Here is a 236176-nt window from a genome sequence, read left to right as displayed (position 1 = left end):
ACCAAATGAAAATAATCATCAAAATTATATGTTAATTTATATTGTGAAAAAGTATCAAATCTTTAAAAACTTGTGAATTTAAATGCAAAGGTAACATTTAAATTTGTAGTAAACAGTTATTAAATATTTAGTATATAATACTAACAAGTAAGATAACATTAATCATGTGTTTAATTTACACCAGCCTTCGTTTAAACCTGCTCAGCTTATTTTGTTCAGCAGAAAATGAATGATGAGTTATTCAAATTATTTTTAAGCGTATTAAATTTAATACAAGCGATAAATATTAAGTTATTTGAACAATGCAATAGAAATATTTTAAAATCTATTACAAATTTTTATTTGATTAATGGCTGGTAGTCAGATTTTTCTTTTATGTAACTTACTACATTCGACCGTAGACGTTTATTTTGATATTTAATCATAATAGATAATGTCTCTTAGCAATAGAAAGTGCTTATATGGCCGACGACGGAGATACAATCTAACTACCGATCCGGATAGATATGAAGTTTTGCATGGCTAAGCAGAAAAGTTTCGAGAGTGCAATTTATATTTGCCTATTTAATTGTATTAATACACTTATACAGAGTTATTTTACTCATTTAATTGGAAAGTATATTTGAACTTTAATACTACGTTTCTCATTTTTAAAATAGTAGTAGACTACGAATGGATTTTCCTATTATCCACGTTTATTATTTAAAAATATCATGTCATTACACTAATAACAACCGTGTGTATTTAATTGTATACGAACCGAAGGCTCTAAATAACTGACCGAATTTCGTGTCCAAGATAACACTCTATTACAAGTATACAGGCAAAGTATCAATTAAAGCTACCCCACTCGAAAACAGATTACTTCGCCTGTGCTAATCACCATCTGGAGATTAATTTCGCAACGAAGCAGTTCGAACGAAATTAGTTGGTTTGATGAAGTGGTTGCGCACAAATCTGATACTAGATAAAATTCGCATTAATCAAAATAATCAAAATATTTAAAAACATATAAAATTTGATAGTTTAATACTAAAATTATCAATTTTCCCACATATATATCTTTTTCCTTAATTTTACTTAAACACATTTTGTAAAATTAAATAAAAGATCGTGTTTAAGCTTCTATTGTCGTCTCTGTAGTTATAAAGGTTACTTTGTATCTTATCTAGTTATTTCATATCTTCGTAATTGACTATTTAAGAGAGCTTAATAAAGGGATTTCTCCAATTTATAATCTTTAAATGAAAGATTTTGGATATTTTCGACTGGGAATACTTTAGTACCTAAGGGAATCCAAAAAGCTTTTCTTGTGTCTTCGCTAATACTATCAAATTTGTTTTGTGATCTCAAGAGAAATGAGGTATACCTGATGTCTGATCTACCGTTGCCGAAATGACCGAGAGAGATTTGTTCCTTCTAACTTAACACAATGAAGATATATGCTTTTCCGAATTATTTAAAAACGTTTTGAATCAGGAGTTATAGCCGTTAACTGCAATTTATTGGACGGTTAACGTTTTTACAAAATATTAATTTCATTCGATAGCATAATAAATTACTAGCGATAAAAAGCGCCTAGCAAACAAAATAAATTATAACTTACAATAAGTTATTAATGGCGGCTGAAAACGTTTCTTTATAGATCAATGCCATCTATTGGCAAGTAAAAAAATTTTTTTTCGAAACTCTCTTATTATGTTGCATTATTTAAAACCGGTGAAGAAATGTGAAGTTGGGAAAGAGTATATAAATTCGCCATCTATAACTTATATTGCAGCATTCATAGCTTTTTACAACCAGAAAGTTTTATATGATTTTTTTCGCTCTTTATTTTTCTTATGTTTATTTGTGATGCTGAGAAACATTCGAGATGATGGATGACGGTAATATCAAACCACTACAGCACGGTAAATAGCAAAGTGAACGTATCGAACGCACTCGAATCGATTATTTATCGCAACAGCCATATTTCTGGCTTTCGAAGTTGGTTTTCCTCTTTTAAACTGATGAAGTAGATAAATATCTATTTCATTGGTTCTATCGAAAACAAACGCATATACTTGAATACTAAAAGCAAGCACATGTGTTATAAACTGAACAAGTGCACTTCATTTATATAGGTGTATTTCTATAAATCATATGGATTACTATCAGGAAAATTGAAATTACTATTTATATAGACCCTATATATATTAAAATTTGACTGATTACTTATCTAGATTATAAGGTGTTATTTATGGTCAATACCTACTTTATAAAGAAATATGGAAAATTCAATATAAAGGCTTGCTTTCTGGATATGTACTACAGTAGTCTATATTTGTTTCTACATTTGAAAGCGATAAGTGTTAATACGCAGTATACTCTCGCGCATTCAAGTGTTTTAGGAAATAATACTTTATTATAAAAAAAATGAACCGCAGCACATAATAAATTGAATTCGTTCTGTTCAGGAGAACTGTACTGTAAATCAAAAACAGTATTGTTTGTTGATTGTTTTATTACAGTAGTTCCTTTTATACAAGTATAAGGTATTTGTAAGGTTGTATATCAGTAATGCAATTTTCAATATCTACATTACTGCTGTTTAATAAACTCAAATTTAAATTAAAATATTTAAGACTAAACTCGATATACAGGTGAACCGATTAATACTACAAGCAATCGATAAGGAATATACTAAAGCGCCATCTTATTAACAACTTTTAAACTAAATTCAATTTTCTAGTTTAATTGTTTTAATTTTTAAACAAAATCGATAAAGTTTACGTTAAAATTAAATCAGTATAATATCAATATTAAAACACTTTTTTTCATTTTTTCTTCTTTTATTTAAATATATTAATATATATACACGGATAGATGGCGACACTTATCCAACTAAATTACAGAAATAGGAGCTGAAATAAAGAATTGAATTGATCAGTTTGTTTTAATTGACGAATTCATTAAACTGTTTATTATTACAAACTTACGAAGTATGTTTGTATGTTTATAAATTACAAAAATAAATTACATTTATTTTTTAAACACGTAGATTTTTCAAATAAAATATTTATATAGCAAACAATAATACTCAAAACTATATAAAAAATTATTTATTCCCCGCATTACCTAGAATACAGAAATACATATTTTTGAGTAAATATTTTATCTACTGCATTACGTATTTACGCTTAGATATATAATATATATCTCTTAATTCCGCATTCCAGTGATCCGATAGTTCTTATCTACAGAAAAATTAAGATAAGTCTATGATTTTCACATTCTTTTTCACTTATTCCCTATTATAACTTTATATTTTCTTGTAATTTATGATATAATAAATTTTATAATGTTAATTAATAGTCCAGTTTAATGTTGTATATGCTGTAATGTTTTCATATATTGATATTAAAAGTATAGCATTCTATAATGTATATTTACGTTTTATATGTGATTTGAATTGAGTAATTTTCAATAAATGCCACAATAATTGATTCCATTAATTTCAATGCTCCATTTTTCTAGTGTAATAAAGAAAAGGCAATCAGAGTTCACGTCTTACTTTATTGGATAAGACATTCAATTGTGTAGCATTTGATTTAGAAATGAAATTTCTAAATAGCTACGTCGTTTAAAATTTACAATTAGACAAGTATTAAATGTTCTATCCAATCACATTTACATTTGTAACGAAATAGTCTGCTGTAGGATCCAGTAAAATAGGTTTTATTTAATAGTTTAAAGAATTTTAGAAGACAATAGACACATGCCTGTTCCTTATGTTGGGATAATGCCATTTGAATTATGTTAAACTACTACTAGTACATTTAGAAATGTAACAATCCTTTAAGCTCTGACATCTAATTAACATCACTCAGTGTGTGTAACTTGTTTTTAAAATAAGTAAACTCTATTCAAAGAGATTTAAATCTCTTTGAAGGAGATTAAATCCATGCAGCGATGATGCACGGATTTGAATCATTTTCAAGAAATAATAAAAAATAAAGAAACAATTATTATTTATGAATCGATGGAGTAAGCCTACGAATATAACTGAATATTTGAGATGTTTAAACTAATGGGAAGATGATTATATAATAGGAATGTCAAGATTTATAGTAGCAATTAATTTCGGAACTTATAATAATATGAACAATGCTTCTATATTCATATTTTAAATTCAATTATTTGGGAGAGGGGTGTTTATATGAGCGAGAAAGAAGGGAAAATGAATTGTTTCTTTCGTTTTTCTTACACACAGTTATAATAATAGTTTCTATATTATAAAATAATCATCAAAATAATAAATTTATTGTGGACAAAAATTGATATAACATAAAATCTATTCTGAATTATTCACGCCCAGTATTTGACAAAGTACTAAGATGTCCTTTCGATTAGAACTGTCATTGTTAAGTGTACTGACATGGATGTAGCCATACAACATTATGCAAGACAGTGATCTTCCTGACATTAACTCGCGACAAAAGCTGATTCATTCACATTTCATGGAGAATGATTAACTGAGTTTCCTGTAACACGTTAACCACAATCACCAGATTTAAATTCATATGTTTGGGAGTTTAAAATAATGTATATAGTGGAAAGAATGGACTAAAAGAGGGTCATAACACTAGTATTAGCATTATTTTATGTGAAAGCGTGTAGCAAATAACATCTGACACAACTTCGAGACTGTTTTTACCCGATACTTTCGTAGCTAATCAATTTTGTTAAAAACAATAACCTTTCATATTTTGCGGCAACGAATTTGACAGTTCTGATGAATAAAGCACCGCGCATCCACTTATAGTTAGTTTAAAATTATTTTTTATTTGCATTAATTTCCACGCGAAGTACTTCATAAACATACATAATTTAATGTGTTTTTGATGAATAATAATCATTATAAAAACATGAAAAAAAATATGAGAATTTTAACAGAAAGAATAAGCTAATAATTTACAAGGAAGAGAATCATTTATAAATGATGAAAAATTATTAAAATTAATAATAAATTTAGATTACAAATTTTCTAATATAAACACTTCAAACAATTTAGAGGTAGAAAAAATTAAAAAATAAATTGAATTATTCTTTTTAAAAAATAATCAAAATTTTAATAATTGATTACTTTTAAAAAGAAGAATAGAGAAATAATATTTTTCGATACAACTATTTTTATATTCATTGTTTGCCTTACAGATAAATATGTACCTTATTTTTAATGGGAATGTCTGGAAAGCATATGTATATGCTATATTTTAATTTAATAAAAATTTTCTGAAAAAGATAATAAAATGTTTGTTTTAAAAAAATTGTTATTTTGTGAAGAAAAAAGATCAAAATGCTTGAAATATTTATCTGAAAGCTTACACATTTGTTTCCTCGTCTTAAATTTAGTTTGATTTAGTAGAAAATAAATAAAAATTAACCAATTAAAACTCTATAATAGATTTACTTATTTTTTCTAAGTTCAATTCCTCTTGTGGAATCGATACTTATTGATTATGGATATAAACTTTCAAAAAAAAAATGTGAAAAATGTTGCACTTGACGATAGCTAAAATCGTAATAGAAATCTTTGTAAAATTTTAAAAATTTATATTACTATTTACTACACAGAAATAGGGAAAAATTGGAAAGATCTGTCTTGGCAACGAACAAAAAATACTTTACAAACATATTGTTTATTAAAGTAAACATTAAAACTTTGTAATGCTGAAATTATTACCGAAAATAAAAGAGGCTTAGCCTAAATTGAAAAGATTCTTTTAGAAATATTATCGACTTTAAACGATTACTTTAAATATTGCAGTAAGGTGAAACGTACTAAAGCGTAAAGACTATTGTTGAAAGAAAGTATTAAAAATACAGGCAAAAATACCTCGTAAACATCGCACTTTAAGTTGAACTGAAAAAGTTATTTCATATGATATTTAATTAAGATAAAAGGAGCAGATCGAAAGTTATGAGACGTGGAAATAAATCTATTCGAATGAGTCTTGCAGAAGAATGGAATATTATGTCTATTAAATGAAAAACGAATTGCTAGTTTATAAATATATTAACGTATTACATACGCAATTAATATTTAATATAGAAATTATAATATTTTATCGCAATAGCAATTTTAAGCAAGCCTTGAGCCATGCCATTCTATAAAACAATCGCACAGTATTCGACTAACTTTGTTCGGATTGTTGTCGGCATTAACATTGAAATTTGTAGTATAATAGATATAATTGAATCGAAATATTGGAAGATAAGTTACTTTCTTCGATGCCGAAAAACATTTTTTAATCATTATCAAAGTTGAAATCTTATAAAAATCCTTCCGAAAATGCATAATTTCGAGTTACTATATTCGAATCCTAACAAACATTGTAAGAACAAGGCATATTTTAAGACCGAGAAAAATAGTTTTTCTTTAATACATTAGAAGTTTTATTTCAAGAAACTAACATTTTAGTGACGTATTAGAATTTACGCATTAATAGTATACTGGATGCTGTTGATTTTAGACGAGAATACATTAGAGGACTGCGGTGTAGACCAAAAATGGCAAACCTTTTTATATTTGCGTGTTAAAGTATGCATATTTAAAGTGTAAAAATTTGGATTTTTGCTCTGTCGAAGATTTTAGTTCGAAAACTATTTTTAAAGAAATGAAATGAATATACTGTACTGTACATTACTTTATTTAAAATAAATTTAAAAAGATAAACCGAATATAAAATTTTAATTAAAATTTATGTAAGCGGAAAGTAAAATTAAATCATTTAAATTTAATTTAATTCAAGTAAATGACATTAAGTTTAAATGATTTAATTTTAAAGACTTCGTCGAACTGATTTTGAAGTATTTCGTATTGAAGAGTACTGCAATAATTGTAGTATTCTATTATTTATGATTAATAATAGACTTAGGTTTAAGTCGGAAATTTTACTCGGATGTTTGCTAATTAAAAATAAAAGTTTTATTTAATTAATTTAATATTAGGCCTATATGGTTTGTTATGAATCCAATGTATACAAAAGAAGCACAGCATAACTAGTGATAATCTAAATAATCATTGGAAATACTAAATATCAACAAAGATCTAAATGGCTTCTTCGTTGAAAACCAAAGATAAAAGCTTAGGTCTTTCAAAACAAAACAAAAAATAGAAATTATACTTTCAGAATTTTGAATTTGATAATTAAATGTAACGTCGACATCTGTACTTTAATAGATAAAAGATGTATTATTCTATTTCTCTAGAATGTAATGATTAAAGCACTTATTATCTCATTCATCATCATCAGCAAAAGACATGTTGAAATTTTCTTCTCCATCTTCATTATCAGCTGAAAATGACCCAAATGATTCAGATGATTTTAAACTCGCTACTTTCGCTTATATGTATATATCATGTCATTTGAGCTGGAAATGAAATTAGGGAACTGTTGTTAATATGTTAAATTTTTTATCAATTTTAAAAAGTATTGTGAATATTTTATATATTTTTATGTTATGAATTTAAAATAACGTATTTTACATTTCATCAATTATGAATGTCGATAACGAGATCAAACCTTTTTTTTAATTTAAAGTTTTTACATCGGAAAAACAACATTAAAATGTAAAAAATTAAAATATTAATTATTATTACTTTTTCTATGCCATTTTTTCTCTTCTGATAACACAGGAAAGGAAATTAGGAAATTTTGCAAGAAAAACAATTCAAGTTTTAAAGATGAACAAAAAATGATAATAAATAATTCAATACGTCTTGCAATACTATGCACTTGAACTAATTCTATCATATGTATTCTGTATTTTTAGGCAAAATTTATGTATTTCGTACAGAAAATTTCCTTAAAAAACAGAAATTGACAGGAAGGATGAGAATTAATGCTTACATAGAGGAAATAAAATAAATTCTTCGTTTTCTGCACAAATTGCTGATATAGAAAATAGGCATACAAAAATGCTTTGAATAGTTATTAAAGCATTTTTGTATGCCTATTTTCTATACCAATCTGAAAAACACAACTAATATAGTTTAATCTACTCTTGTAATTTTATACTTTCTCAAAATATTCGAGAAAAATTAAGTTCATATTTATTGTTATATAACATTGTGACAAAAAGTAGCTTTCATTAATTAATTTTGACTATCAAAATTAATACATATTGTTTTTAATCGATTTATATTTATCAGTTTAACGAAACGATAACTACAACTAATGATAATGCATTTGTCTTTCTCTAGTAACAAACGAAGATTGAAATCACAACAATGTTAGAAAGGAACCAAAACTATTGCAAATCCAAAATAGTAATCTAATAATATTTCATTATATTTGAATTTATCATTACTAAATTGAGAAATGTTATTTTACTTAAACTGTAAACATCTGAAATTTATTTCTAAGTGAATACATAAATTCTCATAATTTATATTTCGCATATTAATTGCTATTGTTAATAAAATTTTATTATTATTTTCTTATATTTTGTAATGTAAATAATTACTTGATTACTTTTGTAATATAATATAACAGCATTTCAGAGCTATTTATAAGACCTCAATACGGAAAAACCTGATTCGTAATGCATTAGATCGACCAGTGAGAAAAGGGATATAGGATGACATCCCGATCCAATATTAATATAAAAATCATAACTGTACGGGATTTGCATTAGAATGCAAATCCCATACGGTGATTCGAGCATAACCTGTATTGCAAGTAGTGCTACACCACTGCAGTGCAAGGCTGGATACTTGTATTGCTTGCACTACAATTATCCAGCAGCTACCGATACCAAAACAAATTTTAAAATTTTAATTAATGTTTAATAACGCTATAACTTATTAATATAGTGACGTTTAAACTAACGAGCAAGCATCAAACTTTATTGATATCGTTGGGTTTCCTCTAATGTTAACAAAAGAATCTGCTCAGACTTCGTTAAACAACATTAAGAAGTATTTGCAGAAGCAACAATGTTAATAAATAAAACAAATATTTGAGTACCTATGAAGGTTTATATTTACAGTAACTAAAGAAATCATCATTAATGTATACAAATAATAGCCTTATTCATAATCGTATTGTAAATCCACGTTGTAAAGTGCTTCACGACATTTATTGATGGAATAGTAAAACTATAAAAACACGTCAATTTTGACCTTACTTTACAGAAAAACTAGAGATTAGGCCTGGAGATGTGTAATATTTAATCTGGTAAATGTTAAAATAGCGGAATTATATCGTTTAGAATTAAAATAAGTAAAAATCAGACTAGCTAAAATTTAATGCAATATAAAGAATAAGATCAGACATAAATTTATTTTTTAAAATATTAAATACAATATCTTTCGAAAGATATTGAGTATTTTATATTTATTTCACTATGCAAATTTCTTTCAATATATTTATTTGTGATTTTATTAAGGAAGCTTTTATTTGCATTTTTTTTTTAATATAGAAGGAGGAGAACTCGGTACTTTTATTGAACTTTACCTGCCACATTTGAACAATAAGTTATAAAATATGAAAGGCGATTTTATCATTAAAGCTTTCATATTATGTAAAAGCTTTAATAACAACATAAAAAAGCCATATTTATTCAGAAAATATCAACTTACACGAACCAGATGGAACCGAATAGCAAATTTTTGCTTTTAATATTCCGAACAGGTCAATATACTGTATTCAGCCATTCAGTTTGCAATTTTCTTTTATAAAATAAATAAATTAAATAATGCATATCGTATCATAACTCGTAGAATATATTGTTATTTCCATAAATTTATTGTGTATCGTCTTATGCTTTTATCTTATCTGCTAAATTTTTATACTTTTAAAAATTTTAAATATTCTTTGTAATTAATCTAGTATTTTAGGATTATTTGCCATTCATTATATTAAAAAATTCTGTAGACAAAGAAGTAACTACTTTTTAGTATAACTAACAAGAATTACGAAAGTGTAAACTGTCCGGGAATATGTCGTCTATAATCTCACTCATGCATCGTACAGTTATCAAATTTCACTACCGCATATTGTATATTCTCTCTATCATTTTGAAATACTTCTTTTTCAAATTGCACTGTGCGAACTGTCCAAGGGCATCGGTATTCACTCCGTTGTCTACAAATGAACCATTTTCTGGCAATCAACAACGAATCGAGGTAAAGATGGAATGATGAGAAATTCGTTGGGGTTCTTTATTTTTGTCGTTTGCGCTACCACAACAGAAATGCACATCAATAAGCTCGGGCCAGCTGAAACGCACCGTAATTAACGAAATGCTAGCAGCTTTCCCGTTTTATTAAAAACAAATTGCCATATTTGCATATTGCAATGATAATTTCTCAGGAATTACCATTTAATCTTCACAGGAAAAAGATAAGAACTTAAGGTCGTTAAAAGTTTGGCTTTCCTGCGGAACACTGGAGCTGAGAAAGCAGCCTACTTTCGGTTAGATTTGATCTCTCTCTATCTGGTAAACTAATACAAATTTATTTTCCTGTTTAAAAAGGTCAATTGAATGTGTTTTCTCTACCGATGTACAAAATTCGTTATTCTGTTACCTCTGGTCTTCACCTGATAATGCATATGCGGGATCAGGCTATGTATGTTTAATACATTAATAAAAAATAAAAGTGTTTAGAAAGGTCAAACTTGCATTAAATTACTTTTTCTATCTCTTCTCGAATTTTTCGACAGAATTTTTGAGCATCTTGTATAATAAATAATTCTATAGCACAGCTAAAATTATTTCTTCTTTATATCAATATTTTCATACATAATTAATCAGGGTCATAGAGTTATGTAGTATTTGTAAAAAACGCGAGGCAAAGGATAATATTTCAGTTTATTAAAGTATAAGATCTGACGGCAATAACAGTTTTATTACCGCGTATGTTTTCTATAAAATGTTAGATAAAATCCACTGCAAATAACATTTTTCTAAGAGGTTTTTTCGTTTATTGTCAATAACAGAAAACGCCTCGTCTTTTCTTGCTTCATTTTATAAAAGAAACTCGATTATCCCTGCTTCATTTTATGAAAGATACTCTAACCTAAGATGAAGGAAGAAATTTATATAGAGAATTTCTTAATTATATAAATCAGAATTATCCTAAAGTATCAACACATTTACTGCAAATTTAATTGCGATATATAAAACTATAGAATCGAATTACAAAGATTTAAACAAATATCTACTATATTTTAGCATATAAAATATAATCCTACTAATTACTTTTCCTATAAGATTACGTATATACTAAAGTAACAGTTGTATTAATAAAAGTTTTTAAAATGTTCCTATTTATTATAATTTATTGGTCTGTCATTAAGTGTTATGATTCATTTAAAAAAAATCGAATTCACTCTACTTATTCAAGTATAGCATTGATTTATATAGATTAAGCGATTTACTAATTTTGGACCTACCAGTTATCAAACGTTGCGTAAAATGCGTTTCCAATTACAAATAATGATTTCGTTGTTATAAAAGAAGCACTTTTAAAAATTTGTAAAATATTTAGATTCCGGATCCTCACGAAAGCGAATAAGTTAGTAGAAAAAAACCATTATATATAAACAGAGTAATTTGACAGCTGAAAATGCTAATTACCAGGTATCTTCGAAATGACTCTGATAGTATTTGATATAATCTTTTATCATTTCACGAAATTGAAATTATCAAGCAATCAATTACTCGATAATTGTTTCTTTACCTTTAAATTCGTCCATGTTTGCCTTCCTCAAAAAATCTATACATTTGAATAACATTCTACTTCCATTAAGACCCATCTAAGAAATTCTAGTTTTTTTTATAACTTTATATTATATATATCAATAAATATTTATTTAATTATTATGGAAATGTTTATGAAGTTTTATATACTTTAATTGCTTCATAATTATATGTATCCACTTCTTTCTTTTAATTCAATACTCTACCATTATCACAATAGTATGAAAAGTACAAAAATAAATTTTTAGCACTTCAAAGTTAATATAAATTTGATAAAATTTTAAGGTAATTTTAATTATCTTAATAAACTTAGCAACGGTTTTTATATTTGTATAATTGATGATGATAATTCTGTGTGTGTATATTCAAAATATAGGCTACATGTAATTAATTATGTAGGCCTATATTACGGTTAAGTTGTCAACCTATTGTTATGAGGAAACCGAGATTCGGGTGAGCCAGGAATCGTGTGTCCTGGATATGTCGTGCTCCATTCCTCACCACATGGCAGCCTCAACTGTGGGCCTGGCCGAACCCACGATGGGTACAAAATAAAGGCCCTCTTATTACCCCAAACAGCCAAAAATAAAAACTTATATATTGAATATTTAGTTTTTAAAATATTTACATAGGCATTTTTGGAAAAATTCCATAAATAACTCGACTTTTATATAAAATTTCTCGCTATCAAATAATTTTTTTTCCGAACTATCTTCATTATCTGTAGATTAAATTCATCATTACTCTTCCTTTCCTTACAGAATTTCTATATATAGGCTAGTCAATAATTTATTTGAAATTCCAATTAAAAATTTATATATTCTATTATATTAATTGCATTCGTCTTCAAATCGCTTCTAAATGTCATAAAGTCGTACACTAAAACTTTCAATTTAAAAAATTTGCATAACGTAATACATCGAAACAGAATGAAATTTTCCCTACATCGAACGATTTTTTTATTTATTTTACTAATTAAATTTGTGCTAAAGCTGTTTAAAAAAATAATAAATAAATAAATAAATATCGTGTCAATGTAGGAAACTAAAATGAGTCGAGAATTCTGCTTGTAAAGGGAATTTTAAAATTTATTTTTTAACGTAATACCCAAATGCATTATGCATGTATTGTGTTTTACATTATGTAAATACCTGCGACGTATGCAGGCATGTATACATACAGTATGTTGGCATACATAAAAAAGTTAATAAAATATAATTCGTAATGATTTATTAAATATATATATATAAATAAATGTAATATAATTTTCTATATTGTTATGAAATATACACGAATACATAAAGCAGCTGCAACTAGACGAGCAACTTTATTACCTTCAAACAGGAAACGGCTTCTTCATAACAAAATTAATTGTTGTTTTCCATCTTAATCCGCTGCGTGACTCTTATTTTCGGATGAGAAATTGAATTTCAAAATTAAAAAGTGTATAACTTTTGCATGTAAATCAACTTCTTTCCTTTTAAATAAAGAGCTTACTACTACATTCGAAATATATAAAAAAAAAAATAATAATAATAATAATTATAATACGGTTGAAGTAATATTCTTTTGCGGTTCGATAGCGTATTTCTTTAAATGTGATCTATTTTTAATTAATAAAAGTTTGTAATTTGAAAATAGTTTAGATATAGAACACATCTATAAATTTTCTAGGAAATCGTGACTGGTTATAAAAATTTCTAATTGCTTGAATGCAGATGTCAGTTAAATCTGGGACATTAATAACGAATCACGCTCCTCCATAAAATTTTCATGTTATTTCAAAACTCTGACAACAGATGGCACTATAACCATTTTATAACATCCAGCTTTAAGAATTAGATGAAGTATATAGTTATTATTAAACAAAAATTATTAATTAAGCTTAAATAACCGTCTTGATTAAAATTATGTCGTTAAGTTTAAAAAATTTAAATAATAATAATAAGCATTTAAATTTTCTTTTAAAAAAATATAAAAATTGCTATTATAAGAATGTCAACCGCGCCATCTATTGTCGAATTTATCGATTTTTTTCCTTTTCCCGTCAAATTGAAATTGCTTCAAATATAACCTTACCCCCAGCTAAGCGAAGTTATTTTTGAGTTGTAAATTATTTAAACAAACGTTATAACTGCTATAAAAATTCTTCAGCATGTAACAAATATGAAAGACGATATAACTGCTTTATAAATAAAGATGAAACAAACACGTTTCCACCACAACCATAAAAAATTTGTTTTGCAATTACGCCACGTTACTCTAATTTTAGCACTGAAATATTAATCTGAATTACGTAATGCATTATCAGCATAATTACAAAATATTTTAATAAATAAATAATGTATTTTTTTTAATTTGACGTAATTATCGGGGTAAAAAAGGTTACTAGATGCAATTCGAAACAATATACCTTGGGAGACGACATCGACACTATCAGGAAGTGACGTCAGTTCCGTTACCATAGAACAATTCTGTTGCTAAGCGACCGATAGGTCGAAAACATTTGACCTATTAAGTTCAGAAATTTTTTCGTTATAATCTGGACAATCGTATCGAAATTCGTGACGTCACAATAACGTAACATTTTCAAATTTAGTGACAATATAGAAATTTTTTCCCTCTTTAAAAGTGATTAAGTGCCAATTTTCCAACGATAGGTATTTTTCTACACGACAAAAATAATAAAACTATATTATGGACAGTTGATTTTTCAAGTATTTGACAGAAATTCTCTTTATCAATTACTTGAATTTCTATGCTGACGTAATCGAATTTCGAAACCATAATCGGTCGAATTACAAAACAAAATTTCCCAAAGAAATAAAGACAAATTCTCGTTTAAACAATAAAATTTTATCAAATCAGAGTAAAACTTTTAAAGACGTGATTAATACTTTCTTATTAACCATTAAAACTGCCATTTTCGCATTCAAATCTCGCACGAACTCGATAAGAAAACGGGAAAAAAACGCAATTAAAGTAAGTGTATGCTAAATTAATTGCGTTCACTAAGTATAAAACTATAAATAATTTATAACCCCATCTGTTCATTAACCCTAAAAGCTTCTATATATTTTACCAGAATAACACACGGTGATAAATAAATTATTTTTATATTAAACCCATTTAGTTCTATATTAAAAATTTAGTTGGGCCATATAGAAAATGGGCGGAACCGGTCTATAATCTATCGATGTATAGGGACTTAACGACTCGTATCGATCGTTTGTATATTAATATCTTCCAATTATTACAAACTTATATAACAAATAATAATAAATTGTCCCTTATTTTCAATGATTGTGTTGGGAGTCTCTTTGGCAACATCTCCATCGATCGTTTCGGGCCTCATATCGTTAGCCTCTTCACATGACTGCTATCAATCGAAGCACTATAACAATAAAATCGTTTTCTGAATATATTATCTGTTTTTTTTATAAATAACAGCAGGAGACGTCTCGGGTACGTGTATTGATGCGTTTACAGCATATTTTATGAAATTAATAGTTGTTTTTTCCCGTTATCTGCGTGTTTTAAATGGCAACAAATTTCAAATTTTTTTAATAACTTGGCTGATAAAATAATCGACGTGTTTTCGTTAATTTAAATCGTGGCGAATAGCAAAATATTTAGAAATTAGACGCTTAATTTCTCGAAACGGATCCGCGGTGTATACTTACAACCGAAAACAAACATTCGCCATGCTTTAAAATGGCGACACATTCTTTCCATTTATGTTTACATCTCAAAAAACGCTGGCATATATTCGTTTTAAAGTTAAAATGGAGAGAAATTTAATATTTAAATTCTAAATTTTCTTTATAACAATTATTACGAGGATGCAGGTGGAAACTTGTTAAACCCCCCTGGCATTTACAGCCTGACGTAATGCCAACAGATGGGTACCAGTTTCCGAACGCTAAGTGACGAAATATTAATTATTTAATCGTTCCCGACAAGTAAACACCCACACAAGGACAATCGTATTAGAGTAATATTTCGTAATTTCGGAAATAACCACCAGAGGGAAGTTGTATCAATGGCTAAAAGTAAACATAGATATTTACACCTAGCTCCTAAATATCACGCTCCACCACCAACCACCGGAACACTTGTGGAGTTAAAGGCAGATTTATCATTCGACCTAACCAACACTTACCGGAATTGCATTCTTCCTGCTTCTCCTGCGTGGGATTATCCATATTATATAATTTAATATCGTTTACAGTTCACAAAATTTTCGTCGAAAGCTTCTCTTCGATGTTGTAGCCAGTCTCTACGTTACTTCGGAGCTTCTACTCCGAGTCGAGGCCGGACCACTCCACTCGCGATACCGGGGGTGGATGCAGTAATGATGCTACAACAAAATCGTCTTAATATGACCATCGCGAGACACATCGAACGAAAATATTTGTAAATAATGTCTTATACAGTTTCAGTTACGCCTCTATTGGTGAATTTTCACTAAACTTTAAAAATTTCCCTTTTTAAATGGTCGCACTAAACATCCCATGTTGTATTCCTCCCCTCTCCATTGTCAATCTTGCATTCGAAATTATAATTCTGTTCTAGTTCGATGATAAATATCGTTACTATTATTATATTTATCATACGTTAAGTTATATATCGGGCAAAAGCTAATTCACACTTCCTCAATACCATCATCCTGTCTAAATTTACGGAAAAAAAAAAAATTCCCCATTAAATTAGCTCTTCCATCATCCAGTTCGATTAACAAAGTTACTAAATTAAAATAATTTAATTATATTTCTTGAAATTTTTCTAAATTAAAATTCTCGATTTGTCTTTCCATCCCTTTCGCATCGTAATGGACTTCAACCGAATCGATTTTTCTACGCTCATTTCGTACTAGCAAGAGTTCAAGAGCATCGCAAGATCGGCGAATTACTACGTGGGCGTGACGTCACGAAATTAACATAAATTACGTATTAGCATAATATAGCTGGGATGAGAAATTTATAAATGCCGATAAAATAAATACGAACGATTAAATAAGCGATGAGTAAGTCCGGTTTATCCGCATCACTTTCTATTTTAAGGGATTTTGGCAAAGCTGCGCTAGCCTTGAGGTTAACGTAACTCTCTAGAAATTAATTCTTAAGTCGAATACGTTATTCGTTTTACACCTTTAACGTATTCAAAATTTACGTATTATATATATATATATATTTTTCTTCTTTTTTTTTTGTTGTTGTTTTTGAAAGGAAGAATATATAACTATTACTTATATAACCTTATTTATATAATTACGCCCTCTTAAATTGAAATTCGCATCCCGTTTATAAATCCGTACCTCGTACGTTGTTAATTATTTTAAATAAACAGATGTTTTTGATCTTCTTTCAGTAATAAATTACTTCGTAATGGACATTTTTTTTCAAAATAATTAAGAAAATGAATTAAATAAAAGAAAGTATACGTAAAGAATATCGTAAACTGCTTGGTAAAAGTCATTATAATTTAAATAAATTTATGCATTTATTTAAATATAACTGCCAAAAAACTTAATACATAACATTCTGCACAATCGAAGAAATTCTTCAGCTATTTAAGTAATAAGTCTGAAAGGCTCGACATTGAAAAATCCTTGTTTTTTAAAACTCTAGGTTTTGTGTAAAAATCGTTAGCTTCGTTAATTACAATATAAATTTGACAAAAACATAATTAAATTTTTATAATTACTTCATAACATGAAGTCATTTTAAGAATTTATTCATTATATCTTACCGTCTTCTGCAAATGGCACCAGTCTGTAAGCAGAATTTCTTTGCAAATATGGAATGGCAGTTTGTCTCGACATAATGTCGAGACAAACTGTAGTGGCGACAAAACCGTCAGAACAATCAATCTACAATCAATTCGCTGCAATTACCTTTCGACTCTGTACGTTATCTAAATGTAAATACATATAATATAACGATGTTTTCTATTGCAGTTTCATAAAAATAAAAATATGAAAGTTAGCTTGATTATTCTTTCCTCTCTCTATGAGATTATTCTGATCGAATTTTGATATAATTGAATATTCTGTCTGCAGAAAAGAAACTACCCAATTATTGTGTAATTTTCTGTATTTTGTAAGTTATAAACACAAAAAATTGTAATCTAACTTCCGTCTTGTATTCATAGTGATGTATATTTGAAAAACTTTTAGTTTTTTAAGTAAAAAATCGAACAAAATAAGCAAAATAAATTCACTCAAATTCAGCGAAATCTATTTGACCTTTAAATTTACGGTCATTGTCATATCATGTAATGTTAATATAGAATTTATTTTTCAGAATATAATATATGAAATAAATGAGATAATAAAATAGCTTAGCGTTGAAGATTACATCAAAAAGCGAAACAAAAACTAATGAGAAATTGTAATGCCAATGAATAAAGATAGATATTTGTTAGTCACGCATTTTAGTAAGTGGATACCGGGTTATTTAACGTTTGTCGATATGCAGATATGCTCCACGTGGAAAACACAAACTAGAATAAAATCTTCGAATGTGTAAATGTCAAAGTGTAAGATACGAAACTGCTGTAGAAAATATATTTGGAATGCTCATTTTGTCATTTGTCAACAGACTATTTGATTCAAAATGCATCATAAAATCCAAGCGATAAGATAATTAAAGTTTCCAGAGATGAAACCAAAATTTACGATTTCAGTGCATTTTATTTTGATAAATTCTTAATATTTTCTGTTTTTTCCCCCATTCCAGTTCGTTCTAAAGCTACATAATTTGCATTGTCCATTAGAGTTAAGAGCAATTTATACTTCCGTCTGTTTACTCCTAGGTAATTTTTCATATAAAAAGTGTTTTCTTTATTAAAAAACAAAAGGAATTATTTAGGAAATAAATATAAAGAACCTTTTAAACAAACATATATTAGATATATTTCTTTTCGATGTGTATTCTGAAATCAGTTTACCAAAATTATTTTGCAGAGAAGCTGTGAAAGTTGTTCAATTCTTAAAACTAAGTAATTTTTAAATTAAATAACTTTTATAAAAATATAAATTTAGAAATCCGCGTAAATACAGCTTCATCAATCTCTAGTTGTCAAACGCAACAGTTACTATTTAATGACTTCGATCGCATTTTCGGGGAACCATTAATTAATGATTCCCCGAATTAATTCCCAATTGTGTTTGGTAATGTGTAATATTCTCCACATTTTCAATGGTTATAAAATCAGTGCTTGAAGAATCCTGTAATTTATTCGAATCGTCTCTAAAAATTTTAATTTGGTTTTTAAATCATTTTCTATCTACAAAAGGAAATCTTTTCCTAACCGAAAATCCGGTCAGTGGTTTTCAACCGGGATGCTGCGGCACACTGGGATTGGATACAGCGAAATAATGCCGAGCAGCGCTATAACTCTTCTTATAAATTTATGTGTTATTAAAAGTAAACTTATATAAACCACAAAAAAAGGAAATGGGGATATTGCAAGAAAAATTTGCCAATTTGAAGGTGCCTCTATTAGAAAAAGGCTGAAAAACACTGGAGTAAGTCGAAGATTTATAAGAACCATTAGGCCAAAATTTTATTTTAAAAAAAGTATTCCAGTATCACACTATCGATACATATTTTTAACTTAAAACGGTTCGATTTTTCTACTTAATCGTTACTTATCTATAGACTTGGCTAAGCAATTTCTCGAGTTATTCAGAATTATTATGAAATTTGCATTCATTTGGCTGGCATCTGAGGAAATTCAACTTTTCTATTCATCCAATATCGTTAAAGCTTTCTAAGGGGTGAACTTTTTCTTTTAGTAAAGTCGTATCAATATAGAGTGAGTTATCTGAAAATGTTTTGGAATTATGCTATCAATTCTCGTATTCTAATACCTAGAGATTTCATTTTATTACTTAACTTTAATGAGGCAAACATTCATCAATTCGAAAGTAATTGTCGTCGTTTCTACTCGTAGCTGCACAGAAAAGTTTTAACGAATTTATAGAAAATAACTATCTCGACCGATATGAATAGAAATATTTATTTATATATAATACACTATTATTATTATTAGCTAGATTAAATTACTGGCTATCAAGTATTCTTACAAAGAAAAAAAAAAGTCTATGATCTACAACCGTAAATCTAATTTTAAATCAGAGCAGTTTCTAAATATTTCATCAGAATTGATGTTGCTTTGAGTCATTTAAACTCTATTTTAAAAGTAATAAAGTAAGAAAATTGATTCAATTTGGCATCATTCTTTTATATGAATCATTTTCTTTGTTTGAAATTCTATTTGATAGATAATCAACAGTGCCAGAGGCAGAAAATGGAAGCAGAACGAGGATTTACATTCGTAGGTTTTGTATACTTTTGCTGCCGTTCGTTTTCACATATGAGGCCTTAAAACTAATGGAGGTACAGTAGAATATAACTGCTAAAATTGTGAACATTTCCTCACAAGATGAGAATGGCTCTTAACTTTAAAGTAAAAATATATAGCTTTAAGGAACCCAGAATCGAATCCGGACGGATGGAGAAACAGGGGAAATTTTTTGCGCTGTCATTCCCGGATATAACCCATCAGAGGCCGAAAGGATAAAACCACTGAACACTGGTAATTGATCATGGGTTTGAACCTCATTAACGGGTTGGCCGCGTGGTGTTTTCTGGGTTTTCTTCGCGTGTCTAATGCCTAAATAAAGACAGTTTCTCCAAGAAAATCTTCCAGAAGGCACCTCGTTAGTGGATTTCCTTTGTATTGTGTTGCCTTATCTCATCAATCCAATAGTGTCCATCATGTAGTTGTCCTGCTCCACAATGAAGGCGCAGTTAGTGAGGGACCTGGAACAGAGTGTCCATAAAAAATACCGAGGAGTTCCTTTCCTAGATTAAATCCCGAATCTACTAGCGCGATATGCTGACGTCTTTACAACTAACTCAGTCATCCAGCAGTAGGACGCATTTAGCCAAGCCACTCTGTCGCACTTTCCAGCGCATCGTTCAGTGGTCCACGTGGAAAGCTCCATGTGATTCAGTGGTGGCCAATTACGGCGAAGATCCGCGTTTTCCTGCCACAGAGCGTGCTGCTAACGCCCGTGTGAACTCATACTTTCAAAGTACAAGGATTTTAATGGGAAGATGATGCACTCGACTAAGTTGTGTAGTCGAGTTTCCCGTCTGAAAGTGTTCTTAGATGAATGTGATAACGCCACGACGTTCGCAAATAAATGTGTTCAAAATCAAAAATTGCGTTTAAGTGCGTTAATTTCACGCCCGTGCAGAAATTCTTAAAAGAGAAATTTTATGTAAATTATAATTATTGCAAAAATTTTCACGAAAGTAACAATTAAATATTATAAAATACCTCAAGATATTTGTTCGTTGTTGTGCCAATCATAATGTTTACGTGTTTTAAACTGATATTTTTATATTTTACGATTTTTTTCCGCTACTAAAACAGTAAAAGTAACCTAAATTTCAATTGTTTGCTATAGTTGCTAATTATTAACGTAAGTTTCGGTATTAAATTTTGAATTGGTGGTCATAAAATAAGATGCAGAAAAAAATTAATGGTGAGGATTATATTTCTCAATGGGAATTAATTTTTCTTTTTTCAAATTGTTTTGCAATTTTTTTAAAATATATTAAAAAATAATTCGTAGTATATCTTAGAAGTGTTATTATTTTAAAATAATTTACAATTAATTCACAATAAACATTTATTCCACCTATTATATTAATTATAATGTTTTAAGATAGTTAAAGAAACAAAAATGTTTTTCTTTCACTATATAAATATACATTGCTTACATGTATACTTAACGTTAAAAAATTTGTAAAATTCAATAGAACGTTATTTAAAAATGCAAATGATTTTTAAATAAATAGAATTAAATTAAATAGTTCGAGATGTTACATAATTAAGTCGGTCATCTTAAATATTATTTCTCAATTCAGCAGAAAAAAAATACTTTTTTATTAAATTTATAATAATTCTATGTTTATATAAATATAGATATAGATAATTAAAACGTATTCAAACTTTAGAGATCAAAATAACCTAAAATATTTCGATTTATCGTGTGATTCCTTCCTTAGTTTCGAAAATATTTATACACAATTGCTAAAGATTTAAAATAAAAAATAAGCGCTGTATAAGTATTCTATTTATTTTATAAATATTAATATTATATAAAATTTGAAAAGTTTCCAAAAATATATTGGCGGAAGTTTCTATAGCCGAACTGTCTGTAGGGTACGTCTTCTATTCCAAATCTTGGTATACTCAGAAGTCCCTCGCCGAAACATACCAATCTCGAGATCAAACAAGTTCCTTTCTGTTCAACAATTCGCTTTCAGTGTATTATAACACCAAATAATATTTATTATTTGTTAAATATAACGATTTTGCAACTTTTACTTCCTCAAAAAATGTTTTCCTTTTCCACACTCGAATTATACCAATTAATTAAGGATTTCGAATCAATTACTATCAGAAAACCGATGATTTTCGAACAATTTTCTCTTAAAATTATTTTAATTAGCAACAGATTTTATCGAAATTTTCCGATATTAACAATGATTTTTTACACACATTTAACTAACAATATATACTGCACAATAGATAATGTTACCACGTATAAGATTTATACTGAAAGTTTATCAGGCGTACAGATTTATAAATTTATAGCCATGTTATCCAACAATTTAGATACTTATAAACGTTTATCAGAATAATAAAAATCTAAATATTAGAAAAAAATAAAAATAAATTTGTTAATATTTATATTCTCAATTTCATTTTCATCTTTTATTTCTACGAGGTAAAAACAAGACGAAACTTAAAGCGTAATGTGACATTTGACTTATATCACGTTTATACTTCAATCTTTTTCTACTATAAAAAATACTAAAATATGCAAAGAATTATTTTAATGTCAATGGCCGATTTGGAGTAAAATAATGCTTGTCTTTCCTTTTAAAATGACCAATACAACTAAACAGTAACCGTTAAATTCCAAAAATTCTTCTATATCTTATCTAAAATATCACAAAATTTCTTTGATAATAAGCAAACAAAATGCTATAAAACGGTCTTTGCATTAATTTTCAATTACTGTATTTTAAAATAGTTTTGAAGTTGCTAAATTAGTGAAAAATATCAAATTATTCTCTTCGTTTATTAAATTTATTTAAAATGTAATCATGAATCGATCTTTTCGTGTTATTTTTTTGCTATTAAACTTGTAAGGTTTCACAACGTGTAATTGTAATCGATCAAGATTAGAATAATTTCTAAGTTATCTACCTATTACTCAGTTCGTGAATATTAAATCCAACAAAATTAGAAGATAAAAGATTAATTAATCTTTTAAAATTATTTGTGAGTCGAAATGTAAAGGTCCATAATATTTTATTGCTTTATTTTCAAAACAACTGATACTAATTATGTTTACATCCTTTCATAAATTACTTATGAAAAAATATAAATATTCTAACAAAATCTTGATAAAATAAAATAAATTTGCGTTAAATTTATGTAATAATAATAGAATTAGTGACAGAAACAGTAAAAAAATAATCATTGGGCCTTTTTTTTTATTGTTTCTGTCACGTGAAACAATAAAAACCGTAAATATTGCGATTGAACGTAATATTGGGATACAGAAATTTTTTTCTGTAATTTGTTGGCGTTACTTTAATAATATTTTTAATTTATTTTCTCATATTTATATATTTCATGTTACTTTTACTCGAGTATAAGAAAGTCTATACTATATTGGAATCTTTATTGTTAATTATTTCTAGTTTTTAAACTTCATAGTTAAATTAGTTTCTACAGTATCCATATGTATTCTTGCTCAGAAAAAAGAGAATGTTAATGATGATTGTTGAACATAATAATATTAATATCGTCAAATAAAATGAACGTAATTAGTATTAATATCATTATTATTACAGTAGAGCATCGATTATCCGACCCTCGATTAACCGACTTATCGGTTAACCGACCGCGTTCTAGTCGGCAAATTCAAATATCGGCTAGTGATGTGGCGCTACAATATTTGGTTATGTCTTGGCTACTTTAATATTATTTTTGTTAAATTTTCGCATGTTTCAGCTGGCAGCATTGGCTTGATCATGAAAGGGAGGCTAGTATTTAAACCAGGCCTAATACACTATACTAATAATGTATTTTTTCATACTTTTCGGTTATCCGACTTTCAGTTATCCGACCAACCCCTGTCCCCAATTGAGTCGGATAATCGATGCTCTACTGTATTATATTATTATTATATATATGTAATGGTCGCATTTATCTTATTTTATCGTTTTTGTATAATCGATAACAGAGGCGATATTTATTCATTATCGAGCCGTTGTTTAAAGGTTTCAAGTAAACTTCTGAACTGCTTAGTTTTTGGGTTGCAATTTCTAAAAAAATTGTAGGCCTATAAATTCCCATTCTCATCCGTCTGTTCGTCTGTTCGTCTGCTGGTGTCTGCCTGTCTTTCTTAAATCTCGAGAACAATGTTAGATAAATGAAATTTAAGACGAGATATGAAAAGTAAACAGTATAGAATTAATATATTAGAAGCATATGACATATTTCCTTTACAAAAAAAATAAAATTGATGATATAAGATTTTTCTATTCGTAGATTCTTAATTTTGAGATATATTAGTCAAAAACGAGTATGTTTAAACATTGAGAAATAATTAAAAGAGTTTGAAAATAGTTATTTAATTTCTTGTGACTCTAATATAAAGTATTTTTAAAATTACAGATATGAAATTTTTCCTGTCTCTGTGAACAGATAAAAGAATTGAAATTTGAATAATGCTGAAAGACTTTTTAATTAAGTAGACTTTCGGAAAAATTAAATCTGTTATTTGACGTTCAGCCAAATACTTTTTCAGAGTAATATTAGCCTACATGCGATTTCTTTCCACATTTTTTATATTTATTTCAGTAAATGTTAGAGCAATACGATATCGATTTATTGAGCCATTTCTATTCTAAGCATGCCAATTAAATTATTGAGATTACTTTCAACCAATATCTATAAATGGGTTTTGACAAAACCATTATTCAAATATTCACAATATTTATTTAAAATTTTTTATTCGTATCAAATGATACATTAATAAATCTATATTTATATAAGATGAAAATGGCGGTCATCTTCACTTACATTGTATTTCAGAGGTGCTTATTATTTAATAACTTGTCTTTTATTTCGTTAATTTATAAATGGAAACATCTAAAATTTCCTGATCTTCCAATTTTTATGTTTCCACCATCACTAGGAGAATGTACAGTACCACGAGGAAAAATATAAATTTTGTCATCAGATCGTATTTCCTTAATTTAGTGGTAAACTTAATTTACAATTAATGTTTTGAATATAATTAATAAACCAATTTTATAGACTTATTTAGACAATGAAGTATACAAAATTAAAGTAATATTAAGGAAATTTACAGCAGTTTTCTCACTAATTACAAACCTAGACAAAATGTCAATCAAACACCGAACAGAAATTTTATAATCTTTCACAAATTGCATGAATTAGATATAGGCTATAAGCCTACTTTATATGAATCACATAATCAATTTTCTCTTCCTGAAATACATCCATTAGTAATAGACATATTGCAATATTGTTCACGTAGAAATAATTAACATTTATTATTCAAACATTTTTCTAGAAATTTGCTGAACTTTATTGATAATTTCATTTTCTTTTTTGTTTAATATCTGCGAAATTACTCAAGCATAATATAAGTCTCTGTATTATTGCCAGCTTCAATAACTATAGCATAATCAATATCTTCGTAATAACAAATTGCGTGTAATGTAAGCAAATTTTCGTCATTTAACTTAATAGTGAATGCTGTTGTGTTCTATGCTCGTGTTATTGGCCCTATTTACAGGTATAACGGAACGAGTCATATAATACATACTTTTAATACACCAATTTTACAGTTTGTTTATAGAACAAATAACACTTCTGAAGCAGTATAAATAATACAAATGATAGATAACAACTATACTGAAATATCCCACGCAATGGACGGATCGAGATTGAGAGTATCGTGCGTTGTACAGAGTTTCAAACACGACATTCATACTACTGTATAGAATATAACTATAAAAAACGTTGATTTATTTAATATTTTCTACATTCTTTCTAATTTTATACCGTTTTCTATAAATCGAATCAAATGTAGTCTTAATTTTATTTATTGTAATTAAGATATTTACATGAGACACTAGCACATTATATGCCCACACTATAGCCAGCCATACCCAGCTTATGAGATATTAGAAACTAATTCCCGAACGGAACTTCTCATGACAAATTATGAGAGTCGAGATGTCAGTTTGAATCTGGCGACCTCATTAGTGATAAAGTGATGCATTATTGCAATATAATCGGTTATCGTCCTTTATTATAGGCCTATTATATGTTTAAATTAAAAAATTGCGTTAGTAACACTATACAAATTTAGTATTTTAGATTTGTTCTTTTGATTTAAGTTTACATCTCAGAGTTCAAAATTATAGTCAAAATATAGTTAACTATAAGCATGATATTATTTTAAAATAACTAAACGTAAATACAGTGTAACCACGACTATTCGACCACCAATTAACCAAGGCTTTACATTATCTAAAGCAATCGCGTAAATGAATACACTACTTTTCATAACTCTAAAGGACTTTTCAAAGTTAAAAAGGGGCTTTAAAGTGATGCCATGTAAATCCTTTATATTCGAAATATTAAATTCAAACTGGCCGTAGCTATCTGCTTTATCAAGTAGCACCGGTCCATATTACCTCGGATAATCGGGGTCTACTGTACTGAGATTAAACAATAGTATTTTCTTTCTTGATCATATTTATAAACATCCAAGTAAAACTTAAATAATTAAAATTTAATGATTTGAATAATTTTAATTTAGTACCAAATATCGTATTTTGTGCCATAAATGGACTTACACATTTAGGACACAGAGAAATATTTGGTTCAATTAATGCCCTTAAAAATCGTTTGTATAATGAATATACACATATTTCGTTCATAGAAACATGAGCAAACTTAATACACTTTGTCAGTACTTTTGAATCAATTGAAATGCAAACCCTTCTATCTCGGCGCAAGAAAAATAGGCTATTACCAGATTTATAATGAACGGTCCATAAGATCTGTTTATTTTTTGATTAATACAATGTACTAATATTCCTTCCTAATGATTAAACCATTAAATTCATCTTACTTTTAATAATCCGACACTCTTCAGGTTCCATATTTCTCGGATAAGCGAGATTTATTACAGTTAAACATAATTTCTCATAGTAATAAATCATAACCAGGAAAACATAAGATTCCACGCTTTTTTTTTTTTATTTTGCCTCTTTCTATCTGATGGAAAATCTTTTTTCATATCAATTGTGGGTTCTGCTAGGATTATACCGGGGGCAGATTGATAGTGAGGGATAAGATTCGACCATCCCGGAAAAATTCCTTCGATTACTCTTCTGATTCGATTCTGGATTCTCCTGAACTAACGCAAAGCATTAGCTCAGGAGAATCCGGCCGTCGATTTCATGCTTTTGCAATTATAATATAATTTATCAATGTGAGAATTGAGATTCCAGATAACAACAATGCATCTCTCTCAGTCAAATAACTTTCATAACGACAAGTCATGCTGCTTATAGGTTTTTAGGTAAACATGTCCATCTCTCAATGAAGGAATCAAAAGTCCTGAATTATTTTGAGGAAGAGTCCATTAGTTGCGTTACATTTTCTTGAAGAATTCTAGACGTTATTAGCATGTGTGAATTATGTGGGTAATATCCCCAATCAGATCTTCCGGCTGGATTTGATAGATATTAGATTTCTGTTGTTGAAGATATAATTAAGAATCTCTTGTTTTCTCCAAGTGATTTATAGATAATCAATCCGTAAACAGAATTTTGAATAATCTACAGAAATTAAAAAAACTGGGAAATTAGTTCGAACTCCAATAACGGTGTTGGCACCAGTCTCTTGTTTGTTCCTAAAAATAAAAGTTACTTATCAAATTTTCATTTTATGTACATATAATCTATGAGATAAGTGTGATTTATTTTTTGAGCTGATCTCTAATGGTCTTATATTAATTTTATATTTATCATTTCAGGTGAATTGAATTATTTAACGAATAAATGTGAACGTAATCCGAGACACCCGTTTCTTTTTCGAAAATTGTCTTTATTAAAATTTTAATATTAATTAAATGGCTTGATCAATTTAACTAATTGATAATTTTTTAAATAAGTAATGTAATTATTCAATTAGTACTAAAATATTCATTATAATATATACAGTACATATTGAAACTACTATAATTCTATTAATTAGTGCTCGTTAACAATTATTTTTTAATATTAAATTATTATTTATCAGTAATAAAAACTTCGATTTAGCTCAAGAACGTGTTAAGCATCCTTCAGCTGGCTGTTGATAAAAGAAATCTATACTAAAATTGTTTTTATCATATCGTTGATGTTTTAAAAATTCTCGTTAAATCTATTGAGAATTTCATTTGAGAAATTTATAATTCTTTGTATCTGAATAAACTTAATTTCATATTTTATATATTTTAAACGGAAAACAGAAAATGGTCTATGAATACGTAATACAGTTAAATAAAAAATTAAAGCAAAATTTGAGGTTTTTTTTAAATTCAATTATATTCAAGTGTTTATTTTATTATTAAAATTCAATATACAATCAACGAATGTAGAAATATAAATAAAAACTGTTATAATAATTTTCCAAAGAATTTATTTTGTATAAGTTAGTCGGATTGTTTGAAATATAACCTATACGATTTGTAAATTTATAGATGGAATTTAAAGAAACAATTAATGTAAAATTATAATTAAAACTTTTTTACTGCAAATACTTTTTCACATTTAATATTTATTATGAAAGTTACATTTTTATTTTACATCAAATTTTACATATCTCAATATCCTATACGAGAATTAATTAAGAGTAGAAAATTTGATTATATTCGTAAATACTCTATTTAAAAATTTTATAATTGTTTATAATAAATTCTAAAATGAGGGAAAATAACAAATATTTCGATATTATGATTAGTCAAGCATCGTTTCGAAATAAACACTGAATGACATGCAAATAACGTTCTAAAAATATGAATTTTTCACATTTTCTTTTCTATCCATTCAAATTTGTTTTGTTTCATAATTGAGCTCTTTATACGAGAATAAGCAACGTTACAAAACCATAAGCCACAAAAATCAAGTCATAATTCCAAATAAATATTGGCCTGACTGAATATTCTCTTGGTACTTTCCAACAGAGAAAATAATTGTTTATGTTTAATTATTCAGATAACAACGAAAATTTGATTTTATTCGAAGCATTTTATAAATTTTTATGTAATGTATAATAACTTTTATTATTAATAAAATAATGTAAAAGATAAAAATTACTTCGAAATAAACTTCTATCTTAAAAACCGATGGAGTCAGATATTCTGTGAAATTTCTAGCCTTCGTAAGTCAGAGAAGAGTGGAGATTAATTTTCCATGTACTAATATATATAGTACAAATTAGTAAAAGAACTTTTATTATGTTTTTAATTGCTATTTAACTTCCAACGATTTAGCATTTAATAAAAATTTTATGTGTAATTTTTTAAATACAATTTATTTTAAGTGATTGACACAGTAATTTAAAGTATATGTATTAGAGAATATTCGAACACTGAAAACTACATTTTCAACAATATATGTTTACACTTGTAATTTCCTCCGCTGACTCTTATAGTAAATAAAACAAATCGAAAAATAAGAACAAGATGAAATTTTATATATGTAAAAAAATTTAAAAATTCAATAATTTACTATATGTTTATATACAATGTAATATAGTAATTAATGAATAGTATCTAAACAATACGGTAACAGAAGATATTCCCCGAAATGTCTGTTCGCTCTGTTAAACAACCCGGTCGCTCATCTCTCTAGAATTTTTAACTTTTCCAAATTTATTGGAGAATATACTAGGTGATTCCTTCATTTATTCTAGAATTTCGTCGAAAAGGAAGCTCTTGTCTATTTCCACTGCGTTGTCGAAATGCCTCCCGTCCTTTTCCATTTCTCTAGAGAATACGATCGACTATATTTCATGAAATAAAAAAGTTCTGTTTTCTCTCACTACTGGGCATCACACTTGTATGTTTACGGAATTCGTAAACCCGAGATAAGTAATGTCTCTTTTTCACGCACTTATACCAGACGTGACACAATAAACGAAATACTAAATAATCTCTCAAAATTCGATATAGTCCTTGTTCTGTAATAACCTTTGACCGTTCAGTTCAAACACACCTAGACTTTCTTCAAAGGACAGTAAGCGAATGATATAATTAACGTATGAATAATCGTTATAGCCCTGCAATTAGATGTGTTTGTTTAATTTTAAAAGTATTTTTAATATAGAAAAAAAATTCAATTCAATTAATTACGGTGATGTATTTATAAATGCAGCGGATAGTAGGTACTGTATTTTTAAACCCGAAAGGAGATTAACACTTCAAAATTGTCATAAAAGAATTGTTGAAAAATTGAAAGTTTTAATTAGAAACCCATTGTTCATTGCATAAGTATACTAGTATACAGGTAGATTTCATTTTAATTTTTATTTTATCGATCGATTTACGGAAAATTATATTTAAAACTGCTACTAAATATTGGCTGTACGTTCCATCTCTGTATGTCGCGGATGAGGAGGTTATGGACTTAAATATTGACAAAAGATAAAATATTCTAAGTGTCTTATTTTTCAAATCGTTTATCTGAAAATCGCAGTTTATATATCAATACTTATAAATTTATCTTTAATATTTTTCTTAATAGTATAAATGATGCAATTACTTATTTGAGAATCGAAAAATTATCGACATTTAAGAAGACTGATTAATCCTAATAGAGTATAAATAAATGTTATTGAGATAATAGAATAATTAAAATTACCATGTTTTATTGAAATTATTTTCTATAAATATTGTGATTTAATAAAAATTCACATAAAAACATATACTGTACCAAACAAAACTAATATCAAACAAATCAAATAACAAAACAGTTGGTAAGTCTTGTTTTAATTAATCAATAAATAGATTATCGATAAATACACATATGCTTTATGGATTGATAATCTTTACTAACTACTGTTTATGTCCTTCTAACTGAATTTCATGTTTATTAAACATAACAATTTGCTTTGCTAATGATTTGTATCCCGTACAAGTTATCTCAAATATTGATATAGCCATCGATAGAAACTATTCAGACGTACGCATGCCAAAAACAACACGATACCAAACATGCAAACATTTCAAGATCAGATGAAGGCATTAAGAATTATAAAAGATATTTTTAAAATAATTTTGTCTTTCACTTTAGAAAAAGTATAATAATTTAGATGCTGCTTTAATTTGGTTTTGATAGGACACGACAACGAAACAAGTGGACGATCTGCCAATGGGAGGTGTCTCTCGGAAGGAATTTCTACGGGAACTCGCCCTATTTAGGTGTAAGACCACCTAAATAGGGCGAGTTCCCCACGGCCAGCCTGTTGTTCGATGCAAACCCGAGACTAGTGTTCAGAGATTTTATCCACCCCTGCCACTAGTGAACGGATACTGATATAAATGTCAATACTATGTACTTTATAGATTTTTTTCTAATTTACAGATTTTTTCAAGCTGTATACATTTCTTTTAATAATAGCTAAAGTAAACGTTTAAAAACGTCACGATTTCAATGCGCTTCTCCCATGCAAATAAACAGATTTATTTGACAATCCTACAATTTTTTCGATTGATACTACCACTGCGAGATCAATATCATCTCAAAGGAAATAAATTGATTATTTTCCTCTATGTCCTTACTGTATTACTGTTTTTATAATATCACCATCTACGTTGGACTTAGTATATAATAAGTCCTATTAATATACTAAGTCCAATGTAGACAATGATGTAATAAAAAGAAATAAATGGATACTCTTTACAGGAATCTGACAAAACTCTCGGAATTTCAAAATTATTTTTAAATAATAATTCTATAACAAAAGCTGACTAATATTAATTACTAACGTATCATCTGTAATCGATTTATAAACAGTTTATTTGCATTTTTAAATCTAATATTTAATAAATATAATATAATATATTATTTTTTTTAATTTGAGTATTTTAAAAAAAATTATTACAGAAATTTTGTTTACGCTGTTATTTAGGTAGTCTGTATTAAAATTACGTTATACTTTTGTTCCGGCTAACTTCGTGCCTCACGATTTATTTAGCATAATTTGCTGGATTACGCCGTCTCCATTTTTAACACCTGCTTTCTTCTTTACGTATCTGATATTTAGTTATTTTATTATGTATATATTAAATTACTTTTAAATATGTGCATTTCTTAATGGTTTTCAAAGGCAGAAGAAACCGGTGTAGTGCGTGGTTAGAATTTCTAAACATATTTTCTTAATTTCTGATTTCCTTCATAGATGGAGCCACGATGCAATTCTAATTTTAAAAATCTTAAGTTCCTATCGAATTACGAAATATCCCGTGAAAATAATTTCCGAATCTTACAAAGATTTTCTGCTTCTTATTTATACGAAGCTTAAGCATCGTAGGATCGTGGAGAGCCTTAATGGAGTCTGGGAATAGAACGGGACCTTTCTGACATTTATTCAGTGTTTTAGAACAATAAAATACGTAGAATGTTTTTTATCAGTAAAAACGGTCTTAAAAATTTTATTTGTTTTATCGTTGTATTATTTATTTGTACAATGTTCTGTTTGCAAAAATAAAGTTAATTTTATAGGGGTAGAAACACTACGGGTCTCTAAGTTTTCTATAGATCTCAGAAAAAAATCCTCAGCTTCCCCTCTCGACGGTCTGATTAGAAGCGGAAAATTTGTATAGTTAGAAACTGAAGACTGTTTGCATTCAGATTGCATAACATGACTTAAGTAAAGTGAGTTTGTTTTGTGTAACAGCAGCTAAAGTTAATGTCATAATTAATGCTCTAACTTCCAGATTCGAATCTTCATCGACTTCTTTGTGACTAGAGTTACAGGCTCACAGTATAGTTGGATTTTGAAGTGCTAGTCCTCCAAAATATCCTATTTTGAGCCATCTTCTCGTTTAATTGTAACTCCTTTAAATCTTTTCTAACAGTTAATTCTCAACTTTTGTTTGCCCTACCTTTGCTTCTCTTAGTTCCTCCTCATTTAATCACATATCCAAACCATTTAAGTCTATTTTCCATAAGCTTCAATACAACTTTCCTTATTCCTAAACTGCTATGCTAAATATGGAATAAGATGCTCATTCCTAATCTAATCAGCTGAAGTAACCCACTCATAAACATGAACGTCCTCATTTCTGCTGCATTATCGTTTTTACGTAAAATGTCTTCATTCCCAGCATTCAGATTCATGCAACGTTGTCGTCATAAAAAACGGTCTTATAAAACTTTCCTTTTAGGCTAATGTGTACTCTTTTATCACAAAGCACTCCACTTTTGCCACTCGATGTTTATTCTGTTTTGCTAAATCTGTGTCTAACTCTCTTCCAATTAGATGCTCAAGTACTTAAATTTTCCATTCTTTTTATTTCCCTATTTCCAATACCAATCTGCATTCTTTCTCCTTACCACTAAAGTAAAAGTGTATGAACTTTGTTTTCTCTCTATTAATCTTTAATTCTTCACTTTCTAACCTTCTATCTCTAACTTTTTCTATATCTTCCATAAATTCTCCCTTATCTTCACTAACTAGAACTGTATCATCTGCAAACAACATACACCGTGGTTCTTCTTTGATCTCTTAGTAGACAATCAAACACTAAGATAAAAAGATATGGACTTAATACTGAACCCTGATAGACACAGATCCACTTCTATCCTAAAGCTTCCTTTATCTTCATGTCTTGTCTTAACTTGAGTTTCTTATCTCTTGTACTATACATATCATGTACTACTGTTACATATTCCTTTCTTATTTCCTTCTTCCTAGAACCTGCCACAAGTCTCCTGGGAATCCTATCATAAACTTTTTTAAATCTATAAATTTCGCATTGAAGTTCCTCTTAGCATCTCTATATTTTTCTAGCCTCCGCCTAACTGCAAAAGTTAGTTTCATTGTTGATCTTTCAGGTATAAATCCAAACTGATTCCTTTTTATACAAGTCCTACTCCTAATATTATTTTCTATGATACTTTTCCACGACTTCATTGCACGATTCATTAATTTTATTCCTCGATAAATATTACATTCACTACACATCATTTTTCCTTATATAATAGTATTAATACTATCCAGCTTTTCCTCTGTTTCACTGGCATTGAGTCCGTTATTCTTAGCCTATTAAATAATCTAACTAATCACCTTATTTCTAATTTACCTAAATTTTATCACATGTAAACAGAGACTCGATCTGATCCTAAATCTTTTCTACTTCTCATCAAGATTCATAAACCTCAATATATGTTATATTTTTAATAATAGTCTTTCTAGCTTCTATATTTAAGCTACTGACTAAAACTAAGATTTTATTTAAAAGCTTACTATAGTATTTTATTTATTACTGTTTACATCAACTCTTCTTTCACTAATATTTTACCCACTTTACCTTTCAGTAAACGTATTTTTTTCTATCCTTTACTCCTTCCTTACCATCTAACCTCTCACATATATCATATACCTTGTAATAAGTACTTTCTTCCTTGTAACCTTTTTTTGCTATTTGATATTTAAATTTATTGCTTTTGTTTCTATTCAGCTCAAATTTTCAAAAATCCTGTTTATTTTTTTTATTCCACCATCATGTTTCCTTATCTACTCGATTTTCTCCTGTTTTTGTGATACCCAAAATAGTTTTTGCATATTTCTTCACCTCTAAAGCAACCATATTATCTCTATTTTTTAACTAAGTTTCAGTTTATCCTGTCTCTAAACACTTCACATTTCTCTTTCAATTTACACCTCCTATTTATATTTTATCCCTTTTTGTATACGTTTTTACTGAATCCATGAACACTTTTAAATAGTCTATGTCGACCTCCAACTATTATCACTTCGAATATGTTTACAGTTCCTACATATGCCAAAGTATTTTTTACATATACTAATTTTATACATATAAAACTTCTTATATCGATCTTCCTCTCTTTTTGAAAATAAGTATTTCCAATTACTAAGTTGTTTGCTAAAGCTGTCTAATGCCATTTCTTCCTCCTCCAATCTCCAAGCCTACTCCTCCACTGGAATGCTGGCATATCCTATTCTATCTACGCTATTGATGATCTTGTTAAATTGAGTTTTTATTGCTGCTCACATCTAAATTGACCTCCATTGTACCTTTACATGAATTATTCTGTCATTAACCCTGTTTACTGATACATTATCTACAAATCCCTGTCCAATATTATACTCGCTTCATTCGTTCCTCTAACATCTCCCGCACGTTCATTATTATATATTTACAATAAAAATTAAAATTTACATTCATTACAGTTTTAATTAAATAAGATAAAATATAAGCTTGCGATAAATAATTCTAGTAAATAGACAAAAAAAGCATGTGCATTCGTTCGTCATCTACAAGTTTTCATTCGTATTGTATTTGAATTTTATAGTAAACAAAACGGCAATAAAATTGTATTTATAACGAACTTTCGACTAAGATCAAAAACAAGTTACAACATTTATTATTACGTTTTATAAGAGAAAAATTTCCTGTCTCGGAAACAATAAAGTTTAGAAATAAAATTAAGGTATGATGTTTACTGTCAGTAAAGCTACTCTTAGTTTATTATAAATAATAACAAACAGGCACAAATAAAATCTTTTATCAGAATTACTATAAATTTTATTTCTTTTAGGAAATGTTCCTTTTTAAAATACTTTTAATTTCGAGATATTTCCTCCTTTTAATCGTGATAATATACTTGTAATTTTTATGAACTATTAAATTAACATTAAAAATTATATTTCCTGATAGTTAATTCGTTGTATAGGAATTAATGACAAGATGCTTCAGATTGTCTCGTTAATTCGCATCTTTGCGTCCCGTACTAATACTATAAAATGTGTTTTACGTTTTTTAAATATCTAATAACTTAATAGGTTTAAATATTAAACGCAAATTAACATTTTAATTTAATAATTCTAAATTTGAATCAGTAATATGCAATTATAGCAAATTTTTATATAATTTATTATCAGTGGGATATGGATGAGGTTGGAATACACAAGACAGTATCAACAGATTCCTAAGACGAACAATTTAATCAAGAACAAAAATAGAACCTTTCTACAATTATATACATTCGGGTTTATACGTCTTGCAGGTACGAAATCTCTCTGGAAACAAACAGTTCTGCCTATCTGCTGGATGCTGGGGTTCTTCAGAATTGTCCCTTAATTTTTCGTAGAATAGACAGCGTCATAACTTGCTTATTAACAAGTGTTTCATTGTATTATTAACTGGAACTCTTCCCACGCAGTTATTATTTACTTTAATGATTTATACAAAATACGTAAAAGCACTGGCATCTGTGTTTTTATAAAGTGAATAATCATTAGAGAGAAAACCGCAATAAAATTCTAACACTATTAATCAAAACTGAATTTCATTCATGTCATAGAAAAGCGCATTTAAATTTCTTTCATAATATATTTAATTTTCTTTTTAGTTAATATTAAACGTTTTGAAATGATTCCAGTAGACAAAAATTTATATAATTAAATTCGTGTAGCAAAATTAAATAAATTCAGTAAAAATAAAATATCATAAATAATCGTTTTGAAACTAAGCAATTTATATATATATGTATGTATGTATATATATATATATATATATATATATATATATCTATATTATATAAAAATTTTTCCGCTCTGTGGGCATCAAGATAGCATTTTCTTCAGGTCCATCGTGGGTTCTTTCTTCCACAATGGGGTGAAGAATGAGGCTGGACATATCCGGGATTCGGCCGGATGGCTGAAAAATCCATAAATTTTTCGGGAAGTTGACCGTAGGATACGTCGGGTCCGTTCTTCGTCGCCCAGTTCCCCAATGTGGACCAGGACGAACCGACGATGGTCTCGATTAAAAGGTTCTCTTAGTGCCCACAGGGAGGAAAGAGTATTAAAAATAAAAAAAGACTACTGTCGAAAAATTCCTGAGGTTTTTTGGCCCCCAGACTCGATTCCGGTTTTCCCAGAGCGGTAGGCCTATGTCGTAAGGGCCTCTGTCATCCAGTAGGCAGCAATTTCTATTTAAACTTGGCAACTTTGAATATATTCGTTAAATGCGCTTAAAATGTAATAAATTGATATGGATTAATCTATCCAAATTCTTTTAATGCATTTAGCGGTAATGCGTGTAACTCGACAATTTCTTAAACTCGTTTCTATTATCTTGTAATTATAGACTATTGTTGCGTAGTTTGCCATTGTTAAAGTCTTCTAAAGTTATTTATGATAATGGCTCCAACAGATTGTGAGTGCATACCTTTTGTACAAAGAATTCATTCATATTAGTTTCTCTATTCTTGGTTTATCGATTTTTCTTGACGTTTAATTTAATGTTTTTAAACAATATACTTATTGTATTTGAATTGGACGCTAATGTAAAGACATTACAATCATGACAGTGATAACTATATTTGTACAATTGTTTAATTATAATATATATCTTTACGTAAGTGGAATTATATAATGTCATAATTAATTTATTAAAAAATATATATATTATAAATATACATACTTAAAGATATAATATACGTAAATATTATACATCTAATATAATTATAATTTATTAGAAGTGTACAGTTACAAGTAAAATATTTGAATGTCCAAGGCCAGGGCATTCAAATATTTTCTTTCAAAACGTATAAATCATAGAAATTTCCTTTCAAATATGAATTTGCAATCAAAAACACAAGATGGCTATCACCCTCTAGTGTGCATCGTCCTTCGTTAATCGTTCTTACATATTTTTTGCATTATTATTTTTTTCTTTTTGTCAAAATATCTCTTGTCCTACAAAATTTGCTTTCAAAACATCATTTGTCCCCATCTTTACTTTCAAATCGACCTTTAAGCAAATTAATTTCTTTAATTATTCTGTGATATTGCAAAAAACAATAAAACTTATTACAAAAATAAACACTTAACTGTCTCAGGAAATAAAATATAAAATATTTCTGCATTCAATAGAATTAAGACAAAATAATACGGCTTTTTTTTCTAAAGACGTTGAAAAATGGAGAAAAGACATTTTGAAAATAAACACTTCAATTCGAAAATACATCTGTTTGTATTTTGTAGACCATTTGTCCATACAAAGGATTCAATTTTTTACATAGTTTAACACGACACAAACGATGCACCACGATAAACTGAACTAAAAGTTTATATAAATTTTTAAAATTGCCTTTTAAAATGTTAAAATAATTTCCTTAACTTAATATATTAATAAATATTAAATGAAATAGTATATTCGGAAATGAGAAAAATGATTCGAAAATAAGTTGTCGATCCTTGATTATATCCTTAATTATGTGTGTCCCAGTGGAAGCTCGAATAATTCGTACGTCAGTTATCGCTTTATCGACTTCCGTATAATAAATATAGATTATATTCAAAAGTAGTCTAGTTTCATCAAAAGGATCTTTTGTCAAAATATAGATCAAGTTCATTCAAACTCGCAACATATTTCAGTATTAGCGGTTCCAACGAACTATAGAAGCGCTATATAAGTTTAAAATGGCAGATGCAAATAGGACAAGTTTGGGACATTGACAATAAATGATGGGACGTGATTAAATATCAGTAAGAGAAAGGGCTAAGTACCAAATTCTGATAAAAATCTGTCACATCTGCAGAAATAGATCATAATTTCCTTCTTATCATAGACCATCCAAATTTCTTATTTTTTATTCTAGAGAAATAAAGTTTGTTTTCAGCGGTGTTTTTTTTTACTTTGATTTTAAACATAATTTACAATTGGAATTTACTTCATAGCAAAGAAATTATTTCGATTGAATTCTAAAAAACAAAGTTGTACTCAGAAAAAGAAATAATCGAGCAAGTAAAAACAAAAATAATCTTAATAGAATCTTAAAAGCCACAATCTGCATGTTTCGTTGCGAATATTTAATGGTTTCTAAGAAGCACAAGTCCTAGAGTACACAACTTAACTGGATCTCCCAACAAAATAAAGAGTGCAAATTTCCTATTTTTTAATTGCTAGTGAGTCACCAATGGAAGAATTCCTAAAACGGAAAATGTCAATAAATTATATCTTACACGAAAACAAGGTTTTTCCCACACAAAAGCTTAAAAATAGTGTTATGCAAGACTTGCTTCAATTCTTGCGTGTTGTAGATGTTCCGTGTTATCGGAGTTGCTGTACACGTTACATCTTGAATTTGAAATATCTTAATATCCAACACTTTACAAGTCTACGTTAATAATTGATATGACACACACGCAAACACACACAGATCTAAATATATTGATATATAAATACAGATGTCCGGCAACTTTCAAACTGAATATTTAACGAATTCAATTTCTTTAAAAATTACAGTTACAACGAGATCTGATTTGCAATAGGTCGTGTTTCTCGGTCTAAGTATTTGCACAAGTTTAATGCCAATTATTCTAACTAAAAATGCGCTAAAAATATTCGGAATGAGTTATGTTCACGGGAAAATATTCAACATCAAGCCGTGCATACGGGAGAGGTTTTGGGATGTAACCCCTTCTATTTTGAATAGATTTTAAAAAATTAAATAAAAGTAAACAATATGCTATAACGTACGTTTATTTTGTAACTGTTCAGTGCCTCCTTAGTTTACTGTATTTCGTTACTGTATACACAGTAAAATTACTTGTTATCTATACATTACCTATATACAATTGCTATAGTACCAGTAGAAATTAATACACTACCTGTACTTTATGAAAAAATATGTTTATTTAAATATAAAATCAATTATTAAAACCAATGGGATCGGTGGTAATATTAACACACTAAAAATAAAAAATTTTTAGTTAAATAACAAGTAAAAATTATACTCTTTCCATTTCCGACTTCGAGGATTCTATGAGCCAAAACTATTTGTTTGTCTTGTTTTGGCTCATAGAATCCTCGAAGTCGGAAATGGAAAGAGTATAATTTTTACTTGTTATTTAACTAAAAAATTTTTTATTTTTAGTGTGTTAATATGTTTATTTGTTATGATGGTTGTTATAAAAACATATTGTTATACTGATCAAGCCTGTAAAAGAGATTTTTTTTTAAACTAGGGTTTAAAACCAAGTTTAAATAGACCCCTGCGCACGATCCCAATTATTTAGCTTGTTTATACTGACAAATTAAAGAGAGTTATTTCACAGGAGGTAAATTTACACATACGTATATATACATTGTATTTACGAACTTTATTTACGATTTATTTATTTTTGCTCCAGGAACATCGTATTCATGTAACCCGCATTTTATCGTGTGTGTGTGTTTTCTACAATTTTTATTTTATTATTTTAGGCAAAAATATATAAATTAATTTAAAATATTAATTTACTTTTATTATTATTATTATTTGTAGTTTTTACGAATTAGCCTGGAATAATCGAGAAAAACTAAAATATTATGGGCTAGTTGAATACATTTAATAGAGTATGCTACGTTACAATTCTATCGATTTCTGAATCGATACAATTCTAATAAACCATATAACAAATACATAAATTTTTTTTGTTTTTTATTGTTACTTTATTTATGATAGTTATTATCTGTATACCTAAATATATGGGTAGCAAAAAATAATTGTATATTTCATGATTTTTTCGGTAGCGGATCGATGAAAAAAAATCTCAGTAAGGCGATTTTAAATTCGTGTACTAAAATAAACAATGCATAAAAGTTTTATTGCTTTAATAATTACTTAAAATAAACTACACAAACTTGCAACATAAAATGTAAACAAAATCAAAAATAAATGATAAAAAATATATTTAAAAAAATAGTGAATAGCGTGAATAGCAATAAAAAATCTCAGAAGGGTGATCGCTCTTGTGCATTCGTCCCTGGATTCTATCGATCTACGCACACGAAAATATCATTTGCATGCACATAAATCGATGATTGAACTGGAACGAAACTGAAATTGAAAAATTATTAATTCGACGAAGATTAGAAAAGGGAAGAAAATTAAAAATTATTTATTCTTACCTCCTTTTTTCCTCCTTTCACTTTTCCTTTTTCATCGAAAGATAGGATTTCTGTATATTATATCAAATATTTATTTAATTGTAATTATAATGTTTTATTACTTATACATTCTAAAACTTCAAATAACCCTGAACTATTCAATACCATACCTATTCGATTTTATATATTAAGTAACTGTTAAGAATTATTTTTCATTGTAAAAAATTAAATTTAAATATAATCAATATAAAGAATAATAAAATATGGAAATTTATCAAGATTATAAAAGAATTTACACTATTAATAACAATTACCCATACATTTCTAATAATTAAATACATTTTTTAAAAGAAACTGTAGCCTGTGTGTAATGTTTGACCATAACAAATGTCGTAATAGCGTGACAAATTGATAATATTCTTGAATTTCCTACGCAAAATTTGTCAGGAAACATAAATCGACCGATAATATTATTTGTTTTATTATTTGAACTAAAAATTTTAGACTCGAATAACCTAGTCGATTTGAAATGCTTCACCTGCAAGATAAATTGATAGTAACTACCATCCATTAAACTGCGCATAAATAAACTTCCGCAAAAAAGTTATTTAAACGCGTAAAGAACCACCAGTTTGTAAAATATATATAATTTGCACATTTGCGAACAATAAACACAATTTGAATTGAATAGGTCTCGATGTAAATGATTTTTATCGCTTCAGAAAAATTTTATAAAATCTTTTGACTTCTTATATTGTTATTTGGTTCATTAAATATTTCTAAATTTGAATAATATGTTGTAAAAATACTCGAGATTGTATATAGGAGTAATAATTCTCTGGTATTAAATTCATTCAATAAAGTTTGAGTAAGATTAAAATGAAGTATTTTGTCAAACACGTCTGTCTATTTTTTTAAAAAAAGCATTTAAAAATAGGCTTCTATTGTTCATGTTTTAAGAGACTGGTGCAGGAGAAATGGTGAGAATGGCCCACTCCATCATATACTGTACATCACTACAATGCATTTACAGATATACATTATACATCTGGTTATGTATATCGGGTTTCGGGGTGAAGTGAGGACACTACCATCATTAAAATCCATTTTCATCAGACTTAGTTATGTCCTCAAAATTTAGTCTTCTATCTTAATTAGAACTGGACGAAATTAAGATTTGAGAACAAAAGGTGATAAAAATTGCGAATCTAATTTTAAAAAAAAATTCAATTAAAAATATTCCTCAAACAGAAATTCATAAATATAAAAGCCTAGAAAGTCATATTTTATACACTCTCTTACACAGAAGTTTTCAATTTTTTCCCCTCTCAGCGCGCTGTAAAACGTGAAACATTTTTCTAGCGCAATTCGTGTACAAAATTATAAATATATTTTAAATTATAAACACTGTATCTGTGCACTATAATAACTGCTACCTTAAGGGCCTCCTAACCTTAGGGATTTTCAATAGAAAAGTACAGTATATAATTATACATTAAATTTTGATATCATTATATTTTTGTTAAGATTATAACTATATTCTTTTAGAAAATTCAATGAAAAAGACAGAAAAACATTTTTAAAGTTTAATAAAGTATATATATTTATGTATTCTAGAAAAGATGTCTTGCAGAAATCTCGTGCCTCTGGGAGTGCGTGCAGCCAGATTTACAACCAGCGGCGTAAGGAAGTTTTCCGGATTACAAAATATTATAACCTTTTTCCATAGAAACTGGCGGTATTTATAATCTGAAAACACCAAAATTTGATTTATGCGGGAAAGAAACATACGAGTTTTTTGATCCAATAGAGATACGATTCGAGTTATTATTCCTGATAAGATCTGAATTTGATTTAGATATTCCGAGAAAATAAGATAATGGAGTGAAATAATTTTCACTGCAACAAGTATTATTTCATTTATGATAAATAATGGACCATAACAATAGACCCATAGCGATTTCTCTTTATATAAATATAACGGAACTTGAAAAACTTGATTAAAGAAAAAAAATATATAACTTTTACTTGAAAAAATAAACTTGAATTAATATTTTCAGCATATATTTATTTCAATCGAAAAACTGGAATTATTTTTATGTATAACCCTTCATTATTTTAGTATTATCTATTCTGTGTGAGTGTTACAGAAATTTTATAAATGATATGGCATTAAAGAATATTTTTATTAGAGTAAAATATACCGAGAGATGATCGAATATATCTGAATAATTTTTTTAAATATATATTTTATATTTTATAAAAATTGCCAGGACAAATATCTGTTAATTTTTCGATAAAATATATTTACGACTTCCCAATAAATAACTTTTTTTACTTTGTAATCCGAAAATATAAATAATAAATAAATGCTTTAATAATAACGCTATAAATTGTTTAAATATACATTTAAATAAATTATATTTCAGTGTAACTCGTTACGCTCTATAAAAATAAAAAATGGCGCTTAACACAAAGTACTTGACATTAGAAGTAAATAATATAAAGAATGACACAGTTTCTAGTGAATATCTGTATAAATGTAAGTATTAAGAACTAGTATTTTTAATACCATTCTTATGAATTAAATATATGATAGAACTCTATATGCTGTTTTGGTTTGTAATACTTAATAGTTTTAACAATAATAAATATACCTTCAGCTTGTATTCCATGTTTTATAAGTATTTATAAAACATAGAATATAAAATAAGTATTAAACCTGTGTAAAATATAAACAAAACTTGTCAATAGTATAACTGCTGTATTAATTTAACAGCTTGATAATACAGATATTTTAAAAATTGCTGTTAATTATGGCTCTTTATGCAAAGAATAAAGAAGAAAATAAATCTTTTCAGATAATAAATACAAAAATATTTATATACATTTTTATATATTCGAGTGACAATACAACTCTAAAATTTTTTCCAGATTTTATGTTAATTAATAATTACAATGTAATAACTTTCAAGATTAAAAGAACATAATACGAGATTCCTAATTGATAAGGAAGAATAAGAGTATTTGCATTAAGTTTATTATGCTAAATTGAGAATTATTTAATGTATGAATCAGAAATTTCTCAAAAGACCAGCGTGAAATACTGTCGACTGGAGTAGCTATCACAGTAATTGCAAAATTCATTTGTAATTTCTCAGAGATAACGGTTTATCTTTTTATTTCGATCAGCTCTTAACGGAATGCATAAACAAATAGTTTCAAACTTTAATGGTTAAAAAGTAAAGTTCCAAATAATAATATTTCTTAACCACTATTTTTAACTTCTTGCTTCATTAAATTTTCAATTTACAACGCGTAAATAAAAAATAATGTTTAAAAGAAAATTTCGTAAATTACGTGGGAAAATATCTAGTTAAATAATTGCTTAACAACATATTTTCGTTATAAAGTTATTAAATTAAGAGAGTTCGTTCAAGCAAACAATTGAATTGCAATCGTCTTGAAGGAAGTACTGTACAGTACATGTTTTCTCTCCATTATAACATTAATGTATAACTTATAATAAGCTAAATATTTTCCTTTGCAAAATGATTTAACCATTTAAGTCGTCGCGTATAACTTGCAAGAAATTTAAGTTTCTTAACTCAGTAACTAACTTCAGCTAAACTTATCGAAAGTTTATTTCAGATAATTTTTATAGATATATAATTATAAACACCAGCGGTTCATTCTTTTGAAATTCGAAGAACGAGTCATTTTTATTAGATATTTTCGTACGTGTTGAAGGGGTTTGAATAAAAATACGTGCCGACGGACGTGTTGAACTGGTTCAACGTGATTTAGGTCAAAGGGTCTCGCGACTATGCAGTAGCACATATTTCCACGTGTTATCTTCTTTACGTTGGAATTTCGTCAAGTTACTATACACGATTTCATTCCGCTTATCTCCTTAAGTAGTCAACTCTCAAATTAGAACTTAAATGATTAATGATCATCTTCGGCCAATCTGGGTATCTTTCATAAAAGTAGGCATTCGTCAATGATTAAATAAGTTTTATTACATTCTGTCATTATCTGTCGATGGCTGTTTAAGGATGAGTGATTATATGATTTAAATTCAGCATTTTCCGAGTGAAAAAGGATTGTTTTCAAAACACTAAATTATCTGTCTTGAAATTGTAGATTTTCGCCATTAATTACACGCATAAGCACAAATAACGAATTAATTCGTGTTAAAATCAATGCATAAACTTAATTTTGTATTTTCGGGTGTTATTTGAAATTATTTTTAGTGTTTACTAATTAAGCGGAAGGAGAGAAGCCTCGCATTACGTACCGATATTGGGAATAATTCGATTGCTGTTTACGAAAGTAAATACCAAATTCGATTGAAGATAAAATATTTTCTCCAAATTTCATTAAGAAAATTATTTTCGCTCCTTGGTTATTATTCACGTCGTTAATTTAGAAACTGTTTTAAAAAATTTCACCCTAGAAAAATATCAGGGAAAACATATTTCATGTAATATTGTTTATTCAATATTAATGCACGATTTTGGAGCAAGTCGAAGGAGATTAGCGCATTAACAATCAAAGCAACTGTGAATAATATAGCAAAAAAAAAAGTTTGCATAGTCATAATTTTTAAATATTTTTTAAAGACATTTCCAAAGTATGTATATTAAATTCGTTAACGAATATAAAGTACGTATAATTATGTTTTACTTTAGAAAAAATAAAAGTAGTCACAATTTTATTTCGGAAGTATTTACGTAGTGTAAGAAAATAAGCACAGTATTAAGTATACGTTTAAACATAATTATAGCAATTGCGGGTTTTCACGTGCTTACAATTCAATTTGCCATAGGATATTAAAACTGGGTTTAAAATTATTTTTCTTGCATTTCCGCATTTTAGAAGCGCATAAAGCAATTTTCCTCCTTTCACGTTTTAATAAATGTAGCACACGTTTCGTATTTTCGGGGATACTTTCCATTCGAGGAATTAAAATAGAAGCCGATTCTATTTTCAATCCTTTCTAATGATCCTGCGAAAGATTTTTAACTTAAATAATTGTATATATTTTAGAATTTATTAATAAATGTTATTGATTTACCTTTAATTTATTATGAATTTCCCTTCTATCTTAATATATTAAATAAGTTTATAAAAGTAAAAAAGTTAATTATTTATTATTTTTTTGAAGTAACTTTTAAATGAATTGTTTTTATTTACAGAAATGGATGAAGTTGTGCAGCGTACTGTAAACGTCTAATTATTTATTTTGTAAAAAGTTCCTCTCCATCGAACATATTAATAATGTCTCTTCAATATATATTTTATTCAGGAATATTCTGCTTTTCGGGGAATTTTTAAAATAGGTTATAGACCACAACGTCACGTTTCTGTTATTGATAACCCCGAAAAATAAATTTAAATTGATTTTTTTTATTTCTGCTAAGATTTATTTATTTATTTTTTTCCTAAATCGATCTGTTCACAGTAAAATAAATTCCTATTTAATGCTATAAAAAAGTTCGTTCATAATTAACCGCTTATCAACTGGGAAATTAATTACCCAATTTCCAAGTTGGATTTGATGATGATAAATTTATTTGCCAGCTTGAAAAGTTCATTAAGGTGAAAATGTAATTATTGAAGTATTATAGAATATACCAAAAGACGGAATTAATTTTTTATGATTTCTATATAACGATAATAAAAAAAAATCATTGAAGAATGAAATAGTATGTCAGAGAGACAGGAAAATCTCTCTTTCCCTCCTGGGTATATTCTAAATAAAGCCTTCTATAAAAATGAGGTCACATCAGATGCTGGACGTAACCTGTAGAGTGAGGATATGACTTTGGAAGTCTCAGACATTGCGTAAGTTATATATATAATGCCTTTAACGAATTATAATTAAGTTAATATTATAATAATTAATTCGTTACATGACAGAAAATATTCTAATTTCTTATTTTAAATTTGCCAGATTTTATAATAAAAAATATTTCGTAACTTCTAAAAGTTTGTATTATATTACACGTTAATAATTATTCATTTTAATTGTAAAATCCCGCACTCGAGTGAAATTTGTATTATTATACAAGGCTATCGAAACCTTAATAATACAAATTTAGTAAAATTTTATTTTTGTCCTTGTCTATTTGAAGGTGACAAGGAAATATTCAAGCCTAAATGAAGTTTGTTCACTCTTTACTTATCTGATGAGGTCTACAATAATTTTCATATAATTTTTTAATCAATCCCGTTATTCGATTCATTAAATGAACGATAAGAATTTCGTTTTAAGTTCATTATAAAGAAAAATAATTAATGTAATTAAGTTTTGAATTCATTTAACAGCGGTTCTAAATTGATTAATTGCAATATTGTTTTTAAGAACACGTGTAAAATCTGTGTTTGATGTTCCACTTTGTTTCTGGTTTTCTAACGGTTAAGATAATACTTGGCTATTCTTCTGAATGAGGTTTCGAGGGACTCGAAAGATAAAGGAAATAATGCGTTTTTCATTTCCTTAAATGACTAGAGATTTATATTATGTAACGAACAAAATTAAATTTATTTGCCCTAATTTAAAACCTATAAAAGAATTAAGTTCTCTTCTGTCTGTTAGAGACTTGGCGTAATCAAGAATTATTTGTCTTTTTAACAGACTCTGGGCGATTTCCTAGGACGTACGCACGAAATATTTCGATATATAATCTAAAATATCCTTTTAAAAAATATATCTTCTTATTTATTCTGAGAATTTGATGAATTTTCCCGGAAGAAGAAGTAAATTTGTATGGACAAGTATTTAAAATACGTTGACCTAATAAAGTTTATAGATAAAAACAGAAAAATCTAAAATATCTTCCCTAAAAGAAGAAAATATGGACATAATGACGTCTTGAGAGGAAGATTTAAATTTCAGTAAGTTCTGGTAAGTTCAATTATACATTATTTATAGGCAAGAAGAAACGTTATACGTTCGAAGTAGGACATAGACATTAAATTAACTTTGAAAATTCTTCTTTGTGAAATAAGATAATATTTTTCTTCCAAATTAATTACATTTGATAATCAATACGAAGAACGAGATCTTAATTTTTATTATCAATAAGGCCACCTGCGAATAACATTTTACGTCCAAACATTGGAAAATCTTAAATTTGATTGTTTTGTTTATTTTTTCAGGTGGGCAGATTTTTGGTTAGAAGTAAATAATGAAGTATAATTACATCCAAAGACTATTATCTCATCTGTACAGCCGTCTTGCATACCTGATAGCGTGTCATCCTATTTATTTTCTCTTAGTACCGATGCTTTTGTCATTCGCGCTATCCTCAGGACTTACCAAGATAATAGTCTCTCGAGATACAAATTATTTGTTTGTTTCGCAAAGTGGAAGATCTCAACAAGACAAGAAATTTATGAAAACTTGGTATCCCCTTAATACTTCATACAATTTCGATTTTAAAAGACTCAACGAAAAACCCAAGGCCGGTTATTTAATGATAAAACCTAGCGATGACGGCAGCATCTTTCGCGACCACGTGTTCGAAAAAATAATTATTTTAGACAAAATGGTGAAGAATATATCCATCGAATACGAAGGAAAAAGATATACGTACGAAGAGTTATGCGCAAGAAATGGAAAAGAATGTGTGGAAAATACCGTGATGAAATTGGTGCCATACGTTCACGGTATTGCCAGTGGTGAACATAGTGTCAAATATCCAGTTGATATGAATACAGTGACTTATTATCGCACTTACTACGCTGTTAATCTCGGTCGGGTGAAAACGGATAAGCGAAGGAATATTTTGGATGCAAAAGCCGCTAGACTGATGTATCCTTTAGACATTAGTAACAAATTTAAATACAAAATAGCCGTCGAGTGGGAAAGAATGTTCTTAAAGTCGATGATAAACGTCACTTTTCCCGATATCACTATCGAAGTATTTGTTACTAGTTCTTTGGACGACGAATTGAAGAGGATTACCGAGTCAGTTTTAAAGTTATGTCCTGTAGTTTTTGTAGTTATACTCATATATTCTATTCTCATAAACATGAGCTTCGATTGTGTCAGAAGTAAACCTTGGTTGGGGGTTTCCGCCTGCATTTCCGCTTCTTTGGCTTTGGTAACGTCTTTCGGATTTGTTAGTTATTGCGGAGTGGAGTACGCCGATATAAATATAGCTTTACCTTTTTTAATTTTGGGTAAGTAAATTTTAGGTAGAAAACTTTTATTAATTGTATATTTTCAAATATGTATCGGTGTTTGTAATATTTCAGTGGTTTAATTACATAGGAATCGAAGTAGATGATGCATACGTGCTGATAGCAGCGTGGAGGCGTACAAATCCAGAAGACGGCGTACAAAAGAGGCTAGAGAACGTATACTCCGATGCTGCGGTCTCCATTACTATCACTTCTATCACCACCTTCTTGTCATTTTGCATTGGAATCACGACTCCGTACGCAGTTATCAAGTTATTCTCATTCTATGCGGCTACTGCCGTGTTTTTTGCTTTTGTTTATCAAATTACTTTCTTCGGTGGATGCTTGGCTCTGAGCGGATTTAGAGAACAAAAAAATCTCCATCCTTTAACCTTTCACACGTTAACGGGTAGGTCTATAGATCATACAAATATTTTTTATTTGTTTTAATAATTTTATAGAATAAGTATTTTATGACATGGAATATAACATTCATACAATGTATATAAACCTTTTAAATCAGACATTTTTCAGTCTTTCAATACTGATTTACTATTTACTTTCCGTTCTTCATTCGGATTGCCTGCCCTCGTTGCTCAATACGTGCAAAATAGAAAGGAACAAAGAATAATAAGAACAATATGCCTATTTTTGACCCACCCTGTGCTTAATTTTTAAACTTCTATTGAAATTTGTGTTAATTATATTCTGCATAAATAAATGTTTATATATTTATGAAATATTCATTTACAGGAAAAATTATTATAGAAAGTAAATATTAAATAACAGTTTTATCAACGTGTGAATGGACATAGGTTCTAACGTTATATCTAATTCAAAACTTATTAGCAGTTTTGTGTGATGTAATATGGGCAATTGAAACATTTAAAATACACTAAATTTACCTTTAAAATCTTGCCCTTTGTGAAGTGTTAACTCCTTTTTTATCTTTTACCAATTTAACACGAGAGGGATGGAATGTGACGAAAACAGATAGCTGAGAGAGATGACTCATATATCGAAGTTATAATTTTTTATTTTATTTAAAGGAAAAAACAAGAAATAAGTAACTATTTTAGGAAAAGACTTTATGTTTTAATTATTCGTAGCTTAGGATCTAATTAGATTCATAATAATACATAAAACTGTATTCTAAGAAAACCAGTTTGTGTCAACAGCCTGTTAGGATATGTTACAGTTTATGAATGCAAAACAGATTATTTATTTCTCCGATTTCCGAAAGAGCGATGACTTTCCTTTGCGATTTTCATTGAAATATGTAAAAAACATTTTACCAGGTCAACTTATTTAAATAAGTGAAAATATATTTAATAATATTTGTAAAAGTGATACTCTGCCAAGAAAAATATTACGTTAAACATCAAAATTCCTTTTGAAAAACGGTTTTATTTTGCTTCTTTGTTTATTGGTTTTTTAAAGATAATATTATAAAATAATTTCCCTTTAAATATCTTACATATTTGTTAAGCATAATTGGTAAAATACAGAATAAAAGTCCATAACTGTAAGCGTCATTGTAAAATTTTTAGATTAGCATTTACCTTACGAAATTTATTTAAATAATTGTTATAAATTAACCGAATTAGCAATGAGTAAAGTGATAGAGATATTTCATAGATCCAAATCTGAGACAGGTAAATATTAATGTTTGAAGAAATATTTATTGTATTTCTGGAGTTATTAATGTATTATTAATTATTTCAGAAAAGTCGAAACAAAACGAAGTGGCCATTATGAAGATTTTCAGAGACTATCTGGGCGATATTTTAGTGTTACAGAAAACTAAATTGATCGTTCTGGTAATATTCGTAAGCAACTTGGTCGTTTCGGGATTGGGTTTAAGAACGTTAAAAGAAGGTATGGAATTCTCCGACGTATTTTACTCAGACTCGGAAATCATAAAAGGATTTGGCTCCTATTACAAATACTTCACACAATATCCTTTCGCAGTCAGTATAGTTATCAACGACGTTTTGGATTACTCGGATCCAAAAGTTCAAAATCTAATCGACGAAATGATTTTCAATTTCACTTCCCATCCCAACGTAGCCAGTCAAGATCTAGTTATATCTTGGTTAAAGTATTACAAAATTATAGCCCAGTCTCCGATAGGAATGGTGACTCTTCGAGGTTATAACCTGTCAGAAAAAACAGATTTTTTGGACGGTTTAAACCGGATCTTCCTCAATTTCCAACCGGCTAAAGTGTTCAGAGGAGATATTGTTTTTAACGAAGACAAAACGGAAATTGTTTCCAGTCGCTTTCTATTAGTCGCTAAGGATGTTAATAGTAGGACCGTAGAAAACAAACTTTTGGAAGATCTGAGAAAAATTGCCGACAGTTCACCCCTTCCCTTATTGGTTTATTCTTATCTTTTTCCGTTTTTCGAAGAAACCCTGCTGATACGATCCTTAACATTTCAGGTAGGATGGGTGACCGCTTTACTTCTAGTTGGAATATTCTTCCTCTTCTTACCCAGTCTCAAATATTCGCTGTGTGTGGCAGTGGCTATCGTATCTTCTCTCTTTTGCACCGTTGGCTATATGTCGCTATGGGCCGTCAAGATCGACATGTTATCTACCATAGTGCTTATTGTGAGTGTAGGATTCTCCATTAATTACCCGGCGCATATCTCCTTCGCTTATATTGTAAATAAGAGCAAGTGTGGAGACGAACGTCTTAAAGAATCGCTATACGGAGTAGGTTGGCCCATATTACAAGGGACCGTTTCGACAATCGTCGCGGTCGCTATATTATCTTACCAATATTCTTACATTATCTTAACTTTCTTTAAAATAATTACCATTATTTCAGTGCAGGTATGCTTCCATTCTATGTTCGTTCTACCCGTTACTTTATCGGTGAGCGACACGTTATCTACCGATTACTTCGCCGACAAGTTTACGAAGAAGAAAGAAATAAAAAATAATTATAAGGAAGAAGATATTGTAAAATTAACGCCATTAATTTAAATTAAATATAATACTTTTTGTATTGTATTCTCATTAATAATGTAGAATTTTAAATAATAAGTTCCTGTATTCGTGATATTGTTTATCGTAAATTAATTAAATCTTTTAATCAATTTTTTTAAAAAATCCTTATTTTTTATCCTTCGTAAACCGGATCAAATTAATTTTTTTTTTTTTTGTTATTGGAACGAGTTATCGAACACAAGCGCACAATGACAACAGTTAGAAGTATGTGTGTCAAGTTCAAAAACCTTCCTCGCAATATTATCCTAGATAAACCGTGAGGTGACCTCTAGCACGAAGAAATATTCAAAATAAATCAAATTTATTCTTTTTTCCCCTATTTCTTTAATTTTTAGTAGCACAAACTACAATTTAAATTTTTTTTAAAAATAAATTCTCAATAATACTGTATCTATTTAATACATTTGACAAAAAAAAAAATGTAAATTAAATAGGAACAGACGCATTATTTAGTTTCGTATTACGTCATAAGTACGCATCACGTAAAAAATAAGAAATAATATAGTGACGTAGACGTATTTCTTTCAATGTCCTTTCCGTGTCATATTTTTAATTTATTCTGTCAAACAAACATTAAGTAACAATGAAGGGGAAAAAAAACATTATTTAATACATTAAATTCTCAGAATATTTTATCTGAAAGATAATTCATCACTTTGTAAATTGTTCGTTCTTCTAACATTTATTTTATTTTATTTTTTTATTAAATTCTCTATATCCAGACAATTTAGGCCATTTTTTAAATTTTTTTTTAAGTTTTACTCTAGATTTTTTAAAATAACATAATCGTATTTAAAAACTAATCATCGATGTATATTTCGTTTAAGAATTTAAAAAATCACCTTTTTATTATTTAAATTATTATAAAAATTATTTTATCAATAATATAACTAATCAATTTAAAATAAAAACAGCTTTACACACCGTCTTCACAATAAAATTACGATAATAATAATAATAATAATAATGAATATTCAATTTATAAAGATTTTGAAAATTTTTTCAAGAAAAATCGATACGTAGATAATAAATAAACAGCCATTTTAATTTTAAAAAATTAATGTTTATTAACTAAATTAATTAAAATAACAAATACAATTACAAAGTGTGGTAAAACAGTTTTTAAGTATTATTCCATTACGTAAGCCATTAAAAATTCGTGGCGATATTACCGATATAAAGTCAAATTTATTCCCTCTCGACGTATTTTTTCAAGTTGGAATGTCATAATCTGGATTTTCTCGTAATACGCTCCCGTAATCGACGTTTCGATCCAGTAATTAACTCAAATTCACATTACGGAATCATTTTTTACGACGTTAAATCGATTGCAAATAATCATAATAAGGTATTATTGACAAAAACCATGTCGTCGTTTTTATATCCTTTTATAAAAATAGATTTTAAACTAAACGATTTACCTTCGCTATCCACACACATTTGGACTTCTTCTTCCGGAGTATTTTTACTCTTAAAACTTACGCGACTTAGGCGTTTGACGTCGGACACATCGGGCAAATGAGACAAACTATATTTGTCTATGACGCTCATTATAACGGGTATCACTAACAGCGAATGAAACGCCGTACTTACGATTACTAAAAATACTATTTTAAAACAAATGATTAGCATATAAGAGCGGCTGTAAAGTAAAACGGAAACCCCGATAATGGTCGATAACGATCCCTGAACAATGGGCATACCCACAGCGTACAGGGCGCTTTTCATCTTGTCGTCGGAATTTCTATGCTTCGACATCCTAAAAGCGAATGTAGTGTGGGCCGGATAATTAATAGACAAACCGATGCCTAACAGTAATATAATCATAGACATTAAATCTAATTTCACTCCCCACAATGCCATGTAACCGACAGTTTCTATTAGAGTAGATATCACCGCGATAGATACGCATACGGCGCACTTGATGTTGGGAATAAATAAAAAGAAAATGGCGGCTATGAGTATAACGGTGGCCCAACCCGTCTGAATAACGATAGAACGAATAAGCACACACTGCTCGAAACCCGGAAAGAATATAGAGTGAACTATGAGCGGTAACGGTGAAGAATCCGCGATGCTCCAAACGTCTTGCAAGAGCTTCTTCTCTTCGGCGATGTCGTTGACATTTTCACACAACAACAAAAAGCGCGTGGAAGTAATTTCCGTAAAGTTTTCGTTGAAGTTGATGTCTTGTTTGAATTGTTTGGCTAAGGGAATATTCAAAAATACTTCGGTCAAACTGTCGACGAACTCTCGTTTGTCCGATAAATCGTAACCGTTCAATACGATTTTACTAAAAGGCGACAGTTGGAAAAGATTAAAGAATTTTAACCAAGAAATTCTATTTTCCATTCCGCTTATAAAAGGGTGATCTTCAAATTTTTCAAGAAGTTCGTTCACTTGTTGCTGTACTCCGGGATCGGCGAAATTCATTGTTTTATTAATGGCAACGTGCAGTATGTAAGGGTAGCGAGTGAAATATTTGTAATAAATTTTTATCGCCAATGCTAAATCCGAATCGGAAGAAAACGCATCGGCTAGCTCCATGCCTTCTCTCAAAAATTTAAATCCCCAAATTCCGAAACCGAGAACGGTAATGAAAACCGCAATAATAATAATTTTAACGCTATTGTACCTTAAAAATCCTCCGAGCTTATCTCTGAAAATAGTCATAATATAATCTTCTTCCAGCCTCTCTTCTTCCTCGTCTTCCATAGAAATCCTTTTATCTACGACAATAGAAGAATAACAGAAGTCATACGTTTATTGAAAAATTAGAAAAAGTTAATTATTATTACGTAAATTACGCTACTCACCGACTTTAATACACAGGAGAGGGTGAAGGTTGAGATGTTCTCGATAGCCACTCATTGCTATAACGGATCCGAAGAAAAAAATTAAATAGACGAAAGTAAAAAATATGCAGATTGCGGCGTAGGAACAGAATATCTGCATGGCTTTATAAGGACTGAGGACGCCGATACAAAATGATAATAAATTAGTGATGGAAGTTATAGTCACAGAAACTGCCGCTTCGGAATAGCACTCGGCCATTCTCTTCGATACCGACCATTCTGGTTTCGTTAACCTCCACGCTGCTACGAGTACGTAGGCATCGTCTACCTCCATACCTGAATCGAATACATTCATTTTAAATATTTTTATATAAGGAATATTATCTAATTTGACGTTTTTTATTAAAATTTTATCATTAATTTTAATGTCTTCTAAAAGTAAACAGCAAAATTTTAATTACCTAATATTAAAAATGGCAAAGCTATGTTAATATCGACGTAGGTCAAACCGCACAGCATGGCAAATCCAAATGCGGCCACAATTGCCAGTACTGCAGACACGCAAGCAAATATTCCCAAGAGTGGTTTGCTCCTAATCCAATCCGAACTCATACAACTTATAGAAGAAAATATCATGATGATCACGGCTACAATTCCCGTAAAAGGAAGCATATTTGACGAAAAGTCTTCTAATTCTTTCTCGACGGAAGAAGGAACAAACATGTAAACGATTAATTCGTCGGATACGTTCTTTTTTACCTGTTCTAGAATAGTGTTTTGCCAGGTTTCTGCCATTAATTGTTTATCGACATCGCTGTTGAGAACGTAAACCAGTCTCATGGCTCTTACATCCGTAATGATTCCGTTATCGTCGACATTCACTCCGCCTAAATTTATTACAAAGGGCTGAAAGACAAAAGTTATGGGGTCAAAGTTGATGGGATATTTAAGTTTTGAATTTTTTCCGGTTATTAACGGTTCTAATTCTTTTAACGTATTGCGAAAACATTGCCCTTCGTTATTAGCGCAGATGTCTTTATATTTAAAGGTGGTGCGGTTCAGAGTTACTTCCATGTTACGAATTTGTTCGTCTAAAGTCAATATTCTGTAGTAAATATCTTTTCTGATCATATTTCCGCCGTCCGAGGCCGTAAACATGACGTGTATCGAGTTTTCGGTAGAGATAGCTCTTATTAGATCGAAATTGGAGGAATAGTTCATAGGGAATAGTTTTTGAAGGTTTCTCATTTCGGTCATCGCTCTTCCGTGTTGGGACGAATACAGAAGATTGGGATCACGTTCTAACTTTATTCTCAAAATACCAAAAGAAAGTATCGCCGTTATAATAATAGGAAATGCGAAAAAATAAGCAGGTTTCTGCGATATTTGACGGCCGAGACGATAATAAAAACTGGACAATATTCTTTGAATGTAGTTAAACTTCATGACGATTTAATATATCCTAAAATTGAAAACACTGAGTAATAAGTAACATAACTCGTCGGTAAAAATATAATTACATTTGAAATTTAGTGATCAGTTTAATGCAATAAGTATTTTTTTAATTTAACCAAAAATTTATATTGTAATAATAAATAAATAATTAAAAATCTCCCGTGTCTTTATAAAATATTTTAAAATGAATATTCGATTAAGATATTATGTAATAAAAGCACTATGATTTACCGTTTCGCATTAAAAACTTCAAAATATTCTTATAATCTCTAATCTTAAAAACGCGTTTTCTTTCTTATTTATAACTAAAAATCAAAATACTTATTTAGATAATTGAGTTCTTTTTACGACTTACTTTTTCGAGCTTCTTGTAAACTTTAATACTCTCATTCGGGCAATATATATAAGAAATAAACAAAAGAAAATTTGTGACGTAGATCACTCGGATATAAATGGTTGGCTTAATTCCAAAGGAAAACATACCTATGACTTTTCTACGTTTCCTCCGAGGTTATTTATTATTTATATGCACGAAAGTTATCGGTAAATATAAAAAAATATATATATATATTATTAACAATAAATTCATTAAATACTTTTAATTAACGCACTTCAATATTAATAAGAATCGTATTTTACTTTGAGCGAACAAAACGAAAAAGAAACGTTGAGGTAATTCTTAAGGAAACAATTAAATTTCTATTATCGACACCGTGACGTCACGTTTGAAATGAAGAAATACGCAGTAATAAATGTCAGCTCATTGAAATTAACGCAAATTGACAGTTTGACAACATCAAATTGAAAATAACATTAGCAGGTTCGTGCGCAGACTTTTTAAATCACAATTGAGATTTAAAAAATACATTGTAATGCACTTGATTAATTTTTACAGGTTCTAATAGGTAAATTAAGTAGCGCGATACAGTAAACTAAGGAACGAACGGGTACAGAATAAATGTAAGTTATATTTATTGTACTGTCTTATTATTAATAATATAGTAAAATTTTTCTGAAATTGGAAAATGAGAGGAATGCCCCAAACTCCTATTTCGGTCTTGGTATTATTTTAAAAAGTAATTAAAAGATTTTAAGACAATACGTTACAGATATTGGTCTAAATGGCGGCGAGTTGCACCGAGCAATCCGAAAATTTTTCATGGGCAGTCTACGTCCTTGGTTACCAGGCAGCGTGTAAAACAAGCCTTCCTAGTGCCCACGGACAGAAAGAGAATTCGTCGATGGTTTCCACTTAATTCGTCTCGGTCCGTCCGAACTTATCACTAACACTTCAGCATCCATAATTTAATTTACAACAATTATTATCATTTATTATTTCACATTATGAAAATTATTGAAATGATAATTTTTGTGAAATTTACACATTTTTCTTTATTGTTATCCAAGTAAGTTTTAGAGATTAATTACAAAGTAAATGTATTTAAAACTTAGCTTTACAGTATTAATTAAAATATTTCAATTTAAAATGATTAATACATAAACTATTATGAAAAACAATGTAAGGATAGCAATAACACTCGCAAATAATTGAGTGTTCTATTATTGTCTCACTTTTTAGAATCGTTAAGGTTCAGTGTTGTAAGAGGCCCATTATTTGGACTATTATTTTGGTCTATTCAAATTTTTTTCTCTCAAAAAATGACTAAGCTATCACATAGAGTTTAGGTAAGATAAGGTAAAGTAGAGGCATAGTGAACCCCTACATTACATTTGTATTTCTTGAATGTGCAAATCTACTGATTTACACGATAATGCAAATGCGCGATTATGAAAAGTGGATTTGCAAACTTTCTGGTTGGCAGGCCAAAAGCCGTAGGTAGTCAGATCACAATTACTTTACATATTCCATATATAGAAAAAGTAGGCATATTTTTATCATTTATAAGTGATTTTTGCGGCCGGATTTGGCCCGGGAGTCGTAGTTTGGGCGCCACCCATGTAAATGACAGATCTGGTTTTGATAATTACTGAACAATGAGTAATGTCTTCTTCCAAAGACCCGTAACGAGATTTGTCGATTTGATTCCGAAACTTATTTTATGTAATTTGAGGAATAATTAAATTAATTTCGTTAATTCGCATATAAGTATTACCCAGAGAAAATTTTCAATAAATACAAATCAATTCAAAAATAATCTGAAAATTTTTCTTTTACATTGTTTATGTACAATATTAAATAAATAGACATTTATTAGTTGCGTGGCTACAACTTCCGACCGACCCACCAAATTTTCCATCAGTTTTCTCAAACGATTTTCCAAGCCTACGTAAATAAAATAAAAAACATTTAAATTTGAATCGAGGTAATAATGACGCCATCATTTTTCTGATTTAAATTACTTCATAATCTGGACAGTCTCTCCGTTAAATTGGATTAAGGAAATTTTTCTCTATGTTGTTATAATAGATTTGTCAAATTTACTATCCCATCATACGTTTGATCACGACATGTGACGTCACAATGACGAAAAATATTTTGTCGTCGTGACGCCATTGAGCACGTCGTATGACGCGTATAACGTAAAATTACAAATCGCCAGTAGACGAATGAAAAGCTACAGAATTGTAATGCCATACCTTTTCAATGTTGTTTGGATTTGGACAAAAAGTCTTATTTATTTGAGAATTTGACTTTATCCAGTGAAGATAAACAAGCTTTGTTTCGAGGCTATTGAAAAAGGCCTACTGATTTCCTCTTGTCATTTTTCTGACATGTGATACTTGTATCACGCATGTTAATCAGAATATAATAATAGATGTAATAAATTCACCTCATTAATCTTTTCAAGAAAGAAAACGAGGAAACTTTTTTCCACAGGAAAAAAAATCAGAATTTACCTTGACTTTCAATATCACAAATAATTAGAATTTAAAAAATATAATTAATAAAACTAATTTTGGCAATAAAAAATGAAAATTTTAGTTAGAGTAAGTTGTTTTCAGGTCTTTATTTAGAATTTTTAAATGAAAAGTAATTTCATACGGAAATAAACTTTTTCCCGAATAAAAGTTGTCTCTCACTATTTTATTGAAACTTCAAAAGATTCTCGTTAAATATCTATTTGAAATTCGTGCCCGAATTTATTTACCATCCGATTAAACAGTAATTAGCAAATATGGAGGGCGCTTTTGACAGTGCAGGTTGTTGGCGTCTTTTTTCTACGACTTACTGTTACGAACTACAATTCAACCGTTTGCCATTAATTGAATTTATTGAGGATGTCTTTTTCTACTGTGATGCTTTCTTTTTTAATTTTGCTCTTTTTGCTTGTTATTGGAGGAGTCGAACTTAACCCAGGTCCAATGTCTCGTACACCACCTTCTTCACCTCACAATAAAGCTTCGACTTCCGCCGGTAAACGTCGTCGATCTCCAAGCGAACCAACGTCGAAATGGTTAATGTTACCTTAGGTAGCCAAGATGGAGGTTCGTCTCTGATTCCAGCAAGGAAACAGTGGAACGCACGTTCTGACCTAACCTAACCTATTCTAATAAATTACCATAATTATTAGCAACCAAATTATTAGAATAAGTTAGGTTAGGTCAGAACGTGCGTTCCCACTGTTTCCTTGCTGGAATCAGAGACGAACCGCCATCTTGGCTACCTAAGGTAACATTAACCGAAAAGGGTTGCCTTTTTTTGCGGAAGCTAAATCTTCGAATAAAATAGCATTTCTGAAAGCCGATTGTCGATGACGGTTGATGGTGACAAATTCACTTTCAATTTAGAAACGAATGAATTAGAGAAGATTGATACTTTTTTAGACAAATCCAGCCAAAAGGGTTAAGTGGAACAATTGCTAAAGAGAGAAATAAAACTTTAGTAATAAAGAATATTGTCTTGAGAATTGTCAAGGAACGCTGGATTTGGCAGTGAATGACCAAGAGTTTATATATCTATTCCAAAATTACGATTTAGTTGCTTTTACTGAGACTTGGTCAACTAATTCTTATAAACCGGTACTTTCTTCGTTGAACCCAGATTTGCTTTTATATGAACAACTTGCTAGAAAACCAACTGGTCCCGGTCGTCCATATGGCGGTCAGTAGTAGTGGTTTGGGCCATACTGATCACAAAATTAATTTTCTAATTACAAATTTGAATTAAATTAATTTTATTTTAACATTAAAGCAAAGTTTCTGTATTAATTATTAAATGTTTTATATAAATTTGAACTAAATTAATTTTATTTTAACAATATTAGGAAGATTTGATCACAAAATTAATTTTTAAGATTTGTTTTAATGTTGTTATAAAATTAAGTTGCAGTGATAATTTAATTAAAACTTGTCGAGTAAATTAAATTAAGATTACAAATAATTTTTAAAACAACAATTTGTCGAATAGAATTATTTCAGTCACAAAATTAATTTTTCGAGTAAGATTACGAATTATTATTTAATTTAATTAATAAATTTTTATAATTTAAGTACATTTCGAGTAAATTAAGACTACAAATAATTTGTCGAGTAATAGTTTTATTATCAATACTGAAATTAATTTTCTTGATTGATATTCGGCCACACAAAATAATATAACATTGAGATTATTTTGAAAAGGTTTTTAGGTTACAGTTTATTCAAGTGTTTCCACTGTTTTCTTCAGTTTATCTAAAGTAAGACATATTTCTGCATTCTAAGTGCGGGAATAAATTTTCACGATGGCTGATGATAATTCTCGATTTAATTTTTGATATTTTATAATGTGATACCAAAAAAGTTGATTTTGGAACTCGTCAATGAATTGTTGGTCAGATTTTTGGTAACAAGAAACAAAATTCCAGTTTAAGTAATCTTGTAATTTGCATAAAGTTGCGGTTTTTAATTTTTGGTATTTTAAAACTTCTTTTATATCTAACTTATGCATGAAGAGGATAATAAAATTATCCGAAAGAGGTTGGAATTTGGCGACTTTAATCCAGTCAAATTTTAAATAAATTAATTTTTCAAGAGAAATCTTAATCACAAAATTAATTTTAGATGTCGATTAAATTAAGATTACAAATAATTTGTTGTGTTTAATTAAATTAAATTAAATTTTATATACCTTACTATGACATTCCCAACTTCCAAAATTATGTTTTTTATATGATAAATTTGGAAATTTTTTACATGAGCTGTATTTAACAGATTTTTTTTATCTCGTGGGTGATAAATTATCAAAAGTAATGAATTGACTATCAAACTTTACTTAGCAGTAGGAAAATTTCCTTGTTGCTTGGGGAAGTACATTTTTAGATTAGTAGAATACAAATTATTAAAAAATTTAACAGAACAATGGTTGTAATGGTTGTTTTATAATCAATTACATTTTAGTTTTACTTTGATGTATTTAACAATAAGTTAAATTACAATTCACTTTTTATATTAAAATAATAGTAATACAACGGTATATATAATAAGCATTATTTTTTCCAATTTAATTTGATAAAGAAATGTAATGAATTTATTATAAAAATCTATCTACCCAAAATTGTTTGTATGTCTTGCTACAAACCCAATTTGTCTACATAAGGTGTTGAATGGAAGATTTTCGTCATGAATCGTGTTCGCTGATAATTGATACTTTTTAACAGAATCTAAATAAATGTTTATTACAGCTTCTATAGGACTGTTTAATGTTTTTATGGCCAACAATCGATAAGTTGAATTGCTTCAAAATCTATCGGCATGCATTCTGTAATTTTATATAAATAAAAATTAGGATTAATATTATTTTATATTTAATAAGAAAATAACGAAAAGATTTCATACATAAATATTTTTTACTAACCATATAGAATGTTCATTGATATACCAAATTGTTAATGTGAAATCTATAAAAATATAATTTTTAAAATTTATATTGTAACTGAATTGAAATGAAACTTGTTTTTAAAATTTACAAAATTTAGTTTCTATAATGAAATGAAAGTAAAAGATATATTACAAGAATTTTACTCAAATTGTACAGTAGCAATAATGATAATAATAATATTACAAAATGGTCTTTCTTCAAATCAAATTTATACTGTGTGATCCAACTTATTAAACTTTGAATTACTATACGGTTTATACTAAACCATAATTTCTTTGAAATAATATTTATTTAACTGATAAACTCTAATTAAAAATATTAAATTTATAAAATGAAACTCTAATTATATACATTTTTTTTATTATAAACTCATTTCAGCTCAACGAACTTTAAGAATAAATTTTACAACAATAAGGTGGTTTATTTTAAAAACAACTTATTTAATTAAGCTAACTAAAAACATAATAAAATTGTAACACTATCTGTATTAGTTATATATTATAGTACGTACAATTAGATTAGTTTTAAATATATTTAAAAAATTTATATATAATATGATTACATTTATTTATTTAATATTAACTTATTATCAATAATATTATAATTTTAATTAATTTCTATACATTAAATTATATTACATTTAATTTATATTACTAAGTATTTATTTAAATATAATTAAGAAAGAGTTTAAAGAATATCAAACTCCAAGAAAACGAACCTCTGATTGTAATTCCTAAAAATTTGTTTCTCATATGATAGATATAAACCATGCAAATAATTGTCAAATATTACCAATTTTTTATGTCTAACTGTTAAATTTAAAAAAATAATAACAATAGACTCATTATAAAAATCAGTTTTCCCGAACTCTAGAATATCTTGTTACAAACCTAAACTCCCAGAACTATGTGTTAACAAAGATTTTCATTGTGAAGCGCAAATGCCTCAAAATCAATAATCAAACATATTAAATAATAATAATAGTAATAAATACTTACCTTCAAAATTTATTAAAACAGAATTCAATATCACATGAAACTAATTCAGTAATATTTCAAAATAAAAAGTTATAGGAAAAAAGTTATGCATATATTAAAATAATAAGTCAATGAACTTTACTAAACCTCTAAAAGACGTATTTTAAACATTTACACAATTGTCTAAATGGTCGTACATTGCATTAAATTTTACCACCTTAAATTGATTCTCTTATATTTCTTGATGTTAAACTTGTGAATTTTTCGAAGATTTACTTTTATCTAGAGTTAGGTCTAAGTCAAAGGCAAACTTTTAAATAAAAATACTTACTTTCTGAAGAGGATGATCTTGTATAAGATGTTCTTGCAAAAGAAGTTCTCGACGAGGTATTGAACCGGTCTCTTATAACCTGTATTTATACCATTTCTTAATGCAAAAACAGAGGAAAAAGGATATATCAAAATTAGAAACTTTGAAAAACAAAAGATATATATATTAATACAAAAATGAAATTGTTTTATTTTTAAATTATTATTGGAAATTAACTGTTTTTGATCCATTTTTATATTTCCTGTTTTTCAAGGTATGGTGTAAAGATAGTGTATTATTGGTAATTAACTGTTTTCGATTCATTTTAAAATATCCTGTTTTTCAAAGTTGCTAATTTATACTTTATCAGTTAAATAAATATTATTTCAAAGAAATTATGGTTTAGTATAAACCGTATAGTAATTCAAAGTAAAGTTGGATCACACAGTATAAATTTGATTTGAAGAAAGACCATTTTGTAATATTATTATTATCATTATTGCTACTGTACAATTTGAGTAAAATTCTTGTAATATATCTTTTACTTTCATTTCATTATAGAAACTAAATTTTGTAAATTTTAAAAACAAGTTTCATTTCAATTCAGTTACAATATAAATTTTAAAAATTATATTTTTATAGATTTCACATTAACAATTTGGTATATCAATGAACATTCTATATGGTTAGTAAAAAATATTTATGTATGAAATCTTTTCGTTATTTTCTTATTAAATATAAAATAATATTAATCCTAATTTTTATTTATATAAAATTACAGAATGGCATGCCGATAGATTTTGAAGCAATTCAACTTATCGATTGTTGGCCATAAAAACATTAAACAGTCCTATAGAAGCTGTAATAAACATTTATTTAGATTCTGTTAAAAAGTATCAATTATCAGCGAACACGATTCGATGACGAAAATCTTCCATTCAACACCTTATGTAGACAAATTGGGTTTGTAGTAAGACATACAAACAATTTTGGGAAGATAGATTTTTATAATAAATTCATTACATTTCTTTATCAAATTAAATTGGAAAAAATAATGCTTATTATATATACCGTTGTATTACTATTATTTTAATGTAAAAAGTGAATTGTAATTTAACTTATTGTTAAATACATCAAAGTAAAACTAAAATGTAATTGATTATAAAACAACCATTACAACCATTGTTCTGTTAAATTTTTTGATAATTTGTATTCTACTAATGCATAAATGTACTTCCCCTCGCCATCAGGAAATTTTACTACTGTTAAATTATCAAAAGTAATGAATTGACTATCACCACGAGATAAAAAAAATCTGTTAAATTTGGAAATTTCTTACATGAGATGTATTTATCATATAAAAATCATAATTTTGGAAGTTGGGAATGTCATAGTAAGGTATATGAAATTTTATTTAATTATATAAAAAGTATGATATAATTTATTACAAAGAGGAAATATTGAATTTAATTTTTTAAACTTAACCGAAGCAATAATGTACATAAAAATTCCATCATTTGACATTGAAAAGTTGGGGGTACCTAAATCCTCAAACATTGACAAAAAATGGACAGATAGAAATTTTTAATTTTTTAATGGAACTACAATTATTTAGACATCAAACTTCTTGAATGTCTAAGATTGGATAATATTTAAAAAATTATTACCACCACAAATATTTTTAAAAGAAATGTTCTTTTTGTGATATTCTATCTTACGAACAATTCTTAATTAAACAAAAACAGATATTTTCAAAATGAATACATTGTATAGGTATTTAATAAATAAGTAAGAAATATAATTTAGATAATTACTATATTGAACTACAGTAGAGCATCGATTATCCGACTTAATTGGGGACTGGGTGGTCGGATAACTGAAAAGTCGGATAACCGATAAGTATGAAAAAATACATTATTAGTATAGTGTATTAGGCCTGGTTTAAATACTAGCCTCTCTTTCATGGTCGAGCCAGTGCTGCCAGCTAAAACATGCAAAAATTTAACAAAAATAATATTAAAGTAGCTAAGACATAACTAAATATTGTAGCGCCACATCACTAGCGGACAATTGAATTTGCCGACTAGAACACGGTCGGTTAACCGATAAGCCGGTTAATCGGGGTCGGATAATCGATGCTCTACTGTATTTCTGTATTTTACTTTGTCTTATTGTTAAAATGTTATTTAAAGTTGTCATGTTTTAATTTACTCTTTATATTAGAACAAATTGTAAAAATTATTAATGCAAATTAATTTTATAATAATAAATTTAATAATTAGAAAGAATATATTAATTAAACTTTGCTTTACTGTTACAAGATGTTTTATAAAAACTAAAGAAATGAACTGAAAAGTTTTTTAAATATGAAAACTGAACTGAATTAAAAAGTTTTCTAAATATGTTAAAATAAAATTAATTTAATTCAAATTTTTAATTAGAAAATTAATTTTGTGATCAGTATGGCCCAAACCACTACTACTGCGGTCTCATTCTTGCAGTTTCCCAAAAATTAGGTTCTTCGGAAATGTTGTTTAACTCCAACAATTTAATAGTGATTAGATTTAACTATAAGAAAAATTTTTGTTTACCTAGTAACAGTTTGATAGTTGTTTATTTGAGAATAGATCTTTATGATGTACTGTTAAAAAAATGGAAGATTTGTTGATTAATCTTTCTGAGAATGATATATTTATTTTGGGAGACATAAATGCTAGAATAGGCGAGGAACTAGATAATTTTTATGTTATACTAATGTTTTAAATTCTCGAAGATCTATTGATTTAATATTAAGTCAAAGGGGAAGTGTTTTTTTACAATTGATTAAGTCGTACGGATTGTATATTTTAAATGGTCAAAGTGCCTCAGACTACCTGGCTAAATTTACTTTTCTTTCGACAGTCGGTTTATCTGTTATAGATCTGATAACAGTAAATGTACATTTATTAGACAGATTACTGGATTTTAGAGTCCTTGATATCTTCAATTCTGATCATTTTCCAATTTCAATATCATTTGAATTTACGACGGATAGTGTATTGACTCTAAAACTTCCAAAAATTCGCTACATATGGAAACAAGAAAGATCGGATGACTATTCGTCTTTGACCAGCTCGCTATATACCTCAATTAAAAAGACCTTTTTGTTGAATGCGCGGAGTTACTATGATGAACTATTAACTCCTTTTGGTCTAGTTGTTCTTTACCTTTATCTTGGAAACAAATTGCATTAAAATGATATATTAGAGGGGATGTAAGCAGACGCCAACTAATTATAGACCAATTGCTTTGATTAATGTATTTAGAAAGGTTTTTTTCAACTATAATGGCAAATCGTCACCAGAATTGGATGAATGAATTTAATATTGTTACACCTGTCCAAGGAGCATTTGTTAAAAATAGAGGCGTCGAATACAGTTTGTTTATTTTGACTGGTCTTATTCCAACTTCACTTTCGAAGAAACGAGGGAAACTATACACTGCTTTTATTGATCTCAAGAAAGCTTTCGATACAGTCGATCATGATTTGTTTTGATATAAGCTTAGGAGCATTGGTCTTTCTGCGTTTTTTGTCAACTTACTTAAGACTCTCTTTTCTAATACTAGATATTTTATAGAAACTTTTTCATTTTGTACTGATTGTGTTGAGTCCAATAGAGGCTACCTCAAGGAAACCAATGAGTACTATCTTATTTTTATTTTGTTTTTTAACGATCTTTCTAACCTTCTGAGAGGTCAAAGTTCTATGATAGCATTTTCTTCTCATGTCCAAATTAATTGTATTCTTTATGCTGATGATATCCTTCTTTCGGCTAATTCAGCTTCTTCGCTTAGGGAAAGACTTAATCTTCAGGGGCGTGGTGTGACATTTGATGATAAGGAAGCTGTGTTTCTGTAAGAAGCCGGCTTCCAGGGGAAATCAGTTAATTGCACGTCAGTGATGGTCTAGGGCAGGGATGGGAACCTGCGGCCCTCGGGCCGCATGCTGCCCGCGACACATAAAATGTGAATAAATATATCAATTTCCCAGGTTAAGGAAGTATGCAGCAAAAATTCAAACGTTATTTTTACAACTTAAGTATGTGAATAGTTTTTCCCCGCAATGAATTTAGTAAAAATTAAAACAAGAAACCGGCTAACAGACACATCGAAACTAATTTAAAACTAGCAGTGACGAATATTTAACCAAATAATTCCAATATATTACGTTTACATCAGTTCCAGAAGCTAAATTATATACCTTTATGCTAATTTATAATTACTGTATATATGAATAAATAATTCTGATTTATCAACATTTTCTTTTTCTCTTTCTCTTGTATGCGGTCCGCATCAGTTCAAAAGTCTTAAAATGCGGCTCTTGCATAGAAAAAGGTTGCTCATCCCTGGTCTAAGGGGTCCATTCGTATTCATTTGTTCGATAAACCAGTAAAAACTGTAGACTTCTCTAAATGTATTTTTAGTATCACAATTACATTCTGAATAGCTAGCCACGATATAAGGGCTAAAATTAAGAATAAATTATAAAAAAACTTACTCGGTGAAATAAAATGTGCGGTGGATATACATACCTGGTACAATATATTGTTCAGTTGTATTAATATACTTTTAAAGAAAATTATAATTAAATGTAGCTTTGTAAAGAAACGTACATAAAATTAACATAAAATATTCTTTACTTTTTAAATTTTAAAACAATCCACTTAGTCAAATAGCTCGATACGAGTGGCTAATGGATGGAATCGGAGACGGTCCAAGTAGGTGTGCAGTATGTCCATGCCAAATCCCGAGGGTGCCGATACCGGTCAATGTCAAATGCCCCTTGTCGCATCACTAGTGTACCTCAAAGAACGCGACAGGGTTGTTGTAAATTTTAAATGTTTCTCACCATAGCTGTAAAAATCTAAATATGTTAAACTTAATACTAAGTAGATTGTCTGTCATTTGTTTTCTAACTAATTCGTTTTAGGACCAGTGTCCACGAAAATTTCCAAAATTTACAACTTTTAGTCACTCTCATTGAACTGGAAAAATTTCTGTCTTTATTATCTAATATTACGAAGAAATCAGTCCCCTGTACTCGGCTAGAGATTGGTTCGGTTAAGCTTTTGTTTAAGTAAAATTCTGGCTCTTTCGGCAGGGTTTTATTTATGTCCCCAATTCCCTAATCTCTTAATTATTTAATTACTTCTTAAGTGGAAATAAGTCGAAACCAGTTACTTTGTACCTGAATATTTGTAGTCGTGGGAAAAGTGGAAAGACAAATTTTTATGACAACGGATACATAAATCGTAAATTTAAGGGAAATAAATTCTGAAGCTTTTTGTACCTTGTGCGTCTCATTCATTAAATTTGGTTGTAAATGATGCTACCAAAGTAATAGTTAATTTTTTAACATTGTACATTGTACATTTTTTTCTACATACTCTTATAGATTGATATTACGATTTCGTATGTCCCATGGTTTAACAATGAAATCCGTAAGTAATATAAGATGGAAGAGCAGAATAAAAATATCAAATATTTTAATGGATTTTTTTAACTTTTGTCAACTATACAGAACTATCATAAAAACGTACTAGTAAATTCCTATCGGTTGGGTTAAGTTATAAATGTACTGTGGTCTGAAGACCACGTGTTCTGTTGTGTAACCGGCTCGTAACCAGCCCCTTGGGTGGTTCACGTAGTAAAGGAGGGATGGGCCCTCATAGTATGAAAGTTCCCCGTTTGTTGTTGTAAAAGTTAATGGGAGAAGGAGAGATATATATGGTCTGAAGATCACGTGTTCTATTGCGTAACCAACTCCTTGAGTGAGCTACAGGGTAAAGAAGGGATATGCATTCTCGATGACAACCGAAAAACCCGGATCAAGGAGGAAAGGAGGTGGATCGCGCATGCTCAAGGGAAGAAGAGGAACTTTTTCGGAAGAAAGGAAGTGAGGACGTGTAGACGAGAGAGTCGCGAGATTGTTTTTTGTGTGTGTGTGTTGTTTCCTTTGTTTTTGTGTCTGTTATAGTGGAAGGACAGAGTAGTGATTAGAAGGACTAAAATAAACCTTAAGTTTCTTGCATTGGAGTCATGGTGTATATGACTTATTTCTGTTTCTTTTTGTTTTGTTCCTGCACGGGGAATACTCTCAAGATCGAGTACTTCCCCACAGTACATAATCGGGCGAGGGCGGCTAACAGCCCAGAACCGGTCCGGGATAGAATCATTGGAAGAGTTATACGTGTGTAGCTTCCACCAGCTAAACCGTGTGAAGTTGGTGCTCTGTAAAGCGCATGCGCAAATGAGTATGATCTGGCTGTTTGGAAGCTGACCCGGTTTTCGACAATACAGCGCTTCCATTCCGCCACTGATATTCGAATATACAATAACAATCTTATCGTTTATTTCACATGTAGTATAGAAATTTGTAATAAGATACATAATGCAATTATAGTAAAATATTAATTTTAATTAATTCAAACTACGTTAAAATATGAAAATTTATATTTTAGAAAATACAAGGGAAACGGCGCTTCCACCGCTTCCAATGACGGCACGCCACTGTTAATCTTACTTGGAGATTTTGTAAAGATAATCGATTGACAATTAGTTCGGAAAAGACAAAGCTTATGATTTTTCGTAGAGGTGGAAAACTTAAAAAGATATATAATTTCATTAGAAATAGCCGGGACGATATTAGAGAAGAAATATATTTTTAAGTATTAAGTAAAAAATATATTTCTAGTAAGAAATATATTTTTCTTTTTCTAAATATATAATTTCAGTTTAGAAAATCATAAACTAGAAATTGTGTCAAATTTTAAATATCTAGGTATTTATTTTTCTTCACATGGCTCATTCTCCTATCATTTAAATAAAGGATTACTTGCTGCAAGATCTAAAATCTCTAATCTCATCAAGTTACTCATTAAAATTAAAGCGTCTTCATTAAAGTAATTGGTTAATGTTACCCTTGGTGGCAAGATGGCGGCCAGAGGTGTAAAGTACTATTTTAGTTTACAACGATTATCGACTCTACCGTGTCGGAAACAACCGTTAACCTACCGGGTACTTTACTCGGATTCGCGTTAGCGTGCCAGGCCTGGACTTTAAGCGTGCACCGAATTAAATAAAGACAATATTTGTCAATAGAAAAAAACCAAAGATTTAATTAGTCGTTTAGCAATAACTATGTACAATATTTAGTAAAAATCAAACAATAATTTATTCTAAGAAATTCAACAAAGTCAACCCGACAATTCTCGATTCAAATCTATGTCTAACTTAACTCTATTCCCCTTGGGAATCCGACAAAACCAAAAAGCTTAACTTATAACAATAATTCTTATAAACTAGAGATCCTAATCGTCACCTCAATATACTCGGAACCTATTTCCTCAAACTCTCAAGACTTTCTCAGACTGTCGATCCAAATTCGAATCACTTCAAATCACCTTGGAACTATTCGAGATCCTATCGGACACCTCTCTATTACTGCTGCGAAGCTCACCAAGCTCGTTGCTATCAGAATTCACCTCTCCGTCTTCACTTGAGACTCGGGATTTATAGTGTGAGGTGACGTCACAATTCTGAATGCGGTCACTCCCCTCATTTACATACTTAAATGCTAACAATAACGTTTTTCATCGTCTGGCAGCCCTTTTTCCGACAGTTTACTCACTAACCTTTTACATTATTTGTTTTTACAATTCTTTCCGGGACGTTTTTATTACTTAAGGTTTAGCGAGTTTTATTTCGTGCTTGTGGGTTCTCCCCCCCCTCTTCTCGGTGCGGACCTATTCTTTGCCGCTCGGGGAGCGAAAATGTGCGTGAGTCCTATGGCGCTTTTCTTTCGTCGGTGAGTTGGGTTTTATTTCTTCTCTTTTTAATTACTTAAGGTGAATGGTGAGGAAACCTTCGTCCTAACAAAACATAAGCCCCAAACAAAAATAGAATAATAAGCAAAATAAAAGTAAAATAAAAATAACGCTCGGACTTGGTTCCTTACAGAGGGATTTTTCCCTACATTCTACACGCAACGGGGAAAATTTTCCCTACATTCGAGACTACTACGGGGAAAATTTTTCCCTGTGGTCACGTGACTAACGCGTTTCCGGTCGCCGTCTTGGTCTTCTATGGAGACTGCGCGTTGCGCGCTGTATCGTAATAACGCGACCTAGTAACTCCTATACTATAATAAGCTAATGTAAATCATATTTTAATAGAAATAAAAACATTTTTTTACTCACGTTGATTGGCTGTCATTTTCCTTTTTTACATTTCTTCCCGAGTTTCGAACCTTGATCTTCGTTTGGTATAGATCTTCGATCCACGCCTTCGATGTCGTCAATGTGGTTGTACCCCTTCCACTCGTCGGTTATTATCAAACTTCCCGAATTGACGTATTTGTAAACTATCTAATTTAGAGTTTGTTCGGATCTGTCGTTTACCTGACAAATAAAACAGTTCCTGTCCTGTCTACATATGCCACCCACAACCCATTTCGTCGATTTCAACAACCTGCCTTTTTCGTACTTCCTTTTGCAAATGACAGTTTCGTCGATCTCGACGATCTTATTCGGGCCGCCTATTTTGAAGCTCGTCATCATGTTACTTAGTGATATCATCATTACCAGACGTATGTGATTCGACCAATCCACACTAGCTTTTCGAGATATCCCGGATGCTAAAGCCGAAATCGTAGCACCACATTCTAGACATAGGTAGTGCCATATGAATGACAAGATACATCCCCAGGACAGACGACCACATTTGCTTTTAAAAGTTCCTTCGTACACTGAATATTTAACTGCACACGAACTGCATGTAAGACGACATTCATTTCTTTCGCTTCTGTAATGTATTTTGCATGTCTTATCGCACGTAGAACACGTCGACTCTATCTGCTGTATACCTAATTTGACCGCAAATTTGAATGCATTATCAATTGCCGGGTTCAATCCCAATTCCGAATAATCTGTTTCCATCATTTTATAAAACTTCCTGGTAGTACATTTGGCCCAGAATTCCTTTGAACTCAAATCAACGTCGCCCATGACGTGCACGCAATTTCTTTTTGTTTTTACTCGTAAAAAATATAAATTACCTTTTTAGCAATTCGGAAAGAACAGATATTGTAAAAAAAAAAAATTCGATGCCAACAACGAACATGCACCACACCACTGTCTTCTACACTCCCACCAAACAAAATTTGCATAATTCGACGATCTCGGCACCAACACATTACGTCACAACATTTCCAAAGAGCTCCCTCTCTCTCACACGTCACAAACGCGAAATCGCGCGTCTCCGTTTCCAGGTTACAGGAAACACGGTCGCCACGTCGAACGCAGGGAAAAAAATTTTCCCCGTCGCCGTCTAGAATGTAGGGAAAAATCCCTCTGGCCGTCATCTTGCCACCAAGGGTAACATTAACCAAGTAATTATTTTAGATTATTTGATTAGACCAAGTATGTTTTAGGCTTTTCCGGTTTGGAGCGGTCTTTTAGTAGGCAAATTTGAACCGATACAGTTATTCTACTTTAAGCGAGTGTTCCATATTAACAGATCTGTCTCGGGACCTGCATTGAGAATGGAATTGAGAAGACGTCTCCTTGCTTTTGGACTGTCGATAAAATCGTTTAGATTTTGGAGGAAACTTATTGACCTACCGGAAGATGACTATCGAAAATTGACATATACAAGACTTTCAAAGATGAATGGTAATTCCTTTTTGAAGCCATGGCCTGCTATTGCTAAAGGATTACTAAATATTGGATTGTCCTCTAGTTATATGTATTTAAGTGAAAATTTGTTCTTTTTGGATTGTGATCAACGACTAAGAGACATATTGGCTAAAAGATGTTCATTATTTGAGTGAAAGAGGTTGGAACAGTAAAATATTTCTTAATGGAATGTGGAGTCCAGCGCCTTATTTATTGTCTAATTTGAGTTATAAAGTCATTTGCTGCACAATGTAGATTAAATAGGTTTTCGATAAACCTAAATGGTAAAATAATTAACGTCTTATGTGACTCCGAATGTTCTTTTTGTGGAACGACAGCGGTGGATATGAGAAAACACCTTGAACCTTGCAATATTCTTTTGAATGTTCGAGTTGCTACACTGCCATCTGATTTTTGTTACCAGATTTTATTCGGTGATAGTTTTGCCATGCTAACTTTGTATAAAATACTGTATATAATTTCTTTGTTCAGTATCAAACTTAAAATAACAATTTTTTAAACCCCCTTTGTAGTAATTTTTATCCGGTCTGAAGAAATTGCTTGCGCAATAAATAGAAAATTTATAATGCAGTAAATTTCAACTGCAATACTTATTGTTTCTACGGCCGAGTGTAAGATCCTATGTCCGTAGACCGTATTCAGAATACCGCACTCCTTTAGGCCACCGATCCGCCGTATCTGGTCCAACTGTTACTGTTCTACTCATTGAATAATACCAGTAGAACGTATTTTACATTATTCAGATACAAGTTCGAATCACATTTGAATTTTATAATTTATTGTAAGCGTGTCGCGGCGTGATTCCTTACTCCTTACTGGTATAAACGACGTCCTACGGGTGAATAACATAGAGCCATTGTACGCTGATGCCACGCACTATAAACTAAATATAGGCTATATTTAAAATCACCGCAAATCATTATCACCGAGATTTTTCACCTGTAAAATTTGTTTATTTTAAATATTTATCAATCTATCTTTTCTTATGACAATTTACACGACGGTCAGAAATTTTGACCGTCATCTAAATTGTCATAAGTTTTTACTTGGCGCAATTTTTTACAACTCAAACGTTTTCGTTTAGATATCAATTGTTTTTGTTTAACGATTGTATTATTACGTCAAGGCATAAGACGATGGTGTAGAATTCGGCGGCGCGTTCGGCAGTCGCCCAGCGCCGACCGACGCTTTCGACATGCCATTATAACTCTTTACATGAAGTTTTAATTGGCATAAATTTGTGCTTTTGTAATTCTGAGTAACATTTTAAATAAAATTCATTTGTTTCAATGCAATTTTATCTTTATAGGCATAAAATTGAGCCATACAACGAGAATGGTAAACACCTGTGAGCTTTGACCCATCGAACTGGAAGTTTCGCCAACACCTCACTGATAACGAGGAAAGCTTAAGTTTAAAATTTGAGATTTCTAGACTCGGTAATTTTTTTCTAGGAGAGTCTGCAATGCCGGATGAAGAAAAAGAAAAAAAAAATACAGAATTTTGGCGAATTTTGCACTTTCTAATTGCTTATATTTCGGCAGCCCTTTACAGAAAAATCTTAGAATTTTGTACTCTACCTAAGAACAGAATTTTCTTTCGAACTACATATTCGGAATTACTTCGGGTGTTTGGGGACGGAGAAATCGACTCCCGAAAATCGGCAACTCTGATTCCTGTGTATGTAGTCCGTCAGTGACTTTTTTTACTTGCCGGGGAGTCACTACTGTGACTCCCGATTTCTATTTTCTAATTTAGATTTAATTAAATTAAATTTATTTATTTAATAGAAAGAAATGTTCAAATGTTTATATACAGTATAAAGGAAAAACCATTCCTTTTTCTTTCTATTCATGTAGTTTATTAAAGAAAATTTCATTTGTAAAGATATACGCAAAACTACTGTTAATATATTAATACAGGAAATTCTAAGTACATTTTCAACTTCACATTATCAAAACGGTATTGTTTTATTCTCTAGATATTTATTGGTTGAATAATTATAAATTCGATTTCACAAGCTATGAAAAATTTTTCAAGTTTTCAACGCTTCTGAAACTAAAATTTAAACGTAATTATTTAATTTTCTATCATCGACGGAAATTATCTGATAAGACACAGGCCTATCATATTTTCGCGCGGATAACCCGAAGTTTAAAAACTTTTTAGAACCGAAATAAAACTTGCCGGTATGCATTTTAAAAGTGCCTTATGTAAAAACGAAATGTTTTTACATATTTAATGTTCTGCGCCACCGATGTTAACAAGCAAGTCCTCTTAAAAGGCATAAGTGAAATAAATATGGGACTAAATCTCCTACACTGCATAAGTAACAAACACTTGTAAATGGTAATTGCTAACCGGAAATATATTATTGGTACCAATGGATATCAAAATTCATACTTAATATTTTGCTACGAAAATTAAGTAAGTCGAATGAAATGGAATGAAAGTAAAGCATTATTCGAGAAATTATTTTTAAAGTAATATTTATGCATTTCCTTTGAAGAGAATACATGAATTTAAATATGGTGAAATATTCTACTGCACAAAATATTTACGTTTTATAAAAATGCTCGTGATAACTTTGGACGAAAAAATCGAAGTACTTCGTCATAAATCGTAAACTACAGCTGACGGACTTTTTTACAGATATCCGCACGAGAATACTTAAAATATATTTCTTCGTTTTTGACTCTCTTCGTCCTAGGGCCTTTTTAAATGTCCATCATGGCTTTGATCGGGCCCACAATGGGAGCGGCCGGGCCGCTCCCATTGTGGGCCCGATTAAAGCGTGACCCCTAAGCGTGAGCGACCCAGCCGCTCACGCTTCGGGGTCAAGCGGAAGTCTTATATACCGTAAAATACGGTATTTATTTTGTCGTTTCGTCTACTAAAGTTCACACAAATATGGAGCAACACATGACAGACTAATAAATAACTTTTTGCAAAATTAGTAACGTTCCTTTGTAAAATTAAATATTGTACAGTACGTATTTTCTCTTCATAAAGCGTGGCGAATACTATACGATTTTGCTGGCCGCCCGTGATTCGCGGTTTGTTTCCAGACAATGGATGCAAGCAGCTACGCGAGCCAATGAACTCGTTCGTTTCATATAAAACGGACTCTGTCGTTGGCTTGGTAACTTAGTTGTTTGTCATGTAGGCACGCACAATATTTGTAGCAAGCGAACACTAGGTAATATTTTCCTCCAGCGACCAATCACGCGATACAGAATTTTCAAAAAATGGCTGCCTCCACCCAGAAACGTGATGTTGCTGTTTCAGTGGCGTAGCGTAGTGGGGGCGGCACTTTTTAGGGGGCGGCAGAATTTCACAATAAATACACAATACACCTGTACAATACACAATAATGATGATTGTTCTTTGCCGAAAAGTTCTTTAGAATTACTGTATACACCTATCCCTCGATTTACACGGAAGATAGGTTCCCGAGAAAAACGTGTAAATCGAATTTGTATCTTTTTGAATGTAAAACCGTGTAAATCGAAAAGTATGCAAAAAACGCATAATTTCGTTGTTTATTAATTATGAATTTTTTTCAATTTTTTAAAGGTACATAAATCAAACAAAAATATTGAAAGGCAAAAAAAATATATTCTTTTATTAATTAAATACAAAGTACAAAGGAACAAAAAATAAAATCTGAAAGATTCATAAAAATGTAATGTAATTGTGTAATGTAATGTAAAAAATGTAATTAAAAATAATGTAATCGTTTGTTACTTATGAATATGAAAAATTAAAATTTTCTGGTTTAAAACCATGTGCAATGAATGCAACTTCATGCGTATGGGGGAGTACCCTACATCGGTTTATCGGTTACTATTTGACCGATTGAAATAAAACTGTCACTTAGTATCCTAAATATCAACTATAACATATAATTAAGGTGGATTGGAATATAGATGTAGATTAGTTAAAAATTGTTCCTTTTGATCATAGCCAGTTTATTTTCTGCATTTATTTTTACCGTGTAAAAGCGAAAACGTGTAAAAGAAGTACCGTGTAAAACGAGGGATAGGTGTATTTTAGTCTTTTGAATTGAGATACCTAAATAAGGGAGCGGCGAAATTTTCCTCCGCCCCGGACGGCTGACACCCACGCTACGCCACTGTGCTGTTTTTATTTTTAAATTGGAAATCGAAGAAAGAAATGAAGGAATAAGATTATGCGTGTCACTTACTACTCGTTATTCAAACTGGCTATATCATCCGAGACATTCGCTGATTGGTTATTGAGTAACAACAAGTTGTTTTCTCCATACATTGGGAAAATCAATGTTGGTCTACTTCCTTGTTGGGCAACATATTTTGGGACGTCAAAACCGAGTAACAGACCACGTTGGGCAGCAAAATCTTGTAGTGTTCACATCACAGATTAGGATACGAATTCGACACTTTCATAATCACTACATTAAATTTCGAACGCCCTCGAGTAGCTACAGGAAAACGAAATGTATTGCATATTGCCTGTGTTTTATTTTTCGAAGATACGGTATTGAATATTGAAAGTAACAACACATTTTATAACACGCAAAACACGAATGAGTTAATAATGTTACTCAAAATAACCTCCTTGTGCCTTGGCCTTGATAGAGACAGAGGCTTCGTAAAGTTGTTACAGATGGTTCGCACCTTCTCGACAGATATTTTCTCATATTCACGGATCGGGGTGATCCAGGTTTTGGTGTGAGGTAGCACAGACTACTCTCCAATGTTAATTACATGCTGTAATTCATTGAGTTAAGGTCCAAGTACAGTATATATATATATATTTTTTTTAACTCTTTCCGCCCTGTGGGCACTAAGAGGGCCTCATTTAGAAGGCCCATTATGGGTTCGGCCAGGCCCACAATGGGACGAACGGGTGGTGAGGGACGGGGCCGACATATCCGAACGGACCACCCCCCGAAAAATTCCTGGGGATTATTCGACCCGATCGGATTCGATCCCGGGTCCCCCAGAGCGGTAGGCTGCCACCTTGACCGCTCGGCCATCCGGCCTCCAGTACAGTATATTGTGGCCATTCCGTCCATGGGATGAAGTCAATTCCACCAGGCTTGGAACTGTCTTATTACGGGCCGATGCTTGCCGAAGTGGGACTTGGACCAAAAAATAGAACAGCTTCAAGAACATCTCGAGTATAAACTTCAGGATTGATTTTCACACCAATACCAATGAAAACTAGCGGGATTTTGCCTCTTGCACAGATTCCGCCCCATGTCATGATTTATTGAGGGTGTGTGAATTTGTGACTACTTTCGACTATCTTAAGGAATTTTACTCCAAATTCTGTCATTTTGATGAGTGCGCGATTGTTCAATCGTAAACAATTTTTTTTTTCTCAGTGAAAACAAATTCATTCTGAGTCTTTCTTCAGTGCACGACACTTTTAGAGCCTCATAGCTTTGTTTGCTTCAGTAAGTTGACTTCTTTGCAACTTATATGGTCAAAGACCAAGCTTACACTTGGCTATTTTCCGAATGGATCCACGATTTTATATCAAGTTAAGCAATTTTTTCCATCTTTACTGTTGGTCTTACGCAATTTCTGATGATATTGCATATCCAGGCATGTTGACAATCTTTGGTCTTCACTTGTAGGGTGGTTATTAAATGTGCCTATCTCCTTGTATCGAACTATGATCTTGTAAACGGTCGTTAGTGAAACTGAAATTTAACAATCCTCAACAATAGATTCCTGCATTGTGTAAGCCGATTATTATAGTATGATACTTTGACATACTTCAGCTGATTAACAACAAATGCATTCGAGAACAACTTATGATTAACAACTTAGTTGTTTTCTAGAACATTCTTTCGATCACTATTTAAATTTAAAAAGCTATGTTATAAAAGTTGTCTCAGAACTTTGTAGTCACCCTGTATCAATAAACAAACAACATATTAAACGTTAATCCATTGCTTGTTTTTAATAAGTCAAAACTTTCTTTTTCTTAAGATTCCAGAAATACTTCCTAACAGTTATTTGTATTAGCATGAATCTATAAAAGTATCTGTAGTGGTATCTATAAAAACGATATACTCGTTACATTAATTAATGTCATAATGCTCCAGATGTCAACTTCTCAATCATAGTAACTTCAGTTTTATGATGCAACTATATAAAAAATGCTAAAATAGAGTAACCAAAGTATAAAAAAATTACAATACAAAATAATTCATAAATATAACTGAACATAAAATGAATTAGCGGCAGCATTTTGCAACAACTGACGAGAATAAATGTGGACATGAAATACAGGCTTAGTTGAATCATCAAACAGCAAGCATCTTTCGCAGCTCCACTAAATATTGTTGTACAGTGAATAAGACTGATGATTGTCGTCAAGAACAAAGTAATACTTGTTAAATAAATAAAAATAGCAAATATGCATTTAGAACACAACAGGTATTCGAGATAAGAAAAAAATGTATACACCAAGTTCGCTCAGTAATAAGTTCAGGAATGAAATAGTTCCATGATCATTCGAGTATTCGCATGCTTTTTTAAAAATGTCGAATGTCGTGGCCTCTGCTTATTGGTTGGAATCCATGGTGACGAAGTCCACTTCATTCCCCCTCAAGATGTTTTCACCAGTCGTAAGCACAACATATAACTTCAACCTGATGTCATGGACGTCTCCGTATAAGTCAAGCGTCCAATGTGGGAGTGGCAGCTTTTACCTCATAAGTTACCAGAAGATATCACTGACATATCACTGCAAGATATAAAATAAACACACGAGAGCTGCTCAAAATGTTACAGTCAACAGATAGAAAATAAGCCACAAGAATGCTAGGGCGGTAGAAAACGTAGCGTTGGCAGTGTCAGTAATGCTTGTCGTAGTCTCTCGCCATTAGCGTGCATGTCCAGGTGTACTCTAGGCAGTTGCAGATAATCATCAATGACCGTGGAGTAGCTGGTAGAACTGTATCTAAGAGGTTACAACAAATCAGCTACGCAGAAAGAATAGTGAATATCTGGTCCTCTTGCTTCTAGTTATATATAAATACAGCTGACCCTTGATAATCCGACATGCTAAGTAGTTCGACGCACCTCCCGTCATGGTCACCGTAGTCCCCGTCCCGTTACGTGTCTTCTGTACGTACTGTATGTACAGTACAGTACATTTATTGGCTTCCATATTTCTTTTAATAAACATGTTTTAGTTAACCGAAATGTGTGTTTCATTTCCATATTAACATAGGCAGCATTTTACTCATAAAATGTGGGAATATTATAGGCTACTGCTAGCAAAACAATGCCGAAAGTGATTACATATTTATGTAATCACTTTCGGTAATTCGACATCCCTTTGGTCCCATACCTGTCGGATTATCAAGGGCCAGCAGTATGATGAAAGTTAATAATTGATCACACTGGCAGTAATTAATGTTGATACAAAGGGCAAGCATGTCAGCCAGCATTGGTTCAAGCATTTGGTGCGGCTGTTGGTCCACAAATGAAAATCCAATGGACACCTCTGACGTATTGTATTGAAAATAGAAAGGATTTCCTGAGCTACCTGAGTGAAGAAGGAACGCCCTTGGTTGCCAATTAATTTCATTCATGTACAGAGTTTCAAGTTAACTTTGTTGACCAGTAAGATGCTAATGTCAATGGCTATATAACTGGGTATAGCTTGGATGACTATGTAATGACTCAGCTCGGATAAATAACAATGATGATAATCTACTTACAGTAAAACCTCACTAAGTCAAACTGCATTAACTTGAAGTTGTCTACATGTTCCAGGCACAGTACGTAGGTTTCCCATATACGATTTCATTAAGTCGAAACTGTCAGTACTTTTAACTCAAACCTCTTTTCCAATGTGCCCTCCACCCTTTTACAAGTTCATGATCTTCAAATCAGATGATTAAGATAAACACTACAACTCCGTGCCAAACACACACACCAAACCATTACAACTACACATTATTGGTACAATATGTTACCACCATTCTTACTGGGACACAATGGAATGCCTTGACAATGAACTCAAGCTCCATAAACTGTAAACAAACAATTTTGTAATCATTCTATGAACAGATTCTTGAGAATCGGCTTGATAACGGGAAATTTACGGTCGCAGAAAAATCTGAGAAAGTCAAGTATTAAATTTAATACTGTAAACTCTAAGTCAGAAATTTTTACTTCTTAAACTTCAACTTAATGAGGTTTTACTGTATTGGCAGAACACACAGGGAAATGTCTCAGAAAAATGACGTCAAAAGGTTCCCTCAGTGGAGAAATCAGCACAAATGGCCTAGCTGGTAATTATGATAGTTGTTTTTGGCGTTGGCAGTCTCAGTAGCCTTGCATGTTCCCTCAGGCCCTCACAGAGAAATGAGCCACCATATCTGGCAGCTCATTCCCTTCTAGTAGTATTTGTGAGCAATGAATTCATAAGTGAAAGCGTAGCCTAGGTGTTCAGCCATTGAGTTAACATAATAGCTTCTAGAATATGTAGTAGTGGAGACTGGAACAATGGACCATCAAGATCACCTCATTGGATAACTCTGTCGATACAGAATCCCACTGAACATTCAGAACCATTAAAGGAGCCAGAGCATTTTCAATTTACTTCTTGACATACTGATGTCATTTCTATATAACAGGAGTCATAATGATATTTACATCCTTGGTCTTTGGAGAATTGATAGGGCAGCAAGATATGCATTTGAACACAAATGTTTTTTGGCCCGATTTAGCTATAATGCTCATATTGTAGTTTTAGAGACAAACAGCCCATCAAAAAAGAATACTGTATGGGTCCCGTAATCTGGTTAATCAATGACTACTTTAAATAGATGTCTGTATGTCTGTACAAATATGGCTGGACTTTTTTTTTGATTGCCCAAGTGATGGCAAGGTGCTCCATTTCAATCATTGAATAATTGGTCTCCGCTTTTGTTAAAATGTAGTTTATGTCGTATGTCACAGAGTAGAATGGTCAACCTGGATCTAGATAAGGATAGTGCCAAATCTTTAACTGCTGATATTTATGTGTAATTTAGTTACTGCATCAGAAACAAAGTGGTGCAGAACATGTTCAGAAATGTGTATGCTCTGCAGCTGATGAAAAGCCTGTTACTAATCAGAATTTCAATGAGAACTGCTGGTTTCAGTTAGGAGTGAGGTGAGTGACTTGGCAATCACAGAAAAAATGAATAACTTTCAATGATGCCAATCATTCAATAATGTTACCAAAAATTTATTAAACGATTTGCCAGTTTTAAAGTAAATTCAGGGAAATTTAAAAGTTTCATAAAATTTAAAAAGTTTCATAATTTTTAAAAGTTTTTTAAAAATTTGAAGGCTGCTCATAGTTCATCAGGGTTAATTCTTAGATTTTGGATCCTGAAACACACTGTTTTAGGTTCAGCTGCAGTTTGCCTGTTAGAAACATTCAGAAACTGTGGATAAATGCTGAATAAGCAAAAATAATAAAGCAAACACAACTATGTCATCAAGGTAACAGAAATAATGTGTCTTGTCTTCTTAATAGCCAATCCACTACAGTATATGTTCAAAGGTTGCAGGTCTGAATGGGACAGTCAAAACTCATATAACCATCAAGAATAACAAAAGCTACCTTCTCTCAGTCTAGCTTGCTGACTTTAATTTGCCAAGAGCAAAATTTTAGGTCCCTCAATATATAGTACTGACCTTCCATAAATAATCTGGGATATTATCAGCTCTAGAAAGCAAGTAGTCATTTTTTTCTTAGTGACAGCTTCTAACTTCTGATAGCCAAAGCAAAATTGCCAATCTCCACAGAATTTTTTTCATTAAAATAAATGCTGAGGTCTACAGGAATTCAGAAGGTTGATTTATGCCTTAGACTAGCAAATAGTTAGCCTCCTCATTGATGATGATCTGCTAAGTCAGAGAGACTTATAAGGAATTCTGTTCGATCAGTGGATGTCCTCCAGTATGGATTCAACATTTAATGCTGGCAACAGCTTGTTCACATTGGGTATCTAACATGAACAAACTTTTGTATTCATAAGAAGACTAACCTTCTGATTGTGCAGTTTGATATACACCATATTACTACTCTCCCAATAATCCATAGAATTTGGATGCAACTCTCAAATACTTGCAAGAAAAATGACTAGTTTTCCGTATTCCTTATATACCATGTTATATTACAAAATGTCAACATCTGTACAGTTGAGTGGATAAGATTCTTAATTACTATGCTGAATGTTACATGTTTAAATCTTGCTTTTTTCAAATTCTTTTTATAATACATTTCTTTACTAAAACAAACAGTAATTATTAATTTTTAAATATTTTTTTTACATTCAAATGTAACTAGACTCTAAAACTGAATCATTTACTGTATGTGTAAGAACAGATTTATCTGTTAAAAATATGATTATTATACACTATGCACAGTGACATAAGTTAATTGTTTGGACTTTTAAGCAGCCAAAAATGATTTCTTGTTTATTTTCATTAAAATAAATATTAGTTATAATATTCAAAATAAATGATATATATTTGTTATTAAAATGAGATATTTTATTTATGATTCCTTTATAATTTTACAGACATCAAAAACATGAAATATAATATTACAATATGATACTAATTATTAAATACAATTTGAGAAAACTATAAATGTATTATTTTAACTAATAAATTTTCAAAAAAGTTAAAATGCTATTTTTTGCCCTTTTACATTTGCAAAATTATTAACAACTTTTAAATTCATTTTACTGGCATATTTATACTCAACAGTCAACATTGCAAGATTATACAGTATAATTTGATCAATATCATTTCTTTTATAATCTACTAATTTATTATTTGTAATTTACTAAATTATCTTTCAGCAGAGTTAACTGACGGGATAAAAAATAAAAATTTTAGAAGTTGTTTTCTAGGGCAGTATATTTTTTTAAAATTAACAAATAAAATATTGTCTGTTGTTTGTCTCTTTGCAGCCATTCTAGTCTTAAATACTCTCTCTCTCATAACATTTGCAAAAAGCATGGCTTATTTGGTAAGAATTCCATTTTATAACATCAATAAAAATCTCTCTTTCCTGCTGGTTCCCACAAACCTAAGGTGATTTTGTGCCAGATTAGTGGACATGCCAAAGAAGCAAATTGTCAAATTAATGTAATTCAGAGTATCAGATAATAGTGTTACCACCAGTCCGGGAATTGACTCACTGTCTGGATAAACTATTAATTTTGTTCGGGAATTTCGTAGAAATTGTGAAATTATGATGAAACAAAGTTCTTGCAAATATTGTTATAAATTTACACCATTTGAACAATGAAAGACCTCACACTCACTGAAACTCATCTGCCATTCCACCATGTTACTATGTTTATGCTGATGTGTGACGTGCAACTTGCCTCTCAATCTTTTTTTTTTTTTTTTTGCTTGCCTGTATGTTACTCCTACGCATGTCCCTAGTCCCTAACTGTAACTGATTTAGAACCAGCACGCACATTATTCTTCGCATTGTAAAATGACATTGCGCATGCATCAGGAACTTCTGTTCGAACAAACCTGACCTGAAGTCCAGGTCAGCAATTTTGTAAAGGTGGCAACACAATCAGATAATATAATGATAATTTGAATTTTTCATTTTTGTTGTGAGTTACATAAACATATGCAATAACACTTAACTGATCTTCTTTGTGAAATTTTTAGTAGTATCTAAATTAATAAATGAAATGGTACTGAATTAATTTTAAATGTTAACTTTTTTGTTAATTTGGTACCTAAATATTCAAACAATTCCTTTTGTATATTCTAGCTCAAATAAGTTACTGAACCAGATGGCTTATTAATAAATTTGTGCCATATTTCATCATTATGGTAGAAAAAGAAATAAACTTTCAATTAAAATTGCCAATGTAATATTCTGAAAATCCTTTCCAATGATTACAAAGTGCTAAAGACTTTTTAGCCAACATAAATGTTACTCAAAATAATCATTCCAATACCATTTTCCAAAATGAGAATCTGTATCTTGTTCCTCAAGATCTTTATAAACTGTTGAAAAACACAGTTTTATCCAAAACAGTAGATTCCAATTTTCAGTTCAGAAACTACTAACTTTTAATATTTGGAAACAACTGTCATGGTTGACAATACAGCATCTAAAACTTGTGAACAGCACAATCACAAATGAGAAACTGGGCCATATGTTGAAGCAGAATAGTAGAATATGTCACTAAAACTTCTAATTTGTTGTTTGGGATCCCCTGTAAATGGTCCTTTAGGTCTCTGAAATGACAAACTCAATGTTTTTTTTTTTTTTTTTGGTCTCATCAGAAATGCTTGTCTGTATATTCCAAGATTGCCTGAGGAATAACTGGTGCACTACTTTCTGTTGGACACATATCTGTGATTGTTGAATTACTTTTGTTTAATGATGCTGTTAGATTTAAATGATGTACAGATGTATTTACACTAATAGCAGTCTTCAAATTCAATACAAATCTTTTCTTTACCTTCTGGACATGCTTCATTATTGAATTTTGTAAAGAAATGATCTAATTGTTCTTTTGCTTTCTTCCTGTTTTTTTGGGTCTTCACTATTTTCCTTTTTCTTTTCATCCATTTTTAGCTAAAAATTTTAATAATTTAATTTTATACTTTATATTTTAAATATATATAGAATACAACAATAAACAAATACTTACATTTTTGTATTTCAGTTGCTGTTTGGATAATAGCTTAAACTTAAACAAACTTGAATTGAAATAAACTAACTAGTAACTTTTGATCACTGTATACGGCTAAATGTTCATATATGTGGGTCCTGACCAATGTATGTGAATCTTGTTTTCTTGTTCAGGCATTGTAAACATCATATGGTATGATGCATACACACAATAATTGAATAATTGCCTTGATCACTACAAAATTGCATTTCTAAAAGTGAAGAAGAATATGTATCAGAGCACAAAGCAAAAGAACTTCAGAATTTCCTTCCCTTAGTGACTGTTGCATCCCATATATACATATATAGTGATCACTTTTTTGGCTTTGATGTACATCATACATTCATTGTGAAAAATCTTCTAGAAACTTTCATTTTAACATCTCTGATGTGTTTACTGTTGTTATATGTTTATTTCACTATTTCTCCAATAGAGGGCATTATGTTACAGAAAGTACATTTTCAATTACTCTCCAATACTGAAATATATTACTTACAGACAAATTTTAAGTATTATATACCTAAACTGGTATATAATACTTAAAATTTAGCACTTTTACAAACATTTTTTGTCTGTTATAAACACAGGTCTTCTGGTATATAGAATGCAAAACTAAATGGACAATTTAAAATTGAATATGCTTTTATGAACAAAATAACAATTCAGTTTAAAATTATTTCCCAAACAAATTAATTTTTAATTTAAAATTTCATTTATGTAAATTTGTATCTGTGGCAAAGTGAAATATATATGAGAAAAACTATGCCAATTCAAAGAAAGCATGCCATGCTGTAAATAGTATGTGTTTTGCTTTGAAATTATTTCCTATTCCATTCTTAAGTGTCCTGTAGATTTCAATGGACTCCAACTATTTAATGTGTGTCCTATTGGAAACCCTGTGTACATCCTCACTTCCAGTATAAACAGCTAAGGCCGTGAATGAAAGTTTCTTTCTGATTGTATATTTGTGCTTTTCATTCTCATGGCAAGACTCCTTGCAGTCAGACCAATATATAACAATGTGTGGTTAATTCTGCCATCACACACCAAATCTGCATAAATCTCAGATAAGTAAGTGTCAGATATTGGATTCCTATTGTTTCTGATGAGTGAAAAAATCATCAGCAAACATCAATTTGTTGTATGAACATTACTTTTGGCAATCTCTCTATAAATTTTAGATGATAATAATGTATAATAAGACACTATCAGTTGTCTATCTTGTGGCAGAGATTTCTTCTCAGGCTGTTGATATTGTTTGGGAGTGTTTTAACTGGACAGGATGGGTATAATAAGTTGCTTCTAAACAAATCTTAAATAATGTCACTTAAAATTTTTATTAATAATAGAGAATACAAACACTAATACAATAATAATTGTACAACAAAAGTTTCTGGTACAACGAAAAATGTATATAATTTTAGCCATTAATCAGCCTTTAACATATTTAAAATTTTCGTTTTTGGATTTTCATTTCAGAAAATTGATCAATCTATTAATTTGAGAGTGTCTCCTTTAATAAATATTGTTAAAGACAGCCTTTCCTGTCCTATCGAATTTCTTAAATAATTTTTAACTCATTTTAAAACAGAACAATTCTGCACTGAAGCCGGACCCCTGAATTACAGGCCGTAGACACTTGTCTAATTTGTCTATTGGTTAATCCGGCCCTAACTAGAGACCATGTAAACTGTATGGTATAAATAGAGGTGAATATGAATCCTTACGATAAACTACAGTGGAAAGTTGATCATGTTCCAATTTGATACCAATATCCAAAAAATATAGTGTTGTGACTTTTTTGTTCATCATGTAACAATAGGCCAAAAGGATTCATCGAAATACTTAAGCACTGTGTTAAGGTTAGGCTTGTCTTTCAACACAATGAGAATGCCATCAATGTATCTGGCATACATTAGTAATTTTCATAAAATTATTCTATACTTTTTGAGTTTTCTGACCACTAATTCACAGAGTTCCTGATAGCAGGCTACCCATGGATACACCTCTGCTATGCAGGTAAGTGACACCTTCATTACACACCTTAAATATTTGGAGTCCATTGAAATCTATAGGGTGCTTAAGGATGGAGTAAAAATTAATTTCAAGAAACAGACACTATCCACAGCATGGCATGTTTTCTTTGAATTGACATTATTTTTCTCACATATATCTCATTTTGCCACATATATATGAACTTACATAAATAAAAATTTAAACTGAACTCGTAATTTATGTAAAAAATAATTTTAAACTGAATTTGTAATTTGTTCGTAAAAGTATATTCAATTTTAATTTGTCCATTTAATTTTGCATTATATATACATGAAGATGTCTGTTATAAACAGATGAAAAACATTGTAAAAGTGTTAATTTTAAGTAATATATGTTGGTTTAGGTGTTTTGTGTATTTAAGAAATTATTTTTCCATTTTTGGCAGGAATATTTAGTTACATTTCAGAATCTAAAAGTGTGTGTAAATTTTTCAGTTTTTCTTACAAACAAATAATCTATATACATTATCGAGACGAGTTGATAATAATAATAATCAGCACAGAGCCCAAACAGTTAGGAGTTGAAAGTTAATACACAGTTAGGGTATGTCACGAGAACACGCACTAAGAAGGGATTTTTCGAAATTCCTCCCCACGGGGGAGAGGGACAGGATTAAGGCTTAACACTTCCATCAACAATGGAAGTGTTATGTAACGATGGAATTGTTAAGAGAAAGTGACATGCAAGATACAGATGCAGTTTTTTTTTCGTTTTTATGGGAAATCAAACATATTTTTAGACTCATCTAAAAATTCTCTAATTAGTCTGGAAACAGGGGGATCCAATTCTTGCATTCTGTGAAAACGGGTAAGGTTGACTATAATGTAATAATCTTAATCTTCGCTATTTTTATGTTTGCCCGAGCAATGCCTGGCCTACCTGCTAGTTGACATATAGTTTTTACATTTTCTAAAAATAGCACATTTAGTCATTAGTTGCATAAATTTCTTTTGCTTCAAATGGAAGACTCGTGCAATTAAGTCCTTACAATCTTGAGCTTCTTGACCAAAGATCAAATTACCTTTAATTTCACTCCACTTTGGATTACATGTAAATGTAATAAAAAAATCTGGTTTTCCATAATGGCATACATATGCTAAACCATCCTGAGTTCACTCATGCATATACCTATCACCTGCATGAAATGTTGCTGGTAAAATAGACATTTTACCCAACTCAGAAACCTCAGCATCAACTTTATTAATAGCATCTTTCAGATGCACATAAGTTTCTACTCGCAACCTGGTTTGGTTTCTTCTTATATAACCAAGATGTTCAGTTTCAATTTTTGCATACATGTCAACCAAAAACTGATAGAGCAAATTTTTATAATATAGTATGCAATTCTGTGAATTTTCTCTAACCATAATTCAATGCGCATAAAAATCGAAAGCTGATACTGTTTTTATAACAGGAAGTTTACTGATGGGATCAACTTGAGGAATATTAACACAATACCCATCTTCTCTATAACAAAAAGCAATGCATACTGTAATGCATCATAAGAGCGATGCGTTCCAAGAATGCACACCAACTTATTATCCCTGCTTTGAATAATAATGTTGTGCTTTTCAAAAGATTGTCCAACAATCACTAAGGCCACTTCATCCGCAGTTGGTGCATTGAATCGTCCTTTATGTTCACCAGCAGGTCGTTCATCAGGATTAATTACAACTTGAAAATTTTCTCCTGTTGAATATCATTCAATAGCTCCTTTAAACTCTTTGACATATGAATTATGCTCATGAAGAGCCTTTTGTATTTCAGAAACTAATCTTTTATCCACTCTTGTGGAATTATTGTACCATATTCACTTCTTCTTCATCATTGCCTACAAAATATATTTGAAGAAATACAGGTTGTTTTTCTTCTGATGGCAAAAGACTGCCAATCCTATGATATATTTTCCTCGGATCTTACAAGTTGACATATAATTCCCTTCTCTCACTTCCTTACTGCTGAACGAAATCATTTGGAAACATTCATTATACTTTCTTGTATTTTTTAGAAAATTCTTTGATTCCTTTTGCAGTTTTTTGCCACTTGATTCATTTATTTTGTAAGAAAGATTACCTAAAAGCTCAGGCTTCTTTGAATCCGGGCAACATAACCTTTCCATTAGCACAGCACATACCAGGGGTCTCATCGTTAAATTTTTTGGCACTGCAAAATTTGCATATTTTATTCATCTCTCCTACAAACACATTCTTAACACCAGCATAATCAATATCAGTTTGGTATTGAAAAGCAGAGTGGACATTTAGAGAATTTTTAGATGGGTCTAAAAATATGCTCAATTTCCCACAAAAACGAAAAAAACTGCATCTGCATCTTGCATGTTGCTTTCTCTTAACACTTCCATTGTTGATGGAAGTGTTAAGCCTTAATTCTGTTCCTCTCCCCCGTGGGGAGAAATTTCAAAAAATCCCTTCTTAGTGTGCGTTCTCATGACATACCCTAACTGTGTACCAAATTTCAACTTTCAACTCCTAACTGTTTGGGCTCTGTGCTGATTATTATTATCATCAACTCATCTCAATAATGTATATAGTAGCCTTAATCCTGTCCCTCTCCCCCAGGATTAAGGCTTAACTGTATTATTATAGGATGTAATAACTATAAATAAAATAATTTCAATTATTATTAAAAATTATTAAATAAATAAGTTATTAAAAATAATTAAAATTATTAATAAAATAATATAAATTATAAATAAAAAATATTATTTTATTTTTAGGAAAAAAAACACATACAAGCTAATTTTTCCATATTTTTCATAAAAATTAATTATATAGCAAATAAAAATAATAAATAATTGACACTTTTTGGATGGTCAACCTTAAAAAATTAGTCTGAGAAGGGATAGCTATAATCGCTTCTAAAGCTTTCTATCCTAATTTAATACATGTTACTTGTTTGGATCATGCTTTACACAGGCTATGAAAGATAGTAATGAGGAAATTTCCAGTAGTAAATAATTTAATACCAACAAAGAAGAAGGTACTTTTCAAAAGCCATCATCCCAAACTGCAAAATTCTATTAAAATTTCCTAATACTCCATTTCTACCACAAACAGGGCATCTAATCTTGATTTGTGTGTCACTAACTCATTCAGTGAATGGTTTCACCAAATGAGTTCATAGCATGTGACATTCTCAAAACATTTGTATTGCTACCTGTGTAACTAAAGAGGACATCCAGTTGCTGGGACACCTGGATTAAAGCAGTACTGTATTATCGTGACTACAGGATATTTAGATAAAGTTATCGTTGATCTAGAAAAACTCCCTAATGCTGAAAATGTGGTATGTTTAACAAGAGCTGCTTAGCAGATGCTAAGCAGCTCTTGCTAAACAATACCTTTATATATACAGAGTGGGCAAGCAAAAACGAAACGGCAGAGTGTTCATGTTCGTCCAAGCAAAGCGCTCGGACAGGTCGATCTTTTGCTCGAGGGGACATCTTTTGCAATAAAGTTTTTGCGATTCTGAATACAACAGACAACAAAAAATTTTAAAAACTCATTTATTTTGTATTAACTAAACAAACATTTATTTCGAAAAAAATGTTTGTTTAGTTAATATTCAGAATCGCAAAAACTTTATTGCAAAAGATGTCCCCTCGAGAGTAAAATCGACCTGTCCGAGCGCTTTGCTTGGACGAACACGAACACTCTGCCGTTTCGTTTTCGCTGGCCCACCCTGTATATATATATATACTGTGTATATATATACAGTATATATTTCTTCAATGTCCTAGTAACTTATTCCTTTACAGTGAAGGCTAATTTGTAGGGTCTATTTTGAGGTTATTGCTGCCTACCTTAGATATCTAAAGTTAAATTTTTTACTGCCTTAAAATCTTAAGTTATATCATATATGCATTTCAATAACATCAATTTGATAACATTCACTTTCACTATGTCTATTACATACTGAAATATCTTATACTTTCATATATTGTAATACTTAACCAAGATAAGATTTTTAAAATTTTATAACAATAAAAACAATTTTATTATCTTAGAACCTCAAAATAAATGTTCAACTACTCAATACTGTTTATATCTCAATAACAGGAAGAAAAGCCAAATTAAAGAAACTGAAAGAGCAGTATCATATAAACAATGTTGGTAAGTTGATTGCTGAAAGAGTAAGCAATTGCTGCTGTATATATATATACTGTGTCATCAAGTTCTCTGCCCAGTAGCATCAATGTTTCATAACTAAATTTAACAGTCTTTTGTCATATTCAGATCAAAACACTTACTTATTTTATTGCATAAAACCCAAAAATCCCACATGAGAAAGACTAAGAAAAGAATATCCCTTAACTCAAGAAATTAATTTCTTGTGAGTAATGAGTAAAGATTTCTAACAAAAAAAAAAATAAAAAAGAATAAAAGTCCTAATTTAATACATGTTACTTGTTTGGATCATGCTTTACACAGGCTATGAAAGACAGTAATGAGGAAATTTCCATTTGTCTGCCCTTTATTTTAATCCATAGAATTGAACACACACAGCTAGATAGCTTTCTGGAGAAATGAAGGAAAGGCTTGGAAATAAACAGGGAAAACTTAATTAAGACAAAAAATTTCTACCCTTATTTCCACATGATAAATTATAAAATCCAACTTTATAGATATAAAGTGAGTTTAAACACCTGTAGACCTGCAACATACTGTACAGCCATTTGGCGAACTTTACAAAACTGTGCTTCATGAAGGAAAGAATAAAACATTAGAGAGATCCAACCAAATGCCAAAACTCTATCGGGCTAGTTTAAGGCTAATTACTAAATGAATTACGTACCAATTTGGCTCTAGAGGTAAGCGTTAGGCGCCCTCTCATATTAACATTAATAATTATAATTTAGTTAATTTAAATAATTCAGAACTGCTGAAAAAAAAAAAAAAAAAAAAAAAAATCTGCCCTGAGCGGGACTCCAACCCACAACTCCTGCTTACTGTGCAGATGCATTGCCAGTTTTTCTCCCAGCAGTTCTAAATTATTTAAATTAATTAAATTATAATTATTAATGTTAATATGAGAGGGCACCTAACACTTACCTGTAGAGCCAAATTGGTAAGTAATTCACTTAGTAATTAGCCTTAAACTAGCCCGATAGAGTTTCGGCATTTGGTTGATGTCTAGTCCTATAATATATCGGGTTCAGCGATGTTGTTTATATTAGAGAGATCCTTTTAACATATTCATTGCAGGTTTTATCAGACTCACAATGGAGCAACCAAGTGTGAGAGAAAGAATCTGACAGCCAAAACACTGTCTTGCAAAATTCCAAAATATTGGCCAAATTTGAACTTAAATTCCTCAAAGTAGCATGTGCATATTTTAGCCACCTAAATCATCTGACCATCTATATAAAGTATTCAGAAAAATTCAATTTATATGTTACATAACTTTTTTAACTGAAACATTTTATTCATTACATATTCTGTCAGAGCATGAAATTAGTCAGAAAACTCATTAGATTGTAACCATGTTCAAAATTTATAGCATCATATCACTGAAACATTGATAAATATTAGGCCCAATAAGCAAAATATCTATAAATATAAATAAAGTACAGGTAATCCCAACTAATGACAAAAACCCACATCACAAATCAACCATGATTCTCAAGGCAGCATATAATCCTATATAATACTGCATATGTATGTAGTGCTAATGCTGTAGTGTGTGTAGTACAGTCCTTCCAACAATAATAGAACACACAGTTTTTTCCTAGAAACTCATTATTTTCATGTAACTTTGATGAAATTTTCTAGTATATTTTATAGTAAGATATCAATAATTATTTCACAAGTTTGGAGAAAAATGATTAATAAACAAGAGCTAGATACTATTAGCAAAAATGGAATGTCCAACATTAACCAATCAGATGATGGTGGGAAGTTTAAATTTGATTTATGTCAATAGATGGCCCTCTAAAATTTCATATTTATTTTAATTCTCTCTCTTTTATTGTAATTTCTTGAGAATTGAAGAATATTCCAAAACATAGTTGGAGAATCCAACTACTCATTAAAATTCTACAAATTCACAAAATGATCCAGGTATTTTATGGTAATTTTTTTCTGGATATCAATGTCACTCCCAAATTCCACGAGATTGCGCATGATGGGAATTTCTGTTGCCCTCCTCCAACCCATTAATAGAACATCTTGACTTATGATATCTTTAAATTAAAATTAGTAGCTGATTTTACTACAATTTTTGGAAACAAGCTGAAAAATACAATTAGACATTGAATTAATCAAAGATGCAATTGTTCCTGTAGAATGTTTTCCCATGACTCAACAAGAGTGGCCATTAGTTCAATAACAGTCTTGATTTCCACTGCCACATATTTGGAAAACCAAGTCACCCCAGACTTTCAATTGAATTTAAATCTAAACTAAAGGGTGGCCAGTCTCAAAAGTCAGATGTTCTTGCTCTGAAAAAAGGATAATGTTGATTTTGATACATGGAAGCTTGCATTATCCTGAATAAATTCAAAGTCCTGTCCAGCAATTTTCTATCCATAAGTTTGAAGCTGCCTCCAGACAAGCTCCTGATAAGTTTGAGAGTTGTTTCGACCTTCAATAAATACTAGATCTGTCTTTCCATTCCATCCAATTCCCGCCTAAGTCACGGGTGTACCACCACCAGCTACTCTCTTTCAATACTGCTTTTGATTTAGTCTTTTGTCTGCCCAATAACACTTAAAACCATCAAGTTTCCACTTTTTCTCATCCAAGAAAATTACTTTTCACCATCCTTCCCCTCTGTCAAAGTTGTTTCTGGCAAACTGTAATTGAAGTTATTTGTGTTTCTTCTTAAGCTGGTTGCCTCTCTTCATTTTGATGAAAGAAATATTGACTGTTGATCTCAAAATATTGTTTATTGTTTACTGCAGCTCAGCTTCAATTCATTTTTGATTTTTTGAATGGATGTGTTTCCTTGCAGTGCACATTGAACAATTGCATGTCATTCTCTAGATGATGTTGAACTCTTGCACCCACTGTTTCATTTTCCTGTTCATTGCTCTTTATTATTGAGATACTTTGAGTTTTTTAAATAAAATCTTCCCAAACTTTTAGCAATCCAAGTTACTTTTCTCCATTCCTGGTAAAATACATCAATTTTAATCTTATCCTCTACAGTTAGGTCCTTCCCAAGTTCCATTTTTAATAGTAAGGTACTATGCAATTTACTAAATCTTTCTTTCCACTTGTTGATTATATTTTTATGCAAATTTCATGGATCCCAATCAATCATTACTTTCTTTGTAATTAATTTTAATCATTACATGTTCTATTATTGTTAATACACATTACACACAGCGCTGAGCATAGGCGTCAAATGGTAAACATTGGCATTCGTCTATCGACAAAACAAAATTAATGTAAAACAATATTAATGTCAGACATCCCATTTTTGATGATAATATCTAGCTCGTTTATTAATCATTTTTCTCCAAACTTGTGCTGTAATTGTTGATATCTTACTATAAAATGTATTAGAAAATTTCATTAAAGTTACATGAAAATAATAGAGTTTCTATGCAAAAACTGTATGTTCTATTATTGTTGGAAGGACTATTAATGCTGACAAATTCTCAAAATTGACTGACTAGTTTTTAAATTCAAATGCCAAACCAATTTTCAGATCAGTTTCAAAACCATTAGAGTTCAGTTGAATTAAGGTTTTATTACTCTATTTTATTAATAGTAATAAAATTTAACTATAAATGTGCTCATATTTCTGTACAATAATTTAAAAAAGAATATATTACATTAATATATTTCTTTTTATAATATGATAATATATATTTTTTGTACTACTTTTGAAGCATTTTTTCATTTTTTATAACTAAAATGCATAATAAAATGTGTTTTATTTTCTGTAAAAAAATTATGAATTAAAAAGTTTCATTTTTTAAGATTTAAATAATTATAAAGTAATGTATTATTATAAAAGCAAGCACCAATTTAACAATTTCTTATGTATTAATTAGTAACCTCAAAATATGAAAAGTTTGCTGCAAAAAAGGTAGCTCCAATTTATGTGTTTTGAGTTATACATCCTATCTTTTGCATAAAAGAAACTCTTGATTGATGAAAGAAGGAGAAAGCTTCAAGTGTTAGTTCCCAAATTATTCAACAGATGGAGCTGACTGTCTTGTTTGTCTGGGTAAGAAAGATGCAGCTTGTTGAGCTAGTGTCTCCTTGTGCCAAGTGACTGACGTATTGTACAGTCTGGCATTGGACTACTTTAATAATCATTCAGAGGGGCAAGGTATAACATGAATTAGCTGGCATCTGCTTGATGTACTCTAAGGGTAGAGGGGTTAAACTATGCTGACCAGTCAACAGGTCAATGGCCAGTGAACTAGTCTATCACATAAGGAGAGTACCTTCCTGGGTTGGTCAGACTGTAGTTTGTTGACATGAAAGTCTATAAGTTATGTAGTTCACATTATACATGAAGTGTTTTACTTGCTTCAAGTACATTATTTTGGTACAGTTTTCATATTTTTAATATTCAGACTTGTTTTTTTAACACTTTGTGGTTTTTTTGTAATACTTTGTTGTGCATGGAGTACTTTCAAGTGTTGTGTAGGGGTTAACCATAAGTGACTCTGAAAAGGAAAGACTTTTTAGTTCAGGTTCCTCTGATCTGTATAAGCTTAACAACAGAAAGGAAAGTGTGGAGCTCCAGAACTAAAATTGAGAAACCATTAAATTCATTAATATTGTAAAATATAATTTTATTTCCATAAAAGGAAAAATTACTAATAATGATGAAAAAAACCCTTTTCTCAAAAATAAGACAAAGGAAAAATAGACAATGTAAGTCCTATCAACTATCTCCAGTTGGGATTGAATTAAATGTTGATTTGGACTCATCTCACGATCTGGGTTCAGGTCTCATTGCACATAATAACAAGTGACAACCACTTAGAAAGTAAAGATGAGGAAAGGTAAATCAGGAATGGTTCATCAGGACCAAAGATGATAAAAACTCTGATGTTCAAGGACAGGAGAGCTTCTCTCTGAGTTTTAACAGTGCCAGACCTTACTTGGTTGCCTTCTCAACTCTCTAGCTGAACTATGGACTTAACCTCATTGCCCTGGGTCAGTCAACACAGAAGATCCTCTCAGAACTCTCTCTTACAACAGGAGGAACTGAAGAGTCACAGTATTGCTCTAAACCCAGAACATTATTTCTGTAAGCATTATTTTGTGTCTAAATAAAATTGAGATAATTTTCTTTGTAACTGTAGAGTCTCAGTGTCTATTACACCCATATACAAATCAGTATCTCTCTTCTGTTCTGAACACAACTCTCTGATCTCACAAAAGTAATTCCAATGATGATGTAAGCAGCAATCATGTTCCTGTTTGGAAAAAGAGGAAAGTTTATCTCAGTGTGAATGGAAGCAAAATGTAAAGAAAGACTGTAGGTAAGACACAAAAGTACAGTACAAGTGAAAAAGTTAAGCCATGTCCCTGATTGTATATGCAAGTACTACAAATGTTTTGGTAAACTCTGTGATGATAATAAGAAACATCTACTTGATGCTTTTAATAAACTGGGAGATAAACAAGCTCAAGACGTGCATTTGGGGAGGCTTATAATTATTAATCCAATTCAATGAAGAGAAAAGAACAGGCAAGAAAAGGTCAGGGAATTGTCAACTTTCTATAATGTTTGAGTTGATGAGAAAAAGTACAAATAGTTTTTTGCAAAAGTAAGTTTGCAAAAAAATATTTGTTACTCTGCACTGCATTTCTTGAAATGGATTGAAAACATAGAAAATCATATTTCTCAAAATAAATCTATCACATTGAAACAAGAGAGTTGCATCGTGTAACGGTTGTTTCATCTGCTCCATTTCAACTTGAATTTCTAATTCTTTGGGACAGTTTCAAGTAAGTTCTTTAACAGCATCTTTTAGCTGAAATACTTTGGTGTCTAGAACGGTTTGAATTTTGCCGATCTGTCCATTTTTTCGGGAGTTACTGCACTTTTTGTACAGTTGATCGGCGACCGTTATAACTGTCCGTTATAACGGTCACTTTGACTTAAATTAGACTTAAATTAGATTTTTCGGTTATGGGACAATAAAGCCATGGAACCGGAAGTAACCCACACTCCATTAGGGGAGGAAGACACGACAGAACAACAAACTCAACAGACAACAAATTTCCAACAAACAAAGGAATCAGAAGAGACAACAGAGAACACTCTAATTAAGGAGGCAGCTTTCTTACTGGGAAAAATAATGGACTTGTGCCCAGAGCACACATACTCGAATATTAAGGTCAATCAAAGACATGAAATAAGGGAACATGCTACTAAATTGTACGGATACTTACATGAAATGCATGGAATAGTTCGGGAAATGCGGAAAACAAAATTACCTATGCGGAATGATAGCCACAAACCAACTTATAGTGACATAGTCAAACGAAATACTAGGCCAAGCAACACAACAAGGAATATACAACGATCGATAGATGAAAAGATTAATAGTGAAGGAACGGGAGGATCACACGCAGTGATATTATACCCCAAGGACCAAGAAGACGGCTCAACGGTGGACATGAGGAAACTCACAGACAAGATACAACAAACAGTTGAACCACACAAGCTTAGAATAAAAATAAAAGCAGTCAGGAAAGTCGCTAACAATGGAATATGTATACGTGTTGGCAATAGGGAAGAGTGTGAAAAATTGGAAACGGAAATCCAGAACATACCAGGGATAAAACAAAAGATCCAATGTAAACGATCAGAGGGGAGAAGACCTCGAATTATACTTCTCAACGTCCCTCAATCAGTAGCTGATGAAAACATAATAACATGCATATACGACCAAAATGAGATCTGGAAGGAAATAACCAAAGAAGTATTTCAAAAAGAATGTAGAATCACGGCTACAATCACAAGAGGGAAAGTCAATGAAAACTGCAGACATGTGGTTATCACAACCTCCCCGAAAATCAGGAACTTCCTCATAACAGAAAAGAATATTTCAATTAGTTGGGTCACAGTAAGAGTGGACGATTTTATCCCTCTGTTGAGATGCTACAGATGCTGCAGAATAGGACATATGGCGAAAACCTGCACAGGACAGCAACATTGCAGCCACTGTGGTAAAGAACACAAATTTGCCAACTGCGACAGACGCAAGGAACCACCTTGCTGTATAAACTGCCACAAAATAAACAAAGAATTGTCAAACAACAAGAAGCAGCCAACCAACCACGGAGCTTTCCATCCAGACTGCCCCGTAACTAGAAAAACAAAGGCAGCACAAATCAAAAAGATAGACTATGGCCTGTAATTCCTCACAAAGCATCACTCAGTCAACTCAAACTACACAGGCAATGCAAGCGAACAACAGTAATACCATCAAACTTCTCCAGATAAACCTACAGAGAAGTAGAGCAGCGAGCTCTCTTTTGATAAAAACCGCAAACGACCTGAACGTGGATATCATAACAATCCAAGAGCCATATACCATCAATAATAAAATAATCAGATTTCAAAACTGGAGAATTTTGACTAGTAACAAAAACACCAGGCCTAAAAGTGGCATCATAGTCCGAACAGACTCAACAGATATAGCTTTTGTCCCACATTTAAGTAATGAGAAAATCACTACAGCTATAATTAACCAAAAACAACCAATCTTTCTGATTGGTGTCTATTTTTCACCGTACGACGATGACGACGAATGTATGCAGGAATTAGCTGAAATTCTTTACCGGTTAAAAGGAAAAAACGTTATAGTTGCAGGTGATGTTAATGCGAAATCAGCAACATGGTACAACAAAAAGGAGGATAAGAGAGGGACCCTGCTTAACAACCTTATGGATGAGATGGACATGGTCTCGTCAAACATGTCAACAGAACCAACCTTCTATACAGGCTTCGCGGAGGGGTGGACCGATGTATTCATTAACACAACAAATTTAAGCCACATAATCTTAAACTGTGAAACGCAGCTGAGAACCTCCGCGAGCTGACCACAGATACAGGGTTTGCTTATTTCCCGGTCTATTGCTGTCCCGGGATTCCGGGATAAAGTGAACTGTTTCCCGGGATCCCGGGAAATCCGGGATATAATAAATTATTTTTAAAATATAAAAAATATCTTGAAATCGAATGATATCATTATTTTTCATTTTTTAAAGTAATTAAGTGTTCTACAACCTCCAAAATCGTATTAATAATGATGTGTAAAATATGTATTAAAAATACCTTTGAATTACGTAGAAAATTCACAAATAAAAAAAAATTTGTTAAAGTTTGTTCGAAACTGCTTATAACAAAAATTGCCTACGAATTGAGTTAAAAATTTAAAGAAAAAAAACTGAACTTTGATCAAACTTCTAACTTAGAAAATGATATTTTTTATTTAAATAAAACATAATACAAATATTACTGTAAATTTTTATAATGAGATTTTAAGAAACAAAGATGGTCGGATACTCCGATCACTCAATCTGGTTCTTAATTTGGTAATAAAAAGTCCTGCTGCCGAGAATGCCCTTTCTGATTCAATCGATGTGGGTGGAATCGTTTTTAACGCATTTAACAGAAGACAGATGATGTGTGTTTTTTCACCTGTAGCCTCAAAGATTTCTATTTCGTTCTCGAGACGCGTTTCAGTACTGCTTTTGTTGTCCACTTTTCTTGATCTGTCTATCTCAGCTTCTTTGATAGCAGCATCAAGCTTTTCAGCTAAAGTCATTGCAGATGAGCTTGCGACATCTGGTAGTTGATCTGTATCACCGGAAGTAGAATCAGTAGATACTTCAAAAAGACGATCTAACATCTGTTTTGCTGATAAAATTAACATAGTCTTGGTTGGTAAGGCTGGCAAACTTTTTTCACTTGGGAAAGTTGAAACTTTTCCATAATTCTTTCCACTATTGAGATATTGTATGAGGCCAGTCAGTTTTACATTTCTTCTCTCTGCTATGCGTCGAATAAACGACTCTTTTAGTCTTCTTGAAAAAGGTGTGTTTAGTTGATTTAACTCATTTATAATAAAAGAAAAAATACCTTCCGATGAAAGTAAAGTCGATCCTCTGTTGCCAAGCTTTTCTGCTCCAGCTTTTAATGGCTGCAGTGATGCCACGATGTCACGAATTACAGTAACTTCTTGTTTGTCAAGATCAAAATTGTCCGTATCTTTATTACAGTCAATGATTGCTTTCGATATGGATGATCTTATTTTAATAAATCGCTCTAACATGGCTAAAAGGCTATTCCATCGGGTTTTGGAATCCAGAAATAAGTGCAAATTTTTCCCATGTTCCTGTTCAACGTATTTTTGTAAGATGTTATTCTTTAAAGGTGATTTGCGAAAAAATTTTGCTATTTTTCTAACCTTATTAATGATTTGAGAACAGACTATTTCATTACCTAGTGTGTCATGTAATTCAAATGAAATATCTATATCGAAAGGATCTTCAGCCAAACGCTCACACAAAACACTTTCAAAATCAATACTATAACTAAAGTCTTCTTCATCTTTCTCAATATCATCATTGCGCTCTTCATCTTCAGTTTGAATTTCTTCAGAAAGAGGGACTGCTACTGAAGTGGTTGACTTTTGGTACAAAACATCACATACCGCTAAATGAATTCCGTGTGCATAACATAACTGATGCTCACATTCAATTAACCTTCCAAATTTCACCATTACAGCTGCACCATCAGTAACACAGGCTTAAATTAAATATAAATGCATTCCGGCATTCTGACAGTTTATGAGTTAATTATACTTTCTATTTGTAAAATTTCTTCAATCTTAACACAAAATAAGAAAAAAGTGAACTTTTAAAAAAATTGCGGGATTTCCCGGGATGAGAAAAATTTCCCGGGGTAAAAAAAACAGCCGGGATCCCGGGATCCCGGGTTCCCGGGATCCCGTTTCAGAAACTCCTGAGACCACAGATACATCTTGACTTACCTCCAGTTAGACACCGTCACAAACTGCAACCAAACTACACTTCAAACCAGAATAAATTGGGACTTATTCAAACAAACCTTCGCAGAAATCTGGCGCACTTACCAATTCCCTCAGATAAAGACCAAACAAGACCTGGAAACATACGTGGAATTCATCACCAACACAATAAACAAAGCAAAAAGGATAGCAACAATCACAAGAAAAGAGAAATTCATCAATACGGTCTGGTGGACTAAAGAACTAACTAATAATAAAATGGAAATCAGAAAATTAAGAAAGCAAATACTCAAAAACAAAAATGAAAAGATCCAGGAGAGACTTAAAACAGAATACAATAAAAAACTCAAAAAATATAAAAAGAACATCAATAAACAACGCACGAGGGCATGGAGAAACTTCTGCAGCCAGGAGAATAAAAAAGACCCATGGGGAATACCCTTTCAAACTGTCTTTAAACGTAAGAAAAAAACGCATATCCCCGACATAACTGACAATAACCAAAATAAAATAGACATGGAAGATAACATACGGCAAATCCTAAACTATCACTTCCCAGACGACGACCAGCAAACAGACACGGCACTCCATAAGCAAATACGGGAATTATCAAATCTTCCCTCAACTGGGAGCAACGACAAACCTTTCACCTTCAGGGAAGTTCAGAGAGCCATCAGGACCATGGCAAATAGGAAATCACCAGGCTTGGATACTATTACGGCTGAAGCAATCAAGGCCATTCAAGAAGAAATCCCCTTAGCACTAGTCCATGTCTTCAACGAATGCCTAAGGATGAAAGTGTTTCCTACAGCTTGGAAACGAGCCAGCGTCAAATTTATCCCTAAAATGGAAAACCCTCAAAAACCTATGGATTACCGCCCAATAAGCCTGCTCCCTACAATGGGAAAGGTTTTAGATGGATTGCTCATAAACCGAATAAATTGGCACCTGCACAAGCACAACCTCAACAGTGATAAGCAGTTCGGCTTTAAGAAAGGAAAATCAACTACACAAGCAACATTAAAAGTTAAGGAATTCATCCTGAAGGCATGGGACAAAGGACAACACGCCTTATTGGTGAAAATTGACTTCCAGAAGGCCTTTGATTTTCTCTGGTGGCCAATCGTATTAAAAACGCTTAACGACATCAATTGCCCCCTGAATCTCAAGAAATTAACACAGGACTATCTTACAGACCGCCAGGCAGGCTTTTTCACTAAAAACATAAACATCATAAAGCGGATAACTAGAGGATGCCCACAGGGCTCCAGGGCCGGGCCAGGTCTCTGGAACCTAACGTTCAACAGTATACTACAGGAAATCCCAGAAACATCTGACGTCAAAATTCAGGCATATGCAGATGATGTCCTCCTAATGGTCGCACACAGAAACTGTAACCGCCTAAGAGATGAGACCAACAGGTTATTAAAAATAATTGAAAACTGGAGCTTTAACAATAAACAGCCAATAAATCACCAGAAATGTCAGGCCATGGTTTGCACACGAAGAAATAAAGGCAGTCATCTCAAAAAGTCAGTAGGGGTTAAAATCGGTAACAAAAGCATCAAGAACGTAGAAAATCTTAAATACCTCGGAATCCACTTCGACAGATCACTCAACTGGAAAACTCACATTCAAGAAATTTGCAAAAAAACAACAGAAAGAGCAAACCTCATACAGCATATCAGCAGGAACACCTGGGGTTTAAGCAGCAGACACACGAGAATGATCTACAAGGGAGCCATCGAGCCTGCGGTGCTGTACGGGGTCCAGACGTGGGGAGAGGCGATCCATAAGGTGCATAACAAGAGAAGACTGCTAGCAATACAAAGGAAAGCAGCAATTCGGATATGTCGAGCATATCGGACAGCACCGACCGATGCCTTGCTGGTTTTGGCGAAATTGAAGCCCATATACTTGAAAGCTACTGAAATAATCTGGCAGGGGAACCTAAAGAAAGAACATATTGGAGAAATGACAGATACAGAGATAAATAAAGCAATAAACAGAGGGCAACTTCCAAACGATAAACAGCTCATAGACCTAATTAAGAAGAACGATACAGAGGAAGTGGACAAGACAACAACAATAGAAAATCCAGCACAAATGGAGACATACAGAGTAAACACAGATTATGAAGAAAATCCTAGAAGTAATAAGAGCCTAAAGGTTTTCACTGATGGCTCGAAAACACTATCAGGAACGGGTAGCGGTATAATAATTAAAGATCCAAACAACCGAACATGTTACCAGGCAGCCATCCGGCTGGCAGACTTCTGTACAATAACACAAGCAGAAATGTATGCCATTGTAAAAGCTCTCGATCATATTCAACAAAACAACTATCAAGAGAAACAAATCGAAATCTTTTCAGACAGTAGGGCAACACTTCACATCCTACAAAATAAGAAAATTGCCACAAAAATTGCACAGGACCTTATTGCAATCTCCGAAAGCACCAGCAAGAATCACAATCTAAGCTATAATTGGATACCAGCCCACAAGGGCCACGTGGGAAACGAACAGGCAGACAAACTGGCCAAATGGGCAACCAAAACCAACACGACAAAGGCATATGCCAGAATTCCACTCACTGAAATAAGAAGCCAAATAAACAAAATCACGCAAAATCTCTGGCAACAGGAGTGGGATAGCTCCGAAACAGGACGCTATTGCTACAAATTCTTTCCAACAATCCAAGATAGACTTCAAAACAAACACTTCACCGTGAACTTTGGTGTGACACAGTGCTTAACAAGGCACGGAAACTTCGGGGAATATCTACACCGCTTCTGCATCAGGAAAAGCAACCTCTGTGACGTCGATGACAGCAAGAAGGACGATGTGCAGCATTACCTATTTGAGTGCACGAAATTCACGACAGAACGGGAGAACTTTCAAATGAAAACACTCTACGCAGGATTCAACTGGCCCCCGGACGAAAAAGACATTGTGGGTAATAAAACCCTCTTTAGTGCTCTCAACCAATACATCAAAGACACAAAAATTCTCATCAACCCGTACCGGCAAGCAGCAAACCAAACTTCTCTCAACGACACACAAAAAAGCAGCAATCATAAGTACAGTGACGAAACAAGCGAGGAAGAAGACGCCGATCAAACATCCGAAGACGAAAACAAGTGATCTAGGCGCAAGATTCACATAATCTGTAGCTGACTGAGAAGACCATTGTAAATAATGTATATAAATGTAAATAGAGTATTACTGTTATTGTTTAAAAAAAAAAAAAAAAATTGTTTTCTTGTTTCACACACTTTTACAATTCTTACTGTGCGAACCTTGATTTATTGTAAGGGACAAGTACTCCCATCAAAAGCAATTTTGTTTTGTATACTGATTACTTTTTCAAATGTATCTAAATGTGTTCTGCTTTTTAATTCAATAAAGGCCAGGCAGATGACCGTGGGGTCCCATGGGACCCTTTGGCAGCTTCTCTTCACACTCTCCTGTCTTGCTTTATTTCTTCTTCCCTCTTATTCCCTAACCTTCTTCCCTCTTCCTTCCTCTTCACACTCTAGGGCTAAGTCCTTCGATTCACAAGAAGGACAGCCCTCTCAACTCTTTTATCAAACGTCAAACATTGAAACAAGATGGTTAAGGAAAACACAATACTCTCCAATTTCATGATTTATTCTTCCAGTGTTTCAAGACAAATTTCAATCTTGTATTTGGACACCCCAACCTGGAGTGTCCAAATACACGGTTGGGGTATCTAAAGTGTGACAATCTAGAAAAAGAACTTCTCTTCATGGCTATTACTGAGTCACAAAGAATTGGATGTCATGAAAAAACTTCAAGTTAATTCACAGTCATTCTTCGATGACATCAACGACAAGAAATTATTAGCAGAAAGCAATTATAATGCTGATTATGTGTTTTGATTACCAACAAAATATGCCCAGAGTGACATCAAGTGACACAGTTTACAAGAAACAGTGTTGATTCTACAACTTCAGTATCTCATCAGCAAAGTCTTGGAAACATGATTTATGTTTACAATGAATTGATTTGGAAAAAAGTCACCTAACAAACCAGTCAGTTTCTTACACAATTTACATTAACTTCATTCTTAGTGAAAATATCAAGGTATTGTACTTATTCTCAGATAACTGCATGTCTTAGAATAAAAATCACACATGAATGCAATACTATTTTACCTTATAAAAAGTGGGTGTCTAAAATCATTCATAGATTTTCCAAACTAACCATAGCTTTATGCCATGCAATCATATCTTTCGGAACATAGAAAAAAGAATTAGGAAAATTGAAAAGTTATTCTACCAAGTGCATGCATTATTGAAAAAAACCAGTAAAAACAAGTTTTTGATTACACGGGTGGGACAACAAATAATTTTCAATTTTGTTCATCATTTGAAAGAGTTTTAAAAACACCTTACATAATAGTAGGGTTGTAGCCGAAGTTTTCACCTCTAAAACGTGAATGTCGAATGCTGCTATCTTGTAAGTGATGCTCGATGTTTGACATTAACGTTTTAGAGATGAAAACTTCGGCCGAAACCTTGTTAATAATTAGAGGAAATAAAGAAAAATTTTTTACTAACAAATACAACATTTTCACTTACAAAAATCCCCTGATTAACAAAGAAAACATTTCACACAGTAAATGTGTTACACTGGCCACACCCAAATCAGTGAGGATGTTTAACCCCCAAAATGGGACCCTTTAGACACTGGAAAACCTTCAACTAGTTTACAACCACTCCCCACCACAAAAGGCTGCCAAATACAAAGATGTTATGTAACTTACCTGCAAGAATGTTTTGTCACAAAAAAAAAAAAAAAAAAAAAAAAAAAAAAAAAAAAAAAATGCAGTTCTACAATGGACTGAGACCAGATAATGCACAAAATAAGCTGGATGTTACGGGGCATATTTGACATATGAAAAATGTAGTTTTGCTTTTGATTATATTAAATAAATGTTTAATTTCAACTTTCAATTATGTAAATAAAATAATAAAATGGTAGCATGAAATTTTGTGCTAAATGTTTCCTCCATAGAAAGTGGTTTATCATATATTATGTAGCAAGGTGGTGGTAGCTCCAACATTCAAAACTTAGCCCTGTAATCAGAAAAGATATTTTTGCTTACTAACAGAGTTCGATCATGTGAAAACCCATAGACAATAAGCAAAAAAAAATGTTCATGCAATTAAATTTTTTTTTTAGTTTGCCAGAAGTTCATAAAATTAGAGCTACCTCTTTTTTGCAGCAAACCTTCACATGTAGCCATCACAGTAAGAAATTTTTGTACTGTTTGAAAAGAAATAGTGGAAACTCCTTTAAAAGGTCACTTAATACACAAAAAATGGTCTATAAATAATGGTGGCCATTTAATTATGAAAACAGTTTTTTTTCCACTTAATCTTTCTAAAATAACATTATTTCAATTATTCTCGTCTTAACTTTTTTAAAATTTAAGACAATTAGATCTATTTAAGTGTTTTGAAGTAATAGAATTCAAAACAGTTCACCATATACATCATATATCTCGGCAGATAATAGTTGAATCAGAAAAAAAAGGCCCCGAAAATCTGGGGTTGTCTTATAGGAGATACAAAAAAATTAGATTGAAATTTATATAAATTAAAACCATTATAGTAAAACGAACAAACTGTAATTATTTATTAGTAGAGAGTAGAGTATGTCCACAAAATAGAATAGGTCATAAAATGTTTTTGTGAATTGTATGCTCGGGCTCTGATAGTACAACCCAGTTGGAGAGCAACCTTTTTTGTTCTCAAATTGAACCCTCTTACCTTGACATTCAGTTTTGGTGCAGCCTGTTCTGCACTTAGAGTCCTCTACCTAATAAGAGAGGCCAGCTCATTTATATGGTCAGTGGGGCCCCTGCCCTAGAAAAGAGGGCCCTGCCCAGTACATCTGCTGAGCTTATAACCCTGTTACTAGAAACCTATTACTATTCCTATCAATTCTTTTAGTTTCAGTAAGTTTTCTTTACTTGCTGCTAGCATTCGAATTACTTGTTCAGGAGACCTAGACCAGTTGACGTGGTTGGCCTTCTGGCGGAAGCCCTCTATAAGAGGGCAGTCAAGTATGTAGTGCCTCACGTCACTGAGAGGACACCCATAGGAGCAGCAACCATCTCCTTGTCCTAACCTGGACTTGAAGTGGGGAACCTCCCATGTCCGGTCAGTATTTGGGTTGCTAACCAATCACAACTCACAGGAGTTTGGCCAACTTCAGGCATGAAGGTGTAGATTGACATACCTACTATACTTTGGATCTAGCTCTCTTGCCAGTGTGTCATTAATCATTTCAGTAGAGTGCCTTTTATGTGCAAAGTCAAAGGTTCGACTGTCTTCATTACAAATGGGCCCCTCACCACCTCCTTGGCCAGGTGATCGGCTCACTCATTGCCTGGGATCCCAATGTGGCCTTGGACCCAACTCAGTCTGACTTTGTTGTCCAGTCACCTTAATACCATTGCAGGTGACCAACTGCTATTTATTAAAATGCAGCCTCTTAGAATTCTGTAGTGCCATTTGGTGGAGCAGAGTCATTTTATCTTTGAGTTGTAGATATGACAGGGATAAAAACAACCTAACTTAATTTAAACAGATCTATATGAGACTTAACCTTAATTTTCTAAACAAATTTAAAATTTTTGTATTATTTACAAAATCAAAACTAAAACAAATACAAACAGTTGGTAAAACTTATCACAGTAATTTTAATCATAAATTATAACTGCTACATTGGGAATATTTCTTTATTTTAATTCAATTAATTAAATTTATTTATTAATTTTAAAATAATTTGAAAATTTTTCAAATTCATACATGATGCAGGAATAAATTTATAGTGTATGGAAGGGATGTGCAACAACAATTGAAAAATTTTATTCATATTGATATTTGAAAAATAAATTATATTTCATTTTATTAATTAATTTAAAAAACTTGTTGTCAAACTAAAATTTAAATTTTAGTATATATGAAATAAATACTTCTGGCTGTTTATTTTTGTTTCCATGACATATGCTAAATTATCCACAGTCTTAATATTTAAAATTTTTCTTTATATCAATTGACTGTTAAATTACTATATAACATAAGAAATGTGCAGCAAATTGCTGACTACTGGCTGCATCAAGCACTAGACTGTTTAATTGTCAAGTGACTTTATTGCAGTCAATGGATAAAAAAAATCTGCCATTAGAGGTGACCACAAAACCATTTTCCACTATAAATAACTTAAAACTGATTTCAAAATTAATAATGATACTGTTTTCATTGCCTGTTCAAAACTGATCTTTGGTTTTTGCCAAAAACTGTAGTTTACCTAAACTAGTTTTATTGTCAGCTTTAGTATGTACTATATAATTGTAATCTATAAATTATATTGATAAAGGTTCTGAAATTACACATGAATCAACATTAAAGTATAACAGGTATAAGTCAGATATAAATTAAGATTCACGTTTTACAATATACCTCAAGTGAGTAATGCTCCATCCTGTAGCAATCTGGTGTTGAGTATGCAATTCAAGTTATATCATCTGTCACAATACAGTCTAGCAGTTCATCACCATTTTTGGCATACTGGTCCAAGAATATGAGTGCTTTCACCATCTGTTATTTCTCAATGTTCATGTATGTTCCCAATGTTCATAAACTTCAGGGTGGATGCCCTGGGCATCCACCTTAAAGTTTATGGATTGCAGATTTTCATAGACTATTCCACATAGGCATGAATGAAAATTTTGGAAGAATTCTGCTCTCAGCTTTAATGTGATGAATATTTTGTTTGATCAAATTTTTTTCATTCAGCAAGTGTGCAAGAGCATTAATGATGAACAAGTGGTAACTTCTTCCACTTTCTTCATGCACATTACAATCTACTTTCCTTGAAAAGTCTATCATTACCTGATCACTCATTCATAGCATCAGCTCCATACACATCACAGATCTGCCCTATGAATTTCAGCCACTGGAAACATTTTGACATTCAGAAATTTGATTACTGAGTATATGTCAACCAGTGACACATTCAACTTTAGTGGACATTTCAACAGATGATTACTGAAACCAAAGAACAAAAAATATGTCAGCTGTCGTCTGATTATCTTCATGACAGCAATCAACAGACAATAGCCAGCCATAAATGCATGAGTGGTTGCAATTGGAACTTAATTTCTGGATATTCAATATATACCTGTATATGCATCTATTAAACACCACTGATGAGAAAAAACAAAAACTTAAGAAACTTCAATAAAACATCAAATTTTAAATTTGTCTCAATGATATATTTTGTCTCAATCTATAGAAAAAAATTTATGAATTTTCAAGTTTGGCAGACAGCTTATCAAAATCAGAATTATCCAGTTTTGTTTATCTTAATGTACCAGACATATTAATGAAGCATCTCATCTATTGTGGCCATTAGAAACATTGTAAATACTAACAATACACAAAGTAATGTTTTATTACTATATAACGTGGTTCATATATATATATCTCTTACATGCAAAAATATGAGATGAAGAACTGCTGATAGCAGTGGCGTGCCGTGACATTTGATGATAGGGAAGCTGTGTTTCTGTAAGAAGCCGACTTACAGGGGCAATCAATTAATTGCGCGTCAGGGCCCGTTCGTATTCGTTTGTTCGATAAGCCAGTAAAAACCGTATACTTCTTTAAATGTATTTTTAATAGATTATCTGACGTACTTAATAAATAACAGAGGTAATTATATCGAAATTTCTTATTAGATTCAATAAATTCTCTACGCCCTCTAAATGCCAATTCTCTTTTCGAGAAAAAACATATAACATCTATTAATTTAGATATACCTATTAATCGTAATTATCTCGTTATAATTTTCAATATTTATTTTGTATTGTCTACCATTGTTAAATTCTATTCTATTTTGATTTCCAAATTGCTTCAATTTTACGAAAGAATCGTCATTCGTCATAAATTTTATCGTCAAAATGTCGAAATTTTTTGTCGACGTATTTATATTTAATTTAGGCATTGGTCTTTCTCTTTTAATAATGTTTTCTTTTTCATTATACGGTCTCGAGCCAAAACTTTTTTAAAATAAATTTTTGAATCACTAGCCACGATATAAGGGCTAAAATTAAAATTATAAAAAAACTTACTTGGTAAAACAAAATGTGTGACGAATATACATACCTAGTACAAAAAATTCTTCAATTGTACGAATATACTTTTAAAGAAACTTATAATTAAATATAACTTTGTGAAGAAACGTACATAAAAATAACAAAATATTCTTTACTTTTTAAATCTTAAAACAGTCCACTTAGTGAAATAGCTCCCTACGAGTGGCTAATGAATGAAATCGGAGACGGTCCAGGTAGGTGTGTGCGTGCCAAATCCCGAGGGTGCCGATACCGGTCAATGTCAAATGCCTCTTTTGTCGCATCACTAGTATATCTCAAAGGACGCCACAGGGCTGTTGTAAATTTTAAACGTTTCTCACCATAGCTGTAAAAATCTAAATATGTTAAACTTAACAGATTGTCCGTCGTTCGTTTTCTAACTAATTCGTTTTAGGGCCAAGTGTCCACGAAAATTTCCAAAATTTACAACTTTTCGGTCACTCTCATTGAACTGGAAAAATTTCTGTCTTTATTACATCTAATATTATGAAGAGATCAGTCCCCACTGTACTCGGCAAGAGATTGGTTCGGTTAAGCTTCTGTTTAAGTAAAATTTCGGCTCTTTCATCGGGGTTTTACTTATGTTTCTAATTCCCTAATCGCTTAATTATTTAACTACTTCTTAAATAGAAATAAGTCGAAACCGGTTACTTTGTACTTGAATATCTCTAGTCTTGGGAAAGAAGTGGAAAGAAATTTTTATGACAACCGATACATAAATCGTAAATTTAAAGAAAATAAATTCTAGAGCTTTTTTGTACCATTGTACAGTACGTCTCATTCATTAAATTTGGTTGTAAATGATGCTGCCAAAGTAACAGTTAATTTTTTAACACTGTACTAGAATTGTACACGTTTTTTCTGCATCCCCTTACAGATGGGACATACTAAATCGTAATATCACCGGTTTAGCATTGAAATCCGTAAGTAATATAAGATGGGAAAGCGGAATAAACGCAGAATAAATATATCAAATATTTTAATGGATTTTTTTAAAACTCCTGTCAACTATACGGAACTATCATAAAAACAAGCCAGTAAACTTCTATCGGTTGGGTTAAGTTATAAATCTAGTCTAGGGTGGGCAACCTTTTTTATAACGTGGGCCAGAATAAATTTTACGTTATTTCCGCGGGCCGTAGTAGTTAATTGACGCCTTCTTGTGACTCGTAATTTTTTTAGTCTGCAAATATGAAATAAATAAATAAAAAGTTAATTACTACATTTATTTCTCTTATCGTTTTCGAAAATTACAAAGAATTGGAAAAATAACTATTAATTAGTTATTTTTCCAATTTAATAATCTATTAAAGATCTCGCGGGCCGGATAGAAACTTTTCGCAAGCCGTAGCTGGCCCGCGGGCCGGGGGTTGCCCGCCGTTGATCTAGTCTACTCGTGATTCACATAATCGGGCGAGGGCGGCCGAATATCTAGCAGGCAGGCGGCTAACAGCCCACAACCGGTCCGGGATATAAAATTAGAAGCTTTATGTGTGAAGCATCCACCAGCTAAACCGGGTGACGTTGGTGCTCTGTAAAGCGCATGCGCCAATGCCTATAATCTGGCTGCTTGGAAGTTGACGGTAGGAGGCTAACAGCTCAGAACCGGTCCGGGATATAAAGTTAGATGCTTTATGTGTGAAGCATCCACCAGCTAAACCGGGTGAGGTTGGTGCTCTGTAAACCGCATGTGCCAATGCCTATATAATCTGGCTGATTGGAAACACCTGGTTTCGACATTCCTTCCGCCACTAAATTATTCGAATATACAATAGCAATCTTATCGTTTTTTCACATGTAGTATAGAAATTTGTAAAAGATACATAATGCAGTTATAATAAAATATTAATTTTAATTAATGCAAAGCACGTTAAAATATGAAAATTTATATTTTATAAAATACAAGGGAAGGTCATTGGAAGGTGGAATTGGCGCTTCCATCGCTTCCAATGACGGCACGCCACTGGCTGATAGATTACTTTTAGATATTCTGACTACAATAAAGACTTGAGTACTATGATATCATATTTTAACTAAATATTAAAAAATTATTATGGTAATAGTTTTGCAAAAGAAAAATATTTGATTTTTTTTTGTTTTTTTCTATAATTTTAGTATTCTTATGTCACCAATATTTTGTATAGAGCAAAACCTTATGTCAATGAAATTAACAATTTGAATTATTTAAAAACAAACTAAATCCAATAAATAAATAAAATACTTCAAAAAATATACTAACAGCCAATGTTTCACTATACAGGGTGTTTTTTTTATCTTGAGACAATGAAATAACTGGATCTCATTATTTTGGGAAAAAGGTACAGACAAAAGTTGTAGGGTTTCAAAGGGCCCATCAATTGGTGACCTTGAACTTCAAGGTCATTTGAGAGTCAAGTCTATTTTTTCAATAGGAACACAGACCCTGGCAATAGAAAGAGCGGGAAATTTCGCAACCGGATATACCTTTGGCCTTATGGCCTAGGTCAAAGGTCAAGATTATTTTAAAGTTTAAATTATAAGCTTTTTCTAATGGAAAACCATACTTTTTATTACTGGAATAGACAAGGAGATAAAAAGTTACATTTACATGGAAAGAGCAGGAAATTTCACAATCAGCCATGACCTTGAGTACCCCAAATTTGACCTCTAAAGGTCATCTCAAGCGTGATAATTTTAAGTACTGTTCAACAAATGCATCGAAGTGGAAGAACATCATTTTGAACGTTATAAAATTTTCCACCGAAACCAACATCAAGCAATGGTGAGAAGTAAAGTGACTCACCAAAAACAAGCACTGCGATAGTGAGAGGCAAGGGGACTCAATGAAAATAAGCACCTCAAAGTATGGTTTCCCATTAGAAAAAGCTTATAATTTAAACCTTAAAATAATCTTGACCTTTGACCTAGACCACAAAGTCAAAGGTATATCCGGTTGTGAAATTTCCCACTCTTTCCATTGCTAGGGGGTCAAAACTGTGTTCCCATAGAAAAAAACAGTTGACAATCAAATGATCTTGAAGGTCAAGGTCACCAATTAATTAGCCCTTCAAACCCCTACAACTTTGGTATATACCTTTTTCCCCAGAATAATGAGATCAAATTAAGTTATTTCGTTGTCTCAATACAAAAAATTCACCCTGTATAATTTAAATTTAAGTCATTCAATAAAGCAAAACTTACATACACAATTCAACTCCACCCTGCAAATCATCATCAGAAGCAATAATTATATGAATAACTCTTAATTGAATTCATTGTGTATAGTAGTGCCTCATACTTTGAATTCAATTCATTCCAAGAGGCCGTTCAAACTCTAGACGATTCAAAATCTGAATTAATTTTTCCCACTGAAAATAACAGAAAGTGACTTATTTGGTTCCCAGACCCTAAACAGTACCTAGTTCTTTTTACTTGTATGACCTCACTTTTATAAGTTTCTGTTTGTAAACCTGTCTACTTGTATCTTGTTTATTAATAGGACTTATTACACTGGTATAGTTTCAAATTAGCAAATAGAGAAGATCTTAATCAAAAAGTCAAACTTGTCTAAGATCTCCTCTATTTGCTAATCAGAAACTATACCAGTGTAATAAGTCGTATTAATAAACAAGGTCCAAGTAGACAAGGATACAAACAAATTCCTACACAACACCTATTTCAATATACTTAAAACAGCAAATGCATAATTTAAGGGAAAAATATCACAATTGAATGACTTAATAAATTAAAACATGAAAGCAATAAATAAAATACATAAATACTGTATAATAAAATGAAATTTGCATTTAATGGTCACACATTGTAAACTTTGGTATGTTAAAAATGACCACAGAATCCACCACACCTATCACTTTCATACTTCACAATAAGTTATTTTTCATTTCAATTGTTGATAGTATAACCTTCCTCTTAGACTTCATTGCTTCCATACATTTCTTGGATACCATGGTTAATAAATAAATTTTATGTTGGATTTTTGCTATTTTTAACAACTGTACTTACTTAACATGGATGTGTGATTTAATTATAACAGTTGAGAAATTTAACACATTATTGCTAATATGAGATTGTATTCTTTGTTTAGGAGTTTAAAGTAAACTTTTTACTTCATATTTTGTTTGAATAAAATCAAGTTGAAATATCTTCAGATGAAAAGCATACCATGAGTTTTGGAAAGGATATTATGCTGTACAAATAGTAAAAAAAAAAAAATTGTAATGTGTATGGTTGTAATGCTCCTAAACATCAAATGTGATTTAAAAAGTTATATTCAGGAAATTTTGAACTAAAAGTTACAAAATGTATGGGCACCAAAAGCTGTTGATGAAGAAATTCTTAAAAATCCATCAAGGAGTTGCTTAACTTTCCTGGAAACATTTAAAATTTTAGTGGTACCATCTGTTATCATATTTTATTTTAAAAACTTTTATATTTTTAATTATTATAAAATGGAGAAAAGCTAAATTTTGAGGGTAGGAATGGGTTTTATAAAAAATTGTAAATGCTAATAACAAATAAAATCATTATTAAGTCCTACTCTACTCAAGATATGACACACACCCTTGACCTTTAACCATCAAAATTTAATAGCATCAATCCCCAATACAGAAATCTCCCTACAAAATTTCAGTAAATTTTGACAAAAAGCACAGAAGTTATTAACTTTCAAAGAGAGTGAACAAAACCATGTTCCCTACCCACATCCATACACACAGAAAAATCCCGAATTTTTTTTGCATTTCTCAACATTTTAAGGTCCCAAGTCCAAAATGCAGAAATGGGGACATTTTTGGACTGATTGCCGTATTTTTCTGTTATATAACAGAGCTGAGAAAGTAAAAATTGACAAATAACCCACAGTATGTATATATAAAACCAAACACACCAAAAATAAAGCAAACAAAGCACTGAAAACATAAGAGCATAATGCAAGAACGAGAGCAAGAGACAGCTTGAGCACAACAACAGATTGTGCCCAAGTGGTCTCTTGCTCAAATGCAGTTTTTCACTGTGTATGCAGTTTAAACTTTGAAGCCAATTTGAACTCCAATTCAAATTTTTTTCAAATTTAGCATTCAAAGTATGAAGTACCACTGTCCTTTCTCAAATTTTGCAAACATACTAAATTATTACTAATATAGAAAAAATATTAAATATTTAATTAACAAACTTTTATCTAACTTCCATAAATTTTCACTATTTGAAAAGTCTTGATTTATTGCAGAAATATATGCCAGGCCATTCAAAAATCTACAATATGTATTTCCATGGTAATAGATATTTTGACCTAACCACTGATTTGTACGTAATGCATCATCACTTTGCTTTTGATGGGTTTAATTTTAGATTACATAGTAAAATATAATTTTATGCTAGAAAGTGAAAAACAGGACAACAAACTTAGTCAGTACAATCTTTATTTTTTAAGTCACAGCAAAATCTATGACAGCACGAACTTTTAGGATCTCCACCCTTATTAAGCATTCCTTGTTTCAAATTTTAATCTTTTTAAATCTTAATCAAGGAATAGGGAGGAGCATTTAAATATAACCATTAATGAGTACACAAAATCTAAATATGAATTTTTGCCATCCCAGGTATTTCTGATACAAAGCCTATGTACAAGTGAGATACTGTCACTCTTTGGCTGAGGGCCAATGTAATACAGCAATAGTATATATATATATATATATTTTTCTTTTTTTTTCACTTTTTATGTATAAATCCCAGTAACAGTATAAAAGGAAGCTGCTAAAAGAAATATACAAGCTCCCCAGTTTGAAAGCCCAACTATACAATGTGATAATTGTTGAGATAAACAGTTTAGGAAAATCTGAAAATTCTCCTTCACACGTAACAAATGGATGAATATTTTTTTCTTTTTGCTTCATTCAGACCACCTTTTTCTGAATTATCATAAGACATGATATACAATATCTAAGTATATGTAACTTTGTTTGTGTTATGTGTTTGTGTGTTCATATTTACAGAAATGGTGGTGGTTCTTGGGGAGCAAAATTTGGCAACCAAATACAATGCAGAGACCTCCCAGGCAAGCACCCACTATGCATTAGAAATTTCTACATTCATTAATCTTTCTTTTTATTTTTTTTAACATAGTTAATTTGACAGATGAAATAATTCTATGCCTATGTAATGATTTTTCACACAAGCTAACAGAAACTGTACAAAATGTATAAATATGATAACAAAAGTACACATATTAGTGTACTGTTTATCACAGGCACAGTGTAAATTTTTTGTTCACCTGCTATTATTAATAAGTACATTTGTATAAAACATTCATGCTTAGAGCATCCATTTGGAATGAACATTTTTTTATATATATATATATCTATATTATAATGACAATTCTTTCATTCCATCATACATCACAAATATTAATGATCGGAAAAAATATAATAATAATAATAATATTAATAATATTCTTAATATTAATGATGATAATAATTTAAAAGGAAATAAACACTCCAATAAGGCACTACTCAGTTTTAGAAACAATAACATGCAACATTGACAAACAAAATAAAAAAAGGGACTTCTTTATCAAGGACTTCAGAGGGAAACAGGGCAGGATGGCATGTTTGCATTGTTTAAATATCATATTTGCACTTATTCACAGCTGTCAAAATAAAATAGCAACTTAAGTGAATTTTAAATATATATAACATTCACTTTTTCTGAATTAGCAATAAATTATTTTCATGCATAATTATTTGAAAGGAAGAAAAATAACACATGGAAGGTCTCTGCAGCTGTGGCAGGAAAAACATTTATTCTTCACTCAAGATAAACTATCGCTTTTTTAAATTTTTTTACAAGAGGGAATGTTAAAATCATCAATAACTAATAAAAGACTAATAAATCCAAAATGAAACTTTTTGATCTACAGCTGTGTGGCAGTCAATCCAAATAATAGTGCACCTTTGCAAGAGAGGAAAGATCTCTACATAGGCTTCGTTTTGTTTTAACTCCACAAAGATCTGTCTGCTTCTGCTGCTCTATTATTCAATCACTGTGACAGAAATACAAAATTTTCCATCTTTTAAGTAATGAAATCTTCGTAGTCATATAGTCGTAAGATGGAAACTAATTTTTATTATATTTGTTGCTATAAGTTTTGTAAGATAAAGAATATTTTATTGTATATTTTATTGTAAATAAATTTTGAATTTTTATATAATAGAAATAAATAAACATTAAATATCTGTTAGGACTTAAATGGAGTGATTAAGTATTTCTCTCACAAATCAAATAATAAATGCCAAAGTGATGTCAAAATTCTAATTCTAATTTCTAATAACATTAGTTAACATCAGTTACTTTCATTAAAAATTGAAACTTACAAGCATTTATTTCTTGCAATAATAATGATGATATAATGCCCATAATATAAATATATTACTTAACATCACTCTGGCATAGTATAAATCAACAAATTCACTACCTTTAGATTCCATTGTCTTGCCCTTTGGGACGGCAAAAAACTACAATAACATTTTTTTAAACCCACAAAACTACCAAGCAAACTACATGAAGCCTACATGATTACATTTGCATATAGATGATAATATAATATTTGGGTCCCCTTGCTGCATGCTCATGTATAAACAAAGGCTGTTGGTTCAGTTACAATTATTTTCTAGTTTTGCTTTCAAAAGCAAAACAAATCATACACACATACATACACACATACACACGGTGAAAAGAAATTATGGCAGTGCAAAATTTCTCTCAGGTGAGAGTAAATTGGGTGAACTATATAGGACTAGTGAATTTACATTAATGAAATTAACAATTCAAATATCATCATATCGCTCTGTAATACTTTGATGAGCATAACTATGAGAAAAACTAGCTTACGTAGAAAATGTGCCCAATGACAGATCATTTGACATATAAATAAAATTGATATGCTCTTTGTTATAAACAAACATAATAGAACCAAAATTAAGACAATATACAATTGACATCTGATGTATCAAGAACATATCATTAGTAATAGTTATGAAACAACATTTAAGGAAGAAAAATCAACACTTTAGTAAATAAAAAAACCTGTTAATATATATATATATATAAATATATATATGTATATGTATATACCCGCATTAAACAAGGCTCAATGCCCAAAATACTGTTACAATTTTGAATCTGTCAACTATCACATATACACACTAAGGAAAAGAAACCCTTTGGGTTAAGTAAAACAAAGCATATGAATAAAATTATTTTCAATTATTTAATAATTTACTGGCTTATTAAATAAATTTATTTATGAGATTCAGTGCTGGGATAATGCTGAGATAAAATGCTACTGCCAGTAGTATTCAATTATTTGGTCTCTTTACTAAGGGTTTCTCTGTATGTAACGTCAAACCCATCCAGAAACAATTTACAGACAAAACTCATTTTTATGTGTATGTTTTCTACATCTAAAACTTTTAGAAATTACTACCCTTATTTTTTCCTTCCTCTTAGTTCTTAAAATGGCAAACTGTTAAAATTCAACTGAGTGTTGTTACATTATTAAATTGATCTTTGAAGATATTAAATGCCATTTGTATATCATTACAATAAGCACCAAGTGCAGCAATGGGGACAAAAAAACATAAATATGATATATTTCATTAAACAGTTACCAAACTTATAAATAACTGGCCACTGGCAACAGTTTCCATAAAAAATAGTGTTCCATTTTTAAGAAAGAAAAACTTTCTTTCACAATTATATATTGAATTTGTATTCTATTGAGAAATATTAGATACAAATGAATAATGCATCTCTTACATCCATATTTCAAATGCAATTATATTTAATGAACAATTGGAGATGCAAAATATTGGTAAGAATGCTTGAATAGATTCAGTGTTTTGTGCAGTATATAGAAAAAATTTAGTGCTTTTTGTTGTTTTGTTTATGCCACTATAGAATTTGTAAAAGATGATGCAGCAAACACTACTACCAGTGGCTTTAATTTAAATTTAGTTACCTCCCCACCAGTCTGTCACTGGACTATAGTTACCTCCATAGTTACCTCTGTAGGTACCCAAAAAGTGGTTGTTTCCATAATTAAATCCAGAAGTATAATTGTTTGGTCCCAAATTTCTATTCAAATTTGTACGTTCTCGTCCAAATTGTCGATAGTCACGAGATCCAAAGCCTCCTGCTCCATATCTGAATTTTTAAATAAATAAAATGATTTTAATATAATTAAATAGCTGTAACAACAATTAATTAAATATTTACCTTCTTCCACATCGCCTCTGATTATTAGCACGGTGTTCAGTCTGCAATTCTTTTGCCACAGATGCTAACCATTCTGGAAGTTCTTGTTTAGTTTCAGTTATAAGTTCAACCAAATCCAATGCCATATTACGATTTTTTTCATTAAAGAAAGAAGTTGCCAAACCTAAAAGACATTTCAATGGAGAAATTGAGTATAAAAGTTAAGTTCTTTCAGAGAATGTATATGTAAATATAATTGTTAAAATGTATCAAAACTGAGTGTTTTATAACAAAATTATGTAAACCAAATGCAAATTTAACATAATATGCAATAAACTTTTTATGATTTTATGACTATTTGAAAGGTATTTGGGATCCAGCAATCAACATTGACAAAATTTACATTAGCTGCATGCTCATCAGGAAAGGTTGGTGCTAGAATACTAAATTTTAACAGTTGTGAGAAAGTTTCTATTTTATTTAACCAAATGAAAACGAAAATTTTTGAATTGATCAGCTTCAATTGAAACATATGGTGCACAAAATAATATAATAAAAAAGTTTCAACAAATTTTCAAAATGATAGTTTTTTCATTTACACTGAAACAACAAACAATTGTGTTGCAGCCGCATAATTTGGAATTAATAAAAAAGGAAAAAAAAAATGTCTATGATTGACAAAATATGAAATTTAAAAGCTAAAGTATGCCATTTCAAGCTTTAAGGGTTCTGAAAACTGGACAAGTAACTCTATGAACAGATTGTGTAGTACATGTGGGAAAAGTGCTCACAAAGATTTTCAATGTGTAGATTAGTGATCTGCCTGAAAACATTGAATACCACAACAATGAATATACCTGATCTGTTTGTGTGAAGACAACAGAAAATAAAGAGTTAAGATTAAGTGTCAGGTTAGCAGTCACAAGACATGGAAAAATTTCCACGTATGTGATAGTGAAGTAGAAAACATTGTGCAAATTCTTCCAATAGGAATGATTGTTCATTGTATCCAACATCATGGATGACTGATGACAGGTGCTGGAGTGGTTGAATTCAGTCCATCATCATCATCCAGGTACAGTACACTGGATAGTTTTCAAAGACACTTCATTCATAGAGTGAAGAATAGGATACAAGAAATGAACACTGGCATAGTTATTATACCTAAAGGCATGACCTCCCAGTTATAGGTATTCAATGTTTCAGTCACTAAATCCTTTAAAGACAAAGTATGCACACAATACATAGAATTGTTTCTGGAACGAGAGTATAAGTTGACACTATCTAGTAAAATAAAGAAGCCTTTGATTATCAACTGTTATTGTGAATCAAAGAAGACTCAAGAAGTATAGGTAAAGACAAAATGAAGTAATGCTAATAATTTCATAATTTTAGATTAATTAGACACCCATTGAAATTTAAAAATTTTTTAAAAAGGTTTGTTCCATTTTCTGTATTTCTAAAGAAGTTTGCATTGACTCAAAGGGAAGTACTTGGAGTAATTAGAACTGTTTTTGATATCTTTCTGTGCATTTTAACACCCGATTTTTATTTTTGCATTTCATTTTTAATGATTGTGGTGTATGCCTCCACTATCTACATATATTTTTATGTTGTTATTTTAATATGTAAAATTTTTCATAGGACATATTAATTCTAAAGTATTTATTCTATAAAACTGTGATTTGAAATCTGAATTTTCATTATAAAAAGTTCATTCATTTTTTTGTAACATGATGCTAATCGAACTTTAATTACAATTTATCTGTAAATAAACAAAACTAACCACCTCACATTGCCCAAGAACTGTAACCATACTGCTATAATTGGGTAATCCAAGGGTGTATTTCAAAGGAGTGACATATTAGAAGAGTGACTATGTTATAAGCTTCATTCACTTGATAATGAAAACAGGCTTCACATATTTTATGGTCATCAAAAGAATAATTTTTATTGTGAACTCTAGTTGTTCTTTTCAGGACAATATAAATGAGTTCTCATCTTAAATGACAAAAGTAATTAGCAGAAAAGTATTGTTTTGAAATAAACTATCATTGTTTTTGATGTATCATGTTAACAGCAAATGGTGACAAATTAAAACTACCGATTACGAGTTATTCAACTGAAAGTATTTGAATAATTCTTGTAATTATACAAAATATATTTGTGTGCTTCTACCATAAAAAATATATACAATAAAAAACAACAAAATGAATTACATATACTTAATATAACTTAACAAAATCATTAAAATTATATAATTAGATCAATTCTAAACATTTCTGTAAGTTTATGAATGTTACTTACCCAAATTGCCTACTCTTCCAGTACGTCCAATTCGATGCACATATTCTTCGATATCACTGGGCAAATCAAAATTGATTACATGCTTTACATTTGGAATATCTAATCCTCTTGCTGCAACCTTAAAAATTAAAGAAATAAAATTAAGCTAACTAAATTAACAAATAACTTTTAAAAAATACTAGAATAATAAAAATAAATATTCAAGTATAACAAAACATCTTATATTTCGATGTAAAACAAAGAATGAAAAATATATAAATGACTTAAAATGATTAATAATAAAAGCAAAAAATAAAAATTTTAAAGAAACTTTTTATTCATATAAATGCACTAAAATGTGAACAATAAATTTTTTTCATGTTTTAAAAAAATTATTAGTACAGTCAAACCTGTTTTTGTGCGGTCTTTTTCTGTGCGATTTGTATTGTGCGATTTTTTTTGTGCGGTATATGAAAATTTCAATCAAATTGGAGCATAATTCACTCCTGTAAAATTTTTAAAAACTCTATTGGTTGTTTTCTATGACATCAGCAGGTTTTTTCATTTTTTATTCAGTAAAATTTTTTTCTCATACGTTTATTTCGGTCCCCTCTTATTTTAATAGCATAAAAACCATAAATATTATGTTATATTTGAACAGATGGGGTAAGTTAGCTCCCCTCCAGCTTTAGATTGCAGGTGTGAAATTTCACGCCTTGTTAAATGAAATAACACTTCCTGCAGCTATATTTATCAAATAAAATCATTATTTAACGATTATTTTTAACTTTTTAATGTTAGATTCATATTTAAATAGAAATAATTAATTAATATAAAAATTAAAATTCTTAGAGGATTTTTTCCCCATTAGGTGTTGCAGAAAAAGGCCCAAGGAGTTAAAAAAGCAATTCCTAGTTATTTCGTACAGTTTCGAGTTATTTTCTACGTGAGACTTTTTTTATGTGGTCCCTATTCACCACATAATAAAAATATTTTTTTAATTGTGTTGCGAAAACTATTTTTTATAGCTACTCGTGAAGTTTTGTGCGATTTTTTTATGCATTTTCTTTTATGCGGTCCCTATCCCCCTCGCATGAAAACAGGTTTGACTGTATTATGCAACCAAAAATAAAAACAACATGCTCATGAGAAGCTCATATAAGTTGACAAAGTGTAACTAAGAATATTTCTAAACATGAGTGCTCACACTTATTTTTGGTCACATAATACAAAGAATATAATGAAAGTTGAAGAAAATTTATTTTTTACTTTTTAATTTTATATATGGAACACTAAATCATCAAAATTCTTCTTGGTTTGACATTTAATCTAACATATATTATTCTCTTTGAAGTTTTTGCTAAAACTGTTTGCAAACTAAAAAAAAAAAAAAAAAATGTATTTTCACCAGGAATACATGTATATGCAAAGTTTCAACTAAATTGAAAATTGGGTAATAGATGAAAGTTATAAGAGTATCTAGCTAGTCAAAAAAATAATTAAAAAACAAAGTAAGTTACTAAAACACATGTTACAAATACAAATCTTAAAGTTGTTAGTAACTTTTGGAAATATTTTATTATGATACACAAATTCATATATGACCATGACAACAGATCTCTTCCTAATCATCACCTTATCAAAATGGTTAGTAGTGAGATGAACAAATTAGTACTACTAATGAACCATATAACAAGTAGTTGGAAATTCCTTCACTTATGATGTAGCAAGTCCAGTAAATAATTCCTATCAGTATGGAAAATAAAGAAACTTAGTAGTATCACATCTACAACAGGTTACAAATACAAATCTAAACAGGTGCCATTTTGACTACATGGCAACATGCTAAACAGGTGCCATTTTGACTACATGGCAACATGCTAAACAGGTGCCAAAATGGCACCTGTTTAGCATGTTGCCATGTAGTCATCTGTTTAGCATCTGATCTCGTATAAAAGGTATAAGGACCATAAACACCTTACTGTAGCTACACAAGATAACAAGTGACTGTAATTAAGTATCCTTATTCAATGCTGTCTAGAGAGATATTCAGCAGTCCAAATATCACCAAATTTGATATGGTAACATTTCAGGCTAAGAAAGACATTTCCAAACAAAATTCAGTACCAAAACTTACATCTATGAATGTTGGCACTGCAAGGAAAAAACATTTATTAGTAATACACAGGATACTGCTCAATGTGGTTCCCATTCTGAAAGTAAAATCTGAAGGCAATGACCAGTGTTTTTAACAGCTAACTGTAATTAATCCTCTGTGATGTGGTGAGAGTAAATGCATTGCCACATGTGGCAATGTCTTTCAAGACTCAAATTTTGCAACATATCCTTGATAAACCCTATTTTTTAAGTGCAGCACCAATAACAGAGATTAATATGAGAGAAATGAGATTGTCAGGAAGTAGGAAACACACAAATAATCATCTTGTTATTGATGAAACGTTGTTCCAGAAACTGCTGGATGTAAGTATTCAATATGCAGAAGCAAAAATCTCTCTATGTTGAAAAGAGAATTTTCAAGTGTCAATATAGCACTACATAAGTCATCAACATTAAAATAAAAAATGAAAATTATTGAATGTCACAAACAAGAGAAATACTATTAATGAAAAAATTAACAGATATAATTTCACAGCCTCAAATATATGGCTTGAAATGTTTCAAAAGTGACAAATCATCAAATTCAAAGCTGTTTGTGAGGAATCATGTACAGAATCACATAATATAGTAGCACAGTTGAAGCTTAAGCTTCCTTCCACTGTGCTGCTATATTGCTACTGTTATTACTAGTTATTCTTCAGAAAATACTTGTGTTTTGAATGAAAACAAAACAGCACTTTTTTTCCTGCTCTCCCAAAAACAAAGATGAAAGATGAATCATCTTCTGATGACAAAGTAGCAAAAACTGCCTAAACAGTTCTGCTATGTGCAAATTTAAGTGAAAAACACAAAAAGCCTAGTAATTAGAAAAAACCAAGAATTGTATGTTACAAATTTGAAACCGAATAGAAATCAAACAGAAAAGCCTGGGTAATGTAAGAAATTATAACAGTGCAGAAAAAGATAAAAAGAAAATGAGCCAAAATAGAAAGTGGATTTTGTTTCTTGACAATGCTGCATCACATCCAGAAATCCAGTTTGAAAATGTCAAAATTATGTTTCTATTTGCCAAATGACACTTAACTCAAAATGATTACAAAATATGATAAGCCAATTTCATTAAAACTGTTATTATTAATAGGAAATTCCATCATAAATGTCCGTATGTACCAAAATTTTATACTATATCTCTTCGAATAATTAAATACTTTGTTACACAGCAATGCAGAGAAGCCAATCTGAGAAGTGGGCTATCAATAATGCAAAATGATGACATGTTTGGGAAGGAAAGAGTGGACGGGAGTGATCCCATTCATCCCACTTCTGATCATTCTAATTTTAAGATATTCATAAACTAGTTTAATTTCATTCTAAAATAACATTGTAATTTGAAAACAAACTTATTAATTTTATAAATTTAATTATATTAAGTAATTAAATATATAAATAAAAAAAAAAAATCCATATAACTAACAAGGGGACTTTACGGTCTCGGAAATTCAGTTCGGGATGAGACTTCACAGGTTAGTATAGTAGTATACCTCAAGGATGTCCACCCAGAAAAATTTTAAAGCGCACTAGCCAGAAGATTCCGAAAAAAAGGCTCTAAAGTTTTAAGCACAGCTCATACCAATCGATTTTACAGCATGGCAATGTAGCGAAATGGCTGAGTCTGTAGCAAACTTTCTTGCCACGTGGGTGAGCTGGGTTCCATCCTACCGCCACCTTTTTTTTTAATTGTTTTAAAAATTATAACTTTTAAAATAAAGTTAATAACCTAAAAATATTATTAATTAAATCATAAATAATTCTACTTTATTTATGAATTGACTGTTACAGCTAATTAAAATGTGAATTAAAGATAATATTTTATTTTTAAAAAGTTACATACAAAGTTTCAAATGCATTTTTAATGGAGGTAAATTAAAACTTTAATTACCACTATAACAAATTTTTGGGTAGGGTTTTATTTATATAAAAATTTTTACAATATTGTCTTTATTTGTCAATTTTTTATTTTATATACAATCACCAGAATGATAATTATCATGAAAACATTGAAAACAAAAACTATTTTGACATCTTGCACAATTTATGAAGGACGATTGTTTACACAAACAACCTTTTTTTAAAAGATCTATTGGAAAACCTATTTGTTTGTTTACAAGAAGCAACTGGTAACTTTGGTCCCCGAGTTCAAAAAAACAGTAAATGAATATGCACAAAAATATAAAAATGTCGTAATAACGTTTTCAAAATCTGGGAAACTAACGACAGGACTTTATATTGACTTTCTCAACCATTGTTTAAAGTCTTATGTGGGAAAAGAACAGTTTCTATTATTGACTCTTGGGATGAACAAACAAAGCCTGAATTATATGACGAAATCTTTCAGGATGACAAAAAAAATCACAGACTTGTACAGTTAAAGTGATTCCACCAAAATGTACTCCTCTTGTTTAACCTTGTGACGTATATTTTTATAGATAGGTAAAAAAATCTAATAAAATGTATACAAAATTGCGCATATCTGATTGAAAATAATAGAGAAATAAACTCCTGTGAAGACTATATAAAAATACAATCAATAGTGCATCATCAACTGTCATCGCCAATTTTTAATGAAATGATCCGGTATGCCTGGTAGGCTTCCAGGCTTTCTGATGAAAGAGAAATTTTTATGAATGTAAACGAAGTATGTTTTCCAATAGATCTTTTAAAAAAAGGTTGTTCGTGTAAACAATCGTCCTTCATAAATTGTGCAAGATGTCAAAATAGTTTTTGTTTTCAATGTTTTTATGATAATTATCATTCTGGTGATTGTATGTAAAATAAAAAATTGACAAATAAAGATAATATTGTAAAAATTTTTATATAAATAAAACCCTACCCAAAAATTTGTTATAGTGGTAATTAAAGTTTTAATTTACCTCCATTAAAAATGCATTTGAAACTTTGTATGTAACTTTTTAAAAATAAAATATTATCTTTAATTCACATTTTAATTAGCTGTAACAGTCATTTCATAAATAAAGTAGAATTATTTATAATTTAATTAATAATATTTTTGGATCATTGGCTTTATTTAAAAATTATAATTTTTAAAACAATTAAAAAAAAAGGCAGCAGTAGGATCGAACCCGGTTCACCCGCATGGCAAGAAAGTTAGCTACAGACTCAGCCAATTTCGCTACGTTGCCATGCTGTAGAATCAATCAGTATATGAGTTGCGCTTAAAACTTTACAGCCTTTTTATTCGGAATCTTCTGGCTAGTGTGCTTTAAAATTTTTCTGGGTGGACACCCTTGAGGTATACTACTAACCTGCGAAGTCTCATCCGGAACTGAATTTCCGAAACCGTAAGGTCCCCTTGTAAGATTCTTCTTAAAGCTTAGAATATTTATTCATCAGTTATTAAATAACAGATTTTATTAAAACAAATTTAAATGGATGTATCTCTTTTGATAGAATAAAATTCATATAATTATTGAAATCTTCCATTTTGTCTATGCCATGCATACACTACTTGGTCTTTTCAATTTTCGCTTTTCCAGAGTATTCTATTGTAACATCAGAAAAGCATATGTCATTTTTATAAACAAGTGCCAGTCATTTTGGACTGATTTGAGCCTAACTATGCATCTCAGTCATGCATAGAACAATTTTCAGACAGACCCTTAGTTAGCTGCTTGTAAATTGAAAGTTTCCAATGTCTGAGCATCCATGTCATTACTATGAATACACTGATTGATTTGATAGTTGATACTAGCAATTTACATATATAAAGTTAACATTGACAAACTAGTAGTCTATCAAATCAAATTCTGTCATTCCTTAACCCAATGTTATGTCAGTAGTAAGCACCTGCATGCATTTCTAAAATCAACATTTTGTTCACATCAGTCACCAAATATATGAGCTTATAGAAATGTTCTGTCCAATTCATATAGTCTTTGATGGCTTGTTAGGATCTTGTATCCTAACATATAACAACAGACATAACTTGGCGCACACACATTTCTAAAGAAAATATATCTTCTTACACTAATTCAAACTTTCTCATTGTAAGTATCACACTGATGGCATAGAGAATTATCAAAATGTTACATTTAAGAACTCAGCAAGAGTTAACATGTTTAGACATCTTGTTACCATTTATTGTTATTAGAGCAGTGATTCCTAAACTTTTTTGAGCCATTGTCCCTTGGTTCCAAAAACTTATACTGAATGTCCCTAACCCATTTTCTCTTGTGTGAGAAAAGCTTGGAAATATTCTTAGGAAAACTTTTCAATGAACCTCATACTTTGTGTCTTTACCATATATTGTTCTCATCATCTGAAACCATTAAACATGTTTCTTCTTACCTGTTTTAACAGACAAAAAATTGTCAGTGAACCAAACCTTTACCTAACTGTTAACTGTACCCTGCCTCCAGCACCTCCCTGCTGCCCACTTGCTTTTTTGCCCTCCCCAGATTTACTCACTATCCACAGAGGGGCAGTAGCATCCACTTTGGGAACCATTGCATTAGAGTGTTCATTTAGAGTGTTAAAAAATAGTTCTGTAATTTTTAGATAGTTATCCATGGCTTCCTGTAGAAACTACAGAAAATCTATACTATCTAAAGCTGGTATCTCTAGTAATATATTATATACATACATAAGTGTCAATTCTAGAGGATTAACTTTACGCTATAATTTTTGCTTCTCAGATATGAATAAAATAATCAATCAGGCCTTTCACATCAAACATGCCCCAAGCATTATGTTTCTTTTTCATCTGTTAAAATAAAATTTTTTTTCTGCCTTGGGAAGGAGCTGATTTCTATGTTGATGAGGTGTTTTTGTACTGTGGGTCCTACAAGAATCATCAGGTTTCATCAGTCATAATCACTCTGTTTAGACTATGTTGGGCTTTATTAACTGTGTTAATTAGTTCTCCACTGATGCATACATGTTCTTCACATTACTCATTTGTTAACTTCCTCAGAACAGCAATATAACAAATGTAATAAATTTTCAAATTATTATGAAGAATGGCACTTATAGAACTTTACGAACTTTCCAAAATGTTGACCAAATCATTTATTGATTGTCTACAGCCACTTTTGATCTCTTCATAAAGTTGGGTAATTATTTCTTCATTTCTTGCTAAAGCCAGCCTAACTGAGCAGAAATAATCCTCTTTTTGTGGTTTCCTTTAAAACACTTATACCATTTGTGAGTGAAATAATATCATTACTATATTCTTCTTTAAGAAAATAAAATGTTTTTACCAAGTCTTATGAAGAATTTAATGTTTATTTGCTGCTTGTGATGCAACATCATTTCAGAATTCCAACTTACTGTATATACTCCAATACTTCAACATTTTGTAGTGTTCTACAAAATGTTGAAGTATTGAAGTATTAAGTAAGAAACCAAATGCATGTATTTACTTATCGTGTGTCAAAGGAGTACTGACATGTATAAAAAAAATATTTGAATGCATGCTTGAAATTACAGCTTTTGTTAGGCAACATCAAAAATTTGGTTTTTCATTTCACTACATATTCAATTTAAAGCTTTGGTAAGAAAAACATTTCATTGGAATAAATTCATAACTGAATATAATTTAACTAAAGAAATTGTTCAAATTTATTTGAAAATATATCAATGAACTAAAATAAATAATTTTTTTAATCTGATGTAAAAATATTAAATAAAAATATGCTTTAAATGAACATTTTATTTTAATTTACATCACTAAATAAAATATATGAATTAATTTATTATTATTTTATGAACTTACAGCTGTTGCAACTAAAATGGGTGTACGACCCGAACGAAATGACCACAGGGCTTCTTCTCTCTCTCTCTGTGATCTATCACCATGAATACTGGTGACAGGATAACCTTCCTTTTGTAAGAAGTGTTCAAGAGCATCAGCACCTTTCTTTGTTTCCACAAAGGTAAGAGTAAGTGAATCTCTTGCTAGAAAGTTCAAAGTATAAACTGGTAAACAAATAATGCACAAAATAAATTTCAAATAATACTTAGGGGATAAATTTAATAATTTCATTGTATAATTAAATCCTTCTTACTTGGTGTGCCACTTTTTAATCCTGCAGCATTGAGCAAATCTAATAAAAAGGAACGTTTATCATGTTCTTCTACCCAAACAATTTTTTGTGTTATATTTTCAGATGTGCTGCCAACACGGCCAACCGCAAGAAATATGTAATTATCAAGAAAATTTCTTGCAAGTTCCTGTAATAACAAAGTATCAATTTTAACTGATTTCTTTTAAATTTTTCAATTAAACAAAATCTAATTTTACAATGATTAAAATATATGAATATATTTCATTATTAATCAAAAGCATCAAAAAATGTTGATAATGTTTCTTCAATTCTCTCAATTCCTAATTAATTGAATCAAATTTTATTGCTATTATCTGCTAATGCTCCTATTAAAGCTATTTCTAAGTATCATTGACAGAATGTTTATGCAAATCTAATTGTTCCTTTAAATTTTCTTTTGGTTATTTCTTTGTATTTAGTGAATAAAAATCAACCATAGTTTATTTAATATTTTATATATTTCTGCTTACCAAAATCACCATTAAATTGATTTGTAAACTTTTATTTTTTTATATTTGAATTTAAACTGTTAGTGAATGAAGTCAATATTTTCTAAACCAATAGGCTTTTAGGCTTTCATTTATTACCAACAGTAGTATTACCAACCTGTGGAGTATGGATATAAGCAAGAACTGAATCAGTATCAAACTGATGGATAACATCTCTAATAATTTCAACATCTACTTATATAAGCCATTGATCCCACTGTTTGTATATCTGTAATCTGTCACAGAAGGCCTAGAACTCATTGCTAGGGGTGTCCCTAGCAATAATTTTCAGCTATTATTTAAATCAACAGTATAATTTAGTATATTATTATTTTTATTTGTAATAGGAATTTATTATTTATACCATGGAATGACACCACTGCTGCTGTAATGCCCACTAGGGGCATCCCAGACTATCTAATATTAATATATTCGAGAAGTTTAGGCAAGCTTGCTTTAAATTAGTTTTCAAAAATAGCCATATATAATTTTTTTGTTAAAATTATATATGGCTATTGAATTAATTCGGTTTTGTTTTATATTCCACACTTACATAAAACAGCAATGTTATAATTGCACAATATACAGACCAACTGAAAAATGCAAAATAATTTTAAAACATTTTTAGCTTTTAAAAATTCCTTTATTCAAAAACTATCAATTTAATGTATGTAAATTTTTGAAAAAATTCATCAATGAATTTCCTGGACTTTACACAAAATATGAGTTTCCCTGAAACTACCACAAAATTTCCTGACATTTTCCAGTGAAAGCAAACTTTGTTTTGGTAAATTAAAATTTTACATGACAAGTAAGCCAGAAAAAAATTGTCAGTTTTCTTTTACTTATTTTGATAACTGACATAATTTTTTTCTGGCTCACTCGTCATGTAAAATTTTAATTTACTGAAACAAAGTATTAAAAAATAGTTCAGTTATCAAAATAAATAAAAGAAAACTTTTACTTATTTTGATAACTGACATAATTTTTTTCTGGCTCACTCGTCATGTAAAATTTTAATTTACTGAAACAAAGTATTAAAAAATAGTTCAGTTATCAAAATAAATAAAAGAAAACTTTTACTTATTTTGATAACTGAACTATTTTTTAATACTTGGAAACATTAACTAATAATAATTTATTTGTTTTTGGCTATCATACTCACTTGTACTTTTTTTGGAAATGTTGCAGAAAACATAAGTGTTTGTCTATTTCCAACAAGTGGCATATTATCCTCTAGAACAATCCGACGAATTTGAGGTTCAAAACCCATATCAAGCATTCGGTCAGCTTCATCTAAGACAAGGTACCTAATATTCACAAATTAATTTTATATATTAATTTATTAAAATAAAATAGTTAATATATTTATTAAAAAAATTTTACTTACTTCACTAACTCTAAACTGACTTTTCCTCTTTCCATCATATCAACAAGCCTTCCAGGAGTGGCTACCAAGAGATGACATCCACGATCTAAATCTTTCATCTGCTGAACTGGATCAGCACCACCATAAACAACACAAGGTCGAACACGAGAACGATATGAAAATTTGCAAGCTTCTTCATAAATCTGGGATGCTAATTCTCTTGTTGGTGAAAGAATCAAGGCAAGAGGATATTGTTTCACTCGAGAATTGTATCGTGGTGGCTAAAAAAATTAAAATACAGGAAAAAAAATATTAAAATTGCTATATCAAATTACTATAGCAGATTATATCATCATCATTTTTACTTTATAATCAGAAAAATTTTGTATGAAAATACTATATTGTTTTAATTTGTAAAAAATACTTTTTATAAGCATCAAAAAATATTCCAAAACATGTATGTAATAGATATACTCTCTAAGTAGAGATATTATCAAAATTCCAAAACATTTTCTTCTTCCATTACATTTATTACACTCCTCAAAATAATTAAATTACTTCTCTTACATTTCCCAAAGTAATAACAATTATATTTTCTTCTAAAAAAGCTTATAAGATGATAACCAAAATTATTGCAAAATGTAAAGGTTTGTCTATTTTGAAACCTAACTTTGAATTATGGAATAGGAGCAGAGTCAATAACATATGTTTATGTTTCCATGTCAAAAGAAAAAATAAAAACCTTTCTGAATTATAGTAAATGGTCTATATTCTACTAAAATACCTTTGCATATCCAAAGTTCAAGGAATGTGAGGGAAGTTCAAAAAGTATCAGACCTTTATTTTTCCCACATAAACCAATGACGCACGGGAGGCCTGCTTCGGTGGAGATGTGGAGGGGACAGTCATGCGCAGTCCCAAATTTTTTTTCCCGCCCGCAGGAAGCATCAGTCACTGGCAGTCGGTCTATGAGTGAGGACATATAGTGAGTGCTCGTCGGATTCAGTATTTTGGAAAATGAACAACATGAGCAGCGATATTGCATCAAATTTGGCCAAAAGCTTGGCTATACCCAAGTGGAAACCATTTGCAAGATTCAACAAGCTTTTGGATGTGATGCCATGAGCAACACACAGATAAAGGAGTGGTACAATCGCTTCAAAGATGGCTGCACATTAGTGGACAGTGAACCGTGTTCAGGCTTACTCCTGTCTTGTTCACAAGTTCTCTGACTGTGATATGACGGTTCACCACGACCAAAGTCTGCACTTGCTCAATGACAGTCTCATTTCGGCTTGTTGAGGGTCTGCATGAACGCAGTTCGCTGTCCACTGATGTGCGGCCATCTTTGAAGCGGTTGTACCATTCCTTTATCTGTGTGTTGCTCATGGCATCATACCCAAAAGCTTGTTGAATCTTGCGAATGGTTTTTGCTTGGGTATCACCAAGCTCTTAGCAAAATTTCATGCAATATTGCTGCTCACGTTGTTCAGTCATTTTCCAACTTAATGGAATCCGATGAGTGCTCACTATACATCCTCACTCATAGGCCGACTGCCAGCGACTGATGCTTCATGCAGGCAGGGAAAAATTCGGGACTGCACATGACTGTCCCCTCCACATCTCCGCCGAAGGAGGCCTCCTGTGCATCATTGGTTTACATGGGAAAAATAAAGGTCTGATACTTTTTGAGCACCCCCTGTAAAAATATTCAAACAACACTGTTTCTTTACATCTGGTAGACTGTGAAAGTCCACCATAACAATAAATAAAAATGAATGAATGGGAAAGCACAAAAATGAAAATAATAATAAAATGAAATAAAGCAGCACTGTTCATTTAAGTGTTATTTATATGAGTACTCAAATAAATGTAAGCTTTTTTAACATATAATTTTACTTTTATTTTATATAATATTTCTTGTTTATTATTTTTCTGTAACTTTTATTTTATTAATATTTTCACTTTTCCCGTTATATTTTTTTTATAGAGACTATTAAATAGGTAATAGTATATGAAAAATTTCTCTCTATATCTATGATTTATTAGTAAACATTATCTCCAGTAAAAAAGTAAAGAAAAAAAACCTGTTGGTTCAAAAGTGCAACCTTTATCTCGAAATTTAAGACTTTGAAAAATAATTTTTGGCTGTTGATTGAGCTTACTCATAGCAATGATTATTATAAAAAAAAATGCATTCACTTTTCCTTACTATAATGACAGTAAACAGTTGAAAATTATTAAATTTCACAATAACATTTGTAACATTGAAACAATAGATCTTTTTCTTGCAGATTCTACTTACCAAACAAGCTGTCATGTTTGAAAATGCAAAAGTAATTTAAAAATTTTATTTTATTGACCATTTATTATAAAATAAAACTTATTAAAAAGTATATCATTGGTTTTGTAATGTACTGTTTTAAATTTATTTATTGGTTTTGACAAATTTTGAAGATCATATTTATTCATACCAAATCATTGATCTATTATAAATTTACTATTATAATATTTATAAATAATATTATTTCTATCATTATTCAGAAATTCAGACATATATTATTATTTGTGTTTTGATTACAAAAAATATACAGACTTTCATGTTAATAAAATAAAATATAAATTACTGTAAATTACCACTTCAGATATAACAGAATTTAATAGCAGTTAATAGAATTATATAAATATACACTGGAACAAATTAATATTAAATTATATAATTTAAAATAATTATAATTAGACAAATATATTTACCCTATTGACTCCTGCTTGTCTATTTTCAATTGAAAATGTTGAAACTTGATCACCCTCCTATATTTAAAACAATAGTATCTGTACATCTGATTTTTTTTACATAATTATTAAAAAATAAAATAGTTAAACTATAAAAGAATAACATTTAGTGTGTCATTGTTTCATAAATTTACTAAAGACTAAATATTCAAAGTTAAAATCAGTATTCATCACATGTCAATACTAGATTAAACTCTTAAACTTGAGTAATAATTAAACTTGTCAATCTCAATGATTTAATTTGCAGATTATAGATTAATGATTACGAGTTAATTGGATTCATCTTAAAACAGTATACATATACTCGGTTTTTTAAAATAATTTCTGACTTCTTAAATGTTTGATACTAGTCAAAACAACTATTAGTTGTCAAAGATTTTAAATGCATTGAAATATATATTTTTTTATTTTTGTTAAAATCCCATCCCAGGTTTAAATATTTCTATTTTCAATCTTTTTTTTAATTTTTAGTTTTAATTTAAAACTTTTGTTAGTGATAACTACAGTAAATTTTATATAATATAACCAATTCAAAAATCGAATAATAATATAGAAACACCAATACCAAAACGCCAGCAAAAATTTATGAGAAATTTAATGAAAAAAAACAAACAAATCTTTATGACAACTTTAAGCTTCATTATCAGGTTAACTTGGTTGTGAACATGGTCATCAAACTCTAGAAGTTTGATGACCATGTTCACAACCAAGGATCAAGAATTGAAGTTAGAAATTAACCAATAAGCATTCATGTACAAAAAGTATAGTGAATGGTAATTGAACTCTAAATCTCAATCCTTGGTAGTAAATATGGCCATGAGTGTTGAGAGCTCTCTGGCTGGAAATCACCAGCACTCAAACACCTAGAGTTATTGGAGATATACAGACCTTGTAAGAAAAATGTTGCCATCATTTTCAAGGATAACACCACCCTCCATTATGCATGCATCCTTATTTAAGGTCCTTTTATAATTTTCCCACAGAAACTAGTGGAAACACCACAATCATTACATCAATGACCAATCAGATAATACCTTCACAATATTTACAAATTCACATTTGAATTTTTGTTCTATTTTCAAACATGGCTTTTAACCTCATGATGATAGCTCCTGATAAGCTATTGAATTTTTTTTTTTTTTTTACATTTTTCATTTAAATTTTTCACAAATTTATGCTGGAGTTTTGGTTTTATTGATGTTTCTCTTAAACTTTTTACAGATAACTAATTTAAAACTTTTAAAAATTTAGACATTGTTTCTAGTGAAACATTTCTTTCAAGATTTGATTTATGACATTATTAACAAACACAGCAAATGCCAAGTAAATCAAATCCAGAATAACATTAGACTCAAATTTCTCTTTTCACTAAAGAATAATATTTAATTGTAAGTAATAAGTTCCAAATTCATTTTTTTTATTTTATTTTATTATTCATTTTAAATTCTAATTCAAAACTCAATATTGCTAATTTTATCAAAATATATATTATAAAAAATTTAGAAAATGCCTGTAAAATTCCATAATATAATTAGTGTCAAAATTTGTTTTCTCTCTTTTAAATTCACCTGACATTTATATTTGTTATAATTTAATAAATTATTAATTATACAGTCAACTTCTATTTTACTGCCCGCCTACAACCTTCTGCTCATTTATCACCTCATTTTTTAGAAAATATTCAAGACCATAGTGAACTGTTTTGATAATCATCATGGATACTTCCATCCACCAACAATTTTTAGAATACAAATGGCTTTTTCCATAAGAAATTTGTCTATCAAACCACCATGAATAATGTCTGAGGAAAAAATAAGCAGAGACTCATAACTTGCAAAACTTTGTATTAATTAATCAAGCTCTCATTGTGTATATAGTCTTCAACTTTATTCTTCCCTTCTATCAAACTGATCATTAAAGAAGGCTCCTGGCAAACAGAAATATGAGCTATTCTTTCTAAACAAGTGCAAAGAAATCATGTGAAATCATGTTATTACAAAGTGCAAGAAATCATGATTTCTTGCACTTTGTAATAACCACAGTAATAACCACAATAACGTAACAAAAAAATTTTGCTATACATTTTATTGCTATGAAGTAAATCTCTGTGTGTAGATGTACTACAGTGGAGATATTTTAAGCCAAAAATCTAAATGGTGGATGCCAAGAATAAAAATTCAAAAAAGCTGAATAAAAAATGCATGAAAAAATGAAAAATGCATGTGATGTGGTTTGCAGAAGTGAATGAAAAAATAAAATTTCAACTGATGATGTTCTTAAAGAATAAACTAAAACATTTAATCAGATGTCTAACATAACAAATTTTAGCTACAGTAACGGTTAGTAGATTGTTTTAAATAACATGGCTTATTGTATCAAAATATACACAGTAACAAATTTAAGTAGCTAAATAACAAAAGTGAATTTAGATATTACAGATAATAAGCAAAATGAATCATCCAAAATAATTGAGCAATAATGCAGGCTTTGTTACTGCTCAATTACTGGCCGTCTTTTACATAGATAAAACCTCTTTACTTCTATAGAATGTAACCAGCCAAAAATGTAGCTCGGGCACCAGTAAAATGTTGCAAAAAATTAAAGATTGTGTTAAAACTGTCTTTTGTTACAATGCCAATGGGAGTGAAAAATAGGAGTTTAACATTATCAGACAGGCACAAAACCATAATGCTTCAAAAATTTTTTCCATTACTTTGTCATTTTATAAGCATAATTTAAAAAACTGATTAGATGACCACAATAATTTTCAGCATTTTCTATAAAATTTCAAGATGTGAAAGAAGAAAAATTCAGAGCAATATTATCGATTGACATTGCTCTACACCAGCGGTACCCACCTTTTTTTCATTAGCGTACCGCCATGGCATTTCTAACTTCCCAACGAGCAACGCATGTGCAAATCTTGCACTGCCTGTTTGTAGACAGTGTTGCCATTTCGAATTTTATTTTGACGCTAGTCTCGGTCCCGAGTATCTACAAGTCTGGTGTTTTTTTTTTTTTTGCGCGCATGATTTGGGCACCTAATACTCTGTGCCAAATTGCAAGTACAGTAGAGCATCGATTATCTGACTCCCCGATCAACCATCACATCGGTTAACCGACTGCATTCTAGTCGGCAAATTCAAATGTCCGCTAGTGATGTGGCGCTACAATATTTGGCTATGTCTTGGCTACTTTAATATTATTTTTGTTAAATTTTTGCGTGTTTTAGCTGGAAACACTGGCTCGACCATGATAGGAAGGCCAGGATTTAAACCAGGCTTAATGTTCTATATTTTCTTTATTTCTGTATTTATTTTGTACAAAAGAAAGAAATAATTTAACGATGATTATTATTTTAAAAAAAAATTGTTAGGCTTAACATTGATGAAAATTCAACGCGAAGTAGGTTAACAGCAATATACTAATATGCTTATTACATGGGATATACTAATATACTAATACACTATACTAATAATGTATTTTTTCATACTTTTTGGTTATCCGTTTTTTCAGTTATCTGACCAACCTCAGTCCCCAACTGAGTTGGATAATCGATGCTCTACTGCAGGGATGGGCAACCTTTTTCTAAGTAAGGGCTGCATTTAAAAACTTTTGAACTGATGTGGGCTGCACACAAGAGAAAAGAGGGGGAAACTGTCGGTAAATCACAATTCTTTATTCATATATAATTATAAATTAGCATAGGTATACTTAATATAGCTTCTGGCACTGATCTAAACGTAATATATTGGAAATATTTAACCAAATATTAGTCACCGCTACTTTTAAATTAGTTTCCATGTGTCTGTTAGTCGGTTTCTTGTTTATATTTTTACTAAATTCATTGCGAAAAACTATTCACAAATATAAGTTGTAGAAAATAACGTTTGAATTTTTGGTGAATATCTCATTAAGGTGGGAAATTGATATATTTATTCATATTTTATGCCATGCGGGCTGCAAAAAATATTTCTGTGGGTCACATGCGGCCCTCGGGCCGCGGGTTGCCCATCCCTGCTCTACTGTACTGACATGTACTCCATCATACCTCTAAGTTCATAACACAGAAGGCAGTACGACTTTATAAACAGTCTTGTCAATAAAAAATTAATAAAAATACTGAATAAATAATAAAAAAAATTACCACTTGTTGAGAAAATCTGGAGAAACTAGCTAGCTATGTCCTTTTCCTTGCTAACAATAAATACTTTTTCAAACAACATGTGGAGATATTGTTGAGAGATAATAATAATAATGGTAATACACCCAACCATCAAAAGTCCGTGGCATAAACTGTCACACATAATGGTATCCCCACTACCACTGACCGAATGTGCAACATTTATTGATCTGTTGCATTGTACAATCGGCAGCATAACTTTTCATTTCTATTTTTGAATTTTGAAATGTATAATAAAGTTTGTGATTGTTGCAAGAAACATTTTTTACCTAATAATTTTTTTATACTATTAATTTGTTATACATAATATATAATTTTATCTGCCATAATAACTAACTATTTTTCTGTATCCATAAACAACCTATTGCGTACCGCCAGGGGTACGCGTACCCCAGGTTGGGAATCATTGCTCTACACCAGGGGTTTTCAAAGTGGGGGATATTGCCCCCTTGTGGGCGATGAGTAAATTTAGGGGAGCGCTGGAATCAGTGTACTGAACGGTGACCAAAGGCAAAAGTTGGGGTCACTGATGGGTTGGGGGCGTTGGGTATAACTTTACGGAACAAAGGGGGCGGTGGATCGAAAAAGTTTGAAAACCTCTGCTCTACACCATAAAGACAAATCTGAGCAAAGCAGATACCTTTCCTATAAGTTACATCAGCTTTTTACAGCAACTAGACACTGGTATAATTAAAAAGTTTAAGTCAATTTATCAACATCACTTAGTATGAAAAAATCATCAAATGTCTTAATGATGAAATTCCAAAAAAGTTTGCCTTAAAATTTGCACTTTGTTCTATTAAACTCACATGGGCAGTGACACAGGATATTATCAAAAACTGCTAGCTATTCACCAGCCTAATACAAAATGAATACAATTTTTTCAAGACTATCACAAATACCCAGATATTGAGCAAATGCCTTGAAAATCCTCAAACACATCATTTCCACACAGCAACTAGATCCAGATAAGTTGATACTTAGTGAATGCAAAAAAGTTTTTTTTTTCAAAATTAAAGCCTGACAAAACTGTGCAGATGACAAGCGATGAAGAAATGCACACACACAAAGTGCAAACAATTATATAAAGAAACCAAGAAAGCTGTTACAACATAGAAAACTCAATCATGCAAGAGAAAAATTTGACAATACCTTTAACAATTTGCTTTCAACAGAGAATTCAGCACTTGCAAGTTTTAAATGAGACTATCATAGCATATTATATTAAAAGTGCAGAACATACTTCCTAGAAAGATTTTTTCTTCTTGAAATCAAGTACTAAAAAGCATTACAAAATGCCAAATCAATTTCTTGTTATAAGCTACTTTCTTTCATTTTTTGGACAATTTTTAATTAACCATCATCCTGCCTAGCAACCAACCTTTCAAAATAAATGACTGTAATAAAACAAAGATTGACTGAAATTTCAAAGTTTAGATTTTATTTTATATTTGATTCTGTTCTTTATATATTATGCAAAATTCTGTAATGAAATGAAAAATATTTCTTTAATAAACATATGATTAGTTGCTTTAGTAAGTGGGTATGGATGTGGGGATATGTAAGGTAATTCTTAATCTAGAGTTTACAAACTTGAAATGTTGAATTAAATATATGATTCTCAATTTAAAATATTTTTGGTAAATATAAAAATTAGAATATCAAAAATTATCTGTAAAAATTTGATATAACTGATTGATATTAAATATCTTATACCAACCACATTAATATTTTTAGGAGGACCATTCTCATATATCTGATTTAAAATAGGAACCAAAAATGCAGCAGTTTTTCCAGATCCTATGTAAGAAACAACATATTAAATAATAATAAAAATGTATTTAAAAAATCAAATTTATTTCAATCTTTTTATGTAAAAGTTTTTACCAGTTTGTGCACAAGCCATCAGATCACGCTTTTTCAATATAATTGGTATTGCATGCTTCTGTACAGGTGTAGGTCTTTCATAACGAGCCAACTCTATGTTAAACCTTATAATTTCTGTGAGGGGAAGTTCATGAAACTGAAAAGAAATAAATAAAAAAAAATTAAATTAATAAAATTTTTTAAAACTTTTTAGTTAATTTAAAGAAATTTTATTCAGAGTCATCAGTGAAACTGAAGATGTTCATAATTAAGAACACAAAAATGAATATTAATTACAAAACATTACATTTACAATATTAAGAAAATGTTATTTGATATCAAATATATTCATTCTTCAGTTAATAAAGAAGATTTTAATGATTTACAGATCTAAGACTGATAAAGAAAAATTCAATAAAACTGAAGGAAGATTGGTTGACAAAAAAAAAAAATTCTCTTCAAAAATTTATATCTCATTTCTTTGTCAAATTTATTTATTTATTCTGAAATACAAATATAACAACAAAGAATTGTAATAATCTAATTATTATGTCTTTGTGTCCTCTAACATAATTTAAATTTATCTTATATACTAGTACTTTTTTTTTTATCAATTAACAGGACTTATTATAGTGGAATTATGGATGCAGATATTTAGTCTTACAGTTCAGAAATAATATTTTTTTTAGGTGAACTAGTGAACTAAATAAAAAATATTATTTCTGATCTGTAAGACTAAATATCTGCATCCATAATTCCAGTAAAATATGTCCTGTTAATTGACAAAAAAACGCACTAGTATACAAGATAAATTTAAAATTGTAATAATCTATTTAGAGATCATATAGAAAAGAACAATCAAAAGTTGCTAAAAATTTCTAACAATTTGTGTCTCATTCATATTACATTTCTTTCTTTAACTTTAAAGAAACAAAAGCATAGCACACAATTAGCATACTGAATACAATTTAAAATTTTAAGATCAATAGTAGTTTTCTAAAGAAACTAAATTAAGACAGATTAATATAGAATTTCTTTTCATTCAACAAAAAATAAATTTTTTTTTCTAATAATTTTGGATTCTGATTGCAAGTCATACAAGTGATAAATTTGATTATTAGACATACAATATATCTCATTACTTAAAGAATTGAAAATCAGGAAATCCAATTATTAGAAGAAAATTCATACTAATTTCATTCAAACAATAATTTCCTTCAAATATTAGCTGCATCTACTACAGTTGAGGATTTCTGAAAAATTACAGAAACAATATAAAATTAATAAGTATCAAACTGCTGTAGGTAGGTACCATATTTATTTATTTAAATTAAACAAACTTTAATAAAAAATGAAATCCAGTATGTAAAATATTCAATATACAATAGACATACTTTTTAATTTTCTTATTACCAATATACAGAAAATAACATTCATTACAATGAAAGAAACCAGTTACCATTTAAAGTATAATTTGCTTTAAAAATCAAACTTTTATAAATAAATACTTAAATACTTATTAATAATGGAGAGCAAACAATTATGAACAAAAGAAATAATAACTGCCCACAAATAATAATAATCACAGAGAAAATATACAGTTTAAAATAATAGATAAAGCTATAATACACGTATATTAATCAAATGAGGTAATAATACGTCAAATATACTATAGTTTATTTTATTATCTAAAATCCAATCTATAATGAATACATAAATTTCTATACTCTGTCTACGAGTTCATAATTGTCACTATTCAATGCATAATATATATATACAGGGTGGGCCAGCGAAAACGAAACGGCAGAGTGTTCGTGTTCGTCCAAGCAAAGCGCTCGGACAGGTCGATCTTTTGCTCGAGGGGACATCTTTTGCAATAAAGTTTTTGCGATTCTGAATACAACAGACAACAAAAAATTTTAAAAACTCATTTATTTTGTATTAACTAAACAAACATTTATTTCGAAAAAAATGTTTGTTTAGTTAATATTCAGAATCGCAAAAACTTTATTGCAAAAGATGTCCCCTCGAGCAAAAGATCGACCTGTCCGAGCGCTTTGCTTGGACGAACACGAACACTCTGCCGTTTCGTTTTCGCTGGCCCACCCTGTATATATAATTTATATATGGTTTTGGTTTTAAATTATGAAATTATTTTAAAGTTTCCTTGCATCATTTTAATAATAATGATGATAATGATAATATAAAAAAAGTATCTGTATTCAATAGATAGAAGTGTTTATAAAACAAATATTCACAAGTGTCACTAAAATTCAGGTTAAATAGAACAGATTTAAACAAGTAATAACAATAAAAAGCATTAGACATTAATTCAAAAAAAATCTTTGAATGAACAATATCCAATTTATTATATACTTACACTCTGATTGCATTAATTTGGACTAAATTCAGTTACAACATTATCTACTTGGATCATTAACTACTTGGAAACCTTGAACAGAACCACAGTATGAGTATTTTGTCAGAAGCAATATTAGTCGTAAGTGCATTACAATAATTGCTTGGGAACAAACTTTAATAATTTTAAGTTTCAAATCATAACACTAAGTATAAAATGCCTGTTTTTTAAAAATAATTTTTGGTACTAAGTTCTGGTCAAAAAAATGTTTTCCTTTGATAAGATGCAAGATGGCAAATGAAATGAAACAAAAGAAACAATTTGACTGTTAAAAAACTAAACTCCAACTTTTGTGAGATTTGGACAATGGAAAAAGTGTCAGATTATTATAAGAAAGATCAACAGTATGAAATATAAAAAGGAAAGAAGATAGTCTAAGAAACCAGTGTGAATGAAACAGCTCTCTTATATAACAATTTACAGATTCCACATAATGTTGAATCTTCTTTTATCAAATTGTTTTTCAGTGGTATGTATCATATAATTTAAAAGACTACCACTGAGCAGACCACTTATCCAAGAAAAAGCAACATTCTTTGCAAATTGCTTGGTACAGATCTTAATGATTAATGGTTTAAGGTTTTGAATGATTGGCCCAATAGATGGAAAATCAACACTAAATCTGGAACCTGTTACTGGTGTAAATTGTGTGAAAAACCTTTCTTCACAAACGTTTTTGAACTTTCTAAGATAGTTCTTCCTCAGGCAAAAAATCCGACAAAATGCTTCAACAACAACAACAACAACAAAAATAAAAAAAAAAAAAGTGGAGATTTAAAACAAAACCAAATGTTCGCATAATGAAACTCGTTGAGATAAGCATGCGCACTCATGCGCGGATGGCGATATTTAAAGGTCGGCATCTATAAGGGCCTGCCACGCTATAGAAAAACTCATCCTTTCAGTTGATACAGGTGGTCACGAAGTTAGCCTTGTAGATGGATACAGCTTCTAGCCATTTTAGATGTTCTAGTTGGGGTGCAGTGATGATGACGTCAACCTTGTCGAATTCTGCCTCAATGTCGGGATCAGATGCTTAGGTGGCCAGGGCAGTGGTATGTCGCCCGTGTCGAAGGTCCGCCTGGTGCTCATGTATTCTGGTATTTTAAAGACCACTTGATGGAACCAATGTATATAAGGCTCTTGTCATATCTGTTATCCTTGAGTGGGATGGAGTACACACCAGGAAGTCTGTTACGATCCGGAGAGTCCTTTCCATTTCTGAGGATGTCGGAGGTTGTGAGATATCTCCTATATGCTATTTTTATTTGATGCTTGCTGGCAATCTCTGCATATACCACTTTAACATATGGGTTTAATGTGACCGGGACACATGTACGAGATCTTTTACGAAATCAGAAAGTCTTTTTAAGTTAAAAAGACCTCCCGAAAGGCATCCCATAGGCAGATCGTCCAAGTGTTATGTTTGCCGTAACTTAACAAAACAAACGAAATTCCAAAATCACATGGGAGCCCAATATAAGTGTTAATCCATTACCATGATGATTATTGAAAGAAACCTGTAAGTGTAATCAACGGAGAGTGGATTGGACTTAAGAATTGGCAAAAAAAAGTGACCAATTATCCAGCTTTACATGAATAAATTATATTGTCGATTTTACAAGATTTTTCTTTAAAGTTTAAAATGCTAGTAATCTTCGTGGAACAATGTGTGCATTTACACATATTTGGTATTTTACTTGTGATTAAACGAAATAAAATTAGAATTGTATTAATAATTTTAATTTTCTTTATTTTGATCTTTAAAAGTCACACTTTGTCCTATATGCGAGATCATCTTATACGTGAGTAAATACGGTATATTTACAATCACTCTACACACTGGAATATAACTATATGTACTCTTCAAACCTGTTAACCGGAGTGGTTCCTTTTCTAGAGTCGCAAATGTTTTTGATGCCCCTCCTGGGCTCTTCCTCAGGCTTTACATAATTGGCCATTACCATTCGAATAAACGTTGCATATGAATTTCTTCCAAATACTATCACGTGCACATGTTCTATAATAAGTTAGTTGTATTGTGTATTATGGAATATTTGCACATGATAGTATTCAGAAGAAATTCATATCTAACATTTATTCGAACGGTAATGGCCAAGTTTGTAAAGCCTGAGGAAGAGCCCAGGAGGAGCATCGAAAACGTTTGCAACTCTAGAAAAGGAACCACTCTGGTTAACAGGTTTGAAGAGTGCATGTAGTACAGTATATTTGTTATTAAAATTTAATATTCAAATTTTGAACTTTTTAAAAGCATATATTTATGTATAAAGTACATTTGTGGCCTGCTGAATGTATCTAATTTCTAATTTGGCCCATGCTCTAGAGCAGTGGTTAGCAAAAGGTGGTCCATGGACCATTGATGGTCCGCGACAAAATTTGAGTGGTCCGTGGAAAAATTTGGACATTAATCAACTAAAGGTTATGTGAAATATTATGAAAGGGTTTTTATTCGAATCTAAAACCAAATATGAAGTGACTGTTATCAATAAATAATGAACAACAAACAACATTGTGAGTGCGATTGTTGTCCTTTGTGGAAAAGCACTATGAATCCATAAGCTTATTTCAAACAAGCAGTAACGAACTTTAGACTTGATTTAATTTGTTATAATTAAACAAGCAAGTTTCATATTAATAAAGTAAAACTGTACTTTTATGATCATTATTCTACAGATTTTGTATTGTTTAAAAAAATTATGATAGTGGTCCATGGAATTCAAACTGAGTTTAGTGGTCCGTGAGGTCAGAAAGGTTGCCAACCGCTGCTCTAAAGGACACAAAAAAATGGAGTTATTTGCTTGGCATCTCATAGACGTCAATTTTTATTCTAAAATTGTGAAACTGTCAGCATTACATCAAAACCTATGATTATATGTTTAATTTCTGCATTTTGTCTTCTTTTTAACAATTTAAAATACTTGTGGAATGCTGAAAGTGCTTACTTTTTGTTTATTTTATTGTAATTTGACCAAAAAAATATACATCAGATTTCACAAACTGGCTGTAAATTATCTCGCAGATTAACATCCACTTTGTGTGAAATTTGCGGTAGTGTTATCTTTCAAGGTTGGTTAGTTAGTCAGTATGGGCTGCACTGACAAACTATTACTATTAATATCAATAAGCCACTAACTGTTTTATTGCCCTGTAAACAAAAACTCTCTTCCTGGTAGTAAGTCGGTCAAATTACAACATTATTATTTTATTGTATCTAGAAATGTTTTCTTTAACATTTATTTAACAACTAGTTTTGTTAGATCTGATTAATTTTATTTTTTAATTGCAATTTAGAAGCATGCTATTAACCCCAAGTTATTGGCATGATGGCCTCCCTCAATTATATGTGGCATGCCAGTCAATTCACAAAAATATAGTATGGAGAATGCACACTTGTCGCACAGAATGAAAAAGCAATGCTTTGTGGAGACTTTCATTGTCACAAACCTCTAAGTGTTGCTGCTTTTCATCATGATGTAAAAAAATAGAGTAAAATGCAACTTTTGCATTTCACTCTACTTTTACAGCATAGGTGATAGAGACATCTTTTCTATAACCAATCATAGCTCACTTCAATAGTTACATGTACATCATAGAACATTTAATTTTTCATTAAATCATCTTCTTTGCTGGTTTATTGGTGTTATTTATAGTACAAGTTTATCTTATATACTCTGGTGTTTAGTTTAAAACATTTATATCAAACCACATGTATTTATTTAATGGTGGAACATTCAAATAATATAGAATGGTTTCTTGATACTGTGCAAAATTATTTCTTTTTATATAATTCTCTCTTTTTGATAAGAATTTAAAATTATAAGCTTAGCATGATGCAATGATGAATATAGGCATATTAAAATACATACTTTCATATAAAATTTATTTATAATTTTCCTATAAAAATATTTCTTATCACACTTTCTCTTCCACTTATTTGATAAATGAAGTAAAAATTGTAAACAGAAAAAATGCAAAACCATCTGCCTTGTTCTCCACTTTGAATACTGAATGCATGCGCCAAACAACTTTCTGCCTGTCACTTGTGTGGCCATGGCATCATTGGCATTACAGTACAGATCAGTTTTGTGAGGCCATTTTTCCATTCCTTGTCTCATATATGCATCATCCCTTAGCCCATACAGATTACTTATATAAACTCACTCAAATAAATATGATATATCAACAACTTATGCACATTGCAAACAATATTAAAAAACAACATTCACAAGATTTACTATAACAAATTATTACATAAAGCAATCCATCATAGCACACATTATATCATAGACATTATATACATACTATACAACATACAAAATAGGTAACTGGTAAAATCTAGGAGTACACAGAACTCACCTAAGAAATAAAGAACCTATGAAAAATGGATAACATTCATTGTGCATATAGGCCTCTTTTTCCCAGGTGTTATGCTATATGTACAGTACTATATAAAAGTCTAGAAACATTAGAATCACATTTGCATCATACTATACAAAGCAACAATATTAAATATATATATAGTAAGGAACTCTTACATACAGATACATGCACTAACAGAACATAGTGATATGTTGAAACAATTTCAATAGCTATATACTAATTTTAACCTGGCACTTGGTACTTGTATCAAGCCAACATTACATTTGTATAACCATAATTCGTTCAATTCTTCATACTTGATTGTAAATATCACTTGTATTTTTTAACAAAAAAATATTTATTATAAATAAAAAACAATATGTATTTATTTATTTTAATTTCAAAGAAGAAATTATTTTAATAAGCCAAATGATTATATCACCTATATTAATGTTACTATTAATAATTCAATGGGCGAAATTTTTTCCTCTGTGATCACGTGACCGATGCGTTTCCGGTCGCCGACGTGGTCTTCTATGGAGACTGCGCGTTACGCACTGTATCGTAATAACACGACCTAGTAACTCCTATACTATAATAAGCTAATTCAACCCTATTTTAATAGAAATAAAAACATTTTTTTACTCACGTTGATTGTCTGTCATTTCCCTTTTTTACTTTTCTTCCGGCCTTTGGAATTTTGATCTTCGTTTGTTATAGATCTTTTTTTCCCCCTTTAACGGCTTCGTTTACTACTGTCGATGACTTCTTATTTCTTCCTTTTTTACTCGCGGTGGACGATGTTTCATTATCCTGATCCTTCTCTGATTTCTTTGAATAATTCTTCTTCTTTTTGTCGACGTTTTGAACGGGTGCAGACGGAACCGTCTCGGGTTCAACCCATTTCGGAGTTTTTCCTGTCCCTGGATAAATCATAGCAAGATGTTCGATGAAAGTTTGAAATCTTTCTCCGGCAGTTTTTTTAGGCCAGTCCATGAACTTCTTGTACATGAACAGATACATGTACGAGTCCGATAAATCGGTTGTGTAATGCTTTGGCAGGTGTTTTTTATTTTTTAGGTATCCCCATAAGCGTTCTATGTTTTGAGTGTGGTCCCCTGTCTTCGGATTCACGAAGTTTTTCGAGTGATTTACAGTTCTATGCACTACATCCACGCCTTCGATGTCGTCAATGTGGTTGTACCCCTTCCACTCGTCGGTTATTATCAAACTTCCCGAATTGACGTATTTGTAAACTATCCAGTTTAGAGTTTGTTCAGATCTGTCGTTTACCTGACAAATAAAACAGTTCCCGTCCTGTCTACATATGCCGCCCACAACCCATTTCGTTGATTTCAATAACCTGCCTTTTTCGTACTTCCTTTTGCAAATGACAGTTTCGTCGATCTCTACGATCTTATTCGGCCCACCTATTTTGAAGCTCGTCATGTTACTTAGTGATATCATCATTACTAGACGTATGTGATTCGACCAATCCACACCAGCTTTTCGAGATATCCCGGATGCTAAAGCCGAAATGGTAGCTCCACATTCTAGACATAGGTAGTGCCATATGAATGACAAGATACATCCCCAGGAAAGACGACCGCACTTGCTTTTAAAAGTCCCTTCGTAAACTGAATATTTAACTCCACACGAACTGCATCTTAGAAGACATTCATTTCTTTCTCTTCTGTAATATAATTTGCATATCTTATCGCACGCAGAACACGTCGACTCTATCTGCTGTATACCTAATTTGACCGCAAATTTGAATGCATTATCAATTGCCGGGTTCAATCCCAATTCAGAATAATCTGCTTCCATCATTTTATAAAACTTCCTTGTAGTACATTTTGCCCATAATTCCTTCGAACTGAAATCAACGTCGCCCATGACTAGCACAAAATTAGTAACCGCCTTGAAAAAAATATCCTTAGTACCGAAGTTACTAAAAAATAAAAAAAAACAATTTAACAAAACAAACGCGCATAAAGAAAGCAATTTCGTATTGTTTGTACTTGTAAAAAATATAAATTACCTCTTTAACAATTCGGAAAGAACAGATATTGTAAAAAAAAAATTCTATGCCAACAACGAACATGCACCACACCACTGTCTTCTACACTCCCACCAAACAAAATTTGCATAATTCGACGATCTCGGCACCAACACATTACGTCACAACATTTCGAAAGAGCTCCCTCTCACGTCACAAACGCGAAATCGCGCGTCTCCGTTTCGAGGTTACAGGAAACGCGGTCGCCACGTCGAACGCAGAGAAAAAAATTTTCCCCGTCGCCGTCTAGAATGTAGGAAAAAATTCCCCGGCTGCCATCTTGCCACAAGGGTAACTTACCTTAATTTCAAAGAAGAAATTATTTTAATAAGCCAAATGATTATATCACCTATATTAATGTTACTATTAATAATTAATTGTCAATTAATTTAGCCTAGAGGTATGTTAGGCACAGTCTCTTGATGAATTCTGTAATCATACTTAAATTACAATTCAACAATTAATTTAGAAGGTTTTGGATGAAAAAAATCAGCCTGGAGTGAGACTCAAACCTGCAACTCTTGCTTGTCATGAAGATATCTTGCCAGTTACACTACCTGGAACTCCATCTGATCTTTGCCTCCAGAACTATTAATTTAGATATGACCATACTGGATACTCAAGGCACCAACTAGGGACACCACCTTCGGTGCTCATGGTTTGTATACCCTCCATGGCACACAGTCAGTTATCACTTTACTCCAGCATGGTGTATATACACAAATAACTAAAGATGTGCAGTTATATCTAAACTAATAGTTCTGTAAGAATAGATAAAGGTCCTGATAGGGTAACTGGCAATATATTCACATGGCAAGTTAGGGTTGTGGGTTCAAGTCCTACTTTGGGGCAATCCTTTTTTTCCAGAACTTTCTAAATTAATTATTAAATTTATCAAGAGATGATGATTAACACCTACCTCTAGCCAAATGACTTAACATTTAATTATTAATAGTAGCCTTAACATAGCCAATATAATTCAGCAATTGTTTGGAATTAATCTAAAAATTAAGTTAATTAATATTCACATTTGTTCACTAATATTTTAATATTCACATTTGATTATAATAATGTATTTGTTTTTCATAAAATATTATAGTTTTTAATCTCTGGTAAGATTAAATATAAATTGAAAAAACAATGCAAAATATCTTGACTCTTGACAATGTTTAAATTATATAGTTAATTTAATGAATGCATTTAAAATTTTATTTAAATATCATCAAACATAGATTTTATTTTTAACATTCATTACATGTTTAAATATATCATTGATATAAATTATATATTACTATTAACAATGAAGAAATTAATAACATAGAATAATTAATAATCATGGAAAAGAAATGTTTACAAATGAATTTAGCTGAGCATCAACCCTAAAAGTAGAACTTAATTTTAAATTTTTTGAAATGTAACCAACAGGGATAAAACACATTTTTGTTGATGTTAGAATAATTTACATCTGAAATTTTAGAAAGCAATTGAAAAATGTAACACAAATTAAAAATAAACATTTACAATAATTTACATTTACATTTGAAATTTAAAAACTTGCTTTAAAAAATGAAATACAAAATATAAGTTTTTAGAATAATTATTCTAAAAGTTAAACTTGTAGAAATGAAGTTACAAAACTAAAAGTTTTGATATTATAACATGTCAGGTAAAACAATCATATGTATTATATATCAGTTAAATCAAAATGTCCTTAAATTTGTCAGGATGAACTCAAGTAGTACTAACAAAAAACTTTAATATAAATAGCTAACAATATGAAAAAACAGTTACACAATGCATGTTGAAACACATGCACAGATATAGTAATGTTTTTAAAACTGTCTCAGTTGAAAAAATGGAGATGCAGACAAAATATCAGCATCAAGGTTTTCGATGCTGAAAACAGACAATGCAGAAATTCACAAAAAGCTGCAGCAGTCATATGAAAAAAACTGTCCATCACATAGCATTTATTTATAAATGGATTTGTAAATTCAGACAAGGATGGCAGAGCATTTTTGACTGTCCAAGAAAAAAAAGCCTGCAAAAATTTGTGGTGAAAATAAGGAACCATGCAAGAAAATTTTAAAATACTGTTGTCTAATCAAAGTAAGTAAACTTGCTGATCCACTGCACATCAGTAAGGGATATGCTACCTATACCATTATGCAGGAAATGGGAGTTCAGAAACTCCGCTCCCACTTTGTTCCAAAACATCTTACAGTGGAAACATGTAAACATTGTTTCCAGTGTTGCTCAAATAATCTGGAACTGCTTGACAAATACAGGTATACCTTGCCTTACGTCGGTAATTGGTTCCAGGAGAGGTGACGTAAGTCGAAAAACGACTGTAAGTTGAATTTACTTGTGTAGTTATGACATAAGTCAAAACTACGGTGGAAACCGCCAATAATGAGCACTTAAAGACTGCTAAATAAGACGACAACACAGAAACACAGATGTTTCCATGTTTTGTTCTCCAGGATTTATGATGATTATATTAACATTTACTGTAAATGTACATGTTTTAATATGATTTTATGTGCTTTTAACGCTTTTCTATTGATATTATGACTTCAATATTTGTGGCAGACAGATGTAAAGTTGAATAAAATGACTTAAACTTGATTTTTATTTTTCCATATACTTTTTTGACAAACGACGTATAATCGAGAACGATGTAACTCAAGGTATACCTGTATAACAATGAATTCATGAAAATCATCATTTCTGAAGATGAAACACCAATGAGTTTATATACCCAAGAGTAAGTGGATTTCTGTAGAGTAGTGATTTCCAGATAAACTCATACCTCAAAAACTCTAAAATGGAACATGCTCACTGTATTCTAGGACCAAAAAGGATTCAAGATTGATTTCCTTGGCAAAGGTAACATAATAAACAGCAACTATTACTCTAGTGTGGTTTGCAAAATTGCATTGGAAATCAGGAGTTCTCCTTTTTTCCTTTATGATAATACACCTGTTCAAACCAGTCATGTCAAAAAAACTGACAGTTGAGCAATTTGGTTTTCAAGGACTCCCAACACTCAAAAACAGTCCTGATCTCCCTCCTAGTCTTCGCTCTGTTTTGAGAGCTGAAAAACACTTGGTTGGACAACGCTTCTCATCAGTTGATGAACTGAAGTAAGAAGTGACCTAATTTCTGAGCATCTTTCATCCAACATTCTTCAGAAAGATATCTGAAGATTTTGTCTGCCACTGGATTGTGTGTAGAGCAAAGTAGTTCATACATTGAAAAATAATAAATAATAAATGTCTTTTATCAGAAGAAAGTTTAATAGTTTGTTTCTCTATCCATATAAGTCTGAGAGCTTACATGACCAAATATGTATATGCAAGCTTATAATTATATTTTCATCAGAAAAACAATCTTTCCAAAACTGAGGTTTGAGTTATGAAGTGAATAACTGTACCTCACTGATACCAAAAAGCACAGCATAAGCAAAACTCTATTACAGTATTCTACTATCCTATACTGTATTTAGTGCATAGTATCATGATGCTACGCTGTGCTAAGTATTATTTTATCAAAGTGTTGATTTTGGTTTGAACATATTCAGCATAGACCTGATGTACAGTAGAGTACAATATAGTTCATACCAAGATAACCTATTGAAGATTTTTAGCAGCTTCTAGATGTCCTATGTAGATTCCATTACCACATCTCCTTTTTGTATTAGCTATGTGATATAAATATCATATTAATTCACAAACACAAGGTGCATTATTGTTCCAACACTAGGTGATATTCCATTTTATTTAGTTGATATGGGTTACATGTATGGTACCACGTTTCGGGCTATGCCCCTCCCTCAGTCAACTAAATATCAAAATTCATACCTAAATTCATTTTCTTATAATAGCTTAATATAGCTTAACAAAAACGTATATTAAATCAATAATTCACATGACATACCACAGCACTTTTATCTGACACAGAAAGTGTACACATTTGTAGGACTGGAGTAATGCTATGCATCCGTAAAGGTTTTGGAGCATTTAAGTACAGGTAAACCCTGCACCGGTAAAACTTTTACTTATATAAGAAATTTTAAAGCACTTCGCTGTAGGAAGAATAATCGTCGGGAGGAAAAATTTTACGGTATGTAATGATCAATGAAAAACTTTTATGAATAATTTTAAGGATTTTATAGCATGTAAAATAAATGAAAATCTATAGAATTTGTAGGAATGCTCCAAAACCTTTACGGATGCATAGCATTACTCCAGTCCTACGAATGTGTACGCTTTCTGTGTCAGATAAAAACCCTATGGTATGTCATGCAAATTATTGATTTAACATACAAAAGTATGTTAAATTATTGATATAGATGTATGATGTAGATATTAAGCTATGTTAAGCTATTATAAGAAAATGAATTTATGTATGAATTTTGATATTTAGTTGACTGAGGAGGGGCATTGCCCAAAACATGGTACCATACATGTAACCTGTATCAACTAAATAAAATGGAATATCGCCTAGTGTTGAAACAATAATGCACTTTATGTTTGCGAATTAACAGAATTAAACAACACGGTTTCAGAAAAATAAATATCATATATATTTAAAGTATTATGGTTAGTATCTTAATGAAAATTATATGCTTTTGTCATAAGACTTCAATATACTACATCTATATTTCTAACTTACTGAATGCTTGGAAATCAACTCATACTGTTAATCAACACATCTAAACCAGAATTTTGAGCTGAAAATCTTGAAATCAATTTATACACTGGCATATACCACATACTGCCACTTATGGAATAAAATACTAAAACTAACTTTTTGTAGTATCATTTACAATTCAAATTAAGATGCATCAACTAAATGAAATTTTATAATTAAACTTTTATTAATCAATACAAAATTTCTTAAACTGGACCTTTTGGCTTTTTAAAGGTTATCTTCAAGGTTTTTACATTAATCTGTACAAAAATAATTGAAAATACAAAAATCCTAACAGAATTGATACCAATTCCAATTACATTGAGATTTCAAAGTTTTGTAATTACATTGTTACATAAATCAATTCTTTATTTGAATTAATTTATGAATTTATTTCAGTTTATTTATTAGATTATCGTATAGAAGTTCACAAAACTTGGTGTCAGCTTTATGAATAAACTTAATTAATTAAACCACTGCCTATTTCATAAAGCCATACTTTTCATTAAAAAATAAAATAAACAAATAAATAAAAAAGCATCTGCCAAATGACTGCTGGATTAAATCAGGCTACTTCTCTGCTATTATTTGTAATTAATTTCTAAATAATTTGTCACTAGAGGGAGAAGTAGCCTGATTTAATCCAGCAATCATTTGGCATATTACTATATATAAGTCCAAATGTTACTTTTTGGGTGTTAAATATCATTTGTGAAAGAATACATTGTCCAAAAGCTGAAGCCCACTCATATAAGAATTCCAAAAAAGGAAATTCTACTTTACATCACCCTAAAATGGTAAATACTGTTCTAAACTAAGGATAGTCAAATATTTGACCCAAAACATTTTTGTTTAATAAGTATTGGCTTCTAGAAATAAGAAATAGTTGGATTCATTAATTTACTTTCAAATTATTTTTTGTTCCAAAATTAAATATTCTAGATTATATCTGAAAACATGATGATATTAGAGATTTCAAAACATTATTTGAATAAATGCTATCTTACAACTAGTAAACTGTAATTTTTAAAAACAATGGGTACTTTGCACTTGAAAATCACAAACCTGATGCTGAAGTTCATAGGTTTTCGAACTACATTGAGCACAGTAAACAATGGCTTAGATCCATCATCATCACATTAGTTAAAGCAGATAAGAGCAAGCCAATTGTGAAATGCTGTTTTCATTTTTGATCCTTAATTCCATTAGGCATGCTCAGTCACATTAGGGAGAACGAACATTGTCACTTGAACCCCAAAGTATATTGAAAACGAAGTAATAAACCCTTACTTTTTACATTTAAATGGAACACTATTACATTTTTGGATTCTCATTGCAATTAATGGAAAATGGCAAAGTTTTATCAAAATCAGCCCATCAAATTTTTACAACAAATTAAATTCTATAAGCCCATAAGACTTGCTAGCAACTTGGGACACTGCCCAACAAAATCATGCAATTCTTGCGATATTGCTTTGTAGCATGCTGTGAGATTAATGTTGAAAACAGTGTCATGGATTCCCATTTTTATTACATTTTTGGATTCTTCATCATAATTTATGAAAAATGGCAAAGTTTAATCAAAATTGATTGATCAAATTTTGAGATTAAATGCAATTTTGTATGCCACATGGAAGGGGCTTTGCTAATGCTCCACCTCAAAGATGTAATTACACAGGTCACTTGCTACGCTGACCAGAGACAACCATGCATCCATGGTCATCCATGGCATCTGCTGATTTTAAACTTTTATCTCAGCATAATTTTCCGTTTGGCAAAAATTTTTGTTTGATCCTGACGAAGGTCAGTTAATTTGACTGAAAATGTTTGGTACGTAAATAAACTGGACAACATTTTAAAGGCTATTTGGGTATTTTGGTTTATAATATACCATATTTACTTACATATAAGACAAGGTTTTTATTCATTTATCACAGCTTCAAAATCCTAGGTCATCCTATACACAAGAGTGAAAAATTCTTTGATTTTTGCAAATATTTTTTGTGAGCCATGTATTCGCATTTTTTACTGGATGCTTACCCTCTTGTATTTACGTAAAAACAAGGATTTTATCTGGGTCATTTGAATCGTTCTTGTATATTGTCAGGAATAAAGATGAATAGCAAGCAATAGGAAATGCAAAGCTTTTGAATTGAGTTCCAATTTTAAATTCCAAAATCACATGGGAGCATGATATAAGTTTTCATTCATTTCCACCTGAAAACAGATGATTATTCAGAAATCAGAATTAGGAGAAACTCATAAGTGTAAACACAGAGAGTAGATTCAAAATGGCAAAAAAAGGTTCCTGATTGTCCAGCTTTACGTGAACAAATTATGTAGTTGATTTTACAAGATTTTTCCTTAAAGTTTAAAATGCTAGTAATTTTTGTGGGACAATGTGTGAATTTACATTTATTTGATGTTTTACTTGTGATTAAATGAAATAAAATTAGAATTATATTAATATAACTAATTTTCTTTATTTTGATCTTTAAAAGTCACACTTCGTCCTATATGTGAGGTCCTCTTATATTTGAGTAAATATAGTACAGTAGAGCATCATTTATCCGAATGCCAATTTAATAAAACGTCAGTTAACCGAAAGTGTTCCACTCAGACTGAATCGAACGTTTTTGATACTAGATTAACTTCCAAAATATAATTTTTTTGTTTTTATATTTTTCAATATATTTATTTTGTTTGTAAAAAATAAAGAAATAATTTTTAACAACACAATAGTCACTATTATTATTTTAAAAAATTTACGTTAGGCTTAGCATCGACAAAAATTCAACTCGTAGTGACACGCCGCAACAGAGAAAAAATTTCAACATGGGATAGGTTAATATATTTTTTTGTACATTATCGGTTATCCAAAAAATAAGTTATCTGAACAACCTCAGTCCCAATTGATTCGGATGAACGATGCTCATACTGTATATATTTTTTTGTTGTTCTAAAAATGTCAGTATTCAAATTAAGTGATCCTAGAATATATTTGTTATGTACATTAATACTTTCATTTGTGTTTAAATTATAAATTTCCTGAAGAAAAATCGATTAAGCAGACCAAAAACATTAGAGAAATAAAGTTTTACTGCATTGTAAAGTTAGTCATATTGTAGTTATTAATACTATTACTTTAGTAACAGCACTATATACAATTATATAGAAAACAAAGTCAGAATTATATTAATAAGACCCAATGACTTCTTAATCACCTAACTTTTGTCCAAATTATTTAATATTTGTACATTTGGTCAGCCGAGTTATAGCCCAATATTAAACACAGCTTTGTCATTTATGTAAAAAAAATTTCTTTCAACTTTCTTTAACAGATGAGAAACCAGTTTTAATAATTAAGATTGTTTATATAAAAATGACAACACTTTTTATAGTAGTAATCAAGCTATTACACCTGAATACTGCAATATATGAAAGCTAAATTAAAAGTTAGAAGAATGATATTAAATATTGAAATGTTTTTAGTAACAACATATATTTTACCTTTTTGAAATAATAATCATATAATCAGTAGCACTATCATGAATAATTTGATAATTTGAAATCATCTACTGTTATCAAATAATATTGAAGACTTAAATACAACAATTTAAATACGGCTTTTTAGCAATATTTCAAAAAATATTAGATGATGATGTAATAGTAATGAGAAATTAATATTTATAATTTAATTATATGATTACTTATGAGACTTTATTATAAAACAATTAATTAAATAAACCAAACTGACATTTAAAATTAAAACAAAACAATACTTACTCTGCTTATTAAAAATATTATAGATAATTTGAGGCTGAGTAACAAACCCAACTGATGATAACATTTGAATGATGTGAATTATTATTAATTCTGCATGAGAAATGCTCTCTAACAAGCAAATAGTTGCATAAATTACTATTGCAATTCATAACAAAATTCTTGAAATAAGAACTTATTTAAAATAAAATTTACACAAAATGCCTATATCTTATATGCATTCTATAACTAAACAGAAATACTTTTGTATTTTTTGATTATTAAAAATAGAATGATGATAAAATAAAATTCGTTACAGCTTAACTTTTCATGGTGCTCTTATTGTAAGCAATTGTTACAAAAAGTATTCAAATGATATTACAGACCTATTTTTCACACTTACTACACTTTTTTCTTGTTAATTTATTGTGAATTCTACCACCTTCATAACATCAACCCAGAATATCATATTCCTTTTCATGAATAGTGTTTTAAAATTTTCCAACTCCCAATAAAAATCTTTACCTCCATATTTTAGATGGAGTATTTGGGATATCAGATCTGAAAATCCAAGATTTCTAGTTTTCAGGTCATATTTCCTATAAAATCTTGTTTCTTTGTATTTCTTCTTTATGATTAGCTCTAAAGATGCACAATACATTGATGCTAGCAATGTTCAGAAAATCATAAGTAATTAAAAATAATAATAAAAATTTTATAGTGTCAAAACCTCTTAACTAATTATTGCCCTCTTAACAGCTATTGTGAGAGAGAACTATATAACCTCAACAGAAAAAAACAATATAGACAAAAGAATAATGATGGATTACACAAGTAAAAATAAACTATTCATTGAAAGATGAATATAAATTCAGATTTGACTTTAAAGAAATTCCAAAAAACTTTCATTATTTAGAATTTATAAGACTCAACAATTACTTTTACTCTTACATAGTAATAAAATACACATTAAAATTTTAAATATAGCATTAAGTTAGGAAAATTAAATATTTCACTCAATATTGATATGATTATATACTTACTGCATTGATATGAGAAGGACATTCTTCACCAGTTGCTTCAACAGGTATATCTTCATATTTGTCAAAATTAATGCCAGTATGTCCTTGACAAAATAACTGCCTGTATATTTTAAAAAGATTAAGTATGAATAATTAAAAATAATGATAAAGAATTAAAAGATATAGATGGCTTAGTGAAATAGTCTTGTCCAAAACATTATATATTAGTCTAAAATTAATGTTATTTATCATTAAGCAACTTTGAAGATTTTAATGTAATTCTAAAAAACTACTCTTCAGATATTTCCTGATAACTATTGGTAATTAAAAACAAATGGACCTGCACTCTGGTATAATTTAGGAAACAACTAATCTTATTGGATCCACTGAATTACTACTGGTTATCTGGATTTATCTTGTTTTGTCTGTCTTTCTCATTGATTTGATATGAATTTTGAAAGAACTCCAAGCCATCTTTATTACATAATATATCAAAGCAGAGCAAACAAATGAGGAAAGGGCTTGGCTTGTACTGTAACTCAAAACTTTGAAATCAGACCAATTCTATTTAATAACAATTGAATGCTGATTCTAAAAATGCCCTTGTTTACCTAATACACTCTGGTTTTTGAACAGTGGCAGTGCATGCAAGATAAAAAACTGCATCCCAAAGCATGTCCTCTGTAGCACAACTACTACTACTACTACTACTACTACTACTGTGAAAGGTTCCAGGACTGAACCTTGTAAAGGTTAATTTTTTCTAGTCTGTTTTGGCTTACATTTTAGTTTTTGTAACAGATAGATTGCAGATTCCTCTAAATCTGGAACTTTTCTACTAAGCCACAATACATCACCTTGTAATAAAATTGCTACAATTCATTTTGTAATAAAAAAAACTTTTCTAGCAAAGTTTTTTTATTACAAAATGAATGTTTTTGGCCTTATTTAATGGCTTGCCTCAGGTTATTGAATGAAAAACTAGAAGATAAAAAAACTGGAAATTCCAAGTTATAATGTTCTATAGCTTAAAATGCTATTTTGATGTAGAAAGTTCTATCTATAATTGCCTTTTTTTTTTTAAATGCTCAGTTATAAAAATACATTTATTTATTGTAAAAAATAATTTCAAACACTATTTTTTGTTTAATCACTATTTTTTGTTTAATAACCTGAAGAAGGCTGCAAAAGATGGCCAAATGGTTTGTTTTGTAATAAAAAAAAATCTGCTGAAAAAGTAAGGAAGGTGATCTATTGTGACTTAATAGGTAGGTTGCAACTGCAAACTGACTGCTTTCTTTCAAGGATGAGAATAATTATTGTTATGGTCTTTAAACTTTTTAATATTTTTATATATAATAAAAATGCAGAACAAAGGTAGCATTACAAGCATATTCCTATCACAAAAATATTTAGCCTACATATTTAAAAAATAAATAACAGATTTGATTCTGCCACCTCTCACAGCAGAACTGCCTTAACCACTCTACTACAGACAGCATGTTCGGGAGAAAATTTATTTATTACTTTTCTTGCATGCGTCATCAACTTTAACTGCCAATACCTCAAAACTAGAGAATGTTCAGGTAATCAAGGGAATTTTTAGAATCAGCATTCAATTCCCTATTAAATTGAACTGATCTGATTTCAAAGTTTTGAGTTACAGTATAAGCCTTTTCTGTGTAGTATTTCATTGCATCATCTTCCAAAAAATTTAAAGTTATAGAAACAGTGGTTTGCATGTTTTAAAAAATTTGGAAAGCACCAAAAATACTTCTGTTTGCTCTTTGCATTTTTTAATGGCTTACATATTACAAAGTAAAGTACGTTTTAAAAAGTTATGTATGAATACAATGGTAAATTATTATTTAAATATCACTTTTTAATAGATTGTTTGATATCATTTGTTCTTTAATTTGTATCTTTGTTAATATAAATATTTAATCTAACAAGCAAAGAGATTTAATTAATACAGCACTGAACAGAGCAGCTTTTTTATTTTATTTTTTTCATTCAAAGTTTAATCCTCAGTTAAAAGATGTATTAATGAAAGCATTATCTGAAAATGTTATTGTTTTAATATTAATAAGACAATGTAGAATTTAATTACAAAGATTTCTTTGGCAATTTTTAATGACTAATTCTTTTACACAGAAATGTTATTGTTTTGATATTGCTATCCATTTAACAAAATTTGTTATATTATTTTTACTATATAAATTCATTAAACACTTTATAAGTAATTCAAAAATTTCTATCTTAAGATAATTTGCAAATAAACTCTTAGTTCTTAAAGCCCAATATATATATGCTCCCTTTCATTTACTGGTAAATTTTTAATAAAAATCAAAAATAAAATAAAAAAATTAACAAAAATTACAATTTAACAATTAACAATTTTTAATAAAATCCACTTTGTGGAGCTTGAAAACAAACCAAATCTTATTTGTCTGGCATCAGAGTCCACACAAAATTATATAGTTTGCTTTGAGTATGACTTCTTCAATAAAACACAGCTTTGTTTCACCCTAAAACACATTAGTAAATCACCTTAAGTGATATTAAGTTTTCTCCCTTCATTCATGTCGCTGAAACCTGAGAGGCTATATGCCTTTGAGTACACACTAATGGTCTGTTTCAATTAATATTTTAAGAATAACTTCATGTTTGCTGTCCTCAAATTTCTTACAACAACTCTCATCTTTCTAAGAACTAAAATGATGATAGTTAAAACAAACACCATCCAATTATCTGAGACAGTAAAAAATGATTCTGACAAACATAATGCAAAATAATCAAACAATAAAAATCATACATAAATGTAGAAACTAAAACATAATTTAAAAAATATTTCAAGCAAGTTTGCAATTATAAAAATATGGAAAAAACACTTCACCGAGACAGTATGAGGTTGCATTGCTCCTTTTGACTATCACCTTTTTTCATCCTGAGAAAAATGCAATTTCCAGAAATAGATTTGTAGATAATCATAAAATCATTTCTGAAGTAGAGAGGTTACAAGAGAGATCTGCAAAATGATACTTAAAAACAAAAAGCTCTTACTTCTAAGCAGCATGAGAGCACTATCACATTCAAAACCAAGCTCACATTAAATTTAATAACTAGAATTAAATTAATTAATTTGGAACATTCTAGAAGAAAAAATCAATCCAGAGTGAGATTCAAATTCATAACCTCTGCTTACTGTGCAGTTCAGGTATCAAAGATCAGACATTATGGTTAGCATAAGTGACACAGTAAGCAAAGGTTGTAAAAGTTTGAATCGCACTCCAGTATGATCTTTTCTTCCAAAATATTCTAAATTAATTAATTTAAAACAAGTTATTAAATTTAATACAAGATGGCAACTTAATTGCCTACCTTTAGTCCAAAGTACATAGCATATGTCATCAGATTTATATGGAAATTACATTGTAAAACAATATTATCTGAACCTCTGATTATTACAAAGTGACATACTTGAAACTTAAAAAACAAATTTGTGATTGAAGAAAATATTCTTCTTGTATTACTTTTTCAGCAAATTTTTCAGTTAATTGTTAGTATGAGGTTCTCATACTCACAATTAACAACACAACTTTGTTTTTTAAGTTATTCACCAAAAGCAATTTAAAGATGTTTTTAGTTTCTCTCAAGATATTCAATACTTTTCTGTTTCCTTTATTACAGACATGCATTTTCAAATTTCCCATTCAGGTTAAATTTGACAACCAAATTTCTTTATTATGACTAATTTAAAAACACCTGCATTTTCTTTAAAAAGTATAAGTAGTTTAAAATACTAAATTTTTTACAATTTTTTTTTTTATTTTTACAAATTTATGATAATTAACCAACTTAACCAAGCCTAGCCAACTTATAATAAAACGTGATTTATTTTCGCGAATCAAAAATATCAATTATCTACCACCACATTTTTATTACTTTGCAAAAGTTTATTAACCTACTCTCATAAAATTAAAATTTAAAAAAAAAACTATATATTAACCTGACAAAGATCTCTGAATGTGATCGAAAACATTTGTTTTTACAGTAAAGCTATATGCTGGAACCAGTATGGAAGATGTCTTAAGTATCTCAAAATTATTACAAACCAGCAAGAGAGTTAATGCACAAGGTGCAAGTGTTTTTGCCTGTGTTGGACGAGCATCGTCAGGCAGCATGTTGCTGGGAGGATGCAGAGGATTGCCAAGCATGTGTGTTGGGGAGACAGTATGACGTAAGAAGAAATATAAACTCCACTTCTCTCTTCTTACATCATATACCCCTTCTTCCTACACATATGTTCAGCAATCCTGTGTCTTCTCAGCAGTTTTTTGCCTGACTATGCTTGTGTTAAATGGACAAAAGCATTTGCACTTTGTGTATGATTTTCTTGCTGGTTTGTTAGGTTTTAGCAGTGTAAAATTATATTGCAAAACAAAATTTATATTTATTTACTGGATGTAATGATATAATAATATTCTAGGTTACTTTTTCTGATAAATATACTTTTGATATTACAAACTAAACCAGTATTTATCTCTCACCATAACAAAACTATTTTATTTCCATTCATTGTGGAAATAATAAATACCAACTTCCCAAAACCCAAAATATATTAGTAATATGCTGAAGACTGCCGGATTAAATTGAGCTGCTTATCTACTTTAGCAGAGAAGTAGCCCGATTTAATCTGACAGCCTTTTGCATATTACTAATATACATTGGGTTTCGGGATGTTTGTGTGTGTGCACGTGCATGTGTGTATTTACACAAACATGCTGGGGCTATGCAGTGGCTGGCTGAGTGCCATAAATGGGAAATTACAGATGAAGGAACTGAATGTGTTCCCAGTTGTCACAGTAGGATGGTTATATCAGTTAAATATGTCTGGAGGCTTGGGTAGCATATCTGGCAACTCATCCGCATAGTAAGCAGCAGTTGTAGGTTCAAGTCACGCTCCAGGCTGATTCTTTTCTTTCAGAATATTCTAAATTATTTATAAATTATTAATTTAATTATAATTATTAGATTTAATAAGTGATGGTGCCAGTCACTAGTGACAAATTCTTTAGGAGTTAATTTCAAATAATAGCAGAGAAGTAGCCCAATTTAATCCAGCAGTCATTTGGCATATGAAAATAATAAATTTTGTTCCTCTTTGATATGATCATTTTACACAAAACTGGAATTGTTTAGGACTTAATTAGGGATTGCAATTGCTGGATCCAGTGCATTCTTCGGCCTGCTGGATCCAGCGCTGTGGATCCGCAAATACTCAGTTAACTTTCTAAATAATGGCGCAAAAGTCTACATTGTTGCGTAGCCACTTTGCTAACTACAAGACTGCTACTGATTACTTACTCACTACTTTACTAACACTAATAATTAAATTACTTATAAATAAACTATACCTTAATCAATCCAGCAAAATTTAATAAAATAATAACGTACTCAATCGCTTTTAACAATCTTCCTCAGTTACAAAAAAATACAACATTAACTATAGAACATAAAATGTGTTTGGAATAAATATAAAAAGAATAGTGCTTAATTACATCCCATTTTTAAACAAGATACATAGATGTACTGCCAGATCTAATAATTTTCGTACTGTATACCGACGTAATCCCACTGTTTTCAAACTTTTAAGAAACAATAGAAAGAAAGAGGATCGGAATTCAACAATGGGTATATATTCAGTGCCTTTACACAACCAACGTTTCAATTCCAAGCTTGTTTATGTGGGTGCAACAATGTGCAATTTAAAACAAAGGCTCAAGAGCACAAATATACAATCAGTAATAACCTTGACAATACTGCGCTGGCATCATATGCAAGACAGAAAGATGTTAACGTCCAATGGGATCAAGCGGCAATTATAAAAACGACGACGAATAAGCAAACGGTCAAACATGTTAAAAAATTGAAATCTGCAAGGCGCACATGACAACTGGTTGTATAAACCATAGAGATGCGGACTCATTGTCTACCATACGGAGATCCTTTTACATTAATTAATGTTATTAACGAACAATGCTGGTTTCGTTGTTATATCTTTTATATATATATATATATATTTTCCGCTATTTATTTTGTTTATTTATCTATATTTTGTCCGTTTGGGCATTTTCCGTTAATTTTTGTATTTATTCCGAACACATTTTATGTTCTATATTTAATGTTCTATTTTTTTGTAACCAAGGAAGATCATTAAAAATGATTGAAAACGTTATTTTATTAAATTTTGCTGGATTGATAAAGGTGTAGTTTATTTAACTTATTCTACTTCCAGTACATAGTTTTATATACTTATAAATAACTACAGAATGATATGTAGAGCCTATATAAGAAAACTGGTAAGAGTGATAGCCACTTAGCCACTGATTATCCATCCTTACATTATTATAATATATTAATATAAATTAATTAGTAGAATTACCTTTGCTATTATTTAACTTAAAGATTACATTGTAATTATAATCTAACTAAACATTTAAAGTTAATTAAAGTGTTAAACCGAACCAAAGTTAAGTTTACTACCTAAATGTGTAAGAAGTTTTACTGATTTATAGTGACCAGTCTAAATAATAAAAGTTTCTTAAGTATTTTAAAAAATGTTTTATTTCTTTAAAAATCCATAAATTTCTGGGTAGGTAGACAGACAGATAACACTTTATTGCACCAAAAATACATCCATGCTGGATCCACACTGGATCCAGCTAGATTGAAAGCACTGCTGGATTGCAATCCCTAGACTTAACATAGCAATTTCTAAAATAACAACATGATATAACAACAATCATTGATATAAAAAACATGTTTCACCCTTGTGTTCTTCATTCAGTATCTGCACATGTTCTTTTCACTGAGCTGTAATCAGAACCAAATAATATCACACATTATCTCACAGTGCACAGATTATCAATCACTACAACAGTTTTAAAAAATCTCTGAGAAAAAATGGAATTAATATTTCAATGAAAACTGCAAATGTGTTTTGCATTTAACAGATATTATTATTCAAGACTGATCAAAAATGATAATGAGACTTTGGTCCGGCTTGCTCTAAACAATATGTAAGTAACAAATACACAATTTATCATTTTTTACAACAAATATTTGATTATTTTGTTATCTTCCTCTCATTTTCATTTTATCAAAAAAATATTACCAAATTTGCAGAACACTTACATTTTTATGATAAACAAACTACTAATAAATAACATATTATTAGAAGCATTCATTTACAGAGTAAAATTCTTTAAACAACACTACAAGTCATGATTTCTTGAAAATAACAGCCCTCTGAGTTTTTCTGAAAATACTATAAAACTTTTCTTCGAGCTTTTATAATATATTAAAAGTTTGTAAGAGATTGCTGTCCAATAGCTGACTTGCATAACAAGTCTTCATATAATTAAAGTTAAAAATTTATCAATAAAAAAACACAACACTCCTCAATTTGACATTATTATTTACATATTTTATTAATCATAACTTTTATAACACAATATATGCATATTTTAAATGTGCATATATTCATCTGCATTTTAATTTCTTCCTTTTAACTCCTGTAAGGTTGAATCTTTTTCATAGATTACATATTTGATTTCTAAAAATAAAGTTTTTTAAACAAACTTTCCACTTCATTTAGCACAAAAATGACTGCAAAATATAACTAATATGAGAAAGCATTTCTGTATCTATTAACAACTTATTACTTAATTTCAAAAATTGTTCCACAAGCCTATTTATTAATAAATCATTCAGCAATAAATGATTACTAGTAGACAAATTTTTAGAAACAGAATAAAGCAATATATACGATAAAAACTAGGGTTTCTCGTTTCCCGGTCTTTTGCTTGTCCCGGAATCCCAGAATAAAAGTGAACTGTTTCCCAGGATCTCAGGAAATCCCAAGACAAAATTAATTATTTTTAAGATATACAAAATGTCATGAAATCAAATGATTTAATTATTTTTTTGTTTTTTAAAGTAATTTAATACGTTCTGCATCCTCCAAAATCATATTAATAATGCTGTATAAGATATGTATTAAAAATTACCTTTGAATTACGTAAAAATTTTCACAAATAGAAAAAATTTATTAAAGTTTGCTGGAAACTGCATACAGCAACGACAAAAATGCCTTTGAATTGAGTTGAAAATTAAAAAACACGAACTTAGATCAAACTTCTAACTTAGAAGGTAATTTTTGATTTTTTAAATAAAATATAATACAAAATATTGTAAATTTTTATAAGATTTTAAAAAGCAAAGATGGTCAATACTCCGATCACTCAATCTGATTCTTATTTTAGTAATGAAAAGTCTTGCTACCAAGAATGCCTTTACCAATTCAATTGATGTGATTGGAATTGTGTTTAATGCATTTAAGAAAAGACAAATATTATGTTTTCATCTGTATCCTGAAAAATTTCTAGTTTGTTTTCGAGATTGTAGTACTTCTTTTGTTCTCCAGTACTCTTGATTTGTCTACCTCGGCTGCATTAATAGAAAGATCATAGCCCAATAATTTGGCAGTTCGTTTGTCTTTAATAATCAGGTTATGAAGAAAAACTTCATACTTGCAGACTTCGTACTCATTTGTATCCTTGCCAACTTGCACAACTTGGCGTTACGCAGTTATTGAAACTACTAAGCACGGTTAAAAATTAAGACAGCATAATCACACTTATTCCAGATATTACTGGTAAAGAATTTTGAGAGTCCTGCCACAAATAAGCTACGTATTGACCATTTGTGACCTGCCATAACGAACAAAAGTTAAAAAAAAAACTAATAAGTAGGTTTAAAATTAATAAATACAAATGTATTCTGACAGTTCGTGAGTTAATGATACTTTCTATTTGCAAAATTCCTCAACCTTAACATAAAATAAGAAAAAAGTGAATTTTTAAAAAATTTGCAGGATTTCCCGGGATAAGAAAAATTTCCTGGGATATTTCCCAGGTTAAAAAAACAACCGGGATCCCAGAATCCCGTTTGAGAAACCCTAACAAAAACAGATAAATTCATCCAATGTCTTTGTGAGAGAACAGGAAACATTATTACAATTTTAGCAGTTGTTGTCCTGGATCACTTTTTAAATTTTGATAAGATTGTTGAAGACCATGGTTTGAGAAGTCAATACTTGTCAAAGAACTGAAGTTGCAAAAACAATTCAAGACACTTTAGATTACTACAAAAAAATTTATGGGAAAAAGTAAATAAAATGGGTTAATATTTTTACCTTTTACTGTATTATTTATATTTTCATATATTTTATTATTTAAAAAAAATGAGAATCATAATCTTCTATCTAACAACTTTTTCCTACATCTAGATCTGATATCACTAAAACAATGATAAAAACTGAAGGTAATGATGCAGCTACAGGAAATAAAATTGTATATAAAAAAAAAATGAAACTAATTCATCTCTTTAAACAACCACCACACCACACCGGGATATAGTTAGTCACGTACTCTGAACCAATTGCAGTGTGTAAATAACAAAAACAAAATCTAACGTTTTCAAACTCCTTCCGAGTTCTTCATCAGAATTTTTAACAATTCCCCAATGGTTCATAACAGCATTTGGAATAAAATTCGAAATTTATTCTCACTATGCCCTCCACAGAACACCTCAGATGGTTGAAGGCTATGCACATTTTTAAATCCAGTTTTACATCTACATACATAAATTATGAAGAGGAAATGGTTTTGTCAATGGTCTGACAAGAGTTAATTGACAACACAGTTTAGCCATTTATTGAATCTAGGTGGGGCGACTCTCTGCACAGGCGTGGTATTAATAATTTTTTCATACTTATATTCAAACTCTTTTTTGAATTTTATTCCAAATGCTGTTATGAAGAACCATGGTGGAATCATTAAAAATCCTGATGAAGAACTTAGAAGGAGTTCAAAAATGTTTGTTTTCGTTATCTAAACACTAATTGGTTCAGAGTATGTGATTAATGATTAAATAGAGAGATGAATTAAAGTTCATTTCACTGTTGTTTTTATTTATCATTAGCATTGTTCATTATTAATATATTACTATTGTTTCAGACTTTTGTAGTCAAAAACTGGAAATTTATAGCACAAAAGTAATATTCAGATAACAATGGATTCCATTTTCATTTTGTTATACTTTCCAAAAAGAGGCAGTCATCAGAACTTCTTATATTTATTAAGCTAGAAATGATAGTATAGTTTTTCTAAAGGTAAATATAATTTAAGATTACAAAATTAAAATTAAATTAGTTTAATGACATAATAAAACAATTGTTTATAATTGTAATAATCAAGATAAAAGAATACTGTCTATATTAAATGCTTAACAGTAAAAAAAAAAATGTTAAACACAAGAAAAAAATAATTCATTAAAAAAAAAAATCACACAATTGCAATATATTGTATTATAAAATAAAAATTCATTTAGCCACTACTACATCTTTCTTATTGACATATACAAGATAGCTATAATTAATCAATCTTTATTTAGGGATTTATGAAGCTCTAGGAACTTGAACAAAGAAGTCACCAAATTTGATAGTTATAACATCATTAAATTAATAATTTACAATCAAAAGAGTATTTGATTTTAGTAAATATACTATTCAAAGAATGAAAGAAAGGATTCCACAAAAAGTTTTTAATTTCAAAATCTGGCAACAAAAAATATGATGTTATAAGGTTAATGACATTACAAGGTACAAATAAACAAACACAAAGCTGAATGAAAAAATTAAATTTATATATTGCACTTATTGCAGTCATCAAAACTTATTATATTTATTAAGCTAGAAATGATAAATTATATTTATCTTTAAAAAAATCTATGCTAAGATTAGAAAATTAAAATTAGTTATCAATTGGAATATCTTAGTGAGAGATAGATTAAAGTTAATAATAAGTAAAAGGAACTTTTTTCACAGTTCGAAAAATTTTTTAATTCACTCACAATCAAGTGAATATTGTTCAATGTGACCATTGGTTTTCATGGACCAGAATTTGCATTTATTAGTGTGTGCACTTGACAAAAGAATGTAATACAGCTGAAAAAATGTTCTACTTATCAATATCCTTTAATGCTGCCAAGTTAGAAACTCTTCCACAATAAACAATCTACTTAAGATAACTAAAAGTCACAATGATATTGGAAATAAAATGACTATACGACTGGAAAAAATGCTGAAGTAATATCATAGAATGCTGTAGCATCATGCAATAAGAGAAGTTGAATCTTTCATGCAATGTTGTCCTATTCAGGCATCCTCATTGCTAAAGTTGTAAAATGAGAGAACTATACAGCATATCATCATATCCATTCGATCAAGGTCAATCCTTGGTCATTCTGAGTCTTCCTCCTTCCATTTGATCCTGTCGATCACATCCTCAAGTTCTCCAATGCTTTATGCAATGGAAATTTATAGCACAAAAGTAATATTCAGATAACAATGGATTCCATTTTCATTTTGTTATACTTTCCAAAAAGAGGCAGTCATCAGAACTTCTTATTGCAAAGGTTAGTATCCAACCTTATGGTGTCTACCCAAAGTGTTTGCATAGAACAAATCAAATATGGTAATGGAACAGGTTTCTGTCCTTATCAGATGGATTTCCTCAACAAAGAATGAGCTTATTATAAAGTTTTAAATAAATCCATATTAAACAAATATTCAGTGTGTGTAATGAAATGTTTTGTACAAGAAACATAAGAAGCCCAAAATCAACAATTTTGAATCTCACAGTCTCATTCAAATTAAATCTGGATCTCGTCCCAATAAAGAATGTTCCAATGCAAGGCAAGATTAATTTCTATTCTTGCCAGAAAAGTCAAAACAAATACAAACCATTTCAGAATATTCTTGTTCTAGTACCTGTTGGTAGCAGTTTAAAATGGATGAAAGTAGATTAGTTTGTGCAAAACTTTTCTTACAATGAAATAAAACATATTATATTGTTCACCATTTCACATGTTGCTAGTATTAGCAAATTATCCAGTAATCTATTAATACTGGAAGTTTCAACACCTTGTTATTTGGGCTGATACAAATTTTTCAGGTTTCTCTCCAGATCTCACTTCCAAAGAGCTAATCTTTCTACAAATTCTTAGTGTCCAAAATCATCAAGAGCTATGTTGTATTACGCCCATTTAGATGAAAAATCTTTATAATTAGTACATAACAAGTAATATGACTCATTTTCAGAACTATCAACAAAAACATGCATGTGATGATTGATAATGCATTTATACTTCTCAGCTGCTAGAAAAAAAGTAAACAGATACATTTCATGAAAATTTGTTTTTCCCTAGATTATAATATATAAACTATTACTTTTGAAACTAAAAATTTTATGGAATCCTTTTCCCAATGATTTGAATAGTGTACCTACTATGCTTTTCCATTGCCTAAATTTTTTTCATTTCTGAGAAATTAGGATTTAAAATACTGATTCCAGGGAACAAAGACGAGCAAGCTGATCCATTGCAGTTGTCTTTGTAGATAACTTTCTTGATTCTTATCTTGTGCATAGACTAGAAGAAATTTTGTGCATTGTATCTTAAATAAAACTCACAAACCTTATTGTGCTTTGCATATAATTGTGGAAATCATTATGTTACTAACATTTTTGGTCCCCACCTAGGATCTTCAACTTGAATTCCCTTAAAAAATTGAATCTCTCCAATGTTAGCATTCTATTTTGGAATGCATATAAGACTCCAATGTATTCAAATTCAAATGTTTTCTTTTCTTTTAAAACTTTTTTTCTTTTGTTGAATATCCAATAATGTGCACCTGTGTTGTTTGCTATAATGTCCTGTATGCATAATGCTATCAGAGAGATTCAATTTTTTAGGGAATTCTACCTGAGTAAGATGCTAGGTGGGGACTGAAAACATTAGTAACATAATGGTTTTCACAATTACATGCAAACCACAATAAATGCATAAATGCAAAGCATTAATCAATGTAAATAAAACTGTCAAATAACATTTGACAGTTTTATTTACATTAATTAATGCTTTCTTGTTGGAAGATTACATTATATCTTAACTTGCAAGTCATGCAACCATATTATTTGGAGATTATACATTACAAGTGTATCAAAGGTCCTTTTATTAGAAAAACACAAAGTTTTAACAGTACAAATACAGGTTTTAAAATCCAGAAACTTAAATTTTTTCTGAACAAATGTTTTTGGCCATGTTTAATAGCATCTTTCAGATTTTAGAATAAAGAAGATTAAAATAAATTTTGCAATTGCTTCTACAATTTAAACTTTTTTTAAATATACTCGACAATAAATACCTAATCTGTGAGCTCTACTAAGCTAATTTGTAATATTGTATTAAATTAAATTTTTCTAAAGTTAAATGCAAAAGTCCACTTTTAAAGCATCTTGTATAATTAAATTAAGCATTGCATGTTTTGAATTTTGCAATTTAATTTATTTCTAAAAGTTCAAAGCAATTTCACATGTGAATTCCTTGTTCTTTTAGTTCTTGATAACATAAAAATAAAATATAAAAAAATCATAAAACAACAACAATTCAATTTATAAACAAAAAAGAAATCCAAAATTTGTTTTAATGACCCAACAATTTGCATCTTTTAGCTAATAAGGATGAAGTTGGCATTTGTATATGAAGATGATGGCATATGATATAATTGCATTTCAAGTTTGATGGATTTTAATTATTTGTGATTGATTCCTTCTAATCATATATTATGGTATTCAATATAAACAAAATTCCTCTTATTCCCCAGGAAAATTAATTAATTCTAACTTTAATTTTCCAAAATTTCAGGAACCAGGAATCTCAGGAGCCAAGTCCTAATATCTACCAAATTTGGTGACATCCTGGTTGTTCAATAAAACTCTAGAAAAGGTAAAATTTAATTATAATCATCATGTACATAACAGGTTTTAAGTTATATTCAAAAGTTAACATTAATTTATCCAAATATTTCTGTAATAGAACCTATTTCATAGCTACCTACTTCTGTTTTAAATAAATTTCTTAGTGATAAAATCTTGAAGAATCTTAGCAAATCAAAAATGTAAAAACTATACAAAAAATTGATATTTTTATATTTTAAGCATTATGTGAAAAGGCTATTTACATTGAGCAGTGTAGCAGACTTTGCTTCAACAAAAGAAATTCTTTCTGCCTAAAAAGGCAAACTGGTAAAAAGTCTTATTGTTTAATTCAGGTAACTTTGATATCCTGAACAGTGTTGAGTGCACCTCAACACTGTTCAGGATATCCAGAATGTTATGAAGTTGAGAAACAACTTCATAACATTCTGGTAAGAGCAGCACAGGTATCTAATCCTAGAAGAGCTCCTCAGATAAGAGCAGTGCCTTGGTGGACCTCAGCAATGACAACTCTGAAAAAATATGTCAATTCTCTTAGAGACAGATGTCAAAGATAGAAAAATTGTCATTTGAGAGTCATCCAAGAAGCTGAATACAGGTCAACAAAAAGCATTGTATTAGAGAAACAGAGACAGCATAGTTGAAGTCCTGGCAGGACTACTGCAATACTAAGAAAAATGTTGATCTGTGGAAGTGCAGACACAGAATCCTAATTTCTTGAGAGATGGATGTGAGCAAACGTAATGTTTTATTTTTAATAATGCTGTTCAAAAGTAGAATTGTCAAAGGTTAAGCAGTAAAACTGGAACAACAACACAACTTTACTTTCCTAATAGTGAATACAGATTATCATCATCATTTAGAAATTTAATTTACACTACTGCTCAACTACTTACTGAGCATGGTAATTTTAGATGCTACCAATGTATAACCTTATACACATTGCCTTTTGCTTCTGTGGTACTGTTAATCTCAACATTGTTGAACGTATGATTTATTATTGTCCTATATATGACCAAGATAGGCTTATTTTGAAATTAAAAATCTTCAGTCTACATATCAGGTGACCTTGTCCACTTGATAAATTCATTCAGAAGCCACATTTTGAAATATTTTACCATTAGACAAATAAAATTTTGAAAAAGTAACTTTTTGTAATTTCTAATCTCTAAGCATTCCTCTATTTTGTTTACTTTCAAAGCAGAATATTGATTGTTTTGTTTTCGTATTTATTTACCTTCTTTGTATTTTCAGTGTAGTACTCCTTTTGGAATGAAGAACTTAACAATAGAATAATAATAATGTGAAATGACTATTTTATATAAATTTGAACCAAAGAATAAAGACAGTTGCTCAAATAGCACAAAAAAACAAAACAGATTTGTGCAATATATCAGCTACTAATAATTACAAAACAATTTAAAATAAACAAGTTTTTTAAAATTGCTTTATTTTGTTAATTGTTTTACATTGTTTAATTTTAAATTGTTTTACATTCATAGTTATTCTTTTGAAATGTTGATATCTATAAATAAATAGAAATACAATTCTTGCTGATGTTATACCTTTCAATACGTTCATCACGTGGTAACGGATGACTCCAATCTCCATCATCTGATTCATATGTAGCAGTACCATTTCTCTGATCCCACATTCCCCTACAGTCTCTTGTTTGCTTTCTTGTATTTTCAGCATCTCTCCAACTAATTATTAAATACACATTATACATATAATACTTACATAAAATAACATATATATTAAATATTTAATTTATTTATTAAAAAGAATAAATAACTATTTTAATAATGACACAGAATTTCTACACAAATCCTTTCGTTAATAAATTATAGTAATTCTTATTTAAAGTAGCAATAAATGTATTATAATATAATATCAGTTTATTATAATACAAAATGATATAGTAACATTAGATTCCAATTATTAATCCTCAATTCTAAATAATAATAAAAGCATGAATATTTAATTTCTCAATAGAAAAATATTAATATAGTAGAATCCACTTAATATAACTGCTTTGGGTCTTGCCTACACTGATAACAATAACCACCTAATGACATTAAGCAAGGTAAGTAAATAAGAAACTAATTGATGAAAATAAACAACCTTTAATATAAACCAGCATCAACATGTTTTATAAATCAACCAATCAAAGAAATGTATTAATAAAATGGACATGACAACCATATCTAATGTTTGGATTTTTTTTAAGAGAGGAACTATAAAGCCCTACTTTAATATCATTATTTACCAAATTTATGAATTAGTTTTATGGTAAAGTTGTACATTCCATTCAATAGTTATATTTTGCAAATTTTGCTCTTACTTTCTGCAACTAAATTTATTATAATTATCTTTATGTCATAATAGAAATTATTTATATGAATTATCAAAAATTTTAATCAATATAAAGATCTACAGGAAAAAACTTCCACTTAAAACTGGTTAAATTAAAATTAAAAACACTAAACCTATAGACAAGCAAATTTTTATAAAAAGTGCAATGTTTGTTTCAGCATTTGGGGATTAGTTTGCCTGATGATGCCCATTCAACATAGGTGAAAATGTTTGAACTTTTTTATAAAAATTTGCTGGTTTATAAATTTAGTGTTTTTAATAAAGATCTATAATATATTATTTGTATAAATAGATACACCTCCAAAGAAAATTGCAACAAAAAAAGTTTAATATATAACTTTTATGTTACCAAAAAAAAAAAAAACACACACACACACAGTATGAATATATATTCAAAGAATTCTTTTATGAAATCTGTAAAGTTACAGATACTTCAAACAAAATTTTAAGCATGTACTTTAATATGTATCATCAGCAACATCTTACATGAATTTTTATAATTGTTAGTAATTATATAATGTGTTATAATATAAATATAGCCACCAGTATGATATATATGATCTATTATATATTATATGAACAAATAATATTAAAACAAGTAACAAATATAATCTATCAAGAAAGATTTATTATATATGATTATATCTGCAAAGTTTTATCAGAATGAAACACACAATTCTGATTCTGTTGTTATACGGGACCTCACCTACTTACAAACTTTCAGACTTAGAAATGATTTCATAGTATGTCTAAAATTTAAATTTCAGACAGATACTGAAGTTCTTTAGCCAGTCATAGAGTGGTGTTGAAGTCAGTCTTTGGCCAGTACAGTAGAGCATTGATTATCTGACCCCGATTAACCGACTTATCGGTTAACCGACCGCATTCTAGTTGGAAAATTCAAATGTCCACTAGTGATGTGGCGCTACAATATTTGGTTGTGTCTTGGCTACTTTAATATTATTTTTGTTAAATTTTTGCATGTTTTAGCTGGCAGCACTGGCTCGACCATGAAAGGGAGGCTAGTATTTAAACCAGGCCTAATACACTATTTTTTCATACTTTTCGGTTATCCGACCAACCCCAGTCCCCAATTAAGTCGGATAATCGATGCTCTGCTGTAATAACAAGTTATTGCAGTAATCTATTTATATACAGAAATGTGGTTTAAGACCATTGAAATAATTGGAGATTTACTTCTCTGAAAGGAACACCAATTGCATTAATTTCAAAGACTAGTACCATTTCCACTGCTTCAAAAAAAACCTCTTTGAATTAAATATACTTAGTAGAAATCACTATATTTTATTTTGTTTATGTTGTTTTGTATTGGGACCTTGAATAAGTTCTTGCTGTTTTCCAACAGATGGTGTTACCAGAACTGCAAGCATGTATTTTTAGATGATGATGCATCTGTAAGGAAGTACAATAAGCAACCTTGAAATTCAGTATATGTCATTTTGCTGAAGTGTAAACAACCTTTTTTTCCACTGTGTTAAACATGTCGAGTTTCGTTCCAAAAAGAGAGTATTTGCGGAAAATTTTATTGCACTATTTTATTTTTAAAAAATCTGCAGCTGAAGCGCACAGAATTCTTATTGAGACTTACGGTGGCCATGCTCTGTCGGAAACAACATGCAGAGATTGGTTTAGACGCTTCAAAAATAATAACTTTGATGTTGAAGATAAAGAACGCTCTGACGCACTGAAAAAGTTTGAAGACGAGGAATTGGAGGCAATAGTGAGGTTGAAGCCGTAGTTTTCAACGCGAAAACATGTATGTTGGACAATCAACGCTTTCCTGTAAGCCTAGAAGTTTGGCAATGGCCTTTGTGGAATCGTGCTGGACATTCCAAAGGCCATTGCCAAACTTCTAGGCTTACAGGAAAGCAGCACTGAACATCCGACGTACACCTTTTCACTCTGAAAACTAGGCCTCAACCCCGCTGTTACTTCATGAAGACTCAAGTCAGACGCTAGCTGAACTTGCAGAATCATTAGGAGTTGATCACACAAAGTTTCGAAACGTTTGAAAGGATTAGAAATGATTCAAAAGCAAGGACATTGGGTGCATACAAGTTGAAGCCGAGAGACATCGAATGATGTCTTTGCACATGTGAACAGCTGCTTCAACAGCAGAAAAGGAGAAGTTTTCTGCATCGTATCGTGATTGGGGATGAAAAATGGATACATTACGATAACCCTAAGCATATAAAATCATGGAGTAAGCATGGCCATGCATCAATATCCTCGGCAATATCCATGGTTTGAAGCTTCTGCTCTGCATTTGGTGGGATTAGCTACGTGTAGTTTATTATGAGCTGCTCAAACCAAATGAAACCATCATGGGAGATTGCTGTAGATTACAATTGATGCCTTTAAGCCAAGCATTGAAGGAAAAACAGCCACTACACAAGCAGAGACAAACAAAGTGATTTTGCAACATGACAATGCTCAGCCACATGTTGCACAACCAGTGAAAACCTACTTGGAAATGCTTAAATGGGAAGTCCTACCCCATCCACCATATTCACCAGACATTGCCCCTTCTGATTATCACTTGTTCTGATTGATGGCACATGGCCTGGCTGAGCAGCACTTCCATTCTTATGAAGATGACAAAAAATGGGTCAATTCTTGGATAGCCTCAAAAGACATGTCATTTTTCCAATGTGGAATTCAAATGTTGCCTGAACAATGGGAGAAAGTAGCAATGGACAATACTTTCAGTGACATGTTTTTTATGACTTTTTTTAAATAAAGCATTTATTTTCATGAAAAAACAGCAAGAACTTATTCAAGATCCAATATTCCAATTTTTGTTCTGTAGATTGGGTCATGTATGCAGTACATCCATCATTCTTCTTATTTGAATTCTCCAATGCAAAAAATGGTTTAAAAATTCAAAGAAAACACTTGACCAAACATTCAGGTTACAAATATGAATTAAGAAGAATATTCCACTAAAATGAAATGACCAAAATTTGAACATCCATCTCAACATAATAGTAGTTGCTTTGTTTGGTTATTTGTTGTATAAGAATTTACACTGAAGATGGCCTTAAAAATATCCAAAACATTTTAAGATTTGTGGTGTTAATTTTAATTAATTTACCAGTTAAAAGAAATAAAAGCCGATAAGTTTAACCTGATAAGTTAATAGTAAATTTTTAAAAAATTTATTTAATGTAGTTAGTTGATAAACATAGCTCAGTTAGAAAATCTAAAAGTTTTTATGACAAAGATTTGTGCTACAACTATACTTCTTACTGTAGACTGGATGAATTATAATTCTTTCTTCCACGAAAAACCTTGACAATCCAGTGTGTTTATACAACTGCTAACGTTTTCAACCCCTTCGGGGTCTTCATCAGGCACAGCACAAAGGTAGTTTCAAATGCCCGTGAATTGTGCTACATGTTGTACAGATTAGCAATTGCAGGAGAAATAAAATATCGTAACTTAGTTATTTTATGGTGACTCTTGTACTGTATATCTATTACAAACTGAATACACAAACTTTTTTTACACTATGTCAATTTGAGTGAGTAGATTATAAGAATTGTCTTATTGCAAACAATTGAAAAACATTAAATTTCTTGTAAAAACTCCATAAATCTTTACGTAATTTATCTACAAGGACTTATTATACTGGTGACTTGCTCCTACAATCCAAGAAAACATATTAAAAAAACAGTCTTTATTTTTCACCTGAACACACGTTACATAATATCATTGTGTTTCAGACCTGTATGTCCCTCTTCAGCAGGTTTACAAACAACAATTTCTAAAACAAAATATAAAATTACTACAAAATTTATAAAAATTCCCAACAGTAAAATAATAACAGACTAAATAAAACCTAATTTTTTGATTTCTAAATACATCAACATTCAAAAACATAAGTAGCACAAATCCAATTATACCTCTAATAATCCTGTATACAATAATAATTATCAATATAAGTTACATCCATAAAAAGGTGGTTTAAAACATTTTTAAAACTTACATCTTTCTTCTATCTTTAGTTGGACATTATCTTATCACAAGATTATCTCTTCTTTTATACCTCCAACCCCCTCATTTCCCTCTGTTGTTGATTCTGTTCCATGATTGGTGTATTTCTCTTCCTAAATTATTGTTCATTTTATTCTTTTGTCTTACTATGTCGATATGGAACCATATCGTTTATGTTTCAACCATAATAAACTTCTATTGGATAAGAGGACACTCCGGCAACCTCAGGAATGATAAAGCCGACTACTTAGCCAAAAAAGCTAAGGATATTGCCATGAATTGCAGCCACTCGTCACTCCCAATGTCCTATCTCTGCAGTAATCTTTATATCATCATCACGTTCAGGTGGCAGGAAGAGTGAGATAAAAGCAACACCAGCCACATCACTCATGAATTCATCCCTAATGTTAACATTAGGATGCTTAACAAACATCTAGATACTACACATGCTCTCACACAGATTCTGATGGCACATGGTAACTTCAGGGCCTACCTTTGTCATTTCTTAAAGAAAGACAGTGGTCTGTGCAATTGCGGTGTAGAAGGTGATGGCCCCCACCATCTAATCTTTACTTGCACTGAACATACTACTCACCACTCCCATTTGAGACAACTGGTGAAAAACAAAAGGCACCACTGGCCCTGCAATCTAAATGCCTTCATGGACAACAGGAAAATCTATCATGCCTTTACGAACTTTGTACACAACCTTAAACTTATGAACTGCCAGCAGACCAACATAAGCAACATGTAACTCCATATCCTCTTTGCTGTGTTACCCTACTGCTACTCAGCCTAGTGTATTATATCTTGGTATTATATCTTATCTATGGCATCATCGATGTCCTTCTTATCATGTTCAACCATTGTAATTTATATAGCCATTGATATAAGGCTACCATTGTAAAATGTACAGTACAACCATAGCTTATTGTATAACCATTGTATTTTGTCTATCCATTGTATTATGTATAACCACTGTAACTTGTATTCCCTTTGTAACACATATAACCATTAGTCTATGATTATCTGCTGTTTTATGTTTAAATACAGTACTACGTATCTCCATTGCAATAAACATTACCCTGTATATTGGATGCATTATTTATCAACATCTATCTGCTCTTACTGTATCTTACCACCTTTCTCTGGGCTCCTGTTGTTATAGTGGTACTTGTAGATCGCCCCCCCCACCAACTGGTTATTGTTGCATCTAACCCTCTTACTTGTATATTATGCATATAGTCCCTTCTGTGTCACTTGCATCCCACCACTGGTTCTCGGCAGACACTCTGTGACCCTCCTTTCCTCCCTCTTTTCCATCTCATTCCCACCCCACCTCACTCTCCACTTAACCATACCTATCCCCCTTTCCTTCCCAAGGCTATACTATTGAGTCAGACCTTTCCTTTAACATCCTATCCTATGTCAATACATTCATATAATTATCTTTTAATTGTTTCTTTTTTTCTTATTTTCATAGTGCTCAAATCTATTTTGCAACCTTTTGTATTACAATGTTCTGCTACTGCAGAATTTGCATAATTACTTTTGATGGCTCAAATATGTTCTTTTATACGTATTTTTAATTTACTTTTTGTTTCTCCAATATACGTTTTCTTCTGTTCACAACTGCAATCAAACAAATATACTACCCCTTTTTCTTCTGTTGTATCGTATTTTTTATCATTTCTATAATGATATTTTTTAGTCTAATTTATCTTTTTGGGTATTAAATTTATTTTTCTTTCTAATACTTTTTTAATTCTCTCAAATAATTTCAGTATATACATTAATTTTACAAATTGTTTTTTATTCTGTTTATCACTTTCTGTGTTTTGTATCCATTTTTCTAATAATATTTTTGGGTATAACTTATAAATTATTTAAAAAACAATAATCTTTAAAAAATTGTAAAATTTCTTAAAAATAAACGAGTTTTAAAATTAACTCTTTTCTATACGTTGATGTATTTAGAAATCAAAAAACTAAGTTTTATTTAGTCTTTTATTATTTTACTGTTTTATTTTACTGTTTTATGTTGAGAATTTTTATAAATTTTGTAGTAATTTTATATTTTGTTTTAGAAATTGTTGTTTGTAAACCTGCTAATGAGGAGACATACAGGTCCAAAACACAATGATATTGTGTAACGTGTGTTCAGGAGAAAAATAAAGACTGGTTTTTTTTTAATATATTTTTTTGGATTGCAGAACCAAATCACCAGTGTAACAAGTCCTAGTAATCAAATAAGTCCTTGTAGACAAATTACATACTAAACATAAGATAAGGACACAAATTGATTCCATAATTTGTTATTGAATCTTTTAACATGTTTAACAAAAATTAATGGCTTAATGGCATACACAAGTTTTAAGAAAAATGCATATCAAATGATGACGACCTATGGCAAAAATTGATGAGATCATCATTAGAGTGTAGGAGGAAACAAGGAAAGATCAATGAGAAATAATACATAATCATGCCAACATTTTCATAATTTCTTGTGTATATGTGTATACACACACACACACACACACACACACACACAAGACTTATGGACAATATAAAATAAAATATATATATATATATATATATATAGTTACTACTTTCCTTTATATTTAACATGGTATTGCAACTTTCTTCTTTGTGTTAATTTGAAAAATTTACACTTCATTTAACTTTACATTTAATTCATAGAACTCATATGTAAGTTAATAGGTATTACTGTATTTCTTCTCTCCACAAAAAACCTTTATAATGCAGTGATAGGTGTTTCTACAACAGCTAATGTTTTCAACCACTTCAGGGTCTTCCTCAGGCACAGTTCATAAGAAATTTCAAATACCAGTGAATGGAACAAAAAACCAAAGCGAATTCTATTCCACATTTGGAATCATGGAATTGGAAGATAAGATGGAACATTATGCTCGTGTTGGAATGTTATAAAGGTTTTTCGTGGAGTGAAGAATTATAATTCATCCAGTATATAGTAAGAAGTATATTTGGTATTACTGTATTATAGATCATTGCAGTGAAACATAACCAATCTTGTCCATAAGCTTGTGAGTATTAATGATTCTTGTAGAATTACAGAAAACTTCATATAAAAAAATCTAAAAGATCTAGTTTACAAAAAAAAAATCTACAGAAAACTATCCATAGACCAAACTAAAGATCATATATATAGAACTAAATAAGAAAATTAAATAACCACTCACCACACCACAGTAACTTAAAAAAATTACACACACTGAACAAATACACAGTGTGATAACATTGAAAAAATTTCAAAAAACATCGAATATTCCACCAGGGGTCTGCAGATGTGTATAAAAACAACACCTGAGTGAAGTTTAGAAAAATTTTTAATACTGTGTGATTGAAATAGGATAATCCAAAAGAAGGTCAACATGAAATGTATAGTGTGTTTGTTTTTTAATATCATATTGTCGGTCTTTTTTTAACAAAGTACTGCTTGTATCATCATCTTGTTAATCATCTATCTTTGGTTGGAATCTTAAAAAGGAGAGAGACTTTAAACTGACTCAAAATTATTTGTATGGTCATTGTTATTTGAGTTAGTTTATAGAGTTGCTTTGGAGGATAGATTAACAAGGTTTGAAGCTGAAGTAGTGTGTGCATGTTGTCTGTCCAACAAAACCTTATTCTATAATGATTGAAAATTTCATGTATAACCAAGTTGGCAAATTTAGTGAAAGTGCCATCAAACTGGCCAACAAATATTCATACAGTAGACCCCCCTATAACATGGTAGATACGTTCTATGTTGTATGAGTCACTTAGATTTTACAAATACATGAACCAGTCACAGCCCAGCACTTATGCAGTTTAGGGGGTACGGCCAGTGGTGATATTCAGCGGGTTTGCACAAGTTCGGCCGAACCCATTGTTAAATTTTCTGAAGAGGTTCGCCCGAACCCGTTGTTAAAATTTTCAGTTTTCTGAACCTTGTTAAACACACGAAACATTTCTCAGTGGTTTTGTTTTTTTTTAAAATATTAAAATATAGCAAGATTATATCTGTAATACTACTAAACTAGAGCCTTATACCCCGTTCGCACCGAGCATTTCAATCTAGATTGTGAGCAAGGTCGGGGACCATGTCTTGGTGCGATCTCTCTCGACCGTTTCAATCTCGACCAAAATGAGGTTTAATCGTGATCAATTCAACAGAGTTCTTGAAACTAGATCCAGTCGTAAGAGATCCCACAATCTCGAGCGCATGAGATACCATAATTTCATGCGCACGAGATAATACAAGATTGCTGTGGAACACGTGTCGGGCTATGGACAGCAAAATAAAAAGGATATTGTATTTCGAGAGATGATGACATCCGTCTATTATCAGCAGTGCCATTCAGGGTGAAAAATTTCTCTGCCTTAAAAAAAAAAGGTCGACAGCACTAATATACTGTTGCTACCTAGTCTTCGCCCAGGGCTTGTTACGTTCCAAATACGCCACTGATTATTAGATATATCGCAAGAAAAAGTATTGTATTTATTTCTAGCCAAAACTTCCATTTCGTTTGTCAGTGATTGTCAGGGAAAAATTTTCTGCTAGCGAACCCTTTGTTAACTATTTCGAATATCACCACTGGGTACGGCTGTTTGAAAGGCTTTCTTCCATAAAATTTATCAATTCTAGATTAATTTGACTCGAACATTTCCAAAACACACACAATTTTTTGGGAATAATCCATATAAACTATGCTATAAACAAAAAATTGTAGGATTACTTACCGAGTGTGCGCCGTTCGAAGACGCTATTGCTTAAGCTCGTTTTCGTCGCAGAGCGGCTCATCGAACGGCAGACGTGTGTTTCCTGATAAGTTATTCTTTCTGCGAAAAATTTGCTGAACTTCCAAGACATCATTAATAGAAATATAATTTTTATGGCTGTTGAATAATAAATGTTTTTTAGTAGGTTCTCTGCTCGTTTAAACTCAATGGTTTGTGCAATGTCCACTATTGGTCCAAATTTGACCAATCCTGTCGACCATGACAATCTGTCTCATTCTTTTACCATGTTATATGAGACTCTTTTGGCGTGTTATACGAACACAATCTCAATTTTTCCGCCGTGTTATACAAATCCATCCTATATAAACCAGTGTTATAGGGGGTCTACTGTATAGAGTAATTTTCAATATTTTTCAAAAATAATAATTTTATGTATTTATTCATTATTGTATTTATTTTATTTATCATTACATATTTTGTTATATCAAATTTATCTTGCTGATGAACGTAAGTTCAAATTGATTTAAATGAACTGAAGAAGTCTGAAATGAATACGTGAATGTACTCTTCTAAATATTTTAAAATCAGTTAATTATACTATTTGTTCTTCAACTTTATTTATAATTATTTTTTTGTAAATTTAAGTTCATTAATTACATTTAAGCAGAGTATCACGTCTAAATAAAAACAAAAAGATTCACAAAATTTTAATCCAGATACTCAAACCAGAAAAACCTTAGACAGCATTTCCCAAACTTGTTCAGTTGTGAAATATGCTAAAATCCAAAATTAAAACTGGGAGAGATAACTTGTAAAATGACAACCATTTACACTTTCCAGCAAAAGGGTTTATGAAACAAATGTTTCTGGTTTATTTTATAAACCTGCCTCAAGTTTTAAACCACAAAATACTTGAATTTCAGAATTTTCTAGTTTATACCCTGAGGCAGGTTTATAAAATAAACTGAAAACATTTATTCTATAAATCCTTTGCTGGAAAAGTAAATGGTTGCCTTTTTATCAGTGAAGAAATATTTTTTATCTCAAAATATTTACAGAATGTTTATCTTAAAAACCAAATGTTTAAACCAACGCATTGTGTAAATATGCACAAATAGTCAGCAAAGAGATACTTTGTCTCATCCACCCAAATAATGCATGTTATCAGTTCAATTCTCCCTTTCCCTCACTCTGTGTAACTCCAGACTAAATTGCAAGCAAATGGCATATATTACTTTTTCTGGTAGATATAATTACCTTTATGAATACTTTTCTATGCAAAACCCACCAAAATAAATTGTCCTGCAACCTATTTGATTATTAGTGTAAGGTAAGCCCTGCTGTAGCACTGAGGAATTTGTACGTGTGAAATGATTGTGTGAGCACACAAAGTGTTAGAGAAGCAAATAGGACAATGATTGTTTAGACTAGCAGGAAATTTTTGCATGTCAGAAAGTGAATATTAATTACTTATTGTGACATCATCACAATGCCAGGCTGAAATTTTTAATCATATTTATTTAATTTAAAGTATATGCTCTCCATCTCAAATAAGTAGTATCTTATTCTTGTACTGTACATCATACTTTTCCTGTTAGCAATATAGTCATGCTGACATTATCTAACTTGGTTCTGAAGAAAATATTTGAACTGAAATAACTTTATTTCCCAGTCCAAACCAGAAGTTCGTATATAATTAATCAGAGCCTCTTGTCCCTAACCTTTCCATATCTTGTCTCATCTTTCATCTATCTAACTGTTCTTGAGATTAAAAAAGGTCAGAGACAAACAACAGTGAAAATTTATAGGTTATAATTAGCAATTTTTTCAAATTGCAGCCCAATTAAAGTCTGACATATTACTAATGAAGATACTATGGATTCATGTAACTGGCCAGTGATTAACTAATTAAAATTGATCATATTTTGAGATTCTTATTGGTTGATTTTCTAAAATATTCAGAAATTTTTTATAAAGAATATGACTTCTGGTTAGCATCAGAAGTTCGTATATAGTTAATCGGGGCCTCCTGCCCCTAAAGTTTCCATATTTGGTCTTGTCTTTCATCTATATAACTGTTCTCAAGATTAAGGAAAGACAGACAGACAGATAACAGTAGAAATTTATAGGTCTACAATTTTTTCAAATTGCAGCACAACAAGATCATACTTCAACTAGATAACATTTGTCAACAACAGTAACCACTCTCCTGACTGCAGTTAAAAACAAAAAATATAACTTGAGGGAGATAGAAGATGCAGTTGGAAAAACTTCTCTAGACAAAGAAATCAATCCTGAATAATACCATTAACTTTATGGTAACAGCTTGAGTGTCCAATTGAATAGTGGGATGAATCAACTATCCAGCAGAGTTTGTGAGTGTGTTCAGGAGGAAGATATAAATTCAGGATAAAAATTAAGAAGTCTGAATGACTGGGAAAGTCCTTATAAGTATTCATCGTCATTTACAATAATTCTAACTGATAATAAAGTACCCAAAAAGCAAGCTCTCTCCAAACAGTTTGTATGAAAAAAGGTTCCTCATCAACTGCTTTCATGAATTAATTTTGAAAGCTCTGGCCAATCAACTCATCTCCCATCATCCATACTTCTGAATATTTATGCTCCTAGACCTCGACCCTTCAAACCATTCCAATGCACTCATTCTCTGGGATAACCTATTTTGTAATACTGTTTGCTGGATATCACAAAATGCAAATGATACATACTTATGTTTAACCAGAATAAATTTACTTTTAGAAGAAAGGAATTCTGATTGCCTCTCTCTCTCTCTTCTAAAACGGTCAAATGGTCAATAGTAAAAACCCCATATACATAACCTCGTAAGTTTGTCAATTCTCTAATAAATTTATTCATTTATTATTTATTTTTTTTTAGTAATTTCAATTTTTTGCAAAACATTTTTTCACATCACAGGGAACACAGTTTGGGAAACACTGCACTAGAGAACATTTATTTGAAAATAAAGAAAATAATACTAAACAGTACTATAAAATAAACATACTAAATAAATAAAAGCACTTTTGCTTTTTTTTTATAACTTCTTCAGTTACAATCAATTTAAACAGAAAAAGTTTAAAAAATTTTTAAAACAATCATCATCATTTATATATATACATACACATGGTAGAATCAAAACTTAATAAAAATTATATTAAAAGTTTGGTTTATGTTAACAAAGTATTTACAGAAGACTGCCTTCAAAATAATCATCATCTACATTTAAGGCTGTCCATAAATTAAATAATGCAGATATGAATGAATGAGTATGCAAGTAAGCATTACAAGGGGATGAGGAGTATTTACAAAGATATTATGTAATGCTAGGATAGTATCTTTGTAATCAACCATTAGGTAACAATGATTCATTTTTGTTTCTGAAGTGTTGTGTAGCAAATCATATTGTTATGTTACTGCTTTGTATATTATACACGTAATTAATAAAATTATGTAAAATTCAGTACTCCCATGATATGTACTATTTCTTAGTACAATTAAGAAGGTTGACTGAGGGTGTGTATTATGTAATTTTGAAGTTGGGAATGCGTGTTACAGCATTATGAAGCATTACAGAGGGATAGGATAGTAGTTGAAAAGCATTAAAAAAAAAGTCATTATATAATTTATAGACAATTTCTTACATACTTCTACTGAATTCATTAAAACAGTTTTGCATCCCATTCTGCATTACCTCTTGTGTACAATTGTTGCAGGACTTTTTATCTCTTAAGATCTTGTCCAAGTTTAAATCAGCATAAGTAAATATTTTTATTTCAATAAAGGCATGGAAGTCTGTAATAACAAGGTCTATTAAGTAGGGAAGCTATGGAAGTACAAGTTTATTGATGTTTCCCAGATATTCACTAAATAAAAAAGCATGATATACCAAGGCATTGTCATAATAGATAATTCAGCTTTTTATCTGCCAGGCCTTTAAAATGTTTATGCCATTTATACAGTACACATTGTGTTTGTGACTTAATGTCATTGTCATTGTCACAACATTCATTTGGCTTAAAAATATGTATATGGCAAAGTTTTTCCAAATTTAACATAGAATTTAATGTTAATTGGCTGCTTATGATAGGCCACATCATTTCAAAATTCTGAGAGTGCATACCTACATACTCCAATACTTTGATACTGTTTTTAATCCATTTGGATTAAAAACAGTATCAAATCACTATTTGCTATTCATGTGCTTAGTATTTGTTACTCAGTTACTTGTTAAGAAATTACCAATATAGAGTAGAGAGTAGCAAATTACTGCTGATTTTTGATTGCTGAGTAGTTTCTACACAAAGTAACTTTGTATTTAGAATTTCTACTCAACAGAATGTTATCAGGTTCATTCTAGCTTAGACATTAAATAGATACTGTTACAATTTGGTTAACCTTATTAGGTTTATTATAAAAATTATTCTAGTTTGTATTTGTATTCTGGACAAAGTTCTGAAATTTGCAGGACTTATCATAGTTTTACCCTATTGTAACAGGCTATTTCTTTTAACGTTTTCTTTTTTAATTTGATTTCAAACTTTTTAGTCATGTGACTGAGGGATGAAGCATTGGTCTCAAACTATTGTAATAAAAATTTGATTATTTTCTGTTAAATGCTTTCACAGTTTTACCATTGGTTATATTATTCAAACAAAACATTTGCTTCTGTAAAGTACTCTTTAATTCAAGAAATTCTTTTTGAGAAGAAACTAAATGATCATTACTAATCACTGTCCATATAATTGCACAATTTCTGTATCTTTTTATTGTTATCTGAAGTAGATTCATCCAAATTTGGAAGACTAAAAACACTAATAAAATGCATTGGATTTTTATTTGTTATAGAATATGTGCTTGTTACCTTTTTAGTATGTTTATTTTATAACTTTATAACTGTATATAAAAATCATGAAAATCATTATATTTACCTTGTTTCTCTGTTATCAGGATATTTATTTTCAACATTTCCTATTGTATAACTTTCTGTCTCTCTCTCCTCCTCTCTCTCTCTCCCTATTTTTCTTTATTAAGTGAAGGAATATTTTGTTAGGACAGCATCATCATTAAATTTTCTTTTATTTGTAACAATCGATATATAAAGTAGTCTTGTTCAAAATACTCTGAGCATATTTTGGATGCAATACTGACTTGAAATTCTGATGAATTTTTAATTACAAGATTTACTCTTTAAATTGAGATTATTGTGTAGAAAATTAGGAAAAACAAATATTTTCTTATACATTCCTCTTTATTCCTATAGTTTGAACAACTATAAGCACAACACAAAGTAGACATACTAGCAAATATTTGTTATATAATTCAATTACAAATAAAACAAACTGTTTACAATACTGCAATCTTATTTTTCTGGTTTTAGATGATATTAAATGCAAGATTTCCATTCCATAAAACCAATTGTATATGGCTGTGTTTCCCATAGATTTAATGTTATAAAGTGAGATTGCATTCTTGAAAATGCAATTTCAACTATATATCATAGAGCAACAGCCAGTAATTAAGGTTAACATTTCACATAGTCACAAAAATTTACACAGTCCATTTGAAAACATGGACTGTGTAAATTTTTGTGACTATGGATGAACCTTAAACTGTGTTGTGACTATATGTACCTAAACTTTACACAGTTCATCTTCTCAGATGGACTGTGTAAAGTTTAGGCACAACTAGAAAATCCCAATTACCAGAAAACGAACAAAAATGAAACAAAATAGCCCTTTTTGTTTATTGAATGAGACTACAGCAAGGGTGGCAAACCTGTGACACATTGAAGAAATCATGTGGCACATAATATATCATATTATTTCTGTTTATCACCCATCATTTATTCAAATTAAAGCATATTTGCTTAATTATTTTAAATATCATTATTCAAAGTCTAAAACTTTGGCGCACACAACCATATTTAAAGCTAAGCAAGCTTACTATCTAGCACATGGGCTTAAAAAGGTTTGCCATCCCTAAACTAGAGTGAACACAATTATGTCAGAAAGTACAAATACAAAGGTTTATAATAGCTTTTATAGAAAAATAACAAAATCAAGTATCTCAAAAATTTAGACATAGTAACAAATTGTTAAAACATACAAAAACAAAAAAGTTACTTGTTAATAAGTTTCCATGATTTTTCTAACTTAAAATCAATGTTTTCATGGATAGAACTAAATTTTGAAATATTTCTGATGCTTAAAGCTTACCATGCTTTCTCAACTGTCAACTTTTAATTCCTCCACAGAGTGGTATTGCTTTCCATTGACATATATATGTGTTGAGATCCCCCTACACATTCTCCATCAGGTTAAGATCTGGGCTCAAGACAGGCCAGTCCAAACATGACATTTTGCTGCCTAAGCCATTGTTACACTGAAATTCTCTCCTGAGTGAGATTGCATTCTTGAAAATGCAATTTCAACTATATATCATAGAGCAACTGCCAGTATTTAAGGTTAACATTTCATATAGTCACAAAAATTTTCAGAAATGGCAGCAAATGATACTCCAAGCTCAAATGCTCCAAAATCATTACAGATTTACCACCTTCATGTTTGTTGAAAAACATCCTTGTTTATTTTGAGGTCATGCCAATAACTCATCCAACTGAAAGGACAGTATGAATTCTATTTCTTCTTGTTACTGAACATATTGTTTAACCATTTACCTCCATAGAATATGTACAGTACTTGCAAGTCCAATTTAATCACCCCTTTTTATGATTTAGTTTTACGAGAGTTTTGCAAGCCATTTTCTTTAGAATGACATTGCCACATTACCCGATGCATCTATAAAATGTGTCTTCAAGAACTTTACATAAAATAAAGAGGAATGTTGGAATTAAAGACATTTTTTGAGTTAATGTCATTCTCAAAAACTGCCTGTTGACATCACACTTGTTACACTTGGCTTTCGACATCATGGTTTTGCTTTATAATTTCCATCACTGTCTAGTACACAATAAATGCCACATTTTGACTGTTGTAGAGCACTTGCAATTTCAACAAGTCTTACCTTTGGATTTCAACTTTAACATCTTGTAAATATCCCCTCTTGTGAATTATTATTATGAAGACATCAGTATTGTAACTTGTTGACAAAAACAATTAATTTGCTTTTTATTGTTCCTGTGAAACATTTCAATGAACCAATTACACATTACTTAAAATTTGCATAAAATGTGTGCCTAAACTCTTGCAACAGTTTTTTCTATAATTTTTTGAGAAATATATAGTTTTCTACAAATTTTAGGAATTTTGTACATTGAAATGCCACTGTTTGATTTATAATGTCTAATTACTGTTCAATTAATCTGCATGTTTTCCCTTTTAAATTTATTGCCACATTCTATTCATGCCTGAACTTTTTAAACAGACCGTATTTGTCATAAACAGTCATAAACTGAGACTATTTTGGATGTTACAGTCAAAGCTTAATGCAATAGTAATCCTAAGATCACACAATGCAAAACAAATCCTAAACTAACTTCAGATTTTAAGCCTTGTTAATTTACAGTAATCATATAAAAACACCATTAAAATCTGAAAAATAATGTAATAAACTTGCACACATCACCTGTACTTATTCCAGCAGGTTATGCTTATTAGAAAAAAAAAACAAACATTTTTGGTTACTTTCAGGAACCTTCATCAGATTATCATATGTTACTTATCATATGTTCTACAATCAAATGTGTTTAATCCTATTCCAAATAGAACATCCTATATGCTAAGTGACATTACTCAAATTTAAAATCTAACAAACATAATAAATACAGTAGAGAGTCGTTAATCGGAACCCCGGTAATCGAAATCGCCAGTAATCGGAACGATTTTCAGTCGGACTGTGTCATGCTGAATCAAACGTTTTTGATACTAGATTTACTTCTAAAGTATAATTTTTATGTTTTTATATTCTTCAATATATTTATTTTGTTTGTAGAAAATGAAGAAATAATTTTTATCGATACGATAGCCTCGATTATTATTATAAAAATTTTCGTTAGGCTTAAAATCGACGAAAATTCAACACGAAGCGACACGCAACAGAGAAAAATTTGAACATCGGACAGGTTAATATATTTTTTCGTACATAATCGGTAATCGGAACAAATCACTAATCTGAACAACCCCAGTCCCCAACTGATTCTGATTTTCGACTCTACTGTATATAAAAATATGTACATAAACTTTCAACATTGCAATTTCAGATACATCATAAAATTTTTTCTGTGCTAAAACATATTAATAAACAGATGATTTTATAAAAATTGTTTTTAACACACTATGTTTAAGTTCCCCTATTGTAGAAGGTTAGAGATCATTGACTGTCATGCCTATGAAAGATTAATGCTTTATGAAAGGTTAAATCTTGAGTGTTGATATTTGATTTATAAATTTTGATGGCTCTGTTATTCTAAGCTTTTATATATCAAATGCTATATGTAAAAGCTTTGCATTCTCCTAACACAGGGAACAGGGCTAGCTTGCAAATAAGGCCAGAGCAGTGATATAATTTTTTTTTTGAGATGATGCATGCTTTTATTCTGGCTATTAAAAATCTATTAGTCACTTAATGTTCAGAAATGAAAGTCACTTAAGAAAGCAATGTATTAACATAGTTATCTGATTCTAATCATGAGAAAACTTGTAAGCTTGCTTGTCAGGTCATGTATGCATCTACAGATAGTATCACTTTAGAAGGGAGAGAAGAGGTATCAACATGCAGAGTAAAAGAAGTGAGGCTCTTGTTCTATGTATATGTCATTACTATGAAAACATTTCAAGAAGAGATCAAAAGAAGGTTAGGCAGCATTTTATACATGAAAATATCCAACAACCAACTATCAATTGGATATCGAACAGGTTCAAGGAATGTGTCACTGCAGAGTATCAAAAGTCCATTGGGTGGCCTGCAAAGCAAAGAAATCACTGAAGTTTCACAGGCCATGGAATGCGTATTCAAGCATGACTCCAAGACATCTTTATAAACAGCAGCTGCTAAACTTGGGCTTGTGGTAAGTATTCCATACAACATAAGAATGAAGAAGTTAGGCATCCCTGCTCACAAAGGAACCAGCTCCAAAGTACAATCAGGAGCAGGAATGCAGAGCAAAACCAATTGCTAAAGCATGTTGATGTTCAGCTGTGTGCCAAAGTAGAGTAAGTATTGGTGTTTGATGATAAGACATACATAGCAAAGTTATTGACTACGTTCAAAGTAATGGGATTGAGTTTGTCAAAAATGAAAACAATGCCCCGCATACCCAGGCTCATCCCACTGAAAGCTTTTAAGCACTGTATAAATAGCAATATACCACTCATATTGTGGTGTAAAGTACTTGAATTCATTTAAAAGAAATTTAGAGAAGTTGCTCAAAAAGTTAAGAAAGAAGCCTAGTATAAGTTTTTGGCAGGAGTTTGACCAAAACTAAAATGTATAAGACAACATGGTGTCTATGGACCATTACTTTGTAAAAAGCAAATCTGAACTGTTTGGAATATTCCAAGAACAAACTTAATCTTTGTACCTTCATTTGGTCATACTTTTAAATTTAATTTAAAATATATGCTCTCCATCTCAAATTAGTAGTGGCTGGCCCCTGTACATCATACTTTTCCTTTAACAATAGAGTCTGTCTAAGCTAACACCTATCGAGAAAATTTTTGAATTGAAATAACGTTACTTCCATTTTGCATCAGAAGTTCATACACACGTAATACTTCTTACCCCTAAAGTTTCCATATCTAGTCTCATCTTTCATCTAACTAACTCCATTCTCAAGAATAAGGAGAGATAGGCAGACTGGCAAGTAAACGGACGGATGGCAGTGGGAATTTATAGTCTACAATTTTTTCAAATTGCAGCCCAATGAAGTAAATTTCAACTATGCCATTTGCCTAAATATTTAAAGGCATAACTTATTCTACAGCTAATATTTCTGCAAATAAGTAACTTATACTTTCCATCAGAATATAAAATGAATATAATTTCAAAATTTCATCTGGATTGGGCAAAAATTGCAGGAGTTAAGGAATTCACACACACAGAGACAACAGCTTTTATGTTATTAATTTTACCAGAACAGATTAATGCAGAAGCCATTCTTTGTGAATTTAATGCGATAAGAGCTTGAGGACAAGCCTCGTTCAGCTCCTGCAGTTTAGAATAATGATATCAAACTTTCAGAACATAGGATTTTTGGCAGACTTGGAGAAGAACAGAAACCGGTTTCACTTAAGATAACAGAAGAAGTCATGATAACAATTGTCAACAGATTTCTGGATAATGTTGCTGATTCAATTATTGCATATATTGGGACAAGGCAGCTGGATACATCATATTACAAAAATATGGAAAGTCCTCTGCAAAGTTATTCAATTTTATTTGTACAAGATCAGCCATCAACTACAGCTGCAGTAAGAAAATCCAGAAGAGACTCATTTAATTTGATTTTTCTGGCATGAATGGACATTGACAATGTCTAGCCTTGGAACATTGAGAGAAGATAAAATCCATTTTTATCTGAACTGCAAACACACACAACTGCCAAATTTGGATATTAGATGTACTGAATTTTGTAGCATGCTCAACTATACTTACTTAGTCACAATTTGATATGATTTTACTGCAAACTTTACAACAGAATCATTCTTTTTTGAAAAAATCCACCCAACAGGAAAAGTGACATGTTACATTATTGCAGAGAAGTATCATATGATTTGCAGTTTTAAATAATAATAACTTATTTGGTAACTGCAGCAATCACAAAAAGACAATTTTTATGCAAGATAAGATACCACCTAGGCTGCAGCTTTTGCAACATCACTTTGCTGAAAAAAATATTAAGTGATTCATTTCCATTTGAATAACCACTTTATTCAATTGACATCACTCCATGTGATTTTTGTTTGTGGGACTATCTCAAGGCCATCATCATTTACAAAAATGTTCCTAAGTTGGCAGTCTTAAAAGACAACATGACACAGTGTATTCAGAACATTTCTTCTGAAATGTTACATTCTGCTAGCAATTTCAACAAACTTGTGATCATCATCTTCAGGCAAACAAAATTTAAAAATAGAACATAATATTCTAACATAAGTGGAACAAATATCATTTAAATTGAAATTAAAAGTTGTTACGAGCATGATCAAAATTTGATTACACAAGATATTGAAACGTCATGCAGCACATGCTTGGATATACATCCACATCAAAAGTGTGATGGCAGAAGCATATCACTGTTTAGCTATTTACCATATTTTACGGACTATAAGACGCATTATTTTCTTCGAAAAATTGCCTCCAAAATTCAGGTGCATCTTATAGATCGTAGCATCTTATAGGTATTAAAAAAAAAAATTGCTTAAAAATGCTTAAAAATTAAAGTGCGTCTTATAGTCTGTAGCATCTTATAGTCCGTAAAATACGGTATATAGGGCAGGGGATATCAAACTACAGCCCACGAGATCAGTTCACCTGGCTTGCTGCCACACTGTGCCACAAATGAGCTAAAATATAATTATTTATATGGAAATATCATAGGTTGTAGATGAGCTTACTAGGTAGAGAAAATTAAAACAAGTGTAAGTAAAAATGCCAAAATTGGTCCAATCTGATTTTTGCATCTGATAGGTAATATAGTTTTTAGGAAAATCAGTAAAATGAAAAATTCGCTGACTTTATGCCACTTCAGATATCAGAGTGCTTTTTGTGTAAAGTACCTGCAATGAAGTTTCTAAGAACAATTATGAGTTTGTTGCAGCAATCGTGTTTATGTATTGGTAATTAAATAGGTCAGTTTTCTTTATTTTTTGTGTATTCTGTATACTATATTGAACAATATGGTTAGGTGGCCTGTACTCGTCATTCTCTGTTATCTGGCCCACTGTGAAAAAAGTTTGGTAACCCCTGATATAGGGCAACCCACGCTGGATAGATCAAACACAGAATGTTGCATGGATCCAAGGTTGTTGTAAGGAGAGATTCAGTATCTTGCATAATTGAATTTTAATCACACTCATAACTATTAAGTATTGTTTATGTGCTGTTTGTCTAATTTCAATTTATATGATATTTGTTCTATTTATATTAGAATACTGTGTTCCATTTTTATATTTCGTTCACCTGAAGATTATAAACATAAGTTTGTTGAAAGCACTAGAGAAAAAAAAAAAAAAACTGTCAATGCTGCATTCTGTGTATATTTTTACTCTCTTTTTATTTTGTATTCACTTGTAGTGAAGATTTATTACATCCATGAGGCCCAGCCTCTTCCTTTATGAAAAGTCAGCCTTCCCACAAGAGACTTAGGGAATGATATTTGTTATGTTTAGTTAATGTTGCTTGTGTTTTCCTTTTGAATTATACATCAGTCATACACAGAACAAAAACAACTCCTTATTGCTGTTGTTTTTGTTTTTATTATTATTATTATTATTGTATTGAAGAAGTGTATCTTATATGGCATCCTTATGAGTGCCTACTACTATGCCAGACCAAAGGCCAAAGCATAACTACAGAAAACAAATGTTTTGTTTATGTGCTGTTTGTCTAAGTATTTATAAAAATTTCCAGACAACAAAACACATTTAGAATGGCAACTCTTAGTGTGATGTATGTACTATTGTAAAGCACTCTAATGTTTATCATTATTGCATTAAAGCTTTATCAAAATTTGGATATGAAAAAAATATTTTTTTACGTTTATAAGATATATGACACAGTTTATTCATTATAACTATATATATATATATATCTTATAATATTATCTTATGTATCTATAATAAATCTTATAATTTAATATATATATATTTTATAATATTATAGATATATAATTATAATATTTTATAAATTGAAGTTTCGTTTCAGTAACTACAATAAAATTTTTACATCACATTATCTGGATTATTTCAATATATTAAATGAATCCAATAAGATTAAGATTGTTATTCTTAATTCAACTTATTCAACATTTTCCTTCTTTCTTAATTTATTTATGATTACAACTAAACTACTACTTCATATATTTATCAAAATACAATGATCCTGAATTTACAAAATGCAGAAAATAAATCACACATTGAAAGACATGAAATAATATAAATGACTTATTTTAATGTATTTTCTTAAAAATTAAATATTTAAAAGATATTGTCAAACTAATGAGAAACAAAACTTAAATTTAATCAATTATCACTAAAAATTAACTTCTTATTGCATAAATAATAATAATGTTATAAATTTTGCAAAAACGTGTTTTTTTTCTTTTACAGGAGAATAGTAGAAAAATAGCAATATTATCTATATTTTGACAAGATTCAAATATAATTTAGAAGATAATCAATGTTTTTACATTTCAACAAAAACAAAAAATTTTTCTCCTCAACAAACATTTTGTTGAGAAAAAAATTTATACTTCTTTCCTTTGTTTCAGGTTAATTTGTAATTCTAATGATCAAATATCCATAAACTATTATATCATCATTCAAAGGAAATTTCTTTAATATTCCATCATCTGTAGTGTGTTGTAGCACAACAGTGCAGTATACAAGCAGACATATCAGTCAAAGATTATTAGTTTTGAAGTGTAATAGTTCAGTAATATTTAAGTATATTTCATATAAAATATAGTGGAAATTGTATAAATTTATAGTGCTTTTAGTATTGTGTTTATTCCAGATTAAAAAATCACTGAGTGTTGGCTAAGAAGAGTTTTGAAGAAAAATGTAGCAAGTACTTCAAATATTTCTAGTGATGATGAAACTGAAAAGACAGGTAGAAAGGTAGACAAACAAAGGTAGAAATCCAGGCACAGCACTGTTTAAAATATTGAAAGACAAATAAGATAGAGAGTTTAACCCTTCACATTAATGTTCAATTTGAATTAAGTAATAATATTTGGTTTCCATTATTAATGTTTTTTTTCCTTTGCATTTTCAATAAATAGTTTTTGGTGTTTCTACTTGTTGTTTTATCTATAATCATTAAAAATTATCAAGATTCCGACATTATTTTTTAAGGTAAAGAGAGTTCTGCAATAAAAATAAGTTGGGAACCACTAGATTATACATATAAAATACTAATTTTTTAATAAATTCAATTACATGTATTTCATCTATTTTTCAAAAATGATTTTGTCTAATTCTACATACCAATATGTAATAAATAATACTAGAATTAAATACATGAAATTAATCAGTAAATTTTGGTTTAATGTATTTCATTTAATTTAATAATAAGTTGACTACATTTCATAAAATAATTTAATCATAAAACAAGATTAAACTGGATAAATCATTCTAGTTAATGCATCACTTCATGTTAATGTAAAAGTAATAATAATCAACATGTTAGCTATTATCTCTTATGAGTTAAAATATAAAATACTTAAATTTCAAAAAGCTAAATTATCAATAAGATGAAATATAAAATTATTTTATAAACTATTATAATAATTATTTAAGAATTTTTAAAAATTTACTAATTCTTTAATTGTCATTAAACTTCACTAAATTTTCTTAACTATAACTATTTTTACTCACTTATCAGCTTTCCTCACAGGATATGTGTTTGTACGAATTGCATCTGTATTCCCTTTCCTATTGCGATTTCCAAAATTTGTAAAATTGACTTTTCCAGTTTTGTCATTACCTTTAAAAATATTGAAATGTATTTAAAATTTTTAAATTATCCTACATTCATCAAAAAATAAAATGTAAATAAGAAATTATATCTTCATAAATCTGTTTGATTATTTTTAAAGAGTAATAAGATAAGTTCAGATTTTAAATTATGTTCACAAAGACAGCAAGAAAACCAGGTAATGTTAATACGGGACTATTGAGGTCCCATAATTGGAATGGGTACAATCTAAACCCTTTAACAAGTAACTCAACTAAATAAAGGTGGAAAAAGCCAAGTGTTTAATAAATACACAGTCTTGTGTTCAATACTCAATACTCAACAGATAAACAGGTAATGTTAGTTAAATTAAAATTTCCACATAAAATCCTAATTTGTGAAAATTGTTAAAAAAAGACAAAAACCTGTATAAAATATGAAATATAATATGTAAAGAATAGGAAGAATAGTGATAAAAGTTGAAAATTCAACAACCAAAAATGTTTGAATCTTCATATTAAAACATTTTTAAGACAAATAATGAAGTGGTAAAGTAATAATATACCACCACTGCAAACATTAGTTCTTGAAACAGATAAATAAAATCAGCTAAGCTTATCATAAATTCCATATCCACAATGTTCTTCCTGAGCAAGCTCTAAATAATGATGAAAAAACTATTATAATCATTAAGTAATCTGATATGAAAAAAAATTACATTTATTTTTAATGCAGCAAGCATTCCATAAATAAATATTAAATTTAGTACATTTGACCATACTAACAAATAATCAAATGGAAATTTCTAGTGATGTATAGAAAACCTTTAAATACAGTAAAAACTGCTTAGGCAAGACCCTTTAACAGACAAAAATCTCTGGCATGAAATAGTTTTTACATAGTGTCTTTGTATAAATTACCTGTATTAAACAACCACCTGTGTAACATGACCACAGACATCAATTTTGGTCAAAAACAACATACAACAACTGTAATAAGCAATCACTTCCTAGAATATATCTGGTCTAAACTCTTGTTCGAACCCACCCTTGGCATTAGATACAGATGTTAATGAATTAGTCTAGCTACAAAGAAAATTCATTTCAGTTTGTTCAAAAATGTTGGAAAAACAAAAGAAATGCATGCAAAGTGCTGTCATTAGAAGATCATATTAAAGTTATTAAAGAAAGTGAAAATGGTTTATCACAACAGAGATTAGCAGAGAAATTTAACTGTGGGAAAATGCAAATTTTCAAAATTTTGCAACACAAGAAGTCGATACTGGAGGAATGGGAAGGCAATGAAAACAAGGATAGCAAATGAAAAAGAAAGCAGCCAAACAAAGAGATAAACAAATTGGTATGGGAGTGGTTTCAAAAGGCAAGTGCTGAACAGATTTCCTTTCAGTGGATCAACATTCAAGCAAAAGGATGTGAATTTGCAGAAAAATTAGGCATTTCGTCATTTTGTGCCAGCAATGGATGGCTGGAAAGTTTCTGGAAGCATCATAACGTTGTTTATTGTACCTTATGTGGTGAAAGTGGTGACGTCGCTCAAGTTAATGTGGAAGATTGGAAACAGCGTGTTCTTTCAATGATAGATGAATATGATTTTCGCAACATCTATAACACAGACAAAACAGGACTTTTTTCATGCCATTCTGGATAAAACTTAAATCGAAAAGAGAAAGAAATGTTCAGAAGGCAAGATGGCAAAAGAACACCTGACTGTAATGTTTTGCTGTAATGCATTAGGAGAGAAAGAACCAGCATTGGTCATTTCAAAGTCACTTTGACCTAGATGCTAAAAGGTATTGGCATCGCAACTTTGGGCATGACATGGAAAGCCAACTCCAAAGCTTGAATGACAGCAGACATTTTTCAAGAATGGTTAGAAAAATTAAATGAAAAAATGAGGAACCAAAACAGGAAAATTTTACTTTTTCTGGACAATGCCGCCTGTCGTCCCCCAAGATTTCACTTTCAAATGTTGAATTGAAATTTCTTCTGCCCAACACTACGAGCCACCTTCAATCATTAGATCAGGGCATAATCTTAGAGTTTAAGATACTATACAGAAAAAAACTTGTAAAATTTTTGTTTGTTCAGATGGAAAATGCTGAAAGTGCAACACACCTTGCTAAACAACTGACTGTTTTAGATGCAGTTAAATGAATTAAAAATGTCTGGAAGGAAGTAAATTCTGAAACAATCAGCAAATGTTTTAGAAGGTGTGGCTTTTTTATCGATGCTGCAGATGCTCCCGATGCTGAAAATATTTTAGAAGCAGAACTTCAAGACCTTTGTACTGCTGCACAAATTAACGACATTCTAGCTACTGAAGATGTTCAATGCTTTGAAGATTTGGATGACGACTGGGAGGATCAACTTATGGTTATAGGGAAAAGACTAATCAACGACTGTCACAAACAACAGAAGACAAGGCCATGCTTGAATTGAACCTTTTCCACTATCAGAGATGCTTTTCACAATTTCAAGGTTGAAAGCAACATTCATCAATCTTGAAAGACCATGACTATTGGAAAGCATAGATTTAATTGAAAACAAGCTTAAGGAAATGATCCTAAAGCAAAAGTTAAAACAGGTTAACAGACTGAGATAATGGAATTTTTTAAAAAGCACGTGTAAATATTGTCTAGCCTGTACATATAAATTTAGTTTATTAAATTTTCTGTTCTAAATTGCTTTAAAACTGTGTTGTATTTTACACAGTTTTAAATACAGGTACAGTACTGTACATGCATACCTACATACAAGAGTACATACTGTATCCTTACTGTCAATTTATTGTACTGTAGATCTACAGTACAATAAATTGTCTTCATTAATGTAACTATCAGAGGAAATTGAAGAATATCAGAAGTATTTTCCTTGAGGTATAAAATATTGTACACGATACAATTAATCGGCTAATCTCATCATTTGATAAAATTTATTTTATTTATTTATTTATTTTTTGAAGCTCATATACAGTACATGTGCAATAAATAGTTTCTGTATCAGCCTACCTTATTTCAATGATATTTTTTAGAAAAATAATATCCAAGTAATTTTTGCACACAAACTATTCAGAAAACAATAAACGCATTAATGCAAAAATCAGTTTTACTTTCTTTTTCAATTCCATGATTGCCATTGATGCAATGAAATCGTATGAGAAAAAATAATAAAAATCATTTTATTATTAATTAATAATTTTTCTTGTTATACTTAAGAAAATATTAAATATTGAAAAATTCAGTATTTTTAAAGTTAAAAGAAAATTAAACTAACGAAAACCAAAACCAAAGTGATGGAGAGATATGACACACTTCTATATTAATGACGTAATACATGTAACTGAGGAGCAAATGAAAAGAACCAAGTTGAATTAAGTCGGAAAAAAGAAAGTGTGCATTATAATCGAGAAAATGCGAGTACTGGTATTAATATTTAAAATATTGGTATTAAATCTGTCTTATAAAATCACGATGACTCCTGTAAATCAAGTTATCTGATAAGAATAAAATACAGTACAAATATAGCTTTAATGGTGAAAAAATTTGCTTATTTTTGCTCACCTTGAGTTTTGCTTAGTAGAAATGGCTAAAAAGTGTGCAAAATATGTGCAGAAATATGATATATTAATATTAATATATCATATATATTATATGTGCAGAAATATTTAAAAAAAATATTGTATTTTCTAATATTTTCTAAAGTATAATAAGAAAAATTATTAATTAATAATCAAACAATTTTATTACAGCACCACCTGTCTAAATAACCACTTTTTGAAAGGAACAGTGTATGGTCACCATAGACAGGTTTTACTGTATATATTAACCAGGATTACATTTTTTCTTATTTACTTTTAAATGTAACAGTGCTGAGAGATCCATAGTTCCAGACATAAAAATTGAATTCTGATATCTATTGGGATTTAAAATATTTTTTTAGTTTCTGATAATACAATCAACAGCCTTTTTGGACTCTACCATTTCATTTTTCTGTAAAAATTCTATTTGTATTCAAACATTTCACATTTACAAGTCAGTAAGTTAATGAATTAGTGAAGTCAACGTAGTTTTGTATTATATTTGTGTGTTAAAATACACAATTTCCTCTGATAGTTACATTAATGAAGACAAGTAATTAGTTTTGATATTTAAATAAATTTAAAATATTATTTATCATAATTACTACTTACTTCTATTGTTTCTGCAATAGCAATCTTTTTTATCCCACTCTTTAATATGATCTTTTTCCCATTCATTGCAATCAACTGTTGTTTTTGGTTGTTCTGGTGAATATTGATTATTTCCACATGGAGTGTTCCACTGATTATGAGTGGGTGCAGCAGGATTTATTTCATTTGGTTGATTACCACGACCAGCCCGCATATTTGGATGAATGTATCGTCCTAAATTTTTATGTGATATTAAAATATTTAAAACTTATTTTAAAATTTCAAAAATTAATAAATAATAAGTTGTTATAAGAATCAGCAACACTGGGACAAAGATATAATATTGTATTATGTCATAAGTGTTACTGAATTAAATTAATCTTATTTTTACATATTATACAGATTATTTTTGCACTATTATAAAATTAAATCAAATGATTAAATTGCATAAATCTAAAAAATGAAAACTGCTAACAATTTTTATTTCTTACATTTAAACAACTGACATTTATTTACATTTTTCAAATTCAAGTAAGTGCCCATAAGTCAGACAATTATCAGATTAAGTATACTAACAAGAACCTGTCAAATTCAAGGGTTTTATTCAATTAAAATACAATGAGTTGATTTAAAATTTGGCAGTCTACACAAAAATAATCAGTAAAACAAGCATTTTCTCAGCTGTTTGCAATTGATTCATGTCTATTTGTTCTATGGTACCTGTTCACCTACCACTGGTCCTCTCTCTCAATGACTTTTTTTCAATTTTCATCTGGGTTCCATGGTAGCAACTTAGCATTCCTAAGGTCAACCAACTTCAACTGGTATGATTTTGGATTAACAGTGAAGATAGTGTCAGTCCACCTCATAGCAATCTCATTGGCTGTTATAAAACTCTTAACCTAACAAGCTATTTCTTGAAACACCAGTATATCCTGAAATAAACACTTGTTTCAACTGTCTAGTTTTTCTGGTCAATTCTCAAAATGCCAATCTGGTTTCTGCAGATGTTGAAATTGGTATGTATTTCAGTATAAATATAATAAAATAAACATTTCAGGTAATATCTAACAGCTTAATTAGTACAGGGCTTAAACAAAATAGCTGAATGTTTCCATACTTCTATATGTTGTAACTTCCAGATTCCTGGATGCATGTCCTTGATGGTAATTTTTATAAATTTTAATTTTTAATAACAATTAACAGTGTGAGAAAAACAAAAAAACTCTCTCTAGACAAACGTTTTTTAACTCCTCTTGAGTTCTTCAGGTGCTACGATTCCCAATGGAACGTCATTCAAAACAAAAGTGCTTTTTTAAAAGAAATGTAAATTCAAACTATAAGTATAAAAAGTTTAAAGCCACACATGTCCAGTGCATAATGAAGATTCAATCAACATCTATATCATCATGTCAAGTAGAGCTTGCCAGATCTTAAAATTTATACATGATGATGCAAAGTTAGCTTTAAAAATTTCAATGGTCTCCAATCATTTGAGGTGTTCCGTGTGGGATGTTGTGAAGAGCAGTTTGGCCCTAATGAATTTTGCCACAATTTCTGAATCCACTGTATAGGTAGAGAGGGCTGTGGAAGTTCTAGCATGTTGCATGTCCAAGATATGTTATTGCATTCTGGTTCTCATAGAATGTTTAGTGAACTTGATGTACAGAAGGGTCCTATCGCATCTGATGTGCCAGGTAGTCTGGTAGAGTTGAAAAGGTCCTTTCTATTAATATTACAAAGAATGGTGAAAATAGACGAGCACCTTCTGAAGATAAACAGCATGCTTCTTAACGATTTTTGCGGTCCACCATTGGCCAAGTGGTCTCTGTTCCCTAAACACTGGGAGTTCAGTCGTGGGTTTGTGCCTCGCTCAGACAGGCTGGCCACGTGGAGTTTTCCGAGTTTTCTTCACATCTGTAATGCCTAAATAGGGGCCAGTTCACCTTAAAAAGACCTCCTGGAAGGCACCCCTAGGCAGATTGCCCACATGTTGCATTGTAATAACTAAACAAACAAATGATTTTTGCTTACAATGAACTTAAGTAGAGGTTAAAGATAACAGACTTATTCCACCTCCCCAGCTTGGTCAGTTATAGACATGTCGATCCACGACATGGATCCTAGGTAGGTCCGGTGGTATAGATCAACCAGCCAACATACAACTTTTCAGCAACCATGGGTAATGGCTAACTCTTCAATTAACACCAACTCAGTGTCAAGAGCTTGGGGAGTAGAAGAGTGGGTGAAAGCCCTCTTAACTAATACTTTGTAGGCCATGATCTTGTAACAATGAGGATCACAAGACCCTGCCAAGATGTAAAAAAACATTGAACCTGGTTTGCAAAATACTGAGTTGCAAATCTCCAACCCATTAACAATGATATTGATGTCTAAGAAGTGCACCTCTGAGGGGCTAGATTGTTCCACTTCCAGGATCAACCTGTCAGGATTGTTACTGATCAAACTGGCAAAGGTCATTAAATCTGGAACTATCTTCCAGAAAATAATAATGTCATAGATGTACAGTACCTCCTGTTTAGAAGAATGTTGGGAGGAACTGCAAGAGGACTTTGCTATCTAATTGTTGGACCACCATCTCACATAGGTCTCTGGATATCAGGCCTGATATCCAGAGACCTATGTGAGTCCTATTCTTGACAGAAGATTATCCCGTCAAATGAAAAACCAAAAATTGTAACAAATTAAGTGGGCCATCTCTAGAACCTGCTGATAGAGAATGTCATCACTGACAATATGAAACATATCTCAGAGCACACAACATGTTTTTGTGTGCTCTGAGTGTACAGATTTAAAGAGAGATTTAAAGGTGGAGAGATTTAAAGTTTAAAACAGTGATGTACCAGGGAGACCTCTTAATTGTTGTATGAGCTCAACTGAGTTTGTGATGGCATAAGGATATACCTCTAGGTGGGCTGTGAGAAGGGTATGGGGGGGTCTTTTCCAGCAGATGGGTGGGTGCTCTGGCTTTGTGTACAACCAAATGAAGATGTTACCCTTGCTTTGCAAGCCAAGTTCAATGTCAATATAAATAGAATCTTTAAAAATTATACAATTATTAGAGTACAGCATTATTTAATATTTAAAATGCAAGTAATTATGTCAATTTAGTTATTAAAAATATTTGTATCAGTAGTATCAAGTTATAGAAAACTAAACAATGATTTTTATTATTGTTGGTGTTAAAAATTCTTAAATGTGAATTTTTATTCCATAATGACGTTAAAAAATATTCATAAATTTTAGGATGAGAAGTTTTAATTTGATATACTGATTTTTGTTTGTTCAACAATGTGTGTTATTTTATCAAAACTGACAATTATTATATTGATTCAGGACTATGTAATTTTTGAAATAAAAAATTAAATAAAAATTTTTCAAAACTGTTTCTACAACTTATATACTAAAAGCACAAAATCAAATTTGTATAAAAAAATCATTAAGTGTGTATACAATTTATTCAGATGACCAGATGAATGAATCAGCTAAGACATGTCTCTTTTACTCTAAAAGGCCAAATTCAAGTCTAGATCAATTTTAGAACTTGTTCTTTGCTAATTTTATAGATAAATCAGATTCTGTTTGTAAAGGTCACTTTTAGCGTCCTAAGTCGAAAAGCCACGCGACAGAGATAATTGGACCCACCTAGCGTTGGGGCCATAAACGGCCGGAAAGATCAAAGGAGTAACGGTTTCGTTTAGGGGTCAATGTGTGTGCTACGTGTCGGCCGGCTTGGGAAAAAAATGTAAACAAAGGATGGACGCGAATGTAAGCTACGTCGGCGGGAAATAGGGCGGACGTCTTTGGAAGCTCTCAAAAAAAAAGGAAGGAACTGATTGGTCGCAGGTGGTCGCAGCAGGATCCCTTAAATTGAAAGGGTGGCGGAAAAACGAGGAGAAAGGGCGAGAGACTGGATACATGGTGGTCTCTGACACTAGGTAAGCCTTCAAGGTGTATAGAGAGAGCGTTCTCCTCTTGGAAAGTCCTCCGGAAAAAGGTTAGTGCAGAGACGGACGGCCACGCGGTTGAGCCATCTCCGGAAAAGCGACTTGAGTTCCCCGGAGACTAACAGTCCCCAACAGACAAGCCGACTAGCGATACCACATCTTTGTTACATAGCGTATGTAATGTTGTTGAACATTGTACATCTTGTAAATATTTGTTGTGTAAATAAACTGTATATATTTACTTGTTGAGTGTGGAGGTGTAGCTTTCCTCGAACCATCTTACGGACATTCTCGAGTCGCAAAACCCAACTCGAGACGATTCATCGTAAAGATCGTGACGGATATTAAGGATCTTCACTCTGTGGCTCATAATTTATGCTCCCATTTTAGACCTGACAAACCTGTCCAAACTTATGACAGGCTTGTTGAAAAGTTTTTTATTACCTACTAAAGGAGTAATACTGTCAAAATACTAAAACAATTTTATTTATTTTTTTGGAAATCATAATTTTTCAATTATTTAATGTTTATTGAAGTAACTTCATTTTATTTTCAGAATACACCCAATTGTTAAAAAATCATTAACCAAAAAGTATTTCTTTACTCTAAAGATAAAAATGATTTAAAGTATGAATCAAATTTAATAAAATAAATATATATAAGTATAACAAATATACAAAGGATGCAGATGATAGTATCTTTCAACTAAGCAGGACATACTAAAATATAATTTGCATTATAATAAATTTGGCAATTAGGTTTGATTTGATTTATCCATTTCTATGCTTTGATAAATCTATGCTCATATTAACATTTGGAGAAATTTTGATTGTAACATTTTTACTTTCTTCAAAACTACCATCTGATTGATTCAAAGTCAGTCCTAAACAATCAACATAATTTAGTTTCAACAGAAGTAAAATATTAAGTCTTCCTTCTTCAAATTCTTTACACAGCACAATTACATCTGCATTTCTTGATAATGTTTGATACAATATACATCATCTGTCTAAATCATATACTGGATATTTAATATCCTGAACTGAAACAACTACATGCTGATCATCATCAGATGTAACAAACAAAAACAGCATCAACATTAGAATGAAACTGATATTCAAAGAATTGGAACTGAAAAGGAGGCTTCACATAACCATTCAAAAACCATTTAATGCAGTATATTTCTGCATTAAATTATTTTGTACAATTGCAGTTCAAAAAAGAGTAATGGCTTCACATAAATAATGTTTTAAAAGTTGTTGTTTTCATTGGTAGAAGACAATTCATACATACATATTACTCATAAATATAGTATAACTAATTAAATATTAGCTATTATTTAATTTCAAAGTAATTTAACTCACCATGTTTATTTCCCTGCTGGTTAGAAGAATTCAAATCCATTCCAGCAAACTGAAAATATTTAAAATTGATACTTTGAGAAATTTCATATATTTAATTTTGTTAATTGATATATTCCATTCCCTGGAATTTAATGTTTGTTACCGTATGGTACCTTGTTTACTGTTCAGAATACAGGTATTTGTCAACTTATGACCTATGCTGCCACTTACAACTGATCGATTTTACAATTTGACTGTCAACTGGCATGTCTGACAATGACTTAATTCTGCAACTTCCACATCTGGCACTGCAAACTATGCCCACTTGGGCATACATACCAATCATTTGTCTTTTGAGCAAACAGTTTATATCTCTTGCTCTCTCTTCTCTGTTTGCCCTGAAGCCTGCCCTCCAAAAACATTTGCCCTTATCATTTTTGAGTGTTTTTAATAATTTCCATGACTATATTTTCTTTTAATGTTCTTTGATGATAACTACTTCCTGTCATACTTAAAAATTACACTAGCATCCAGTTGGTGGTATAAACAGAAATTTTAACCCTTATGAAACAACAGTTAAACCTAGTTAAGATGTTTTCCTGTCATTCAAATTCTGCATTCCTATCATTTCACCAAAATACATGTTAAAAATATATGATATTAGAATAGCATAAAATGTAAAGGCCAACTTACAACCAAATTGATTTACAATTGGTTCCTTGAAATCAATTACAGTCTTAAGTCAACAACTACCTGTATTCCTCCTCAGAAGACCACCTGAACACTATTTACTATATTTTAATTATTTTAATGTACCCCTTACTGAAAACATTGAAAAATGAACATATTTCTTACCCACTAGAATAAAGTTAGTTCTCATGAAATAATGATGTCTCTCTAGTGCTCATTTAAAACAAGTTACTATATAACATCTTTGGCCAAAATCACACATTTTATTTTTAAAATTTATATTATTTCTTTTGTCAATATAATTAAATTTTTATACTAAACCAAACAATTGCCATAATTAAATTAGGCTGTTTACATTAAATTCTTATTATTTAACAACCTCTAGAAAATATTTTTTTTAAATAAAGAAAATGTGTTAAAACATTTCTTTATTTTCAAAAAAACCATTACAGCAGAGGTACAGTACAGAATATGTCAGATCATACAAATGAGGTTCAGTGGAAATTAAAGCAGTCCTGGGAAATCTGAAGTATAAAAATAACACTACTGCAATATCTGCCCAAATGGAATAGCATCTCAGCTAAGCTTATTACAAAATTATTACAAAAATTGCTTTTAGCCCTTGGTATAATTAAATTAAATTAAATATCTACAAATGTGAGGCAGATTATATTAAGGGCTTATCAACCAGTGATAATAGGCACAAACACTCAGGAATCAAAGTAAAACATTTAATAAAAACAAAAAGGGGATGTACAGTACAGTAAAATTGACTGCGTAAGTATGAAAACAGAAAATAGTTTGAAATGTATTTTGGGTCTTTCTATTGGAAAATAGTCCCTCTTCAGTTGGTAATATACTTAAAACTACACAAGATAAAGATAAACACACCACTGTAATTGTACAAGCAGTAAGCATCATCAATGTAGACAGGTATAAAAAAATCTTCAGTGTTTCAGGGTGGTGTGATGTACAGGGTATTGATACGTACAGTTATAAGTTACCACATTTATAGGTTAACAGTTATGAAATAATGTTATACAGACAAATTATATGTTACCAGCCAAACCAATTTCAGGCCAAACTAGTTTGTCCTACAAGTGTCAGGATATACTAGTTTAGGCTAGGACAATCTAGTTTTGCAAATACTTTAGGCTTAACTAGTTTGGCCTAGGCCGAACTGATTTAAAATTATTATTCAAGTATATTAATGGTTAAAATAAAATTAAAAGGCAATCAATTAGATGAAACAATATTTATTCAAACATAGTCTACTTAATTATAAAAAATGGTATTGATTAGAAGTGACACTACATTTGTACAAAACTATAAAATAAAAATAAGCTAATCAGTACTTATCAGTTTGTATTTTTTTATTAAGCCATGCACTTTTAAAGGTAATTAACTTTCGAAAATATTTTCAAAAATTCAAACGAAATAATAAAAATAACTTTTAAAATCAAACTAAAATTAAAAATGAACTTATTTGTGTTTCTTAATGTAGCATATAAAATATTTAATCTTTTATTTATTTTTACAGGGTGGGTTAAAGTGTACCTAGGTAACCCAATGGCGGCGCTTCCGACTGTTTGTGCTCCCGACGGACTCCTCTCAGAGAGGAGCTGCCGGCAGGCAGCCCAGTGTTTAACATCACTAGTTATTGATTCACAGTAGTTCTTGAACAAAAGAAAAAAGGAAACGTCTACTAAAAATGTAGTTAACCTAACCAAACCAACCCCGAACTGAAGCACCGCCATTGGGATTACCTAGGTACACTTTAATCACAGGGTGTACTGTGGTGGCATTTCGAATTACACAAAATCATTTTTTTTTACACTGGCACCTATTTGTAGTACATAAATCAGTTCAGCCTAGGTCAAACTAGTTAAGCCTAAAGTATTTAGGCCAAACTATATTGTCCTAGGCTAAACTAGTATATCCTGACACGCGTAGGACAAACTAGTTTGGCCAGTAACATATATATACCAAAAACAGTAAGACGACAGAGTGAAGGTGGCTTTAAATCTTTGTTCCATCTCCTCTTAATATACCAGATGTCAGTGTTAAGTCTATTTCATCATTTAATAGATGACCTTGTGATTGATAGATGATTGGCACTTTCAACTCTGTCATCTTACTGTTTTTGGTACGTATATAATTTGTCTGTATAACATTATTTCATAACTGTTAACCTATTACTGCACTAACCTATAACTGTTCGTATCAATACCCTGTACGTCACGCCACCCTGAAACACTATGAAGATTTTTTATACCTGTCTACATTGATGATGCTTACTGCTCATACAGTTACAGCAGTGTGTTTATCTTTATCTTGTATAGTTTTAAGTACATTACCAACTGAAGAAGGACTATTTTCCAATAGAAAATAGTCTGAAATGCATTTTGGGTCTTTTTGTTTTCATACTTATGTAGTCACTTTTACTGTACACCCCCCTTTTTTGTTTTTATTACATGTTTTACTTTAATTCCTGAGTGTTTCTGCCTATTATCACTGGTGTTTGTGGCCCTTAATATTATCTGCCTCACATTTATAAATATTTTAATTTAATTATAGATATTAATTGGGGAAATTACCCAAAACATAAGGATTTTGTTTTAAAAGTATAACTGAAACATAGTTTACTTTGTTTCTAATCAATTTAGTCACTTGTTACATTGCCACCTACTTACACTGTTATATGCTTGCAATAAAGACAAATCAGTCTCAATTACTGAACCACAATTTTGATTTTTATGAAAACCAAAACAGAGCTTTGAAAAGAACCAAGAAAAAGAAATTATTTCAAAACACTTTTCAACATTATTTAATGAGTAAAATTTCATGTTGTCTTAAATTAAAATAAAATATTCAATTATTCCTTGCATAGGAAAACTGCATTTAAAAACTTTTTCTGAAATGTCTCTAGATTTAGATTAAATAGCTAAATAGCTATTACAGAAAATGCTTTTAGCCCTAAGTATAATTTAATTAATTAATTAAAATATCTATAACCGTGAGGTAGATAATAATAGGGCTTATCACACCAATGATAATGGGCACAAACACTCAAGAATCAAAGTAAAAACATTTAATAAAACAAAAATGGGATGTACAATAAGATGATTACAAAAGTATAGAAACCGAAAAACCAAAATTCATTTCAGAATATTTTCTAATAGAAATTAGTCCCTCATCAGTTGGTATAACAAAAGGTTTTAGTACAGTCAAACCTGTTTTTATGTGGTGGATAGGGACCACATAAAAAAACGCATTAAAAAAAAAAAAAATTGCACGAAACTTCATGAGTGGCTATAAAAAATAGTTTTCGCACACAATTAAAAAAATATTTTTTATGCGGTCAATAGGGACCGCATAAAAAAAAGTCTCACATAGAAAATAACTCAAAACCGTACGAAATAGAATTTATTGACAACAGTTGTCAGCACTTGACTGCATCATCTCGTCTATCGTCTGTTTTACATATTTTTGTCCAGGTGGTGTTTTGTTGACTTAAAAAATAAATTATTTCATTTTTCGCATATTCATGCAATAATATTACTATAATAAGTTCATTTATGCTATAATAAGTTTATTTAGCTATAATAAGTCAACATGAGACATGACAAATCACACGAGACTAGTCGCCAACTATACCACACAAATAAAAAAATCGCACAAAAAAAACCGCACAAATAAAAAATCGCACAAAAAAAAGACCGCATAAAAACAGGTTTGACTGTATACTTAAAAATTATACAAGGTGAAAGAATAAATTTGAAATTAAACTAAAACTATGCCTAAAGCTATACAATATAAGCTAAATAGCTGTTTTATCATCATTATATAAACATTATTTTCCTTCATTTTTCATATTCTTTTCTTAGATTTATTTTAAAAATAAAACACATTAACATTGAAATTTTAAATATATTTTAAATCATAACAATATGGTTGTGTTTTTTCCAATAAGAATAAAGTCAGTAACTTTTGGCAAAAAATTGGTGTGCTTCTTAAACAATTTTTCAGAAAAAAATTGTACAACTGTAATCATAAAAAATTGGGACATCAAAATTCTAAAAAAATAGGTCATTCATGACATTGATGACAACTGCACTTTTATTGCTATCAATCAAAAGAATTACATCAAATTTATAATTGTATTTGCTATCCTGTAGGATGCATGTGCTTATATTAAAGTGTTCTTTTAATTTAAAAATTTTCATATTAATTTAACAGTTTAATGTTGCACAGTAAATTATACAGTAGGCCTATTTAATTATTTGTTCAATTTAATTAAAATTTTCCAAATTACATAGTAATAATTAACTGATTCATAAATTGTTACATTTTGTGTGCTAGTGTGCAATAATTTTTAGTGAAATTTTGTAGATGTTCTGAAAAAATTTTCAGTTTTGAAAAATATTCTGTACCTCTGCATTAAAGAATATATTATGGTACCAGCAGCAAAAATCTTAATATAAAGAACAATAACAGCACAATGTAGAATCCCAAAGGTTTGAATATTTCTCACTAAGAAAAATGAATGACCAGTATGCTTATATTTTCTAAATTAATTGTTCTGGATGCAAAGACCAGAGATCCAGGTAGCATAATTGGAAATGCTACGGCATGGTAAGCAGAAGTTGCAGGTTCTAATACCACTCTGGACAAATCTTTACTTTCAGAATATTCTAACTTAAAACTCTATTTCTAATGATTAAATTTAACAGTATATGGCAAGTTAACCATATTTCTCCAGTCCAAATTATTTTATACATTAATTAACTATATTATGGCCTAAGAATATGACTTTATAATTTTATTAAATGCATGCAACAAAGATATCTTCTACTTGTCACTTCACAAAAATTGAGATTATGACCATGACATGCAACTTGCCAAATTTACATTGCACATATTATGTGAAATATGACTGCGAAGATGTAAAAGTTTGAAACTTGTTAAAATTCCTTCTGTCACAAATGTCAGTGGAAATAAACATGTAATAGGAAAATCATTGTCCATTTTCAACAAGCATTTATCATATTCACATGCATCATCATAAACACTGTTTCCTCCTCTTGGAAGTATTATGCCTCAGCACACTGGTTGCAGAGCTCTGTTCTAGATAACAAAATGTTATACTGTAAATTTAACAATGAAAATTTAATGACATTAATGTTTTCAGTCTAATAAAACCAAAAACATTAGTGTAAATAAAGTTTCATTATTAAATTTATAAAAATTTTTATTTGTTAAATAAGTATCCAGTTACTAATATACAAGACACTATGAAGAAACGAAAGTATAATAATCCAATAATCGCCTAAATATTCGAGCTATAATATGGCTACAATCAAATAACTAATACAAATAAATTTGGTACTAGAGGTAAGCGTTAGGCACCATCTCTTATCTAAATTAATAATTATAATTTAATAATTTAATGAATAATTTAGAACCTTCTGGAAGAAAATAACTGACCCGGAGCTGGGCTTGAACTCGCAGCCTCCGCTTGCCGTGTGGTGCACTACCAATTGTGCCATCTGGACCCCAAGCCAGCCATAACTGAGTGTGCAGAAGGCATAGAAAAGCTGCAGATACGCTATGACAAATGTTTAAATTTGTATGGCAACTACGTAGAAAAATAGCTAAGGTATCATATGTATTGTAAAATAAGTTTTGTTTTCCACGAGACATGGGTTCATTTCTATTTAAATATCCATGTTCTAGTTTTTGTTCTGCGTTCCATCGCTTCTATTTTTTCATATCGTCTGAAAAAGAACTATTAAGGTTCAAAAATGTTTACGATATTTTTTCTGTCATTTCACCAACACCGATAACAGGTTCAGGTTAAGTTTTGTTTCATTATCTTAAATGAAAATATCTAGAGAAACAAACATTCTTTACTTTTAGGATGACCTTCGTAATTTAAAAAGTAAATTTTTTATTCAGAAAATTTTGAACTGAAGGATATAAAACATATGGGTTGCTCAAAACATGTCAACAAAAAAATTGTCAAATTGATGTATAATACACAATACATATAACTAAACACACTACAAATAAAGTGAAAGAAGTCCTGAAAACACATGTGCAAGAGACAAGAACAAGAGAACTTGAACAAGAAGAGGCAAAAGAACAAGGTGCACAATAGATTGTGTTTACACTTTAAGTGCATTTTTTTCACTGTGTGCAGTTTGAACTTTGAAGCATCAGTCAAACTCCAAAGTGAATTTTTATTGAATTTAGCATTGTTTGAAGTATGAGGTACCACTGTATTCAGAATTATACTTTCTACATTATGCTGACATTTATGCTGATGAATAGATCTAAGAGAAGATTCAACATCTATAGGCTCAACATCATTTTATAATCATAATCTTCACAAAATGTAGCCTCATTTTCAGATTAAAGTCTTTGCTTCAGGCCAGACAAGTTTAATTATCTGCTTATTCATCTGGATTGATATAAGGAAAAGTTAAATAAAGAAAAAAGTGCACAAAAAAAATTCAAAACAAATTCCACATAAACTTACACCTCTACACATGTAATTGACATGTGATGCAAAACCACTCATAAATGAAGACACTGAGAAAAAACAGAAAATGATCATGTGTGTATACTCAAACTGTTGTGGTTATCTTGTTTACTTTGTAAAAAAGTAGCATTGTAGTTATATTCAATATGCAAAAATATTGAAAGAACAAGTCCTAATAAAATAAAAATACAATTAATCATGTTTCAAAAGAAAAATAATTTGGTAACATTGAACACATTTGTCAGGTAAAGAAAAAATTTTTCTAAAGTCCCTCAAAAATTTCTTGTCATGTATGGTTCTATTGTCATTTTGTCAATTTTACCTTGAGATCTGCTCATTTACCTCCTGAATCATCAAAGTATTCATTAGTCTTCTTGGAAATGTACTCTTGGCAGACAAATACCTTAGGCAGTTTTCAGACAAACTCATCTTATATTACATTACATTCAGCCAATCAAAGAAGGCATTATTTGTAATACATTAAATAATGCCTTCTTTAATTGTATGTAATATAGAATAATGTAAGAAGAGTCTGTATAAATACAGCTTATTCTGTCCTTCAGGATAAGCAGTGGAACATGGTAATCCAACAATAATTTCAAAACTTTTTATATATGATATTCACAATCTTAATATTGGATGAGCTTTATTAATGCTTTAATTTATTAATTAAAATTTTTATTATTATTAATCAACATACTTCTGCCTATTATTGTCTAATGATCATGAACTTGTTGCAGATATGTTCACTTTTATGATAACAGAAATTTGGAGTTTGTCTTTGTTTTGAATAATAAATTTACTTTTCCTACTCTCACTCAGACTCTATTTAACTGTAAGACACACACACCTTTATGCTGAGAACTATAAATTTAAATTTAATCATAAACAACAAACGTTTTCGGCCACTCCACTGGCTATCATCAGGTTAACTATATTCGAATACTATTTCGAACAACCCGTTCAAAATTGAAATAGATTACAATAGAACTCACAGCGCTCAACTACGTAAACCAAATGTAATATAAATAACTTAGAAAAATAAATAAAACAAAATAAAATAAAACATGCCAATGGTACATGTAAACATAGCAATATCTATATATCTATAGGCAATCATTTGCGCCTAGTTAATGTGTTCTTGTGACTTTTTTAATTAGAAACTTCCAAGCTGATGGTAAAATGGTCACATCTTTGTAATTTAAGCATTTTTTGGTTAAGCTGGACTTATAAATTTCACATTTTTCAGTTGTCGCTGCAAGTGTCGGCGAATGGACAGGTGTTATGATTTTGGCTTCTTCCCATTTAACAACGGATCCCTCCGTCTGCGCCATTTTTGCTAACGTTGTTGTGCATTTACTTTTCGTCACATCATATCTGTGTTCTCTTAAGTCTTTTAGTTAGGCTTCTCGTCGTAACCCCGATGTATTCTTTCTCTATCCCTAGTTGGTCGTTGCTGTACGGTATCGAGTACACCCCCGGCTGCTCACTCCGTTTAATTTCTTCCTTGTCGTTTCTTAGTAATTTATATATCGAGGGAGCTCTTTTGTACACAATATTGCTGTTCCTGCGGCTCGCAATACACTCCATAACAGAGGATAGACGCTTATTATACGTGAATTTCGTGATGCCGTTTGTAAGATCTCATTTTTTCTTGTTTTTCTTAGGATTCTTGTACGCTGCAATCAAACGTTCAACCGTTCTTGGACCATATCCCAGCATCTTGGCCACTTGCCTGATTCTCTCCAGTTCCCGCATCGTATCCATTATGTTTGTTGTTTATGATTACATTTAAATTTATAGTTCTCAGCATAAAGGTGTGTGTGTCTTACAGTTAATAAATTTACTATGTTCCATTGCAATCCTGTAAATAAAAAAACCCAGCAATGAGTTGTGTAACTTTCCCAACTGTTATGAAATTCTATTTAACAAAATACAGTGAAATATCGGTATGACAAATTCCAGTTTAATAAAATTTTCAATGTAACAAATACATCTTAAATTCCCACCAATTTCCTATTCAACTAAAGGGAAAAATGTTTCAGTTTAACAAATACCATTATAAAATAAACAACTAAAGTGCCTTTGACCGGTGTGCTGCTTCTCTCAGTAAATCAGAGTACTTCGCAAACGTTTTCGAACCTTGTCGAGTTCTTCCTCAGGTGTAACGGAATTCTGTGTTCTAAAAATTTAAATATCCTGTTGAAGTTGACCGTTGTTTTAGAAAAAAAAACTGCATTCTGGAATGCTGTCGAGTGTATCCGATGTCGTCATATTAGACTTGCACGTTAAGAGCATAGTGCTACTTCAGGGGTTTGTTAAGGAAGGCTGATGATAACTTGATTTCATTTTTGAAATTGATACAGTGCGTATTGCTGCGGGTGTTGAGTAATATGTATACAGCTTGGAGCCATTTGAGGTAATCTTATCGAAACATGGAGTGAATAATTCCAGCATGGGTGAATAGAGGCTCTATCTCTGAGTCGGATGTGCCGGAATTATTCACTCCATGTTTCGATAAGATTACCTCAAATGGCTCCAAGCTGTATACATATTACTCAACACCCGCAGCAATATGCACTGTATCAATTTCAAAAATGAAATCAAGTTATCATCAGCCTTCCTTAACAAACCCCTGAAGTAGCACTATGCTCTCAACGTGCAAGTCTAATATGACGACATCGGATACACTCGACAGCATTCCAGAATGCAATTTTTTTTTCTAAAACAACGGTCAACTTCAACGGGATATTTAAATTTTTAGAACACAGAATTCCGTTACACCTGAGGAAGAACTCGACAAGGTTCGAAAACGCTGCGAAGTACTCTGATTTACTGAGAGAAGCAGCACACCGGTCAAAGGCACTTTAGTTGTTTATTTTAATTTCGCTCCGGTGTTTATCCTAAATACCATTATAATGAACATTTCAGTTCACATAATAAAAACTGTCCATAATGAAAGAATAATTTCATTGTAATGAAATCTATCTAATGAAATCAAACACCAAATAGTTTGTGTTTTTGCTTATTTCCAATTTCTTTAATACAGTAGAGTCTTGCAATTTCGAACACCGCTAATCTGAACATGTTTCAGTCAGTGAAGAGGAAATTTTTTAGCTTGCAAAATATACATTTTTTTTTTGTATTTTCCAGTTGAATTTAAAAGGTATTAATGGTACTAAAAGATTTCGAATTCCACAAAAGAAAAAAAATTGCATTTAATTGTAGTACTGTATTAATACTGTACAAAATTAATAAATCAGTGTTTGACATGACCTATTAAAACAGCAGATCTATACTATACTTACACATAAAAACAGAAACAAGTCATTGATGTGATGGATCTATATAAACCGGACCTGTTTTACTGTTTGCTTCTGCAATATTTCAGCTTTTCAGCTAATCCAAACAGGGCTCTGTCCCAATTAGTTTGGACTAGTGGGAATACTATAATATTAGCTACAGCTGATTTCAAAATTCTTATCCCTTTTTTTCAGAAACTTCTTTATGATATCCTGAATCAAGAAGCGAAGCCATCTTTGGAAAGGTTTAAAATTCCTTATCTACTTCAAAATTAAGTTTCTGGGCATGTTGTAGATTTATTTCAGCTAGTAGATGTTATAAAACATTGGTTGCTATGGTTACCTACTTTGTTGATTTCCCATGCATATCATGTATAGGAATTCTCTTTACAACAAAAAAACAATGTGCTCAAATAAAACTGGACTAACTCTCCATATTTAGCAAACACACTTAAAATAATATACATAATAAATTTTGTTATGTATAAGTATCAACATCCAATAACCCAATTTTTGATTAAGACCAAACAATCTATTGAGAGATTGTTTGGCCTTATATTATTTTTACTATGTAAATTCATTAAATACTTAAAATTTCTTTTAATTTCTTATAAAGACATAATTTGCAAATAAATCCTAATACATTAGCTGTTAAAATCAAACATATATGTTCTCTTTTATTTACTGGTAAATTTTTCTATTTTTATGAAATGAATTACTATACTAAAAAACCATGTATATGAAATTTTTTGTCTTCACAAGCCTACAAACAAATCTTCAACTCTGATGTATCTATGATGTTTGGTGTCAGAGTCCACACGAAATTAAATGGTTTGCATCAAGTACAGCTTCTCCTTCAATAAAATACTATTTTGTTTTGCCCCTGACCATACTAATATATTACTTTAAGATATACCTAGGATAAAGTGACCAGATATGTTAGGTTGAAATGCGAGACGCTTCTGTGTTGTAGGAGCTAAAAATGGAGTGGACCTCCAACATACATATATATGTTACAGTAAAAACCCGTTTTTAGTGAAAACGCGTTTTAACTAGTTGAAACTAGTTTTTACTGGTTGTCATTCTTATAACCCGTTTTGTCTAGTTAAAACTAGAATTTACTGCTGTACATGTTTTGATTTTAGATAAAACTAAAATCAAACATTAACTTTTTAACTTTTAACATTAGTTAAAACTAATTTTAGCTACATAAATATGTTTGGCGGAAATAAATAAAGTGATGATTGGGATTAAAACATTTGTATTATTTAATACGATATTTATTGAAAATATTGGTCACACATCTGTGTTATTAACATTAATTAACCCTTTGTCCCTGAAGGCACCGATCGATCGGTACCCTGGCTTTTTAAGCAAAACTTCGAGGGTACCGATTCATTGTTACTTTGGTAAATATCGATTTTTGTAAAATTTATTAACAACAGATATAATCTCGTTCGATATGAAGTGAATAAAGTATAATAATTCATTATATTAGTTGATAGCAGTATAAAATTTTGATTTCAAACAAATGTTTGACATAATGTGCAATAATTTCACAACGAATAAACATACATGCATAAGTGTTATATCGAATTGTACAAAACAATATTCTACATCTTTCTGGCTCAATGCCAGCAAACAACTATGTAACTAGACAATGTTAATTTACACAAAATGTTACAAATCATCAAGTTTGTGTGTCAGTTCTGATATATATTATTTTTTTTCTTATAAATTTTTCTAATAAAATGCATTGAAAAATATCGTATTTAAAACTAAAGATATTAATATGGTAAATGGTTTTTTTCATACAGATATAATGATAATTTGATTTTTGGTGAACTTTTAAAATAATATCGCCTGACTGACCTATATTGCCCTAGGAGGGATCGCAAAATAAACGTAAACAAGATGTCGGGGGGAAAAAGGTTAAAGCGATATGAAATTCATCATACACTATAGGAACGTGTTAGCTGAATGACCTTGGTCGAAACAGTTTTTACTAAGCCATTTTGTTAAAACCCATTTTGTCTAGTTAAAACTAGTTTTAACTCAAATTCATTTTTGACTAGCAGTAAATTATAGTTATAACAATGACATCCAGTAAAAACTAGTTTCAACTAGTTAAAACGCTTTTTCACTAAAAACGGATTTTTACTGTAACATATATAATAATAAAAACTAATTCATTAATAAATAATTTAGTAGAAAAATATGTAAATACATAAATAAACTTAAAAATAACTCTTTATAGAAAAAAAAATTAGTTTTTTTCCACAACTTGATGGTACTGTTTGTATATCTGTCGTGGTATGCCTAGAACGAGGAACGAGGGGCACCCCTACATATTATTTAAATTAGAAATAAATTCAGTATATTGTTATTGCAATAGGAATTTATTATTAAATTATTGATATGAATTTATTATTTATACATGACACGCGGAATGACACCGTTGCTGCTAGAACATCCACTAAGGGGTGTCTCGAGCTACTAGTAGTAAAAGAAAACGACAACTTTGCACTCTTGACACTTTCGAACATGTTGAAAATGTGACATGACCAAATGCAGGACACTTTCCAGGATGGTGTTCAATGCGGGACTAACAACCCAAATCTGGGACGTCTGGTAACCTTAACCTAGGAGCTATTCATTATCATCAGGTTTGTATATATTTGTAATGTTAAACAACAACATACTATGTTTGACCACCATGTTAATATCAAATTGCCCCTACAGTTCACATCATAATATTAAATATTTTAAAAAATATTTTGAAAAATTTAATAACTAGTATTAATTCAAACAACTTTAAACTGTTGATTATTATTATGTATTTTATTTTATATCGAATCTATTATTTACTGATTATGTTTGATGTTTTCCCATTTGTAAGAAATAATTAATTAATAAAATAAATGTGAAGATAACATAAGCATCAGCAAATTCAAATTATTCCTATTTATTTATTTATAACTCACAGAAACTACATAACTTCTGCTAGCTTTCCCTTTGATGTAATCGCAAAGCCATCATCTAATAATTCATACAGCAAAGCAATGTTTACATATTTTGGAAAAAGATTTGCAGTGTTTTACAGGATTTTTTTTAAAATGCCAGCATAAACTTCAACTCAAAATGAAGTTCTATATTTTTCAATTTAATTTTGTATTTAAATTTTTTAACATATTATACTAATGTCCTAACTGGCCTACCACTATTTAAACCATTTGCTTGAATACTTTGTTTTTATAATTTGAGCCTTTATTTTTGTCATAAAAAATAGAATGGCATTTGATATCCTCCAACAGTTTCTCAACAGTAGTATTGGACCATCTAATATTTGCTGTTTTTTGCACCTTTTCGAAATTTTCATAACACACTGTATATAGTGCTAAGAATGATGGGTAAAAATATGTCATGTATACTTGAAATTATTGGATGCTGTATGCCAACTGGCTAAACAGAACTGCCACACAAAAATATATATTGTGTCAATACTATAATGCCAAAGTACTTAAAGACAATTCTAATTGAAAAGCACTTTTACAGCACATGAACAGTGACAAAGTTGATTGAGTTGCCTCAAAATTGCATTAAGTAGAGAGCCAGTATTAGAATCTGTTACTACTACTAACTTATAAATTTAACAAAAAAGTTCAATTTTAAGTTTTAATGAAAACTGATCAGACAAATCCTGCACAGTGTATTATATAAACCTTACTTAAAATAAAATACTAGGTTTACTATGCCAAGTAGGGGAAAAAAAAATAAAGTTTGGATTGAATAACTTACTAATTCAGATAACTCTGATAAATAATATTTTACTTTTCTGTAGAATTTGATAGTAAAAATATGATGTAATAAAAAAATTAAAGCTGCATTTTTATTACATTTGACTGAATGCAAAACTGTCATTATTAAAATAATGAACTAAATTCATGAGAAAGAGATAAATGTAGCAATAAAAATTTGAAAACAATTTGTAAATTTGAAAAGTTAATATAATACTTCTCATTTTGATATCAAAAATCAAACTTCAACATGAAAATGTTAGAAATTTATCTAGAAAATTCTCTTCATGAAGAGTGCATCATTAACATATTTGTAAAGTAATAGATAGATAATTATGTCAACCTATAGAAAAATTTGAAATGCAATTATCTCAACAATTTCAATTGAACAAGTAATATAAAAATAAATTTTTTAAACTAAATTCCTACTTAGGACAACAAAGAAAAATTTTATTTTAGTTACTTTTTATTAAATAATTACAAAGTTTGCTTTTTTTCTCCTCGCGCCCTCTATCGGTCCGAATCGGCATATCACTGACGGGTGTCACAGTTTAAATTTAATTAATTAATGAATTAATATTTGAAAAAACTGTATTAATATCAAGTGTCATCCATTAAAAGTTTAAAAAAATGTATTTGAACTTGAGTGGATGAATAAAAAGTATTTTATTAACGATTAAAAATTTGAACAAGATATATAAATAAATATACAGTAGAGCATCGATTATCCAACCCCCGATTAACTCACTTATCGGTTAACCGACCACGTTCTAGTCGGCAAATTCAAATGTCCACTAGTGATGTGGCGCTACAATATTTGGTTATGTCTTGGCTACTTTATTATTATTTTTGTTAAATTTTTGCATGTTTTAGCTGGCAGCACTGGCTCGACCATGAAAGGGAAGCTAGTATTTAAACCAGGCCTAATACACTATACTAATAATGTATTTTTTCATACTTTTCGGTTATCCGACTTTTCAGTTATCCGACCAACCCCAGTCCCCAATTAAGTCGGATAATCGATGCTCTACTGTATATATATATATATAGAGAGAGAGTGTGAACTAATAGTAGAAATTTAAAAAGAAACCTTTAATCTTGCCAGAATGATATAGTTTTATAAAAATTATATTGTTAAACATAAAATAAGTGAAAAATAATTCAAGTTTGCTTCATATTCCAAGAATCTCATTATATCATCAGTAATGGTTTCATCATAACTACAGAAACATGCATAGAAATAGAGAAATAGAGGATAGTACAAATTCTTTTATATATACATACATACATACATACATAAAGATGAGCATTCAAAATTTATTAGAGCATTCTTTTGAATGTCTTGAATTTTAAAACTATATTTCCTTACTGAAGAGACAATATAAAATAAAATAATCAACCATTCCAACTTCAGCAAAAATTCTTTAATCCTAAGAACGTTTTCAAATGCATTAAGCGTCCATCTTCAGTTACATCTTTAAATTAAATATGAAATTCGAACAAATATTACATAAATTAACGGTACGATTACAATAAATAAATAAATACATAAAAAATAAAAATAAAATAAAATAAACAGGATTATCGTAATTTACAAAATTATGTCAATATTTCATCAACAAATAAAAATAAAATAAAAATAAAACAAAAAATAAAAACGAAACAAAAAACCAACGTGCGGTTTAAACCAATCACGGATTATCGCAGTATTTCTTTACAAATGCCTTCATCCGTCATTAAAGATTTAAAACAATATCAGCTCTAGGATTTATCGTTCTTCTATGTTTAGCCCAAATCATCGCACAAAGATTTCCAAGCTGTGGAAAGCCCATCAGCGTCCCTATAATTAATGCATTGCGTACTTCTCTGCGCTCTGTGGATCTCCAATTTTTCGAAAAACTTTATTGCGTGTCTCGATCTAGTAGCCCTGATGATAGAGGCTTGGTCCCAAAAGACCGTGATGCCTTGCTGCTTAGCATAACTGGCCAGGACGGTACTATCAACTGATTTTTCCACCGATCGCTTGTGTTCATTAATCCTCTTTTTTAAATTTCTCAAAGTTGCCCCTATATATACTAATTTAGAATCGAACCTATGATCCCTTAATGGTATCGAATAAATTCCTGTTAGTGAGTTACGCTCATACTTCATCTTATCATTCCTTAAAAGCTTGTATATGGTCAGATTACGTCGATAAATAACCTGCAAATTCCTACTCCTGGAAATCCTTTTAACTAACGGCTTAAGAAAAGGAATGTAATCAAGGATCACTTTCTCTCTTGGTTGGTTTCTACTCCTCCCACGCGTTCGGTTATGGTCTTTCTTGATGAGAGCATCTAGGTTTTCTGTTCAGATTTGCAACAGTAAGAGGATTAATGAACACAAGCGATCGGTGGAAAAATCAGTTGATAGTACCGTCCTGGCCAGTTATGCTAAGCAGCAAGGCATCACGGTCTTTTGGGACCAAGCCTCTATCATCAGGGCTACTAGATCGAGACACGCAATAAAGTTTTTCGAAAAATTGGAAATCCACAGAGCGCAGAGAAGTACGCAATGCATTAATTATAGGGACGCTGATGGGCTTTCCACAGCTTGGAAATCTTTGTGCGATGATTTGGGCTAAACATAGAAGAACGATAAATCCTAGAGCTGATATTGTTTTAAATCTTTAATGACGGATGAAGGCATTTGTAAAGAAATACTGCGATAATCCGTGATTGGTTTAAACCGCACGTTGGTTTTTTGTTTCGTTTTTATTTTTTGTTTTATTTTTATTTGTTGATGAAATATTGACATAATTTTGTAAATTACGATAATCCTGTTTATTTTATTTTATTTTTATTTTTTATGTATTTATTTATTTATTGTAATCGTACCGTTAATTTATGTAATATTTGTTCGAATTTAATATTTGTTCGAATTTCATATTTAATTTAAAGATGTAACTGAAGATGGACGCTTAATGCGTTTGAAAACGTTCTTAGGATTAAAGAATTTTTGCTGAAGTTGGAATGGTTGATTATTTTATTTTGTCTTGAATTTTGAACATTCTTTTGAATGAACAAAGTAATTATTAGTATTATTATTATATCAGAATAACCCAAAAAGTTTAAGAAAGACCTTTCTTTTAAATTTTGCATGGGACTTTTTAATGATCAAAACTCTATTATGTACAATTTATTATGTATGCTTTAACTTCAAAGAATAAGAGGAAGCAAGCAAATTTTTTTCACAGAAGCAACATTATTCATAATAATGATAAATACTCTTCAAATATTAAACTTCAACATTTATAAGGAATGATTAATAGAACTAATTTGTAAGTACTTAAAAGATTCAGTTAAATTATTGGTCAATAATAACATTGACTTTCATGGAGTTACTTTTAAGATAAAACAAATTAATAATTGAATATATTCTACTACTTAAAGGTAGGATTTTTATCTAATGATAACTTTAACAATTAAATAATTTAAAATCATCTAGATTAAGACTGACTCAAAACAATTCATTACTTCTGCAAACTAGACTTGAATAATTACTAATTATGCCATTTGGAGTTTTCACTCCAAATTAAATGATTTTCTAGTTACATTAACAAATCAACTGCTATATCACCAAACATGTTAAGCTTTACTATGCCAACTGGAAACAACTCTGTCCACAATACCTCAATGGCATTTAGCCAAATTTTACTCACATAGTATACTATATTTATATATAGTACCTAAAAATCCAATTGAACTACTAGTCAAATTATTAAACTTGATAGAATTTGGATGATAATTGATTACATTATGAAAGTTTAGCTAACTCAATCCATTATTGACAATTTTGTTTAATTTTTTGTGGAATAATTATATATTCCATATCTAGTAGTAGTTCATATTCCATTTCATCACCAGCTTAAGATTTTATATTACAACTTTAAATTTTATATTAATATACTCATTATGCAAGTAAACAAAATATATTTTACTAAATGATATTAAAAACTTGTCCAACCTTGTATTGTTCTAACTGCTATAAAAAAAGCAGAATATTTTGCTACAGCAATAGAATATTTATATTTTTGTAAGTCAGTTCTAACTTTTTAATATAAAATCCAGATATTGACTCAGATTGCTCAGAAGTATAATTATTATTGTTCCAAATTCAATCTGCAAGAGTTATGACTGAATCTTTTGTTTTGTGCATTCATTCTGAACACTCTAAATTAATATAATTATTAAACTGATGAAAAAATTACTAATTTTGATGACAAATTCACAATGATTCATTTTTGTTATTAGCATGAAAACTTGAATATTAAAAAATATAGTTTAGTTTACTTTTCTGACCAATAGAATCAATAATCAAAGTCTGATACTTTGTGGTTGTAAAAACTCTCTTTAATATGATTTCTGGATTTACATTATGCAAAACATTACAAATGTTTTAGATCATCATATCATAGATATGAATTTTTATTTATTGGAATAGCTTAACTTGCTTAATTTCTTTATGCAAATTAGAGTTTGCAGCATATTACTGTTCTAAATTTAATCATCATCATCATCATCATCATCATCATCATCATCCTTAAATATAAAAATTTTAAACTTCCTTTCTCTGCCAAGACATTTAGGAATTAATACTATTGATAAAATGAGTCATATATTGAATGCAGTTGATATGCAAGTTTGCATTATTTTTTTTTGTGATAGGCTGATAGTAGATGTCTGGAGATATACATTTGTATTATTTATAAAGTGCATTCCACAGTCAAATTGATTGTACAAGATGATTTAGATCAGTTCACCTTAATTAAGCATAAATTTAAATGTTTACTTATACCATAGAACCATAGTAATCATGAAAAGGGAAACATATGAGAAAGGGCTGCAGGAATACATTTACTTATACCATTTTTTAATAATATTAATAATGCTATATAATAATAATATGCTTGTGATAGCAGATATTAACAATTTTTAATATTAAGTCATAATAAATTCACCAGTTTTCTCATCATCAGTGTTTCCTCTAAGTTGCACTGCCTCTGTATCTAAGTTTGAGCAGCAATTGTGTTGCTTGAGATAGCCCAACTACTGCTCAAAAGACATGACTTGTGCATCTTATTCTTCAGCTTAGAAGGAACATTGTAACCCAAAACTCCTTCACAAAGGGCAAATCTTATCTTGGATCCTTTAAAGTAAAGGTTGCATCCCAAGACCAGAACAAAGCATTTTTTTGTTCAGTTAAAATATTCAAGTGACTGGACATTGTCAAAAAAATGAATGATGACATCATGTGTGGTTTCTCCGAATGGCTTTGTGCAATCAGGCCATGCAGAGAAGCTTCACATGGTTTTATGAAATTCCCATTTGATATATTTCAGATGAAATTTCTTTTAGAGTGATCTTATGAATTGAAGATCACTGAAAATACAATATCTAAAAGCAAAAGGTAAACAGGAGTTATCTTTATCAATGTATACAAGCATTCAAAGAAGCATTATTTATCAATAAGTACTGAAATATTTTTTAAAAAATCTATGTACAAAACACTGTTACAAAATAAAGACTTAATCATCATTTGAAAATTTTAGTGGAATCAATAAAAGAAAACTGAATACAACTTTTCAGTAACATATCTTCAGTTTCACATACACAAGATGAGACAATCAAGAGATTATACTGTTTAAACCATCTATTAATGCTGAAAAATTGAAAAGACAGAACATTAAAATGACATGATGATTTGTTAATAGAAACAGATTATTGTTAATAATCTAAAAGCAAATATAGTTATTATGGTGAAAAAAATGAAACTGAAAACTAGAATTTACAAAAGCAGAAAAAATATTTAATGCTGCATGAAAGTTTTAAGTCTTGATGTATTATGATAGAATTCAATTTTAAGAGACTAACTTTGATATAATATTAAAATTATGAAAAAAATATATACATTTGAAATATTATTATAAACAATAACAGATAAAAATATGTTTCAATTATAAATTTCTGATATATTTAGGGATTTTGCAAATAAAAATATTTTTGATACAAAGTATTAACATAATTCAAGTTTTATCATCATTAATATTCAGATGAAAACACTACAAAAAAAATTATTATTAATTATAGGACTATTTATTTAGCTCATAAAAATAGTAAATATAACATTACAGCAAGTTCACGATATTTTAAATGTACAGAGTTAAGTAAACAGCAAGGTTGCAGCCGAAGTTTTCATCTCTAAAACGTGAACGTCGAGCACCACTTACAAGATAGTTGTGCTCGACGTTCACGTTTTAGAGACGAGAACTTCGGCCGCAACTTTGCTAATAAATTATACAACTTTACTTCCATTATTATTCAAACTCGATTTTATATGAATTTTCAAATTAATCCATCTACCTTTAAAGTTTCATAATATTAAATGGAAATGAATTACAATAATTAAAAGCAATAACTAATAATCATATTCCTACTTCATAAAATTGGATCAATTAGGACATTTCATACTGTTTTAAAGAAAAGGAAAAACAATGAGAAGTGTCATTTTACAGTGTTTAAATAAATAAATTTCTTTTCTTAACTAAAACATTGCAGAAAATCAAACCGAAATTGCATAAACGTCATTATTTGATCACGTGACCGGAAGAAACCGGTTTCAATAATACAAATATTACACAAAATAAAATTACAATTTAGCTTACAATGTACTTACATTATTGTAAAGCACCCAGCAAGTAGCCATGTCGAGAGGAACTGGTCGACTCCACATGTGAATCGGTAATGTTTTGTCCCAAGTCGAACTCATATGCGCCATCTTTAATTTGCAGGCAATTTGCGATGTCTTTTTATTGACTGGTTTAATCAGTTTATATCGAATACTAGTGTAATATTACGTTCGAAATTTATTACTTATGTTACTATAATTTCAATTTAATATTTACTTTTATTCATTACGTCCCATTTCCAGTCTGTTTCAATATCTTTTGTCTATTGACGAGTCTTCCCGTCACTTCCGACTGCAGTTCGACGTCGTCAAGGGTATTGCAGACGACAAATGCATTGCCTTCCAATAACAAAAAATAGCCCAATTTACGTTAAATCGTTATTTTCATATTTCTATTCAATAAATTAAATTATATATCTATATGTATTAAAAATATTAAAGTCTTCGACATTATATTTATTTTTTTAATTACTTGACACGTAATTTGTACTTGGCGTATTTACGCATTAATTACAAAAAACAATTTAATTTATCGTTCTGTGAAATAATACAATAAAACGATACAGTGTTTCTCTTATAAACAATATTTTTCACTTAGAAAAAAGCATATAGTGTGGATGAAATACATTAGAACACCTTTTATACTTTTCTGAAGAGATCGAAATGGCTTACAACCGAAATGACGCACCAGAATATTGCAGAATTAATCGTTTTTTATTACAAACTCACAATATTATAGCTTTTCACAAATGTTTAAAAAATCTAGCTTTTAATTTACGTTTTTTTTACGCACAGTAATAATTTCTATTGCACATATTGTTTTGCCACAGTTTATCTTTACTGTGACATAATACTCCACATATTGTTTTGTCACAGTAAAGATAAACTGTGACAAAACAATATGTGCAGTAGAAATTACTGTGACATTTGTCACAGTAATTTCTTTTGCAAATTCTCGTTAAATAAGTCTCTCGCAACTTAGGAACCCAATCTTTCAACGTTTTCTGCAGCTCTTCGTTGCTGCGGAGCAATAATAAACGCCGAAAATTATTGTGATACCCTTGAAAAATTAGGCCTATGGTACACTATTCGAAACAAAAGACATGGCCTACTGAGTTCTGGAGTAATTCTGCTTTCTGCTATATTTCGTTCGCAGCATACAGGAATTGCTGATAAAATGAAACTGGGAAATGTTTAAACACCTGCCATATAGTCCTGCTCTAGCACGAATTTCTGACTTTCAACGGTTTTCGAATATGGAGAAGTTTTTGGATGACATGAGAGCGAACGCGACCACGCGAGTGGTCGCGTTCGCGGGCTTCCGGACTCGGAATGGAGGCGGATGGAAACGAAAGAAGTACACTCCACAAATTAACATTTAACAGAAATATTCGTTTATTGATAGATATTATTTACAAGTTCTACGAGATATTGTTTACAAGTTTATGATCATTTCAGAAGCTTGGCACAATTGCTAAAGGGAGAGGGATATAAAGAGATAAACCTAACGCGATCCTGACCGAGAGAGAGAGAGCTCACAATAAGTTCGCAAGATGATAAATACCTTAAAACACTCGTGAGTCCTAGTCGTATCGATGCACAAATCGAGGAAAGGTCCGCAATTCAGTTCGGAGGGTAATCCTTTTTTTCTCGGCTTCTTGGGCGACGGCGAGTGGCGACGGCTAAAAACGGCGGTTCAGAACACACACACTTAGGAAAAAGGGTTGATGACGACTGCTCCGGCTTATTATCACCCCCTCCTTTTTATTGGGGGCTCCTCCTAGGTTTTTCCCATGACTTCGTTAAGAGGTTTAGTACATCGGGACCAATAGCCAAATTTTCATTCTTGATTCCGGGTGACACATTCGACGTGTCACCTTCAACAAGAAAATAAGTCCGTGGGAAATAGTTTAATTATCTTTGACGATTTTAGCAAAACAACTTTAACGAAAAACTAAATCGAACAAAATTTCTTCGCCAAATTCGGCTCTCACACATTAATTACAAAAAATAATTTATCGTTCTGTGAAACAATACAAAAAACCAATATAGTGTTTCTCCTAAAAACACTATTTCTTACTTAGAAAAGAGAATACAGTATAATGTAGATGAAATACATTGAAACACTGTTTATACTTTTCTGGAGACCGTTATCATATATCCAGTCGTCTATTATATGCTATATACTTTGTCTTTCTTATTTTATCACAATTACCTCCACACGGCAAACAATTATATTTCATTGCATGCACACAATGCGATCTGATGCTTTTCATAAATTCGATGACAAATGGAAACTTTTTACTATATTTTACTCTTAAAAATCGTTTTGTATTATTTTTTCACAAGACATAACAAAAGAATATACAGAGGGTCATCGCCAAAGACGACAATGTTAACTTTTAGAAGCTATAGAGCTGCGTAGTGTCGCGCTAGCGTTGAACCAGAAAAAAGTATCGCACATTTTAAATTATGTCATATTCATTTATTTATTTATTGATCTTTTCTGAACAATCTACCTTAATTGGTAGTTATATTACAAATTAAACATTGTCTTTTATACATGACGAAATCTATGAAAACAGTCGAAACTAAGTATCGAAAAACAAGATGGCGACAAAAGTTCGGTATAATTTGACGAGTGGTCCACGTTCACTTTTGAGCCTGCATACTACTTTATCGAACATAAGTTTCATAGCTCCCCACTGAACATATGTTTCAGTGGATAGCTATGAAACTTGCTGAAAAAAAGTGGAAAATTTTTAAACACCTGCATTATAGCCGGATCGAGCACGAATTTCTAAGTTTTCGAATATGAAGTACTGGCACCTTCACTGCGAATCAGTGAAGGTGCCAGTCATTTATGATTTGATATAATGAATTACGCAATTCCAAGCCTTCGTAAGGGGCCGTCCATAAGTTACGTAAGTATAAGTTCGCCGAAATAGGGGGGAGTTTTTATTCCCAACCGTCGGGATGGCTAAGGCCTCTTTTAGTAGGCCCATTATGGGTTCGGCCAGGCCCACAATGGGGCGACCGGGTGGTGAGGGACGGGGCCCGACATATCGGAACGGACCACCCCCGAAAAATTCCTGGGGATTATTTGACCCGTTCGGATTCGATCCCGGTCCCCCAGAGCGGTAGGCTGCCACCTTTACCGCTCGGCCATCCGGCCGTCTGATGGCTAAGGGCTATTCGCATGTGGGTGGCGGTTTTGAGGAGGCAGAAAAACAAGCGTTTCACATAGAAACCGTTTATTTTAGCCGAAAATGCTTACATAATTTTAGCAATGGTCCTTGAGTTCAGAGCTTTAGGTTGTTTTCGGTTTCGGTCTGGTCCTACGCTGGAGGGGCCTCGTAGCAACGTCGTTGTTAAAAGTTCGAAAATCTGAAGAGACAGTGCACAAAAGATGAACGGAAACACCACTATTGGAGGTAAATAAACACAACAGGTAGTCTAGAGGAAGTCCTTCTGTCTTTGACATCGGAGGTTTTATAATTTTCTCGGGATCGAATCATCGCTAATTGGCTAACTCTTCTCCTCCTCGCTTCCCAATTGGTATCCCACCTGTCTCCAGGAGTAAATGGAGCTTCGTTAGGTCGCCGGAAAGGTCGGCAAGAGAAGGTTTACCCGACACCGTCTTTTAGACTATGATCGCGTTTAATCGTTGACTATGACACCTACGCTCATTTTGATATTTTTTTTCTTTCTAGTTTCGTTTTGCTTTCTAAACTGCGTCTTAAATTTTTAATATTTTTCTTTCTAAATTTTCTTTGCCTAAAATTTTGTTTTTCCCGTTACTCTTTTTGAGCGTCGACATCAAAGTCCGGTGTCGCCGACTCGACACTTATAAAAGTTATAATCTTAGGGTTTGACTTAACAAACTTGTACAGGTACATACATATCCCTTTTTGGGGAGGCTATTTCCGGGCCTCACATAAGGTATTTTGAGGTGGGTGGAGGTCAAGGATTTCTTACTCAGGGGTAGGGGTAATAGATCTCGTCTTACGAAATATTCTTATTTTTAATTTTTGATCTCGTTGAGTGGTCGAGTTTTGAATTTGGCTTCAATTTGGCGGTTTCTATTAAGAACACTCGTTGTACCAATGCCATCTCGTGTCACATGATAGAATAATAACGCTCGAGGCTCACGCTTGACACATCTCTTTTTTTTTTTTATCGTGGAAGAAAGGACATGGTTTCTCTCTCGTTTTGTTTTGTATGACGTTTCTGTTTACACGTGTACTAGCTAGTCGATCTGTCAAAAGTTTTTTGGTCCTTTTGTAAAAATTAAAATTAATATAAAAATGAATATTATGACGTTGATTAATGATAATAATAACGAAAAGATTGTTAATAATTAAAAAATAAAGTTCTTAAAATAAATTGTTCGTTCGAATTTATTAAATTTTTATATTTTTAAATTTCTTCACATAAAGTCTTTTTATAAATAATATTACATATTAATTAACTAATTAATAATTATATATTTTGAACCTAAAATTTTTAGGGTTTCATAAAAATTTTTTTTCTCAAAATCTTTTATTTAAATCATGCCTAAATATTACGTAAGACAGAGAAAGGAGGGGATCAAAGAAATACAGTATTACGGTTTCTTACACAGGGGTGAGTGGGGGTCTAGAATGGCCGAAATCACCCTTACGTAATTTATGGACGGCCCCTAATGTATTTTGCGAAGATATGACTAAAAAACCTCTTTGATGCAGTAGCGTAGCGTAGTGGAGGCGGCAGGGGCGGCCCGCCCCGGGTGGCACTTTAAGGGAGCGGCAAAATTTCACGATAAATAATAATAATACCTAAATAAGGGGGCGGCAAAATTTTCCTCCGCCCCGGGCGGCTGACACCCGCGCTACGCCACTGCTTTGATGCCTTTTGAAATTTTTTATTCGTCATCTCCTGTAATTTGTTAGTTAAAGAATTCCAATATTTTATCATCTGCCCCATCAAATATTTTACAGTAGTTATTCGGTGACTATTATTTTTTATATTTATTCATTATACCACGTATTATAAATGTAACAGTCATTCGTTTTACCTTGATAAATTTGAAGCAATTAAACAGAGTTTGTTTTATATAGTCTATGTTTTCCTGGTGGTAGTCTATGGAACCTTCCGTGCTATAATCTAGATTGTACAGTACATGGTATTAGCTCTAATAAGACAATTTTGCTGAACTTAGTAACGTGGTTTACAAGCACCACGTTGTTGTTGACACAAATCCCACACTCAAAGCGAAATCTGAGTCCAGAGTAGATGGCGCTGTCCATTTTTAAAGTAAACGTATTTTATTCGCGCCGTAGCTAGGATTGTAAAAGAAACGCACCCTATAACTTAGATGTCAATTTCTATGCCAGCTACTGTAATTACAGATTACAAGCAGTGGTGATATTCGAAATAGTTAACAAAGGGTTCGCTAGCAGAAAATTTTTCCCTGACAATCACCGACAAACGAAATGGAAGTTTTGGCAAGAAATAAATACAATACCTTTTCTTGCGATATATCTAATAATCAGTGGCGTATTTGGAACGTAACGAGCCCTGGGCGAAGACCAGGTAACAATAGTATATTAGTACTGTAACAATAGTATATTAGTGCCTTTTTATTTCGCTGTCCATAGCCCGTGTTTCACAGCCATCTTGTGTTATCTCGCGCGCGTGAGATTGTGGGATCTCTCTTAGGGGCCGTCCATGAATTACGTAAGGTATTTTGGGGTGGGTGGGGGTCAAGGATTTCT

At 30.5% G+C, this 236176-nt stretch overlaps 3 protein-coding genes across 6 annotated transcripts; 1 reads left to right on the top strand and 2 right to left on the bottom strand.

Annotated features, from left to right (window-relative positions):
- Positions 1-48349: 48349 nt before the first annotated feature.
- LOC136982151 (patched domain-containing protein 3-like) lies at positions 48350-52318 on the top strand. Of its 2 annotated transcripts, XM_067278575.1 has the most exons (4): positions 48350-49264; positions 49356-49673; positions 50990-51984; positions 52100-52277. In XM_067278575.1, the coding sequence occupies exons 1-4, from the start codon at positions 48364-48366 to the stop codon at positions 52148-52150; spliced, it is 2265 nt and encodes a 754-aa protein (XP_067134676.1). In that variant the 5' UTR covers positions 48350-48363; the 3' UTR covers positions 52151-52277. The 2 variants fall into 2 exon arrangements, with proteins under 2 accessions (XP_067134676.1, XP_067134675.1); XM_067278574.1 differs by having other exon boundaries at positions 50990-52318.
- Positions 52319-53378: 1060 nt separating this feature from the next.
- On the bottom strand, positions 53379-56524 carry LOC136982150 (patched domain-containing protein 3-like). Its single transcript, XM_067278572.1, has 3 exons — positions 55538-56524; positions 55098-55412; positions 53379-55010 (listed from the first exon to the last, which is right to left on the bottom strand). The coding sequence occupies exons 1-3, from the start codon at positions 56520-56522 to the stop codon at positions 53620-53622; spliced, it is 2691 nt and encodes an 896-aa protein (XP_067134673.1). The 5' UTR covers positions 56523-56524; the 3' UTR covers positions 53379-53619.
- A 60214-nt stretch (positions 56525-116738) lies between these two features.
- LOC136982160 (ATP-dependent RNA helicase DDX3Y-like) lies at positions 116739-230744 on the bottom strand. Of its 3 annotated transcripts, none has more exons than XM_067278586.1 (16): positions 230409-230744; positions 209383-209431; positions 204072-204284; positions 199784-199892; positions 175616-175753; positions 160171-160270; positions 141834-141969; positions 141667-141746; positions 135725-135781; positions 132992-133251; positions 132767-132911; positions 131075-131240; positions 130783-130985; positions 122895-123012; positions 120609-120771; positions 116739-120536 (listed from the first exon to the last, which is right to left on the bottom strand). In XM_067278586.1, exons 1-16 carry the CDS (start codon positions 230508-230510, stop codon positions 120344-120346), a joined length of 2232 nt encoding a protein of 743 aa, XP_067134687.1. In that variant the 5' UTR covers positions 230511-230744; the 3' UTR covers positions 116739-120343. The 3 variants fall into 3 exon arrangements, with proteins under 3 accessions (XP_067134687.1, XP_067134688.1, XP_067134689.1); XM_067278587.1 differs by having other exon boundaries at positions 130783-130964; XM_067278588.1 differs by lacking the exon at positions 175616-175753.
- Positions 230745-236176: the final 5432 nt, after the last annotated feature.

This window comes from Centruroides vittatus, unplaced genomic scaffold, assembly GCF_030686945.1.
Source record: "Centruroides vittatus isolate TY-2023 unplaced genomic scaffold, ASM3068694v2 contig_815, whole genome shotgun sequence".
NCBI classification, from domain to species: Eukaryota; Metazoa; Arthropoda; class Arachnida; order Scorpiones; family Buthidae; genus Centruroides; species Centruroides vittatus.
Note: the sequence above shows the minus strand (reverse complement) of the source record. Positions and strands in the feature narration are given on the sequence as shown.

Bases quoted from the DNA above. Each gene is read 5' to 3' on its own strand.
- LOC136982151 (XM_067278574.1), top strand. From the start codon at position 48,364: ATGCTTTTGTCATTCGCGCTATCCTCAGGACTTACCAAGATAATAGTC. The intron at 49,265-49,355 runs GTAAGTAAATTT...TTAATTACATAG, and splicing joins TTTACCTTTTTTAATTTTGG to GAATCGAAGTAGATGATGCA. The intron at 49,674-50,989 runs GTAGGTCTATAG...TAATTATTTCAG, and splicing joins AACCTTTCACACGTTAACGG to AAAAGTCGAAACAAAACGAA.
- LOC136982150 (XM_067278572.1), bottom strand. From the start codon at position 56,522: ATGAAGTTTAACTACATTCAAAGAATATTGTCCAGTTTTTATTATCGT. The intron at 55,413-55,537 runs GTAATTAAAATT...TATTCGATTCAG, and splicing joins TTTGCCATTTTTAATATTAG to GTATGGAGGTAGACGATGCC. The intron at 55,011-55,097 runs GTGAGTAGCGTA...CTATTGTCGTAG, and splicing joins TCTCCTGTGTATTAAAGTCG to ATAAAAGGATTTCTATGGAA.
- LOC136982160 (XM_067278586.1), bottom strand. From the start codon at position 230,510: ATGGCGCATATGAGTTCGACTTGGGACAAAACATTACCGATTCACATG. The intron at 204,285-209,382 runs GTGAGTTAAATT...ATAAAAATTTAG, and splicing joins CCAGCAGGGAAATAAACATG to GACGATACATTCATCCAAAT. The intron at 175,754-199,783 runs GTGAGTAAAAAT...TTTAATAATTAG, and splicing joins CCTGTGAGGAAAGCTGATAA to TTGGAGAGATGCTGAAAATA.